Raw genomic sequence first — 288,358 nt, forward strand, 5'->3', positions numbered from 1 at the left:
TCCTTTCTCTTTTCCTTTTGATAAGTCTGGCTAGGTTTACCAATTGTATTAATTCTTTCTAATAATCAGCTCCTGGTTTCATTGATCTATTCTATTTCTTTGTTGTTATTGTTTCTACATCATTTATTTCTGCTCTAATTTTTATTATTTCCTGTCTCCTGCTGGCTTTAGGCTACATTTGTTGTTCTTTTTCTAGATCCCATACATGTAAGGTTAGGTTGTATATTTGAGATTTTTCTTGTTTTTTGAGGTACAGCTGTATTGCTATGTACATCCATTTTATGACCGCTTTTGCTGCATCCCAAAGGTTTTAGACCATCGCATTTTCATTCTCGTTTATTTCCATGTATTTTTTTATTTCTTTCTTTAATTTCCTGGTTGACCCCTTCATTGTTTAGTAGGATGTTCTTTTTTTAATATTTTTTTTAATTTATTTACAGCATAACAGTGTTCATTGTTTTGGCATCACACCCAGTGCTCCATGTAGTATGTGCCCTCCCTATTACCCACCACCTGGTTTCTCATATATATTTTTTAAATTTCCTTTCAGTGTTCCAGAATTCATTGTTTATGCACCACACCTAGTGCTCCATGCAATACATGCCCTCCACAATACTCAGCACCAGGCTTACCTAATCCCCCACCCCCTTCCCCTCCAAAACCTTCAGTCTGTCTCTCAGAGTCCATAGTCTGTCATGGTTCATCTCACCCTCTGATTTCCCCCAACTCCCTTCCCTCTCAATCTCCCCCTGTCCTCTATGTTATTCCTTATGCTCCACAAGTAAGTGAAACCATATAATTGACTCTCTCTGCTTGACTTATTTCACTTAGCATAATCTCTTCTAATCCTGTCCATGTTGATACAAAAGTTGGGTATTCATCCTTTCTGATGGATGCATAATACACCATTGTATATATGGACCATATCTTCTTTATCCATTCATCCACTGAAGGGCGTCTTGGTTCTTTCCACAGTTTGGTGACTGTGGCCATTGCTGCTATGAACATTGGGGTACAGATGGCCCTTCTTTTCACTACATGTGTATCTTTGGGGTAAATACCCAGTAGTGCATTTGCAGGGTCATAGGGAAGCTCTATTTTTTAATTTCTTAAGGAATCTCCACACTGTTTTCCAAAGTAACTGCACCAACTTGCATTCCCACCAACACATGTTGTTCACTGCCTTGTTAATTTTGGCCATTCTAATTGGTGTAAGGTGGTATCTCAGTGTGGTTTTGATTTGAATCTCCCTGATGGCTAATGATGATGAACATTTTTTTCATATGTCTGTTAGGCATTTGTATGTCTTCATTGGAGAAGTGTTTGTTCATGTCTTCTGTCCATTTTTTGACGTGATTATCTGTTTTGTGTGTGTGGAGTTTGAGAGTTCTTTATCCATCTTGGATATCAGCCCTTTGTCTCTAGTGTCATTTGCAAATATCTTCTCCCATTCCGTGGGCTGCCTCTTTGTTTTGTTGACTGTTTCCTTTGCTGTGCACAAGCCTTTGATCTTGATGAAGTCCCAAAAGTTCATTTTCGCTTTTGTTTCCTTTGCCTTTGGAGACATGTCTTGGAAAAAGTTGCTGTGGCCAATGTCAAAGGGGTTACTGCCTCTATTCTCCTCTAGGATTCTGATGGATTTCTGCCTCACCAACGTCTTTTATCCATTTCGAGTTTATCTTTGTGTATGGTTTAAGAAAATAGTTGAGTTTCATTATTCTACACATAACTGTCCAATTTTCTCAGCACCATATATTGAAGAGACTGTCTTTTTTCCACTGGATATTTTTTCCTGCTTTGTTGAAGATTATTTGACCATAGAGTTGAGGGTTCATATCTAGGCTCTCTACTCTGTTCCATTGGTCTATGTGTCGGTTTTTTGTGCCAGTACAATGCTCTCTTGGTGATCACAGCTTTGTAGTAAAGCTTGAAATCTGGCAACGTGATGCCCCCAGTTTTGTTTTCCTTTTTCAACATTTCCTTAGCAATTTGGGGTCTCTTCTGGTTCCATACAAATTTTAGGATTGTTTGTTCTAGCTCTTTGAAAAATGCCGGTGGAATTTTGATCTGAATGGCATTGGAAGTATAGATGCCTCTAGGCAGTATAAATATTTTAGCAATGTTTATTCTTTTGATCCATGAACATGGAATTCTCTTCCGTCTTTTTGTGTCTTTTTCAGTTTCTTTCATGAATGTTCTGTAGTTCCTCAAGTACAGATCCTTTACCTCTTTGGTTAGATTTATGCCCAGGTATCTTATAGTTCTTGGCGCTATAGTAAGTGGAATTAATTCTCTAATTTCCCTTTCTGTATTTTTATTGTTAGTGTATAAGAAATCAGCCGATGTCTGTACATTGATTTTGTATCCTACCACATTACTGAATTGCTGTATGATTTCTAGTAGTTTGGGGGTGGAGTCTTTTGGGTTTTCCATATAAAGTATCATGTCTTCTGCAAAGAGAGAGTTTGACAAACTTCTGTGTATAGGTGGTCTTTCCAATTTTTTCTTATGGTTGACTTCAAGTTTCATAGTGTTATGGTCAGAAAATATGATAGTATGATCTCAATTTTTTTTATACTTGTTGAGGCCTGACTTGTGACCCAGTATATAATCTGTTCTGGAGAATGTTCCGTGTGTACTTGGAAAAGAATGTGTATTCTGCTGCTTTAAGTTGAAATGTTCTGCATATATCTTCTAAGTCCATCTGGTCCAGTGTGTCACTCAAAGCCATTGTTTACTTTTTGATTTTCTGCTTAGATGATCTGTCTATTGATGTAAGTGGGGTGTTAAAGTTCCCTATTATTATTGTATTATTATCAAGGAGATCCTTTATGTTTTATATATTTATGTTCTCTCAAACTGGGGGCATAAATATTTACAATGGCTACATCTTCTTATTGTATAGACCCCTATATTATGATATAGTGCCATTCTTCATCTCTTGTTACAGTCTTTGGATTAAAAATCTAGTTTGTCCCATATAAGTCTGGCTACTTTGGATTTATTTTGATATCCATTAACATGATAAATGGTTCTCTATCCCCTCACTTTCAAACTGCAGTTGTATTTAGGTTCAAAATGAGTCTGTTATAAGCAGGATGTAGATGGGTGTTCTTTTTTTTTCCATTCTGACACCTTATGTCTTTTGATTGGGTCATTTAGTCCATTTTCTTTCAGGGTGATATTTGATAGATATGAATTTATTGTCCTTGTATTACTTGTTAAGTCATTGTTTCTGGAAATTTTCTCTGTTTCTTTCTAGTCTTTGTCAGTTTTGGTCTTTCTTTTCCACTCAGAGCATCCCTTTCAATACTGCTTGCATTCCTTTAGTGGCCATGAACTCCTTTAGTTTTAGTTTGTTTGGGAAATTCTTTATCTCTCCTATTCTGAATGACAGAGTTGCTGGATAGAGAGGGTGTTCTTGGCTGCATATTTTTCCATTCAGCACGTTGAATACAGCATGCCACTCTCTTCTCACTTGCCAGGTTTCCGTGGAGAGATCTGCTACTACCTTGTCTTCCCTTGTAAGTTAGGGACTTCTTTTCTATTGCTGCTTTTAGGATTTTTTTTTAATCTCTCTATTTTGTAAATAAATTTGCTATATCTTGGTTGGCCTACTTTTGTTGATTTTGAAGGAGTTCTCTGTGTCTCCTAGATTTGGATGTCTGTTTCCTTCCCCAAATCAGGAAGTTTTCATCTTTAATTTCCTCCCCAAAACCTTCTGCCCCTTTTTCCCTCTCTTCTTCTGTGGCTCCCATGATACCAATGTTATTAAGCATTATATGAAGTCACTGAGTTCCCTAAATCCATTCATGATCTAATATTTTTCTTTCCCTCTTCTTTTTAGCTTCATTACTTTCCATAATTTTATCTTTTAATCACTTATTCATTCCTCTGCTTCTTCTATCCTCACTGTGATTACACCCAGTCAATTTCACATTTCAGTTACAGCATTTTTTATTTCAGCCTGACTAGTTTTTAGTTGTGGTAAGGGGCTCTCTGGTGTCTTCTATGCTTCCATTAAGCCCAGCTAGTATCCTTATGATTGTTGCATTAAATTCTGGATCAAGTACATCTGTTTCAATTAGCTCCTTGGCCATGACCTTTCCTTGTTCTTTCTTTTGGGATGAATTCCTCCATCTTGGCATTTTTTCCAGGTCTCTGTGTTATTCTATGTGCTAGGAAAGTCTGTTATGTTCTCTGCTCCTGAGAGTAATGGCTTTTTTTTTTCCCTTTTTATTAATTTTTTCAGCGTAACAGTATTCATTCTTTTTGCACAACACCCAGTGCTCCATGCAAAACGTGCCCTCCCCATTACCCACCACCTGTTCCCCCAACCTCCCACCCCTGACCCTTCAAAACCCTCAGGTTGTTTTTCAGAGTCCATAGTCTCTTATGGTTCGCCTCCCCTCCCCAATGTCCATAGCCCGCTCCCCCTCTCCCAATCTCACCTCCCCCCAGCAACCCCCAGTTTGTTTTGTGAGATTAAGAGTCATTTATGGTTTGTCTCCCTCCCAATCCCATCTTGTTTCATTTATTCTTCTCCTATCCCCCTACCCCCCCACGTTGCTTCTCCATGTCCTCATATCAGGGAGATCATATGATAGTTGTCTTTCTCCGATTGACTTATTTCACTAAGCATGATACGCTCTTTAGTCTTGCGGCTACTTCAATTTTTTTTTTCTTTTTTCAATTTTTTATTTTTTTTTTCTTTTTTCAATTTTTTTTTCTTTTTCTTTTTTCTTCTTCTGCTAAATTTTTTTAAAAACTTTTACCCTTTTCTTTTTTAACGTTTTTTGACTAGTTCATCTAAATATATATATTTTTTCTTTCTTTTTTATATTTTTTTATTTGTTTTATTTTTTAAAATTTTTTTTTCTTTTTTTTTCAGAACCTGTTTTTTATCCCCTTCCCCCCCCCCCACAATTTGGGGTCTCTTCTGATTTGGTTACAGCGCATTTTTCCGGGGTCTTTGCCACCCTATTAGTAGTTTATTTGCTCCTTCATATCCTCTTATCTGGACAAAATGACAAGGCGGAAAAAATCACCACAAACAAAAGAACAAGAGACAGTACCGAAGGCTAGGGACCTAATCAACACAGACATTGGTACTATGTCAGATCAAGAGTTCAGAATGACGATTCTGAACATTCTAGCCGGGCTCGAAAAAGGCATGGAAGATATTAGAGAAACCCTCTCTGGAGATATTAAAGCCCTTTCTGGAGAAATTAAAGAACTAAAGTCTAACCAAGTTGAAATCAAAAAAGCTATTAATGAGGTGCAATCAAAAATGGAGGCTCTCACTGCTAGGATCAATGAGGCAGAAGAAAGAATTAGTGATATAGAAGACCAAATGACAGAGAATAAGGAAGCCGAGCAAAAGAGGGACAAACAGCTACTGGACCATGAGGGGAGAATTCGAGAGATAAGTGACACCATAAGACGAAACAACATTAGAATAATTGGGATTCCAGAAGAAGAAGAAACAGAGAGGGGAGCAGAGGGTCTATTGGAGAGAATCATTGGAGAGAATTTCCCTAATATGGCAAAGGGAACAAGCATTAAAATCCAGGAGATGCAGAGAACCCCCCTCAAAGTCAACAAGAATAGGTCCACACCCCGTCACCTAATAGTAAAATTTACAAGTCTTAGTGACAAAGAGAAAATCCTGAAAGCAGCCCGAGAAAAGAAATCAGTAACATACAATGGTAAAAATATTAGATTGGCAGCAGACTTATCCACAGAGACCTGGCAGGCCAGTAATGGCTTTTTAAAGAAGTTATATACTGTCCAGGGCCTGGTATTTCAGAAATTGTCTCTGGTGTATGCTGTGTGCACTCTGCTTCTATGTTTTGGCTGCTTTTCCCCTCAGGCCAGTCCTCTGTTTATCTTTGCCTGCAATGGCGGAGGGGGGTGGTGCTTGGACTTTGGCCAGAGTGTGGTGAGTTTTAACAGGTGTGCTCTGGTCCACTTGTTAAGAGACCTGATGCTATTTCCACTAGAGCTGTAGCTTTGCAGAACTTCATGGTCAGTAGAAGTGGTGTGTGCATGGGGTTTGGCTGGTCTTCTGGGAGAGGGGCCTGCTCTGGTTCTCAGACACACTTGCCCAAGAAAAGCGCCAGCAGAGCACAGGGTGGAGGGTGGGAAGGGGCTTGGTGTGAAGTTTAGGCCACCACTGTTGGTGCTGTGCTGCTTACTGAAGTTGGTTTATGCTGAGGGGCAGGGAGAGATATGGCACAAATTCCCTCCTTCCTCCCAGAGAGGGGAGTTCACGCCCACCACTGTCCAGAAAGTGGCTTCCAGAAAATCAAACAATCTCCCCTTGTGTGTTTCAGGCATCCTTCAGATCCCACCTTCACCCTGACTGTCTGGGCCATCTGCCTGCCTTGCAATGCAGTGCACCTGTTTTCTATCCCAAGAAGGCTGGCTGAGTTTTAAAACTCCAAACTTTAGGGATCCGGTATGGCAGGGACCCATGCTGGTCCTCTGGGGGAGGGTCACACCACTCTGATACTGATGCTGGTTTGTCCCAAAAGGACAGTCACACCAAAGCACAAAGGGGTGGATTTTGGAGTAAAGCACAGCAAAGAGCCAGTGTCCAGGTTAGCTACCCTCAGCAGGTTTCTCTGTGCCTGCGTTGAAGGGTGGGGGATGGTAATTGTGTCTAATGGCTCTTTTGTTCCCAAAGGGCAATGCCGCCTCTTCCAGATGCCCTCCAAGGAGGGGGAAGCATCTATCCCAGTGTGTCCCAGTCTCCCAGTGTATCATATCATGCAGTCCACTAGTGGGCTATCTGCCCTCCTTATCCACAAGAGTACAGCTGTGCCCGCTGGACCCCACACCAGCCATGCTGAGCACTGGGTGTTAGATGTAAGTGATGAATCACTAAATTCTACTCCTGAAACTAATATTACACTATCCATTAAGTAACTGGAATTTAAATAAAACTTGAAACAAACAAATAATAAATAGAAAGCACCTGCCTCATAGGCTTACCAAGATGAGTAAATGAATAAATCAATAAATATGAGAATAGCTTCATTATGGTGCAAGGTGAAACAATCAGTTTGGTATTTTTGCTTGTAGGGTAATCAAATTCCTCTAAAATCTTGCAATTCATGTGAAATAAACAAAATAGGGGTCCCTGGGTGGCTCAGTGGCTTAAAGCCTCTGCCTTTGGCTCAGGTCATGATCCCAGGGTCCTGGGATTGAGCCCTGCATTGAGCTCTCTGCTCAGCAGGGAGCCTGCTTCCCTTCCTCTCTCTCTCTGCCTGCCTCTCTGACTACTTGTGATCTCTGTCTGTCATATAAGTAAAGTAAGTAAAATACTAAAGAAAAGAAACAAAATAAAATAATAATAATACTGATAATTTAATTTTTTAAGATTTGATCCCAAAAATGTATAACTGGAAAACTGAAGTTAAGGACACAATGTATTTAGAATAATAATGTTGAACTTAAAAATACCCTCATCAAATATTAAATATACATTTTTAAGTCATAATCTCATGTCAAGCATCACTTCTCATATAAATTTTTCTTTAATATGAGTTTACGTCCCTAGAAGAATTGTGTACAATTCTGTTTTGTATCTCTAGCATATTTTCTGGCATATAAGTGCTCAATAAATTTTCAATGGTGAACGGATGAATGGATGGGTAGATGATGGATGGGTAGATGAACTAAGAAAAGCAAATAGGTAGGCAGACCAGTAAGCCAGAGCCACTTTCTCATCCAGAATGGGAGGCCTATAGGGAGGAAGATGTTTGATGTGAACCATATCACTCAGAACATCTGGATTCAAGCTAAAGTCTCTCATATTTTTTCCACTAATCAGACTGCCTCTGTGACGTTAGGCAACTTATTCAATATCTCTGTGTCTCAGTTTCTCCATTTTTAAAAACAGTAATAATAGTGACTACCTCATACAGTTGCTGGAAAGATTAAATAAATTAATAAATATATAATAAATATATATGGTATATATTTATTATATAATATGCATATAATATATATGTATATATTAAATATATAAATATAAATTAAATAAATTACTCCATATGAAACATTTAGAATAATGTCTAGCATAGTGTTAGAATTCTAGAAGTTATCTGTTTTATCATTATCATTATTTTGCAGTACAAAATTTCAAGAGAGATCTAGTACCAGCCCAATACAGGGCTCGATCTCATAGCCCCAAGATGGTGACTTGTGCAGAAACCAAGAGTCAGTTGCTCAACCAACTGAGCCCCCCAGGCAGCCCTACCACTCAACCTTTCTGAACCTCAATTTCCTTACCTTTACAATGAGGATAAAATCACCTACTCTACTCTCTGCCAGAGTGTTGAAAGGTTCAGTTGAGATATAGGATAATAATGCAAGTTGTAAATTTCTAAGTTCTCTGTATACCAAGAATCATAGGGCAGGAAATGGGGTCAAAACAAAAGAACTAAAAAAGAAATCTCTCAACAAGGACCTGGGAGGTTCAGCTGGTCCCCAGGAGCTCAGGAACAAATCATGTGTCATTTCCTTGTCTTGTGTCCTTTGTGGAATGAGCTTTATAACAGGAAGCTATGACTTGTGAGAAGGGGGTAAGTTCCATTCACTTACTCTACATCAGGTTTGATCCAGAGAAGAGTAGAAAATATCAGATCAACACATACTGTTCCATACCTAGCTGGCTATTACACAAAGGTGTTAGGTGTCCTTTTGGGTAATACGTCAGTAGCATTTTGCAGTTGAGTGTGGTTATATTATCTCAATGAACTCCAAGATGGTTCTCTCAGTTTTAGGTGAGTAGTTTCCCTGTACAATTATAGACACACACACACACACACACAGTGTGTATATGTATGTTTACACACACGCACCTCAGATTGTTAGAAAAGCCAGATTATCAAATTTGCAAAGTAACCACCTAAAAATACCTTAACTCATTTATATGATGGACTACTGTTCACCTCATGTAAAGTTCCTTTTCCTCTTCATAATTTCATTTTTAAAATGTGTGAGTGAGGAGAAACTCTTCTCCCTCATACCAACATTTTGCAATGCAAGCAAAATCACTAAAATTACCAAGCTAAAAATAAATAAATAAAATAAAATTACCAAGCTAACTATGTTTAATTGTACAATAGAATGTGCTCTTGTGTGGACACTATAAATACTAAATAACATGTAGTATATCAGAGATGTTTATGAAAAACTAGGCAGTCCCCATTATTTCAGGCTCTACCCCTTTTTTAATCTGCTTCTCTTCTCTACCACTGGGGTAAATAGCCAGGTAAATAAATAACTCACTGGGATGAGATAGTATCCTTCACATAAGCCGTAAGAACAATCGTTCTTAAAACAGGAGTAAGTGTACCCAGGAAAACTTAAAACGTTTACCTCCTCAAGAATTTCAGTGACCCACCACTGCTTACTGAATCAAATTCAAATACTTCAAGAAATTCAACACCGTCCCATTTTTGCCCTGCCTACCTCACCCATGTCATCTGCCCCAGTCTTCCAAATTCTAAGCTAGAGTCCTTTTCCTCAGAAAAGTCACTCATGGGTCTCTAGAATATGGCAAGCTATTTCCTTCCGCTCTTCTTCATTCATTCAAAAAACATTCTTTTCTTTCCATGTGCAAGACACGATAAAAGAGGTTTAAAAATGAATCAGACAACATTGATGAAACTTGAAAACATGCCAGGTGAGATAAGCCTGGCAAAAAGGATAAATATTGTATGATTCACTTACATGAAGTACCTAGAGTTATCAAACTCATAGAAACTAAATTAGAGGTTACTAGGAACTATGAGGAGAGAGGGAAAGTGGGCAGTTATTGTTTAATGGGTTCAAAGTTTGTGATGAAGAAAAGTTCTAGAAATGGATAGTGGTGATGGCTGCCCAATGATATGAGTGTACTTAACGCCACTGAGTTGACACTTAAAATGACTGAGATACTAAATTGAATGTTACATGTATTTTATCGCAATAAAAAATAAGCATAACAAAAAAGCGAATAAGACACAATCTTTGCCCTCAGAAAGTTCACTATATAGCTAGGGTGACTAGACAACCTTACACAAAATGGTAGGTGTGCTAATAGGAGTATGTATCATCCTTCATGGAACGCAAAGGAAGACTCAGTCTGGAGTCAGGGAAGTTCCCCCTGGATGAGGTGACTGTTCGTGTCAGCCTCATAAGATTAAAAAGCAAAGAAACCAGGAGTTTGAAGATGTTTGGAAAGAGATGGTGGGGATGAGGTGAATGGGAAGAACAGAGAATGTAGTTGTGAAATGGGGCAGTCTGGAGGGAGAGAAGGCTCTGGGTCATGTGCCTTAGTGCTGTGGAAACACAGGTGAGAGGCAGGGTCATAAGACATGGAGCAGAAGAAGGATTTTTATTTATACTGTCATATCCACCACATTGTTCTTTTCCTGTCTGCTCCTTGCCCCTTGTACCATCTAGACGAAGCTGATCTATTTTTCCAAACACCGGTTGAGGGCCAGTTTTCTGTGACATTTTCTCTTTCCAAGGTAGTTCATGACTTTCTTCCTATTCTCTACAGTCTCATAACATTTCTCTACCACTTGTTTTGTTTCTAACCATACACTCTAGCCCCTTGAGGGCAGAAACTGCATATTGTTTTGTCCCTCACAGCACCTAGCAGGTGAGATTTAATCATTATTTCTCATAAATATTCCTGGAGTTGAATTCTTCTTAAATTTCCAACTCCTGTCTTCTAGGGGAAAAAAAAAATGAAACACAATTCTTCAGAAGAAATGCTTCCTCCTTAGAAATAATTCATATGTGGATAAAGAAGTTCAGGCTGCACTAAACAGTGATTCAAGTTCTCCACATGTCAGAATAACCCAGAAGTCAATCAGTATTTTCTCTGTCATCACAGAAAGTCAAGAGTCATAGATACCAAGAAATTAATACACCATCAGTAGTATGAAGGTAATGTGAAATGAGTTTTTTGCTTAGCATTCTCCTTTAAAATATCATCCTCCTAAGGGACCATAATAGGCAAAAATTCAGTGAATTGGTACAGATGTGGAACTGGATTTAGAAGATATGGTTGCAGAAGATCTAGAAATCTAAATGAATGTAAATGGTTATATGGGGCGTGAGGAAAGCGAGAACTTGGTTCACCACTAAGCAGTGGTGAACTTTACAACGTAAAGGAAAGCAAAGGAACGATGTCTTTATTTAAAATTTCAACACTTTGTTCATCATCAATTTTTGCATTACTTTTGATGTTCTAAAATGTCGTGTTAAAATACTATTTGTCTTGAATCTTTAATGTTTTGACTCCTCCTTAAATTTTGTGCCCAAGATGAGTGCCTTTATGAAGGCAAGCAAGGGCACCTACCAAATTTTCATATTACACACATTCTCATTAGCAATTTGACTATAACATTTACTCTCCTCATCCTACCACACCACACGTAAATAACACTCCTGAAAATTGAGACAAGGAAAACTTGACCAAGAGAATTAACTCACTATGTCTTGCAGTTGCCCCAATTTAAAGCTTAGAATTGTTGTCCTGCTTTACAGAGTATAAGGCTTACATCTGAATACGAAGATCCACGGATGACCTCATCCAAAGATCATACTCATTTTCCAAGACAGACTGTTTCATCTACGGTTGTCCTAAAGCGTACAAGCTAGAGCTAAAGTAGGACAACATTTAAAACAGAAGAAAAGGGCGCCTGGGTGGCTCAGTCAGTTAAGGCTCTGCCTTTGGCTTAGGTCATGATCCCAGAGTCCTGGGACTGAGCCGCGAACCAGGCTCCCTGCTCCCTGGGAAGTCCGCTTCCCCATCTCCTGTTCCCCCTGCCTGCGCTCTCTCCATCAAATAAATAAATAAAATCATTTTTTTAAATAATAAAAAATAAAATAGAAGAAAGACTTAGGTTTTCTAAATATTTGTTAAAATTGTCTGAGATTTTGAATTTGGGTATAGATTACTTTGCTGATACAAAAATGATATGAACAGGGCATATGGCTAGAAGAAATGACATGGCTTATTTACTAAGGAAGTGCATCCCTAGTTCTGAGATGAAGAAGCAGAAACAGAAATAATACATGCAAACAGTAGCTCACCCGTGCTCAGATTTTACACCTCAGGGTAGACTGCAGGGCCCGGAGCCAGACTGTCCACAAGCACAGCTGGGATATCATAACAGAGGTAAAAATCCCTTTGCATAAGAAGTTCTGCAGTGGTAGGCGTAGGTGCCATAACTGTGGATTTTGGCCTAGTTTAAAGTGCCAGAATTGTTCACCAAGTTTGTTATTGCTGGTGTTTGTGTTCCCAAATTGAATCTTGCTTAGCTACACTCACTTGGGTTTGAACAGCCTTGCTAGATTTCTACAAAGAGCCATCAGGTTCTCCTTGGCCCATATTTCTCAGAAGAGGAGAGACTTCATGACTGAGGGGAAGTAGCCTTATTGGAGACATCCAGTGAAAAAAACCGACATACAGATTTGATTTGAGGAAAAGCTTCCTATAGCTAGGAGGTTTACAAGATACAAAAAACAAAACAAACAAAAAAAAAAACACAAAAACAAGGACAGCAGCAAAAGTCTCCTTTATTGACTATTGTAAAGAGTAAACAATTGCCTTGTCGAAAATAATCTTGAGAATCTTTCTAGACATACCAGACTGTCCTTGTCTATGTTTTTCTTTTGTTCCATTTTGTTTTTCAGTTTGTTTCTTCCTTCCCACCCCCCTTAATCTTGAGGGAGAGTTGGTAAGAACAAAGTGAGGGGCAAAATCTACCCCAAGTCAACTGAGTAGAGATCTGCAAATTTAGGAGTTCACTTGATTTTACGAGGGACTCAGAATTGCAAAATAAACAATATACTAAGGACTCTACAAGGGTCTTAGTGGCTGAGAGGAGTCATCTGAATTGAAATCATCTGTTGTCTAGTGAACAGGTCTAGCTCCCCAGATGGGTGACAGAAGAGCAACCCCTCCCACCATTGCCCCATGTATTCAAGTAAAAGAGCCCAAGACAGGAATGGAACCCCGCCCAATTTTGATCGACAGTTGAAATGCCAACAAGCAAATGACTAGTAGGCCCCAGAGGCCACAGAAATCTTCCAGTATGGGCCATGCCATCTTTGCCAATCACAAGCAATTTAGACCCTAAGCTACTTGAGCTCAAAGACTGTATCTACCTAACGGAAGCCCCAACACCTAGCCCATTCACCCAACAGAAGGTGCATTCAGTAAGTTAGTGTGAAGTAATCAGAGCCTGGTACTGCTACTCCACATGCTTTCAAGAGATCAAATTGGAGAATTTTCCCTCTTCCTCTCACCTTGGTAAATTCCTACTGGGGTTTCAAGATCCACTTCATTGATTCCTTTCTTAGCTCCCAAAAACATTCAAAATAACTGATTAATAATATTTTATGTTGATTACCTATTGAAATACTAATATTTTGGATATATTGGGTGAAATAAAATACATCATTAAGTAATTTCACTGAACCACAAAGAGATATCACCTCACACCTGGCAGATCGGCTATCATCAAAAAGACAAAAACTACCAAGTGTTGGTGAGGATGTGGAGAAGACAGAACCCTTGTACATTCCCCTGTTGACTGGAACATAATTTGGTGGAGCCACTATGGAAAACAGTATGAAAACTCCTCAAAAAATTAAAAATGCAACTACTATGCAATATAGTGATCCCACTTCTGGGTATTTATGCAAATAAAATGAAAAAAATTTCAAAGAGATAATGCACCTCTATGGTCACTGAAATATTATAATATCAATATATGAGCCTAAGTGTCCATAGATAAAGGAATGGATAAAGATGTGGTCTTTATATATAATGGAGTATTACTCAACCATAAAAAAGAATGAGAAGTTGCCATTTTTTTTCAAGATTTTATTTATTTATTTGAGAGAGATCACAAGTAGGCAGAGAGGCAGGCAGAGAGAAAGGAAGGGAAGCAGGCTCTCCTCTGAGCAGGGAGCCTGATACGGGGCTCGATTCCAGGATCCTGAGATCATGCCCTGAGCTGAAGGCAGAGGCTTTAACCCACTGAGCCACTCAGGTGCCCTAAGATCTTGCCATTTTTGACAACATGAATGGCCCTAAGGGGCATAATGCTAATTGAAATAAGACAGAGAAAGACAAATATCATATAATTTCACTTACATGTGGAATCTATCAAAAACTAATGATGTACTGTATGGTGACTAACATAACATAATAAAAAATAAAATAAAAATAATTTAAAAAATGAACAAACAAGACAGAAAAATAGACTCACAGATTCAGGAAAAAAACTGGTTGGTTACCAAAGGAGGGACAGTGAAATTAAAAAAAAAAAAAATTACCTACTTCTTTTTACCATCTTAATGTAGCTAGGAAAAAACTTTAAGCTATGCCTGTGGCCTGAATTCTATTTCTTTTTTTTTAAATTTTTTTATTTTATTTATTTGACAGAGAGAGAGATCACAAGTAGGCAGAGAGGTAGGCAGAGAGAGGAGGAAGCAGGCTCCCTGCGGAGCAGAGAGCCCGACGCGGGGCTCGATCCCAGGACCCTGAGATCATGACCTGAGCCGAAGGCAGCGGCTTAATCCACTGAGCCACCCAGGTGCCCCGTGAATTCTATTTCTATTGGACAAGCCTGGGGTAGACAGTCTGTGAATAGTTTCTAGTGTTATTCAATAAGATAAGCATTTTATATGTTAGATCTGTTTTACCCATAAGGAAACAAGCTCCTAAAAAGAAGTCATTAACAAGCCAGGAGCGCAGTTACAGTGGGATTTGAACCAGGTCTCCATGGCTTTGGGGTCCCACTTCTTGCCTCTTACTCTGTTTGGTATCTTGTGGGTCAACCTCCCATCCCACTGTGAGTTCCTCCACGGCACAGACCTGGCCTTAACCACATATGTGTCTTCAACATCTTGTACTCACTAGGCAGGCCATTAATGAATTTTTATTGAGTTAGACACAGAGTGAATAAATTAAATGGAATTAGCTATGTAAATATATTTGTAACATATAAAAAATCTATACAATGTTAAAGTCAAGTTTAACATATATTCATATATATTCATATTCATATTCATATATATTCATATATAATATTCATATATTCTGCCGAAGGCAGAGGCTTTAACCCACTGAGCCACCCAGGCACCTGGGTGGCTCAGTGGGTTAAAGCCTCTGCCTTTGGCTCACGTCATGATCCCAGGGTCCTGGGATCGAGCCCCACATCGGGCTCTCTGCTCCACGGGGAGTCTGCTTCCCTCTCACTCTCTCTGCCTGCCTCTCTGCCTACTTGTGATCTCTCTCTGTCAAATAAATAAATAAAATCTTTAAAAAAAAAAAAAAAGAAACAAATTTTTTAAAGGAGTTTAGCCCAATGACGTTCGGGCTGCTGGGAAAGCATGCGGGGCAGAGAACAATGTCTACCAAGGACATAGGAATATTAAGATTGCATCTATCTGAATTTTTAATAAAGTCAGTATAGTTGAAAGTGCTCAACCTAAAGCTGCAATAACTTTATGCAAACAATTAGGAAAATCTTATATTCTTGGGTTTATATTTCACAACAGACTTTTTAAAAGAAATTCTGCACGTATTTCACAAGTCCATTCTATTGGCCTTGATCTGTCACCAAGAAATGTTTATGTTTAAATGTGGATTTGTTTTACAAGAAAAAAAAAAACTCAGGTTTTAAGAAGGAGAGTATAGAACTTTCCTCTTGATACTTCCCTTAGAAGGAAAGTTCTGCAAATACTATTTTCCTTATTGTTGTTTACTCTAAGCACAAATTCAGTTCACTCCACAAAATTCAGCCAAATGCCTGCTGGGTGTCTGTCACTGTGCTAGGTGATGCTTATAAAAAGTGAATAAGACCATGAATAAGAAACTCCTCCAGATCACTAGTTTTATTTCTTCCCCTTCTTACCCACTACTGAAAATTAGTCATTACTTTGGGAATGGCAATATAGGAAAAAAATAAAACAAGTTTGTAAAGAAGCAAGGCAAGATCAAATACTTCTAAACCTTAAAATGCAAGTAGAGAGTGAACAGGAAGACCAGATCCGCTGTTCAACTACAAATAGAAACTGCTCAGAACATTCTGTGCAGGACATGAGAAACGAAGCATAACCCTAGAGTTCATGGTCTGGTCATTCTTTCTAATCATTAGAAAATAAAATTAGTCTCCTACTAAGACACCTGCAGCCATTTTAAAACTTCAGATGGCTCCAGTTTGCAAGGCTCACGTGTCTGAATTTCTTTGGGGCAAGACAGCCTAGTCATGTTGGATATTACAAACCACTGGTCAAATTCTGTCCTTAATGGCTACCCCAAAGAGAAAGGATCTTAAGAGCAGTTAACTTCGCCAATTAGTTATCTATTTTTCATTCCCTATCTAGAAAAATGTTTTAGAGTATTTAGATAAAAATAGGTTCTATCTTTTATTTAAGAAAAAATATACATTCATTCCTTCATTGCTTCTCCCTCCCCTCAAAGTAAAAAAAATCGTCCTTGAACAGATGCCAGGCACTGAAGATTACTCAAAGCATTATAGTGACACATCAAAGAAAAGAAGAAACCAGGAAATTAATTGCAACGATTTCTTTTGAACACTCTAACAAGTGCTTTAACTGGTGTGTAGGAGTGTCAAAATCCAAGAATGGAAAAGGGGAGGACTTTATAGGAAGAATACAAATGGGAATGTAGCTGACCATTTGAATTTTTCTTGTCTGGTAAAATTAGCAAGCGAGGTGTTCCAAGAAAATCCATCACTTACGAACCAACTAAAGGCTTTTTTTTTTTTTTTAAGATTCCTTTCCAAATTGTGACAAATCAAAGTGTGTTGTGTGAATCTTTCAAGTTCAGGCAAGCACATATTGAGTAAAATGTCTGTCACACACACACAAAAATTATGTGCAATTAACTAGACAATAGCATTATACAATTTGTCTAGCCCTCTGATTATTTTTAAAGTTCTTATACAATCCACTATATGACAAAATAAAATATTTCTCATTAAAAAATAGCAAAGCCAGGGCGCCTGTGTGGCTCAGTGAGTTAAAGCCTCTGCCTTCGGCTCAGGTCATGATCCCAGGGTGCTGGGATCGAGCCTCACATTGGGCTCTCTGCTCGTCAGGGAGCCTGCTTCACCCTCTCTCTCTGCCTGCCTCGCTGCCTGCTTGTGATCTCTGTCTGTCAAATAAATAAAATCTTTAAAAAAAAAATAGAAAAGCTTATGCTTGTGAGATCACAGCACTAGAAGTTCATTACTTTCTAATTCCACGAGCTATTGGCCTGTAGAAGACAAATGTGTCCAAGATTTATGCTCTTATCTAAAAAAAGCCAGATTAATCAAGAAAAGCAATACTACAAACAATAGTGAAGAGGAGGAATATTTATCCTGGTTAAAGCAAATTATTTTCAAGAATTTTAGAAGAACTATGTGTAATTATTTTTCATTGTCAACCATTTTATCTATTCATTGAAACAGGTTCCATGCTCTGCTTTTCTAATTTGAGTTACCATATATTCTTGGAAGTAAATTAAAGAATTTTTAATGATTTTTTTTTAATTTTATTTATTTATTTTAAAGAGAGCAGGAGCAGAGGATAGGGGCAGAGAGAGAGGGAGAAGCAGACTCCCTGCTGAGCAGGAAGCCTGACATGGGGCTTAATCTGAAGGCACCAAGTGCACGATCTGAACCAAAGGCAGACGCCCAACTGACTGAACCACCCAGGCACCCCTATTATTTAATTTTTATAGAAATAATTCTATAACATTAAAGTAAGAATCAGGAAACTGAGTTATGATTGTGAGCCTATTATTTTATTGAGCTTTTTAAACATGTCAAGACATTAATAAAATCATAAAGGACAGAACCTAGCATGGTTAATGTCCTATTTCTTCCAAAATTATTTTAAATTAAATAGACAGGTTCAATCCTCCACAATAACTTTGGTCTCTGCCTGTTCCAGAAAATGGGATTTTATTACAAAAGTTGCATTTATAACGATTATGGGCTGAATGAAGTCTCTGTCAAATCTATATGTTTAAGTCATGACCCTCAGTATCTCAGAATATGATTGCATTTGGAGAAAAGCCTTTTAAAGTGGTGATTAAGTTGAAATGAAGCCATTAGAATGGGCCCTAATACAATAGGACTGGTGTCCCCATAAGAGGAATCTTGACACAAAGGAGACACCAGGGATGCAAAGTTCATAGAACCCCTCCAGTCTCATGATCCCCTTCCCAACTTCTATATAGTTATTGTCCCATATTCTAGATCTACTTAATTATTTAATCTTCAAGTTAGACACTGTTTCACTAGTCAAACCTTATTTTTATTTACTCAAATATTTCACAGTTTTAACTCACCATTCTTCCTTGTACCATTCTTTCTAGAATTTTATTTCTTTGGCCTAAAATATACCTTCCAAAATTTCCTTTGGTGGTTGTTTTTTTTGTAGGAAATTCTGTTTCCATGTGATAGTGTCCTATCACTTTCATTCTGGAAAGATGTCTTTACTATGCACTCAATTCTCAGTTGGGGAATGTGTTTTCTCAGGATATCTAAAATATCATAGCACCAGCTTCTCATTTTTCATTGTTATTATTGAGAAATCAATCATCAAATTCCCTCCTCCATTGAGGTTATTTGTCTTTTTTTCTCTGGCTGCATTTAAGAAAAGCTCCATATCTTTGGTGTTCTGTCAAGTACTAAGAAAGGTTTTGATGTGGGTTTCCTTCTACCTTTTCTGCTTGTAAACTCTAGGCTTCTAAACCCAGAGCATTAGTGTCTTTCAGCATTTCTGGATGATTCTCAGCCATTGTGTTTTTTGAATGTTGTGTTTTCCATTCTTTTTTCCATCTCCTCTTTAACTCTGGTTAGACTTTATTACAACTTCATATTCTGTCTTCCGTGTCTCTTAAGTGAAGCTCATACTTGCCATCTACCTATTTCTCAAAGCTTTTTTCCTGATCAGCTGTCTGGGATATGTTTTTTGGTTCATTAAACTTTCTTCTGCAATATCCATTCTACTGTGTAACCCATCTAATGATATTGTTTCCACTATAATGATTATACTTTTTATTTCCAGGTGCTCAATTTGGTTCTGTTTTCTAATCTACTTCATCATTTTTCATAGATTCTTACTACTTGCTGAAATATTCAAGTCCATTTTGCTTCTTAAACATATTTAACAAAGACCTTTTGCATTATGTGTCTAAATCTGCAATATCTGAAGTTTCTGAATATTGTTCTACTGTCTCTTTTTTTCTCCAAAGTTTTGTTCATGATAGTTCACCTTTGTAAAGGGTGACTGGTGATTTCTGTCTGAGGGCACATACTCTTTGAAACTTTCTTAGTGGATAATCTTTGAGGCCCAAGTTGAAACCCCATTACCCAGTGAGGATTTGTATTCCTTTTCCCCATGCCCTATAATCACTATCAACCTGGGTCTGCATTAAAGCACAAAGTCTGGCTGAGACTTTTTTTAGACTGCATGGTAACATCAACCCTAGGTGCAAGCTCACATGAGGACCCACTTGTGGTTACCCTTTCACAAGGAAGATATTTTCCTTTCCACTACGCAGGACTAAGGCTGTACAAGAAAAGTTCTGGTACTCTTCAGCCTAACACTGAGCGTGTAGTTTTTATAGCCCCAGATTTATGCAAGAATATCCTACTGGACTATGTGTAGGTCAAAGTGGAAAACTGAAGCCACCAGGTTTCATAAATATCTCCAGGCTCTCTTATTTTCCAGGATTTCTGCTTTCACTTTCTTTTCTTATTATTATGTTCTGTTAGTCACCATATAGTATTTCATTAGTTTTAGTTTTTGATGTACTGTTCCATGATTCATTGTGTGTGTATAACATCCAGTGCTCCACGCAATACATGCCCTCCTTAATATCCAACACTGGGCAAACCCATCCCCTCACCCAACTTGTATGCCCACCAACAATGTAAATGGGTTCTCCTTTCTCCACATCCTCTCCAACATTTGTTGTTTCCTGCCTTGTCAATTTTTGCCATTTTAACTAGTGTAAGGTGGTATCTCAGTGTGGTTTTGATCTGAATTTCCCTGAAGACTTATGATGTTGAACATTTTTTTTTTACATCAGCCACAGCAGCTTTCTTTCATGACACCTCTCCAAAGACAAGGGAAACAAAAGCAAAAATGAACTTTTGAGACTTCATCAAGATAAAAAGCTTCTGCACAGCAAAGGGAACAGTCAAAAAAAAACTAAGAGGCAGTCCACAGAATGGGAGAATATATTTGAAAATGACATGGCTAGTATCCAAGATCTATAAAGAACTTCTCAAACTCAAGACCAAAAAAACAAATAATCAAGTGAAAAAATGGGTAGAAGACATGACCAGACACTTCTTCAAAGAAGACATAGAAATGGCTAACAGACACATGCTTTCACTTTCTTCTGTTCTCTATAATGTTGTGAGCCAGCCCAGTGACACATTTTGAAAGATATTATTTAACATGTAATCCAGCCATTATACTTGTTTCGGATGGATTCTCCAGGATATCTAGTAAACATACTACCAACAAAAGAAGTCTCTAAATAAATTCTTTTTATTTTATTTTATTTTATTTATTTGACAGAGAGAAATCACAACTAGGCAGAGAGGCAGGCAGAGAGAGAGGAGGAGGAAGCAGGCTCCCTGCGGAGCAGAGAGCTCGATGCGGGGCTAGATCCCAGGACCCTGAGATCATGACCTGAGCCGAAGGCAGAGGCTTTAACCCACTGAGCAACCCAGGCGCCCCTCTAAATAAATTCTTAAGGGCTTCAAAAATTCTCAATTCAAAATTCCCTTACCATTTTCAGTGGTAGATTTCATTTTTAACCATATATTTATAAAGTTACATATATTTTATACGTTGATACATACAGAAATTTTGTAGTTTCTGTGAGTGCTAAAAGGGAAAGAACTGCCAAAACTTTATACTATTAAAGGAGTGCCCAAATATAGGGGAAGACACTATAAAAGGTTAAATGTTTAAGATATTAGGTAAGGATTGCTAATGTGAAGATAATTTACTTTCTATCAATGGCTAAAATTTTGCTTTTTAAATTTTGTTAGTTCTATGTTGTATTTTTCTGAATAGGAAATAACAGCTAACTGTAAGAGAGTTGTTACTTTTATGGTATTTCTCAATTAACCCAAAACAAGCCATAATAAAACATCACAAGAAATACTATTCTCATGGGATACTTCATTTCCAGGTAAGTAGCACTTGTAAAACCAAAAAAGTTCCAGAAAGTTCTGAAAACCAAAAAGGTATCAATAACAAGTAAGGAGATTGAATCAGTAACCAAAAAATTCCTAACATACCAGATGGCTCCATTAGTCAATTCCACCAAACATTTAAGAAAGAATTAACACCAATCCTTCTAAAACTCTTCCAAAAAAATTGAAGATGAGGGAATGCTTCCAAACTCATATTATGAGGCTAACATTACCCTGATCCTAAAGTGAAATAAGGACACTACAAGAAAAGAAAACTACAGGTTAATATCCTTGATGAGGGGTACCCAGGTGGCTCCGTCGATTAAGAGTCTGCCTTCAGCTCAGGTCATGATCTCAGGGTTCTGGGATTGAGCCCTGCATCGAGTTCCCTGCTCAGTGGGGAAGCTGTTTCTACCTCTCCTCCCCACCTGTACTCTCTCTTGCTATCTCTCTCTCTCAAATAAATAAAATCTTTTTTAAAAAATCCCTGATGAGGGGCGCCTGGGTGGCTCAGTGGATTAAGCCGCTGCCTTCGGCTCAGGTCATGATCTCAGGGTCCTGGGATCCAGCCCCGCATCGGGCTCGCTGCTCAGCAGGGAGCCTGCTTCCTCCTCTCTCTCTGCCTGCTTGTGATCTCTCTCTCTGTCAAAGACATAAATAAAATCTAAAAAAAAAAAAAAAAAAAAAAAAATCCCTGATGAATTTACATGCAAAAATTTTTATAAAATACTAGCAAAATGAATGTGATAAATCATTGAGAGGATCATACACCATGATGAAGTGGGATTTATCTTTGAGATACAAGGATGGCTCATCACACACAAATCAATAAATGTAATATACCACAGTAATATAATTTAGGTAAAAATCATATGATTATTTCAAAAGCTGCATTAAAAGCCTTTCACAAAATCCAACAATATTTCATGATAAAAACTCTCCACAAATTGGAGAAGGAACATACCTCAACATAATAAAGCCATATATGGAGAGCCTATAGCCAATGTAATACTCAGCAGTGAAAAGTTGAAAGCATTTCTTCTAACATCAGGAACAAGACAAGGGTGCCCACTTTCACCAATCCTAGGTGACATAGTAGTGGAAGTCCTAGCCAGAGCAATCAGGCAAAAAAAAAGAAATAAAAGGCATCCAAATCAAAAAGGAAGTATTAAAATTGTAAAATAGATTTTATAATTGTCTTAAGTTATATAAAAAGAGGGAATTTTCATTCCCCAAAAAGTCATTTGGGATAGTTTCATAATTTTATATCTCGAATTACTGCTTTTTACTTTTCTGCTCAACTGTATATTTGAAAAGGCAAATCTTTAACTACTATTGTTGGAGTCATTGTTTAAAATGTTAGGCATATAGAAATATATATTCAAACAGTGTAGAAAATACAAAATGAAAGTTAAAATCTCCTAACCCTACTCCTCAGAAGTATCATATTTGATCATGTCAGTTTTTAGTTTTGGTGCAGCAAAATTATTTACTTACTCAGAAAGGACACATATTTTGAATGCTTACCAAAAGCCTGAGTTGTGTTCAAAATGGTGTAGCATATTGTATTACTTTAACTAAGAGAAATTGTTCCATCATGTCAATACCAATGAAGAAACACTTCATTGAAATTTTTAGCAAAGAGTTTTAAATTTGTTGATATTTAATGCAAAAGTTGTTTTTCAGTACAGGACACAACCACATAGAGCTTCCCTGCAACCATTACCAAACATACTTTAAAGTATTTATATAAATTCATTTGAATAACTTTCATGTCTTATAAAATCTGAGGAAATTTTTAAATTGATAGGGTGCTAAAATGTTTAAAGAAATAAATTTGCTTTTAAGACCAGCTCAATCAGAATTCAGGAAGGTTATTATGGCATAAATGTATAAATGCTAGGCAAAACAAAAAAACCTAAGGAGGATAAATTCAAGTGTAATGTTACCAGTTTATTATTCTGGGATCATTATGAAAGGATTCATTAACATTTTCTTAATTTTCAACCGCATAGTTGAACTCAATCCTCGAACTTTCCAGTCATCAAATGATCCTCCAAATTTATGGTTATTAAAAGCAAGGATTCATATGGGGGTAGGGGTAGAAATGTATATACGTATGGTAGAAAAACACACCGTTGATTAAATCAAGTCACTGAAAATTTTAAACAGCTGACAGTATTTTTCACACTTCCCTTCCCCACCTAAATGTAACTGGTAGATGGACTACTTTTTTTTTTTCAACTAATCTGAATAATTCTCTAACTTAGCAAAAATCTCACATAAGCAAAAACAGAATCTCTGAGCCTTATGTGGAAATAGTTATGCTATCAGAGACCAGGCAATCACACTTCTGTAGGTTACCCTCTTCTCTCTTGTTCTTGCCATTTTTTTTAAATGAGAGAATGAAAATGGGAAGAACAAGAAAGAAGAGTGTCACTTACAAAAGTGCAACACAGGAACCCCACCTGAGTTTCCAGTTTGCCAGCCTGCCCTACAGATTTTGGAGTTGCCGACCGCCACAGTCATGTGACCAGTTCCTTAAAAATAGAGATAGATAGATTAATAGAAAGATGACATATAGATAGACAGAGACAGAAAAATAAAGCCTATTGGTTTGTTTCTCTAGGGAAGCCTGACTATTATCAACTTGATACAGACTCATCTAAAGAGGTAATAAAAGAGAGCTAAGTTAAAAATTAAGAGGAATTTACTAAGCACAATATTGTAAAGGAATTGCCTGCGTGGAAAAGGAGCAGCATTCCAGAATATCTCCCTCCTTTTTGTTTCCCTTCAGAGGGGGGAGATGTACACCATTGACCTGGGAGTATATTGCTAATATCCGGCCAGACGCTGTGCAGAGGGGAAGGACAGGATGGGGGAGTGGGTGCCTTAAAATCATGCCAGCCAAGTGGATTTTAACCAGATTTAGTTAACTTAGGATAACACATTTAAACTCCATAAAACCCAACTATGCTTTATTTGCTCTTCAGCCTTATCTCTACCCACCCCATGTCCACGCAAGGCAAGTGTTCTAGGAAAAACCCTTTTTTAAAGTTTAGTCTTGCTCAGCAGAGCAAAGGAGAAAAGGAATGAATAGGACACCTTTTCTTCACAGGAGAGGTGGGCCTATGTAGAACAAAACAAACACCCAGGAAAGGTTAGCGCTATAGAGCAGAGAGTGATCAAGGAGAATATGAGTGAAGGTGGCTTTAGGTATTGACACTGTTTACCAATCTTAGAGTTTCAAGAATTTCACTGCTGTTCTTAAGTTTTTATTTCACTTGGGGAAAACAACAACACAACAACAAAAACTAAGATATATCCAAGTGACAGACGAAAAACTAACAAGGGTATTGTGTTTACAGTTTGTAAAGCACATTCATGTCCCCTTTTATCCCTAGGCAATCTTTAATGTTGGAGGGTCAAGTTATATTATGATTCCCCTATTATTGGTGGGGAAACTGAGGCTTGGTGCTAATATACTTTGCCATAGCATTAGGCTGCAATGCGAACCCAGATTTCTGATTACAAGTCCCATGCTTTTCCCTCTCAGTTCAGTATCATTATTATCAGTACTGGTGCCCATGGGTCCTGTAATTAAACCACCTGGTTCAATTTATCAGTGACATGTGAACTCTGGCAGGCTATTTAAGTTCTCTGTGACTCACTTCCCTCATTTTACATGGAGATAATAGTACATGCTTTCTAAATCATATAAAGCATGTAAAGTGCTTAGCAGAGTGCCTGACATGTAGCAAACACTCAGTAAGTGTTAGCCATTATTACCCCAATTATTAAGCTAGATGGTTGTGTCATCAAGCTAGTCATTTCCTGCTCAGTAAGTTTTCAAAAAATAGAGAAAACACAGACTCAAACACGGTGATATCTAATAAGCACAGCACATTTAGTCTTTGCTTTAAATCAGGGGTCAGAAAACTACAGCCCAGGCTGACTCCTCATTTTTTTCAATAAAGTTTTATTTGAACATAATCATACCCATTCATTTACATATCGACTGTGGCTGCTTTCATGTCTGTGGCAGCTGAGTAGGTATGGCAGACGGCCCACAAAGCCTAAACTATATACTATCTGGCCCTTTACAGAAAAAGTGTGCCAACCTCTGCTTTAAATCAATGATGAAGATGGAAAGAAAAGAAAACTAACAACACTGCTAGGTATCTGGCAAGAGAGAAAAGGAATTACAAAAACAGGAAGTGTCTGTGAGCCATCTGTGAATCAAGAAAGCCAGGGAGATGTGTTCTTCCAGTCATGTCTCTATTCAAGATATATTCACTGAGGGGCGCCTGGGTGGCTCACTGGGTTAAGCCTCTGCCTTCCGCTCAGGTCATGATCTAAGGGTCCTGGGATCAAGCCCCGCATCGGCCTCTCTGCTTAGCAGGGAGCCTGCTTCCTCCCTCTTTCTCCCTCTCTGCCTAGTGCTCTGCCTACTTGTGATCTCTGTCTGTCAAACAAATAAATAAATAAACCTTAAAAAAAAAAGAAATAGTCACTGAGTATTTACAAGATGTAAACTTCACTTTCTACCAAGATGCACTCATTGGCCCTCCTATGAAATTGTGTCTTGTTTCTCAAAGCATCTGGAAAGTTGTGGTACCTCACGTGATGACTTTCTCAGCACCTATCTCTAACATACTAGAGGAAGGCAGGAGCCCAGGGGACATGTGGGGCTGGGAATACAGTAGGCACTCAGGAAATGTGTAGTACCAGCTTTGTGTATCCTGAGCACTGAGTTTTGGGAGCCACTCAGAGCAATTCCCTGGTATTCTTCAAGAGCAAGATCACCTACCATTGTTGACCCTGCAGGATGGTAAGCCAAATTATAAAAAACAGGAGTAGACTGAAAATCCCGTTGTCTTCTTTAGCTTGTTTACAGTTCAGGAACTAACCAACCAGCAGGCATTTTGAACACAGAACACAGCGGTGCTACCACTCTATACCAGCTGTGTCGTCTTGGCAAATTATTTGACTTCCCCAAGCCTGCTTCCTCTTCAGTGAAGTGAAAATAAATGCATACGCACAGAGTCATTGTAAGGATTATGTGGGATAAACTTTTAGTGTTTTTCCAGGGAGCCTATCAGCTACATTTAAAATTTTAGTTATCAATGTCCTCCCCCAGAGCAGAACCTATACTAGCCAGGACAAATAAATGATGCCAATTTAACACAAATCCAGTCAACAAGCATCTATGGATTATGTATGTGTACAAGGTACTATGCGAAGCACTACTTGGAGTATAAAAATGAATGAATGAAATATACCGAGTCTGGAAGAAATAAGGCATATCCTCAAAAGCTTTAGTATAGTTGAATCATAATATAATAAAAATGCAAGCAAACAGTTAGATGGAACCATGATTCTTACTGGGAAATGGGTGAGGAACATGATAGAAAAAGTGGTACTTAAGTATGCCTTGGAGGAGTTGAAAAGCACTGTGGGGAGAGAATAAAGTGGAAAAAGAAAACAGTGAGTTCAACAGAACAGGAAGTCAACCTGTTGGGCAGGAGCTCAGAGTGTAAGGAGACCAAAAGTGCTAGTATCCCAAGACAAGGGGATGGCTGTCATGCCAAGCAGAGACTTCGGTTCTTCGAAGTGCAGGGTTTCCTGGTCAACCATCCAGCGTTTCTCCATAGTCTGTTGCTAAGAATAAATTGGGAATAAGTCCCTTTAAAGTATAAATTGAAGGAAATCCAAGGCACAACATTTCTTTCATTAACTTGGATCTTCTTTCTGGAGTGGGAAAGAAAGGGGACAATTTCCCATAAGGACTAGGACTGTGACTGCCCCAGCACCAGGCTTATCTTCAGGGGGCCCAAGAGGAAGAAGCCTTGAAGGGATTTGCTTCCCTACAAATTTTTGTCTGTTTTCATGAAATCTGGGTATGCTCATGGGGGGACTTCTCACCTGTGAGTGTCTTTGATCCATGCATGTCATGATGGAAAGACTGAGATGCTGGAAGCCATGGTGGAAGAAAGAGGAAGGAGCAGTGGCAGAAAGCAAGCTATCTTTGACCTCCATTTTCTGCTGGCTACAGATCGGGAGCCTTGACTAACCTTATTTACTATCTGCTGGTCACAAAGGAGGGGACATTTAGGAGTGACAATGAATAAAAGTTAGGGAAAACATTTAGGTATGTTTAAAAAGGACGATCAAGCAGGGAGGGAAAGGACCACTAACAAGAAGCATCATAAGAGGATTTGGGGCGTGGGGAGAGACAATAAGTTCAATTTCATGGAGCTCCAGAATCCTGAAATGACAAAATGTTTTTGGTGCTTGTGGTTCACAGTGGGCACAGGCTAGGCAAGTCGACTGAAGCTGCCCCACTGCTATTTGAGGGAGAGTCTGTTACAAGAGACCAGGTAAGTGGGAGGCAAAGTCATTTCCTCCTGACTCAATTCTTCACTATTATTGACATGGCTGGCTCCTGCATAGGGTTCTACCACAGCCACTGGCGCTGTAAATGGCAAAATTACTTCCTGTGTCTCCTGTAATAGATGACAGGAGACATGGAAAACTGCAGTGTGTGTGTGTGTGTGTGTGCACGCGTGCACCCATGCACAGATTCAGGGCTCATGTCTGTTGTACATCTGAATGGCTTATTTAGAAAAACATCTCAAAACATTTTGGAACATAAAACTTCATTTTGGTCTGCTCTTACGTTTCACATGAAAATTAAGGCTGATTTTTTGTTGACTCTAGACCCAAACACTAATCATCTGCAACAGTAAAGTTTCTGAGTCTGTAAAAACATAAAATCTTATTTAAAATAATTCAAAGGGGCTTCTGGCTCAGGTAAGGGTCGGAGCACACCCACGCTGTTTCCCTACTCTCCTGAGGTTGAACTAGCACCGAAATTAGAGCAGAGGAAACTTATACACACCAGAGGTTCTTCCTAGAAGCTGAAAGTATACAAATGCAAAGCACCCTGAAGCAATTATCAAGAGAATAGCTCATTAAAGAACTGAATTCAGAAAAGCTTGGAAAACCATGTCCTTCCCTCTGTCACCCAATAACATTTAAGCCTGCACCCAAAGCCTTAGCTCTGTGTGTTAAAAATGTGAATGGCCTGAATGAAGAAATTCCCTGCCAGAAGTTTTGATGCGCAGAGAGAGACTAAGAAACTCTACATTTTAGCTGTAGACTGAAAAAAAAAGAAAAAATAAATCAAAGAAGGCAGCTCTGACCAGAACCATGCACAGAGGAAGTCTTCTCTAACTTGACATTGTTCCAGATCATCTTTCTGCTTGTTCTCCCCATCAGCCTAGAGGCATGCCAGCAGGAGGAAATGCTCCATCCACTGACCCAGAACCAGATCAGCTCGCCCAGTGTGAGGCAAGGCATGTCAAGGAAACAGATTCCCACAGTTACAGTGAAATCAATGATCAGCTACCTGGACCAGCCTTAACTCTAACTAATAAATGTGAACACTACAAACAGAGCACAATAGATCATTGGATGTTTGAAAGAAAACCAAGAGCAAGAAAGAAAGAGCCTAAGATGTACAAAAAGAATAAATGAGCCGTAAAAAAAAACAGAGAATCATTCTGGGAATACAAGAATACTTTAATAATTCTCTTCTCTATCCCCAGATCTACAACAAGTTACTGTCTCCATAAAATAAGAGAAGACTTCAATGAAAAGGAGTATGGTGGGGATAGATTCTTCACCCTTCACAACCTTTATTTTTCTGATCTTATTCTAAATAAAGGCATGCAAAACAAGATGAACAATGCAGATCTGAGTGACAACAACTGAAACTCAGGTTTGCTGATACTACTACAAAGAGTGATAGCAGAATAAAGTTGGAACTCAGTGGAGAACTCAGGGTGATGGTGGAGGTAAGGTAGAAGATGTAGTGAGGATGATGAGGGAGGTGAAAATTTTGAGAATCAGGGGGACCTGAGGACAGTAGCAAAATGTTTGCCCCATCACATTCTGCACCCTAAGTGTACTCTTAATCAGCTATAGAAAGAGTGAGTTCTTCCTAAGTAGTGTGGGATATAAACATAGGGTTTCAGAAAAAAGTAAAATACAAATAGCACATTCCTAAAAACAAAACAAAACAAAACAAAACATAAAAATATGGTTACCAAAATTGAAAATTTTATTTTTTTTAAGATTTTTATTTGTTTGTTTGACAGGCAGAGAGCACAAGTAGGCAGCAAGGCAGGCAGGGTGGGGGGAAGCAGGCTCCCCACTGAGCAGGACCCAGAGATCATGACCAGAGCCGAAGGCAGAGGCTTAACCCATTGAGCCACCCAGGAGCCCCCCCAAAATTGAAAATTTTAAATGTAAAGATAGATTTAATAATAAAATTGAAATAACTAAATATTTAATAGATATTGTCCTTAAAATGAAGAATATTCTAAATGTAGTATTAAAAAAAAGAGATAGGAAATGATAAGATAATCTCAAAGTTATGAAAGATAGTGATAGGATACTAGCCCTTTATCTGATAAGACATTTGCAAAAATCTTCTCCCCATATGTGAAATTTAAGAAGTGAACAGATGAACATCAGGGACTGGAAGGAAAAATAAAATAAGATGAAAATTGAGACACTGAACTCTAGGAAACAAAGGGTTGCTGGAGGGGAGGTGGGTTGAGGGAAGGGGTAAATGGGTGTTCTTCACTGAGCTGAAGAAAGACTTTAACTGAAAGGCTGCCTGAAGACCTACAAGATTAAACAAAAATATCTCACACCTAGAGACATAATAGAGAAGCTTCATCATTCAGAGGATAAATAATAGTTTCCTAGAAGAAAATTATTCCTCAAAGAAATAAGATTCAGATTGATCAGAATTTCTCATTAACAGCAATAAATTCTAAAGCAGAATAGGGCAATATCTTCAAAGTTCAGACAGGGAAAGAATTTAAAACAGAATTTGATACTCCATCAAAGTATTAGTAAATATGAAGGCAAACTTTTTAGACACATGAGAAGACAGAAAGTTTGAAATGATCATACCCATTTCAAAAAATAACTGAGGAATATACTCCAGTCAAAAGAAAAGGGTTTTATACTAGAAGTGCTAGCCACAACAATCCGACAAGAAAAACAACTAAGAAAAAAAAAAAAAAATTAAGGGCTTCCATATTGTTAAAGAAGTTAATCTGTCTCTATTTGCAGATGACATGGTACTTTACATAGAAAATCCTAAAGACTCCACCAAAAAACTACCAGAAATAATAAATGAATTCATTAAAGTAGCTGGATACAAAATTAATACCCCCAAATCAGTAATGTTTGTATAAAGGAAGAACAAAGTAGCAGAAAGGGAATTTTTTTTTAAATGCCATTGTAAATGCACCAAAAGAATAATATACCTAGGAGTAAACTTAACCAAAGAGGTGAAAGACTTGTACTCCAAAAACTATTAAATACTAAAAAAGAAACTGAATGACACAAATAAATGGAAAGATATTTCATGTTCATGGACTGGAAGAATTAATATTGTTAAAATGTTCATGTTACCCAAAGCAATCTATAGATTCAATGCAACATTTGTCAAAATACCAACAGTATTTTTCACATAACTAGAACAAATAATACTAAAATTGGTACAGAACACAGAAGACCCCAAATAGTCAAAGCAATCCTGAGAAAAAAGAGCAAAGCTGAAGGTATTATAATCCCAGATTTTAAGATCTACTACAAAGCTGTTGAATCAAAAGAGTATGGAACTGACACAAATACAAACACATAGATCAATGTAACAGAATAGAGAACTCAGAAATAAATGCACATTTAAATGACCAATTAATCTATGACAAAAGAGGCGAAACTATACTATGGGGAAAAGACAGTCCCTTCAAAAATATATGGTGCTGGGAAAACTAGACAGTTACATGCAGAATGAAACTAAACTACTTTCTAACATCATACAAAAAAATAAACTCAAAAAGGATTAAAATCCTAAATGTATGGCCTGAAACAATAAAAATCCTAGAAGAGAACACATGCAATAACTTCTCTGACATCACCTATAACAATTTTTCTAGGTACATCTCTTCAGGCAAGGGAAATAAAAGCAAAATAAACTACTGGAACTACACCAAGCTTTTGTATGGCAAAGGAAACTATTAACAAAACAAAAAGACAACCTACTGAATGGAGAAGATATTTGCAAATGGTATGTCCAATAAGGGGTTAATATCCAAAATATATAAAGAACTTATTCAACTCAACACCAAAACCCAAACAATCTGATTTAAAAATGGACAATGGACATGAATAGACATTTTTCCAAAGAATATATAGATGACCAATAGACACATGTAAAGATACTCAACATCACTAATCATCAGGGAAATGCAAATAAGAACCATAATGAGATATCATCTTACACCTGTTAAAAACGCTAAAATCAAAATGACAGGAAATAACAAGTGTTGGAAAGGATGTGGAGAAAAAGGAACCCTCATGCACTGTTGGTAGAAATGTAAATTAGTACAGCCACTGTTGAAAACAGTATGGAGATTCCTTAAAAAATTAAAAATAGAGGGGTATCTGGGTGTCAGTCAGTCAAGCATCCAACTCTTGGTTTTGGCTCAGGTCATGGCTGCCAGACGGTAAAATTCAGACCCTTACTGGGTTCTGCACTCAGCGTAGAATCTGCTTAGAGTTTCTCCCTCTCCCTCTGCCCTTCCTCACCCATGCATGCACTCCCTATTTCTCTCTCTCTCAAAAATTAATTAAATTTTTAAAAATTAAAAATAGAAATACCATATGACCCAATAATTTGACTTGGGTATTTACCCCTGCCCAAAAATGAAATGAAAACACTAACTCAAAAAGATATATGCACCCATATGTTTATTGCAGTGTTATTTACAATATCTAAAATATGAAAGCAATCCAAGTATCCACTGATAGATAAATGGATAAAGATGTGGTGTGTGTGTCTGTGTGAGTGTATGTGTATATGTATATATACACATACCCACACATATATATGTATATATATAAAATATTACACAGCCATTAAAAAGGTTGAGTTTATGCCATTTGAGACAACAGGAATGGACCTAGAGGGTATTCTGCCAAGCAAAACAAATCAGATTGAGACAAATACCATATCATTCCATTCATAACTAAAATATTAAAAAACAAAAAACAAACAAATGAATAAACAAACAAAAATCAGAATCCAATCTATAAATACAGAGACTAAACTGATGGTTGCCAAAGACAATGGGGTCAGGGGTGGGCAAAGTGAGTGAAGTGGAAAGGGAGATACAGGCTTCCCGTTATGGAATCAGTAGTCACAGGAATAAGTGACATAGCAAGAATAGCGGCTGCAATGGGGGCCTGGGTGGCTCAACAGATTAAGATTAAGATTAAGATTAAGAGTACAAATTATGATTTGGGCTCAGATCTTGATCTCAGGGTTGTGAGATCAAGCCTCACGTGGGCTTTGCACTCAGTGGAGTCTGCTTGAGATTCCCTCTGCCCTTCCCCCCCCCCGCCCCCAGCTCACACACTTGCTCTCTCATGCTCTCTCTCCCTCAAATAAATAATAAATAAATAAATAGATAGGTAACTAAATAAAATCTTTAAAAAGAAAAGGAATATAGCCAATGATATTATAATAGCAATGCAATGGGACTGATGGGAGCTACACTTGTAGTGAACACAGCATAATGTATAAACCTGTCAAATCACTAAGTTGTACATCTGAAACTAATGTAACATTGTGTGTTAATATACATGTATAAAAAATAAATAAAAATATAAAATAATGTTTAAAAATGGTGTTAAACTCCAAGAACAACTGATCCAAAACAACCTCTATGCTTAGTAAATTCTTCTTTGAGCTTCCTTGTGCACTCACAACAATAATGTTATGAATGTTAGTTGTACAGTTAATTTTTATATAAAACATGAATATATTTTATTACTACAGAATAGTAATCAGAAATCATCACAGTCTTAAAAGGAGTGGTTTGGAGAAATAAAAGGTATATTGTTTTTGCTTAAAAATGTAGAACTTATAAACTTCTTTATCATTTAGATTTTTTTTTTTCATTTAGATTTTTTAATAAGTCTGTATATGTCACATAACTAAGAAAACAGTCAAGGAATATGACCAATATACTACTCCTGAACAAAGAAAGTTCTTCACATCAGTATAAAAAGGCCTACAACACTGTATGATTTATAATTTAGGTTAACGTTATCATAGTGCCTGGCAAAGCAACATCTATTTCTAAATGGATAGCGCTGATTGGAAACTATAAAAAGCCTTAATAATTTCATAATTAATGAGTTATCCTGCTTATTATAGGAAATAGAAACCAAACTGCATCTGTAAAGTAATTATGCAGATTATTTACATATTTCTTGCCCTACAACATAAAATTCTTAGCCTAAATTTACACCCTGGGGTTTGATGTGTTAGGGTTGGACAAAAATGCATCTAATTCATTCCATGTAACTTTTCAGAAGAGCCATAAATGACTGGAAGATCCTGTCTTCTTCAAGGTAAATAATACATCTTCCTTCTACTAATGAGTATCATCAGGAGATCACCATAAGACTATCTAGAGGCACTACCAAATGGCCTCTTTCAATTTCCAAAAACCAAAACTCCAGAGCCTAGCAGAAAAGAAAATGCAGTATGTTGATTTCAAACTTTTTCTTGAACAAAAGTAATCACTAAAAAATTTATGCCCAGTATTAAACAAATGAGGTGAGGAAAAGGGTAGCTAGAACAGAATCAGTGATAAATCAGCTAAAAATCCTTCCAAAAAATCTTTACCAAATGATCACAATAAGTTATTCTTTTTTTTTTTAAGATTTTATTTATTTGACAGAGATCATAGGTAGGCAGAGAGGCAGGCAGAGAGAGAGAGGAAGGGAAGCAGGCTCCCCACTGAACAGAGAGCCCGATGCGGGGCTTGATCCCAGGACCCTGATATCATGACCTGAGGCGAAGGCAGAGGCTTTAACCCACTGAGCAACCCAGGCGCCCCACAGTAAGTTATTCTAATAATCACTCATAATGAATTATTCTAAAACAACAAGAAAACTCAAGACAAAGGATTCTCTCATTGACTCTGACAAATACCAGAATTTTCTACAGAATCTATTTCCTTCTACTGATTTAGGTTATTGGCTACTGAGTCATAGGGTAGAAACTCTAGCTTAAACTACAAACGATATAGAAATCTATTCACACACAGTAGGGCAAAAAGTGAAAAAAAAATTCTTTAGTTTTTTTTAGTTAATATATAATGTACTATTAGGCCCAGGGGTACGGATCTGTGAATCACCAAGTTTACACACTTCACAACACAAGTGAAAATTTTTTTATCAGCCACTTGTTACTCAAATGGAAATCTGGTTAATTAAGTCTTTTCTACTACTTAAAGGGTGATAAAAAACAGCAACATAATGATATGCGAGGCTTACAAGTTTGATCTAAAAGAAATTTGAGGATATTTTCTTTTTTATTTTTTAAAGATTTTATTTATTTATTTGACAGATAGAGAACACAAGTAGGGAGAGAGGCAGGCAGAGAGAAAGAGAGAGGAGGAAGCAGGCTCTGTGCCAAGCAGAGAGCCCGATGCGGGGCTTGATCCCAGGACCCTGGGATCATGACCTGAGCGAAAGGCAGAGGCTTTAACCCACTGAGCCACCCAGGCACCCCAAGAATATTTTCTACAGTATTTTGAGAAATGCAGCCTTATAGTCTCAAGTGTATAGTTTCTCAAGAAGAGTTGAAGGACAATGTTTGGGAGCATCAGTTTGACATTTTTAAAAATTTTTTATTTTTTATTTTTTTAAAAAACTATAATGTATTTTTATCCCCAGGAGTACAGGTCTGTGAATCGCCAGGTTTACACACTTGACAGCACTCACCATAGCACATACCCTCCCCAATGTCCATAACCCCACTCCCCCTCTCCCAACACCCCCTCCCCCCCAGCAATACTCAGTTTGTTTTGTGAGATTAAGAGTCAATTATGGTTTGTCTCCCTCCCAATCCCATCTTGTTTCATTTATTCCACTCCTATCTCCCTAGCCCCCCATGTTGCATCTCCACTTCATCATATCACGGAGATCATATGATAGTTGTCCATCTCCGATTGACTTATTTCACTAAGCATGATACCCTCTAGTTCCATCCACGTCATTGCAAATGGCAAGATTTCATATATTTTGATGGCTGCATATTATTCCATTCTGTATATATACCACATCTTCTTTATCCATTTATCTGTTGATGGACATCTAGGTTCTTTCCATAGTTTAGCTATAAACATTCGGGTGCACGTGCCCCTTCGGATCACTACGTTTGGATCTTTAGGGTAAATACCCAGTAGTGCAATTGCTGGGTCATAGGGTAGTTCTATTTTCAACATTTTGAGGAACCTCCATGCTGTTTTCCAGAGTGGTTGCACCAGCTTGCATTCCCATCAACAGTGTGGGAGGGTTCCCCTTTCTCCACATCCTCGCCGGCATCGGTCATTTCCTGACTTGTTAATTTTAGCCGTTCTGACTGGTGTAAGGTGATATATCATTGCGGTTTTGATTTGTATTTCCCTGATGCTGAGTGATGTGGAGCACTTTTTCATATGTCTGTTGGCCATCTGGATGTCTTCTTTGCAGAAATGTCTGTTCATATCCTCTGCCCATTTCTTGATTGGATTGTTTGTTCTTTGGGTGTTGAGTTTACTAAGTTCCTTATAGATTTTGGATACTAGCCCTTTATCTGAAAGGTCGTTTGCAAATATCTTCTCCCATTTTGTCAGTCGTCTTTTGGATTGGTTAACTGTTTCCTTTGCTGTGCAAAAGCTTTTGATCTTGATGAAATCCCAGTAGTTCATTTTAGCCCTCGCTTCCCTTGCCTTTGGTGATATTCCTAGGAAGACGTTGCTGCAGCTGAGGTTCCAGAGGTTGCTGCCTGCATTCTCCTCAAGGATTTTGAGGAATTCCTTTCTCACACTGAGGTCCTTCATCCATTTTGAGTCTATTTTCGTGTGTGGTGAAAGAAAGTGGTCCAATTTCATTTTTCTGCGTGTGGCTGTCCAATTTTCCCAGCACCATTTATTGAAGAGGCTGTCTTTTTTCCATTGGACGTTCTTTCCTGCCTGCTTTGTCAAAGATTAGTTGACCATAGAGTTGAGGGTCTATTTCTGGGCTCTCTATTCTGTTCCATCAATCTATGTGTCTGTTTTTGTGTCAGTACCATGCTGTCTTGATGACGACAGCTTTGTAATAGAGCTTGAAGTCCGGAATTGTGATGCCACCCACTTTGGCTTTCTTTTTCAATATTCCTTTGGCTATTCAAGGTCTTTTCTGGTTCCATCTAAATTTTAGGATATTTTGTTCCATTTCTTTGAAAAAGATGGATGGTATTTTGATGGGGATTGCATTAAATGTGTAGATTGCTGTAGGTAGCATAGACATTTTCACAATATTTATTCTTCCAGTCCAGGAGCATGGAACATTTTTCCAATTCTTTGTGTCTTCCTCAATTTCTTTCATGAGTACTTTATAGTTTTCTGCATATAGATTCTTAGCCTCTTTGGTTAGGTTTATTCCTAGGTATCTTATAGTTTTGGGTGCAATTGTAAATGGGATTGACTCCTTAATTTCTCTTTCTTCTGTCTTGTTGTTGGTGTACAGAAATGCAACTGATTTCTGTGCATTGATTTTATATCATGACACTTTACTGAACTCCTGTACAAGTTCTAGTAGTTTTGGAGTGGGGTCTTTTGGGTTTTCCACATATAGTATCATATCATCTGCGAAGAGTGATAGTTTGACTTCTTCTTTCCCAATCTGGGCACCTTTAATTTCCTTTTGTTGTCTGACTGCTGAGGCTAGGACTTCTAGTACTATGTTGAAAAGCAGTGGTGATAATAGACATCCCTGCCATGTTCCTGACCTTAGCGGAAAAGCTTTCAGTTTTTCTCCATTGAGAATGATATTTGCAGTGGGTTTTTCATAGATGGCTTTGATAATATTGAGGTATGTGCCCTCTATCCCTACACTTTGAAGAGTTTTGATCAGGAAGGGATGCTGTACTTTGTCAAATACTTTTTCAGCATCTATTAAGAATATCATATGATTCTTGTTCTTTCTTTTATTAATGTGTTGTATCACGTTGATTGATTTGTGGATGTTGAACCAACCTTGCAGCCCTGGAATAAATCCCACTTGGTCATGGTGAATAATCCTTTTTAATGTACTACTGGATCCTATTGGCTAGTATTTTGGTGAAAATTTTTGCATCTGTGTTCATCAAGGATATTGGTCTGTAATTCTCTTTTTTGATGGGATCCTTGTCTGGTTTTGGGATCAAGGTGATGCTGGCCTCATAAAATGAGTTTGGAAGTTTTCCTTCCATTTCTATTTTTTGGAACAGTTTCAGGAGAATAGGAATTAGTTCTTCTTTAAATGTTTGGTAGAATTCCCCTGGGAAGTCATCAGGCCCTGTGCTTTTGTTTGTTTGGAAATTTTTGATGATTGTTTCAATCTCCTTACTGGTTATGGGCCTGTTCCCGTTTTCTGTTTCTTCCTGGTTCAGTTGTGGTAGTTTATATGTCTCTAGGAATGCATCCATTTCTTTCACATTGTCAAATTTATTGGCATAAAGTTGCTCATAGTATGTTCTTATAATTGTCTGTATTCTCTGGTGTTGGTTGTGATCTCTCCTCTTTCATTCATGATTTTATTGATTTGGGTCCTTTCTCTTTTCTTTTTGATAAGTCTGGCCAGGGGTTTATAAATCTTATTAATTCTTTCAAAGAACCAGCTCCTAGTTTCGTTGATTTGTTCTATTGTTTTTTTGGTTTCTATTTCATTGATTTCTGCTCTGATCTTTATGATTTCTCTTCTTCTGCTGGGTTTAGGATTTCTTTTTTGTTCTTTCTCCAGATCCTTTAGGTGTAGGGTTAGGTTGTGTACTTGAGACCTTTCTTGTTTCTTGAGAAAGGCTTGTACCGCTATATATTTTCCTCTCAGGACTGCCTTTGCTGTGTCCCACAGATTTTGAACAATTGTGTTTTCATTATCATTTGTTTCCATGAATTTTTTTCAATTCTTCTTTAATTTCCTGGCTGACCCATTCATTCTTTAGAAGGATGGTGTTTAGTCTCCATGTATTTCGGTTCTTTCCAAATTTCCTCTTGTGATTGAGTTCTAGCTTCAGAGCATTGTGGTCTGAAAATATGCATGGAATGATCGCAATCTTTTGATGCCAGTTGAGACTTGATTTGTGACCCAGGGTGTGATCTATTCTGGAGAATGTTCCATGTGCACTAGAGAAGAATGTGTATTCTGTTGCATTGGGATGGAATGTTCTGAATATATCTGTGATGTCCATCTGGTCCAGTGTGTCATTTAAGGCCTTGATTTCCTTGTTGATCTTTTGCTTGGATGATCTGTCCATTTCAGTGAGGGGAGTGTTAAAGTCCCCTACTATTACTGTATTATTATGGATGTGTTTCTTTGATTTTGTTATTAATTGGTTTATATAGTTGGCTGCTCCCAAGTTAGGGGCATAGATATTTAAAATTGTTAGATCTTCTTGTTGAACAGACCCTTTGAGTAGGATATAGTGTCCTTCCTCATCTCTTATGTCTTTAGCTTAAAATCTGATTGATCTGATATAAGGATTGCTGCCCCAGCTTTCTTTTCATGTCCATTTGCATGGTAAATTGTTTTCTACCCCCTCACTTTAAATCTGGATGTGTCTTTGGGTCTAAAATGAGTTTCTTGTAGGCAACATATAGATGGGTTTTGTTTTTTTATCTATTCTGATACCCTGTGTCTTTTGATTGGGGCATTTAGCCCATCAACATTCAGGGTAACTATTGAGAGATATGAATTTAGTGCCATTGTATTGCCTGTAAGGTGACTGTTACTGTCTGTTGTCTCTGCACCTTTCTGATCTACTACTTTTAGGCTCTCTCTGTGCCTAGAGGATCCCTTTCAATATTTCCTGTAGAGCTAGTTTGGTGTTTGCAAGTTCTTTCAGTTTTTGTTTTTCCTGGAAGCTTTTTATCTCTCCTTCTATTTTCAATGATAGCCTAGCTGGATAGAGTATTCTTGGCTGCATGTTTTTCACATTTAGTGCTCTGAATATATCATGCCAGCTCTTTCTGGCCTGCCACGTCTCTATGGATAAGTCTGTTGCCAATCTAATATTTTTACCATTGTATGTTACAGACTTCTTGTTCCGGGTTGCTTTCAGGATTTTCTCTTTGTTGCTAAGACTTGTAAATTTTACTATTAGATGATGAGGTGTGGACCTATTTTTGTTGATTTTGAGGGGGGTTCTCTGTACCTCCTGGATTTTGATGCTTGTTCCCTTTGCCATATTAGGGAAATTCTCTCCAATATACCTTCTGCTCCCCTCTCTCTTTCTTCTTCTTCTGGAATCCCAATTATTCTAATGTTGTTTCATCTTATGGTGTCACTTATCTCTCGAATTCTCCCCTCATGGTCCAGTAGCTGTTTGTCCCTCTTTTGCTCAGCTTCTTTATTTTCTGTCATTTGGTCTTCTATATCACTAATTCTTTCTTCTGCCTCATTTATCCTAGCAGTGAGAGCCTCCATTTTTTATTGCACCTCATTAATAACTTTTTTGATTTTAATTTGGTTAGATTTTCATTCTTTTATTTTTCCAGAAAGGGCTTTTAAATCTCCAGAGAGGGTTTCTCTAATATCTTCCATGCCTTTTTCGAGCCCTGCTAGAACCTTGAGAATCGTCGTTCTGAACTCTAGATCTGACATATTACCAATGTCTTCATTGATTAGGTCCCTAGCCTTCAGTACTGCCTCTTGTTCTTTTTTTTGTGGTGAATTTTTCTGCCTTGTCATTTTGTCCAGATAAAAGTATATGAAGGAGCAAGTAAAATACTAAAACAGTGGCAAAGACCCCAGAAAAATGCACTTTAACCAAATCAGAAGAGACTCCAAATCATGGAGGGGAGAAAGGGGATAAAAAGAAGTTCAGGAAAAAAAGAAATAATTAAAAAAAGAAAACAAAGAAAAAATATTTAAAAAAAAGAAAAAATATATATTAGATAAACTAGTTAAAAAACGTTAAAAAAGAAAAGGGTAAAAGTTAAAAAAATTTAGAAGAAGAAAAAAAATTGAAAAAAAAATTAAATTAACTGCAAGACTAAAGAATTGTGGGAATAAAGCCATGAGTTCCGTGCTTTGCTTTCTCCTCCTCTGGAATTCCGCTGCTGTCCTTGGTATTGAACCTGCTTTCCTTGTAGGTGAACTTCGTCTTGGCTGGATTTTTTGTTGATCTTCTGGGGGAGGGACCTGTCATAGTGATTCTCAAGTGTCTTTGCCCGAGGCAGAATTGCACCGCCCTTACCGGGGGCCAGGCTAAGTAATCTGCTCAGGTTCGCTTTCGGGAGCTTTTTTTTCCCTGAACGCTTTCCGTAGAGTTCCGGAGGAGGACGGGAATGAAAATGGTGGCCTCCCAGTCTCTGGCCTGGAGGAGCAGAGAGCCCAGGGCCCCACTCCTCAGTGCGCCCCCAGAGAACAGCGCCCAATCACTTCCGTATCCCTGGCCTCTGGCCGCGCTCCGAGCTCACCCAGCCTGCAACCTGTTCAAGGTAACCCTGAGCTGAGAGTTCAGTCCTCGGCTCTGTCTCTGTAGCCGGCTTCCCCGTTCTAATACCTGCAACTCTGCGATACTCCGACACCTGGTCCTTCTGTGACCCTGCGGGACCTGGGGCCATGCTGACCCTGCATGGGTTTCACCCCAGTTTAGCCTCTGGAGCGATGTCCCTCAGTGGAGCAGACTTTTAAAAGTCCTGATTTTGTGCTCCATTGCTCCGCCGCTTGCCGGGAGCCGGCCCCTCCCCCCGCGGTCTATCTTCCCGTCGTTTTGGATTCACTTCTCAGCCAGTCCCACCTTTCAGAAAGTGGTCGATTTTCTGTTTCTAGAATTGCTGTTCTTCCTCTCTTTGATCTGCCATTGGCTTTGTAGGTGTTTGCAATCTTTAGATAAGCTATTGAGCTGATCTCTTGCTATCTGATGTAGTCTCAGCTTGCTACTTCTCCACCGTCTTGACTCCTCCCCTCAGTTTGACATTTTTTAATGGAAGTTTCTTCATATTATTATAAAGAATCATGTATGGGAAAGAATATTTAAAACTGAAAAATTTACTCTGGCAGTGAAAAATGTGTTAGAGGTACCTTTGGCACGTGATACCTTACTTTGAGCTTGCAGCACTTTTTAAAATTTGAAAACAGAAACCGAAAAGATTTAGAATCCCTATAGCCAGTGGTCCCTACTGTGTGTCCAGTCATAAGAATGCTCTTCCAGGGAAAAACAGTAAGTAGACAGCCAAAGAGAAGTGTTTCTTTTTTTTAAAGATTTTATTTATTTATTTTAGAGAAAGAGAGAGCATGAGCAGGGGGAGAGGCAGAGGGAGAAGCAGATTCCTGGCTAAGCAGGCAGCCTGATGCAGGGCTCCATCAAAGGACTCTGGGATCATGACCCAAGGTGAAGGCAGCCGTAACTGACTGAGCCAGCCAGCTGCTGGAGACGAGTGTTTCTATTTTTCTTTTTTTTAAGATTTTATTTATTTATTTGACAGAGAGAGAGAGAGAGGGCTACAGAGGGAACAGAAGTGAGGGAAGAGGGAGAGGCAGAAGCAGGTTTCCCTGGTGGGAAATCTGTATATTGGTTTAATGAATAGGCCTACATCCCACCCATCAACATCAGGCTTCACATTTTACTTCCTACTCCCCATCCCCCCAAATCCCTGTCAAGATACTACAGTTTTATTTTCTGGGGAAAAGTAATGAAGGAGTTTTATACTATAGGACACCAAATGGAGTGAGAGTGGTGGAGGTCTAAGGACAGCAAAGAGGCAAATTAACGAGTCTGCCTTCAAGAACGGGGGACTCTATCATCTCTTGCATTTCCATAAGGCAACTCCACAGGACACTAGGCTTTCCTAGTCCCTAAAAAGGAGATTGGGAAATTACAGATTTCAAGAACCTAATCAGTCCCAGAAAAGCCTTGTTTTGAAGCTCACTATTCCAAAACCCAGCTCAAGCTACACTCCGAAGTCTCTGATCAGAATTTTTAGTTCCTCACGGTTACAACTGAATGGATGGTCAAGTATTTGTGATAAGCTTCCAAAATCAAGAGCAAGAGAAAAGAAAAGGAGGGAAGGAATGGACAGATGGAGGGAGTAAAGAAATATTTCAGGGAAAGGTGTTTTTATAACTATAATTAATATAACCAATGTGCTCTGGGAGATTAAAAAGGACACTGGAACAGTGAGCCAAAATCGATATAAAACATGTATAAATTATTCATCTTATATTTTTTAAAAGAAATCCTTAGAAGACAAAGACATGCAACAAATTTTAAAATGTAGCTACCTAGGCTAACATGCGCCCTTTCTTCAGAAGTTCCTCAAGGACTTAGCCCATAGAGCGAGACAAGAAAATAAACCATTTGAAGATGACATAAGCTCACAATTGGAAGAGAAAGATGAGAGATTTTGTCAGGTACTACTCCAGGGGTAAGAAGTACCACTTTGTATTTAAGCATACAAAAAGTATTATGGATGGGCATGTCACAGAATTGTTGAAGTATGTGGGGGAAAAAATCAGAGTTTGAAAACTGGGCAAGAGAGAATATGCACAATTGTTAATCACAGAAAGAATAAAAGGTCTGAAAAAAAAACAAAAGAAGAAGAATGTGGCTGTAATTCCCTATGTGGCTCAGCAATGGACCTTGTTTACATATCACAGTAATGATTTAGTCAATAATTTTGATATAATTATATTGGGGGAAAGAAAAAAGTGAAAATTGTGTTGAGTGGGGAAGAGCTAAATTATCTTGCACCGTTGTGAGTAAAGAGTTAATGGGTCTTGGGGCGCCTGTGTGGCTCAGTGGGTTAGGGCCTCTGCCTTCGGCTCGGGTCATGATCTTAGGGTCCTGGGATCGAGCCCCGCATCGGGCTCTCTGCTCAGCATGGAGCCTGCTTCCTCCTCTCTCTCTGACTGCCTCTCTGTCTACTTGTGATCTCTGTCTGTCAAGTAAATGAATAAAATCTTTAAAAAAAAAAGAGTTAATGGGTCTTAAATCGATGAACAGGTCAAGAAATCTTGGCATATCACAGACTCTGTGTAAGTGCACTTGCTGATACAAGGAACCTTGTTTCTAAGGTGTGAGTAAGAGAATAGTTATTTTTCATAAAACTTACTATGGTACTAGACTTTTTGTAACTAAGGATATCTATTGCCTCAACCCTTATAATAAACCTAGGAGATGCATACTAGGACAGATGGCAAAAAGTTCAAGAGATTGATTTCTCCAAAGTTAACCAGCTGATTGTAGCAAAGCTAGATTTTCTTTTGTTTTTCTTTTTTTTTTTTAACCAGTTTGTGCTTTTCAATTCAAGTCTGTGTCACTCACGAGTTTGAATGCTTTGCCAGTCCTCAACCATCTTTATGCAGGCTGATTCTGATCACCTGTGGAAGGGCACTGCTGTATAAATAGCATCCGTAGGTAAAAGCTTGGCCCAAAGTCTCTACTCAAATCTGTAAACCACTGGTCCAGTCCCTGTCAGTCATTTTCTCCAGCCCCATTTCCTCCATTCGTGAAACACTGTGATGCATAGTTCATCAATAGTACATGTATACAGTATTATTGTCTATGCTCATCTCTTTTTTTTCCTCTCTGTTTATAGGTAGAAAAAGATCTCTGCGTATCTTCTCTGGCAGAAAAATAAAAAATTACCACGTGCCTACATTTACAGTAGTCACTTAAAAACCATGTCTTTTGCTTTCTAATAATAGGTTCTGAATCCCAGACCCTGGATAACTGTACTGGTTTGATTTAGTGAAGAAGACAATAAACTTACATTAGTGACTGCTTGTGAGCATATGTGCTGCAGAATTTTCATTTATAAGAAATTTCAAGTGCTTTGCCTCGTTGATGGGACTATTGCTGGGTTTTGGGCATTAAAAATGCTCTTTGTTTATTCTTTTGTTTGTTTGTTTTAGTCTTTCTTCCACACCTTGGTTTTGGTTTGTAAAGGAAAGAAAATTCAATCACCATTTCATTCCTTGCCAGATTGCTCTGTAAGATTCATCTGGAAAAATATTACACCAACTAGGACTACATGCCACTTGAGGATACATGTTGAAGGCTGTGATCACACCAAAGCAGGCAGGAGGGGAGCAGAACCCCCATTTCAGGGGGATGCTCTGGTCGTCCTTGCAGGGAACACAGGATGGAACTAATATAGGCTTAGGTAACCCACTTCAGTTTCAAGTAACCACAGAAATTCTCCTCAGATCCTCCTAAAGGGCCTCAGGATAAGGCCACACAGAATGCAGGTCATCCAAACATACCTCTGAGCAAATTTCAAAACATTCATGAAGAATGTCATGTCAGAGAATCCCTTGAACCAGCAGAACTCCTAGGAGATGCAAGAGGCTCTTGACACGAATTACAAAGGACAGGCAGGATCCTACTCCCTCTCTTGATTCATCACACAGAACTGCTCTCCTGGTTAAATGCAACTCTCCACCAGCTACCCATGCCTCTGAACTGACTGAAGAGAACAGACTCCTCAATCTCTCAAACCTTTCCCTTCACCCTCATGCTCAGCTGATGAACTTGCTCCTAATTCCCTAAGACTTGAGGCAACCAGAGAAGCTCCGCAGGACATGCCTGCCCATCTATGGGCTCTGCACCTAAACTCTGCCATCTTGCCCACTCTCCTAGGGGAAAACAATCCCCAGAGTTTCACTAGTACAGTAGGTTCTACCCTCCTCCTCTTCCATGATTCTTCCTCCTCCCTCTTTTACAAGAGTTGTTTCTACTTGATCGTCCCAAATCCTTTCTTCCCAATCTCTTACGAATTCACTCCAATTAGACCTTCATCCTGACCAATCCATCAAAACAGCTCTAGCCAAGATCACCAACAACTACCAAGTTGCTAATTCCATTTATCAATTCTCAGTGTACGTGACCTGAAAGAAACATTTGACAAGACCCATCAATTTTTCTTTGTATACTTTCTTCATTTGTCTTTCAAGATGCCACAGGGAGGGGGCCTCCATCTCAGTCTCCTGTGTCAGTTCGTCCTCTTCTCTCTGACTTTGGTCTTTGGTCTCTCTCTCTCTCTTTTTTCTTTTTCCAACCATGATGAAATCATGATTCTAGGCAACTCGTGGTAACTAAAACTGTCAGATGAAATGTTCCTAGAAAACTTAATAATGGATAAGTTGTTAACATTGAATCATTGATTAGTCTTTTTTAAAAAATTGTATTTATTTATTTGAGAGATAGAACAGCAGGGGTGCGGGGGGCGTGAGAGGAGACAGAGGGCAAGAGAGTCTTAAGCAGATTCTCTGCTGAGCATGAGCACGACATGGGGTCTCATTACTCTGAGATCACAACCTGAGCCAAAGTCAGGAGTCAGATGTTTAACCAACTATGCCACCTGGGAACCCCTGAATCAATGATTAATCTTAACATCACTAAAAATTATATTATAAGATCTTATGGCCTCCTGATGAAATTCAGTAGTTTTCTTACCAATAATATTGAACAGGACTCTAAGTAAGTCTTAAGATCTAATGAAAACTGGGGCAACTGGGTGGCTCCATCAGTTAAGAGTCTGCCTTCGGCTCAGGTCATAACCCCAGGGCCCTGGGGTCAAACCCCGCATTGGGCTCTCTGCTCGCTGAGGGCCTGCTTCTCCTTCTCCCCAATCCCACCCCCACTTCTGCTCTCTTTCTTTCTCTCTCTCTCAAATAAATAAATAAAATCTTTTTTTAAAAAAAGATCTAATGAAAATTTAACAGGTAATAAAGGATGGAATTATAGGAGATTATGATAAATGCTTTACAAACATTCTAAGATTCAAATGGACAACTCTAAATTGTAGAATATTTTACAGCACTTATGTCATTTCTTCAGTAAATAAGTGGTGGGTAAATAAATAAATAAAGGGGTGGTGGGTAGGTTGTACGAAACAAATGCACTATTTAGACTTTGTTAGGATCATGATTGGAACAAACCAACCATAAACAGACATTTCTGAGATGAGTGGTGGAGAGACAGGGAACTTATTATTAAGAAATTATTCATTTTACTGTTAAATATTGTTATGTATGAGACCATATTTTTAAAAGTCCTTCCCTGGCAGGAAGAAATGGATGCATTCCTAGAGACATATAAACTACCACAACTGAACCAGGAAGAAATAGAAAACCTGAACAGGCCCATAACCAGTAAAGAGATTGAAACAGTCATCAAAAATCTCCAAACAAACAAAAGCCCAGGGCCTGACGGCTTCCCAGGGGAATTCTACCAAACATTTATTTATTTTTTTTAATAATTCATTATTTGTTTTTTTTTAAGATTTATTTATTTATTTATTTGACAGAGAGAGATCACAAGTAGATAGAGAGGCAGGCAGAGAGAGAGAGGGGGAAGCAGGCTCCCTGCTGAGCAGAGAGCCCGATGTGGGACTCAATCCCAGGACCCTGAGATCATGACCTGAGGAGAAGGCAGCGGCTTAACCCACTGAGCCACCCAGGGGCCCCTCTACCAAATATTTAAAGAAGAACTAATTCCTATTCTCCTGAAACTGTTCCAAAAAATAGAAATGGAAGGAAAACTTCCAAACTCATTTTATGAGGCCAGCATCACCTTGATCCCAAAACCAAAGATCCCACCAAAAAAGAGAACTACAGACCAATATCCTTGATGAACACAGATGCAAAAATTTTCACCAAAATACTAACCAATAGGATTCAGCAGTACATTAAAAGGATTATTCACCATGACCAAGTGGGATTTATTCCAGGGCTGCAAGGTTGGTTCAACATCCACAAATCAATCAACGTGATACAACACATTAATAAAAGAAAGAACAAGAACCATATGATACTCTTAATAGATGCTGAAAAAGCATTTGACCAGTACAGCATCCCTTCCTGATCAAAACTCTTCAAAGTGTAGGCATAGAAGGCACATACCTCAATATTATCAAAGCCATCTATGAAAAACCCACTGCAAATATCATTCTCAATGGAGAAAAACTGAAAGCTTTTCCGCTAAGGTCAGGAACATGGCAGGGATGTCCATTATCACCACTGCTTTTCAACATAGTACTAGAAGTCCTAGCCTCAGCAATCAGAAAACAAAAGAAAATTAAAGGTGCCCAGATTGGGAAAGAAGAAGTCAAACTATCACTCTTCGCAGATGATATGATACTATATGTGGAAAACCCAAAAGACCCCACTCCAAAACTACTAGAACTTGTACAGGAGTTCAGTAAAGTGTCATGATATAAAATCAATGCACAGAAATCAGTTGCATTTCTGTACACCAACAACAAGACAGAAGAAAGAGAAATTAAGGAGTCAATCCCATTTACAATTGCACCCAAAACTATAAGATACCTAGGAATAAACCTAACCAAAGAGGCTAAGAATCTATATGCAGAAAACTATAAAGTACTCATGAAAGAAATTGAGGAAGACACAAAGAATTGGAAAAATGTTCCATGCTCCTGGACTGGAAGAATAAATATTGTGAAAATGTCTATGCTACCTACAGCAATCTACACATTTAATGCAATCCCCATCAAAATACCATCCATCTTTTTCAAAGAAATGGAACAAAATATCCTAAAATTTAGATGGAACCAGAAAAGACCTTGAATAGCCAAAGGAATATTGAAAAAGAAAGCCAAAGTGGGTGGCATCACAATTCCGGACTTCAAGCTCTATTACAAAGCTGTCGTCATCAAGACAGCATGGTACTGACACAAAAACAGACACATAGATTGATGGAACAGAATAGAGAGCCCAGAAATAGACCCTCAACTCTATGGTCAACTAATCTTTGACAAAGCAGGCAGGAAAGAACGTCCAATGGAAAAAAGACAGCCTCTTCAATAAATGGTGCTGGGAAAATTGGACAGCCACACGCAGAAAAATGAAATTGGACCACTTTCTTTCACCACACACGAAAATAGACTCAAAATGGATGAAGGACCTCAATGTGAGAAAGGAATCCATCAAAATCCTTGAGGAGAACACAGGCAGCAACCTCTTCAACCTCAGTTGCAGCAACATCTTCCTAGGAACATCGGCAAAGGCAAGGGAAGCAAGGGCAAAAATGAACCAAAACCTTTTGCACAGCAAAGGAAACAGTTAACAAAACCAAAAGACAACTGATAGAATGGGAGAAGATATTTGCAAACAACATATCAGATAAAGGGCTAGTATCCAAAATCTATAAGGAACTTAGTAAACTCAACACCCAAAGAACAAACAATCCAATCAAGAAATGGGCAGAGGACATGAACAGACATTTCTGCAAAGAAGACATCCAGATGGCCAACAGACACATGAAAAAGTGCTCCACATCACTCGGCATCAGGGAAATACAAATCAAAACAACAATGAGATATCACCTCACACCAGTCAGAACGGCTAAAATTAACAAGTCAGTAAATGAGAGATGCTGGCGAGGTTACGGAGGAAGGGGGACCCTCCTACACTGTTGGTGGGAATGCAAGCTGGTGCAACCACTCTGGAAAACAGCACGGAGGTTCCTCAAAATGTTGAAAATAGAACTACCCTATGACCCAGCAATTGCACTACTGGGTATTTACCCTAAAGATACAAACGTAGTGATCCAAAGGGGCACGTGCACCCGAATGTTTATAGCAGCAATGTCTATAATAGCCAAACTATGGAAAGAACCTAGATGTCCATCAACAGATGAATGGATAAAGAAGATGTGGTATATATACACAATAGAATACTATGCAGCCATCAAAAGAAATGAAATCTTGCCATTTGCGACAACGTGGATGGAACTAGAGGGTATCATGCTTAGTGAAATAAGTCAATCGGAGAAAGACAACTATCATATGATCTCCCTGATATGAGGATATGGAGATGCAACATGGGGGGTCAGGGGGATAGGAGAGGAATAAATGAAACAAGATGGGATTGGGAGGGAGACAAACCATAAGTGACTCTTAATCGCACAAAACAAACTGGGGGTTGCTGGGGGGAGGTGGGGTTGGGAGAGGGGGAGGGGGGTTATGGACATTGGGGAGGGTATGTGCTATGGTGAATGCTGTGAAGTGTGTAAACCTGGCGATTCACAGACCTGTACTCCTGGGGATAAAAATACATTATATGTTTATAAAAAATAAGAAATAAAAAAAAATAAAAAATTTTTTAAAAATTCCTTCACTGGTAAGGATATACGCTGAGGTATTAATATCATGAATGCAAAGTATAATATTATAGATGCAAAAAGTAAAGGTTTTCTTTTTAAAAACTCACACATATACACACAAATGTATATGAGGGAATTATATAGCATTCTCTCCATTTTTCTCAGATGTTTGAAAAATTCTAGATGTTAAGAAAAAGTGGCATAATCTAAAAATATAATAGATATATAGGGAAAAAGGAGTATGAAAACTCTGGTCTCCTTCTCTTTTCTCTTCATACACATACCACTGGAGATTCCATTCATAATCGCTGCACTGAGGACTCATAATATTGTAACGAGTCCAGACCCACTACCCAATCTCAGATATCTCTACTTGGATTGAAAACATCTCAAATTCTACAGGACCAAATTGAACTGATTTCCCCCAAAGAAAATGTCTTCTACCTGTAGATTTTCCCATATCAATTGTTGACAACTCCACCTTCTAGTTGTTCACGTGAAAATAACTGGAGCCATCCCTGATGCTTCTCTCACACACAACACCCTGTCCATAAGCAAACTCTTATTAGCTCTACCTTGTGCTATAACAAAGCAGTGAACCATGGCTGCCATTTCTAACCATACTATGAGCTCATTAGGGCAGTATTTTTCCCATTTTTTAAGTGTAGAGACTCCATATGAACATCAGAAATGTCCAAGGATCTATCCCCAACATACACATGTAAGTTAATGTCCTTTTAGGAAGGGTTGATTGAGAAAACACATAATAACAAAAGAAATACTAACATCAATAATGCATAGACTGAGGGGTTTTTTTCTTCATTCCATGAGCCCAGGAAATGAATTTCTATTAATAAAATATTATCATGCAATGTCATCAAATATTTAATAAACACCTACTATGTTTCAGGTACGATTCTAAAAGCTGAACATAGTAACAATCTGCCCTCAAAGAACTTACAACCTCCATGGGTTTGTAAACATGTGAAAACATAGTTCATACATGTGTAAAATGGATTGTCATGCTCGTACAGACTAGTGCACTTCTTATATTAATGATTTTTATCAGGACAATTATCATCTCAGAGGGGCAAAACTTCGTTTTGGAGGATCAAGAAATCCTACATATTATAATGGTTTCTGATCTTCTAAAGCCCAAGTACCTAAAAAAATTTTATTCCATAGTATTCAACTGTTCTCATCAGATTAGATCAGATTAGATTTTTCAATTTGGGGGAGTTAATACAAAAAAAAAAAAAAAACGATTGAGGGTCACCTGGGTCACTCAGTCCATTAAGTGCCTGCCTTTGGGTCAGGTCATGATCCCAGGGGTCCTGGGACAGAACTCGGGGTGGGGGGTTGCTCAGCAGGGAGCCGGCTTCTCCTTCTCCCTCTGCTATTCCCCCTGATTGTGTTCTCTCTCTCTCAAATAAATAAAATCTTTTTAAAAAAATCATTGAGATACATTACCATAATGCGTCAAGTCCCCTGGGTTCATGGGTCTCAGATCCCATGCTCCAGGAATTCCGCCAGCCCAGGATTACAACCTCTGAGGGTTGTAGGATGCTCGAAAGCTGGCGGCTAGATAGGAGCCATCCACAGCACAATATGGCCATGGAGACGTGCGAATGAAGAGACTGAGAAAGGTAAGATTAGAAAGGAGAGGGACACAAGGAAAAATGCTATGACTATTTAGCCTAAGAAACTTTTTTTTTTTAAGAAAAACTCATGAGAAAATCAGCATTTGAGTTAGCTCGTGTGTAGAGAAAGGTGTGTGCTGCACCAATGATTTTTAACAATTAAGAGTTTATGCTTTCATAGATGACTAAGTGATCTCTCACAAAGGTTGATTAATGGAATGATTCAAACAGAGATAGAAGAAAAAGCCAAGCTCTACATCCAAAAAGGTGAGGGTTGAAGAGGGGCATTTCCTGCTAAACATTTCAGTTCTAAGTTGACCAGTTCATACACCAGGTGGTGTAAATATTTACATAATTAGGTGACTGATTCTGAAGTCTCCAAATAATGCCAAACCTGACCCTATAAACCCTTCCCCTTCCCAGTCTCCTCTCCACTCCACCCCACTCTTCCTCGCTCGTGGCAGGACCCCCAGCAGATGCACGAAACTTCTCTCTTGAACCACACACACACACGCAGACACACAAAACTCTGTCTCTTCCAGTGGAAGCAGTAGGACACCACTTCAAATTTATCCTCTTTTCATTTAAAAAGGGGCAAAAGCAGAAGTGTCGCAAGAACTTCAGGTCACTGAAGCTGTTAGCCATCCAAGCCACTGATGCTGGGTTCTGGGACTCCGCGGAGTGGTACTCTCCGAAAACAAGGATGTACTATTTGTTCACCACTGTGCTCAGAACACAGCCTCTCACCTACAGAAAAGGTTCCATCAGAACTGGAACTCTTCTGCATTAAATGTGAGTGCATGTAACCTGAGCCACAGCACACATATTTTAAAAATATGCACACAGTACAATCACGTGTACAGAAGAGTCCCAACAGTCCAATAGTGTGTCTCGAATTTTTAACAAGACCAAAATGGCAGCTGGTGCTGATTATGACCAACTGTAACAACCTAAAATACTTCCTGAGTTACAAAATGAAGCAGCAACATGCAATGACCTTGAGGGCACAAGGTGAAGAACCAGACTGACCAGAGCTCTGACACCTCCTTAGCTTGTGCCACATTTGGGAAGGCTACTCATCATTTTGATGCCTCCATTTCTTTATCTGCAAAATGGCCACAATAATGGTATCCAATTCATAAGAATGTTGTGAAGATAGTTCATACAATGCTTGACAATACACTCAACAGATGGTAGCTTCCTCCCCTCCCAATATGGCTTTCACGTGAATTTTGGGTTTTGGTGTTCTGATTCTTTCTTAAAATGATGATCTATGATATATGTTGACACTCACTAAGTCAGAATATTTATTAAAGAGGATATCTAATATTCAAATTTTGATTTGAAGCTTCTTACTTCTTGTAGAGAGACTGCTCTTTGCCCACCCGATATGCATTCAACTCTTATTATTATTCTTTTTTTTTTTTAAAGATTTTACTCATTTATTTGAAAGACAGAAATTACAAGTAGGCAGAGAGAGAGAGGAGGAAGCAGGCTCCCCGCGGAGCAGAGAGCCCGATGCGGGGCTCGATCCCAGGACGCTGGGATCATGACCTGAGCCGAAGGCAGAGGCTTTAACCCACTGAGCCACCCAGGTGCCCCTCTTATTATTATTCTTAATAGACCTCGGGTTTTATTCTAACTGTAATGTGCATAGTTTAAAGACTGTATTTCCCAATGTCTTTTGCAGCTAGATGAAGCCTAAGTTCTGACCACTAGGTTATAAGAGAAAGTACTGAGTAAGAGCTTCCAGAAGTCTGCTTAGAGGAATCTGCTTCAGCAAAGCCTTTCCCTACTGTCTTTCCCCTCTTGCACTTTCCGGCAGCAGCCTGTCATTCAGCTGGGTTGCATCCTGTGACTGCTGGAGCTCCAGCAGCCATAATGGACCAGGAGTTGACTTTGAAAATGGAAGTCCTGAGCCGGAATAGGGAATAAAAAGTCAAAAGGAGCTTGGGTCATTTTGACTGCAGAGCTACTGTACCACTAGTAAAGAAATACAGGTTTATTTTATATGAGGAAAAAATAAGTTTTGTCTTGTTTAAGCCACTATTATTTTGGTGTTGTCTATTATAACAGGTGGGTCACTCTACTCCTAAAACAGTTATATTTGAAATAGGACTTCTACAGTATATGATTTCTTACCCCTACATTCTTTCCAATTTCATTTAAATGCTTATGTGTATAAATACATTAAGCTTATAGCATAGTGTAAAGCTCCCAAATGTAGCCAAAATCTCTAGTTATATTAACTCAGAAAACTGGCAAAAGCTGATATACCTCAGGAATTTTTTTTATTAATCTTAATGCCATTGTTTAAAAAAACAAAATATTGTTTATAAAAACAAAACACTGTGAAAACAAAACATTGTTTGTGAAAACAAAACAAAAGCAAAGAAACAATTATCAAATCTCAATTAGTTTTGGTTAATGGCAATTAAGATTATTTGGAAAATAAGACACAAGAGCTTGAAGACAGGTTTATTAACACAAGTGAAAAGAAATGTGTGCTAAATTAAAAATGTATTTAGAAAACTGGTTTCTAAGCTGGCTCTCAAAATGCCAGGTTATCTCATGATTTTACTGAATAGTTACATAACAGTCTTAAAAATTAGTCTCGGGGCACCTGGGTGGCTCAGTGGGTTAAATCCTCTGCATTTAGCTCAGGTCATGATCTCAGGGTCTTGGGATCAAGCCCCACATAGGGCTCTCTGCTCAGCGGGGAGCTTGCTTCCTCCTCTCTCTCTGCCTGCCTCTCTGCATACTTGTGATCTCTGTCTGTCAAATGAATAAATAGAATCTTAAAAAAATTAGTCTCAAAATTAATTATATTAAACAACTCTAAACCAACAACTACAACAATAGCTAGTATTTGTTGAATGCTTACTATGGGCCAGGGTCGTCCAAAGATAGGGATCGCATTTTTAGGTCGCTTAATATACAGACCCTCTTGATGACGCCTCTGCCATATGGCAAGAGAGGGGGAAAAGGTTTTCTAAAAAATCAAATAATGCTAAAATAGTACAACTCCTTACATTTGTCACTTTCTTTTACCCTACTCTAAGAGGGTCACACAGGTAAGTGTTCTAGAATAGAAATTGTTTCCCCAATACTATACTCTATTATTAACTTCTCTATGTCTGTTTTCTCATCCATAAAATTAGAATAATAAAAGCAATAAAAACTGAGTTACTGCAGGTAAATGGTTAAGACAGTACCTGCCACAGTCCGCTACTATTTGTAACATAAATTTGCTAAAGTCAGCCATGCTTCTGCTTCTTCATGTGTAAGAAGGACAAACCATTACAAGAGCGTTCACATTCCTCATGGGATAACTAGCATAGTAGAGTGGAAGTTCCTTGAAGGCAGGAATCATGTCAGTTTTGTTCTCCAGGATATCCCTATACAAAGAATAGTACCCAGCGCATGCAAGGATCTCACTGTTAAATGAGTGAAACTGGTTTCATGTTGTTATTGCAAAAGTCTCTGTAGGAGCCTAAGGCACAACTGTCTCTATTTCATTATCCCACCCCACTTCATTGGTTAATCAATTTGCCCTCTTGTACTATGTTTATAGTCTTATCTAAAAATCAAATTTAAGAGTTCTAGAAAAGAGAAAGGACCACTGAATTCTATATCCTTTTTAACTATTAAATTTTTTTTTTTGCCATGTGATGCTTGTTCCCTTTTCATGTATCTTGAAGTATTATACCTCCTTTTTTATTATGGAAAAGGATACATAACATCAAATTTAGCATCTTAACCAAGTTTAAGTGTTCAGTTCAGTGGCATTTAAGTTTATTCACACTGTTATCTAACCATCATTATTATCCATCTCCAGAATATTCCCCCCTTTTAAAACGATGGCTCCTGGCATACATTCTTAAGCTCTATTTATTAACAAGAGTCAAGACAATCCAAACTTGCTTAACTAAGCCAATAATAACCATTTTCCAATTCTGACAATAAAGATTCTGTCAGAATGGTCTGCTACTCAGTAGGCAAAAATATGAAAAATATTTAAGTTAAGCCTTTCTGATTTCATGAGATGGGGAGTCACGTGTTTTGACAAAAATTTATCAGACTATAACTAATTGATTATACATCTATATATGTGTAAACCTTTTAAATTTGAAGACTTTTACTGCCAATTTCAGTGAGGCCTTCTAATCCCACAGACCCAGTATAAAGAGAGCATTGTTCTGGATCATAGTTGGGAATTTTAAGATCTACTCAGGAAAGGCCAATATACTTCTTTCAGCTTACATTTCTGAATTGTGCATAGTAATACAGAAAAAAACAGATCTGTTTATATCCCGTTTCCTGACCTATCGATACAAGAAGAAAAACACTGCCAGACACAACTTGAATGCCTGCTGTGCAAAATATTCCTCCATAGCTCAGGGCCTTAAATGAGAATGAGTCCTAAAATTCACAGCGTTTATCTGCTAGTTTTCAAATATGCGTTTCAAGTGCCCCAAGCAAATTTCAGCAAACATCTTGACCAAGTAAAAATGACGAATGTCACTATGTGACATGCTATTCTATGAAGAGACACTTCCAATCCCCTCCAGAGAAGGAAACGATCCACCACTTTACTAGATTTCAGGTTTATGAAATGGTCACACAGTAAACACATGCTATCCTACAGAAAGAAACTGAATTTCCTCTGGAGAGGGGCACTGCCACCATTTTAATAAATTTCACCTTTATTTAACAATTACATTTCTAATTTTTCATATCCTTGTGTTAGGGGCTTTGAGAGCAACTAAGTGATAAAGCCTAGACCAGGAGGACAAGGTCGTTGGTTTAAGTACATCATGGTGAAACTGACTGGAGAATTTTTAAAGAGAACTTAGATGTTAACACAATGAGCAATTTACTTACAAGGAAGAATGTTCCAAAGAGAAAGACGTACCCATTCAAAGTTGAGCAAACTGCATGGAACAGTTTAGTAACCAAGGCAACAGAATTGAATTCCTATGACTCCCTGGAATTAGGGGTTCCCACCCAGGAACAGTTAATTCTGTCACATATCCTTTTGAAGAAGATGAACCAAACACCAAGCAGCTTACGGTGACTCAGGTGAGTTTAAAAATGCAACATAAACAACTCCAAGGTTGTATCTACCTTACTGTTAATGTTATAATACCACAAGCCATAAAAGGACTTGACCACCACAGTTTTTCTCGTTTTTTACCTTCTGTGTAACAGCAGGGGTATGGAGCAGGCATCTGTTTCCCTAATGAAGATTATTACTTTTCAGGTACAAATCACTGTAAGAGAACAGCTATACTGCCTTCTCTGGGGGAAAGATTGATTGAGAGAAGAGGAAGATAGAGCTATGTTCTATCTAGTCAAATACTAACACTTTCCAATCCGTTTCAGTGTTTAACCACCTGCTAGAAGCAGTGGATTTATTTTCACATTAGCAAGAAAAATGCTTAACACATGAGAGAGAAGGAATAATTGTGCCAAAATTAAACTGTCTGAACAAAGTCTAATATAAAGACTACAGTGTATACCTATTGATTAGAACTTGGGTTCCTGCAATTTGTCTGAAAAAATTCAACTCTATTTATTGAGGTTTCTCTAGAAATTATTGATTAGATAGAGAAATGTATGGTGGGGTGGGGGAAAGGTGAATTCTTTTCATTCAACTCCACTACTGAAAATGTTTCCAAGGTTCCCGTTGCTTTTTATGGCTCCACATAAACTTAGATCTCATGAGGGTGGATGCTGGTTTTCTCTACCTTTTGCAGTTCTCTGTTCTTCAACCCCCTAAAGGAAACTAACATCTCACATCACTGAGGTGTACCCTCCACTACCTAGCAGGGAAATTGAAATTTCAGCTTGGCCACATTGATGTTTAGGACACACAAGAGCTAAGCCCCCAGGGTGGTCTAAATATACCTCTGTTCGGGGTATTAAATCCAGATATAGATTTGGTGATGCTGAAAGGTCAAATGTAGCCACTCTAGAAAGTTGGTCACATGCATCTTGGAGAAGCCATACAGGTTCAGCATCATTCTGAGAAGGCAGCTATACAAAGTCATTCCAAATGGATGGCCACCATGTTAAGAATTCTCAGTTTGTGAAGAATCATATTCTTTCACATGTTTTGTCAAAGGAATGCTCACTTCACATGAGTATCTACAGTAGTTTTTTTTTTAATGAAACACACACTACAACTAGAATACAATTCACCTAATATAAATTCATTTTCACATACACAACTTTTTAAAAAACAAGTTCATGGCTTAAGCAAGTCAAACTCAGATTGGAGAAATACTTTTCCCTTGACCAAGTCTCCTAGACAAAAATAGGTACCTGGCCAATAAAAACTATCCATCTTTCCATTTAAAAGAAGAAATCCAACCACAGTATAAATGAGTCGTCCAGAAACAAATCTACTATTAGTGAAATAAGACTACAGTTGAAGAGCTACTGGTATGTTTTATGCCCCAGCTGATTGAGTTCAGCAATACACATCTGACAAGATACTCTGGACCATGGACTGGTTGTCCCGCCCCAGCAAATGCAATCCATCACTATGTTGGTTAAAGTAATATGAAGTTTCAGAAAGTAAGTAGAAGTTGACGTGTCCCTTCAGGGGAAAAAATGAGCATAGAATTGAAACAGGGTGAGGGAGACATAGGAATTCAAACAAAATAAAACAAAATGAACACACTATGTAAAGGGGAGAATAGCCAGCAGAGAATGGGGCCAGGAGACCATGCTGGAAAGTAGAGCGCAACTAAGACGGGAGAGTGTCAGCTGGTGAAGAGTTTTTCTACTCTAATAAGGCTAACATAGGGTTAGGCGACCTGAGGCAAAGTCAAATTCTATATTTTAGGCTTCAAGGGACATTTATCTGTGAAAGCCATTACTAAATTAGACAATCAAATCCACTACCAAATTTTTAATTGAATAGTTACCTCCCCCCAAATTCATGTCCACTCGGAACCTGGAAATGTGATCATATTTGGAAAGAGGTTCTTTGCAGACGTAACCAAGTAAGGTGAGGTCATATGCCAAGGATTGCCAGCAGCCTCCAGAATCTGGAGGAAAGAGACAAGGAAGGTTCCTCCCACAGGGTCTTCAGAGATAGCGTGGCCCCGTTGATACCTTGGTTTTAGACATCCAGCCTCCATCACTGTAAATCTCTGTTGTTTTAAGCCACCTAGTTTGTGAAAGAGTGTTATGGCAGCCATAAGAAACAAATGCAGGGAACGAAGCATTCTGAAAGGGCGATTTACAGAAATGATCCTGGCAGTGATGAGTGGGATGAACTGAAGGGAGGAGAGGCTGGAACCAAAAAGGCCAGTTAGGAGGATATTATAGTAATTCACTCTTGGAAAACACAAAGCACGTGGGCCAGGCTAGTGGCTGTGGAACAAAAACAAAGCCAAAATCTAGAAACACTGGAGAGAAAGAACCGATAGTACATGGTGAAGAAGAGCCAGACACAAAGATGATTCCAACGTCAGATAAAGAAGAGCAGAGCCTCTTGCAGAAACGCAAAGAAACAGGAGAAACCCGTGAGTTTGCTCTAAAGGGGAGAAAGGGAAAATGGCAAGTTTGGTTTCAGACATGTTGGTGGGAGCATAACACTGAACCGGTGGTCTGTGGGCAGCAAAAATGGGAACTGAATGTGTAGGTGTTGTGACCTACAGAAGGAAATCTGGAAATCATGAATCTAAAAATTAACAGGTGAATCTCTAAGGGAATTAACTTTTCAAGTTGGTTAAAGCAGTTTGTTAAAGCAGTTACCCCGGGCCAAGTTATAGACTATTGGGACTCACCTACAACAGACAGGAAAACAAAGAAGAAAAGCCCAGTATATCCTCCTTCTTTTCTCCCAGGAAAAATTTTTCTGTCCCATGAATATTAAACTCACCCAGCTGGGCTTTCCTAAACAAAGCCTGAACTTTTGCCTCTATTTCTAAGATTAATGGAAAATTATGAACTATATATATGCAGGACAGACTCATTCACTTTGTATTGTTATCATAAGTTAAGCAAAACCTATAACTTCTGATTAAGTAGCTTATTTTCTTTTTGATTTTGGAATTGGGAAAAATAACCAAACACATAAACCAGTATCTATTTACTCTAAAAACTCTAATAATAGTAAACTTGGAAGGTCAACTATAAGGGAAGTCTTAAAAATACTTCTATAGGAAACTGTTCAATAAACACAATTGATACAATTGTGTAGTCATCTGTATAAAAATGATTCTGGGGGCTCCTGGGTGGCTCAGCCATTAAGTGTCTGCCTTCAGCTCAGGTCATGATCCCAGGGTCCTGGGTTCGAGTTCCACATCAGGCTCCCTGCTCGGTGAGGGGCCTGCTTTCCCACTCCCCCTGCTTGTGTTCTTGCTCTCACTGTCTCTCTCTCTCTCTGTCAAATGAATTAAAAAGAAATCTTTAAAAAAAATGATTTCTGGAACCACACCTCATGTTTTATGCTAGGACAAACTCAAACAGATCAAAGATACGAATGTAAAAAGGGAAACTATTAAGGTACCAGATTAAAACATTCTTCCGTGGGTTAAAATTTTCTTAAAGGTATCTGCCAGGTAGATTCATGGAACTGTTAAAATCCTAAATCAACTTCAAAGCCAGAAGTTCAGTGAACCACTTGGGCGGGCAAAAGAGAGTAAATGATTAGCCAGGCCTACACTAAGTGAGCCAAACTTTCCTCTTTAAATCAAAAGGTCCTTATTTCTTTTGCTTCAAAAATACAGGCACCTTTTCTTTTTAATACAATGTGTAATAGTTTCCTAGGGCTCTTGTACAAAGTACAAAAAAACCCCCAAAAAACCGGGTGCCTTAAAACAACAGAAATTTATTGCCTCACAATTCTGGAGGCTAGAAGTCTGAGATCAAGGTGTCATTAAGACCAGGCTCTCTTGGAAGATTCCATGGGAGGATGCTTCCTGGTCTCATCTAGCTTCTGGTGTTTGCTGGCATCTTTGGCATTCCTCGGCTTGGAGGTACAGGACTCCAATCACATCAGGGCTCACAATCTTCCTGTGAGGCTTTATATCATCTTCTTTCTGGGCATTTCTATCTCTACATACAAATTTCCCCCTTTTTATACAGATTGGGGCCCACCTCCAATGACTTCATTTGAACTTGAAGGCCCTATTTCCAAATAAGATCACATCTGAAGTATGAAGCATTAGAATTTCAATATATCTTTTCGGGGGAGCACAATTCAATCTACGTCAACACACTTTAATAGTAATATATCCAAACAGTGACAAGAAACTGACATCCTCCATGCCAAATCCCCCTGGAAGTAGCAAAGCCACAGACCAACACTTCCCACTGGGTGGCCTTGGGACGCCCAACATCAACCAGTTCAAGACCAACATGCAGATGCCGAGGCCCCAACCCACACCCACTGTAAAAGAACGATGAGTAAGAGGGGGCAAAGAGGCCCAAATGGGCCATGTTCCTCAAAAACTCTCAGGATGAGAAAAGGATTTTAAAAGCTTAAAGCATCTGGGCCAATGAGCATGAACGGGGCTTCAAAGTTTCACGTGAAAGACAAATCTGGTAAGCGGCTGCTTTCCTTGGGTTTCAATCAGAGCTTCCACAGGAGCAGTGAAAAGCCGAGCTGGGCTGACTTGGAACTGGAACCCTCCAAAGCAAGCTCTGCATCGCCAGCCCAGAGGGACTGCTGCCATTCATGGTAGGGTAATTCTAACCCGGTCCCAAGGCTCTTATTTATAGAATGGTTGTAAAATCTAAACCACAAATCTACCCTTCAACATATGCATTTGTCACCTTTCCAGGATGTCACCATCCTTCCATGTCATGTTATTTTTCATTGCCATGCCATGCCAAAACAGGCTGGGCCACTATGACTGCCTGAGAGCAGGGTCCACTGGCCTGATTACAGGTTGGGTCTCAGAGCACTAGAGAGGATAGCCAAGTGCCTGGAATCCACAAGAACCTCCCAGAATAGAATGTGTTCCTTGAAGATGCTCTCAATACCCACATTGAGGTATTGTGCCCTCTCTTTACCCCCTTGTCCCTACCCATTCTAGGTTTTAAATTACATGCACTAAGTGAAACTAACTTGCTTCAAGCCAACTGATGCCTGTTAAAGTCTTCAAAGCTCAAGCTCTGTATATTCCTCTGAATATTGCTCCACCCCTTACAAAAGAGAGGTTGGAAATGAATCTCGCTGAGGCAGCTCCTAGAGAGATATGAGAACAGCAGGTAGATTCTGAAGAGAGGTAAAAGAGAATAACACCCCAGCCCTAAAGATCATTTCTTCTTCATGGAAAAATTGAGTTCTAACAGCACTCAGAGATTTTTTAAAATCAGAATTTGCAAGAAAACACCCTTCATTCATTCATGCATTCACTCAAATATGCTACTTCCTGGGCTTCGCTGTTGATTTCAATGATGAGGATGAGTATTAGAGTCAGGGAAGCTAATGACTAGATTCATGATGAACACCGAAGCGGGAGAAGTCTCGAGCCCTGAAATGGCTAAGACAATGACACACCCTTGAGACAACACAAGAATATTCTAAGAAACAGAGCTTGTAGCTGATGGGAGGCATGTCCAGAAAAAGTGGATCCCCTCCCCCCAGGACCAAAACTGAGCAAGAAAGAAACACAAAGAGAATGGTGGGGAGTCGGGGACACAGAAAGAAGTGGGGATTCATTTAGTATTGAGTAGGCAGGGACTGGGAAAGGAAAGGGGAAGGAGAAACATTGCCTATTTTGCCACCAAAAGAATGAGGAAGTGCTTAAGGTAGCATGTTTCCCATGAAACTGAACTCAACTGTCATCTTCCCTTCATTATTCTTCCTGGGCCAGCAGCCTCAGTATGCCTTCCCAGATTTGTGCCCAGTGGTCAGTGAGGCTGTGGGCTTTCTGACTGTCAGATTTTAAAAGAGAACAAAGAGCCCAGGACTAGCTATTTATCCAAATAGTCATTAAACAGATAGAACTAGAACTTGAAGTATGAAATTGCCCTTGAGATATGTATAATTACAGTGAATTTTGGAAAAGGCCTTATTTTTAATCAATCAAAGTAACAGTTTTGTGATAAGATTCAAGCTTCTAGGGAAAAAAAATTAACTAGGCAGTGATGCAATGGTGTGTGATGCAGATATTAAAAATATAACAACTTCACAGTCACTTCTTTCTTTCTTGACCTTTAGATAAACAATACTATTCTTGCTAACAAGTGTTTATACCACATATAGGGTAATAATAAATTAAGATTTAATAATCTAACCCTTTAAAACTAAATCTCTACCTATAAGTTTATTATGTAAAGTGTTTTTTTAAATTAACAAATTTCAAAATGAATTAAGAGAAAAGTCTTTTCTATAGCTAAATATCAAAAAGCAGATATAAACACGTTATTAAAAAAAAAAGCACCCTTTGCCAGAGCTAGATAGATAGATTTTTATCATTCTTGCTGTTGTTGTTTTTAAATTGCAAAGGGAAAAATTAAGTTCTTAATGTAAACTATAGCCAGATCTAATATAGCTACTTTACAGATTGGAACCTGATTATCATAACTGCATGATGTATTTTATCATAATGTTCTTCATATCTTGAGTCAAAGAGATACATTATCAAGTCAAGAAATATGCCCCAAATGTTAAGAAAAAGGAAAATTCAACTTATAATCACTAACATTTGAGAATCCTGACAATATTCTATTAGTTTAAAAAAAAACTGCTTGAACTACTAAAATAGTTAAATGAATTATTTTTATTAAAATTCATCATGCAAAATGAAGTCAATTTGGGGGTTCCAGCCCAAGATGGAGACTTAGGAGGTTCCTGAATTCACACACTCCCATATACATACTAAATCTCTAGCTACATAGAGCAATGTCCTCTGAGAGAAATCCAGAAACTGAGTGATTCCTACACACTGGGAAAATGAAAACACATACACACATACACACACACATCAAAATGGTTCATAAAGACTGAGACATACTCTCACCATAAACCTCAGCCCTGGTACAGTAACATACAATCAAGTGGAAACTCAAAACTCCCAGAATCTCTCTGAGGAGCAATAGATTTGGATCCAACACATACCACTCCAGTTTTTAAGATTTCCACCTAAAGGGTGAGCCACCAAAACAGGTGGCTCTGAAATACATGAGAAATATAAAACTATACCCAACAAAGAAACTTCTTTATGGGCTCATAAGGACTGTCTATCTTCTCAGGGTTCAGCACAGAAGACATGAATGTCTCCCTGTCTTTGTCTGAAAGAGGTTTATTTGCATATCTTAAGAGCTGCTACCTATGGGTCAGGTTCTAATTTAGCATCACCTGGAGACTGACTCCTCAGAGACTGGGGAAGCAGTAGATACTATTCTCCCCATACTCTGCTCCCAAAAAATCACCTATCTCTCCCTGAAAGAAGCTTGTACACACATCTGGTACCCCAACTTTTGTGGCTGCTGCCCAGAAAACTCATCCTTTGATCACAGGGTTCTATTAGCCAGTAGGGCTCATATTTGCCAATCCCGCAGGCCTGTAGCAAACAAAGAAACAGTGCCTAGGTGGCTATCCCCAGGGCTCAGCATAGAGGGAGGAAACAAAAACTCTCTTCTCCCCATATTTTCCTGAAAGAGATATATTTGTATCCTTTAAAAGCTGATATCTGCAGCTACCAATCCAGCTACTAATGAGCCTGAATCTAAGTGTTTAGTGAGATCTTCCCCTTTGGGATACTAACAAGTTTTGGCATCCCCTCAACTATTCAGAACCACGAAGAACAAAGAAGCCTACTCATACAACCGCAAAAGTTTGAAAGACAACCAAGAACTCAGGCTGGGATGAACAATAAATATTATCTCCTACATGAGACCACTCCGTCAAGACTAGGAGAGGGATGGGGGCGCCTGGGTGGCTCAGTGGGTTAAAGCCTCTGCCTTCGGCTCGGGTCATGATCCCAGGGTCCTGGGATCAAGCCCCGCATCAGGCTCTCTGCTCAGCGGGGAGCCTGCTTCCTCCTCTCTCTCTGCCTGCCCCTCTGCCTACTTGTGATCTGTCTGTCAAATAAATAAATAAAATCTTTAAAAAAAAAAAAAAGACTAGGAGAGGGAGCTATTTCATCTAATGCACAGAACCAAAACAGAGTCAAGGAAAATGAAGAAGCAGAGGAATATGTTCCAAACAAAAGAAAGAAGATAAAATTCTAGAAACAAACTAATGAAATGAAGGTAAGTGCTTTACCTAATAAAGAGTCCAAAATAATTGCAAAATGCTCATCAAAATCAGGAGAACAATACAGGAACAAGGTGAGAATATCAACAAAGAAATAGGAACTATAAGAAAATACCATACAAAAATCACAGAACTGAAGACTATGATAACTGTACTGAAAAATTTAGGAGGCTTTCAATATCAGACTAGATCAGGCTGAAGAAAGGATCAACAAACTCTGAGACATGATAGAGGATTCATCCAATCAGAGGAGTTAAAAGGAGGGGGAAAAGAATGAAAAAGAGTAAAGGCAGCATGAGGGGAGTCAAGATGGTGGAGAAGTAGCAGGATGAGATGACATCAGGTAGCAGGAGATTGGCTAGATAGCTTATCAAACCATTGCGAACACCTACAAATCCAACAGGAAATCGAAGAGAAGAAGAGCAACAATTCTAGAAACAGAAAATCGACCACTTTCTGAAAGGTAGGACCGGCAGAGAAGTGAATCCAAAGCAGCAGGAAGAAAGACCGTGGGGGGAGGGGCCGGCTCCCAGCAAGTGGCAGAGCAACGGAGCACAAAATCAGGACTTTTAAAAGTCTGCTCCACTGAGGGACATCGCTCCAGAGGCTAAACTGGGGTGAAGCCCACGTGGGGTCAGCATGGTCTTAGGTCCCACAGGGTCACAGAAGGATCGGGGCTGTCTGAGTGTCACAGAGCTCACAGATATTAAAGCGAGGAAGACGGATACAGAGACAGAGCCAAGGAGTGAGCTCTCAACTCGGGGTTACCTTATCGTGATCCATGGCACAGGTCACTGCTCTGTGTGTGGGGTCCCCACAAGACCCAGGGAGACTCCTCTGGAAGAGCTCAGGGATCTGTGGGGTTCAGAGACTCCAGGCAGGGCTGTGTGCCAGAGACAGAGATGCCAAGTCACAGGCTGGGTGAGCTTGGAGCACAGCCAGAAGTCAGGGAGACATGAGTGATTGAGCGCTTTTCTCTGAGGGCACACTGAGGAGTGGGGTCCCAAGCTCTCGGCTCCTCCAGGCCGGAGACTGGGCGGCCGCCATTTTCATTCCTGTCCTCCGGAACTCTATGGAAAGCGGTCAGGGAACAAAAGCTCCCGAAAGCGAAACCGAGCGGATTACTTAGCCCGGCCCCTGGTAGGGACAGTGCAATTCTACCTTGGGCAAAGACAATTGAGAATAACTACAATAGGCCCCTCCCCCAGAAGATCAATAAGAAATCCAGCCATGACCAAGTTCACGTACAAGGAGAAAAGCGGAATTCCAGAGGAGAAGAAAGCAAAGCATGGAATTAATGGCTTTCTTCCCCATGATACTTTAGTCTTACAAAGTTAATTAATTTTTTTAATTCTTTTTCTTCTGCAAAATTTTTTTTAACTTTTACCCTTTCCTCTTTTAATGTTTTTTAACTAGTTTATCTTAAAAATACCTTTCAAAAAAAATCTTTTTTGAACCTTCACTATTATAGTCACATTTTATCCTTTGTTGTATCTAATTTTATTTTTTGTATACACATAGGGTTTTTTCCTTCTAAAGCAATTTAGAATACAACTTCTTCTAATAGATCAAAATATACCTTAAATCAAGCACAGGGCTTTGTTGGAGGCTTTGCTCTCCAGCCTGAGAAAACTCTCTCCACGTTCTTTTTCTTTATTCTCCCAACCAACTTATCTTATCAACTCCTTTTTTAAAAATTAAAAAAATTTTTTTTTCATCTTTACAATCATATTCCATCCCTTCCTCATGTTTACCCTTATATATGTTTTTCATTCTTTAAAATTTTGGAGGTAGTTTCTTCTAAGAGACCAAAATACTCCCAAAATTAAGTGGGTGAACCTGTTCTATTCACCAGTCTAATATATATATATTCTCTTTTTAATTTTTTTTTCCTGAACTTTATTTGCTCCTTCATATATTCTTATCTGGATAAAATAACAAGGAAGAAAAACTCACCACACACACACAAAAAATAACAAGAGGCAGCACTGAAGGCCAGGGGCCTAATCAATATGGACACTGGTAATATGTCAGATCTAGAGTTCAGAATGATGATTCTCAGGGTACTAGCTAGACTCGAAAAGGCATAGAAGATATTAGAGAAAACCTGTCTGGAGACATAAAAGCCCTTTCTGGAGAAATAAAAGAACTAAAATCTAACCAAGTTGAAATCAAAAAAGCTATTAATGAGGTGCTATAAAAAATGGAGTCTCTTACTGCTAGGATAAATGAGGCAAAAGAGAGAATTCATGATATAAAAGACCAAATGACAGAGAATAAAGAAGCTGAGAAAAAGAGAGACAAATACTGGACCACGAGGGGATAATTCAAGAGATAAATGACACCATAAGAGAAAACAACATTAGAATAATTGGGATACCTGAAGAAGAAGAAAGAGAGAGGGGAGCAGAAGGTATATTGGAGAGAATTACTGTAGAGAATTTCCATAATATGGCAAAGGGAACAAGCATCAAAATCCAGGAGATGCAGAGAACCCCCCATCAAAATCAATAAGAATAAGTCAACACCCCATCATCTAATAGTAAAATTTACAAGTCTTAGCAACAAAGAGAAAATCCTGAAAGCAATATGGGATATGAAGTCTGTAACATACAATGGTAAAAATATTAAATTGGCAACAGACTTATCCACAGAGACCTGGCAGGCCAGAAAGAACTGGCATGGTATATTCAGGGCACTAAACGAAAAAAACGTGCAGCCAAGAATACTATATCCAGCTAGGCCATCATTGAAAATAGAAGGAGAGATAAAAAGCTTCCAGGACAAATAAAAACTGAAAGAACTTGCAAAAACCAAACCAGCTCTACAGGAAATATTGAAAGGGGTCCTCTAAGATCAGAAAGGAACAGAGACAATAGACAGTAACAGTCACCTTACAGGCAATACAATGGCACTAAATTCATATCTCTCAATAGTTACCCTGAATGTTAATGGGCTAAATGCCCCAACCAAAAGACACAGGGTATCAGAATAGATAAAAAAACAACACCCATCTATATGTTGCCTACAAGAAACTCATTTTAGACCCAAAGACACATCCAGATTTAAAGTGAGGGGGTAGAAAACAATTTACCATGCAAATGGACATGAAAAGAAAGCTGGGGCAGCAATCCTTATATCAGATCAATTAGATTTTAAGCTAAAGACATAATAAGAGATGAGGAAGGACACTATATCATACTCAAAGGGTCTGTCCAACAAGAAGATCTAACAATTTTAAATATCTATGCCCCTAATGTGGGAGCAGCCAACTATATCAACCAATTAATAACAAAATCAAAGAAACACATCGACAATAATACAATAATAGTAGGGGACTTTAACACTCCCCTCACTGAAATGGACAGATCATCCAAGCAAAAGATCAACAAGGAAATTAAGGCTTTAAATGACAAACTGGACCAGATGGACATCACAGATATATACAGAACATTCCATCCCAAAGCAACAGAATACAAATTCTTCTCTAGTGCACATGGAACATTCTCCAGAATAGATCACACCCTGGGTCACAAATCAAGTCTCAACTGGCATCAAAAGATTGCGATCATTCCATGCATATTTTCAGACCACAATGCTCTGAAGCTGGAGCTCAATCACAAGAGGAAAGTTGGAAAGACCCCAAATACATGGAGGCCAAAGAGCATCCTACTAAAGAATGAATGGGTCAACCAGGAAATTAAAGAAGAATTGAAAAAATTCATGGAAACAAAATATAATGAAAACACAGTGGTTCAAAATCTGTGGGACACAGCAAAGGCAGCCCTGAGAGGAAAATATATAGCGGTAGAAGACTTTCTCAAGAAACAAGAAAGGTCTCAAATACACAACCTAACCCTACACTTAAAGGAGCTGGAGAAAGAGCAACAAAGAAAGCCTAAACCCAGCAGAAGAAGAGAAATAATAAAGACCAGAGCAGAAATCAATGAAATAGTAACCAAAACAAACAAACAAACAAAACCAAAAGAACAAATCAACAAAACTAGGAGCTGGTTCTTTGAAAGAATTAATAAGATTGATAAACCCCTGGCCAGACTTATCAAAAAGAAAAGAGAAAGGACCCAAATAAATAAAATCATGAATAAAAGAGAGATCACAACCAACATCAAAGAAATACAAACAATTATAAAAACATACTATGAGCAACTCTACGCCAGCAAATTTGACAATCTGGAAGAAATGGATGCATTCCTAAAGGCATATAAACTACCAAAACTGAACCAGGAAGAAATAGAAAACCTGAACAGACCCATAACCAGTAAGGAGATTGAAGCAGTCATCAAAAATCTCCCAAAAAACAAGAGCCCAGGGCCAGATGGCTTCCCAGGGGAATTCTACCAAACATTTAAAGAAGAATTAATACTTATTTTCCTGAAACTGTTCCAAAAAATAGAAATGGAAGGAAAACTTCCAAACTCATTTTATGAGGCCAGCATCACCTTGATCCCAAAACAAGACAAGGATCCCATCAAAAAAGAGAATTACAGATCAATATCCTTGATGAACACAGATGCAAAAATTCTCACCAAAATACTAGCCAATAGGATCCAACAGTGCATTGAAAGGATTATGCACCATGACCAGTGGGATTTATTCCAGGGCTGCAAGGTTGGTTCAACATCTGCAAATCAATCAATGTGATACATTAATAAACGTTAATAAAATGATAATAAACGTTGATAAACATTAAAAACCATTAATAAAAGGTTAATAGAAGAATGAAAAAGAATGATATGATACTCTCAATAGATGCGGAAAAAGCATTTGACAAAGTATAGCATCCTTTCCTGATCAAAACTCTTCAAAGTGTAGGGATAGAGGGTATATACCTCAATATCATTAAAGCCATCTATGAAAAACCCACCGCAAATGTCATTCTCAATGGAGAAAAACTGAGAGCTCTTCCGCTAAGGTCAGGAACATGGCAGGGATGTCCATTATCACCACTGCTATTCAACATAGTACTAGAAGTCCTAGCCTCAGCAATCAGACGACAAAAAGAAATTAAAGGCATCCAAATCAGCAAAGAAGACATCAAACTATCACTCTTTGCAGACGATATGATACTATATGTGGAAAACCCAAAAGACTCCACTCCAAATCTGCTAGAACTTGTACAGGAATTCAGTAAAGTGCCAGGATATAAAATCAATGCAGAGAAATCAGTTCCATTTCTATATATACACAAACAGGACAGAAAGAGAAATTAAGGAGTCGATACCATTTACAATTGCACCTAAAACCATAAGGTACCTAGGAATAAACCTAACCAAAGAGGCTAAGAATCTGTACTCAGAAAACTATAAAGTACTCATGAAAGAAATTGAGGAAGACACAAAGAAATGGAAAAATGTTCCATGCTCATGGATTAGAAGAACAAATATTGTGAAAATGTCTATGCTACCTAAAGCAATCAACACATTTAATGCAATCCCTACCAAAATCCCATCCATTTTTTCAAAGAAATTAAACAAATAATCCTAAAATTTAGATGGAACCAGAAAAGTCCTTGAATAGCCAGAGGAATATTGAAAAAGAAAGCCAAAGTTGGTGGCATCACAATTCCAGACTTCAAGCTCTATTACAAAGCTGTCATCATCAAGACAGTACGGTACTGGCACAAAAACAGACACATAGAACAATGGAACAGAATAGAGAGCCCAGAAATAGACCCTCAACTCTATGGTCAACTAATCTTCGACAAAACAGGAAAGAATGTCCAATGGAATAAAGACAGTCTCTTCAATAAATGGTGCTGGGAAAATTGGACAGTCACATGCAGAAAAATGAAACTGGACCATTTCCTTACACCACACATGAAAATAGACTCAAATGGATGAAGGACTTCAATGTGAGAAAGGAATCCATCAAAATCCTTGAGGAGAACACAGGCAGCAATCTCTTGAACCTCAGCCGCAGCAACTTCTTCCTAGGAATATTGCCAAAGGCAAGGGAAGCACGGGCAAAAATTAACTACTTGGACTTCACCAAGATCAAAAGCTTCTGTACAGCAAAGGAAACAGTTAACCAAACCAAAAGACAACTGACAGAATGGGAGAAGATATTTGCAAACGACATATCAGATAAAGGGCTAGTGTCCAAAATCTATAAAGAACTTAGCAAACTCAACACCCAAAGAACAAATAATCCAATCAAGAAATTGGCAGAGGACATGAACAGACATTTCTGCAAAGAAGATATCCAGATGGCCAACAGACACATGAAAAAGTGCTCCACATCACTCGGCATCAGGGAAATACAAATCAAAATCACAATGAGATACCACCTCACACCAGTCAGAATGGCTAAAATTAACAAGTCAGGAAATGACAGATGCTGGTGAGGATGCGAAGAAAGGGGAACCCTCTTACACTGTGGGTGGGAATGCAAGCTGGTGCAACCACTCTGGAAAACAGCATTGAGCTTTCTCAAAAGTTGAAAATAGAGCTACCCTATGACCCAGCAATTGCACTACTGGGTATTTACCCTGAAGATACAAACGTAGTCCTCTGAAGAGGAATGTGCACCCAAGTGTTTATAGCAGCAATGTCTACAATAGCCAAACTATGGAAAGAACCTAGATGTCCATCAGCAGATGAATGGATAAAGAAGAGGTGGTATCTGTATACAATAGAATACTATGCAGCCATCAAAAGAAATGAAATCTTGCCATTTGCGATGATGTGGATGGAACTAGAGGGTATTATGCTTAGTGAAATAAGTCAGTCAGAGAATGACAACTATCACATGATCTCCCCGATATGAGGAAGTCGAGAAGCAACATGGGAGGTTTGGGGAGTAGTAAAAGAATAATTGAAACAAGATGGGATCAGGAGGGAGACGAACCATAAGAGACTCTTAATCTCACAGAACAAACTGAGGATTGCTGGGCAGAGGGGGGTAGGGAGAGGGTGGTTGGGTTATGGACATTGGGGAGGGTATGTGCTATGGTGAGTGCTGTGAAGTGTGTAAACCTGGTGATTCACAGACCTGTACCCCTGGGGCTAATAATACATTATATGTTAATTTAAAAAATTAATGAAAAAGAAAGAAAGGGAGAGACAGAGAACAAAAGAACAGTGAGATGCTGCCAATAAATAGAACTGAGTTTTTATTTCGTATCAAAAGTACAATGATCTGATGAACATTTATATTTAAGCACTAACTCATCTGCACTTAAGGGTTGTTAAAACTCTAAACACCATAGCAAAAATATAACAGCTCAACTTCAAACAATTTTATTATTTTCCATAAAAACAAAATGTTAAGTGAAAAAAAAAAAAGATAGCATGAGGGGCTTATAAGACATCAAGAAAACCAGCATCCATATTACAGGGGTCCCAGGAGACGAGAGAATGAATGGGGTAGAAAGTTCATTCAAAGAAATGATGGAAAACTTCCCTATCCTAGGGAAAGAAATAGACATCCAGATCCAGGAAGCCCGAAGAGTCGCAAAAAACATGAACCCAAAGAAACCCACAACAAGACACATTAAAATTAAAGTGTCAAAAGTTAAAGACAAAAGGATCTTAAAAGCAGTAAAAGAAAATCAACTTGTTACACACAAGGCTGCCACCAGATAAAGCTCTCAGCAGATAACACTATGGGCATCAGCATATTTTTCAGAAACTTCACAGGTCAAAAGAGAGCAGCATAATATATTCAAGGTGCTGAAAGAAAAAAAAAAAAAACACCAATTTAGACTCTACCCAGGAAAGATGTCCTTCAGAATTTTGAAGGAGAGTCAAGAGTTTACCAGACAAGCAAACTGAATGACTTTATCATCACTAGCCCTGCCTTACAAGAAATGTTAAAGGTACTTTTTCAATCTAAAATAAAAGGATATTAATTAGTAATAGGAAAATGTTTGAAAGGATAAATCTCAACAGTAAGGTAAATATCGAGTTAGATTCAGAATACTCTAATGTTGTTATGGTGATGTTAAATCACTTGTAAATCTAGTAGGAAGGTTAAAAGACAAATATAGTAAAAATAACTATAACTACAATAATTTATAATGGATGCCTAAGGCAAAAAGATGTAAATTTGTGACATCAAACATAAAACATTGGGGGAGAGTAAAAAAAATAGAGCTTTAAAATGTGTTCAAGCTTAATTTGTCAAAAATCACCAATATATGTTATAAACACAAGTTGTTACATGTAAGCCTAATGATAGCTACAAAGCACATAACTATAGTAGATAAAAAATAATAAAGGAATCTAAGAAAACCACTGCTAGAATCATCAAACCGCAAGAGAAGAAACAGAGGAACAACAAAACAGAAAACAATTAACAAAATGGCAACAAGTACACATCTATCAATAATTAAGTGTAAATGAATCCTCTAATCCTGAATCCTCTAATCAGACATAAAGTAACACAATGAATAAAAAACAAGATTCAACTATATGCTGCCTACAAGAGACTCACTTCTGGTTTAAGGACACAAAAAGACTAAAAGTGAAGGGATAGAAAAAGATAGTCCATCCAAATATAAACCAAAAGAAAGAAGGAGTAGCTCTATATAAGAAAATTCAAGAATTTTCAGTTACAGCAAAGACTGTAATAAGATTAAAAAATCATTATATAATGATAAAGGGGTCAATCTAGCAAGAGGGTAAAGCATTTGTAAATACTTATGCACCCAACATGGAGCACCTAAATACATTAAGCAAGCATTAACAGACCTAAAGAGAGGAATAGACAGCAATTCAAGAATAATAAAGGGCTTTAATATCCCATTTCAACAATGGATAGATCATCCAGACCCAAAAAAAAAAAAAAAAATCATTAAAGAAACATTGGGCTTAAATAACACACTAGACTTAATGTGAGAGGTATCTCATGGTCATGGATTGGAAAAAAAAAACTATTAAAATGTCTATACTACCCAATCAATCTACAGATTCAGTGCAATCTATCAAAATTCCAATGAGATTTTTCATTGCAATAGAAAAAAAAATCCTAAAATTCCTATGGAACCATAAAGACCCTGAATAGCCAAAGTAATCTTAAGAAAGAAGAGCAAAACTGTAGGTATAAGCATCAAACTTCTTGATTTTAAACTATATTACAAAGCCATAGTAATCAAAAGAGTATGGTATTAGCATAAAAACAGTGACATAGATCAATGGCACAGAATAGAAACCCCAGACATAAACCCAAGCATATGTGGTCAATTAATTTACAATGAAAGAGCTAAGGATATACAATGAGGAAAAGATGATCTCTTCAATAAAAACTGATGGGAAAATGGACAGGCACATGCACAAGAATGAAACTAAAAATAACTTTAGCACAGCCCAATAAAAAGACAACCCACTAAATGAGATAAAATATCTGTAAAACATATACCTGATTAGGGGTTAATATCAAACATATATAAAGAACTCATACATCTCAAGAGCAATAAAAAAAATCTGATTTAAAAAATGGGCAGAGAGGGCCCCTAGGTAACTCAGTCCATTAAGCATCTGACTCTTGGTTTCAGCTCAGGTCATAATCTCAGGGTTGCGAGATCAAGTCTTGCATCAGGTTCTGCACTGGGAATGGAGCTTGCTTAAGATTCTCTCTTCCTTTTCCTCTGTCCCTCCCCCCTCAACACTTGCATTCATGCTCTATCTTTAAAAAAAAAAAAAAAAAAAAGGTGGGCAGAGGACTGAATAAACGTTTTTCCAAAAAGGACATACAAATTGCCCAATACCAATAGGTATATGAAAAGATGCTCAACATCACTAATCATCAAGGAAAGGCAAATCAAAACTACAATGAGATATCACCTCACACCTGTTAGACTGGCTTTCATCAAAAAGACAATAGATAAGTGAAGAGTGTGGAAAAAAAAGAAATTTTTGTGCACTGTTGATGGGACTGTAACCTGGCGCAGCCACTGTGAAAACAGTATAGCGGTTCCACAAAAAATGTAAAAAATAACCACCATATGACACACCAATCCTATTTCTGGGCATATACCAAAGGAACTGTAAGCCGGATTTCAAAGAGATATGTATACTCCCATGTTCACTGCAATATTATATATAATAGTCAAGAGAGGAAAACAACCCAACTGTCCATCAACAGATAAATGAACAAGTAGGATCTGACAGAGCTAGATCCAGATATAATGGAATATTATTTAGCCATGAGAAAGAAGGAAATTCTGCTATTTGTAACACATGGATAGACCTTAAGGCCTTATGTTAAATGAAGTAAGCCAAAGACAGAGAGAGAGAAATACTGTCTGATATCACTTAGATGTGGAATTTAAGGAGATGAAAATGTCAAATTCCTAGAAACAGATAGTAGAAAAGTGATTGCCAGGCTTTGCAGGATGGGACAGAGAAGGAGAGGTTGGTAAGAATATAATTTGTCAGCTATCAGATGAAAGAGGTCAGAGGATCTAATATAAATCATGATGACTATAATTGATAACACTGTATCATACAATTAAAATGTGTTGAGAGAACTTAAATGTTCTCACCATTAAAAAAAAAAAAGAAAAAGAAAAAAAAAAGCACAGCGATGGATGTGTTAATTAACTAGATAGAGGGGATCCTTTCACAAAGCCCAAATATATCAAATCGCCACAACTTTAAATATCTTATGATTTTATTTGTCAATTATACCTCATGAAAACTGAAGTTTTTAAAAATGAAGTCAACTCACAACTTCTGTTCTATTGATAGTATCTAAAGATTAACTAATGCGCACATGGGTGGCTCAATCAGTTAAGCATCTGAGTCCTCAATTTGTTTCAGGGTCATGAGATCGAATATGCCTAAGAGTCTCTCTCTCTCTCCTTTCTCTTGGCCCCTCCTCCCACTCACATTCTAATAAATAAATAAATAAAATCTTTTAAGTAATTAAATATAAGAAATAAAGATTAACCAAATGTTCCAGGCAGGTTTTTGAATCATGTAGTTAATTCCAAGTACTTCTAGAACTGGCTTTCTTGCTACTTTTACCAGCAATGTTTTGTACTCCGTCTCTATTAACCTCAGACCATCACCATATAAATGCAATATCGCCTATACTAGATTTTGGGGATGGACTATTTTTTTTAAATGACAGATGGCATTTGGATACATAAAAGCTTTCCAAAATGTGATTTTCTCAGTTTTCTGTAAAGCTTGACAATCATCTTCAAAGTTTTTCCTAAAGACTTTTTCTTCCTTCATTTTTTATCTTTTTAAAATCAGTGACTATTTTTATTCTGCTTGGTCAGACAAGTAGGCTTTTGATTTACAACAGCTGTATTTCAATAGTGCACACAAAACAATTTCATTTCTGCCTTTATAATTCTTTTTTTAACCATCAAGTAAGAAATCATAGTTTGGTCCAAGGGTTTTGGAATCATTTTGGACTTTTAATATAATATAATCAAGTGGGTTTGCTATACATCTCAGTATCATAAATTTTGTTTAGTTCTGCGTTTAACAATAGGTTAGCTCAGCATGGACAGATTTTCTTTCCCTTGATTTCTGCCTCCATTTCATTCCCAAATTTAGAAGATTATTGTCATGAATTCTTCATTTACTGCTAATGTACTTGAACTTCATTCCAGTTATTCTACATGCCCTTCAGGTTTTTATAATTATACAAATGTCATGATGGAAATCTATAGATAAGTGTGAAGATATATACTTGTGTGCGACAGCGCTCTGGAATGAATACTGACAGAACTTCAAGAGGGAAAATATATGCTTACAGGACAACTAAACTTAACAGCAACCAAGAGGTAGCTGCATGGAGCACGGGGTGTGATGTATAAACAATGAATCTTAGAACACTAGAAAAATAAAATAAAATAAAATAACATAGAGTTGGCTCTCAGGTATATGGCCATAATTTGTTTTCTTTTGTTTTGTTTTTTTTTTCTCTTCTCCCAAGGTTTTTTTTTTTTTAAAGATTTTTTTTTTATATTTATTTATTTGACAGAGAGAGAGATCACAAGTAGGCAGAGAGGCAGGCAGAGGGAGAGGGAAAGAAGGAAGCAGGCTCCCTGCCGAGCAGAAAGCCTGACTCGGGGCTGGATCCCAGGATCCTGGGATCATGACCTGAGCTGAAGGGAGAGGTGTTAACCCACTGAGCCACCCAGGCACCCCTCCCAAGGTATTCTTTACAAAGGGAGTAACAAATATAAAGAAAAATCTTATAACCTTGTTACATTTAGATTCCAATATCTTCTTACGTGGATCTGCTTCACCTGAGAATGGTAAGCTAGGTAGGTGCCCAATAAAACTCTTAATTTCAGAGATGGACAACACTTTTTACTTGCCAGTTGGACTGACCCTAAAAATCTAAATATGCCTGTCAATTCTCATGTCTCCATTTAATGCAATCTCTACCAACTACATGGATACCCCCTATCAAGTGGGGTTCAAACATTGCTGGCTCCTTATTCAAAGGACCACATGCTTATATGTTAATATATGCAAATACATTAAATAGTCTCTAAGGCTAGACATTTGTTCACTTGGTCTATAATCAGTGAACTCTGAAATGCAAGTATAAAACTCCACATTTATTTAGTTTAATAAAAAAAAATCCCATGTGTCATAGGCAATAATTAATTTCATCTATTAAAGGAAACCAAACAAGACAATCTCTGTCCAAAACCATTACTCATTTGATCTATAAGCCCAGAAAAAAGATTTAACTTCCTCTTGCCTTGGTTCACCTATGTTACTTCCTGAATGGATATGTTGGGGCATGGAGGAGGTCATTTTCTAGTCTTGTTTCCATAATAACTAGAGTTCTTCTCCCTGAACAACAAGAGCAACAGTCACGTTTTATAGGAACACCAATTCTGAGAGAACCAACTGAAGGACAAAGTGTCATTCAGCCAATGATTCATTCTACAGGCTCTTCTCAGGGATGAGAACCTAATTTATTGTTCCTTTGTATTACCTTTCTCCTAAAATATTAAGAGTTGACTGCTGAGTAAATAACTGGCATTCAGTAAAGACACCTATTATTATCTCTTTAGTCCACAAAGATCTTAAAAGAAAATATTTTAAGGTAAAATTGTCTATTAATAATTGAGATGCTTTGAACAAAAGTTCTCAATATTACAATTTGTAGTGCATGGATCATTGTGTTAAAAACTTCTGACAATAGCAACACATAATAGTACATGCACTTCTTGTGTTGTGAACATCCCAGATTTTTTGGTTAAAAATAATGCCAGGTTAAGGACTTTAATCTTCTACATTTTGATTTTGAAACATTATCTCCTAATTTCCAGGAGAATTATGGTATGTTGATAGCAAAAATGACCAAACTCAGAAGGAACCTTGAAACCAATCCGATAGCAAGCTGTTGTTTCCCCCCACATCTCCCGCGACAGCACAACTGGGTGAGGAGTAATTATTAACTCTCAAAATAAATGTTGAGCTTAGCATTCTTACCTGGCACCCTCTTTGCCCAGTTGATCATGTGAACCAGCTCCCTGTCGGCAAGGTTAGTCAGCAAGCCCATCATTGAAGCCTCACTGAAGGGTCTGGAAGGATCGTAGTCAGAATAGATTATGGGGGGCTCAGCCTCCAACAAGGCACTGACCATCTGATCGGCTGTGAGAGACAAGGCTGGGCTGTTCTTCTTAGTGTGTTTAATCAAGAGTGGGCTTGGCCAAAGGTTGGAAGTCCTCATATCTCCAGAGGACCCCACTTCATTCCTGCCCTCCGCATCATCTCTCTGGCGCTTGTGTTTCAACATTCTCCCTCCTCTTCGGTCTTTCCGTATCCCTGAGAACACAGAAGGAAAAAAAACGGTTTATTTATTCTTTTCATATTAACTTTCCTACTAAAACCAAATGCTAATAGCCTTTACTTTATTTACAGAAATATTTAGAGGCACAGGTGTACTAGTGTTTACCAACCAGCTGCCTAAGAGGAAAAAAAAGGCTTTGATCCATAGCATTGACCGATTTCCATGGTGTAAATACTCCCACTGTGGCCAATTTCAAGCTACTTGTCCGATATGAAGTGGTTTTCCGAACCGCTGGAAAGTTCACAGTGGACTTTTTGTGAGCCGGTCCAAGCTGATTGTGTGTGTGTGTGTGTGTGTGTGTGTGTGTGTGTGCATGCACATGTGTGGGTGTGTCACAGATGCTATAAAAAGAACAGAATTATAATTACTTATTCTTGAAATATGGCTTAGCATCAAAGACCACTTCTGCTATGGACACTCTTTCAACAGTAGATTTAAAAGTCAATGAAAAAAGCACTTTCTAACCATCCTTATCGTCCAAGTAGGTCTCTTAATGGAAGACACGGAAGGAGAATGTCTTCTCGGAAACGTATCTGACTCTGGATGCCACAGGTGCTCAGTGAGTGTTTGTGGCTAAGACTTACTTAGCACTTGACCTAAGACAGTCAAGTTGTTTACTTGGTTCCAACATTTTCTCAAATGTATTTCTATTTCCCTCATATAAGGGCTTTAAAACAGTTGAAAATAATTGCCCCCCAAAAGCTTATGCAGCTGTGGTTCTCACTAACTAAATTATAGAGAGAAGGGGAAATCCAATCTCTCTTGCAGTGGTTCTTTGAGGTTTCAGCTCAGCATCTTAACCTGGAAAAGGCCATGCTGTGGTGCTGAAATATATCAGCAGAAACAAATATCTTAAAAAGACAAAAATTAACAGAAGCTTCCATATTTTCAAAAATGTTCATCTAGGGGTCCCTGGGTTGCTCAGTCCATTAAGCATCCACCTTCAGGTCAGGTCATGAGCTCAGGATCCTAGGATAAAATCTGACAAGGTAGGGCTCCCTGCTTATGCGCTCTCTCTCTCTCAAATAAATAAAATCTTTTTCTAAAAATTAGAAAATTTAAAAATAAAGACTTACATGAAAAAACAATCCTTTCGGTAAAAAGCTAATACAGTTTTTTTAAAAATATTAAAGACAGGAGAAGAATACACTTTGTAATATATTACCTGTTCTCTCACTCATAACAAATGAATAACTAATGTCAGAATTTTATTCTATCCTGTTCTAATTTGTCAAAGAATTTGGACAAATGAGTGTTTGTGAATTTTTTATGTGTAACTTTTATTATTATAGGTCTAGATTAAATATATTAGACACTGCCTTCAAAATATAACAAAGTTTACAGACCCTTCCTATTTATTTAGTATTAAAATAAGCATTTCTCAGAACTCTTGGAATAAGTAATTGTAAAGATTATTATCACTGGGGCACCTGGGTGGCTCAGTGGGTTAAGCCTCTCCCTTCAGCTCAGGTCATGATCCCAGAGTTCTGGGATCGAGCCCCACATCGGGCTCTCTACCTAGCAGGGAGCCTGCTTCCTCCTCTCTCTCAGCCTGCCTCTCTGCCTACTTGTGATCTCTCTCTCTCTCCCTGTCAAATAAATAAATAAAATCTTTTAAAAAAAGATTATTATCACTAATACATACTCAGCACTCACCATATATTTTAAGCACTTTATATACACTTACATAAAAGCACTTTACAACTAATTTTTTTATTTTATGATGTTATGTTAGTTAGTCACCATACAGTATATCATTAGTTTTTGATGTAGTGTTCTGTGATTCACTGTATGTGTGTAACATCCAGTGCTCCATGCAATCTGTGCCCTCCTCAATACCCATCACCAGGCTACCCATCCCCCCACCCCTCTTCCCTCTGAAACCCTCAATTTGTTTCCCGGAGTCCACAGTCTCTCATGGTTCTTTTCCCCCCTATGATTCCCCCCGCCTTCATTTTTCCCTTCCTTCTCCTAATGTCTTCCATGCTATTCCTGTGTTCCATGTATAAATGAAACCATAAAAAATCAAATCAAAATATGGGCAGAAGACATGTAGAAGACAAATGAATGGTTAATAGACACGTGAAAAAATGTTCGTCAATAATTAGCCATCACAGAAATTAAAATCAAAACCACATTGAGATATGACCTTACACCAGTTAGAATGGCCAGACTTAACAAGACAGTAAACAACAAGTGTTGATGAGGATGTGGAGAAAGGGAAACCCTCTTACACTGTTGGTGGGAATGTAAGTTGGTGCAGCCACTTTGAAAAACAATGTGGAGATTCCTCAAAAAGTTAAAAATAGAGCTTCCCTATGACCCTGCAATTGCACTACTGGGTATTTACCCCAAGGATACAGATGTAGTGAAAAGAAGGGCCATCTGTACCCCAATGTTCATAGCAGCAATGTCCACAATTTGCTCCTTAATAAGCCCAAATGGTAACACAGAAGAAATATGTGGAAACTATGACTAGAGTCCAGTATAAGGAAGTAGCTGACAATAAAGATAGACTCTGCTGCCATGGGAAATGATACTTTGGATTACTGGCAATTCCCAACAATAAGCTACATGAAGAACTTATGGGGATGTTACTGGAGGGATTCAGTTATCCAGTAAGCATTTCCATTAGGTGACCTTCAATACACATTCTCAAGACAGTATGACTCTAAGGTCTTCCATTTGGGATGCAAGACCAATAGCCTTGGAATGAAAAAGGGGGTGGGGGTGGGAATCAAAAGCAAAAACTTCCTTTAGGGTCACATTTCTGAGGAAATTTTGAGGTCAGAATTTTGAGAGGATGAACTATGATGTTTACCTACTATGGGTGGGGAATGGGATAAAAAAAAAAAAGGACATTGTTCTTCAGTGTTAGTACTATTCAAATAGTCTTTTTTTCCCTACTCCACAACTTTAGAAAATGATTGGGAATGTGAACAGATCTTATAGGAAATCTGTAGCAGCAATGAAAATCTTTTAATATCTGATCTACATGGAAGGATAAAACCAAGGGATTTGACTAAAGAAAAAATCGTTAAAAATAACATTGTTTTTCCTGAGTTGAAATCAGGAGTGACCTGATCACAACTGTACATAAGCACTTTATTTTTAAAAATAAGGAGCATGCTTTCTATTACAAATGTAATTTATTTTTTAAGATTTCAAAGGTAAAGACAGTGAGCCAGAAGATTAACACAACAAAACAAAACACAGTATTACCACCCACTTTAAAAGGCCTGAGAAGTCATAGTAGACAATATGATTTTCATAAAGGATTTTAGACTCAATTTAGGTACTAAACGCAGCACTTGTCAAATTTATTAAAGCATTTATTTATTTGGTAAAAATGTGTTCTCTACTTATAATATTATAATATATATTATATGTAATATAATATATTATGTTTATTATATTGTATTGTATTATATTATATTATATTCACAGATGATACAGTGTAAACAAAGATAGGCTATGTTACCCTCCACTAAGTTTTCAGGTTGGAGGGAGAAAGATATCAAGAATCATTCGGTACTCATTGGATGGATGGATGAAGGAATGAATGAATGAACTGCCCAAAACACAATGGAAGGGATAAGGTGAGTCAAGGAGGAGGAAACAAAGAAAGCTTCTCCAAGAGAAGTTACATTTAAGCCAAATTATGAAATTTCCTTTCTTGGAGAAATTTATTGGTAGTCTACTCAGAGTGAGTTGAGTCTCACAAATATATGAGCTAGGCTGTGGAACACAAGACAAAAAGGGCCACAGGTTTAGCATGCAGAACAATGAGACACAACTGGAAAGATCAAGAAAAGGGTTGAATATGTATAAAATCATCAAATAGTCCAACAGGGAAAGGTGGATTCAATTAGCATTAGCAAATATTTTCTCTAATTTATCCCTAAATGTACTATATTTTTCAAATACCAAAGTACCTACAAGATGTACAAACAGGGGACGTCTAGGTGGCTCAGTCAGTTGAGGGTCTGTCGTAGGCTCAGGTCATGATCCTGGGGTCCTGGGATCCAGCCCAGTGTTTGGGCTCTCTGTTCAGTGAGGAGCCTGCTTCTCCCTCTCCCTCTGATCCTCCCTGCCCTCGCTCGCCCTCTCTCAAATAAATGAAATCTTTTTAAAAATGTACAAACAGAACAAAAATAGAAAATTATACATTTTATTTGTCCAACTGCATGTGGCACGATCCCAGGGAACAGCTCAATGAGGAAGAAATTCTTTTCCATTTGTAAGTAGTAATTGTCACATTATCAGTGATATACCAGTGTCATTTACCAGTAACAATATTGCACAAATATTTTATAGTGGTTAAAAAAAATCAAATTGGAATTGAGTGGAACAAGGTTAAAAAAAAAAGTGACCTAATTTCTACTTCTATTTAAACCTAGGTTAAATAAGAATCACAGATCAGAACCAATGATTACAGGCTGGGTTGCTATGGAACATACAGCCAGTTCTTAATTATGTAGAGTGATGGCACATAGGAATGGCATGCATAATTGAAATCCAAAAGCAAAATTAAAAACACTATGCTCCCCACCAAGACATTTTCCAGAATTCTCTGTAAGCAACAACCTAGACTGATACATATTTTATTTAAGCTCATTTCCCTTTGTCTAGCTTATTTTAACTACCAGTAATAAATAAATAAATAAATAAAGTCCAAAAATTAGTTCACAAAGCAGAGGGGGAAAAAATTAGATTAGATCATGCAAATATTCAACAGGCAGCCTCTTGATAGGTAAGATATTTATTTGCAGCAAATAGCATTTTAGTTTATAATACCATATCAACAAGATGTAGTGTCATTCAGTACAGGAAAATGTCCTTTTCTAGAGTGGCTGAGTAAAACATTCAGCAGCACAACACAAATGTTCTGTAGTGGATATACCAGAATACACACATTATTAGCTCTCAGGTTGTATCATGGATTAGGCAACACCTGCATCAAAGCAAATTTCTTTACACTCCCTTTTTAAACTGTTAAGCTTACCATAAGCCAAGGATTACCCACTGGTTTCCTATGAGGGATTGAGAAAATAAATTATCTCTCATCCAGCAAGCCCACCATTAAGTGTGAATGCCACCAGTTAGAATTTTATCCCCTTGGGTTAGGCCTTCTCTAATATCCTTGTCGCACTGTTATAAGGATTTAGAAAGGCTGAGTATAGAACTCGCACTTAGCAGCACTCAACGTCAATTTGCGTGATTCTAATCCACTAGGAAGTCTTAACTTAAGGGAATTTATTAAATTAAATAAAATTGGCAACTGGTATGAGAATAAAAGGGAGAGAGAAGGTGCACAGAGCTCTCTGCAGGTTACAGCAAGCATAGGGATTCTCTTCCAAAGCTTCCTGGGATCTGGAAGGTAGGCTGTAAGGCAGCTCAGGGGCTGAGTTTCCTGGCAAGGAGAAAGGGTCTAAAGACATATCAGTTGCTTCAAGAATTATGTCCTGGCCCTAAAATAAAGACATCTGTCCTAATGTATCACACGAGGTAGTTTGAAAGATTACCTCTAATTAACCTCAGAGTTTGTTTTATCATTTCTTTTTTCTTTTCATTCTTTAAATTCTTTGGCTCTGCATGGGGATATAGCTCAGTGGTAGACCATTTGACTACAGAAAAATTCCTTTGCATCAATTCTAATGTTTTATCTTCAAATACTAGAAAAGAATCCTATAAGGTAGGAGCTGTTATGGTCCGCCCCCCAACAGAAGAAATGTTTAGAATAACTAGAATGCCATAGGTCCCACCAAGAGCAGCTCTGAGATTTGACCCTAAGTGAATTATGTAACCACAAAGTATTATTAATATTGTCCTGGCCCTTTAAGTGTACCAGGTCAAGGGACTATGAATTATCCAGTTCTTTCAGAGCAACTTAATGCTCTTCCCCTTCCTTCTTTCACATCCAACCTAGTATTCCCTTATGTATTTCTTCCATGAGCCTCTTTCTGTCTTTATTGCCATCATAATTCATGCCCCATCCCTCCTTGCCTAAATCAATGCAGCAGCTTCTAATGCGCTTCCTTGCCTACTTTCAATCTCCCTTCCAGTCCTATTACTTGGCAGTTGGTTCATCTTTATTCCACACCCATTTTGTCCTATGATTGTCTGTCTGAATTTCTCAAAGACTTCCTTAGCTTACAGCAAGCATTCAATGCTCTGAAAATTTAACAGTTCTGAGGAAGTATCAGAGATGGTGTGGTTGGGACTTCTGGTCACCCTATTGTTCCCTGTTGTCTAAAGCAGCTATGTTTGAGAGAGAGAGTGTGTGTGTGTTGTATTGTTTTGGGATTAGGGAAAAAACTTATTTCTAAGGGAGTTTCTTGGCTTTATTTTACATTTAAAAAGCCACCAATCCACCGATAAAATCAAACATTACATTAAAACTCATGAATTTCCACAATAATCCCAAGGTACCTTTCAAGTCTATCTTTACAATTTCCCTCCACAAACCTTTATTTTAATGAAACAGGCTTGGACATTTACCACTTCTTATATAATACTTTGCAACATCACCATCTTCGTCTTTCTGTCCCTCTTACACTGGCCTCCCAAACCCAAGTAAGACCTCATTTCATCCGTAATCAATCTTGGATGCACCCTAGTCTAGTGGCTCTACCTCCTCTATTCTTGTAACTTTCCCTTCTTCTGCTATTCATTGAACAAAGATCACGTGCTCCCTTCTAAGTTTAGCTGCACCTGAGTTCCCCCTCCCTGAGCTATGGCCTGGAACTCTCTCCAGGCAGGAAGCTGGAGAAATTGTAGGACTCCATTTAATTTCTCTTTCTCAAGAAGCAATGCCCCACATTGCCTGATATTGAAGATTTATAAACAGTTGTTTCATATATTTTATCCAGTTTTTTAAAGATGTTTCTTGTGGGAGTCAATATGGTTAAAACCGGAAATACACAAATCTGCTATTATAGCTACAAAGAAACTTCATCATCTCCCTGTCAATAACTGATACTTTAAGTAGACAGAAAATCAATATAAAGTTGACCTCAACAACACTATCAATCAACTTGATCTAGCTAGTATTCTAATACTTATAGAATACTCCGCCAAACAACAGATGAATATATATTATTCTCAAGTTTCAAGATAGAGCATAGGCTGAGCCATAAAAACACCCTTAACAAATATTAAAAGGAAAGATAATATAAACCATTAAATACACTAAAAAGTAGTGAAGTAAACTAGAAATCAATAATAGAAAGATACCAAGAACATTCCCAAGTATTTGGAGATTAAACAACATACTTCTGAAGAACATATGGCTCAAGGAAGAAGTCTCAATAGAAGTTTTTAAGAATTTTTAACTAAATGAAAATGAAAATAAAACTTACCACAATATGTGAGATGTAGGAAAAGCAATACTTACAGTATTAAGAAGAAAACTTATAGCATTATAGTCATACATTAGATAAGAAATGTATATCAATAACCCAAGTTTTCACCTTAGGAAACTAGAGAAAGAAGATTAAGTCTAGAGTAAGCAGAAGAGAGTGCTCGCTTCGGCAGCACGTATACTAGAGTAAGCAGAAGAGAAATAATAAAAATCAGAACAGGAATTAATCAAGTTAAAAATGGGAGCACAACAAGGAAAATCAAGAAACCAAAACTGGTTCTTTGAAAAGATCAACAAATTTGATAAACGCCTAGCCAGGATAATTAAGAAAAAAGAAAGAAGACATAAATTACCAATATCACAAATGAAGAAGAGTCACCATCACTCGCCCCATGGACTTTAAAAGGTTAATAAAGAAATATCACAAGCAATTCTATGCCCACAAATCTGATAATTTAGATGAAACATGCTAGTTCTCTGAAAGGCACAAACTACCAAAACTTACAACAGGAGATACAAATAACTTGAATATTCTTATACCTATCAAATAAATTGAATTGTGAATTAATAATCTTCCCAAAACTTTACCAGGCCCAGGCGGTTTCCTGAGTTGTTTCTAAAAAACTAAGAAAGAAACCATGCCAATTCTCTATGGTCTCTTCCAGAAAACAAAAGAAGAGAAAGCACTTTCTAATTTATTCCTTGAGTCCAGCACTACTTTGATACCAAAATCAGATAAAGACATTATGAAAGAAAACTACAAACCAATATCTCCCCTGAGCTTTGGCACAAAAATCCTCAACTAATGTCAAGAGGTCAAATTCAGAATGCGTAAAAGGAATTATACACCATGACTAACTGGGACTTTTTCCAGGTATGTAAAGGCAAGTTCAACAATTGAAAAGAATTCAATATTAATCCACCACTTCAATAGGGAAAACAGGAAAAGTCATATGACCATATTAATTGACACATAAAAAGCATTTGACAAAGCTGAATATCCATTCATGACTTAAAAAAAAAACCTTCCAGTAAAGTAACAATAGGTAATAACTTCAATTTATTAAAACACATCTATCAACAAAACAAAAAACCTATCACTAACACCTCCTTAGTGATGAAAAGCTGGATGCTTTCCCCCTAAAATCAGAAACAAGGCAAGAATGTCTTCTGTCACTCCCTGTTCAACAACACACTGAAAATCCTAGCACGTGTAATGAAACAAGAAAAATAAAGGTATACAGATTATAAAGGACAAAATAAAACTGTCTGTATTTGCAGATGATATAGTTGCATTTTCAGAAAATTCCAGTGAACTGACAAACAACAACAAAACAACAAAAACAAAACAACAAAAACAACCCTCCTAGAACTAAGAAGTGATTACACCAAGTTTGAAGGATATAAGGTCAATATACAAAAGTCAACTGCTTTCCTTTATATCAGCAATGAATAACTGGAACTTGAAATTTAAAAAATAATATCACTGACAATAGTACATGAAATAAAACACTAAGGTATAAACTATGTACAAAATAGAGGATTTCTATGTAGAAAACTAGAACACCGATGGAAAAATAAAAGATCTAAAAAATTGAAGAGACACGGTCATGAATTGGAGATTGAATATTGTTCATGTTCAGTGTTCAGTACTATCAAATGTCAAGTCTTCCCAACTTGACCCATAGAATCAGCGCAATCCCAATCAAATTCCCAGCAATTTATTTGGCAGAAATCAACAAACTGATTCTAAAGTTTAAACTAAAAGGCAAAAGACCTGGAACAAGCTTAAATACTAAAGGAGAAATGAAATGCTGAAGAAATTGGGGGACTTACATTTCTTGATTCCAAGACTTACTATAAAGGCTATAATAATATAAGATAGTGTGCGATGAAAGAATGGACTAGCAGCCCAGTGAACCAGAAGAATGAGTCCAGAAACAGCCACACACATATAGTGAACTTATCTTACAAAGGAGAGAAGGCAATTAAATGGATAAGAGATAAGTTTTTTCAACAAATTTCGTTGGAACAATTGGACATCCACATACAATAGAGTCTAAACACAAACTGTACACCTTACACAAAAATTAATTCAAAGTGGATCACTGACCTAAATGATAATGAGAAACTAAAACTTTTTGAAGAAAACAGAAAAAATTCTAATGATCTTGAGTTTGCTGGTTTTAACACAAAACCAATAACACAGTCTAATAAAAAAGGAAATTAGTAAGTTGGACTTGTATTAAAATTAAAATTTTAAATTCTACTCTGAAAAAAACACTGTTAAAAGAATAAAAAGACAAGTTACAGACCAGGAAAAATATTTGAAAAGTTCATATTGATAAAAGACTTGTAATAAAATATTGAAAGAACTCCTAAAACTCAATAAAAAGAAAAAAAAACTTTTAATGGGCAAAAGAACTAAGAGTCCCTGCACTAAAAAATATTTATATACAATTAATTGGTGAGAAAAAAAATAAAAAGATGCTCATTATCACCTGTTATTCTGAATTTTCAAATTAAACCTACAATAAAGTATTAATATATACCTATTAAAATGGTTAAAATCCAAAACACTAACAATACCAAGTGCTGACAAGAATGTGGGGCAGCAGAAACTTTCAACCATTTCCAGTGGGAATGCAAAATGGTACAGTACAGCTACTTTGGAAGACTGGTTGGCAGTTTCTTATGAAGCTAAACACAGCCTAACCACATGGTCCAACTGTGCTCTTACGTATTTATCCAACTGATTTCAAAACTAATGCCCACACAAAAATCTGCATTCAAATGTTTCTATCAGCTTCATTCATAATTTCCACAGACTGGAAACAATCAAGATGTCTTTCATAAATGAAGGAATACACAAAACAGTGATACATCCATACAGTTGAATACTATTCAGTGATAAAAAGAAACAAGCTATCAAGCCATGAAAAGATACAGATGAAATGTAAATGCATATTGATAACTAGCCAGTCTAAAAAAGTTACATACTTTAATTCCAATTATAGGGCCTTCTAGAAAAAACAAAACCACAGAGATGCTAAACAGATCAGAGGTCACCAGGGGTTCAAGGCAAGAGAGAGAGTTCAAATGGGTAAAGCACAGGATATTTTATAAGGTAGAGAAACTATTCTGTGTTACAGTAATAGAAACTATTTTATAGTAATATGTTACTATAATGATGAACATAAACATTGAGTATTTTCCAAAACCATAAAACTTTACAGGACAAAGAATAAACCTAACATATGCACATTTTAAAAATCATTTAGAAAATCAGAGGATTCCAGGGTACAATGAAGAATGTTACAAAAGAATCCAAAGGTATGAACCAATTTTATGGAGGGAGGTAAAGAAATAAGGTGATAACTTAAGTAATTTGGAAGTAAGTGGAGTCTGTTAAGACTAAAGGCAAAAGGAACTGGACACAAACACTGTTCTCCAGTTGCTAAATTATTAACAATTGTGAAAACACTATATACATATTATGGAATTAAAAGATTAAGTAGATGAATAGCAGATGTGGGAGCCATGAATCACACTATGGGAGTACAAAGCGACAGATATGTAAGAAGAGGCTAGAATGTTCCATGTTCCTATAATGGTTAACATAGATACAGACAGTTATATATAAAAATATTATAGGGACTCCTGGGTAGCTCAGTCAGTTAAGCACCTGACTCATGATTTCAGCTCAGATCATGATCTCATGGGTCATGAGGTCGAGCTCCAAGTTGGGCTCCAGGCTCAGTGGCCGGACAGCATGAGATGCTCTCCCTCTTTGGGAGGGAAAGTACCTCAATATAATAAAAACCATATATTGGGGTGCCTGGGTGTCTCAGTCAGTTAAGTGTCTGTCTTCAGCTTGGGTCATGGTTCCAGGGTCCCAGGATCAAGCCCTGCACTGGGCTCCCTGCTCAGGAGAGACCCTGCTTCTCCCTCTCCCTCTGCCTGCCACTCTGCCTACTTATGCTCTCTCTTTAGCTGTCAAATAAATATAATCTTTAAAAAAATAAATTAAATAAAGGCCATATATGACAAACCCACAGCTAACATACTCAATGGTGAAAAGCTGAAATCTTTTCTTCTAAAATCAGGAACAAGATAAAGATACCACTCCTGCTATGTGTATTGAACACAGTATTAGAAGTCCTACCCAAAGCAATTAGGCAAGAAAAATAATTAAAAGGTATTAAAATTGGTAAGGAAGAAGTAAAACTGTCATTATTTGCAGATGACTTGGTACCATATATAGAAAACCCTAAAGACTGCACTAAAAAATTGTTGGAACAATAAATGAATACAGTAAAGGTGCAGAACACAAAATACACAGAAATACGTCAAATTTCTAAATACTAATAATGAACTATCAGAAAGGAATTAAGAAAACAATCTAATATACAATTGAATCAAAAAGAACAAAATTCCTACAGATAAATTTTTTTTTTTCCTACAGATAAATTTAAGCAAGGAGGTGAAAGACCTATTCAGTGAAAATCACAAGACGCTGATAAAAGAAATTGAAGAAGACTCCAAAAAAATGGAAAATATTCCATGTTCATGAATTGGAAGAATTAATTATTGTTAAAATGTCCATACTACCTAAGGCAATCTACACATTCAAAGCAATCCCTATCAAAATCCCAATGGCATTTTTCTCACCAAACCAGAACAAATAATCCTAGACCTGTATGGAACCCCAAAAGACCCTTAATAGCCAAAACAATCTTGAGAAAAAAAAAAAAAAGCTGGAGATACATACTCCTGATTTCAAACTATACCACAAAACTGTAATAAGCAAAACAGTTTACTATTAACATAAAAACAGTCATATAGATCTATGTAACAGAATAGAGGATTCAGAAATAAACCTACATTTATATGGTCAATTAATTTATGACAAAGGAACCAAGAATATACAACAGGAAAAGGACAGTCTCATCAGTATATGAAGCTTGGAAAACTGGACAGCCACATGCAAAAGAAAGAAACTAGACCACTGTCTTACCCTATATACAAAAAAAAAAAAACAAACAAAAAAAGAACTCAAAATTGATTAATGGTTTGAATGTAATACTTGAAACCATAAAATTCCTAGAAGAAAACATAGGCAGTAAGCTCCCTGACATTGGTCTTAGCAAAATTATTTGTTATCTGACTCCAAAGGTAAGGGGGAAAAAACCAAAAATAAATACATGAAACTATATCAAACTAAAAGGCTTCCGGACAGCAAAGGAAATCATCAACAAAACGAAAAGGCCACCTATTGAATGATTAAAAAAAAAAATTGCAAATAGTCTATCCAATAAGGGGTTAATATCCAAAATATATTAAGAAGTAAACAATAAAACAAAAACAATCTGATTTAAAAATGGACAGCAAATCTGAATAGAGATATTTACAACGACATACAGATGGCCAACAGGCACATGAAAAATGCTCAATGACCCATATTACCAGGGAAATACAAATCAAAACCTCAATGAGATATCACCTCATATCTGTTAGAATGACTTAGAATGACTTCTATCAAAAAGAGAAGAAACAGGGGCTCCTAGGTGGCTCAGTCAGCTAATTATCGACTTGATTTCGGCTCAGGTCATGATCTCAGGGTTGTGAGATCAAGCCCTGTGTCTGGCTCCATGGTGGGTGTGGACCCTGCTTAAGAATCTCTATCTCCCTCTCCCCCAACCCACCCCACACTCCCTCTTTCTTTCACTCAAAAAAAAAAAAAAGACAAAGAATAACAAGCATTAGAAAGGATGTAGACAAAAGGGAAAGCTTTTGCACTGTTGGTATGAATGTAAATCAATACAGCCACTGTGGAAAACAGTGCGGAAATATCTCAAAAAACTAAAAACAGAACTACTATATGATCAGCTATTTCACTTCTGGGTATGTATCTAAAGAATAAGAAAACACTAATTCAAAAAGATATATGCACCCCTGGGTTCACTGAAGCATTATTTACAGCAGTCAAGATATGGCAACCACCTAAGTGCTCATCGATGGATGAATGAATAAAGTCAATGTAGTGTATAAATATACATTGGAATACTACTTAGCAATAAAAAAGGAAATCTTGCCTTTGCAACAACATGGATGAACCTGAAGGTATCATGCTAAGTGAGATAAGTCAGAAAAACAAATACTGCATGATTTCACTTATATATGTAATCTCAAACACAAAACAAATGAGCAGATAGAGCAAAACAAAAACAAACTTATAAACACAGAGAACATATTAGTGATTATCAGAAGGAAAGAGCATTGAGGGGGTAGTGGGTGACTACTGGAGTAGTCACCTGGGTGAAGGGTATGGTGATGGATTGTAAGTAAACTTATGGTGGTGATCACTTTGTAGTAGGTACATATATTAAATTATGATATTATGCACCTGAAATTTATGTAATGTCATATGCCAATTTCACCTCAATTATATATATAATTCTATAATAATGATTGTGTTATCTTTGGAAAGATCATAAAGCTGGTCAAGAGAAAAAGTTAAGGCTACCAGAAACAGCAGCCATAAACGGAAACTAGAAAGATGATACCTTTACTGCTTAAGAAGGTTTCATCTCCATCTTCAGGGTGCAGAATAAGCTTTGTAATTGGGCACATACATTTAATGCTGTTGTATCTTTTTATCTTGTCCTAAAATATAAGGATAGAGGGAGATACAGATAGAGAGACAGAGGAAGAGAAGATAGAGGTAGAAAGAGAAAGAGAAAAAGAAAGAGAAAGAGAAATCTGTCCAGAAAGTTCTTCCTCTTTCATGTACCCACTCCTTTCCCTTGTCTATTCAACTCCTACTCATCTCTTTAAATCCGGTTAAGTATCCCGTCCTCAAGAAGTTGTCTGTGATCCTCCATACCAAGCAATCAACTAAAGGCTGTTCTCATAGAATCCAGAGCTTTTCCTTCTCAGCATTTACTGAAATTACAACTAAAATATCAATTTACACTTTAATATTTAAATGACTGTGTAATCCCAAACTGATTACAGGGATGGAGTCAACATATTCCAAAGGGAGTCAATATTTTATAACCTCCCAAGCTAACACAATTCTGTAGTGGGCCTCAACATTTATTGTACGTATGAATAGAGTGTGGTTATTATCATTTTCATAGCTAATACTCCCTTCTAAGACCACTAAAATAATTACTGCAATCAAACTGTCTCCCAGATATTTAACAACATGATTCCCAAAACTACATGTGTTTCATATATATATATGCACATATATGTATATATTAGCCTAGCTATATTGGACACTAGATTTCTCTTAACATGAAAAAAAAAAAAACTATTTCTGTGTCTCAGAAATGCACATGACATTTTCATTTCTAACACCTGAATTTAACACAAGTCAAAATTCAAAGCTTTCCCAATTAAAGAAGTAAAACCATCACAATAAAATATCAAAGACTGGGGCGCCTGGGTGGCTCAGTGGGTTAAGCCTCTGCCTTCGGCTCAGGTGATGATCCCAGGGTCCTGGGATCAAGCCCCACATCAGGCTCTCTGCTCTGCAGGGAGCCTGCACCACCACCCCCCGCCCCCCGTCCACCCTCTGCCTGCCTCTCTGCCTACTTGTGATTTCTGTCTGTCAAATAAATAAATAAAATCTTTAAAAAAATATATATATATATAAAAGACTACTCAGTTGCAAACTATATGAGAGCTGAGATTCTATCTTGTTTACTTTTAGACATAATTATGTTAGACTTCAATAGTTAAGTTAGTTGAATACATAAATGAGTCTTAGCCCACAATCATACTGAATATATTAATAATACAAATTTGATACATTAAAAACATCTAGGCCACTCTCAGTTGTTGAAACTTTATTATAGCAGTCTTACAAAGGTCTTTCTGGTAAGGCAATTCACTTTACATAATCAATTTCAGTATGAGAAATCTTAAACTAATTGCTAAATAAAAGAAGTCAGAATCAGAGTTTCTGCATTAAATCTCCTGATCCAGCTCTATAACCTAATTGTCTGTAATCCAATTTATGGTCTGATCCCTTTGTCCCCTCCTCATATTGTTAAATTCTGTTTTCAGCATCTTCTTTAACTTTGGAATAAATCTATTAGTAGTGGGGAGAATGTTGTGTGTATATGATACAAATAGGATTGCTTCATCAGTTCCGTTTTCTTCAGCAGTAATTACTTACCCACTTTTCCATCATTCTACTACCACAGCCACCAGCTAACCTCAATTGTCCCCTGGACTGTTTACCAAATCTGTCCTTCTCCCAGCCCAGCAGCTTATCTACCATCTTCTCAGTAAATAACTGTATTCAAGAGTAACCATAATATTCCATGAGGTCATCTGCCAGCACCCAAATTCAAATCAACTGACAAGTGCTCTTAACACTAGGGTCCATTGTGAATTAGTTGACCTTGATGAGGCTACTTGTATACCGATGAAAAATGATTCCTCCTGGAAGGTGCAAAGGGCACATTTCCTCCCTTTCCTCCTAATCTAGAACTCCAGTCATACCTACTCAAATTGTTCCACTTGGAAAGGAATAAGTAGGGCCCATCATGGCAGCCAATCACGTTATCCAAACCCAGTCTGGGTTCTCCTTCATCCCAGGCCCCAGAGCAAGGCTCCTATTTACTGTGACACTAGGAACTCAGCAATGATGGAAGGGAGCAGCTGCAGCACTGCCACTGAAGAAAACTTGATTTAATATGCTGTCAGCCCTGCCTGGTCATGCCTGTTCCCTCCCAGAGCATGTGCCCGCAAGTGTACAATAACCCAAGTCTCTGCCCTGTTGAGCTAGAGTTGCCTGATGGAAGAGCACTGGACAAACACCAACTGCAAGATAACACAGTGATTCTTCTTTGCATTTCACATGTATTTATGTTTGCAACCAAGAAAACAAAACCATCTATGTTATAGTTTTTAAGATTGTAAAGTAAGCGCATAGAAAATTAATCATGCTCTTTGCGGAAACATTTCGGAAAATTATGATTTACTTTGACAATATTTATTTCAAGTTTTATTTTTTAAAAAAAGATTGCACTGTTCCTATTCTAACTGTTAATGTTCTGTTAAAAAAAAAAAAAAAAGCCCTTTATGGAAGCTGATGCAACCAAGAAGGTAGGCCTCCAATAAGAATACCTTGTTTTGGGGAAGCAAGGGCAAAAATGAACTATTGGGACTTCAACAAGATCAAAAGCTTTTGCACAGCCAAGGAAACAGTCAACAAAACCAAAAGACAACTGGCAGAATGGGAGAAGATATTTGCAAATGACATATCAGTTAAAGGGCTGTATCCAAAATCTGTAAAGAACTTGTCAAACTCTACACCCAAAGAACAAATAACCCAATCAAGAAATGGGCAGAAGACATGGACATTTCTGCAAAGAAGACATCCAAATGGCCAAAAGACACATGAAAAAGTGCTTCACATCACTCAGCATCAGGGAAATACAAATCAAAACCACAGTGAGATACCACTTCAAACCAGTCAGCATAGCTAAAATTAACAAGTCAGGAAATGACAGATGTTGGTGAGGATGCAGAGAAAGGGCAACCCTCCTACACTGTTAGTGGGAATGCAAGTTGGTACAGCCACTCTGGAAAGCAGTCTGGAGGTTCCTCAAAAAGTTGAAAATAGAGCTGCCCTATGACCCAGCAATCACACTACTGGGTATTTACCCTAAAGATACAAATGCAGTGATCCAAAGAGGCACGTGCACCCCAATGTTTATAGCAGCAATGTCCACAATAGCCAAACTATGGAAAGAGCCTAGATGTCCATCAACAGATGAATGGATAAAGAAGATGTAGCATATATATACAATGGAATACTATATATACATATATATATACACACACACACACACACACACACATATATATATATATATATATATATATATACACACACACACAATGGAATACCATCAAAAAAATGAAAGCCTACCATTTGCAACGGCATGGATGGAACTAGAGGGTATTATGCTAAGTTAAATAAGTCAATCAGAGAAAGACAATTGTGATATGATCTCTCTGATATGAGGAATTTGAGAGGCAGGGTTGGGGAGGGTGTGGATGGTAGGGAGGGAAAAAATGAAACAAGATGGGACCCAGGAGGAAGACAAACCATAAGAGACTCTTAATCTTAGGAAACAAACAGGGTTGCTGGGGGGTGGTGGCTAGGGATAGGGAGGTTGGGTTATGGACATTGGGTAGGGTATGTGCTATGGTGAGTGCTGTGTATTGTGTAAGACTGATGATTCACAGACCTGTACCCCTGAAGCAAATAAAACATTATATGTTAATTTAAATTTAAAAAAAAAAAGAATGCCTCATTTTGGAATTCTCCCAAATGTCTGGGTAAGGAGTGCCAAGAAAAGAAAACCAATCACAGGTCACCACACCTTTAGTTGCATGTCAAATCATGTCACCTTACATAAGCAAAAAAAAACAAGATTCAAGGTCCAAATCAAGTAAAGGGTAACAACCATATGTGTTCTCAGTGACATGCATTTTGACTTAAAAGTATAATGTTCACTCTTAAAACTACTGTGTATTTTAATAAAAATTCTAGTAATAAAACCTTGTTTCTAGGGACAGCTGTGGCAGGCTGTTCTATAAGAATCTGATTTATTAATAACAAAATTTATGGGGTGAGGAGAAAAGCAATACATACTTTTCTTGCCTGGCTTCATTTCCCTGTAATATCTTAGTGATGAGTCCCCTGCTGGCAAGCATTCTGTAGCCAAGAGGAATAAATAAGACACCAATGTTCAGCCTATGAAGTTCTCTCTCTTTTCTCTCATTCCTTAACTGTTCTGCACCTCACACCTACAATTTTCCTTCTCCAACTTGTAAAAGCAACAGTTCGTCTCCTCATCTCCCCACGGGTCTCTTCATCTCCTGCTAATCTGTGCAGAGTTAGATATAAATAAAGTCCCTGGTGTCTTTAATTTGGTCATGGATGAGTCTTCCCTGCCTCCCTGGAGTCACCAACATCCAATTACATGCTCCTGAACAAGAAGTGCCTGCCAGAGGGACAGTCTCAAACAGTAATTCTACAAGTGTCTCACAAAGTAGTTCACTGGTCACTGGTGATTTAACAAATCCTCAAGTGGGGGCATGTCAGATTTCTGGAAGCTTAAACGGAGTTATTCCTTTCTATAAAGTTTCACCTGTGAGCTCTCTCACCTAAATACATCAGAGATATTTGGTATGATCTATCGTCCCAAAGCTCATGGCTAGGCAAATGACAGATTCAATAAAGACATGTTAAATGATGAATTTACGTCATAGCCTAGTGACTAATGGTAATTGTCAAGGCTCCTTTCCTAAAATATTGATCTGAAGAAATACTAATATTAGGAGGATGAAGGATTGAGAGTCATCCAAGAGGCTTAATGATCACAAAGTTCTACCACCCTTAGTGGGGTAGAACAGAGAGCTTGACGAAAGGAAATATCTCATTCTTATCACTGATCTATCAAGAGCATTTCTTGATATGCTCATGATAATGAGCTCACATGCTAATGCCAAAAAGACCTCTACTACTCTAAACCAGAAAATTTTTCTCTCTGAAATATGCTTAGATTTAAAATTTGCTTAATAAGAACTGTACCTAGCTCTTTGTATTTCTCACTATACTTAACTCTGTGCTTGTTAATAAATTAGCTTTCTTCCATAAGGATCAATAAATGTTTTATGCACTGAATGGAGCCAGTGCTTTTCAGAGACCACATTCCACTGTGGCCAGGAGGACCCCAGGGCCAGCCTCTCCTCTACAAAATCTCCACGTCCCTTTTCTCAGACGATATTTCAGTATTAGTGACTCCTCATTCAGTCCAAACAAAATAGCTGGTTCATTATACGGTGATTTATTTCCGAATATCAACTATCTCGCTCCATCTGATTTGAATTCCATTATTCTCTCTCACAATTTCTTACCACTTTTCAGAAAAATTAATGCATCTCAATGCATCCACATCTGTTCACTTCACCAAATTCCAACTGGACTGTTTGCTTACAACTGCCAGAGCTGAAACTGTATTGAAAATGTCTTCAACAAGCTTGTTTATCAAATGTCAAGTGGTAAATACATGCTGTTCCCCCTTCAATGGGAAGATATTTAACAACCTGACATAACTACTGGTTTCCTGTAAAACCTAGATTTTACTGCTGGGGATGCAGGAAGAGAGAAAGAGGGAGGGAGGGGAGGGAGGGAGGAAGGAAGGAAGGAAGGAAGGAGTCTTTAGTGGAAAGCCAAAAGTTGACCTTAGTGATATCTACAATAGAGTAGCAGAAGAAATTCCAAAATAGACTGTCCAGAACACTCTTAAACCCAGAAAAATACAGGTGTAACCATATATATATACTTATATATATATAAGTACATACATACATACATACATATACATATATATAAGTATATGTATACTTATACATATATACATGTATATACATACATATATATGTATACATATATATGTATGTGTATATATACACATACATATACATGTATACTTATATATGTATGTATATGTATGTATGTATGTAAAAACAGTTCAAGACTAGAGAAGCCATCAGGAATAGTTAACAGTCCAATTATATATAAGTCGAACTCCCAGAATGAGGTGCCTTTTGTTATCTGATTCTTTGAAGTCTAAATATTTTGTAGACATAATTAAGTGGTACCCTGGCCTTGTCTTTATTGCACCTGTATCCACTTCTAAATGCTATTTGTTCTGCCCACATGTGGTAGAAGTCAGAAGTTATGACAAATGATAAAGGATCAATTATATGGTTTCACTTACTTGTGGAGCATAAGGAATAACATGGAGGACATTAGGAGAAGGAAGGGAAAAGTGAATTGGGGGAAATTGGAGGAGGACATGAACATGAGATACTGTGGACTGAGAAACAAACTGAAGGTTTTGGGGGGGGTGGGTGGATGGTGAGCCTGTTGGTGGGTATTGTGGAGGGTACATATTGCATGGAGCACTGAGTGTGGTGCATAAACAAAGAATCTTGGGACACTGAAAAAATAAAATTAAATTTAAAAAAAAAGAATCAGAATGAATGCTATAGCCCAAATGGGGGGGGGGGTGTTCCTCCTGATATAATTTTTTAAAAAAGGAAACTTCTTAGATTTTATTCATAGCTCATGAAATTATACATATAGTTCCAAAAGAAGATATAGGTAGAAAATTAGTAAGTGATTTCAAGTTTTCTTGGTAATGAAAGGGCTTCCCTAGAGACACCCTTTCCCTTCTGGAAAGAACATGAGGGCTTCCAACCTTTTTCATGAGGCCAGATGCCACATATATTATCAACTTCATCAAATTATTTGGTTCTGGGCAACCAGTAAATGTACATTCTCGCAAGCTTACTATATTTTTGGAAATGATTATGATATACAAAGTATATCTCTATTGTGATTATAGATCTCCAATAAACAATCTGAAAATATCCTGTATAAACTGGTAGGACTTTGATTCAATTAAGAAAGCAGCTACTGGAGTTGAACACATGGACTTTTGGGTTTATTCATAAGGTTACTTCAATGTCTGTGACCTTGAGCTTTCCAGAAAAGACTTGTGTAACCACTAAGTCAATGCAAGCTGCATGAATGGAATGGTCTGACTAGGGAAAAGGTAGAAGAAATTGTTTGAGGCCAAGTGATACACTAGCCTTGTAGCTTAGTTAGAAATAGTTTAAAAACTAGAAAGAATATTTAGTTGAGATTTGATCAGATGGGATATTCAACCTAATGCTTTCCTTAGATACGAGGTTTTAGTCAGTGAATGAAGTGAAATCAAGTTTAGCCACCACGTAGCACATTTATGCAGTAATGATTTCTTTAAAGTGTTCTTTTATTTAAAGAATTCTTTTTTAAAAAAATTAAGTGTTCTTTTATTAAAATGGCATGTCAAGCCTGAAGTTCACCTATCCAGAATTCAAAGAAAAAGTGTCCATTTTTTGGAAGGGAGAGAATTATCATTACGTAAGTTTCTGCAGAGGGTGCTTTTCGCATCACTTCATTGAAACACTGGAGATATTAACCCCCACTTTATAAACGGAAGGCTCAGGAAAGGAAGGATGCCTTAGCCCAAAGGCACACAATTAGGGACTGACAAAACATTAGCATTCAAGACAGCCAGTCCAAAATTCCATGCCCCCTTCCCTGCAATACCATCCCCAATACTAGTATGATTTGTCAAATTTCTAACAAAATGGTGACTTGCCTTATAGACTTGTTGACCCAGTGCACAAAATAAGCAGATTCTCATTATTATTTCTTGAAATTATATTCATTATAAGCTATTTCACTTCAGCTTCATTGCACATATGCAGTAACCTGAATATGCTAGAAAATTCTTTCACAGTACATGATTATTTTTAACTCACTTAGAAGTTATACATTCAATATGATTAAGCAGGATGGAAAGCTAGTTTCAATCAATAAGCAAATGGCTTTTAAATATGGCAATATACAGATGATAAAGTCATAAAAAGATTGAAGGGGTTTTTCTTTTAATGAAAAGGTAGACACAAGTACAAAGGATAATCTAAGAAACTCAAAGAAATTGTGAGCCCTGAATTGCAGAGAATAGAGCAGAGTATAAAGTTCCTTACAGTAGGCAGAAGAAAGGGAAGAAAATTGGCTCGCTGAAAATGATGAGGGAATTGGAGACAGGGATAAGGAAATGACAGTTATTTTTCCCATGATTTTAAAGTGAAGGAATAGAACACAGAGCTCCTGAAACTAAAGATTTTATTTTTCAGGGAGAAAGCACATAAAGACCACATAATATAGAGAAAAGAAAAATATAAGTTTTGATGAAATGTCCTGAATGGAAATGAGAATAATGAGGGAGGGATGGATGGGGGAGTTTCTAATGATGCTACTTTTGAAAATTACCAGATTACTCCAACTTTTTAAAAGGAATCATTTTGGAATGAAGGACCTGATAGCTACAAGGATTTTCTGGTAATTTGGTGATGCTTATAATTTTTAGCTCAGTAAGTAAAAAAGAAGATCTAATTTAATATGTTATTCTTCATAATATTACAATTTTACAAAATCTGACATATCACATTGGGAAAGACAGCCTTCTTTGGGAGAACAAAATTAAATCTGACTATATATGAACTAAAGCGGGAAAAAAAGATCACACTGGTTATCAGGTCCTGTCAGAATAAGCTATTCTACTTAATCTTCATAGGTATTCTAATAGAACAAACTTCCTAGAGTTACTCTCTGGATATTATGAGCTAATGATTAAAATTATTAAATACAATAACTAGCTTATCTGCCACAGATATACTGTCATTGAAATAATTCTTCTTTGTATCAGTGAATGCCATTATTTGAAACAGGGTGAGACTTCACAGAATGAACTTGTTCAAAATGAAGTGTGTGCATCTACAAAAGCTTAATTATAATTACATAGTCAATTGTGATCATTTTCAATAGTTCTTGGCAGAGACAAACGAGCATAATGAATTCCATTAATGGACAGATGCGCTCTGTTTACCTGCCAGGGGAGGACTTAATAAAAGTGTCAGAAATTGGAGGAGAGCATATGAACAGGTAGAGGTAAAAATCCATCCAGTGGTGTGAGTGGAGCCATCATGTAACAAATGAGAGTTCAATTTATTCAAGAAAGTGATTTTCAAACCGACATACCAAAAGTCAGTATGCAAATCCGCAGCTGGTAAAATGGCTACTTTCAGCTTTTACCGTTTTAATAAGTGAAAACAATATTAAGCTCAATATTCTCTCACTCCGAAATTTCCTGTTATCATAAAACTCTAAGGTAGTGGAAAAGGAGGATGTTTCTACTGACGTATTATTATTAGAGCATGAGCTCTGTCCCTGCCTGGATTTCACAAATGTCATGGTGCAAGGCGATGACTGACACCATATTTTCCTTTGGTGGGATTAGAAACCAGCTGTTCACCTCTTCCATAAAGGAATATACATTTCATCAGGGCTAACCTCTATGATTCAATTGTCTTTAAATGGCACACATAACAAAAAACAAGTCGGGGAACAGGTGGTGGGTGATGGGGAGGGCACGTTTTGCATGGAGCACTGGGTGTTGTGCAAAAAGAATGAATACTGTTACGCTGAAAAAAAAATAAATAAAAAGGGAAAAAAAAAAGGAAAAAAAAAAAAAACAAGTCGGGATTGAGTGAACTGCGGCCACAAACACTTTTTAACAAGGGAGAAACATAGGTTTAAGCAAGTCATATCAAAGTAAATCAGTCTTCCACAACCAAAATTCATTTCAACTGAATTTAAAAATTAAGGGATTCATAAATGAAATCCTACATGTAATGGAAGACCCAGCCTCTACCAACCACACAGAATGCTTTGGGTTTCTGTTACAGTGGACCCTCCCTCCTTCGCTTCTCTAATTTGATGTTTCCTGATCATTAGCACAGCTCAATGGAATTCTCTGTGGTGACAGAATGTTCTAGATATAGCTGGGCTGTAATAAAGTAGCCAGCCACTAGTCACTTGTAGCTACTGAGCATTAGAATGAGGTTCATACAACTGAGTTGCACTTATAATATTATTTGATTTTAATTGATTTCAGTTTAATGGTTACAAGTGGCTAGTGGCCACCAATCGGGCCATGCATTGGACCAGCGTGTAACATGAAGTAATATCTGATGATATTTAATAGAGCTAACAAAGACCCGCCATCTCAGTGGGGCTCAACTCCAGAAGCACATCAGAATCTCTGGGGAATTCTTTGGGAGCCTGGGTTGTTCAGTCGACTAAGCATCTGATTCCTGAGTTCAGCTCAAGCCATGATCTCATGGGACGTGAGTTCGAGCCCTGCAGTGGGCTCCTGCTTAGTGGGGAAGTCTGCTTGAGACTCTCTCCCTCTCCCCACCCCCAATAAATAAATAAATCTTTTTCTAAAAATATAGAATCATCTGGGGAATTTTGAAAACCATTCTGGGATCCTCCCTCAGGGTCTAACCTAAATGATTTGGAGAGGGGCAATGGAAGCAGGATTGTTATCTCTTAATCAGAACAATACAGGAACCAAAGTAAGGAAGATGCTCTCAAAGTTAGTGATTCCAGAACTGTATTCATTTTGCATTACTGTGGAGACAACTGTGAGCAGCAAGGCATCCCCTTCCAGAGTCAGAGAAGGTTACAAAGTGAGACTGTGGTTTTAAAGCTTCTGACTAATTTTCAGAGATAGTCAGTGGGAGCTATAAAGATGTAGGAAAATGAAATGTAGGAAAGATACAGCATGGGAAGAAACAGGAAAACTCTCGGAGTGTAAAACAAAATTACCAAACTTCTAACAATGAACCAGTTGATATAGTTATTGAATATACTGGAAAGAAAAGCCATAAAAATTTTATTTCTGTAATGATGTTCTCAAAATATCTGAGATTAGGAACAACTTTTAATCACGTTAGCCCAGGGACAGCCTTTTCTGTAAGATACACTACTGACCACACAGCTCTATACTTTTCTGATTGTACATGTCTATTCGGAAAAAATACTTAAGCAAGCACTCCCAATACATGTGTATATTTAATTACATTAAAGTTCTCATGTACTAACATGTGATATAAATATAACACAGACAAGTTGAAATACAATCTTCTTGAGGAGACCAAAAAAAGTAAGAAATTATATTCTTTTCTTCCTACACTTGAAGAGATTGTGTCGTGTGCTTCCAAAACTATTTGCAAAACAGTTTTGAATGATTTGACGGGAAAATTTAGAAACTGACCCATTAACTACTGCTTGTGATAAATACCAATGAGATTCTAATCACCATTTTACAGATGGACGATCTGTGGCACGATACAGGTCCACAAAAGGAATCCAGTGCTCTCTGACTATATTAAATCTCAGTATCAAGGTGAGTTTTCATCACTACGGAGTTCACATTGTGTACGTTAAAAAATGAATGCCACCTATCAGAGGTTGGGAGTATGACCAAGGCCTACAAGAAAGATCCATTTGGGTTTTACCTTGTTCTTTTTGTTTTAATTATTAATTTATTATTCTCTATATAGGATTTGCTGCTACTGCTTACTGTAGCATCTACATCTGTTCTGTCCAACCCAGTAGGCACTAGTCACATGTTGCTGTTTGAATTTAAATTTAAGTCAAATTTAAAAGTTCCTCACACTGGCAACGGGTCATGTGCTCTATATGGATGCAAAAATGGGTAAAGGTGATTAAGAGGTACAGAGTTCTAAATGCAAAACAAATAAATCATGGGGATAAAAAGTATAGCATGGGGAATATAGTCAATAATATTGTAATAATTTGTATGGTGACAGATGGTAACTACATTTATCATGATGAGCATTGAACAATACATAAAATTGTTGAATCACTATGTTGTACATCTGAAACAAATATAATAGTGTATGTTAACTACACTTCAATATAGAAGTAAATAATCAAATAGGGATGGAAGTTACTTCTGGTAAAGGCACTACACGCTGTAGAAAAAGGTATGGAATTTGTAATTGGACAAACATGGAACTCAAATCTTCACTCTACCCCCGAGCATTCAAATTACTCAAACTCTCTGAGGCAAAGTTTGGTCATCATTAAAATTACTTTAAAAATCTAATTCAATGGAAGGTTGCACAACAATGCAAATATGCGTAATACCACAGAACTGTACACTTAAAAATGGTTGAAACTGTGAATTTTGTTACATATTTTATACATGACATTTACAAAATTTATAAATTTACCACAGTGAGAAAAAAAACCTACTTCCAAAGAAATGGACAGAACATAACAGAATATTTCCATCTTAGCAGAAATTCTATGAAACAGTGCTAAACTAGATATGTAGTTATCCTTCTAGAACTGTCAGAGATGAAAAAGATGTTGCTGCCAACAGACTGTCCTCTCCACCTAGTTTCTGCAATAATGAGAATTGTTCACACCTTCTCCACCCCCTCTTTTATCCTCTGTCTCCACGTTCATAGCATCTTACAGCTGGATTTTTTTGTGGCCCCTGCCTACAGTTCATCCCCTCCCTGTCCCCAAGCCAGCCAATGCAAACAGCTGTGTAGTTCAAACATCCCCCACTCTGTACCTACACCACTCCTGAACAGCTCAATTGGCCAAATTCCAGAGGTTCTGCTTCTGCCCAAGCTTTTCAGCTCTGAACTCAATGGTAGCTGGAGAACCATATATGGCACTTGCCCATGTGCCTTCCAGAAATGGACTCCACTTCCAGAACCCGTGCCTGATGGTGCATGTCCTAACCCCCATCAACAGATATCCTGGCATTGGTTTAGACAGTCACTCCATCTGCAAACTTTCCTAGTGGCTGAACCCGGACTTCTTTGCTACACCCATTGAACGCAGTGCCTTGGACTGACACTGACTTCCGGGGGTTCATTTAACTTTTCTCATCTTCAACTGTGCTCTGGCTTAAGGTATAGTAGGCCCTCTCACCCAGCCTCAGTTGGCCCTCTTCCTTGGTCCCACAAACAGGCTCAAGCTGGAGATTTCCCAAGAAATTACATAATTCACTAAAACCCCACAGTCCTTTGCCTCACTGCGAATGGCTAGCAGATGTCCAAGGGAGCTTGCGCCAATGTGATGAAGCATTCCCTTTGAGTCTCACTGCCCTGTTATGGAATAGAACCCACGACCTTGGTGTCATTAGCACCAAGCTCTCACCCGCTGAGCTAACATGCCTCTAAGTTTCAATAGAAGTTTAAGGTCACAGAGATTGGGTTGCCTTTTTCCATTTTATTCTCTGAGGATAAGGTGAATTACCTTGATTGCAGAAGTTGACCAAATAAAAATATTTCAACTTTGTGATTTTTTTAGAACAGCGTGTACTCTGAGTGGATGTGGAATGAGCTACCATCTATCAGTTACAAAATCGTTCTGGAAAGAGACCTGATGACAGTGGGGCATCTTGCTGAGAAAAAATTACTTTAAACATAAAATCATTCAACTCTTTGCCAGTCATTGCCTTAAGAAAACACATTCAGATAAAAGGATGGGGCATAAGTCATTGCTTCGAAACAATTTTTTTCTCGATTGCTTGGGAGGCTTTCATTGTTTGTGAAATCCCTGTGTTCCTTATTTATTGTTGGCCCACTTACCTTCAAGAGGGATTGAAAACATGCTGATAAGGGAGGGGGAAGTTAATTTATTTTTCCACAGCTTCATGAAGTATCTCCTGAGTGAATTACACTAGTCACTGCTGCTTCAGTTTCATGTAAGGTAGGGGAAGGGTACCCAGTGAGTGGCTCTTTGTGTATTCTTGCCATTTCCATGGCTGCCTTCCATCATCAAAGACACAACAGTGGTCAGCAAACGTACGAATATGCCAAAAGCCAGAGATTTGCCATTGATATTTCTACATTGTGATGATGAGTTGAATGAACTCATACAAAGATATCTCTGAACTCACCTAAAATATAATGAAGTACCAAATGAGGAATTAAATAATTACAGTTGTGAAATTTTATCCGTTAAATGCAATAATGACAATGTACAGAGTTGTTATAGTCAGACAGCTGGTCAATCTCACTCCCAAAAGAGAGGAAGAAACAATCTTAAGGTTATGAGTTCAAGCCCCTTGTTGGGCTCAAAGAAAAGAAAGTTATGAAAATTAGGTGTTTGCTTCAGCAGCACATATATTAAAATTGGAAAGAAAATCATGGGAGTTAGAAAAAATATAAATACCAATAATTTTAAAAATATCTAAATTATGATAGTTGTCTTTCTCCGATTGACTTATTTCACTAAGCATGATACGCTCTAGTTCCATCCACGTCGTCGCAAATGGCAAGATTTCATTTCTTTTGATGGCTGCATAGTATTCCATTGTGTATATATACCACATCTTCTTGATCCATATTAATTATGGTATGTCTATACTGGAATGTTAATGCAGCCACACTAAAAAAAATCTTGTTTTAAAGAATACTGAATAGCATGGGACTATGTAAAAAAATGGGCAATATTATTCTGAATTTATAATTTTTTTAAAGATTTTATTTATTTGACAGACAGAAATCACAAGTAGGCAAAGAGGCAGGCAGAGAGAGAGAGGAGGAAGCAGGTTGTCCACAGAGCAGAGAGCCCGATGTGGGGCTCGATCCCAGAACCCTGGGATCATGACCTGAGCCGAAGGCAGAGGCTTTAACCCACTGAGCCACCCAAGCACCCCCTGAATTTATAATTTTTAATAAATACATGACATTTCTGAAAAGTAAGATAATGTAATTATTAAAAGATATGTCTTAAAACTATTAGTAAAATGAGACAGCTAGGAGGAATTTTTTTTTTAAATACAGAAGAATGCCTCTTGGAGGAAATTTTACAATATTATTGAAAGTCATTTAAAAAGACCTAAAATAAATGGAGAGTTTTATAATGTCAATGGGTGGGAAGACATAATATCACCAAGATGTCAATCCTTCCTAAGTTAATTTATACATTCAATACAATTTCATTAAATGTTGATTTAAAAATTCCGTTGGAAGTAAAAATAGCTGTGAATAGCCAAAACAATATTGAAGAAGAACAAAGTCCTTTCCAAGAAGGATTATAAAGTCAAAGTAATTACAAAGTTATGCAAATTGAAACTGGGCTTAGTGAAGGCATAAACAAATAGAGGAAAAGAAATAGCAAAGAGAGCCCAGAATCAGATTCTCATATAGGGGAACTTGACAGATACTGGAAGTATCTTTACTTTATAGATCAATGAGAAAACTACATAGATCAATGAGAAAATGATGTGTTATTTAATTAATAGCTCTGAGACAATTTGATTGTCCAGATGGAAAAAAATAAAATTTTATCCCTACCTTTTAACATAAACAAAAATCTCTTTGAGCTGGAATAAGTAACAAAACATGAAAAAGATATTTTAATACTTTTAAAACAGAATATAGGTAAATAACTTTATGGTGTTCAGGCAGGGAGGGATTTATTAAACAAAATTCAAAGAAAAACTGTAAAGAAAAAGTATGATAAGTTTTTTTTAATTTAATTTAATTTTATTTTTTTCAGTGTTCCAAAATTCATTGTTTGTGCACCACACCCAGTGCTCCATGCAATACGACGTGCCCTCCACAATACCCGCCACCAGGCTTACCCCACCTCCAGCCCCCCTCCAAAACCTTCAGTTTGTCTCTCAGAGTCCACAGTCTCTCATGGTTTGTCTCCCCCTCTGATTTCCCCCAACTCACTTCTCCTCTCCATCTCCCAGTGTCCTCTGTGTTATTCCTTATGCTCCACAATTAAGTGAACCCATATGATACTTGACTCTATACTTGACTTACTTCAGTCAGCATAATCTCCTCTAGTCCCAACCATGTTGATACAAAAGTTGGGTATTTATCCTTTCTGATGGAGACATAATACACCATTGTATATATGGACCATATCTTCTTTATCCATTCCCCTGTTGAAGGGCATCTTGGTTCTTTCCACAGTTTGGTAACTGTGGCCATTGCTGCTATGAACATTGGGGTACAGATGACCCTTCTTTTCACAACATCTGTATCTTTGGGGTAAATATCCAGTAGTGCAATTGCAGGGTCATAGGGAAGCTCTATTTTTAACTCTTTGAGGAATCTCCACACTATTTTTCAAAGTGGCTGCACCAACTTGCATTCCCACCAACAGTGTAAGATGGTTCCCTTTTCTCCACGTCCTCTCCAACACATGTTGTTTATTGTCTTGTTAATTTTGGCCATTCTAATTGGTGTAAGATGGTATCTCAGTGTGGTTTTGATTTGAATCTCCCCAATGTCTAATGATGATCAACATTTTTTCAATGTGTCTGTTAGCCATTTGTATGTCTTTTTTTTTTAATTTATTTATTTTCAGCGTAACAGTATTCATTGTTTTGGGACCACACCCAGTGCTCCATGCAGTACGTGCCCTCCCTATTACCCTCCACCTGGTTCCTCAACCTCCCACCTCCCGCCCCTTCAAAACCCTCTGATTGTTTTTCAGAGTCCATAGTCTCTCATGGTTTATCTCCCCTTCCAGTTTCCCTCAACTCCCTCTCCTCTCCATCTCCCCATGTCTTCCATGTTATTTGTTATGCTCCACAAATAAGTGAGACCATATGATACTTGACTCTCTCTGCTTGACTTATTTCGCTTAGCATAATCTCTTCCAGTCCCGTCCATGTTGCTACAAAAGTTGGGTATTCATCCTTTCTGATGGAGGCATAATACTCCATCATGTATATGGACCACATCTTCCTTATTTATTCGTCCGCTGAAGGCCATCTTGGTTCTTTCCACAGTTTGGCGACCGTGGCCATTGCTGCAATAAACATTGGGGTACAGATGACCCTTATTTTCACTACATCTGTATCTTTGGGGTAAATACCCAGCAGTGCAATTGCAGGGTCATAGGGAAGCTCTATTTTTAATTTCTTGAGGAATCTCCACACTGTTCTCCAAAGTGGTTGCACCAACTTGCATTCCGACCAACAATGGAAGAGGGTTCCCCTTTCTCCACATCCTCTCCAACACAATTGTTTCCTGTCTTGCTAATTTTGGCCATTCTAACTGGTGTAAGGTGGTATCTCAATGTGGTTTTAATTTGAATCTCCCTGATGGCTAGTGATGATGAACATTTTTTCATGTGTCTGATAGCCATTTGTATGTCTTCATTGGAGAAGTGTCTATTCATATCTTCTGCCCATTTTTTGATATGATTATCTGTTTTGTGTGTGTTGAGTTTCAGGAGTTCTTTATAGATCTTGGGTATCAGCCCTTTGTCTGTAGTGTCATTTGCGAATATCTTCTCCCATTCCGTGAGTTGCCTCTTTGTTTTTTGACTGTTTCCTTTGCTGTACAGAAACTTTTGATCTTGAAGAAGTCCCAAAAGTTCATTTTTGCTTTTGTTCCCTTTGCCTTTGGAGACATGTCTTGGAAGAAGTTGCTGTGGCTGATGTCAATGAGGTTCCTTCCTGTGTTCTCCTCTAGGATTCTGATGGATTCCTGCCTCACGTTGAGGTCTTTTACCCATTTCGAGTTTACCTTTGTGTATGGTTTAAGAGAATGGTTGAGTTTCATTCTTCTGTACATAGCCATCCAATTTTCCCAGCACCATTTATTGAAGAGACTGTCTTTTTTCCACTGTTTATTTTTTCCTGCTTTGTTGAAGGTTATTTGACCATAGAGTTGAGGGTCCATATCTAGGCTCTCTACTCTGTTCCACTGGTCTATGTGTCTGTTTTTGTGCCAGTACCATTCTGTCTTGGCAATCACAGCTTTATAGTAAAGCTTGAAATCTGGCAACATGATGTCCCCAGTTTTGTTTTTCTTTTTCAGAATTTCCTTAGCAATTTGGGGTCTCTTCTGGTTCCATACAAATTTTAGGATTGTTTGTTCCAGCACTTTGAAAAATGCCAATGGGATTTTGATTGGGATGGCACTGAAAATATAGATGGCTCTAGGCAGTATAGACATTTTGACAATGTTTATTCTTCTGATCCATGAGCATGGAATGGTCTTCCATCTTTTTGTGTCTTCAATTTCTTTCATGAGTGTTCTGTAGTTCTTCAAGTACAGATCTTTTACCTCTTTGGTTAGGTTTATTCCCAAGTATCTTATTGGTTCTTGGTCTACAGTAGATGGAATAGATTCTCTAATTTCTCTTTCTATTTTTTCATTGTTAGTATATAAGAAAGAAACTGATTTCTGTACATTGATTTTGTATCCTGCCACATTACTGAATTGCTGTATGAATTCTAGTAGTTTGGGGGTGAAGTCTTTTGGGTTTTCCATATAAAGTATCATGTCATCTGTGAAGAGAGTTTGACTTCTTTGCCAATTTTGAGTACATTTTATTTCTTTTTGTTTTCTGATTGCTGTTGCTAGGACTTTTAGTACTGTGTTGAACAACAGTGGTGAGAGAGGACATCCTTGTCGTGTTCCTGATCTCAAAGGGAGGGTTGTCAGCTTTTTCCCATTGAGGATAATATTTGCTGTGGGTTTTTCATATATAGATTTTATGATCCTAAACTTTGAATCACTAACCCTAAACTTTGAATCACTTTAATCAGGAACATATGCTCTATCTTGTCAAATGCTTTTTCTGCATCAATTGAGAGGACCATGTGGTTCTTCTATCTTCTCTTATTGATTTGTTCTATCATGTTGATTGACTTGTGAATGTTGACCCACACTTGCATCCCATGGATAAATCCCACCTGGTCATGGTGGATAATCTTTTAAATATACTGTCAGATCCTATTAGCTAGGATCTTGTTGAGAATCTTGGTATCTGCATTCATCAGGGATATTGGTCTGAAATTCTCCTTTTTGGTGGGGTCTTTGCCTGGTTTGGGGATCAGGGTAATGCTGGCTTCATAAAAAGAGTCTGGAAGTTTTCCTTCTGTTTCTATCTTTTGAAAGAGCTTCAGGAGAATAGGTATTATTTCTTCTTTGAAGGTTTGGTGGAATTCTCCAGGGAATCCATCAGGTCCTGGACTCTTGTTTCTTGGGAGGTTTTTGATGACTGCTTCTATCTTGTTACTAGATATTGGACTATTCAGGTTGTCAATTTCTTCCTGATTCTGTTTTGGAAACTTATAGGTTTCCAGGAATGCATCCATTCCATCTAGGTTACTTAACTTATTGGCATGTATCTGTTGATAATAATTTCTGATGATTGTTTCTATTTCTTTGGTGTTAGTCATGATGTCTCCCTTTTCATTCATAATTTCATTAATTTGGGTCCTCTTTCTTTTCTTTTGGATTAGTTTGGCCAATGGTTTATTGATCTTATTGATTCTTTCAAAAAACCAGCTTCTAGTTTCGTTGATGTTTTCTATTGTATCCCTAGTTTCTCATTGATCTCTGCTCTAATCTTGATTATTTCCCTTCTTGTGTGGGGGGTTGGCTTAATTTGTTGTTGATTCTCCAGTTCTTTAAGGTGTAAAAAGAGCTGGTGTATTTTGCATTTTTCCATTTTTTTGAGGGAGACTTGGATTGGTTATGCATTTCCCCCTTAGGACCACCTTTGCCGTATCCCATAGGTTTTGGACTGAAGTGTCTTCATTCTCATTGGTTTCCATGAATTGTTTAAAGTTCTTTTTTGATTTCCTGGTTAATCCAAACATTCTTAAGCAGGACAGTCTTTAGCTTCCAAGTGTTTGAATTCCTTCCAAACTTCTTCTTGTGGTTGAGTTCCAGTTTCCAAGCATTGTGACCCAGTCTATGGTCTATTCTGAAGAACATTCCATGTGCACTCAAGAAGAATGAGTATTCTTTTGTTTTAGGGAGAAATGTTCTGTATATATCTATGAGGTCCATCTGGTCCAATGTGTCATTTAGTGCTCTTCTTTCTTTATTGATGTTCTGCTTGGATGATCTGTCTATTACTGAGAGTGGCGTGTTAAGATCTCCTACTATTAATGTATTCATATCAATATGACTCTTTATCTTGATTAACAATTGTCTTATGTAGTTGGTTGTTCCCCTATTGGAGGCATAAATATTTACCATTGTTAGATCTTCTTGGTGGAGAGACCCTTTAAGAATGATGTAGTATCCTTCTTTATTTTTATTTTATTTGTTCAGTCAAGTTTAAACTAAACCACATGTTGCCTCAAGGTGTAACCAGACATTTCTTTATATACGACTCCACACTTTACCTTAGGATCTCTCTTAGGGCTGGCGTTGGCTTCCCAGAAGTCTGAGCGCGAGTGTGTCATGACTTCCACTCATTGGATACGTTTGCCAGCAAACATCGCCAGATGAGCTTCTGTGATCCTTAAGCAGGAACTTCTCCAAAGTTACTATCTAGCCTCCTCCTTTATCTGCTCCACAAGGCAAAAACTAGAAACTTTCACCAGTTTGGGGGACTCAAGTCTTTGGTATAACTACTACGTCTCTAATAACAGGAAGAGCTTAGTTTGGTTAAAGTCTTCTCTCAACAAACTTTGTTTTTGAATTCTTTCATGTACGTGGCTGAATAATGTGGAAGACACAAGTGATGTTAACAGCCACACTTTCATAGCTCAGCCCACTACGGTGGCAGCATCACACTCATTTCTGCGACACTCCCCGCTCAGAAGAGAGTCTCTTTCCATGCTCATTACTGAAGAGAATAGCTTCGTCCATCCCAACAGGTTTTTCCAGTTGCTGGTGGGTCTCCAAATTCAGCATGAAATATGCCTATCATGGCAGCTGCTGTTGTTCCTCGTATCCGGAAATGGAGATATACTACCTTCAGCTTTAGCTTCTGACCTTTGCACTCCTAAACTGAACTTAGATCGGGAACATAAGTTTTAAGATTTGAAAGATACTTTAGAGACCACAGAGCCCTAAGCCCGTATTTTTCGGAACTGAAAACTGAGTTCAGAAAAATTAGGTGCTCTGTCCAAGAGTCCTTAGAAGAGCCAGCTCATACACTCGATCCTAAGCCAGGCCTCCTTCTACCTGGCAGAGTTGCCTTTTTTTATACCACAATAGTCTAAACATTTAAAAAAGAAAACAAAGAGGCTTTACAACAAACACTGAAATTATTATTGGAAAATAGTGAAAACCTGTGGCCTGAAGGAGTAAATGTCCTTTATAAATTATATTAAATATTAAGCAATATTAAGTAATTAAACATTAAGTAACTCTTTAAAAAATCACTGTATAAAATATATTTTCATACATCAGCTGTTCAACTGGGCCAAATGCATTGATTAATGTTCTTGTGGAAGAAGGGTAATTTTATTTTGTGTCCTTTGTTGTGGTCTATTTGATACTAATATCGTTCTTATACGTGTGTCTCTCTTTCATGATGATCTAAATCACTATTCGTCACCACGGCAGTGCAGTACCATGGAAAGAGCACTGAAGGAGGGGTCCAAAGGGTCTTGACCTCTTCCCTGAGAAGTTAACAAGCCCTGGGACTTGGAAGGGAGCAATAAGCTGAAGAACAAAGAGGTGGGCTAGGTGATCTTTAAGGTCTTTTCAGCTCTAAACACCCTTCATTAGCCTCATCCCAATCCCTGAAACTCAAAGTAAACACATGAAAATTCATGAGGCCTTAGGTTTACAGAATTTAAAAGCAGCAATTCATCCATACAATTTACTGTCCCCCAAATTCTACCTTTTATAAGTTCTAGCCACAGAAAGGATCTTTATTATCATTTCAAGGCCAATTTACTTTTGCAAAAGCAAACCGCAGGAGCAAGAGAGACCCATCCTGAAATTTTTGCCTGGCCTTAAAACACTGTCAGCATTCCTTCTAACTTTCCAGGTCATTCTTAGAAAAGTAAGTGGAGATCCCTCTTTCTAAACTGACCTCTAAAATAGCCATCAAATTATTTTAGTATTAAAAAAAATTAACACAGTATTCTAGCTGTAACTTAAATACAAATAAAAGTATGACTGTCAGTGTTCTTTGGTTAATTTTATGTATGCAGGAACCTTCCACTGAAAGATTAAATAGCCTTACACTCAACTCCTTTTTATTTTGCATTCATAAGCAATTGTAACATACACATGCATACACTAAACCCACATCTGAATAAATGAGTGAAAACCAGCCTATCAGAAACTAGCCCGTATCTCTCCAGGAATACTGGCTCACATCTGTTTCTGGGTTTTTCTATCTCACTGTGTCCCTTCATCATATGTATAAGAGAGGCATGAAAATAAAATGCACATCTGTTTTCAGCACTCCCACATAAGCTATCAGGAATGCTACCTACAAGATTCCTACATACAAGATTACTCATTGGTCTCCTCCACTTCTGAGATTCTATGACTCTACAATTATTTTTCAGTCCAAAATCTAAAAAGCTCATCTTTCTGATTGCGATAAAGTATAAAAATGACCCCAGTTTCTCAACCTTTGCATGTAACTCTGAATCTCTCCCCCCCCCCACCCCCCCCCCCACCCCCTTACAAAGCCTAAGGACTCAGCCATTTGACTTGTTTGGGCCCACTGGATATCATCAGATAATGCAAGCAAAGGCTTGAAATGGGCTTGTGATCTGGGGCTTGTTGTCCTCTGTGCCTTTGCCATCACCATGAGGATATGCCTGCATGAGCCTGCTGGAGGATGAGAAACATGTGAAATCAAACCGAGTTCATCCCAGCTGCACTGGCCAAAAGAGCCAGCTGATTGCCAGACATATGAGTGAACCCAGCTAATCTCAGCAGTCTCCTAGGTGATCTCCCTGATATGTACTAGATGGTTACTGTTGTTTGCCATTGATGAGGTTCTGCTAACTGCTATAAGTAAAAACTAACTACTGTACTGCAGGTTTTCCGTTCCAAGAAGATAGTCTCCCTTAATTAAAAACAAACAAAAAACTCAATCTCTTCTCCATCTACACATAGCTCTCCAGTTATAATGATGTACTTTCCATTTTACTCATTCATTCTAGTAATTCATTCACAGTACAACTATTTATTGACTGCCTATTATATGTGATCATGGATCTAAGCATATAAAAGGTATTTAAAGCCTTTGGGCTAGAGGATACCAACAAGGAATACTGACAGAAAACAGAAGAGGTCCCTAGACTGAACCCTGGGCCACTCCAGAATCAGTAAAGATGATGAGAAACACACCAAGAAGACATAAAAGGAGTGATCCGGAGGGTTGGAAGAAAAACAAAGAGTATATTTTCCTGGAAGCCAAGTAAAGAAAGTAGATTAAGGGGAAAATTAACTATTGTGTCAAAGGCTGCTAACTAGTCAAGGAAAGTTCTGAGACTATTGGATTTATCAACACGATGGTCATTGGTAACCCAGACAAAAGAAGTTTTGGTATCAATCTTCAAATTGAGCTGATCCCATCAGACTCTGCCAAATCTGTAAAAAAGTTGTTCCATCTATGCCAAGATGTCTGAAGATAGCATAGTTCTTACAAGGATGGAAGCACTGGGCTACCCGCCATCATGCTTCACCCAGCTGAACTAACATCACAGATGCTGACCTGCCTCTACCCCATCGGGCAGCTGAGGGCATGATATATCAGGACATCTCTTTCACTTTTACCAACATTTGGACAGAATGACTAATTCTCATTAGTGTTCATTCTCGTAGGGATCTCATTGCTCTTGTTTATGCTAAATTAATGGACCCAATGTCACCATTACCGACCTCCCCTTTTCTTTTAAATTTAGAGTTAGTCCTGACACATTCCACATTCCCTTCTACTGCTGTTGCTGCCACCACATTAAAGGCAGAAATAGAGAGCTATTCACAGGTTAGCTATGAGCCTAATTCCCTTAGCTCCCCAGGTCAACAGATCACCAAAGTCTTAGTGTCCACCATGTCATCTGGAAGAATTAAAAAAAGGTGGTTTCTTTTACTCTGGATTTCTTCTCTCTGGAATATATGTATGTGTTTGTGTGCCTTAACTTAGTTATATACCACCCATATTTTTAGTCAAGTATTTTTCATGTTAAATGTGAGTGGTAGCATAGAGTACTCCCAGTAAAGAGGTATGCTGGAAAAAGAAAGTACTCTTGAATCTACAATCTAGAATTCTAAGCTCAATTCTTCTGCTAAGTATTCTGAGACTTTGATCAAGTCATATAATCTTTCTAGCTTCAGTTTTCTTATCTAGAAGATGAAGGAATTAGATTAGGTCAGTGGTTTGCAAACTGGGCTCCTTAGAGTCCTGGGGTTCCTTTGGGTTTCTCAGGAACACCAAATTGAGTGAAAAGAGGTTATGTCAAATCAGCTTTCGCCTGTCTTACAGATAATGAATCTGCTACTGCTGGTAGAAGCAGATGATGGATTTAAATGTGGAAAAGCATTGGATTCATTAATCTTTTATGTCCCATATATGATTCAAGGACTGGATTCAGAATATTTCTTTGTCTGCACATGAAAAATGATCATATAAGAGAAATTTTTAATAAATTAAATATCCAAAATATTAATTAGTAAAATAATATTCTAATAGCATAGATATATAGGTTGTTATTTAAAACATCCAGAATCTCTTTGGCAAGAGAAACTAGCTTTTTTAAAAAACGTTTTTCTGAAATTGAAACCTAAACATGAACCCCTAATCCTGCCTTCAGTTCTAATTCTCACACGAATTACTGGAAAATCCCAAGAAAGAACCTCACGTTTACATTCTCAGTGCGTTGATTTGGTGCTACCATCATTAATACTAATAAACAGCTGATTACTAGGGCATCTAGGTGGCTCATTCGGTTAAGGGTACTACTCTTGGGTTCGGCTCAAGTCAGGATCTCAGGGTTGATCTCAGGGTCATGGGCTGGAGCCCTCATCCAGCTCTGTACTCTGAGCAGTCTGCTTGTCCCTCTACTCATCTCTGCCCCTCACCAGGCTCCCACTGGTACGCTCACCCATGCATGTTTTCTCTCTCTATCTCTCTCTAATAAATAAATAATAAATAAATAAAATCTTTAAGAAAGAAATTAATCAGTTGATTATTTTTGGTAAAAGATAGCCAATGTACAATTAAGGGAAAACTAATATTCTGGATTGGGAGTCAACCCTTCAGTACAATGAATTATAGCCACTCATAATGATAAATTTTTAACTTAGGAAATAAGGAAATTTGTACTTTTCAATTCTTCTTTGGGCTTCTAAGTTATTCTGGACACATAACATACATCTCCCCATCTATATTATTAGTATCTTATCTTTTAACTTTAAAATTATAACATTAATTTATGTACTGTTTTGGAGTATTTCTCAAAATTAAATCATAGCATTGTTATCAAAATAAAAACTAGTCAATATTTCTTTCTTTCAAATTGCATCCTTTTTTTAATTTGAGTATAGTTGGCACACAATGTTACATGAGTTTCAGCTGTACAGCATAATGATTTGTCAAGTTTATAGATGACACTACACTCAACACAAGTATACCTACCATCGGTCACCATACATCGGTGTTGACATAGCATGGACTATAGTCCTTATGCTGTGCCTCTCATTCCGTGAGTTATTCATTCCATAACTGGAAGCCTGTATCTCCTACTCCCCTTCAAATTTCTTCTTAATGCATTATAAGAAAACATAACCAGTTACAAGAAAACATAACCAGAGTGCATGTCCATCAATTAATTTCCTGCATCAACTAACTTCTGTGTGCCAATTTCCTAAGGTGAAAAATGAAAATTTTGCTACCAACACACTTCTGAGTCTATGGTGAGGAAAGAATTCTAACAAGTTTGTGTAGATCTCTGACATCGTAAAATAAAAAGCACAATAAATCTCACTCATCATGAAACCATATCCAGAATACACACCAAAAAGAAAAAAACAAAAAAGCAGATGTGTCTGAGCCAGATTTTTATTCCTCCAAGGGAATTAGATGTTTATACCCACTATAAGTGATGAAATTACCATTCTCTTTCTTCCAGTAACAACAACAACAACAAAAAAGGGGGGGGAGACATAATAGCTAACACTTGGGTGGTAGTTTAAATTTATAAAGTACTTTTATATGTTATGAATTACAACTTTTGTAACAAACTTGTTAAGTAGAATTTATTTATTTTTATTTCACATATGAGGATAATGAAGCTCATAAAAGTGACTATAACAGGATTGCTCAGCAAGTCTGAGAAGGAGCATTATTTGTACCAAAAATTCCACCTCTGACGTCTTTCCCCTTTGCACTAACCCAAACTAGAACAGCAGATTCATTGATAACAATGTACACCTGTGGGCTCCTGGGTGCCTCATTTGGTTAAGCATCCAGCCCTTTGATTTTGGTTGAGGTCATAATCTCAGGGTCCTGGGATCAAGCCCCATGTCAGGTTCTGTGCTCAGCAGGGAGTCTGCTTGTGGGTTTCTCTTCCTCTCCCTCTGCTCCTCCCCTCTTTAAAATAAATAAATAAATCTTAAATATAAATATATATGTGTGTGTGTGTATATATATATATGCCTTGGGATATATACATATATATATATATACACACACACATATGTGTGTGTGTGTGTGTGTGTGTGTATATGTATGTGTGTGTGTGTGTGTGTGTGTGTATATATATGCCTTGGGAATCAGATAGTCTGAGTAATATCCTGGGTTGGACTAACCCAGGAGTGGCTGGTTAAAGCTCTGAACTTCCATTGACCACTCATCTTTCATTATCATCTTCATCTTCCAACCACTCTCAACTTGTCTTCTGGACTTTTCATATGCAAATGTCCTTTCTGTACCATGAGGACAGTGATGGAAGGGACTGGGTCTTATTCATGTTGCTCCATAATAGCTCACATGTAAGACATACACAAATAACTAATTAAATGAATTAAATCATCACTTCATGCAAAAAAAAAAAAAAGTTTCGAACACTTATTTTGTGACTTGTTTAGTGCTAGCTCAGTAAACAAGACAGAGAGAGTCCCTGCCATCATGGGAGTTTATGGACAGTTGCTGAATAGTTAACAGTAATAATTATGGTAAGTTGAGAAGAACTGAGTGCTGTGAAAGGTAGAACACTGGGAACCAACATAGCCTCCCCGAAGAAAAGACAGGAATCTGCAGTTGGGGAGGAAAACGCAGCTGAGGCAGAAAGACCTGCACATGGGCTACAATCAGGAAATGCATTTTCCAGAGCACTTAAATCCTGTATCTTATGGAACTACCAGGGCTCAGAACCAAATCTAATAATGATGTTGTGATTTTCAGGGTAATATAGGCATCAAAACAGATTCAAATAATTTCTTCATGTAGATAAGTCATGTATTCTTTCAGATCTTTAGAACATTCAGTAAATTTACTCGGTCTTGCTATAAAAATAGTGAGTATAGGTATATGGTTCTCTCTTTAATCTGAAACTAATCATTTGATGTTATAGGTAGAGATTCACTAATCTAATTGCTATCCAGCCTGGCTAAGAAAGTGGATTCTTACACTGAAAAAGTAAAATAAAATTAAAAAAAAAAAGAAAGGAACTGGATTCTTACGAAACCAGTAGGAAATGTTATAATGATTTATTTAGTCACAGCTGTTTTTACAAAGTAATTTCAAACGTTATAGTTATATTTGTACTTCCGATTGTAAATTAAGTCTTTATTCAGTGGGATTTGGAGAGTTGTTATACCAAGTGTCATGAGGTTATATGTGGTATTTCATGTTGTAGGAAATATAATAAATTACATTGCTGTAAGGGCAAATGCTTTATACATATAATTTAAATGAGATGTTTGCACAGCCTATAATTTTACAACTTTAAAGTCTGGCATAAAACTTATACACACATATATAAACTGCCAGAAAGACACATGCTCTTATTATACGTAGACAGATACTGAATAACCACTGAGAAGTCTTTATGAGATACTGGTATGTCCTGAATTTTGTTTCCCCCAAAATTCGTATTGAAGCCCTAAGCCCAGTACCTTGGAATATGATTTGATTTGGACACAGGGTCTTTAAAGAGATAACAAAGATCAAACGAGGTCACCCAGGTGGAGCCCTATTCCAACAGGACTGGTGACCTTAGAAGAAAAAGGAAAAACACCAAGGATGTGTAAGTACAGGGAAAAAAAAAAAAAGGCCATGTGGGGACACAGTAAGAAGGTGACCATCTGTAATCCAAGGAGAAGACCCTCAGATGAGACCAAACCTGCTGACAGCCTGACCTTGGACTTCCCAGTCTCCAGAATTGTGAGAAAATAAATTTCTGTGGGTTAAGCCCCCCAATCTATAGTATTTTGATACAGCAGCTGTTATAGTCTAAATTATTTCCCACCCAAATTCCTATGTTGAAGCCAGGCAGTGTGACTGTATTGAAGATAAGGCCTCCATGGAAGTATTAAGGGTTAAACAAAGTCATAAAGGTGGGATCCTAATCCAATAGGACCAGCACCCTTGTAAGAAGAGACACACACACCAGAGAATGCTCCCTCTGTGTCTGTGCCCACAGAGAAAAGGACACACCGAAAAAGCCGTTATCTAAAAGCCTGGAAGACACGTCTTACCAGAAACTGGATTTTCCAACACCTTCGTCTTGTGCTTTGAGCCTCCAGAACAGTGAGAAAATTGATTTCTGTTATTCAATCCCCCCAGGCTGTAGACTTTGTTATGGCAGGCCAAGCAGACTGATAGGACAGCAAACTACCACAGATATGTATTTTAGTCATAAATGCACTTGTCCAAGTATATGCATGTACACGCAGACTGCCTGGGTGTAGTCGGATTATCTAGAGTTCTATTTGAAAACAGAGGGAAGACTCTTATTCTGCCTCTGCCTATTAAAATTTTTGTTAGAATAAAAACAAGTATGCATAATTTATATTTATGCAGCCAGACTTTATTTGGATATAAATTAGGAAACACAGAATTCTTTTGGGGGCACCTGGGTGGCTCAGTGGGTTAAGCCTCTGCCTTTGGCTTGGGTCATGGTCTCAGGGTCCTGGGATCAAGCCCCGCATCGGGCTCTCTGCTCAGCAGGGAGCCTGCTTCCTCCTCTCTCTGCCTGCCTCTCTGCCTACTTGTGATCTCTCTCTCTCTCAAATAAAGAAATAAATAAAATCTTAAAAAAAAAAAGAACAGAATTATTTTATGAAGTGGGGTCAGCGTATGGGTACCCTCAAAGGAAAAAATGTTTTGGACATATTCATGAGTTGATTATTTCAGCTTTCAGATAGAACTTAAGAGGCTGGGCTTAAACTACTTGTAGTCATCAAAGAATTAAATTTGGACTCTGCTGGTTCAAATTAAACTTTTACATGCAGCTGCTATATTCCTGTCACTTTTCAAGTTACGTTAAGAAGCTTTTCGTGAGTTTAATTAAGCCTGACTAATTCTCTAACGGCATAAAGAAAAATGAATTCCTTAAATATTTAATCCATTTATGACTCTAAGTGTCATTTTCTGAATGTGGCTGTTAAATTCTTGGAATTAATTACCCTTCAAGTTAAAGCTGCTTTTTCAGACATCCAAGACATATAGTCACAACTCACACAATGAGTAAATTCAATATTTCGTCTGTTCATCAAGAGAATTTATTCCAAACGTTGTATTTAAAATCCCACCCTGCAGGCTTATCTGTGATCACAGAACTCAGGAATCTTTGACTGTAAACTTCCTTTCAACCAGGTTATTGGTTCTCCTTCCGCTTCCCCTTTCAGCCAAGTATTACCAAGCTAAAGGCTAGCTGCCCTCCACCTGCACAACCGCCATTTTTTTTCATTGTAACCCCCTTCTCCTTAACTCATGTTCAGTCCCCATCTCCTTCAGAAAGCTCTTCCCCTATTACAGTCAGCAGGCAATATAACACAATCCTAGGTGCCTCTCTCCCCTTTTATCCTCCTAAAACACTGAAAGCACCATGACTTTAGTTACACATTTTCTGTTTGTTCTCTCCCAGTATTTTGGAAGTTACCCAAGACTGGCATCTTATTCCTCAAGACTAGATCCCCAAAAAACACAAGGTCAGGCAACCATACCTATAGAGCAGGCAACACCCTCAGAACCAGACACTAGATTTCCCTAAAAGAAAACTGGAAAACTGGATATGTGAGGGGACAGAAAACCACACGCGCTCGCATGCACACGCTCGTGCCCGCGCACGCACAGGCAGCCACCAAGATGGAGGCACACGGGCACAAAGCCTGAGTGTCTCCTGATCTCTAGCGCTCCACAGTCATTCCACTGCTCCCAGCCCCAGACTAGATGCCCAGGTTATGGGAGCTACAGGCTGACTCAACGTCTGAAGGAAAAAGCCGCCTTTTTTTTTTTATTTGTTTATTTTCAGCGTAACAGTGTTCATTGTTTTTGCACCACACCCAGTGCTCCATGCAGTACGTGCCTTCCCTATTACCCACCACCTGGTTCCTCAACCTCCCACCCACCCACACCCCCCCCCCCGCCCCTTCAAAACCCTCTGGTTGTTTTTCAGAGTCCATAGTCTCTCATGGTTCATCTCCCCTTCCAGTTTCCCTCAACTCCCTTCTCCTCTCCATCTCCCCATGTCCTCCATGTCATTTGTTATGCTCCACAAATAAGTGAGACCATATGATACTTGACTCTCTCTGCTTGACTTATTTTGCTCAGCATAATCTCTTCCAGTCCCGTCCATGTTGCTACAAAAGTTGGGTATTCTTCCTTTCTGATGAAGGCATAATACTCCATTGTGTATATGTACCACATCTTCCTTATCCATTCATCCATTGAAGGGCATCTTGGTTCTTTCCACAGTTCATCAGGGAGATTCAAATTAAAACTACAGTGAGATACCACCTGACACCAGTTAGAATGGCCAAAATTAGCAAGACAGGAAACAACGTGTGTTGGAGAGGATGTGGAGAAAGGGGAACCCTCTTACACTGTTGGTGGGAATGCAAGTTGGTGCAGCCACTTTGGAGAACAGTGTGGAGATTCCTCAAGAAATTAAGAATAGAGCTTCCCTATGACCCTGCAATTGCACTGCTGGGTATTTACCCCAAAGATACAGATGTAGTGAAAAGAAGAGCCATCTGTACACCAATGTTTATTGCAGCAATGGCCAAGGTCGCCAAACTGTGGAAAAAGTTGCCTTTTGATTGAAATTCAAATTCCCTGAGGGATGTTCAGAGATTGTCAGATCATAAATAAGCTATTCATCTCTCACATTTACAAGTCTCAATTTAGGGAAAGCTTCTTCTCAGACATTGTTTTCTAGCATTAGCAATATAAACAGTCACTGAAAAGTATTTCTAGAATAATTCACAGGGCACTCTTCCTATCCTTCCACCGCCACCTCCCACACACCTCTGATTTAAAATATAAGTATTTACATCTAAAATATAAAACACAAAATGGCATGTTAGAATCTCCAGTTCCAGGCACTTCCTATTTAAAAAAAAAAAAGTTATAAAAATACTTTCGTTGTAAAGAAAAATAGGAATAGGAATAAACAACTAATTCTAAGGGAAAACACCGCACTGCCATGGTTTTTGGGACCGAAGCAGCCAGCACTGGGTACCATGCAGGGACATCCTTGGCCTGTGGGTGCCCTGCGGGGCGGGGAGGTACCTACCGCCTTTCATCATGCCTACTTCGTAGCACTTGCGGAGCCGGCAGGCCTGACAGCTCTTCCTTCTGTTCTTATCAATCGTGCACTGGTTGGTAGCTGGACACATGTAGTCATTATGTCCTATGAAAAGCAAAAGGACAAAGTTAATATTATTTTAGGAAATGGAGCCAGTCCGAAGCTATGGGGAGGCCACCTGGGGGATGTTTCCCTATCACTTACTTGGCCTGGTTGTGCTTCAACCTCCTCATACCATCCCTTTGCTGTCCTTCTCCAAGTGTGCGTGTTTGGGGCGGGGGGAAGGAGTGCAGGACAAAACTCTCCTAGACTCAACCAACGGCTTCCGGAGTTCTCTGGGCAAATCACCTTCAGTTCATATGGCTTATACTTGGGGGCACAAGGCTCTATCTATACTCACACATTATTCTCAGCAAATAAGGCTTTTTTTTTCCCTTTGACCCACACCACGAGCTAAAATTCTTGTAAAAAAAACACTGTAAGAACGTTCATAGAGTTTTAAAGTGGCCTTTCTTAAAACAGAAATGAGAAAACCTTTAGGTAACTATTCAAACAGCCCTGAGCATCTACATTCCAGTTGGGGGCAGTGATCTGGGATGGAAGCAAAGTTCAGTCCTCAGGTCGATAAGTTAGTCCTTCACTTACTAGCTGGAGGATGCTGCATAGGGTAGTTAACATCTCTAGGTCTCACCCCTCTCTCACCCGGAGAAAATAACGGCACCCACTGTGTGGCACTATTCTAAGAATTCCATGTGAGAACATCTGTCAGCGGCTACTGTTGCTTTATTATTGATCCTCTTTCTTTCACCTCTTGTTTACTGCCTCCTTCTTGCTCAAATGCCTTTTCTCATTCACGTTCATCACGTGCAACTGTGCCCACAAAAAAAGGTCTCTCCGGACCTCACATCCCTCTCAGACTTTCATCTTACATCCCACGCTTCTTCTCAGTTCAGCTCCTCAGAAAGCGCTACACACTTGAGGTCTGCACTTTCCTCAAGTCTCCTGCCTAGCTCAACCCACGCCTGGTTTCTACCTTGGCTGCCCCATAAGAGCTGCTTAAATCCTTCCATCAAATGACCCCTCTTGCTTAAGCCAACAGATATTTCCAGCCCGCACCATATTTGACCTATCAGAGCATCTGATAATTCTTCCCTTCCTCTTGAGACATGCTTTTCCCTCGGCTTCCATAATGCAGAACTCCCCTGGGCTCTTTCCACCCCTCGGGATGTGGCTTCCTACTGATTTTTTTTGCAGATTGCCTCCAGCCAGCATTAAGCTAGAGCAGTACAGGGCTCAGTGTCAGGCCCTTCTTATGACTCCAAATTTTCCCACAAGAGAATTTATTCCATGGCTCCGGCTTCCTCGGTCATAAACTGAGATGACTTGCAGAGTTGTCCTCCCAGCCCAACCCTCTTCTTTGAGTTCTGGGTACATACAGCCAACTGTCCACAAGACGTTTCTGCTCTAAGATTTAGGGGTCACCTCCATTTCTTGATCCCTCAAAAGAAGTCTGGTTTCTAATATGGAAAATATTAGACTCCACGAATTAATAAATATTGGCATGTTTTTATGAAGAAGTTCATTTATAGAAGTCTAAATTCTTATGCCTGAATTTAGACTATGGAGATGATATGGACTATTATAAAATGTTTCCCATCCTTAAAAAAAAAATGAGGAAATACTGCACCCTCTAATTCAGATCATCTGTGTCTCTATTTCCCTATTTCACCAAGGGCAAGATACAACATGTACTGGAGTTTTCACTACAGAACTCTTTGTTCTTTATTCAATTTTGGGTCAGTCTCAATTAGAATAGGGTGGAGTAGAGCCTTAACAAGAAAGGTTGGTCTCATAAAACTTGCTTCTCCATCTTTAGATATACATTATAAAAACTACCACATAAACAGGCTTCGGATCAAATTAACACATTGCATTCTTCTTTCGCCTAACAGGAAGCAGCCAACTAGCCAGCAAAATTGTAAACTGACTGCTTTAATAAGAGACCACACACTGCCTCAAATATCCAGGCACAATTTTTATGTTTTGAACTGCCCTTGTTAACAGGGACAAGCGGAGGAAGTCATAGAACTGGAAACAAAATTTACCTGGGTAGATGTTAACTTTAAGGAAAAGTTGCCGTCTTCTGACACCTCAAAGAAACTTTCAGTGTTTGGTCTCCTATGACGTTTATGTTGTACATCCTGATTTATTTTAACTCTAAAAAAATGAGTCCACTGAGGGTTGCTGGGGGGAGGTGGGGTTGGGAGAGGGGAAGTGGGGTTATGGACGTTGGGGAGGGTATGTGCTATGGTGAGTGCTGTGAAGTGTATAAACCTGGCAATTCGCAGACCTGTACCCCTGGGGATAAAAATACATTATATGTTTATAAAAAAATAAAAAAATAAATCTAAAAAATTTTTTAAAAAATGAGTCCATATTAAGTCTCAGAAGAAAACAATCAAGAATCATTGGAACCAAAAATTAACTTTGATTCACTTTTCTCTCAAAAACCAGTTGTATTGCAAGCCAGAGGATGGAATAACTGAATTAGGTCAGAGGCCAACTGGTGAAATGTTATGTTTGCATTCGTTATCACCGTAGATGTGTATCTTTATAGACTCAGGTGAAATTCCTGAGCTAACACGTTTAATAGATAAATTACACTGGACTTGTGCAATTGAATTCACCCCTTAACAAGAAAGAAAAGAGATGCCCTGCAGAATCATGTTTGTAATGCAGACCTTTGGTGACAAAGTGGATTTTCTCCTGCTCCAACTACATTAAAATTTAGAATTGCCGAATTGATAACAAGAAAAAATGAATATGTACGATTTGATGTACGACCTAAAGTTTAGTACCCTAACTAAATACCATTAACAACTATTTAAAAGTCTTCACTTGACATCAGAGAAGGATAATAGCAAGGTAGTTTTTTGTTCTTTGAGCATAATAATTTTATAAAGGTGTGTTTTTGTTTGTTTGTTTGTTTGTTTTAAGTAGGCGCCACACTGGACAGGGCTCAAACTCAGGACCCTGAGATCAAGACCCGGGCTGAGATCAAGAGTCAAATACTTAATCAACTGAGCCACCCAGGCACCCCAGCAAAGGTGCGTTATGAAAGCCACTGAAGCAATTAAAAACTTAGTTGCTTTAAGAGGAAACTTCACTTTAAACGTTATTATTTGTTCTTGGGAAAACAATGCTTGTAAAAATCCTATCCTATTGAAGTAGAGCTAATTAAATGAAAAAAAAAATCTCACCCCAACTCTATGAATGAAATAGTGTTTTCATGGAAGACACTGAAGAACTCCATATACCTGTGACCAGACCAGCTCCAACATGCCTTTCACACAGGCCTAGATGAAATGCAGAAGGCCAAAGCCAAGATGTGAGGCTCGGGTGACATTTTGGAGAACTAATCACTATTCTGTTGCCCACCAAAAAATAAAAAACACCACCTTCGGACTGATGTGGGGTCTGAATAAATGGGAGTAGAGAAAAGAAGGAACGAATGAAACCTAAACAGAAAGCCTAAGGAGCAGGAACCACCAGGCCAACCCCCAGCTCCTGCGCCAGCAGACGGGTTCACGTACAGCTCTTAACCACAGTTCTCTGGGATTCTTTCTCTCGTCTTTTTGTTTTTTTCCTTTTCTTCCTATTTTACCCTCTGTCAGTAGCAGGTGTTTTTGCACTGTTACCAACACATAGAACAATGACACTTGCTAGTTACAAAAATAATCAATGACCCATAGAGCTTCAAAAGAAATATAAAACAGACCAAATGGAAACACGTAGGGGAGGTCTCAGAGAAAAGGAAGCCCTCACGCACTCTTTGGTGGGAATGCAAACTGGGGCGGCCACTATGGAAAACAGTATGGCGGTTCCTCAAAAGAAATTAAGAATAGAGCTGCCCTATGATCTAATGTTTCCGGTACTGGGTCCTTAACAGAAGAAAACAAAATCATTAACTGTACTACTATGTTCACGGCAGCGTTATTCATAATTGCCAAGGCACGGAAACAACCTAAGTGTCCGTTGACAGATAAATGAGAAAAGGAAAGGTGGCATTTATATATTTATATAAATATACTGGAATATTATTCAGCCTTAAAAAAGAAAGAAATCCTATCATTTGTGACAATAGGGATAAACCTGGAGGGCATTATGTTAAGTGAACTTAGCCAGACAGAGAAATAAATACTACCCGGTGTCACTTGTTTGGAATCCTGAGACTACGAAGGTCTAAGGCTCTGAGGTAGAACATGGTGACTAGAGCTGATGAAACTTGTAACGTATCATGGAAATCTCCTTAGAAAGTAGAACTTAAATGTTCTCGCCACAAAAAAGTAAATATACGAGGTAATGGATGTGTTAACTAATTTACTGGAGGGTATCCTTTCACAAAATACAGGTACACCAAATCATCACAATGAACACTTTAAATATCTTATAACATGTCAATTATGCTTCAATAAAGCTGAAAAAAATAAAACAAGCAGTATCCTGAGAGAAACTTGGGTATCCTTCCTGTTGCCACACTTCCTTCAGCACGTTCTGGCAGTCACCTCAGACCAAGTCTCTTTGGCTGAGCTTCATACCCATATACCTACCTGCCTATGGTCGGTCCATTTAGACTTGACTTTTTCATAGCCCTTCAAGACGGATGTGTCTCAAACACAACCAACTGGTGGTCGTCTTTCCTCACCAGTTTCTTCCTTTTTATCACCACACCACAAAGCCTGAGACCTGGTGTTATTTCAAGACTGTCTAGGCTCTTCTTCACTCGAACCCTCTCACACATGCACACACTGATCGAATCTGTTATTTTTAAATTCTTTTTCAAAGAAAAATCAATTTTTCCCTGGGCCCACCACCCGTACCAGAATTCATACCCTCTCCAGCCCAGAATATCACAGCAGCCCACTAAGCCACCCTCTGCCTCCAGCCTTCCCCTGCCACCCATTCCCCACGGTGTTGCCAGGTGATTCTTCTAAAATCCTACACCACCAAGCCACTATCCTGCTTTACTATTCTGATGCTCCTCAAAGCTCTAAGGATAAAATCTAAATGCCTTAAAACAGCTTACCAAGCTGTTCCTTATCAGTCCAACCACCTTTCCTGGCCTTATTTCTTACCACTCCCTAAGTTCTAACCACGTCCCATTCTAACATACTCTTCTCCTTCCCACCCCCAGATTGCACACACCGTTCTTTCTTGTGGGAACGCACTTCCCCTACTCTTAGCCCAAATGACTCCCATTAGTTTTTCAGGTGTGTCAGTCAACATAGCAAATCCTCTGGGGTTCCTCTCTGCCCCTCTGATGATGCCTAGCTTTTGTCCTGTCACAGAGCTTACTACTTTGGACTTTAACTGCTCCTCAAAATCCCCAGGTGATTAGAGGCTTGACAGCAGATGGACTACATCATCACCCTCTGTCCTGTGCCCAACACATTCTCAGGCACACAGTGGAGCTCAGCAAGTATTTGTTACCTGAACGAAATGGCATTGCTAAAGCTCTATGTTGCACCCCCCAATCCCATCTGGAACACAGGCCTTTGGAAGGGGCAGGTTGGATTTCTATAAAGGAAGTAATGACTGAGAAGATGATGACCCCAAAGCAATGGCTGCCATACCCAGACCCTAAAACTCAGGTCCACAAGAGCAAAACTTGGTCCTAAGAGAATTTGTTATGGCAATGAGAGCTCAAAATGGTGGATTTTCAGTAAAAAATAAAGGATTAAAAATGTTCAAGGTAATGCCAATGGAAAAAAAGACCAAACTATGCATTAATCATCTCTGAATATTAGAGCAGACAAGACAGAGAGAAGAGGTTTTAAAAAAAAAAATTTAAATTAGCTCTGCCAAATTCTTAGGGCTACAGAAGGAGGAACAGGAGGAAAAGGAGGTCAAAGATTCTGGTAGCTATTGTCAGGATGTCTCAAAAGTTATTCTTATCATTAATCAAAAAGAGGACCTGATTTGGGAGTGGGGTGGGAAGAAGATGTGTAGAAAATTCCAAAAAATGTTGTATTTGAGATTTCAGTAGCACACCAACAAGCAACCACCCAAGAAACTATTATTATACATGTAGTCCCAAAGGTTGGGAGGCTTGTCAAAATGAAGTTGGAGATCTTATGAGCCAGAAATTCCACTTCTGGGTATCTGCCCAAAAGAACTAAAAGCACAGACTCAAACACATACTGGTACACCTAGGTTCATGGCACCAGTATTCACAACAGCCAAGAGCTGGAAACAACTCGGATGTCCACTGACAGACAAATAGATAAAAAATATGGTAAATACATAAAATGGAGCTTTATTCAGTCTTCAAAAGAAATAAAATCTGGGCACATGCTACAACATAGATGAATCTTGAAGACATGCTAAGGGAAATAAGCCCGACCCCAAAGGGTATTGTATGAGTCCACCTAGATGGAAGACCTAAAATAGTCAAATTCACGAGACAGAAAATTGAACAGGAGTTATCAGGAGATGCAGGAAGGGGGAAAGGGGGAATTTATTATGCAATGAGTATAGAGTTTCCATTTGGGAGGATGAAAAAGTTCTGGAGATGGACAGTGGTGAGTTGCACAACACTGTGAATGCACTTAATGCCACTAAATTAAAAATGATTAAAGTGGGAAATTTTACATCATGTGTATTTTACCACAACTTTTAAAAATGAAGTTGGATATATAAGAAGCATCTCTATGAGGTAGAGTGGGAAAAGGAATCAAAGACATGAATTTTAAGTGGACCTGTTCAGATTCCCTCTTAAAAAAAAAAAAAAAAAATGCCCCTGGGGCCAGCAGTATTGACCATGTGCTCACCACAGACCACGCACCCTGCCAGGTGACTTTAGCTCTCTTTCTCATCTAAACATCACAATGGACAAATTAGGTCATTGTAACTCCCATGTCATTCAAGCAGAAACTGAGACCCCCAAGAGACTAACTTGTTCAAGGTCACTTGGCTACGAGAGGCAGGTCCATGATCAAAGCCCAGGTCAGACTCATTCACAATTCCTGTTACTCCAGGAATAGCACCACAGGGCTGGTGACATAGAAAAGAACATGAGGGACGCCTGGGTGGCTCAGTTGGTTAAAGCCTCTGCCTTCGGCTCAGGTCATGATCCCAGGTTCCTGGGATCGAGCCCCGGATTGGGCTCTCTGCTCAGCAGCAAGCCTGCTTCCCTTCCTCTCTCTCTGCCTGCCTCTCACCCTACTTGTGACCTCTGTCTGTCAAATAAATAATAAATAAAATCTTAAAAAAAAAAAAGAACATGATATCTACACCTAGCTAATTGTTTAAATACTGTTATACTTCAAATTATAATAAAAACGTTTCTCCCTAATGTAATTACCATATTATAATATCAGGAGGGCATTTCAGAAGCAGCAATGAAATTATTTCCAGAACCTGTGATTCCTAAGACTCCCAAAGTTAAAGATATGTGAGATGAACCACATGAAATATATTCAGCAGTAGATAATGGCATATTTTATCAAAATCTCCCTGGAAGACCTTTCAGCGCATTCCAACATAACATAGAAAAGGAGAGCATGGAAGGCAAGGTATTAGGGAAATAAATAAGAACTTTACTTTCTGTACAAGAACAACTGCAGTATTATGTTTGGAAATAAATTTTGACTCAGATATTAAAGTGAATATTCTCTGATTTACAGCCAGTGCAATGAGCCAAACAAAATGAAATAAAATTTGGCTGCCTCCGTGAACACATTCCTAAAAATCCAGTGAGGACATTCAATGTGCCATGATTTGAACTATTTCACAACCACATCTGTATGTCATGGCATGCAAATAAAAACGGCATGCCTTAATAATGCAGCCCAAATTACATTTTTACTGCTAGCCGATTCTGGCATATTTTAAGGGAAATAAAAAGATTATTTGCATCTAAGGATATTTTTAAAGGAAAAAATATTTAAAGGAATTCTAAGAAGGATAATTGTCCTGGAAAGTTTCTTTTTCTAAATGAAAATGAAGAGGAAATCCTCCATTTGCCCTTGTCAGACTCCAGTCTGCTAAAAATTTCGGCCAGGGTAACGACATGATCCCTTTTCCTTGTCCAGCCTTCCTTACCATCTGCAAAACCACAATTGTTTTAAGCACCTGGCCCAGGATCAAACCAACAGCTGCAGTAAAGGAAAACATAATGAAATCAGTGACCACCATCTCACTGTAATACACCAGAGACAATGAACCACTTTCAATAATGCCTCTGAAGGTTCAAAAAATAAGCAAGGGCTGTTCTACAGCCCATAAAAGGACTTTCTGAAATTGCTTCTTCTGGGACAATAGATAAGAATCACACAAAAGAGAGCAGTGTGACAACCAGTGTGAGTAGTTCAATGCCAGGCAGCCTTCAGCTCACCTCCGGATCCCTCTCCTTTGGTCTGTTTGACTGTTTCCAGAGAGTTCCTCAAGCTTTCTCTCAACTTAGAGTCATTTAATGTCCAGGCACTGGTGTCCAAAAGCAGTAGAAACTATTGCAACGTGTTCTTGTCCAAAGCCAAGGAAGCAAGGGGGAATGGGGGAGGGGGTGAAACAGAGCAAGAGGGCAAAACTCAGAGACCCTGAGCTCCATTGTGCTTATGTCCTGGACTCCACGGGTCACTAAGAAGCACAATGCCCCCCAACATACACTTCTGCACTATCCGTGCGGGGCTTTCAGAGAGAAGGGAAAGGAGGTGTTTACTCGGATCTGATGTGGTGTGGAATATGAACGTCCTTTAAGCTTCTGGCCACCCAAATGTTCAATAAGGGGTTTCATCCTTCTTCAGGAGCCCCCCAAATGAAGTCCCTCATGAAGTTCCTCCCAGGCATCCTGATTCAAGTCCTCAAAGAAGATGAAGGAGCTTCTGTTTCAATGGTCAAAAGACTCCTCCAGCATATTTGAAGAGACATTCAGTTATTCCCTTTTTATCTTTAAGTCCATTTTGAAAATGAGAAAATCGCACAAGGACAGTCTGTCAGACTTTGAAATAACCACCAGTCTATATTCTCAGCTTGAGTAACAATTCTACCAACCAGTAGAAAATGGGTCCATTCATTGTATCGTCAATGAACAAAGGGTTGTTTGATAAAAGTAAACCTACATGTAAAGACAACTGTTTTGTACTTATTTATCCTTATTTGCATGGCGAATTTGACCCCAAGTAGCACAGATATTCTCACGTGTTTTCTTGTCCTTGTGGTTGGGGACCGTTTCACTCACATGTAGCCCTGCAGCCTAGCAAAGATCCAGATGAATGTTAGATACTTAGTAAATGAATGTGTGGGAATGTATTAAATCCACACTTCCTGGGTGTCCAGACAGCTCAGGTCTATGTGGCCAGACTCCCCGTGAGGGGACTCTCAGGAGAGCCACTCCACAATGTTCAGAAAGGAGTTTTCTCATTTCTCAAGGGTGTTTGGACTTCCGCAGTCTATCTGCTGGTCCACCCCCATTCCAGCTAATAAAAACAAGAGAGCCTGGAAAAGTCAACAGTCTCCTGCCCCCCTCCACCAATCACTAGCCTCCGGAAGGAAAATGGCCCGAGGGTCTTGAATCAGCTAAGCTGTTGGATTCTTGTCTCCATGCTCTGATCTACAAAAGGTAAGGGAAGAAAAGCCCATTCTAGTTCTGAACTTTGATTAATCTCTTTTCTCACCTTCCTGAAGAGCATACTTCCTTTTCGTCTGGCTTCCTGGGGTTCCAGATTGTTTGTTTGTTTGTTTGTTTACTGCTGAAGAGCCAATCTCCATTTGTGCTTGCTGCACTAAATGGAAGGAATATGGGCATATTGGGGGAACAGCACAGTGCTCTGAACACTGGACTCGTGTTTGAGTCCGAGGCTTCCTGGGCTCCCAGCTGACCAGGTAACCCCTCTGGGCCTTTTGATACCTTCCTCAGGGGCTGCTATGAGGCCCAGAGGGATAATATATGTAAACACTTGGTCAACCATAAAACTTTGTGCCAACAGAATGTATTACTATGGACTAAAATACAGCCATTAAAAAAAAAGAGAGGGGCGCTTAGGTGGCTCAGTGGGTTAAGCCGCTGCCTTCGGCTCAGGTCATGATCTCAGAGTCCTGGGATCGAGTCCCACATCGGGCTCTCTGCTTGGCAGGGAGCTTGCTTCCCTCTCTCTCTCTCTCTGCCTGCCTCTCTGCCTACTTGTGATCTCTCTCTCTCTCTCTCTCGCTGTCAAATAAATAAATAAAATTAAAAAAAAAGAGAGAGAGAGAGAGAGACCGACCTATATGCACCAATATGAAAAAAATCGCCAACATATATTATTCAGAGAGAAAAGCTATTCATAGAATAAAGTGTAGAACATAATACCACTTATATAACCAAAATACACCTATGTGTGTATGTGTGTATATATATACGCAATTTTTGGATGAAACTATTACTAGTGTTTACCTATCAAGAAAGGAAGAATGGATTTTGGTATGGGGCCAGAGGAAGGCCTTCACTTTACATCATGTACCACCTTGTACTGTTTAACATCTAACATGCACTCATAGTGTTTTTTAATAAAAATCAAAATAATAATAAAAAAAAGTGTTTTAAGAATTTCTAACCAAAACCAGCCTGGCATTAGCAATCTTAACTCCTTTTCTGGTTCTGCTACCACCCATCCAGGAGTTATTTCTCTCTACTTTACAACCCCTGGACTAAGTAATAAACTTAACCACCAGAACCTTGTTAAGCAAGGGAAGACTACCACATTTCTTTTATAGAGAATAGAAAAATGGCTAAGCATGAACCGTGCTTTGTGACCTGTAGATACTCCAGCTAAGAACAAGTAGTGGACACCCAAGCCAAAGGCAGAAGCTCCAGCCTGTTTCTGCTCCTGTCCCAAAGCCATCATGAGTACCTGTGACTCTCCTTCTGCCCCTGCTAGACCTGGCGCTCCTTCCTCTCACCCAAACCTTTATCCCTTCCTTGAGGGACCAAGTTCTCCTCTCCATATAGAGGGTGAAGTCATCAGTAACTTTTATCCTTTGCCAGGTAGGATAGAAGGAGGCCCATGGCAGTGGGTGGTTCTGCCCCATGCATCATAAAAGCCCTGTTCCCCTTGGCAAGCTGGACTAGTCCCAGACAACTCTGTGCCTTATGCCTAGTGGGACTAAGAGCCAGCTACACTGGCAACCCTCACTCCATTTTAGAAGCATTCCTCCTTGAGGAAGGCAACAAAACACAACATGTACCAATGGATTCTGTACTCCAACTAGTTGGGATGAATACTGGTTTTATTTCTTAAATGCCTCCATTTCCTCACCAAAATGGGAGCAATTGTCGAACTAATTTCCTGGAATTTTATGGAGGATTAAATGACACAATCCATATAAAACCCAAAACAAGGAGCCTGGTACAAGGTTCATTAAACATTAGCCATCATTTTTATTAGATACTAAGTCTCCAGATCGGCAGAGCTCTAATTTGTAAGGACAGTCCCTGAATGACAATACCCTCAAATCAATCTATAATAACCTATCATTTTCTTAGTAGTTAAATAATCCCTGTTTACGTTTAACCAATTCTCTTCACATCGTATAACTTGTGAGGCTACATTTATGCAGTCAAGTGTCAATCATCCAAAACACTTCGTCATATCAAAAAAATTCACTCCAGTCAGCATACGGCTGACTGTCAGAGATGGAAACTATTCTAGTGCTTGAAAAATCAAGCAAAACTGTAAGAAAAATAGTCATTTATTTGAGCTTCTTAAAATACGTTCAAATACCTTTTCAAACAACCAAGAATTACAGTCTAACTGTCCAGGAATGTGGGGAAGTCATAACATGCTTCCTCGAAAAGAGTTAAACTACACTAATAATTCACTTCTGGGCTTTAAAGAGAATGTGGTTGCCTCTCTTCTCCAAGAAGATAAAGGACAAAAGTCATCTATAGCCAGAAGTAAGCCCCAAACTATTAAGCCAATCATACTCTGATTTCTGATTCAAGATACCTGAATTATCCACATTGCTTACAAATAAGAATAGGGAAGAGGGAATACATTTATTCAACAGAATATATTTCAAGAGGTGTTAAATTTGATATAATTACCTTTTTGAAATCTACTCTTCTCTCCTGATTAATAATTTGGTGTCACTCCAAATTCCCATTTTGAAGTGGCAATTATAAAGGCTATTATGAAGGGTTTTTTTCTAATTTACTAAAAAATTCTAGGCTAATTTGGAAGCAGAGTCCACTCCTTGGGAATACTTTCATAGAAAGAGATTTTATTCTTTGGTGTCACTATCAAAGACATGACAAGGTTTAAAATGGACTATTTAAACTCACCCAACCATAAGATAAAGTCTATCCCAATAATCTATATATCCAACAAGTTTTAATTTAAAAAGCATTTGCCTCTAATTCTATACAATGCAAGTTAAGCATTCTATTTGTTCTTTTTTAAAAGATTTTTTTTACTTAATTTCTTTTCAGTATAACAGAATTCATTGTTTATGCATCACACCCAGTGCTCCATGCAATACGTGCCCTCCATAATACCCACAACCAGGCTCCCCAACCGCCCACCCCTGCCCTTTCAAAACCCTCAGGTTGTTTTTCAGAGTCCATAGTCTCTCATGGTTCATCTCCCCTTCCAATTTCCCTCAACTCCCTTCTCTCCATCTCCCCATGTCCTCCGTGTTATTCCTTATGCTCCACAAGTAAGTGAAACCATACGATAATTGACTCTCTTTGCTTGACTTATCTCACTCAGCATAATTTCCTCCAGTCCCGTCCATGTTGCTACAAAAGTTGGGTATTCATCCTTTCTGATGGAGGCATAATACTCCATAGTGTATATGGACCACATCTTCCTTATCCATTCATCCATTGAAGGGCATCTTGATTCTTTCCACAGTTTGGCAACTGTGGCCATTGCTGCTATGAACATTGGGGTACAGATGGCCCTTCTTTTCACTACATCTGTATCTTTGGGGTAAATACCCAGGAAGACTAGATAAATTTTTTACAAAAAGAAGTGATGTAGAAGAAAAAAAAATTCATTCCTTCAAGCAATTTTGAGTCTCTGCTATATGCAAGAAGCTACAAATGTTTCTGCCCCCTCCCCATCCAAGAGTAGAACATTCCTATGAAACTCTCTTTGAAACAAAATGGTATAAAGCAAAGACTATCCCCTGCTTTCCCAAAGTTTACATTAAGGCCACATGGCTTTTAGGAAAGACATACATTAGTACCTGCTTTTGCCAACTGAAAAAAATCTGAAGAGGATTTTGCTTTTACAATAAAAGCTATTACTAATGTAGGTTTTTCGTAAAAGTGAAGTGCCCTAACATGAACTTTCAGGAAACGAAGGATACCTATAGTTGGTATTTTGAGAGACCCAAGGATACACTGGGCTCTCTAAAGTTTGACATTCTGTCTCTCTCTCTCTCTTTTTTTTTTTAAAGTAGCCCCAACATGGGGCTTCAACTCATGACCCTGAGATCAAGACCATGAGCTGAAATTAAGAGTCAGGCACTCAACCGACTGAGCCACCCAGGTACCCCAGCTTGACATTCTTTTTTCAAAGATTTATTTTTTTTTCAAAGATTTATTTATTTATTTTAGAGAGAGGGTGTGGGCAAGGGGAGCGGGTAGGGGAGAGGGAGAGAGAGAGAGAAGCAGGCTCCCCATTGAGAGCAGAGCCTGATGCAGGGCTCGATCCCACAACCCAAAGATCACAACCTGAGCCAAAATCAAGAGTCAGACACCCAGCCAACTGAGCCACCTAGGCACACCAACATTCTTTTTTTTTTTTTTTTTAAGATTTTATTTATTTATTTGACAGAGAGAGAGATCACAAGTAGGCAGAGAGGCAGGCAGAGAGAGAGGAGGAAGCAGGCTCCCTGCGGAGCAGAGAGCCCGATGCGGGGCTCGATCCCAGGACCCTGAGATCATGACCTGAGCCGAAGGCAGAGGCTTAATCCACTGAGCCACCCAGGCGCCCCCACACCAACATTCTAAATAAGATAAAGAAGCAGAGGTAAGAGGTAGGCATCCACAGAGAAGTTTTCAAATTCCTGACTCTCTTCTGTGGGTTTTGTAGTGGAGATGTTAATTAATTTTCAGGTGCTAGCTACGAGAAAGAAATGTATGTTTAAGAAGAGAAAGATTGATTTAGAAGCAAAATAATGAAATGTTAAGGTATTTGCTCTACTTAGCCTCAGAGTAGAGACATACCCTCGAGGAAGCCTGATAGAACCAATAGGAGGAAGGAATGAGGATGGCTCTTTACAGGTTAAGCATAAGCACTCACCACTATATCAGTCCAGCAACGTAAAAATCACTGGGCCGTTTACAACCGAGGAAATGGAAGCTCAGGGACTTCAGGTATGACAGACACCGATAGGGGTGTCTGGGTCACAGTGCGATCTTTTTCTCCGGAATAGCCCCCTCCTCAGTGTAAGCTCCCAGGATCACCTGTGAAATGTGATTCTGTCCCACAACAACGGCCAGTTGGTTTAGTGATGTGTCCCTGACCAAAGGTGCGCCCATCAGAGCTCTTCTGCAACGATGTTCTAAATAGAAGAATGTCACAGGTGGTGAGGCTTGGCGGCCGTCGCTGGCCCTGATTCCCTTCTTAGCAAAAACACAAGTTTATACAGAGCATGAAGCTGGCACAGAGAGAGGAACAGAAGCAAGGCTGGGGTTTTGACAGGCTCTGAGTCCCTGGGCCCACCGTCACCAAGGTCTGGCTGCACCCCTACCACGACTACCGTTAACCAAGAAGCTCAAATAGCCTTCCCCCCAAAACTTCCTATTTACCCCTCACCCCAAAGCTAATTTGAATTTGCTTTTGGTCACTTGAAACCAGAAGATCTACCTAAAACATGAAATAATTTTGCTAAGATGTTATAGCTGATAAGCCATAATAATGATAGCTTATATTTCTATGGCAATTTGTAATTATATAGCAAATTCTCATGAGATAATCATTTTTATTAGATATCTTTTACAGATTGTGGCAAACTATGACCTGGATGAAAAATGTGAAAAATACACCGAGGATAAAGAACAATCATGCTATTTTGTATATCATAAGTCATGAAAGTTGGGGGGGAAACAGGTGAAAGAAGGAAAAAGTAAAAGGTTGATGAATAGGAAGCCTTGTTTATCTGACCCCTTCTGGATCTCCTGCTATATCAGCAGGTATAAAGCAGAGAGCCCCATAATGACTGCTCCTGTAAAGATTTCCTTGGAAGAATGCTACTGTAGCCTGACTCATACACCTTTCTATAATAGTTCACTCCACTTAATTGGTAATTGAAACAAAGCTGATTTTAAAGAAAGGAACAAATCTCTACTAAAGTCTTATAAAAATAAATCAACCTGACCTGGTATTTCTTGGTAAGTGATTCAGTCTTTAATTTCTATTTCTTTCACTTTAAATATACTATTAAGTACTTAAATGACTTCATACCATAAACTGCAAATAATCCAGTTACAGATTTAAGCAGAAGGGTAGTCCTAAATGGGAGTGCGCCAGACCAGGAGTGAGTGATCTTGTTTCTACTTAAAATACAAAAGCTAAACTCCTTAGGGGGAATAATGCAACAATTGAAAGAAATATATTAATTCACAAACAAAATAGTAAAACCAAACAAGAATGGAGCAAGAAGCAGTGTAGTGGGGCAGGACACATCTCAAATTCGACTCCCAGTCTTGTTGCTCAGCCCTTGTTGCTTGGACTCTTGTCCAAAGGCATTGTTAAAAAAAAAAGTAAAAAAAAAAAAAAAAGAAAGACTAATTCTCACATCCTGACTCAGCATCTCAGAATCATCGTCTTCCTCTCCTTCAAAATCCAGTCTGGTGTGATTTGCTGTCTGGTTTCTACTTCCCAATCAGCGGCTGCCTCTCCTCCCGCACAGGGCCCGCTTCAGCTGCCGGACTGCACATCCCATAATCATTTACTGCTCCCCAGTTCCACCCAACTTTCTTTACCTTGTCTGTGTCAATGGCTCCAACAGCTTTACCACATGCAAGCAAACTCTACAAGAGCAAAGGAACTGACCTAGTAGTAGCAGCAGTATTGTTTTTAATTTTTTTATAAACATATAATGTACTTTTATCCCCAGGGGTACAGGTCTGTGAATCGCCAGGTTTACACACTTCACAGCACTCAGCATAGCACATCCCCTCCCCAATGTCCGTAACTCCATTCCCCTCTCCCAACTCCCCTCCCCTCAGCAGCCCTCAGTTTGTTTTGTGAGATTTAGAGTCACTTATGGTTTATCTCCCTCCCGATCCCATCTCGTTTCATTTATTCTTTTCCTATCCCCCAAACCTCCCATGTTGCATCTCCACGTCCTCTTATCAGGGAGATCATATGATAGTTGTCTTTCTGATTGACTTATTTCACTAAGCATGATACCCTCAGTTCCATCCACGTTGTCACAAATGGCAAGATTTCATTTCTTTTGATGGCTGCATAGTATTCCATTGTGTATATATACCACCTCTTCTTTATCCATTCATCTGTTGATGGACACCTAGCTTCTTTCCATAGTTTGGCTATTGTAGACATTGTAGCAGCAGTATTTTAAAAAACCTCCCTTCTCAAGGAGGTGAAAATGAAGAGCTTAAAAAGAGAATGGCCTCAAAAACTAAAATTCATTTGGGGGGCACCTGGGTGGCTCAGTGGGTTAAGTCGCTGCCTTCGGCTCAGATCATGATCTCAGGGTCCTGGGATCGAGTCCCGCATCAGGCTCTCTGCTCAGCAGGGAACCTGCTTCCCTCTCTCTCCCTCTCTCTGCCTGCCTCTCTGCCTACTTGTGGTCTCTCTCTGTCAAATAAATAAATAAAATCTTTAAAAAAAAACAAAACTAAAATTCATTTGGATAAAGAAGGTCCAGCATTATGAGAGTCAAATAAGAAAATTTAATATCTCTAAAAAGAAAATCATGCACACAAAAGAATAAAAGAAAATCACTAAGACACTTGTGATATTTCTAAGAGTTAATGAGACAAAATATTCTGTCTCTGCCCCGAGGAAAGAAGAAACAGCTTCTCCTAGGGGCATGTGAGCCCTGAGAAAATGTTCTACACTTGCACCACTGCCCCTGAACATGGGCAGCCTGGAGCCAAGGCAGAGCTCAGAACTCCCTGGGACGTCAGTAAGTTTATCCCAGAAGTCAGTGTCAGCGGCTTGTCATTGGGAATCTTTCTATCCCAAGACCCTCTTACAGGTATAGCTAGATGTGTTTTTAAACAAACAAAATAGAATCATTGCAGTGATTAGTCCAGTATAGTCAAAGATAATCTTTGCTTTCAATTTTTCCAGCCACTTCAAAATGACTTTCCTACCTTCTATGCAACTATTTTCAGAATTTAAAAAAAAATACAAAATTTCTAAATGAAGGAGTGGGAGCAGAATGAACCTTTGGAGTTCATTTCATCAGTTGCTTCGGGGCAGCTGGCAAGAGGGAGTTAATGACACAGGGCAGACAATCAAGGTGAGAATCAAGCACTGTCTCCAGACTGATCTAATGTACGCAGTCCATTCAAATGAGCATGGGCTGTATGGCAAACTTAAGAGGCAAATGCTTTGGAAAGCACCACTCCTTTCCTGAAAGCGTGTTATCAGAATGTGCTTACTCAATTAGGGGACAATGAGGAAAAGTATAACCACTGTCATGGGCACGTCCTCAAATTGTATCCTCTTTTAAAGTGTTCCTTATTCTTGAAAAGTCATGGAAATGCCTGTCTTATGCATACTTAGTCTAGTGCCTTAGGCAGAAGGCTAAGACACTGAGCAATGCAGCCACATCCCCAACCAGAACTTCATGAATTTCAGTGGCTCTCTGCCATATTCAAATCAAAGGGGGGAAAAATTCTAACTACTCCTACTCCTCTTGAATGACTAAATGTCAAGACTCTGAAGGCATCCTTTGGGATTATAAAGAAGACTCTTAAAGGTGGTGGGACTTGAGAAGTAGGAAAAGGAAGTTAAGAGCCCCTACCTCTGGGCATCAGGATTGCAATTTCTGGTTTTTGCAAGGTTTCAGTTCTATTACCATGCACCTAACTAGCAATCAACAAACTGGTAACACCCAGCCCCTCCCAGGCTGGCTCCTGCTCCCTGGGATGTATGGTTTAGAATAAACAGTCATTGTTTGGCTGCATGTCGATAATACTTCAACCTTGCTCATCAGACCAGCTGCTCTAATGACCTAGATTCCTGGTGGTATCATTAAACACGAGGCCTCTCTTTTCCTTCCTTTGTTATAGCTTCTCAACATCTCAAAAGAAATGATACTTTGTGGGCCTCAGCTACCTAATGTCCACCTGATGTCATTTCACTTGGGTTCATGAAGCATAAGATGAAAACTACATTTCAGTGCAGACTTGGTCTCTTGTAAACAAAGAACAAAGACACTTTGGAAATAAAGTATGAAGACTTGCTAGACACAAAATAATCTTTCTCTACTTAGGAAAAGGTAAGGAAAACACTGGTGTGAAATCAGTTAATCAATGACAGCCTGGCTTTTTAAAATAATGTTTTTATTATACAAGTGAAAAATGCTTATTGGAGGAAGATTAAAATGTACGAAAGCAAAAAATACAATTTAGCCATAATTCTATCACTCAGAGATCCTCATTGTTTAATATTTTATAGTACATATGTGCAAAGTTTGTACACATTCTTTTCCCTCTATATGGCATGTATATGAACATGCATAATTATGTACAAACCTATGTGTATGTGCGTGTGTATGTGAAACACACACACACACACACACAAGAAAGTGTCTACAAGAAACCTTTGATTCAAGCTATTTCCTCTATCTTGTATTTAGAAAAACTAAGAAGCATTTTACAAGCAATGAATGGTCCACAAGACTCTTAACAGTATCTGCATTTCTAGGAAAAATGGATCCAAAATCAGGGATTATGACTCTGATGCCCTTCATTGGTTCAGTAATCAGATGTGAGAACAAAAGCAGGAAAAAGGAGAAGAGTCCCCAAGCCCCAAAACCAAACCAGCACACACTTTGCTTCTCCTTCCCTTCCCTTGGATTTACAAAAATCCAGGGAGGAACACTTGCAGAATAGGCAGCAAACTGGAAAATGCCCGTTTCTGGGATCTACATTCATACAATACTATTATCGCATGCATTTACACCACTAAGCAAGAGTGGCAACCTTAAGGTAATATTACAGAGAGAATGGAGGAAGGGGAAATGAACCCCTTCAAAAATTCTATATACAATTGATAAAAACTAGTCAAACGCTTGTCTTCCTTCTCCAAGATCAGGTCTACTGTCACACTTTTAAAAATTAAAGGATGTATCTAAGTTTATCTCCTACTAATGGTTCACATTAATGGAACGTTTATGTCAATTCTTGAGAGCAAAAGTCTCTGGCCATTTTTTAAAACATCCCTTCATAAATATCTCATAAAGCTAACATCAGGAAAATATCAAGAAATTTATAAACATAAAAATTATGAAGTCTAAGCTGAGCCTCCCTAAATATATCTTAGCTTAGGACCAACTGTTTACCTCCACATCAACTGTCACAGGCACTTACCCCAGATTAGCTGCATTCTATATTACTAAGGAGGAACATCTTTGGATTTTTATTAAGATCCCTCCCGTCAAACTTTGAAAATAAGTTGAAATAAACCATTACTCACATCCTGGAAAGGGATAAAGTATTATCACCCTCTGGATACATAATAGACTTACTGCTAGTAATAGAGGTATCAACAGACACATGGGATATGTTTTTAAAATATGTGGTTTTTAAAAACCCACACACTTCTAAAATACTACGGAACATTCCACAGCATTGAACATGCAGAAGGGAGGATGTAATCACAACAACAAATCATGGGCCACTTAGAATGAAGTAGAATTCTCTTCCTCGTCCTCAGACAGGCACCAGTTGAAGCACCATCTCTTCCACGATGTCTTTGAGTTTACTCCAGAGCACTGTGCCTGCTCCCTCCTCTCAACTCCTAACATTATCTTCTGAAAGACCCTTCTGTCCCTGTGTTCTGCTTGGCAACATTTCCTGCAGTTGCTGAGTTGAACTCTTCTATGGTGTGATACGTATTATTACAACCTTTCTCTTTGTGCACAAAATGAATCCTTCAGTGGATTTCAGGGTCTCTGGGTTATATATTTTTGCATTTGTGAGGAACTCAAGCAGGGGTGTCTGTGGGTGTATAGACATGTGCTAGGAAGAAGATGGGAAGGAAAACCAAGGATTGAGTCTTGTAAAAGAGAGACCACACTCCTTAGAAGTCAGGTTGGGTGGTGAGGAGAGAAATGGTATGTACCTGATAACACAGGGGAAGAAATCACAAATCCCATGAGGGCTTGGTGAGGATGTGGAGCAAATCAACTTGATAAGCATGGGAGCCAGTGCAAGGGGTTGGGCATGAGGTAGAGGAAAAGACAGGGCTGGTCTATGGGCCCTTGCGCAGTGGGAAGGGCATCCTTAGAGTAACTGGCATGCTGGCAATCAAACAAGACAAAAACAAAACAAAATAAAGAAGAAAACCATCTCTACCAGTGACTAAAAGGTACTACCATGGCCCTGGTTAACAGTTTTGGTAAATGCACTCTTAATGCCATGGTCAAATGAATTCCCTTATTTGTAACTCTGAAGTGTCAAAGGAACAAAATGATCATGAAATCTGATTCTTTTAAGCATGTGTAATTTTAAAAAAATGTGTAATTTATCTTCTCTGGTGTATAAAGAAAATATTGTACACGTCACTTAATGAAATACACTAAGGTGGTACAGCCATTATTTAAAGCCATTGTGCTCAGACTCAATCACAAAAAGATTCATATTTATAAATTAATCTAGCCACCCATTCACTCCGTACTTTCTAATACATGATACGTGATTCTGAAACTGCCAAATGAATCAGATAAAAATGATGTTCATTTAGGTAAAATTTTAAATCCATACACTCTCTCTCAAAGAAAATAGAACAGGACCTATTGCAGACAGATATTTTAGTTAATAATAATTAATAATATTAATTATAATTAATATTAATTAATAATAATTCAGTTATTTTCTTCTTTTCCCCTTTATGTCTTAGCTGCTGAAAAAATAAAATCTCTCTTTATTGCAGCTAAAGGAAGATGTAAATGGTGGGGGGAGGAATAATAGCAGTACTCTCCCCACTATACTATCTCTCAAGTCAAGTATGTCTTTCCTTTAAAAAATATCAAATCTATAAACATTCGGGTACACGTGCCCCTTCGGATCACTATGTTTGTATCTTTAGGGTAAATACCCAGTAGTGCAATTGCTGGGTCATAGGGTAGTTCTATTTTCAACATTTTGAGGAACCTCCATGCTGTTTTCCAGAGTGGTTGCACCAGCTTGCATTCCCACCAACAGTGGAGGAGGGTTCCCCTTTCTCCACATCCTCTCCAGCATCTGTCATTTCCTGACTTGTTCATTTTAGCCATTCTGACTGGTGTGAGGTGATATCTCATTGTGGTTTTGATTTGTATTTCCCTGATGCCGAGTGACGTGGAGCACTTTTTCATGTGTCTGTTGGCCATCTGGATGTCTTCTTTGCAGAAATGTCTGTTCATGTCCTCTGCCCATTTCTTGATTGGATTGTTTGTTCTTTGGGTGTTGAGTTTGCTAAGTTCCTTATAGATTTTGGATACTAGCCCTTTATCTGATATGTCGTTTGCAAATATCTTCTCCCATTCTGTCAGTTGTCTTTTGGTTTTGTTAACTGTTTCCTTTGCTGTGCAAAAGCTTTTGATCTTGATGAAATCCCAACAGTTCATTTTTGCCCTTGCTTTATAGCAGCAATGTCTACAATAGCCAGACTATGGAAAGAACCTAGATGTCCATCAACAGATGAATGGATAAAGAAGATGTGGTATATATACACAATGGAATACTATGCAGCCATCAAAAGAAATGAAATCTTGCCATTTGCGACGACGTGGATGGAACTAGAGCGTATCATGCTTAGTGAAATAAGTCAATCGGAGAAAGACAACTATCATATGATCTCCCTGATATGAGGACATGGAGAAGCAACATGGGGGGGTAGGAGATAGGAGAAGAATAAATGAAACAAGATGGGATTGGGAGGGAGACAAACCATAAATGACTCTTAATCTCACAAAACAAACTGGGGGTTGCTGCGGGGAGGTGGGATTGGGGGAGGGGGAGCGGGCTATGGACATTGGGGAGGGGAAGCAAACCATAAGAGACTATGGACTCTGAAAAACAACCTGAGGGTTTTGAAGGGTCAGGGGTGGGAGGTTGGGGGAACAGGTGGTGGGTAATGGAGAGGGCACGTTTTGCATGGAGCACTGGGTGTTGTGCAAAAAGAATGAATACTGTTACGTTGAAAAAATAAATAAAATGAGAAAAAAAAAAAAAAATATCAAATCTGCTCTATAACTTGCATGTGAGCAGAGAATTAAGATATTGGCAAGAAAAATTTTATAAAAGAGATAATATATCTATGAAGTGGATTTTTCTTGAATATTATTTCTCAGTCAAAAAACCAGCCAAGCAGGCTATACTATCCTGCATATATAGAGATCTGAAATAGTAATGTATATTATATAGTTCAGAAATGAGTAGCCTATGATCTCAAAGCATACTTTTCTCTGAATGAGTATCAGAAAAACAGGCATTCTTTTGGGGTGCCTGGGTGGCTCAGGGGGTTAAAGCCTCTGTCTTCAGCTCAGGTCATGATCCCAGAATCCTGGGATCGAGCCCCACATCAGGCTCTCTGCTCAGCAGGGAGCCTGCTTCCTCCTCTCTTTCTGCCTCTCTCTCTCTCTGCCTACTTGTGATCTCTGTAAGTCAAATAAATAAATAAAAACTTAAAAAAAAAAAAGAAAAGAAAAACAGGCCATTCTCTTTAAAGGTATTGACAGCTGCTTTCTATGAAGGAAAGAGAAATTTGAGCAGAATTGGGCCATAGGCCACCATTGATAGGTTTTGAATGAACAATGTCAGCACATAATTGTGAGAGCTAGTTGATGCCCTTTGAAAATGTGCAAATTAAAGGCTATCTATAATTTTGTGCAAAATTTTGTGCGAAATAGGGCTTTCTAACGGAATTGTTGATATGCTTAACCACTGTACATGGGCACAAACTCTACCACTTTAATGGAAATAGTCAATGCCATCGCCAGGACAGAACCACTTAGTAGGGAAATTGGAAATTTAATTTCAATCAGATGAACAAAAAATTGAGAAGAATGCTTGAAGTGGTAGCATAAAAAACACCAGCGATTAAAAACATTTGGAACCTTTGCCTACCCTTCAAAGGCATTTGTTGCCATGGTTTTTAAAGACCTCTGAAAGCTTCAGCTGTGTCCACAAGAGCTGCCAAGAAATAGGGGTTCTATACTGATTTTATTTGTCAGATGCATTTTGTCTTATCTCCAAGATAACGATTACTTTGCCAAAGGGAAAAAAAAGGAAGAGCCACTATGATTTCACAGGTAAAATGACTATGATTTTGCTTTTCTGAGCCCTTCTTCCAAGACATGCGTGCACATGCATGCACACATCTAATTTCATACTATAGCATTAGAGTAACAAGCACATAAAAACTGGTAAGAAGGACATTCTTACATGGAAGGAGGTTTTCAGGTCTTGAAATTCAGGGTTGTGCCTTTCTTTCTTTGTCTGAGGAGAACCAGGAGCCCAACATCTAGCAAATTTACCACTACCTGGAGGTAAGGCCTTTCTTTCAAAAAGTTTCATTACAAATGCTTTAATTTGAAAATTATATGATACTCATATGTGTATGCACTGAAACTCTTCTGCTCTTCCTCCTCCCTGGCCTTATTTCTCTGCTGTGCAACATGCATGTGACTACAAGATAGAACATAAAAACTAGAAGTAGAGGGCGCCTGGGTGGTTCAGTCAATTAAGCCTCTGCCTTGGGCTCAGGTCGTGATCCTGGGGTACTGGGATGGAGTCCTGCATCAGGCTCCTTGCTCAACAGGAAGCCTGCTTCTCCCTCTCCCTCTGCCTGCCCTCCCCCTGCTTGTGCTCTCTCTCTATCAAATAAATAAAAGCTTTTTTTTAAAAAAAAGAATTAGCAGTAGAAATAATGGAAGGATTAGGCAAGCTCTGGGTCAGAAAAGATCCTTGTGGACTTCCACAGTATAAATAATTTAGGGGGAAAAACCCACCTGTTTTTTTATTTGAAAGTCATAAAAATGCTTCTATTTGTTCCTGCTGTTTATTATTTGTACAGCTCTATGTGACGGAACCAGCATGTTCTCTTTTAAATTGTAAGCTCCTAGAGAGTAGCATTTGGCCCATTGGGCTAATCTGTGATTTTCTTCTTTAGAAGGGCCTCAAACATAAAATTTTAATAATGAAAGTGTTTCTTACAAGGTTTTGGTAAGATGCAGGGAACTCATAATACATTATTATGAGAATCAAGAGGAAGTTTCTGGAGTTACTTCCCCACTATTAATAATGGGCAACCTTCAGGAAGTAGTTAGCCATTCTCTTCACCAAGTTTCTTTAATATTAATGGAGGGAACTGATTCCAATCCCCACCTATGGGTTGTCTGCAGAGTGTGGATTCTCTCTCTGTAGCTGGGGAATTCTGTCTAGGCACCCAGTTATCACATCCAACTCAGTATCTGGAATTGAGCTTACCACAACCCCTCTCTGATTGCCCTTTCTCTTGCTATTCTCAGTTCAGGTGATGACACCATTGTTTTCCCTGTGTGTGTGAACCTCTTAACTTCCTTCCCTCCCAAACGTCCTATCCTGAATCAACTTAAAACAATCTAGATTCTTTCATTATAATATCCTTCAGTCTATTCCCTTTCTATCCTCATTTCACAAATACCCACAAGTCCGGACTTTTAGCCTGTCCAGATGACTGGTATACCAACCAACTTAGCCTATATGCTTCCTCTCTCTCTCTCTCTCTCTCTCTGTCATCTCTCCTATATGCCTCTAGCAGGTTAATCTTCATTAAAGTGTGTTCTGTCCTATCTTTCCCATGACTGAAAAAAAAAAAAAAGTAATGGTTTTGTGTTGTCTGAGACCCACAAACTGATCCTAACCTTCATGTCATACTTTTGTTGATTCACTGAGTGACTCCTGCCATATGAAGCCTTGATTTGGGCCTTACCTGTGAGGTGCTCACATTCAGTAAGGGAAAGACCCATCTGTCTACACGGACACTTGCAGACACAGAGGGCCACTGGAGAGTGGAGTGGCCCCTGCATTAACATCAGAGAAGGTTTGATAAGAGTAACTTTTGACTAGAATAGAAAGAGATTTTACAGGCAGGTTTGAAAGTAATTCCCAGCAGAGAAATAAATGCTCATATTTTAGTAATTAGAAGTAGTCTGATATAAAATGTTTACTTCGAAAGTACAAACAGTGACTTGGAAATCCTTGAGTGGTGGTCTCGGGGCTCTTCCGTGGGCCATGGAAGTCATTAAAGTGTTCTGTGCAAGGTACTGACGTGATTAGGGATTTGCCTTAAGAACATTAGGAGACTGGCAGTGTGCAGAACGGCTTGGAAAACCAAATGAAGCAAATGGTTTAAGTGAAGGAGAAGGCAAAAGGAAACATTAAATTATTGCAACGATCCCAGGGAAAATTAGCGAGAGTCAGATGAATGCACGTTAAAGAAGTGGTCTCCACGACAGTTCTGATGGGAAATGTCAGGGGAGAGACGATGAAGACCGCTGACCCTAAGGTTTTCAGGGTGGGTGCCTGAGGGGACAGATACCAGCAGCATTCACCAGGAGGAGCGCCTGGTGTCAGATGAAGACACAGGGGTGTCACTAAGAAGCCAGGTTGAGGCAGAGCTCGATGTGGGAGATAATCTGCATAGTTGTGACACTTTAGGTCTCCAATACTGTTTCCCGAGGGCTTCCATGACAAAGAACCACAAATGAGTAACTTAACATAAGGTATTGTCTCACAGTCCTGGAGGCTGAAAGTCTGAAATCAAGTTGTCAGCAGGGCTGCACGCTCTCTGAAAGCTGTGGGAAACAGGACTTTCTTGCCTCTTTCTGCTTCTTGTTTCTGCCAGCAGTCTTTGGTGCTCTTTGCCATGGAGATGCGTCACTCTTTCTCTCTCTCTTTGGTCCTATGGCCTTCTCCTCTCTGTCTCTATATCCAAATGCCCTTCTTACAAGAACACTAGTCCTGTTGGATCAAGGGTCTGCCCTACTCCAATATGACTTCGGCTAATTATATCCAAAGTGACTTCTTCAGAAACACCAAGGTATTAGGGGTTAGGACTTCAACATGGCTTTGGGGGAAGCACAATTCAACCCATAAACAGACATGCAGGAGACCACCTAGGAAACTGGCGGGAGAAGAGGATGGAGAAATGAGAGGAGAAGGGATTGTAGATGCTGGGGAATGCCTACTTTTAAAAAACAGGTGAGGAAAAGTAAAGAGGCAGAGAGAGCACAATGAGCCCTCTGTTCTCTTAAGGCTGATTTACCCCCATTTTCCCTGAGCTTTTCTTAGTTTACGCTATTTCACATTTCTGGAATTATTTTCCAAACTGCTGGCTGTCTATGAAAATCCTTCATTTCTCTCTAGGCCTACGTCAAATTTACTACTTGCATTAGTGTGTCTCCTGCCAGGCCTACCCCGTGAAATTTCTTCCTTCTCTGCAGTCCTCTAGCAGAGCTTATTTACCATTTTTCAACTTCTTGTTCTAATCTATCTAACAGAGATGTGCCCAACACCACTAGAGGCACTGGAACAACAGGGCCGACCAGACCTAAAGTCAGCTTTCACTGAGCTGACATCGAAGTTCCAGCAGGAATATGGGGAAGCAACATCTGGTATAGATTGACAGTCATCAGCTGAATGAATAATTAAGAGAACTTCTTTAAGGATTTAAGGGCCTTAATAAAAAATAAGCGTAATGGAGTAAGGGGGGGAATCCTAAGTGGAAAAATTTGTAGGATTACTTTGGCTAGGGTAATCATGCAAGACTTCTCTGAATATACTGACATGATCATGACATGACATGACATGATCTTTTTCTCTGAGGAAGTGATCTTGGACAGAGATCTGAATGACAAGGAGCCAGCCAATTAATGATGTGGAAAAATGTGCTGAGGTCCTGAGGAAGGAACATGGCTGGTGTGTTGGAGGAAGAGAAAGAAGGCCAAGGTGGCTGGATTATAATGAACAGGGGGAGAAATAAGCAGGACTAAGAGACTATAGAGTATTATAAGCCATAGGAGGGAATATGGACTTGAAGTACAGTGTGTCTTAAGGGAAAGTTCATATGACCTGATGAATATATTGTAAAAGATTTCTCCTGTTGTTGCAGAGAGACTAGATGGTATAGGGGCAAGTGCGGAGCATGGAGATCAAAATTTCGTATTTTTGTGTGCATATATTGTCAAGACCTCAACTTTGAGCCATATCTCTGAAAGAATACCAGAGATGAAATAGACAATGAGAGAGCAGCCACCACTTTCCCCCATCTGCTGGCCTTTTCCAGGCATAGGTACATGCCAGAAGGTGATTAGAAATGTGAAACTAAATGTAAAAGCTAAGCCACCTTGGAACAACAAGGGTGAGTTCCTAAGCACAAAAGGTCTGAGTTCTCTCTTAATACAGCTCTACAAGGTGGAAGGAGCCAAGTAAATGGGCCCAGGTTCTTCAGAAAGTGAGGGTGTGCTTACCCTCAGCCACTGTCATGGGCGCTATCCAGGGTGCTGAATGTCTCACCCCCAACCACCCCACCCCTGATGCTTTCCAAGGACTCATGGACATAGCTTGTCATTTATCCTATCAGTTATCCTGGACCTAATGCCTCACTGCTTTGAACCATAGCCAGACTCTACCGTGATACCACCCTGATGGCCTTCTGATCTTTTTTTTTTAAAATATTTTATTTATTTATTTGACAGAGAGAGATCACAAGTAGGCAGAGAGGCAGGCAGAGAGAGAGGGAGAAACGGACTCCCCACTGAGCAGAGAGCCCGATGCGGGGCCCGATCCCAGGACCCTGAGATCATGACCTGAGCCGAAGGCAGAGGCTTAAACCACTGAGCCACCCAGGCGCCCCTGGCCTTCTGATCTTAACTAACCTTTAAGTCAACACCTGTCTGGGCCATGTCTGTTTCATCTAATGTTAATTCTCTTCTTTGGGCATCAGAGAGAGAGAATATGAAATGGCAGCATCGCTAGTGGTATAGAGATAGGTTTGGGACTCTACTGTATGTCATGACCATTTGAAATAATAATGTCAGAGAAGCAGGGAGCTCAGTGGGTTCTTTTTTCCTTGGACTTATACTCAAAGGTGGTACCTGGCTGTTAAGCAGTTTATTGAAACAAACCTGTTTATATAACTCATCCAAAGTCTCTGCAACACATCTTAAAAAACACTGCTTAAGGAAGACACGTATTGCATAGAGCACTGGGTGTGGTGCATAAACAATAAATTTTGGGACACCGAAAAAAAATTAAATTAAGTTTTAAAAAAACAGAAACACTGCTTCTCCATCTGCAATGATTAACAAGTTCATGTACTATACCATTTTACTCCTCCCTTAAATAGCATCCTTGACTTTGCTTTAAAAAAAAAAAAAAAAAGAATATGTTCAACTGAAAGCCATTACTCAATTTCTTAAGTAATCAAGTTTATACACTAAGTAGTGGATGAAAATTTGTATGCTTTCAAATCAAACACTTTACCTCTTCAACTAAAACACTTAGAGCACTAGAGTAATCTGATGGATACTCATTTCTAGCTCTCTTCTTAAATAACAAGAAAAACAGGGACAGCTGCAGCATCTTCAGAAGTTTCTACCTGCATGTCAGACCCTTCACTGTCCTTAAATAGGTTTGAGGGTCAGTGTGACTTTTAAAGAGCCAAAGAAGTTCAGTAAAACTTTTTAGATGCATGTTATCAAGACTATCATGAGAAAATGGGACAAGAAACCATTAAACTTGCTCTGATGTTTCCTTTTTATATGCACAAACAAACCAAATACATAGAAATGCCATTCAAGTAAAAAGGAAATAAGCTACCTTATTTTTACATAATCTAAGAATAAATACATTGCCAAGAATGTCTTTGTTTGATCTAATGGTCAATTAATGTTGCTAATTTCTACTCACAGAACTCCCCAACTTCCCTTTCATCTCCAGGTCTTTGCTCATATGCTCATTCCTATGAACCTCCCTCCCGACCTCTTTCATTCTGCTCATTCGGCTCATCCTCCAGATTTAATTTTGAATCAGGGAACCTTCTCGGAGCCTGACTCAAGCCCCCCAGCAGGACTGAGTGACGTCTGGACTCCTATATAACACCCTCCACTCACCCTCATCTTGGCACTTGTCACACTGTCATTTAGTTGCCAGTTTATTTGTACAACTCTCCCACTACCTTTTAAGGCTGTGAGTCCAGGGCCTTTCACAGTGCTTTGCCTAGTAGAGGCAATCAATGAATAAATGAGTGAACTAAGAAACTGAATTATTTTTAAGATCTCTCCCTATCTCTAAAAGTTAATATCTCTTCCTCATTTTTATACTTTTTCCAAAACTGTGGACTCAATATTCACCTCATTTAACAGAGCTTATATAAGTGACTTCATACCATGATAAGAAGTTTCTGAAGCCAGACGGAAACTGTAGTTTATACAACTTATATACAGTAAAATTTTAGATAATATAATTTACAGTGCAATAAATCCTACTATTTGGTCTGTATATACAAGGTGGAAATAAGATATATATTTTAACCATCAAAAAGTAAATAGAAAGTTTTTAAACATTTGAACTTGAGATAATGCCATACCCATAAAATATTTTTCATTAGCTCACATTTCCTTCACTATTTTAAAGACATTTTTCTTCTTTTCTGTGTTTTTTTGCTCTAATGCCTTAATGGTCAGAGACAATACTTAGTCTGATATGAAGTTATATAGTACACTCTTCAAAGCTGAACAAATAAGATAAAAATAATTTGTGAGAATACTGGTATTATTCCTTGAAGAAAGGTCCTTTCTATCTTTAATCTTAGTAACTTGACTTTCATAACTAAAAATATTTATTTTCTTATACTCATCTATTATTTTCCTCATATAATAGCACTTTATCTATACTGACTTACTCTCTAATTGTATCATAAGAACAAGTACCTTTGCCTCGCCAGTAAATTTCCCAAATAAATTCCAAATTTCATGAGATTATAGATTATATCTTATACATATTTTCTCTTTTAACATCTTACACAGGTACAGAGTAAGTTTTTAATAAATATGAATTGTCAAAACTTTAGATTTAGCAACAATCTATTCCATTTACATACATTAAATCAAGGGTCAGCAAATTATGGCTTGCAGGACATTTCTGGTCAGTTCTAGTCTGGTTTTGTATATGAAGGTATATGTATACACCTACTTATGTATTGTCCATGGCTCCTTATAGGCCACAATCTCAGGGCTGAGTAGTTGCAACAAAGACTATAAAGCCTAAAACAGTTACTGTCTGGCCTTTTCCAAAAAAAATTGTTGCTGAACACTGCTCTCAATCATTTTTACAGATGAGAGAACTCAATCTCAGATAAGTGACTTGTGAGAGTTTGTAGTTGAACCTGTTCACTAAATCTACCTCTGTAAGATGATTTGTCAATACCCGAGAAAATGGCCGGTGAAAATAATGCTATTTTAGAATACATAAAAGTAAATAAAAGAAATATCACAAGTGGAGACAGCTGTTGAAAGACTTTTCAGGGCTTATGCTAACCAAAACCAAATAGAAATATCATCTTTCTAAATTAAGATAGTAGCATCTGGTAAAATCAAATAATCTATGTAGCTTTAACATGCAGATATGTCTATATATACGTATCCATGTGTCTATTTATTTATATTGCTATTTCTTTGTGTGTGTACATATACATGTATAGAAACAAAAATGTACTATCAGAGAATATCATTAATTTTATTTAAAAATCCAACAAAAAGTGCAAATCTTACAGATGACTTCTAAAAGATGTTGAAAGCAATGACTGTCCAAAAGACTGCTTTTTAAATGGACCAAGATAAATAAATTTAAAAAAGGGACCAAGACAAAGTGAATTCACCCAACCTAAACTCCTGTCAGACTGCCACTCCTGTGAGACAAAGGATCTTTAGCATAGATAGTTTAGGTAGTAGAAATGATTGATGTTTCCCCAGGGCATTCCCTAAAATGCAGCAATATGGACACTCGTGGAGTAGAAATAAATTGTAGCTGGCAGTTGAAGGGAGAAGTCACACTTGGTAAGCCACACACAAAAGAGGATCAAGGCACACAGGTGAATGACATGTTACAAGTCAATACTTACTAACTGCTTATACTGATAACATGTATCTCTTACAGGTCAGCAGCCATTGAGTCTTTTCATTTTAGCAACAAGTCATATCATCCATGAGACAACAAAGAGAGGGAAGAAGAGCAAGAGAAGAACCAGTCAAGTTAGAACTGATGGAAAGAACTGGTACTCTAGAGCAAAGGGCAGAACAGAATGCATATCTGGAAACAGCCAAGGTGGAGAGGTAATCGTGTTTAGGCAATTACACTGTATTACACTGTATCATATAAGCTTAGGTGCCTGCAACACATGAATATCCACCTGCCATCCCTAATCAGGGCACAGACCTCTTGAGACTCAGCTATTGAAGTCCTCTTCCCATAGAGTTGCTCAGGATTGCTTGGGTCTTGCCAGTGGAGAAAGCATAATTATTCAGCCACACCTGTCCTGGGCTTTGTCAACTCTTTCTCCTGAGAACTTTTTTTCGTCCATGTTTCTACCAAAGATACTAGTGGACCTACCAAGTATTAGTGTTTTCGTTTTACAAATGGCTGCTCCTATATGCCTTCCTTTTTCAGTTGCTTCCCCTCAGAATTAAAGGTGGAATAGGTTGTTTTTAACACGCTATTACCTTGAATACTTCTCTTGAAGAAGGCCTTGCAACCTTCACAGGACCAGACTCCATAATGGTAGCCCGAGGCATAGTCATTGCACACTGCACAGTAGCGGGTCTCCTTGGCAGACTCCATGGCCATGCTTCCTTTATCACTGGTACTGGCCAATCTCTCTCTGCCACCCTGGCGTCGACTGTCTGAATTTGGCCTAGAAAAAGAAATAGGAGAAAATAAAAACAGTGAATCTATTAACATTAGAAAAGCAAAACATGTACGCTCTTCTAAAGAGGCTTGGGGGCTGCAGCAGATCCACTTTATTCTGACATTTTGAAATAATGAATCATAATGTAAGCTAATCTTTCATTACCTCTTGCCAGCTGTTATAGCAAAAGGTGTTTGCCTATTATATTAACCTTGAGGGGAAATTGTTTATTGCAAACTTGCTTAAGAAATGGACTGCCTACACTAGAATATATTATCTAGAAAATGACAAAATGAAATTAACTGGTTTTTAATAGATTTATTCTTTTTTTTTCCTCAGGAATTCACAATTAATGCAGAACGATAAGAGACTAATGCTCATTCTAATTCCAGACACACTAAGGATCTTTAGGAAATAGAGGCAAGCATAAAGCAGCTGGGGCATTTGCAACTCAAATGAACTGATGAACAACATGCAACATGTATAGAAATATAACAATTCAGATGTTTATATCATTGTTACCATGTAACCCTGGAAATCAGTTTTTATAACTTGACTGTAACTTAAGGGTGCCATCCAATACTCAGTACTCCTCTTTAAGTGCGTGTAGACCAAGAAGAGCAGAGAAACACAGATGATTACTTCAACCTTTAAAATGTTCATAGAGGAAGCATATCCCAGAAAGAAACCTAAGAATTAACAGTAAGTTCTGGGAGAACCAAGGAAATGGAGAAGTAAAAAGCTTTAAGGAAGTAGAAAGATTTCAGAAGGAAGAGTGATCGACAGTGCCAAATGGAGCCGAGAAATCCAAAAAAAGCAAGGACTGATGAAATGTAGTAGGATTTGACAAAGAGGAACCTTAGCAAGGAGCTTCAGTAGAGGTACACAAGCACAGGTGGAAAGCCAGCAGGTGGAACAGAGAACGGAGTAGGAGGACATGAAGATGAGTGAAGACCATTCCTTTGAGAACTTAGATGTGAATGGGTAGAGAAGAGATGGGGTGGGGTGCTCACTAGAGAATATAAAGATTAAAAAAAAAAAAAAGATTTTCAGAATGGAAGCCGAAGCCTCATCTAGACTGAAGGGAACGAGCAATAGAGAGGGAAGAATTGGGGGTACAGAGGAGGGCAGAACAGAACAAAGTCAAGGGAAGTATAGCAGTTGGGATTAAACACACAGGTAGAAGGAACAGCCTCAACAAAGACACCTTAAAGAAGACAGAGAGAAAAGATCAATCCAGGATTTACTAGGCATGTGCACCCAAATAAAAGCAGTGGAGGAGAATTGAGGGTGTATGGTCAGAGCCCACCACAGTGCCTGGTATATAGTTGGCACTCAATAGTGTATTTAAATGAACTCATCAAATGTTTCAGAATGTACAGGAAAAAAAGAAAAGTTGAAAGATATTGGAAGGATAGATGGAGTGAAGGTTTCTATAAGATTACCCAAGGGGGGGGGGCGGGGGAGCTGGGACACCTGGGCAGCTCAGCCCCTGATTTTGACTCAGGTCATGGTCTCAAGATCCTGGGATCTGGTCCCACTGCCGGGGTCCTCACTCAGCATGGAGTCTGCTTGTCCCTATGCCCCTCCCCCTGTTCATACTCTCTCTCTTCCTCAAACAAATAAATAAAATCTCAAAAAAATAATAAAAAATATTTTTTTTTAAAAAGCAACCTAAGATGAGATAAAATGAATTGAAAACAGAGCTCCCAGGGCCTCTGATTAAAGAAACTCATGTTTCCTGCCTCTATTCCACACCCAAATAAGCAGACCATATTGACTTTCTCACTGGCCCTCCCTTTCACAAGCCCTGTCTTTCCTTTTAGCTCAAATTTTATGATCCTTTCCTGCCCTGATCACTCATTGATATTGTCCACAATTTTGTGGCATTGGCTCTCCAACAATACTTGCCATAATACTCACAAAATACTGGCTCCTTGCGTTGAGTGCATCTGACTTGGCCATTTTTTTCCATTCTGAATGACACAGCTCTTAGTCTGGCAGCCTCAAATGCAAATTCTTTATTTTTTAATATCTTTAGAGAGCACTGGCTTGCCGTTTGGGGTTCCAGTTCATAGTCTTCTGCCTATCCCCTTCCATTTAATCACAATGCTGTTGAACACCCCTCTCCCCAGTCAACCTGCTTGTTTACTAACCTCTTATGCATGATCCAAGTAAGTAGGAAGCAGCTGTGAATATATAACTATAGAAGCTCAGTGCCTTTCAGGGGCAGTGTGGTTAGCAAGCTGGACACTGACAGTTTCGAGGCCTTATAAATCTTAAGTACTGCAGCCTCCCTACACAGCTCAGGGCCCAGCCCACAACAGACATTCCATACACGTTTGCCGAACGAAGGAAGGGAGGAATGAATAATAGATGCATGGACAAAAGCTCCAAAGTATCAGGCATCTTCTGTCCATCACTGCACAATAAAATACTGCAAATCTTTAAACTGTGGTAGGATAAATGTAACATAAAAATTTATCAAATTTATCATCTTAACAATTTTTTAGTGTAGAGTTCAGTCACGTTAGGTTATTCACATCAGTGGTAACCAATCTCCAGAGCTTTACCATCTCACAAAACTGAAACTTCACACGCATTCAGCAATTCTCCATTTACTGCTCCCCCAAGGCCTTGGCAACCACCATGTACTTTCAATCTCTATGCATTTGACTCCTCTAGATAATTCATATACGTGGAATCATATACTAGTTGTCTTTTTGTAAGCGGTTTATTTCACTCAGCATAACGTCCTCAAGGTTCATCCATGTTGTAGTATGTGTCAGAATTTCCTTTCTTTTTGAGGCTGAACAATATTCCATCATACATATATACCATATTTTGTTTATCTATTCATCCACCAAAAGACAATGGACATTTGGGCAGCTTCCATATTTTGAATAATGTTGCTATTAACATGGATGTTCAAATCTCTCTACGAAAGCCTGATTTCAACTCATCTGAATATATACCCAGAAGTGGGACTCTTGGATCCTATAATAGTTCTATTTTTAATTTTGTGTAGAACCGCCATATTTTTTTCCCCATGTTGACTGCACTATTTTGCATTCCTACCAAAAATGCACCAGGATTCCAAATTCTCTGTATCCTTCCCAACACATGTTTTCTTTCTGTTTTGTTTTGTTTTGCTTTTTTTTCCCCATTTTATTTATTTTTTCAGCGTAACAGTATTCATTCTTTTTGCACAACACCCAGTGCTCCATGCAAAACGTGCCCTCCCCATTACCAACCACCTGTTCCCCCAACCTCCCACCCCTGACCCTTCAAAACCCTCAGGTTGTTTTTCAGAGTCCATAGTCTCTCATGGTTCTCCTCCCCTTCCAAATTTTTTTTTTAATAAACATATAATGTATTTTTATCCCCAGGGGTACAGGTCTGTGAATCGCCAGGTTTACACACTTCACAGCACTCACGATAGCACTTACCCTCCCCAATGTCCATAGCCCCCTCCCCCTCTCCCAATCCCACCTCCCCCAAGCAACCCCCAGTTTGTTTTGTGAGATTAAGAGTCATTTATGGTTTGTCTCCCTCCCAATCCCATCTTGTTTCATTTATTCTTCTCCTATCCCCCTACCACCCCATGTTGCTTCTCCATGTCCTCATATCAGGGAGATCATATGATAGTTGTCTTTCTCCGACTGACTTATTTCACTAAGCATGATACGCTCTAGTTCCATCCACGTCGTCGCAAATGGCATGATTTCATTTCTTTTGATGGCTGCATAGTATTCCATTGTGTATATATACCACATCTTCTTTATCCATTCATCTGTTGATGGACATCTAGGTTCTTTCCATAGCTTGGCTATTATAGACATTGCTGCTATAAACATTCGGGTACACGTGCCCCTTCGGATCACTATGTTTGTATCTTTAGGGTAAATACCCAGTAGTGCAATTGCTGGGTCATAGGGTAGTTCTATTTTCAACATTTTGAGGAACCTCCATGCTGTTTTCCAGACTGGTTGCACCAGCTTGCATTCCCACCAACAGTGGAGGAGGGTTCCCCTTTCTCCACATCCTCTCCAGCATCTGTCATTTCCTGACTTGTTAATTTTAGCCATCCTGACTGGTGTGAGGTGATATCTCATTGCGGTTTTGATTTGTATTTCCCTGATGCCGAGTGACGTGGAGCACTTTTTCATGTGTCTGTTGGCCATCTGGATGTCTTCTTTGCAGAAATGTCTGTTCATGTCCTCTGCCCATTTCTTGATTGGATTGTTTGTTCTTTGGGTGTTGAGTTTGCTAAGTTCCTTATAGATTTTGGATACTAGCCCTTTATCTGATATGTCGTTTGCAAATATCTTCTCCCATTCTGTCAGTTGTCTTTTGGTTTTGTTAACTGTTTCCTTTGCTGTGGAGAAGCTTTTGATCTTGATGAAATCCCAATAGTTCATTTTTGCCCTTGCTGCCCTTGCCTTTGCCGTTGTTCCTAGGAAGATGTTGCTACGGCTGAGGTCGAAGAGGTTGCTGCCTGCATTCTCCTCAAGGATTTTGATGGATTCCTTTCTCACATTGAGGTCCTTCATCCATTTGGAGTCTATTTTCGTGTGTGGTGTAAGGAAGTGGTCCAATTTCATTTTTCTGCATGTGGCTGTCCAATTTTCCCAGCACCAATTATTGAAGAGGCTGTCTTTTTTCCATTGGACATTCTTTCCTGCTTTGTCGAAGATTAGTTGACCATAGAGTTGAGGGTCGATTTCTGGGCTCTCTATTCTGTTCCACTGATCTATGTGTCTGTTTTTGTGCCAGTACCATGCTGTCTTGATGATGACAGCTTTGTAATAGAGCTTGAAGTCCGGAATTGTGACGCCACCAACTTTGGCTTTCTTTTTCAATATTCCTTTGGCTATTCGAGGTCTTTTCTGGTTCCATATAAATTTTGGGATTATTTGTTCCATTTCTTTGAAAAAAATGGATGGTATTTTGATAGGGATTGCCTTAAATGTGTAGATTGCGTTAGGTAGCATAGACATTTTCACAATATTTATTCTTCCAATCCAGGAGCATGGAACATTTTTCCATTTTTTTGTGTCTTCCTCAATTTCTTTCATGAGTACTTTATAATTTTCTGTGTATAGATTCTTAGTCTCTTTGGTTAGGTTTATTCCTAGGTATCTTATAGTTTTGGGTACAATTGTAAATGGGATTGACTCCTTAATTTCTCTTTCTTCAGTCTTGTTGTTGGTGTACAGAAATGCAACTGATTTCTGTGCATTGATTTTATATCCTGACACTTTACTGAATTCCTGTACAAGTTCTAGCAGTTTTGGAGTGGAGTCTTTTGGGTTTTCCACATATAGTATCATATCATCTGTGAAGAGTGATAGTTTGACTTCTTCTTTACCAATTTGGATGCCTTTAATTTCTTTTTGTTGTCTGATTGCTGAGGCTAGGACTTCTAGCACTATGTTGAATAGCAGTGGTGATAATGGACATCCCTGCCGTGTTCCTGACCTTAACGGAAAAGCTTTCAGTTTTTCTCCATTGAGAATGATATTTGCGGTGGGTTTTTCATAGATGGCTTTGATAATATTGAGGTATGTGCCCTCTATCCCCACACTTTGAAGAGTTTTGATCAGGAAGGGATGCTGTACTTTGTCAAATGCTTTTTCAGCATCTATTGAGAGTATCATATGGTTCTTGTTCTTTCTTTTATTAATGTGTTCTATCACATTGATTGATTTGCGGATGTTGAACCAACCCTGCAGCCCTGGAATAAATCCCACTTGATCGTGGTGAATAATCCTTTTAATGTACTGTTGAATCCTGTTGGCTAGTATTTTGGCGAGAATTTTTGCGTCTGTGTTCATCAAGGATATTGGTCTGTAGTTCTCTTTTTTGGTGGGATCCTTGTCTGGTTTTGGGATCAACGTGATGCTGGCCTCATAAAATGAGTTTGGAAGTTTTCCTTCCATTTCTACTTTTTGGAACAGTTTCAGGAGAATAGGAATGAGTTCTTCTTTAAATGTTTGGTAGAATTCCCCTGGGAAGCCGTCTGGCCCTGGGCTTTTGTTTGTCTGGAGATTTTGGATGACTGTTTCAATCTCCTTACTGGTTATGGGCCTGTTCAGGTTTTCTATTTCTTCCTGGTTCAGTTGTGGTAGTTTATATGTCTCTAGGAATGCATCCATTTCTTCCAGATTGTCCAATTTGTTGGCGTAGAGTTGCTCATAGTATGTTCTTATAATTGTCTGTATTTCTTTGGTGTTAGTTGTGATCTCTCCTCTTTCATTCATGATTTTATTTATTTGGGTCCTTTCTCTTTTCTTTTTGATGAGTCTGGCCAGGGGTTTATCAATCTTATTGATTCTTTCAAAGAACCAGCTCCTAGTTTCATTGATTTTTTCTATTGTTTTTTGGGTTTCTATTTCATTGATTTCTGCTCTGATCTTTATGATTTCTCTTCTCCTGCTGGGTTTAGGGTTTCTTTCTTGTTCTTTCTCCAGCTCCTTTACGTGTAGGGTTAGGTTGTGTACTTGAGACCTTTCTTGTTTCTTGAGAAAGACTTGTACCGCTATATATTTTCCTCTCAGGACTGCCTTTGCTGTGTCCCACAGATTTTGAACTGTTGTGTTTTCATTATCATTTGTTTCCATGAATTTTTTCAATTCTTCTTTAATTTCCTGGTTAACCCATTCATTCTTTAGAAGGATGCTGTTTAGTCTCCATGTATTTGGGTTCTTTCCAGCTTTCCTCTTGTGATTGAGTTCTAGCTTCAGAGCATTGTGGTCTGAAAATATGCAGGGAATAATCCTAATCTTTTGATACCGGTTGAGACCTGATTTGTGACCCAGGATGTGATCTATTCTGGAGAAGGTTCCATGTGCACTAGAGAAGAATGTGTATTCTGTTGCTTTGGGATGAAATGTTCTGAATATATCTGTGATGTCCATCTGGTCCAGTGTGTCATTTAAGGCCTTTATTTCCTTGTTGATCTTTTGCTTGGATGATCTGTCCATTTCAGTGAGGGGAGTGTTAAAGTCCCCTACTATTATTGTATTATTATTGATGTGTTTCTTTGATTTTGTTATTAATTGGTTGATATAATTGGCTGCTCCCACGTTAGGGGCATAGATATTTAAAATTGTTAGATCTTCTTGTTGGACAGACCCTTTGAGTAGGATATAGTGTCCTTCCTCATCTCTTATTATAGTCTTTGGCTTGAAATCTAATTGATCTGATATAAGGATTGCCACCCCAGCTTTCTTCTGATGCCCATTAGCATGGTAAATTGTTTTCCACCCCCTCACTTTAAATCTGGAGGTGTCTTCGCGTCTAAAATGAGTTTCTTGTAGGCAACATACTGATGGGTTTTGGTTTTTTATCCATTCTGATACCCTGTGTCTTTTGATTGGGGCATTTAGCCCATTAACATTCAGGGTAACTATTGAGAGATATGAATTTAGTGCCATTATTAGCCTGTAAGGTGACTGTTACTGTATATTGTCTCTCTACCTTTCCGATCTACTACTTTTAGGCTCTCTCTTTGCTTAGAGGAACCCTTTCAATATTTCCTGTAGAGCTGGTTTGGTGTTTGCAAATTCTTTCAGTTTTTGTTTGTCCTGGAAGCTTTTTATCTCTCCTTCTATTTTCAATGATAGCCTAGCTGGATAGAGTATTCTTGGCTGCATGTTTTTCTTGTTTAGTGCTCTGAATATATCATGCCAGCTCTTTCTGGCCTGCCAGGTCTCTGTGGATAAGTCTGCCGCCAATCTAATATTTTTACCATTGTATGTTACAGACTTCTTTTCTCGGGCTGCTTTCAGGATTTTCTCTTTGTCACTAAGACTTGTAAATTTTACTATTAGGTGACGGGGTGTGGACCTATTCTTGTTGACTTTGAGGGGGGTTCTCTGCATCTCCTGGATTTTGATGCTTGTTCCCTTTGCCATATTAGGGAAATTCTCTCCAATGATTCTCTCCAATAGACCTTCTGCTCCCCTCTCTGTTTCTTCTTCTTCTGGAATCCCAATTATTCTAATGTTGTTTCGTCTTATGGTGTCATTTATCTCTCGAATTCTCCCCTCATGGTCCAGTAGCTGTTTGTCCCTCTTTTGCTCGGCTTCCTTATTCTCTGTCATTTGGTCTTCTATATCACTAATTCTTTCTTCTGCCTCATTTATCCTAGCAGTGAGAGCCTCCATTTTTGATTGCACCTCATTAATAGCTTTTTTGATTTCAACTTGGTTAGATTTTAGTTCTTTAATTTCTCCAGAAAGGGCTTTAATATCTCCAGAGAGGGTTTCTCTAATATCTTCCATGCCTTTTTCGAGCCCGGCTAGAATGTTCAGAATCGTCATTCTGAACTCTTGATCTGACATATTACCAATGTCTGTGTTGATTAGGTCCCTAGCCTTCAGTACTGTCTCTTGTTCTTTTGTTTGTGATGATTTTTTCCGCCTTGTCATTTTGTCCAGATAAGAGGATATGAAGGAGCAAATAAACTACTAAAAGGGTGGCAAAGACCCCAGAAAAATGCGCTGTAACCAAATCAGAAGAGACCCCTAATTGTGGGGGGGAGAAAGGGGATAAAAACAGGTTCTGAAAAAAAAAGAAAAGGAAAAAAAAAAGGAAAAAAAAATTTTAAAAATAAAACAAATAAAAAAATATAAAAGAGAAAGAAAAATATATATATTTAGATGAACTAGTCAAAAAACGTTAAAAAAGAAAAGGGTAAAAGTTTTAAAAAATTTAGCAGAAGAAGAAAAAAGAAAAAAGAAAAAAAAATTGAAAAAAGAAAAAAAAAATTGAAGTAGCCGCAAGACTAAAGAATCATGGGGAGAAAGCCATGAGTTCCGTGCTTTGCTTTCTCCTCCTCTGGAATTGCTCTGCTGTCTTAGGAATTGAACCTGCTTTCTCCTTGATAGATGAACTTCGTCCTGGCTGGATATTTTGTTGATCTTCTGGGGGAGGGGCCTGTTGTAGTGACTCTCAAGTGTCTTTGCCCGAGGTGGGATTGCACCACCCTTACCGGCGGCCGGACTAAGTAATCGGCTCGGGTTCGCTTTTGGGAGCTTCTGTTCCCTGAACGCTTTCCGTAGAGTTCCGGAGGACGGGAATGAAAATGGCGGCCTCCTAGTCTCTGGCCCGGAGGAGCCGAGAGCCTGGGGCCCCACTCCTCAGTGCGCCCCCAGAGGACAGCACCCAATCACTCCCGTATCCCCAGCCTCTAGCCGCGCTCCGAGCTCACCCAGCCCGCGACCAGTTCAAGGTAACCCCGAGCTGAGAGTTCAGTCCTCGGCTCTGTCTCTGCAGCCGGCTTCTCCGTTCTAATACCTGCGAGCTCTCCGACACTCTGACACCCCCGATCCTCTGTGACCCTGCGGGGCCTGGGGCCACGCTGACCCCGCGTGGGCTTCACCCTGGTTTAGCCTCTGGAGCAATGTCCCTCAGTGGAACAGACTTTTAAAAGTCCTGATTTTGTGCTCCGTTCCTCCGCCGCTTGCCGGGAGCCGGCCCCTCCCCCCGCGGTCTATCTTCCCGTCATTTTAGATTCACTTCTCCGCCAGTCCTACCTTTCAGAAAGTGGTTGATTTTCTGTTTCTAGAGTTGCTGTTCTTCTTCTCTTCGCTCTCCCGTTGGATTTGTAGGTGTTTGCAATGTTTAGATAAGCTATCGAGCTGATCTCCTGCTACCTGATGTAGTCTCAGGCTGCTACTTCTCCGCCATCTTGACTCCTCCCTCCTTGTTTTGCTTTTTTAATAGCAGCCATCCAAATGTATTTGAGGTAATCACGGCATCTTATTTTTTTAAAGATTTTATTAATTTATTTGACAGACAGAGATCACAAGTAGGCAGAGAGGCAGGCAGAGAGAGAAGAGGAAGCAGGCTTCCTGCCGAGTAGAAAGCCCAATGTGGGGCCTGATCCCAGGACCCTGGGACCATGACCTGAGCCGAAGGCAGAGGCTTTGCCAAAGGCAGAGCCACCCAGGCGCCCCTAATCACTGCATCTTAAGGTCACCTCTCTTACCAACCATTCTTACCCCTTCAGTTATACATTTGTGTGTCTCCATTGATGCTAAGTTGTTCATGTCTTATTCATCTTTGGAACCCCAATTGTTTATTGTATAGTGCTTCATCCAAAATAGAGACTCAATAAATATTGATACTAAATGAATTAACCAATAACTGAATCAATAAAGTGTAAAAAAAATTTTACAATATAAGTGGAATATGCAAATATTATTTTTAAAAGTACTGGTAAAAGTTTAGTTGCAAAAGCTCATTTTCCCCAGATCTAGCAGAGATATATGCTATCCACAAAATGTCTTCCATGTACGCTTTATTTTTGAGATGTTCCTGGAATACGGAAAATCCACTGCAGACATAGAGCATAAAACCAGAAGGCCTCCAAAAAAAAGAGAGAAAACTACTCAGGCCATATTTCCTCCCCATAAAGGAACTTTTTTATCCAACTTGGAAAATCATATAGGTAACATTGTCGGTTATTGTTTTGGCCCAACCCTGCTCTATGAACGCTCCTAAATGGGGATGTCATGAAAAATATAACACAGATCAACCTAAAAGGCAAGTGAGATCTTCTCGTGGTCTGTAAAGCACTGTGGCACCTTGGAATAGGTTCAGGTTTTCTGGAATATCCATTTGGCCAAAGTAATTGGTACAACTGCCTCCAGAGAGAGATCTGTGTCCCCAGTATGCAGACTAACTTGGCCTCATCATTTGTAGTGGAAAGGAACAGAGTGGGAGGTGTCTGTGCCTGGACTCAGACCAAGCCACAAGGGTAGGCCAGGCACTGACCTGCGGTTAGATCAGCCCCCAGGGAAGAGCCTCATTAGAGGTCCCAGACTCATCTCTTCCCGCCTCTCTCTCCCCAGCCTTGCCCAATAGCATCTGTCAAAGACATGGCACTCTCAGCTTCATGCTTCTTTGGTAGGAAATGCTTTATACCATGTTTAGCTCAATGTTTCTTCCCCTCAGTCAGCCTCAGAGGCCCTTGGGTTTCTCCTTGGTTTTTTTTTAAAGATTTATTTATTTATTTGACATAGAGAGATCACAAGTAGATAGAGAGGCAGGCAGAGACAGAGAGAGGGAAGCAGGCTCCCTGCTGAGCAGAGAGCCCGATGCGGGACTTGATCCCAGGACCCTGAGATCATGACCCAAACCGAAGGCAGCGGCTTAACCCACTGAGCCACCCAGGCGCCCCTGTTTCTCCTTATATTTATAGAACCAAAATTAATTACTCTCATTTTCATGAGCTAAATGTATTCAAGTTCTGCCTCCCTTATCTCATTATTATAGCTGAAAAATTTAATTCTTTAGCCAATTTGCTAAAAGCTGTCTGTCTTTATAAAATTCTTATGCCTTCTCACTGAATTGTCACAAAACCTCAATAGTTTCTCATCTTGGGCACATTCTCACAAGACGCAGATAAGAAGTTGACTAGTTTACCAAGTTAAATGTTCTTCAGCCTTCCAGGTATGTCTAAAGATTCTCGAAAAAGAAGTAAGGTGGAAGTTTAAGGGCAAAATGGAGGGATGCGTTGTCAGCGACTGAACACATCACAGTTCGGAGGCACGCAAGTGCTTTAGGAACAGAGTGATGAAGGCAGAGAGAAGATGGGCAGAAACGTGAGATCAGAAAATGAGAGATAACACCACTGCAGCTATGGAAACTGGAAACTCAACTGACTAGATTTAGTTCCCTTTTCATTATACCCATGGACCACTAAATATTTCCCAGTGGGTGCCTACTGATATTATATATTCAATATGATGAAGAGAGAAGTCTGAAGGCATTCATATTGGGTCTAGAGAGTGGACTCTCTTAGACCAAATCACAACAGAGCATAACAAAGTGCATTTATCAAGAAGATTTTCATTGATCAGAGGAAGAGTTTAAAGCTCAACATAATGAAATATTGTTCATTTTCCAACCATAAATCATGGTACCAGCCAATCCAAAAGCATTTACCTGATGAGTCAAGAATTTTTTTTTAATTTTTTAAAGCTTTTGGTTTCTAGAAGAAACATTTTTGCAAAGCTAAGTGAAAAGAACCAACAGATGTCCACGCCCTAGAGATGGGGGGTAATTCAGTGCCAGTGGGATAACCTCATGAGACTCTAATCCCCAAATCAAATCCCCAAAGTTACATGCACCCAAAGGGCCTTATATTTTTTCTTGATGATGCTTACCACAATTTCCAGTCCTATTCTTGAGTGATTATTTACAAATATATGTTCCCCCTAATAAACAGTGAATTCCAGGAAGGCAGGGATCATGTCTCCTTTGCTCCCAGTTTTAACTGACACACATTTATGTCCTTGATGAACACGTGCTAATGAACCTCTTCCATCTAATCCATCACCAAATTATATCAGTTATTTCTTCAAAACGCTATGCCTATCTTCCTTTGCATTCCTTGTTTTCGTCATTCTTGCCTAAGACATAAATAACCCTACATCTGATTTACTAAAAGTAGTCTCCTGCCTCTCACAAGTCCTCAAACTCAGCCTGCCTGCCACTGTCAAAAGAACAGTCATAAAATACAACTTTCACCTTTCAATAACTTCTCATTACGTATATATGAGGGTCATTACCCTTTGGGGGGCCTCGGGGACCTGTTTGATAATATAGAGAAGACTCTGAAACTGTCTTTTCTAGAAAACACACATAAATGAACTCTCAAATTTGTGCCTTTAATTCTTTAATTTAATTCTAATAAATCAGGAAAATGAAATTTTAAAATCATCAACATATAGAATTAAGCTCAAATTCTTGAATTCCCTGCTCCAACCAGTATTGTTCTCTCTATAGCTCCCTGAGGAAAATGTTATCAACTCCATCTCTGAGAAATTACTCATACCACCATCTCTGCTATCTCTGCTTCCCTTCAGCCATCACAACTCACCTATCACAGAAAACTAAGCTAGTTCCCCATCTTCTTCAGGCTTGTCCTAAGTATTCCAACTTACCCTGGTTCACCTTTGAATTCCTACAGCACATGTCTTCACCACTTCTCTTGACACCTAGTTAGATACTGGATTATCACCTGTCTGACAGTACTCTACACCTGTTTCCTTTGCAGTATTTTCTTCCTCTACCAGGCTCCTAAATGTCACTGTTCCTCAGAGCTCTGCCGTCAGCCTTCTGTCATCCTTAGTGGACATTTTCTTTGTCGGAATCTTGGCCCTGTGTGTGACCACACTCAACTGCCAACCTACATCCCTCTCCTGGACTTCAGAAGTGGATACAAATTACCCACTTTGCAGCTCCTCTTGAATGACCCAAAGAAACCTGAAACTTAATGTGCACAAAACTAAACTTAGTATCTTTCCCAAAAAACCCACTTCTATTCCTGCATTCCCATTTTGGCCCTATGGCCCTAGGATCCAACCAAGGCATTCAAGCAGGCTCTTCCCTCTGCCTGACCCCAGAGTAACTCCTATTTAACCTATAGTCACGGCCTGAGCTTAATTTTCTCCATGGAGCTTTGCTTACCTCCAAGAGCTAGATTACACACACCCTGGGAGTGAAGCAGCCATCTTTTCACTCCCTGTGATACTATGATTTCTAATAAGAATATATATTTGGTCTTTGTCCCATTTCTTGCACAGAGCTTCTGAAACCCTTAGAATTTCCCAACTGATAGGAGAGCAACAAAGGTGTATCTTATACATTAATGAGATGACTTTTGGATCCCACCTAAGAATGAAGGCTTGTTGCCAGGGAAACCATCCGAAATGGAGAGTTAGAACTTTCAGTCTCCTGCCACCCTACGTCCCGCCTCCAGGGGAGAGGGGCTGGAGGCTGAATCAGTCACCACTGGCCAGCAATTTAATCAATCCCACTTACGTAATGAAGCCTCCATAAAAACGCAAAAGGACAGGGTTCAGAGAGCTTCCGGGTTGGTGAATATGGGGAGTTGCTGGAGAAATGGCATACCTGGAGAGGACATGGAAGCTTCAGACCCTTTCCCTATGCCTTCCCCAAGCATCGCCTCCACCTGGCTATTCTGATTCATATTGCTTTATTAAAAACAAAACAAAACAAAAAACCTGGTGATCTAGTAAATAAAACATTTCTCTGAGTTCTGTGAACAACTCTCAATTGAACCCAACAAGGGGTTCATGGGAACCTCTGATTTATGGCTAGTTTATAGTTAGAAGCACAAGTGAAAACCTGGGCTTATGATTGGTATCTGAAGGAGGGGCAGTCTTGTAAGACTGAGCTCTTAACCTACAGGGTCTAATGCAATCCAAGTAGATGGTGTTAGAATTGCATTAATTGCTTGGTGGTTTCTTGAACACACACACAGAGTCAGAGTCACACTCCCCTATATAAAACCCTTGGCAGCTTCCTACCACATCAAGAATAAAATTCAAGAAAACCCAGCATGATCCATGTCCTGTCCAACAGGGACTGACTCCACACACTCCCTCCCTGATCACTGAGTTGGCAAACGCTGACTCCCAGCTGCCCCACAAACACCAAGCCCCTCATGTCTCCAAGCCCTTCTCCATAACTTGCTCCCACTCCATGCAGTTCCCTACCTTCTCAAGTGTCATTTCTGACCTTGTTAAAGTAGTCTTTCTAGGACTTCCACCCTCTTATGCCCTCATAACACAACACGACCCAACATCAAACCAAATTTTAATTTATTTTATTATATAACTTCCCAACTAAAATGTAAGTTTCATTCCCCAGCACCTTGAAGAGAGCCTACTCTAGAATCAAGGGTTGAATAAACCAGGGCTTAAATAAATGTTGGCGCTATGAATCGGCATTTTGTTGTGCTCTGTTTCATTACTATTACCCCATGCACCATAACCCCCACCATGGCAGAGACTGTCACCCCTTTACTTATCATGGTCAACCAGCTCATGCTCAGCAGCCAGACACACAGTAAAGTGATTAAAAAGTATTTGTCATCTGAATGAGTTACAGACATGGTGAAAGCAGTCCCAACTCTACACCTGGACACTCCCATATCACAAACCTGTCCGCCACACCACAGCAGGAGTGATAGCTCTCCTCTGCAAAATGGACCCCTATTGGAAATCCTTCATGTCTCCTTAACATCTGTGGTAAGCCTTCTTAATCCTCTTTGGATGGTAGACCACAGGAAAATACTCTTATTTACAGAAACACAGATTTCACTTATAATCTTAGGGTACTCATTGGCCTCTGAAGCCCGTGAATGGTCTCCCCAAAAGACTTCAGACTAAGAATTCCCAGCCTACAGGAGAAATGCAGACTTAATTTTATGTGTTGCCCTTTCCAGATCAAGGCAGTCCATCTCTGGACCTTTGCCCACACAGCTTCCTATCTTGGCCAAAAGGCAAAATCTCCTGAGGGAAAATGCCCACTCAGAATTCAGAAATTCAGCCACCGCTGAATTTCTCAATAGAATCAACATGTGCTCCTAGAATATCACCTATAGAACTGTCTGGAATGGTCATCATCATCATTGGTAGTCACTGTGAATCTCCAGGAAAGGGATCCTATTACAGTCACCTTTGCTTTCCCACTTCCAACAAAGTACAGACAGTCGATTATGGAATGAATAAAATTATATGTCCCATACTGTGTGTCTTGCCTTCTTAGCTAGGCTATAGGTTTTCAAAAGTAAGTAAACTATATCTTAAATATTTTTTTATCACCAAAACACCTGGTATGGTACTTTACACAAAGAATGTATCTAATAAATAGTGAATAAATCCATCAACAAAGAATTAAGAACAGCTTTGCAAGAGGCATCGTTGAATCTGTTGCAGTAACAGAATGATGTATCAAGATAATGAGAAGCCAATTATTGATGCCTGTGTATGCAGCAACAAATATATCGATCTGATTGTGGCTTCCTGTGTATTTCTCTCTGCTGTAAATATAATATAAATGGGCCTAAGTTAGTGGTGATTGGTGTCTAGGACCAGAACTTACCTGTGGGTTTTTCCACACTCTATAAAGGTTTGTCTTTGAATTTTAATATAATCTCATTTTCCATGGCAGTAAACAGACATTCTTAAAAAAAAAAAAAAAAACGTAAAAGTTGATCCAAAATGGTAGCGTCTAGCAAGGATAAATCCTGAATCTCATTTTGAGAAAAGCCCAAGTTAACTGAGTCCTGGGCCAGGTTTGAGTAACCCATTAAGCCATGTCACATGTATTTTGTGGGCAAAGTCTTTAAGCAATTTTAAGCATTTTAAGCAAGCTAAAAATTATTTTCTGGATGAGAAAAGTCACTCCAAAGACTCCAGCTCCTTCACAATGCTCATCTGAAAACTTCATCTATCTCTTGCCTCATATTAACCATTTAATGAATGTAGTTCTTGTTTGTATTGATTGTGTGTCTTCTGGTTAATAAAAAGAGGCAGAGAATATTCTTCCCTAAGAGATGGAAAAGAGAAGTCCTTCCAGAAAATGACTGGTGGTACATACCATTGAAAGTCATATCCACCAAATGACCTAGGGAGAGAGCTTCTGCTGCTGGTTCCAAGTTCTGCCTGAAGTTCAAACCACACCCTGCATTTCTGGAAGACCAGCCTGACCCCCGACCTAACAAGATAAGGGGATCTGGGAGAATAGGCAAGTAAAGTGTCACAGAACACGAAAGGATAGTCATAGCGGGCCCTATTGTTGAGTGCCTTACAAGTCATTGATCCACTGAACCCTCAAACTACGCCAAGCACTACTATTATAACTGCACCTATTTTATAAATGAAGTAACTGAGGTACAGAGGGAGAAGGAGCTCACAAAAGTCATACAATCAAGCAACAGTGGGGTCAAAGAATCAGGCAGTCTGATCCCAGAGCCCCAACTCCCAACAGAGAATGGAATCCTCGGGAACTCCACCCAAAGGCAGCAAGAGCCAAAGAAGAGTATTTTGCATGCTCTGGGAACAAAAATCCTTACTTCAGATATCATCCCTAATCGCATAAATAATAATCCCAGCTGAAATTGCCCACGGCTATTTATTACCCAGCCAATACTAGTTTCTTAAGGGAAAATGCTAATCCAATGTCTAGTGCAAAGATTGAAAACTCTGTTGAGTTCCTTGGAAACAGAATTTAATGGAGCTGAAAACAATACAGGAGAAGAACTAGATGAAAGTTTGAACATTTCCTTAAGATATGATCACATAAAATATCTATTTTAACTCATAAACAAATGGAGAGTGATGTGTTGTTAATGTCCATACATAAGAGTTCTGAAACTCTGCACAAAGAACATTAGCATTCACCATTCAAAATGTAAGGCTCTCTATAAAATGTCAAGAGGTTTTCCCACTCACTTAAGAAAAATATCTTCACCCCAAAATACAAGTGAGTGTTGATTTTTCCACACTAATGGGAAACAAGGATAGGCTGGCAGAAAGCTCCCTAAAAACCCCATTTAGTCAATATCTTTTTATCTGTTCTCGGTTTCTAATGTGTAACCAAATGACCTGATTTGAGTTTCGTCACCTCTCCTTTCTCTAGTCACACCAACCTGTTGCAAGTGCTAATGAACCGTGAGGGCAAGAAGCCCAAAGTGGGATGCAAGAAACAAGGCATCGGGATGACATAAAAGAGGTAAGTCAAGAGAGGCACTGTGGTGTGACACTACACCTTCTTAAAACAAGTCTGATTTCCAGCCTACTTTCCACACACAGTATGACATATATCAGGAGGATAAAACCTACCCATATACAGAAATACTAAGAAATCCATTCACTCATTGAACAGCATCGCAGGGAGTACAGGAGGGCAGAGGACAGCTGCAAGAGGAGGAGAGGAGAGGGGAGGAGCAGTAAGAGAGGGGGACAGAAGGAACAGAAGGATCACCTCTGCCCTCGGAAAGCAGACAACTCAAGGAGGAAGACAGACGTGAGCCTCTGGGAAATATAGTCGTGCTCTAACACTGGCCTCTGGTCAGCTTTTGAATGTGATTCATAAATCATTCATTTTTATGACCCTCCAAGAGATAGGAACAACATGTAACCACATAAAAAGTCCACACAAACATGTCTAGAACGGCAAATGGAAATTTTTACTTACAAAGATTATTTGGGAACCCATATGCCATTAAAGATCCATACTGTGACAAACACAATAAACTTCGGGACTTCTTTTAAACAAGGGACTGTTTAAAAGAAAACCAAAGGCCCAAAATGGCATCACTTGGGTTAAAGCCTCAGGTCAGTAAACCAGGGCTGGATCCCTAAACGAACTGCAGTTTCAACCTCCCCAGAAATGTAAGTCTTAAACTATCAATCAGGAATTTTCTGAGATGGATCAGTTAGGCAATCTGCCACCTGTGCCTACACCAACCCCCAAAGGAAGATGAGGTCAGTGGCATAATAAGACCCCTGCCATTCCCCCTAAGAGAAGATCTTGCCTGGAATAATCCTTTCTTTTCTTTTGTGTCTAACTCTCTCGCCCCACCCTCCTTCCTGTAAAAACCTTCCATTCTGTACAGCTCCTCAGAGTGGCCCTATCCTTGCTAGATGAGATATTCACTGATTTATGAATCGCTTCATAAAGCCAACTAAATCTTCATATTGATTCGGCTGAATTTTATTTTTTTAACAAGAGGCAGGGTACTGAGGTCGGAAAGTTCTAGACTGTTCTAGAAAGTTCTGGGTTAGAACCCCTGGGTTCTAGACAAAAGGCTGCCGGTAACAGCTACATGTGCTGAATCAAGTCACCAAACCTCTCTGGTCTCAGCTGCTTCTCTGTGAGAGAAGAAACCCCAACCACGTTCTCTAAATTCCTTTCCAGCTCCATGATTGTAGGACCATGATTCTATCCCATGCCTCTGACCAATGACACATCTCCGGCCAGCTAGAATTTCTTCAATGGATCTCATGAACGCACAGCCCATTTTCCAAAACTCTTTCCCAAGAGTGATAAAATGTGTACAGATGAGCTGGCAAAAGGCAGCAGTACTGCCTTTCAGTCTGCTCAGTACTCCCTCCCGTGACTGTGACCCATTCAAGATGACCAACACCCATTCCATCACAGAGAGCTGTCTGCGAGGGCCATTGTGTTTATAACCGCTAACATGACCTGCCCGCAAAAAAAGTCACTTCTCTAAAAGAGGCAGGAGAAACAGGAGGGGAAAAACTAGAGGGAAGGAAAACAAGAAATGGAGGGACAAAGGAAAGGGGGAAAGTACCTCTTTGTTTTGGGCATTTTCTTAGTTCACTGAACTCTACCGGCAATAACTGAAGCAGGAACCTGAATAGAACATACAGCTGAGATATCAAAGACAAAGTAAGCAGAATTCATCTACTGTGTCTCTCCGCCCAGGCTAGTGCACATGGCTGGAAAGAGCTCCAAAGCAAACGAATGATTCTGGAATAAGAGACAACTAGGATATGGTTTAAAAGGAACAGAGGTTCTTTGGCACAGAATGACTTCATCAAATCCTTAAATATAATCAGTGACCAGAATTGTAACTCTTCTGAGTAGGGGCCAATTGCTCTCTTAGGTGTGGAGGTTAAAACTGAATCTTCGGGGTTACTCTTCTTTGACTTTCCAATCCACCCAGCAGGAAGCAAGCTCAAAGAACAGTCCATTTTTGTGTGTGGATTTCTAAGAAGACACAGTAGATCTCTCTGTGATGTAGCCATGACCATAGCTGCAGATGGTGTCATTCAGAGACACAAGGAACACACGGGACATGTATCAAGCCACACGCCATATGGATCTCATGGCCAAAGATGATAGGGTTGCTGTGTGTGATATGCCTTTTTGGGGCCAGGGATTTCATAAGTTTCAGGAAGTTTTGGAATTCTGATGTGCTACTATTATCTCTTTGACTGAGGTTAACATATGCAAAGTGCTTTCTAGAAACTTCCTGTGTCCCAATCCCCCCCACGCATCTTTGTTATAAGTATTTTCACCGCATAACTAATCACCCATGAGGCAATTTTGTTGTAAAACATAAAATCACCAAAGTCAGAAGAGTGACATTCATTAAAAAGGACATAATGAAACATGAAAAACGAGTAACAAAATTAAAAAGACTTTATTGCAAATTCAAAATATTTGATTGCACCCGAAAGGTAGAGTGGAGATTTAGGTCAACCCTGTGCAGATAACGGATTTTATTTTGTGGATCGCACCTAGGCACTTGTCTTCAAAGTTGTTTAAAGAGGTTTTCTTTTTTTCTTTTTTGCTTGTTGATTTGTCTCCTCATTGCACTTTTTCTTTTTTCTTTTTTTTTTTTTGCTAAAATTTCCCACTTCCTTAAAAGAGGCATCAGTTTCCCCACACAAGGGTGCGTATTTGTAAAGGAACTCTGTTATTGCATTGTGAAAGCCACACTGCTCTTTATTCTTGACATATGCCACATGTTCGTTAATAAGATATTCCAAAATTCTATGGGAAATATGTGTTCAAAACTCTGTCCCACTATATAGATTATTATGAGGGTTAATATTTATATAATTAAAAGAAAATGGAAGCACTGGGGTACCTGGGTGGCTCAGTCGGTTGAGCGTCTGCCTTGGGCTCAGGTCATGATCCTGGAGTCCTGGGATTGAAACCCACGTTGGACTCCCTGCTCAGCAAGGAATGTGCTTCTCCCTCTTCTTCTGACTGTCCACCAACCCCCTCTCTCAAATAAATAAATAAATAAAATCTTTAAACAAAATGGGAGCACTGTGCCAACAGAGAAAGGAAACCAAGCTGTCAACTGGTTTGATAAAACCAAACCGTCAAACAAACCACTGTCGATCCATTTTCTTTTATCTTTTCCGGCAAAACTGCTTTACAACCAATTATTCACTAAAAACATTTGCAGCAAAAATGCTGGCAGCAAAGATGCTTACAGTCGATGTACCTAGAACCCTCTGGAACACCCCAACCTCTTTCTCCTGACTCATCTCCTGGTGTTCTTTTGCCCACCTTCGAGCAGCCCATTATGTGCCAATTACTTCCCAACCAGCCATACCTTTGCTCATATTGTTTCCCGCCAAGAACACCCTTGTCCAGCCCTGTTAGCCCAGAGAAATCCTAACAGCACTCAGACTCAGCTTCTCCACTCTGCTACCCCCAGACAGTGTGCCCACATCTTCTCAACCCTCTGCACGCTGCATTGCAATAAATGGTTACACAGGTTGTCCACCTGTTAGGGTGTGGAATCCCTGAGAGCAATATCTAACATATAGGAGGCAGCCAAAAGCTCTTTTGATAAATCAAATTCAGGGGCACCTGGGTGGCTCAGTCAGTTAAGCAGTTAAGCATTTGCCCTTGGTTTGGGTCATAATCCTGGGTTCCTGGGATCAAGACCTAAGTGGGGCTCCCTGCTCAGTGGGGATCTTGCTTTTCCCTCTCCCTCTGCCCCTCTGCCTGCTTATGCACGTGCTCTCTCTCTCTTTTTCTCTCTCAAATAAATCTTTTAAAAATAAGATAAGTAAATAAACTGAATTTAATTAAGTGAATTATATGGAACTAGTTTCATGATATCCTTAAAATAACTAGAAATACGTTAAGAGGTTAGTAAATCAGCCCTAATATGTGTTCTATTTTCTGCTCAAACTTCTCACAGACAAGAAGAGATTATAAAGCAGAAGAAATTTCAAGTTGGATAAGTCACTTCCAATTCGCCAGAATTTTCTAAACTGCTCTCTAAGGGCCTTTAGAGTAAGTTACTCAACATTTAAGTCACTCTGTGCCACTTTTCCCCCTCTGAAATTAGGAATAACAACATTTTCTGTAGTTGAAGAATTGAAGTCACTAGATAATGTTTATGGAAAAAATAAATACGTAAAAATCCTCAGTAGAGATGTTGATGTTTTGAAATAAATATACAGTAGTCCTCCAATAAATGTAAGGCAGTGAAGAGGATTTTAATCACTATGCAATCCTTTTTTTTTTAACTCTGCAATCCTTGACCTCCTCATTGACATGCTACATGAAAACTATAGAAAATCCCATCCACTCCACTTTCAAAGTACCTAACAATACAAATTCTTGACATTTCAGGAAATAATGTTAATTTTAAACAAGTAAGTAGGGTGGTTGTGATTTTTTTAAAAAGTCATCATCCTTTAGAAATGCATACAGAAATATTTACAAGTGAAATGCCATTGAGAAATCTGCATATTAGAACACATAAAGTCATTTTATTATTCCATTTCTGTAAAAGGGTTTGAAAACCTTCACAATAAAAATTCAGAAGGTATACTCCTTTTTTTCAAACCCTCTACTGGATCTCCAGTTCATTCAGAGTAAAAGCCAGACTCTTCACAATGGCATGCAGAGGCCTTACATACTCCAACACCCCCCCCCCCCCCCAATTCACCTCCAGCCTCTCAATTCCAGTCATCCTGGCCCCTCTGTTTAATACACACCAGGTATGACCCTGCTTCAGGGCCTTTTCACTGCTGTGACCTCAGGCTAAAATGCTTTTCACTGGGATATCCTCATGGTACCATTCTCTTCCCTATTTCAAATCATTGTGGAAAGTCACCTTCCCAATGGAACCGTTGCTGATGTGTCTGATTCGTTCACTGGTCTGCTCACCGTGTCTAGAACAGTGCCTGACATACAGTAGACGGTCAATGAATATTTGTTGAATGAACCAATGAACGAATGAATGAATGAGCCAACTGAGTCAGCCATCCAGTGACTCCAGATGGAGGTCTCACAACATCATCACAGCGAGGTCAGAGCATGTCAGCCAACTGCACTGATCAGGTCAAACCAAACACCGGACAGTGATTTCAGTGGTCCAAAGTGGTGCCCAGGAAGTCAGCAGAGTACATACGGCAAAGTTTTCTAGAGCCTGAGAGCGAAGCAGCCCGAACACCCGGCGGATCCCTGAGCTAAGGCAGATCCCCCACCCCCACCAAGCAGCTGGCCACCACCATTGGCTACCTGAGCAACATGATGTACAGACCTGCAGCCATCCTGTGCCCCCTGGAACGTCAGGACGTTCTTGAAGACCAAACCCAGGGATTACAGACTGGTCAGCAAAGGCCTACCGGGCCGCCGCACCCCCATGGTGGCCCGCATGCGACGTTGGAAATGCTGACCTCCCACACACATGGCTGAGAAAGGCTGGCCTGGGCTTCTGGGATCACAGACTCTCTAGAACAGACATGCTCACCAACTCTAACCAGGATGGAGCAGAATCTGTTTTTGCAAGGCTCGGCTCATCTGTAGAACCAAAACGTGCTGCGCATTAGAGGTCTATCATTTGAGAGACATTTTCAGGTGATTTTTTAAAAAATGATCTGAGCTTGGACACGGAATGAATAAAAGCTGTGAAGTGGGGAGGGTTGGGGGGGAACAGCTACGTGCTGCTACTCCTTGGAAACGTCAAGGTCTCGGGTTCCCTAGCACAGGATGGCAGGACGTCACTCACATCTGTAGTTTCCTCTCGCTTCCGGGCGGCAGCTGCCAGCGCGTCCTCCGGTTTCTAGACAGTATTCTCTGATGGTTTTGTCTAGACAGCAGAGTCAGAAGGAACCTGAAATCTCTGGGAATAAGGACTCAGATTTCCAGGATCTACGCCACTTATTCCATCCTCATGTAAGACTTTGCCTTGGTCAGAGGAGAATCAACATCATGTATCTCTATTCCTTTATAAGTGATATTTCTAACTTTTTATATTTAGCTCTGAAATACTTTTCTCGATTCTTCGGCTATAGTTCTGCTAGGCATAAGCATGCTACAAAGCCAAAAGCAAAAAAAAAACGAACAAACCAACATTTGATTCGCTGCCTTTCCACTCCCAGCTCTCTGCTCAAGCCTGGTTCCCATCCAGCGGGGACAAAAATCACTCAGCTGTTAGTCAGTGGCCTCGGCTGCCACCAGCTAAAGCAACACATTTCTCAAGCAGCTGAGAAGCCTGGAGAAAAACCTGTCCAGCCCCACTCCAACCCTCCCAGCTCCATCTGGGAGTATGACTCTGGGAGTTCTTCAAAGTCGCTGGGTTGGGAGAGAGCTAAAGGAAATATTTCCAAGGCCTTGGAAATTCTCACTCACACTCCATTCCCTGTGGTCTCACTCATAAGCCTTCGGAGACTTTCCCCCCAGAAAATTACACACATACAGTTATCTGACCTATACTCAGAAGATTATTGGAGCATTTCCTTATCCCACTGACTCCAGCGTATCTCCTTTTCACCCCATAGCCTAGATTTTTTTTTTTTTTTTTTTTTTTTTTTTTTTTTTTTTTTGCAATTCCCCTTGAATCCATGCACTGGAGATCCCCCATGCCACATACCATTCCCACAAGCCCCCACATGGACCACTGGTCTTCCAAGCCACCATGGCCAAGCTCAAGTTCTCTGCTATCAACTCGGCCACTCCCAATGCGCTGCAAACCAGAGGTGAAGGGGAAATGCCGATCTGTTGACGACGTTATCTAGATAGAAGTCCTGCTTTTTCTTCTAAATCTTTCACACTCTAGAAAGCATTTCAGGGAATTCTTTTTCCAAACGACTATTTTCTCAAATCTAACAATGCTACAAAAGTACAAGAGAATTTCCCCCCAAGACAACCAAGTGTTGTTTCTATAGCACTCACTATACTACTCCCTCAACGAAAGTTGCCTAACTAGTAGCTCTTTTAACCACATCCTATTTCTCTTGCAATTTTGTAATATTACATTGTAATATCTGCCCTTGTCTTTTGTCTATCTTTCCAGGTAACAGAATGAACAGATATGTCCTTCTTTGCTTACTTTAAACCTACGTCCTTCATTAAAATTAATGACAAGGACAAAAGTAAGTGTGCAAGTTCTATACTGGCCTGCCTCCTTTCTTGATAGGAAAAGACAGGCAGGCATCTGTGTGCTTGCTAGAAGGGGAAGCCATAAAAAAATAACCTTCAGGCTTCAAAAAACACAGTAAACAGTGAGGCAACATGGCTAGTCCTGCCAGATTTAACCAATAAAAATGCAAGACGCCCAGTTAAATTGAATTTCAGATAAACAACAAAGAATTTTTTAGTGCAGTATTACCCAGGACACAGTAATGCTCAAAATTTTTTGCTATTTATCTGAAACTGAAAGTTACCTGGGCATCCTATAATTCATTTAGCATTCCCAAACATGATGGGTTTTAAGATTTTATGTATTTATTTGACAGAGAGAAAGAAATCACAAGTAGAAAGGCAGGTGGCAGGGGGTCAGGAAGAAATTACAGAGTCGAGTTCTGGGCAGTGGGAGCATTCATCGTAATGGGCTTTACTGTGCTTTTCTTGTCAAGAGACAAAAGTCTGTTTTGGACAAAATTAGGCCATTTGTAGGTGCATCATGTCTTAGGCCAATAGGATATCACATTAAATTAATGTTCACCTATTTACTAAAATTACCTAGGAGGTTAAAAGACTAATGTACCTTCTGACTCACACAGCTTGGGTCATTCACGGTGAAGTACTATCTAGCAAAACACAGGCAGACATGTGGCTTTAATTGATCTTTCTCACTTTCTGCCCCACCCCCCCAAACCCTGTCACTCTCTTTCATGTAGATCCAGTTAGGAAGCTGGGACAAGTCGCCACCGACCTAGTCATCGTCTCTGTGTACAGCGCCACTTGTCCGCAAGGCCAACAAGGCACAGAACATAGGGCAAACGCCTCTCAAAATATCACTGCAGTTGTTTTGTTTTGAACTTCTCGGTGGAAATCATTTTGCTGAGAGCATACCGATAGCCCTCTCACAACCGGACGTAAATACATTTTGCTCCACGATTCCTCACCAAACAGGAAAGAAGGAAGAAGGGCCACCTCTCACAACCGGACGTAAATACATTTTGCTCCACGATTCCTCACCAAACAGGAAAGAAGGAAGAAGGGCCACCTCAGGAAGTCTGCAGTCGCTTCCACCACTTCGAATTATTTTCCCTGCATACATATAAATGCCATAAAATGTTAATAAAAGCAGATTTAACTTCTACCCAATTCTCTTTACAATGTTGTGAATTACAAGATTAATACCTCCTTTGTATATATTTTCACTGGCAACTCGAAAAGCTAAAGAGCTGTTAAAATTCATTAACGGCTCCATAACATTGAAAGAATTAAAAGTGAAAAAAAATTATAGGTTGCTGTAATTATAAATCCTATCCTGATCGATATAAATGTCTACAGAATAAATGGTGTTAAGTGATCTCGGGTTAGTACGGTTGTAACCCAACAGCCAGGCATGTCCTTCTGTAACGTGTCTATCAGGAACATGAATTATACTTAGGACATATGGTTCCACCAATTGCCATTCTTATTAAACTTACATTTCATTTCCTGGAACAATATTAAACTACAAACTTAATAGTAAACAGTATATAACCGACGTTGGGTTTACTAATTAGCTTCAAAGAAGACGCATGTTTTTCAACACTGGGACCATGTTACAAAAAAAAAAAAAAAAATCCCATTGTAACCTGACTGCTGGGTCAAGCACAGATTGAATTTTTTTTTTAATTTTGCCAATACTAAGGTGAAACATCTATTATGAAATAAATCAAATTCCATTTTCACATTGGTAATTGAGACACAAAAATAGCACCCAACCGACTTAGAAATCTGAAAGGAGTCAGTATAAGTTTCCAGAGAAATCTAGTAATTCCTAACCTTAAAGCCCCAAACACAAAAGAAAGGAAAACAAAAAAAGAAATCTCCAATCACAAAGTAAATAAGATAGAGTTATCAGAACTGAAGGGGATTAATCAAAATGTAAGTACAGGAAGTAAGTTTCCACTAGAGCTTTAAAACTGAAGTGGCAAACAGGGGTTACAAATTCTCACTCGGACCATTTACCAGTTAGACAGACAGCCCGTCCAGACAGGCAGGGCCTGGCACCCTCACTTCCCCCATCGTGACTGTTCGGCAATGTCAGCAGCAGACATTCCTTCGTTCCACTCGCCTTGGGTTTCCACTCTCCATGCTAGCACCATGACAATGGGACAGCATGGCCTCTGTGTCCTCCGTGAACATGGGCCGGTCATACCTCCACATCGACAGGATGAAGTCATGGGCTGGAGATGATTGGGTTCTTATCCTGTTCAACCCGCACTCGCTGACATTTTTTGGAGAAGCACTTCCCCTCTCTAGATTTTAATCACTTGGCTTGGGAAATATAGAGGTAGGAATACATCGTGCTTATGGCCCTGCCTAGGTTTAAAATACTGATTTCGTGATTTTTTTTCTGCGTAAAGAGAGGGTTGGGCCAAATGAGCACAGTAATTCTGTCCATATTTAAAAACCACTGGATAGGTTTCATATACAGAGAAAAGCATTAGTCTGCTATCAGGAATTCTTTGTAGGATGTTGTTCAATGGACCCTTCTGATATTAGAAGAAAAAGCCATCCTCCTACTTCATGGAAAAAAAGAATGTTAAAACATGCTTTAAGCAAGCATCACAAAAATAGCCACTTCCCATAAAACTGAAAGAAGCAGCCCAGGGACATAATCTAGGATTAAAGCATTGTCACAACTAACTATTAAAATATTACAAGGAATTAGCAAACCAACTGCCAAGTAAATCAAGCTCCAGTCAATTTTTCTGCACACTATAGTGCGTAAAGCTTGAGCTCCAGAGTCCAACCTGTAGACTTAGAATCCCGAATGCTCCATTACTGAATTATTACCAGCTATGTGATCATGGGCAAGTCACCGGCCCTCTCTCACTCTTAGTTTCTTTACCCAAAAGATTAGAGTAATATCAGTACCAACCTCTAATGGTTGAGATAAGGCAGCAACAAGATTTTCCACTTAAGTCTTTCAGCAAGGTCTCTGGCGCACTTTGCTTAGCAAATGGTATTATTAACGTTATTTCACAGACTCTTAGCAGCTTACTCTCATTTGGTTCATTTAATAGTTTGGCTCTATAAATCATCGAGCAGTTACTCTGCGGAAAGAACTGGTATGGAGATGCAGGGAGTATCAGGGAATGAGACACGGTTTCACATCACATCCTGCCCTGCCCTTCTTTGCCTGGTTAAATCCTCTTCCCATCAAAGCATTTGGACCTCTGCATTCATAGTTGGGGGCCCTCCATCAAGTTAAGTGGCCTCCACAGTTTTCCTAGTAGTGTCTTCTTTGTGACAATTCTTATTCCACTGTTTTTTAATTGTCTCTACATTTTAACATCTTCCTTGTTCGTCTATCGAAGCTAAGATGTCCAATCTTTACAGCTACCATGGAAGTCAGTACACGATCAACATTTAATAAAACTTGCTGAGTAAGTGAATATATCCACTAATAAATAATTTCATTAAATTAGTCTAACTATAGAATTAATAAAATTCATAGAGAAGTTTATCTGGTGAAACGCCCAGAAAATGTGCAATCCATGCACCATGAACATTTGAGAGAATGCCAGGTGAAAAATCCAGTGGGTAGAGGTTGACATTTGAGCTGAACACCTTGACTTCTGGTCTAACAGAGATGGGACAAGAAGAAAGTTTTCCATTAGAGATGGGAACGAGCATGAAGAAGTGGGGAAGCACCATTTAACTATGAGTTTGAACAGGAGCTTCATGGATGAGAGGAGGAGATTAGTCTAATCAAATTACAAGGGCTCTGAATGTCACACTCTGGACTATGCATGTGTTCTGTGACTAGTGAGAAACTTCTGAAAGGTTTTAAACAGAGGAAAGATCAGATCAAGTACATACTTTGGGTAGCAAATTGAAAAATTGGAGTTTAAAAACTTGAAGGCTGCGAAGCCAGTTGGGAACTTACTAAACCAGTAACAGAGAGCTGGCCATGTGTGGAGAACAGAGAGAATGATGTGAGAGACATTTGAGAAGAAAATTCTTGTCTGTGTCTTTTAAGATGTCATAAATGACAGATACCGTGTTTCCGGGAACTAAAGCTGTTCAGAATTAAAACACTAGAACCTGTCAACTCTTCTCCAAGTTACCTGAAACTTTGCTAGCCATCTCTCAATGTCAAATGTAGACTTCTCAGAATAGGGCGAGCCCGGTGATGAGTATTAAGGAGGGCATGTATTACATGGAGCACTGGGTGTTTCACGCAAACAATGAATCATGGAACACTACATCAAAAACTAGTGATGTATTGTATGGTGACTAACATAACACTAAGGAAAAAAAAAAAAAAGAACAGGGTTGGACTCATTATAGAAAAGCAATTTGTTGGGGGGGGGGGGTGGCGGGAGGTGCACCTGGCTGGCCCAGTGGGTACAGCATGTGACTCAATCTGCAGGTTGTGAGTTCTAGCCCCATGTTGGGTTCAGATTACGTAAAATAAAATCTTTAAAAAAAAAAAAAAAGAAGGAAAGAAAAGAAAAGCAACTTTGGTTTCATCAGTCACAACTGCTGAGCACCAGAAACAAAGAACAAAGAACCAAAAAGCCCGGCACCATCACGGTGATAGTCCCTCACCGTGAGGGACCTAGAACATCTACTGCAAGTCATGTGGGCACTCGAGTGTGCCCATGTTCGCTTCTGAGCCAAGGAGTTGCATTTATATGTGCTCTGAGATTTCAAGGATGTTCTTTGAGCTGGTGACTCTGGGCAGTCCTGTGAGGAAATGAACAGCCATGAGACTGAACAATGTGGAAAAGCCTCACCAAACTGTACCCTGGGCATTCGTGTCCATTTTCTTTACCGATGAAGGAGTCTTCTAAAATGCAGAATGTGGGGGAGCGGAGGCCTAAGGGGAGGAAGCATTCAAAACAGCACAAATTCTATTTGCTAAAAAAAAATTCTGTAAATACCTCATGATAGAAAAAGAGTACACGAGGAGAGCTTTTACTAGGCCCTTGACATCAGAGACTCCGGGGCCCTTTCCAAACATGCAATTTGAAATTTTTAAAGGAATCAGTTCACTGTACTGATATTTAGGGGTTTAGAGTTGCATAAACAATGTTAGAGTCTGGTGGGTGCCAACTATCAGAATTATGGGAAAGAGAATCCTGGGGCGGCAGGGAGCGGGGGTGAGAGGCAGCGGAAGGGTGTGCAGGTAAAGTCTTCAATCACCATTGATTATCTAAACCCTCAATGGAAATCTACATCATGCAGGCTAACCGGCCTAGGCATGTGTGTGTGTCCTAACCTTCAATTTGTCTGCTTTGCATCTACTCAACATCCAACGCACCTGCCTACTTCAAATCTTATTCTGGGAAGATGATGAGGAGAAATTAATGTGGCTGTCATCCTTCTTCATACCTCTGCCTCTGAGACCCATGGGGGCCCGATGAATGGAGGGTTTGGAAGTCAGGCAGACCAGGGTTTAAACAGTCCTCTGCAGGGGGGAGGGGGGGACACACAGCAAAATCACCCAGGGGATTCTGAAGTCATCCTTGATTCAAATGTGCAGGCAGGGTTGGAAACCCACTTTTGCAGATGCGCTAGAATGTAGCTTCCGTCCCTCTTCCTTCTCCATGCTCCTGTTTTCCCAATCACAGAGAAATGCCTTCCTTGCCCTCTCTCCATCATGGCCCTCTCCATAAACCGCTAACCTCAACTTCAACTATGTCCCTCCCTGGGATTGCTCCAGTCCACAGCACCTAACGCTGCTCACTCTTTTTATTGATTTACTTATTTTTACTTATTTGGAGTTTATTAAAACTACTTTGTTTTGTGTTTCTAGTATAGCACCTGGCATAGATTAAGCATTCCAAGAAAAACTGACTTCCTGCTTCCTTTAGGTTGGAAAATGTAACTTCTAATCACAATAGGGTATTAAATTTGGTCCCTTGATGGCAAAACAAAGACATATAGGGAAGTCACCAACATTCCAGACTCTTAAAGAGCCCTTACATTCACCTTCTTCAGGGTAGAGTTGCCAATTCCCTTCTAAAGGAGTTATAAAAATAATGGCTTGATATGTGCCGGGCATGTTTTAAAAGCTTAATGTCTATGAACTCATTTAATCCCACAACAACTGAAAGATGTAGGTCCTACTTTGATTGGCATTTTACAGAAGAGTAAACTGAGGCACCGTGAGCCAGAGATTACAAGCAGGCAGCAGTCAAGTCAGAAACATAAGCTGCCTGCCTCCCAAGCCTGTACTTGAGTCCCTCTATTACATACAAGCAATCCTCATTATTTGTGGTAGTTAATGACTTTCAAGCTTCCACAAAGAGAAAATTAGTTACTACTACACCACTGTTCTGAGGGGAAATACAGCCTTGCATTTTTAATAAGCCTCTGATCATACCATCTCCACCAACCAATCATTAGGTAGCCTCATTTCATGGGTGTTTCTGTTTAAAGATATCTTATTTAACGTGTATTACTGATTCATTAACACTGAACACACAGCCAACAGCATTAGAACTCGTGCCCAAAGTTTATCGAACACACGTGTTTTCTACAGCCTTGATCGGACACATCACAGCCTCCTGGTACTCAGGAACATTAGGAAGCACTTCAGCATTATGCTTGGGAGTCATTTTCAACAGCAAAGTCACCAACAAAAAGCCCGGAAATGGGAAAAAAAAAAAACACAAAAACACAAAAACACAAATACAAAAACAAAAAACGTGGCACTACACAGATCCGAGCAGGGCACTTGTTTATAGGAGAACAGCTGACACGGGCACACCTTGTTTGCCCTCAGCTGGGAGCATGCGTGTCGGAGGACTCAAAGTTTTCACCACTCTGCCCACATCTGTGAATGACCAAGAAAGGGCCATGAGTCCTGATTTGGGGGTCCCCAATAAATTTGAGCAAGTAGGCAAATTTGTGAGTACGGACCCTGCAAATAATGGCAATCAACTGTACTTGGAATACCCATTGGACTCCTTTCCACTTTAATTCCTAAGGGAGAGGGATTCACAAACTCCCCGCATTCCTCCAGTCCCGCTCGAAGATCGACTGCTGGGGCGCTTGGGTGGCTCCCTTGGTTAAGCATCCGCCTCTGGCTCAGGTCATGGTCCCAGGTCTGGGGATCAAGCCCCACATAGGGCTCCCTGCTCAGTGGGGAGCCTGCTTCTCCCTCTCCCTTTACTTTCCCCCTGCTTGTGCTCTCTTGCTCTTTGTGTCAAATAAACACATGAAATCTTTAAAAAAAGAAAAAAAAAAAAAGATCCACTGCTGAATGGCCATTCTCCCAGTAAGCAACCTGAGCGAGTCAGTATATCCGGTGTTTCCTGCCTACCATCAGCCATCCACTCAGCTAAAAGCTGCTCAGAACATCTGTGTGCCACACCCTTCGCTAAGAGCTGAGAGAAATGCAGTGAACAAGACATGGTCTCTGTTTGACCAGTGCTCAGGGATTCCTCCTACTTGAAATCAAAGGGAGTTCCAAAGGTCCCACAAGTTTTTCAGATACTACAGAAGATACAATTTAGTTCTCAATGTAACTAAATTGTACTTGTACTCAAATTAGAATGTACATCCTTTCTCTCTGAATTGCTTGGAATGTTCCAGCGGAAATAAACACAACCATTTGTAAGGTCTTCCAAAAAAGACAGATGTAAAAGTTAACAGAAGGAACCCTTAAAATCAACCATGTTTCTGACAATGTCGTGTTGTGCAAATTCTACAAGAGCAAAACACAAACACAAACAAACAAACAAACAAAGCGCCATTTAAAATACTTTCCTGATACAAGTAAAACCAATCATGGATACACCTATGCCTGTTCGAAAAGAACAGGTTTTTTTGTTTTGTTTCTGAGTTCAGAAGGAGAAGTTCCAGTCCACTTTCAATGCCTCATGTAAATTCACATGGGTCTAGAACCCCTGAAACCAGGAGAAAGGGGCCAAGGCTGACTTCACTTATCCCTATACTAAATCTCCATGCAGAAGACCATGGCGTTAGGACTCCATCCATTCACACAAGGAGATTACTGGCAACTGTGTGCTAACACGGACACCTGAACTGCCAGGAATACAGAAATGCATTTCCTTTCATCTATGCCATTGATGAGCTACACAATTTGGGACAAGGTAGCCACATGAATGAAGACATGAATGAGCTCTCAAAGCAATTCATTAAGTGAAAACTTCTTACTGGTCTTTTTTTTTTTTTTTTTCTTTTTCTTTTTCTTTTTTTTTTTTTTTTTAAGTTTAGAGAGAAGGAAAAAATGTTTTGAAAACTTTTAATGGAGTTAACGGCACTCTGGGTTATTCTTACATCGCTGGCTTTCCCGTGCTAGGTAGAAACTATTGAGCCACGTTCCAAATTTCACTAGAATAAGAAATAAAAATGGTCAATAAAGAAACCAAAAAAGGTGGGAGAAAAAATCTGGGAATACACCAATGGAACAACTAAAACAGGAAAAAAGAAAAAAAGCAAGCAAGCAAGCTTGATAGGGGAAAAGAAGCCAAAAGGAATTTAAAGCACATAAGAAAATAAAGCAAAGAAAAAAGAAAATACGAGAATGGACTACTACTAAAAAAGAAAAGAAAAAGAAATCAGCAGTGGAAGGAGGAAGTATGCCAATGTAAAAATTACTATTTCTAACATCAGTTTACTTGCAGGGAATTAAAAGAAAATTGTCTTTTACTTTCGGGGTCTTGGAAAAAAAAAATCTCAAGTCTTTCTTTGAGAAAAGGGAGTCCAGTTGCCAAGAGCACTGCCCAGGAAGTAATGCCCTGCACAGCTGCGTCGGCTGACTGTCGGGGCCCTCCACGCGCTGCTGTGGGGAAGAGGCAGGAGCCCCAGCCCACAGATGCACCCTGGGGATGGGAGAAGGGAGGGGGAGGAGGCTTTGGGACCAGACAGCTCTGGAGCTTTCCATGCACCATGGACCTGAGAATCTGGACACTAAACTCCGGAGGCCATTCGCTCCCTCCTAGGAGCTGACAACATTTGGGGACTCCTGATTTGACAAGTCCTGATTTTATCCAGGACTTGTTCAGAAATATCTAGCCCCGAACATTTCTGAATGCGCTTTATTAGCTGTAAGTGAACTTCTAAAATCTTCCCAAAGCGTAATTCACAGAAAGTAGAAAATCACAAGACAACATAACCTACTCTCTCTTCCACGATAACACGTTTCATTAAAGTTTTTATGGGAGCAGACTGGGGGACCCCGTTTTGTCCCTCCAAAAAGGAGAAACCAAAAAAAAAAAAAAAAAAAAATCCAGACTTGTTTGGAGCTTTCTTTTTAAATCTTCTGTGTAGTACTTCTTAGACACATGGTATTAATATCACTGATAATATCATTATTGACATTTTGACTATTTCTTAAATTATAATGACACACAACTACGTGAGGTACATTAAAAGGATTTGATTTCTGCCTAGGAAAAAACATCTCCAGGCTCTATAAAAGAAACCAGAATCACCCCCCCCCCACACACACACAACTGACACCAGGACTTTCTGGCCACCACATCAACATCCTACCCTCCCCGCCACCACCATCACCTTCCTCGTCCTAGCCACCATCACATCAGGATTCCTCGTATCCCTTACAAGTGCCAGCCACACCGTTTCTTAGTTGAGCTAGCTTCTTGAAATGATGACTTTACCAAACTACATAAAATTTCATCGGTGGTCTTTTCTATCTTTCTTCTATCTAATAGGGTCTGAACATGCGCATGTAAGAGAAAGTGTTGGCGATCGATGTGAAGCTTCCCTCGTAATTCCTAGTAACATTCTCCAAGGTGCAGAGCTCAGGAATTAGGATGTCTTCCCCAAGATATCATAAAGGTGCTTCCCTTGGCCTCCAGCCCACTGAGGTCCTCAGATTTCCGAGGGCAGCAGGGGGTGATGGGTAATATTTTACAAGTGGAGAAGGGAACAGCTCAAATATACCTTTATTTTTAAAAAAGGCATTATCTGTCAATGCATTGGCAGAGTTTAAAACATGAAACAAAACTATCTGATGGCTCTGATGGGCTGACTCCCTTCGATGAAATCCCTCACAGTTTCACTTTGTGTTCGAGTGGATCGTATTTTGGGGATTTACAAAGCATCTTTCTCTGGAGCATGCATCTTGGCTCTAAACAGTTGTGGTCATTCTGTTTTCCTTCTTCAGAAAGCAAGCAGAGTCTTGAAATTAAGCTAAATGACTAATTTGTCCTATCCATTCCATGGGTCCTGGAAAAGCAGGGAACACACTTAGCACGCTGTACTGTGCACTGGGTTCATCTAAAGTTACATTAAAAATAATACTGATGTCACAGGGAGGAGTCAGATGTTTTCATTTTGTGCTGCATGTGTATTTTAGAAAAAATGTAGTTATAACTCATATATTTCCTTATGTAAAACTATTTTCACATAATCAGGGTTTTAGTTTTTTTAATGTATCTATAAGTAAATGGTGTTTATGATAACACAGGCTGCAAACACATGTTGCAGATGGTGGTCAAGATTTTATTCAAATCTGACTTCCACAGAAAATGATTTCCTATTATCATTCATTTATATTTGTAATGAAGCTCCTGACCATTTCAGTCTGTTCTTTCCTACTGTCTTTTAGCTTACAGAAGCACTGGAATGAATATTAATATTAATATTAAGAAATAATGAAATGCTGAATGCTTGTGCCCCTTATGGGCTGCTTTCCTATGCCCTTTTCCACTTAACAAAATTATTAGTATCTTTTACAGTTTTTCCTGATATCTGCTGTTCTTGTCATTGTTGATTTCTCTCTGTCTTTCATGTTCTCAAGACAGTAAGCAATCCAAATGCTAAACCTGAGTTTTCCCAAATTAGGAATGTCACATCCTGAATACATGCACAAAAGCAATCTAAGGATCCAAATTAACCGAGTGCGAGAAAGAAGATTAGAATAAGTGGTAATTATCCTGCAGGGAACTTTCTCCCCAACAGGTACAAGCTACATGCAGTAGGTGAAAAGGAAATGGGGATTCAAGATGCGAATCCGGTTTTCAACCTAAAATATACTCATTCCTGAGATGATATGTGGCTCCTTCAACTATTCTTAGACCAACACAAAATGTCAAGGGAACAGTAACAACTTAAATGAATGAAATAAGTAAGAACAGAAATAAAGGGTGCTAAAATATCATCTACATACAAGGAAAGAATGAGTGGACACTTGAAAACTAGCTCTTCAAATCTCTCCCTAGAGATGAGCCTTAATTAAAGGTGAGAAATTGTTTTTAAATGATCACGAATGAACACACTATTCATTCAAAATATGCACACAGCCAGCAGACAAATTACTAAGACACTGATTTCGAGGCTAAAGATCTGTGTGCTTGTCAAATTTGGGGGAACGGGGTAGGGAGGAGAAGTGAGTAAAATTTAGCTTTTAAGAATATGGGGTAGTAAAACTTAAATGAACACGGAGCACTACATTTAAGTTGAATTTTTAAAAACATGGTGGATATAATATGTTAGTTTTGTTCAAACCTCCTAAGTTGTTTGAACACTGAAAAGGAGCTGAGGATAAGAGGACTCCCAGACGCCTTCAGTCATGAAATTTTAGGTAAGAGACATCTTGGAAAGTCAGAGCTCGCCTGTTTACAGAGATTCCCTCCCAACAATTTGTTGGAACATGTGACAATCTTTCTCACATTATGGTATGCCCAGGGCAGTTTGATCAATTACATTTCTTCGTACATAGATATGGCTACATATTGTGACCACTAGAAGAAAGTCACCGTCATATAAGTCACTGTCATATCTTAATGCTAAATGATGTGAACTTCATGTAAATTCTTTAAACATCCCAGTGGAACATTCAGATAGACAATCCATAAGATGATACCATGTTACAAATGGAAAAGTTAAGAATCAGAAATAATAAACCTTAATCTAACAGACCTGAAGACACCAGTTAATTTCGAGGGGGAAAATAAAATAAAGACAATCAAAATACCTTTTTGGTTTGTGTAACTAAAACAACTAGCCACTTACCCAAATTTTGTGTCTTTTATCGAGCACAATACGTTAGGCCACTAACTTTCAAACGTCTATGGTAAGAAAGACATTTTATATAAGAGTCGGTGCCTATGAGTGTGTATAATTAAAACAAATTTTCAGGAAACAAAATCCATCCTTATGAAATACCATGTATTCTGGTACTTTCTATTATATTCTTTTCTATTTTACTCCTTAAAAAAAAAAAAAAAAGTTCCAAACTCACTAAGCGATATCACGTTGCCCTGGGTCACAACAAGCAGTTTGAAAACACTGCTTTCAACCCTCAAAACTTTAGTCACTACTGAAGGTAACAGACAGTTTCTAAAAGAGCCTAATCATTTTTTTTTTCTTTTTACCCAGAGTTATTCAGACAGGAAAACTGAGCAGGCAAATATTAAATAACATCTGTCCACTTGAAACAATACTGGTACAGTGTCCTATCTTCCTCCCTGGTAACCCAGAGGCAGAATTCAAAGAGTAAGGACGTTATAGGAAATAAACTACAAAGGAAAAATCATCGTAAAACTGAGTTTCCACATTGAAACCCATGTGTATGAGTTCTTAACTTTATTATTAAAGTTCCACATCATTTTTTTTCATTATTCTAAATATATTTGAATACCATCTAATGCAAAAAGTTTAAGATGGGGCATATTATAGTAATATTATTTGCCACTGGGATGATGAACAATTTTGAATTAAATGTCCCCTCTTTATTTGACCATGCTCACTTTGTAATTATTAGCAAGGCAGTAAATAATTCGCTGAGGTGCAGTCTCATTAGTACCCATTGAAATTCAGTAGGATTAATTTGCAATAAAAGAACTGAAAATTAAATGGAAAAGAAAATAGTTTCTGGAGTCCACTATAAGGTTATGGAATTCACATCATACCAAGTGCCTTTCTTCACATCAAGAAATTTAAAAGGTTGCATGAATAAGACTTAATCGTTATATTTTGTTCTAACACTCCAAAAAAAAAAAGTGAGCAGAATAAATTCTTTTTCTTTCCATTTCAACCCTGAATTAAAATAAGTAAAATTAATTTCAAAAGCGCCAGCTTTCTGAATTTTGTTCATTCTTTGCCTTTTAAGTAATAACTCAGTCTGAACCTGTTTGGCTGTGAGATGATGCTCTGAAGTCCTTTCAGGGGGCCGAAGGATATGGGGTACGTTCAGATACCCCAAGAGTGTTGCCCTTTGGTATCCTCTGGTGCCAACCTGTTTCTTCCTGTTTCTTCTGCTCTAAATATCTCTCTGGAACTAGAGCACGGAATAGAAAACGGTTCACAGCTTGGAATGCAGAAGGGTCCAGTTGGGGGTGGGAGTCAAGTGCAGACACCAGTCTGCAGTTTGGCTGTGCCTAATTCAACGCCCAGCCACATGGGCATCCCAGAGTACAGCTGGCCATTGGGTGCCTAGGGCACAGGTGTTCATCAGAATCACCCACCTAAGTCCCCCCACCAAGTCCATCAGGAAGAGAAGGCAGAAACTGTCAAAGGGGTAATGGGAGAAGGGAGGGGAGGAAAGCATAATCCTTAGGGATAGGGTGGGAGATATAAGGACACAAAACACTGGCCACTTAAGTCACAAATGTGTTCCTGTATGTCCTGGACGACTGACACTTCCACAGCGACTGAAAGGCGCGCAAGCAAGCTGACCCCGCGTACCACTCCCGTGCACGCTCTGCCGAGTAGGCCAGAAACATAACTTAGCCGGCAGGAGAGTTACTTCAAAACACTCTTGCATTCGGCATGTTTTAAACTCACAAGACACCTATACATTTTCGGCTGTCAGAAGTCATACGCCAGCAATCTGCTCCGGCACGGACTCAGCCAGACAATTCAGAAATCAGAAACTTGTTAAGACTCATTCAATTTCTCTACGGCTCTTTGGAGGGGCACAATTCAATCCTAAAGCCCCCAACTTGGGATGGAGAGGAAAGGGGGGAAGTAGGTCTAACACTTTTTGCTAAAACAAAATTATCGTCATCGTAATAACAGCGTGCAGATTTTCAATAATAAATTCTAGATGAAAGGAAATGTCGCGAACACATTAAAACAATGTCAAATAAGAAGAAGAATGATGATAAACTCTGAGCTCCGCTAACCCTACACACCTCTAGCCTTAAATAAAGACTCCAAGAGCTTTGTGTTTATTTGCTCTGGGTTATTCCCCCCAACAAATGACCGCCGCTTTCTATGATTTTCCAAAATGAATTAGGAAGCCCACGGGTTTTCGGATCTGCCTCTTACGCAGATGGTAGGGGTGTGGAGAACAGAATTTTCTTCAAGCTGCCAGGCGAGAGAACTTGGCTCTCTCGAAAGCAAGATCCACAAACCCTTTCCCCCCGCCCCCAACCCTAACCCCCCTGCCTTGGCCGGGTCGCGACTCACGCGGCTCCCGTGGTCCGGATGCCGGGTGCCCAGCCCGGCGGCCTAGGGCCTCCCGCTAGGTCTCGGCCGCGCGGCCCCCTCTCCCCCTCCCGCCCGCGGGGCGCGCGGCTGCCACCCCGACGTGGCGCGGCGGGCGGCGCGGGTACCTGTAGAACGCGGGAGGGCCGGCCTCGCGCACCGCATAGCCGCTCGGTTCGTTCTCCAGGTAATAGGGCACCTGCTGGCCGTGGGGGTGCAGGAAGGGCGAGAGCTCAGGTGGCGGGTGCAGGAGCACCAGCGGGCTCGGAGACACGCTGTTGAGCGGCTGGAAGCCCCCCAAGCCGTTGGCGCCGAACGCCGCTGTCTCGGACCCGGGGCCGTAGGAGAGGCCGGACTGGCCGTAGACCGGCGCGGAGGCGGCAGGCGCTGCGTTGAAGTCGTACGCGCCACCCTCGGGATAGTTGTATACCGCGGGCTTGCTGCTGTCCACGTACACCTCGCCCAGGGGCCGCTCCAGGGGGATCTTGAGCTGCGGGGGGCGGTTCAGAGGCTCCAGCTCGGTCCCTTGGATTTGATGCAGCAGGGCCATTCCCGACGCTTTGGTGTGGAGGGTCATGGTCATGGTCAGTGGCCGCGGGCAAGGCGCTCACTGTCTCCCCCCCCGGGAAGAGGGCTTAGCAGCCGACCGGCCACCTAGAAGAAGAGCACAGCTCGGGGTTAGAGGCGGTGCAGCGCATGTCCCGCCACGAAGCGAGTTCTGGTCCTGCCGGGGGAGCCAGCCCGTCCGGTGGAAGCCGGGCGCCCAGATGCGATCAAGTGCAGCGGGCGCGAGCGCGCTCAGCGAACTCCGGGGCTCCAAGAGTCTCCAACTTTAAGTACCGATCTCCCGCGCTCATATGCATTACAAAGGTACTGGAAGCCAGCCAGGGGCTGTTGCCTCGCTCTGACATTGGTTGAAACATCACTCCAGGCGCAACTCGTTTTGGAGCGATCCCAAAAAGCAGCTTCCCTGAACTTTACTTTACTTGTCGCTGCTGGATGGAAGCTAAATTTCAGTGCGGGAGGGCGGGGGCGCAGAGGGATCTCCTAAAGGTGGCCCGGGGAAGACGAGGTTTAAAACAAACTCGCAAGACTAGTCTAGGGGCCGGCTTTCTCCACGCGCTGCCTTATGTGCCCCATGCCAGACTCCTATCTATATCTCTGTTTGTCTCTCTTTCTGTTTGATTCACTCTCCTCGTTGGCTGGAAATATGTAGTGTGTACATAGAATGACCCTGGGGAGGGCCACTCTGTAACTGAGATATGGCAGATAGAATGGGTTGTGGGGCTGCCTGTGCGGCCAGCGCCAGACAGCTATATTTAGTCGCTGCGGGGACTGAGAGGAGACATCTGGGGAGAAGTGGTGTGTGTGTGTGTGTGTGTGTGTGTGTGTGTGTGTGTGTGTGTAGAGTTAAGGTGTACCCATAGGAAGAACTGGGCTTTGCAAGCAGAAGAATGGTGCCAGCCCTCAGTTTCCTCATCTGCGAACTTCCCCCAGTGGTCCCTTCCAGCCAGGACCTTCTAAGATGCTCCCAGCCTGACTGGTATGTTTGTGTTGGACCACGCTACTGTACTTGCTCCCATTATGAATTCTCATGTGAATGATGATTCACAAAAACCTTTGGTTAGGCACACACGGGTGTCCGTGTCTTCCACAGGTTATGCAACCAAAACTTCAGAAAGCTTAATATGAATTTTGACCTTTCCATACAAAGTGTAACCTCAGTTCATTAACTGAATCCTTGGCCCCTCTGTTACACTGTTGGTCTAACCCAACAAATTTTGAAACGCAGTGCTACGTTTCTGTTCTTTACTCCTGCAATTCGATTCTCCATTCACTGCACTAGGATATGCAGAATCAAATATTCAGATGAAAAAGGAATAGAAAAAAGTTTTGAACTGAATTAAAAATCTAAGCCTACACACACAAACAATATATGTACGTACACACGCGGGATATGGTAAATATATTGTGCACCCACAATCCTGGAGAGTTTATACTTTTTAATAAACTTCCTTTGCAACAGCCTAATAGACTCTGATACAACTATCTGATATGACCACTAATGCTTTGCTTTAATTGCTATCCCAAACACCCAACAAAGCACCTAACAAAATGTTCATGGCACATATAAATGCCACGGTTGCTGTTACCAACAGTAATTTTTTTTTATTTTTTATACTAATAAGTATATGTTTCACCTAGTTCTTACAAGAACCAACAGACCATTTTTGGATACTATGCAGATGTAGTTAGTTTACTATGAAGACAAAATTGAGCTTAGCATCAATAACCACAGATTGTAAGCAAAGAAAGGGTTAAAAATACATTAGGTGAATCACAGATATTTCTCTTTATGGCCAGCAACCATTAATTTCTAAAGCAATTTTTTTACAGATGATTTCGTTTCCATAAATCACACTTTCAATTTTCAAATGTCTTTTTTAAACACATGCAAAAGCACTTCATAGGGCTCTTAAAAATCAGCACCCGCCAAATTACACATGAATTACACAAAGAATCCGACAAGTCCTGGAAGAAAACGGAGATGCACACACAAACCCACTGAAAACAGCAAATCCTCGTCTCCCTGCTAGGATACAGACACTGGCCAGAAAGGTAAGTTGCTTTCTCAAAATGCTAAAGCTACAAAGAGAGAAATCAAAACAATCCTACCCTGCTGGATCAAGAGCGTCTTTCCAGAAATGTTCCATGGGCTTGTAGAAGTCAAGGGCTGAGGCAGTGAGAGGGAAGGAAGGAATGTGCTCGCATGTGCGCGTAGCTCCGTGTGTGAGCGAGGCAGAGCGTGTGTGGATGTGTTTGTGTGTGGAATGGCAGGGATACGGGAAGCAGCCAGTAGGCAGGGCACTTGGCAGCCCCTCCCGGCAAACACAGCAGCTGGGCTGCAGCGCTGAGCTGGATGAATGGCAGTGGGGAGTGAGGAGCTTGCTGTCTGCTCAGGGGGAGCGGAGTAGCACAGCCAGAGTCAGCCTTCTTGGGGGGGAAAACAAAACCCCAACCCCACTTGTTCCTTATCCTTGGAGCCTGGAAAGCGCCCCATCCTTTCTGCTGCCACCCTAAGCAAGAGGGAAAACAGGCTTGCTGTAAATCATAGGCTTATGGCTAAAATAGAATGCCAGTCAAAAGTGTATGGATATCAAATTTACAAAATGTGACATGGGCGGTTTTTCCTGAAGAATATAATTTAACAATAAAAGCCTTCTGGAATACACTTGGATCAGATGCCTTGCCGGCCCCAGCTCCCCCCCCAACCTCCCCCCACCCACCCCCCCACCCCAGTCTCTGAACAGACACACTATTGCCATGCCTCCGATTGCACCAGGAAACCAGACTTTGGAATAAATGTTTTGGCATTCTAGGGATATGTTTCCAGCTGAAATGTAATACTCCTCCACCTCGTTAACCAAACCCACAAACCTTTCCACGAATAGCTCAGTTGACTGCTTTCTGTAAACATACAGAAAAAAATATATATTATTAAAAGCCTGGGGTACGAAGATAAGATGAAGGTGGGTACCTCTGTTTTAGACGGATTTTAGGTTTTCTGGGTGTACCGGCATTGATCACGGAGAACGGGGGGCTCGCATACCACAGTGGTATCCTGGATGGACCTACCTGGTCCTCAACTTTTTCTCCCAACCGTGGTACTGACACACAGTAATGAGGTGTTCCCTTTGTGCCCTCACCCAAGGTCCCAGGACACGTGACACCTAGTGGAACCTTTGTTGCCAGACATTAGTCATGGCCTTGGGTATTAAATAACTCTAATCACAATGTCAGGAGTGGCCAGTCTCTGGCCCTGGGACCCTCTGCAGTTACCAAGATACTATGAGTGGCTCTCCAGAGCAGTACAGAGAAAGAAGTTAAAAGTTTTATATATATAAAGAGTTACAAAAACTTTCATGTCATACTGTAAATATACAGTTCATGTTTTCAAAGACCCCAAACATTGTAAGAGTGGAGCAGAGAGACACTCCCTACACAATCGGCTGTAAAGGCCAATATTGAAAAGACAGTACCTCTTCGTAGGTGACAGTGGTCAATCCTAATTCCTCCTTAGGTCAACAGTGGCCACCCATGCACTAGGCCAGTCCAAAAATGTGGATGTGTAGGAAGGAAGAAGGGAAGGAAGGAGAGAGGAAAAAGAAGGAAAAACGAAGGAGACTATAATAATCTTAATAGACTTTGATTACTCTGAAACCAGCAGGCAAGGTCAGTCACACCAAAGGCAATTTTCTTGAATGCTTTCTCTCCAGCATTCTCTTCCCTCTTCCTGGTCAGATTCACCTCCCAGGCTTGGGGACAGCACTGGAAGATGCCCTGCACCTCGCCAGTTTTCCTTCGCTGCTTCTGGCAAACAACCCCACCGTGCAGCTGGCTCCCAGCTCTCCCCTCAGCCCTCTCCTCGAGGTCACGGGGCACCTGCTCCCCCCACCGCCGCGACTGCGGGCACTGGCAGGTGAAGAAGGGTTGGTCCGGTGCCTCTCTCTCCAGCTCCACCGCTGAGTGTACCTCCGGACCCACTTTTCCAGCATCTCCCAGGCTTTTCTGGCTGGCTCAAATTATGAGTCATCACTCCTTCTGCCACAAACATGACGCTCTTCTCAACTATGGGCTATGAACAGCATCACTGTCCCTCCAGTCGAAGCCGCCGGAGGAACACCTCTCAGTCTTCTCTGCCGGCTGTCTCTCCCTCTCTCACCTTCCAAATGGCTGAGCATTCTAGATGTGCTGCTTCCCCCTCTTCCCTCCACGTTTCCATCAGGCTTCTTCAGCCCGCGTTACCTGACTTGGAAGAGGCTCCTGGGGACCTGCCTGCCTCTTCCTTCCCCCTACTTCTTAAATTCTGCTGCCTTTTAGCTCCTGGGTTCTTATTGCTTCAGGATCTATCTTCTGATGACCCAGCTCTACCCTTTCCCCAGATCATAGCTCCCCCAGGGGTTCAGCCTTCCTCCTGCCTCCTGTATCTCATCGGACCCCTAGCCCTATGCTCCAGCCAAACAAAACCCCAGTGTTCCAAACACTTGCAGTTTTCCTGATGATGTTCTCTCTGCCTACAACCCCTGCTTTGCTCACGTGTCAGGGCAAGACCTCTTTTTCAAGGTCCAGCCCAAATGCCACCATATCCATGATCCTTATTCCCTTTTAAAAAGGAATTTCCTGGGGTGCCAGGGTGGCTCAGTGGGTTAAAGCCTCTGCCTTCAGCTCAGGTCATGATCTCTAGGTCCTGGGATCAAGCCCCGCATCAGGCTCACTGCTCAGTGGGGGGCCTGCTTCCCTTCCTCTCTCTCTCTCTCTCTCTCTCTCTGCCTGCCTCTCTGCCTACTTGTGATCTCTGTCAAATAAATAAACAAATCTTTAAAAAAAAAAAAAAAAGGAATTTCCTGCGGCGCCTGGGTGACTCAGTGGGTTAAAGCCTCTGCTTTTGGCTCAGGTCATGATCCCAGGGTCCTGGGATCGAGCCCCGCATTGGGCTCTCTGCTCAGTGGAAAGCCTGCTTCTTCCTCTCTCTGCCTGCCTCTCTGCCTACTTGTGATGTCTGTCTGTCAATTAAATAAAATCTTTAAAAAAATAAAATAAAAAAATAAAAAGGAATTTCCTCTCCACTGAACGTCAATGTTATTCTCATGCATTTATTACATTCTTCCTTGAATGAGTTATTATTTTTTTTCATCCCCTTGTCCTGCTCAGAAGCACCTTGAGAACAAGCCTGCGTACAGTTATTTGAGAACTCACTGACTGCCTAGCACTGTGCCTGGTCATATCAGGTCATCAAATATTGGCTAATTTATTAAGCCAGATACTTAAAACAATAAAATAGGATCCCATCTATCTGATAACTATCTCTAAAATCCAACTTTCCATGTAACATTCTACCATTTTCAAAAGTGTTTTTGCTAAAGGATTATCTTTGTATCCTCATAGCGACTGAGGCCATAAAGTCAAAATTCAAATTCATACAATCCTGAAGATTAAGCCTGCAATTCTTGGCAGCATGACTCACAAGAGAGTTCTGAATTTTTAGTTTGTAACCAGATAATACTATGACCAAACATAGTTTCTTCTCTAGCTCCATTAAAAGCTTTTTACATTTACAAAAACATTATTCCTCCAACAGAAACATGGAAGGAAATAAATGTGGAATTATTTCCAAAACAGCTTATGGTACCAGAGATGGTTCCTTCACTTCAAAATATGAAGATCTAGCTGTGTCCAAACTGATCTTTACTTTCACTAAAAATTCTGTTTGGGGGTAGCTGGGTGGTTCAGTGGGTTAAAGCCTCTGCCTTTGGCTCAGGTCATGATCCCAGGGTCCTGGGATTGAGCCCCACATCAGGCTCTCTGCTCGGCAGGGAACCTGCTTCCCTTCCAATCTCTCTGTCTGCTTCTCTGCCTACTTGTGATCTCTGTCTTTCAAATAAATAAATAAAATCTTTAAAAAAAAATTCTGTTTGGGGGTGCACAGGGTGGCTCAGTCAGTTAAGCATCTGACTCTTGATTTCAGCTCATGTCATGATCTCAGGGTCATGAGATCGAGCCCTATGTTGGGTTCCATGCTGGATGTGGAACCTGCTTAGGATTCTCTCTCTCCCTCTCCTTCTGCCCTTCCCCCTCTACTTGTGTGCGCACACATGTGCTTTCTCTCTGTAAGAAAAAAAAAAATTAAAATGCTCCATTTGGGATCTTGTCTTGTGCATTTATTTGACATTATCCATTTCCTCCAAAGTAAAAGAAAAATGAAGAATTTTCTTTTAAGTTTCATTCATTTTAAAAATAATTCTATCTCTTTGTTTTAAGGGTTTTTGATTAGCTCCTAGACTTTTTTTTCAACTGAACTTTTAGTTTTATGAGGAGAAATTTATATGCAGTGAAATGCACGTATCTTAATGTGTCCAGCTGGTTAGTTTAGATAAATGGGTATGCCCTTGTGGCAACCATCTCAGTGGGGTGACAAGAGTATTTCCATCACTCCAGAAAGTTCCCTTCATGCCCCACACTGGTCAACCCCTAACCACTATAGGCAACTACTGTCCTAATTTCTATCACCATAGATTTATTTTACCTCCTGGCCCAGAATATGGACAAATTAGAGCACGTACACCCCATTTCCACCCAGTGACACAACCAGGCCTGTGCTGGGCACATGGTTTTGCCAAGGCATCAAAGCATAGAGCTAACCTTCTCTCAGTGAGAATCCTTTCCCTGGGGTCACCTCCTTCAGACCAGAATTTTACTAACACTGTATCCATTGGACCTTAATTTTTAAGCATAGCAGGCTTTATATGACCAAATGTTACATAAGCCTGCAAAGATACAAGGTAATAAGAAGCCAAGTGGAATCAGTATTCATTAACGTGTTCTTAAACAGCCTTTTCTTCCCACTGCTACTCTAAAAAAATTTTTTTTAATAAAATAACTTAAAAGCCAAGAATCAAACCCCAAGGTCCTTAGTCTCAGGAACCCTGGGATTCAGTGGCCATTTCCTGGCTTCCTACCCAGGGGTTGATAGAGAGAGTTTGAATTTGGGGTTGTCAGGCAGAATGGCAACTCTGAACTGTGAATCAGTGTGTGACACAGATTTAATTCACCAGCTTAACAGAATTTAGTAACTTTCGTCTTACATTTCCTTGAAAAAAAAATTTTAAGTATTTTAGAATCTTTTTCATATAATTTACTTACCCTGCATGCGGCAGAAGACACTTCAGAAAGTACTTTCACTGTAAGTGCCATGAGTTATAAAAGAATTCCAATTATTCTAATTACTATTACACTGTGTCCCTCTTCCTCCCTTTATCTGTTATGCACTTGAGATATCTCATTGTCAGCTTAAGGTATTCTCTGTAGAGGGCAATATCCAGATGGGGCCAGAATTCACCTTGGTTCAAACAGTCCAATCCAATGTTGAGGAGGGCCTTTGCACACAACCACACACACACACACACACACACACACACACAATGCACACACACCTAGTAATCAACCAAGAGCCTTGCCCAGTTTCAGAACCAGCCTTAGCCAAATGGTATAAAAAAAAAAAAAAAGAAAGAAAAGAAAAGATTTGTGCATGTTGAGCCTTTTCAGGTCTTTCTTCCTATTTTATTACCATACTCATCTGGATAATTGGTTCCGTTCCACTCCCCCTGAGCACCCAGGACCTCCATGCTAGCCAATGCTTATCATTTTTCCCAACCCCTTCAACTACAAACACACTGTCTCAAGGAAGTTACATACCTGTGAGCACACCAGGGAATGACTCATTCATTCAACTGACTCAGAAGCATATGTCAGTAATATAATGCTATGTCAAATACATCTCAATTGTTAAAATGTTGATTACTTACTACTTACCAGGACCATTTCTAAGTGCTGGGCGCTATCTTAGTTAGCTCAGGCTGCCATAACAAAATACCATAGACTAGACGGCTTAAAAAGAGACATTTATGTTCTTACCGTTCTGGATACTGGAAGTCTGAGATAAGGGTGCCTGCGTGATCAGACTCCATTGAGGGCTCGCTTCCAGGCTTTCAGACGGCTGCCTTCTCCCTGTGTCCTCACAGAGCAGATGGAGTGCTCTCTTCTTCTTATAAGACCACAGTCCTATTAGATTAGGATTCTACCCTTATAACCTCATTAAACCTTAATTACCCTCCAAAGATCCTAATTCCAGACACAGTAAGCTTGGAGGTTAGGGCTTCCTCATATGAATTTTAGAGAGACCCAATTCTGTCCACAGCAGCCACCCAAATATAAGCCAAATGAATATCTCTGCCCTCACAGAACTTAACCTCTAAGAGTTTAGTGTTTAGTCCTAGTTAATGATCCTTCCTACTCTGCCACTTCCAAAAGCATCTCTGCCTCTCACTCAAGTACTGATATTCCTCCAGATTCAGGCCCTAGACCCTCCTGTCTGCTCTGTACTCCTTCCCCTGGATGATCTCAACCGCTCCCAGGATTTTAAGTTCCCTCTGTACATTGAAGACTTAAAAATAGATATCTCCACCCAAGATTTCTTTGCTGACTAGGAAAGCCACATTTCTAGATACCCTTTAGACATTTTTACTTGCATTTTCATTCATTCAATAAGGATTTATTGAACACCTACTATGGACGGACCATTTGAGGTTTAACTTGGCCAAAATTAACTTGTTTTTTCCCCCAGACCACTCTACATTCTGTCTCCTAGCTCAGCAAATGGCATAGCTGTTCATGTAACTGTGTAACATGGCAAAAAAATCCAGTTTGCAGCCCTAACATATTTTTTTCACTCCCTACACTTGACCCATCACAAATCTTTCCTTCCATCTCTGCTTCCTTCCATCTCCCTGACTGCTCTACTCTCTTTTCTCATCCTTGTTATTGTTTTCAGGACATTCTCCTCTCTCCCAAGCTGTGCCGCTAACCTTTTCCTTTCACTGTCCATTCTCCACACTGCAAGAAGAGTAATCTTCCTCAACAGTAAAAGAAGTTGAATCGCTTTCCTCATTTTTCCAGAGTCCCCACCCATTTTAGCATAGGTATTGTGCTCCTGCCATATTGAATTCCTTGCAAGTTCTTCTAACCCTCTGGATTCTAAGTCTGAATGGTCACAGTGTGGTTTACTCTGTCGGGAATCTTCTCCCCTTCTTTCACCAGACTTACTCCTGTCCATCCTCCAAGTCTCCCTTGAGACATCTATAGCTACCAGGAAGCGTTCCTTGATCTCCTTGATTTCCTAATGGGTGCTTCTCCTGCAAATGCACATAGCTCCCTAAACATCTCCAGTTATAGCCCTTATCATGCTCTTGGAATTTCCTGTGTGTTTCTCTGTATCTTTCCACTGACATATAAATTCCAAAAAGGCACACAAGGGCTTTCTTTTTCCAAGTCATGGGTCCATTGCCTAGTATAATGCCTGACATGTAGTTGACCCCCAATAAACATTGTTTGAAAAATGAATGCTGGGGCACCTGGGTGGCTCAGTGGGGTAAAGGCTCTGCCATCGACTCAAGTCATGATCCCATGGTCTTGGGATCAAGACCTGCATCGGGCTCTCTGCTCCGCGGGGAGCCTGCTTCCTCCTCTCTCTCTGCCTGCCTCTCCGCCTACTTGTGCTCTCTCTGTCTGTCAAATAAATAAATAAAATCTTTTAAAAAAAGAAAAGAAAAGAAAAATGAATGCTTATACCCCTCCCAGATATCATACATTTGCACTGTTAACCGATTTCCTCAATAACTCAACACAAAAGGAATGGATATAATGGCTAGACTTTAGAACGAGAGCTTAGGGGAAAGTTTGGAAGCAGATTCTTATTTCCTAAATAAATCTGATTTCTTATCACAAAATAAACAGGCCATTAGAATCGATGGTCCCTTTATGGGTTATCAAGCCCAATCTCTCCATTATATTTACAAGGAAACTGTGACCCAAAAAGACATAGGAGACTTGCAAAAGGCCATATGACTAGGGGAACTGGACCAGTACTTGGGCCTTCAAATTTAGGATACATCATGCTTTCTACCCAATCCCAGCAGCTCTGGGTGAATACTGCCTTGTTTCCTCTCTTAGCGTGGGTCATGATTAGGATAAATCAAATTAAGACATAAACTTCATAGCTCAGTAGGCTATTCTTAGAATCTTAGAAACTCCCAACTCTTTGGAAAACACAAGACTGCTTCCATGTTCTCAAAGCACTGGTAAAGAAATGGGGAGAAGGATTTGAGAAAATAAGTTTAAAACATTGAAACAACTAGTGGTCAGAGAAATAACTTGTCTTATAACGTGAAGAAATGAGTTATGCAACTCCCATCCATTACTCCTCAGAAAAGAGTTCATTTAGATCTGACTCTTAGGACAACAGCATTTGAATCAAACTTTCTATCTAAAAACAAAACAAAAAATAAATAAACAAACAAAAAAACCTTTAAATCCTTCTTGTATCTGCTAAATTGTACAAACTTGCAAACCAAAAAAAAATCATTGTTTTGGTACAGTTCAATTATCAAGAGAATCCAATTTGAAAGACTTAAAAATTCTTCCCATTTTACTATGGTACTTGTCAAGAAAACCACTTTATGATCAAAACATGCTAGCCTTCCTAAAAACCATAGCCTCTTAAAAGAAGTGGAATGAATATTGGGACTCACATTATAAACACTCAGAGACTTTAGTGGCAAACTTTTGGCCAATTCTTGAAGAAAGACATTATTTTCAGTGACATTTGCCAACAGCTTTTTTCACTATAAAGACAAAGAAAGAGTAATTCTATAGACTTTTATGCCAAATGTTAATAAATGGCTGAATTGTACAAACAGCAATTTCCCCCTTTGTTCCATCCTGCCCTGCCCTTCAATCTTTTGTCCTTAATACATCTCTACCCTTCCTTACCCACTGGTAAGCCTCTCTCTTCTCTGAAGTCTTTGCGAGCCAGCCCTAAGCAATGTGGGTCATCCCACCGAGACCCAGAATCCTAAGGTTAAAAAGATGTCTGCCTAGCCAATGTGTTCTCTCTTACATGTGTGTCCTCAACTCCCTTAGCTTCCTTTTCAGCAGCCCCATCATTGACCTCAACACAAACATCCCAGGGCCCTTCGTGGATGTCGGTGGGGTTCAAGATGGACAAGAGTTCATCAAGGGTTCAACTTCTAGATGAACACCTCCCTCACCCTCCCAACTCCCCATCCCATCAAAACTCCCATTTGCTCAGTTTATAGAAATACATCTGGTCGTACTAATTTCCATTCTCACCTGACATGCAGGTATTTGAATTTAAAAAAAAGGAAATCTTACCAAACCGAAGAAATCTCTACTTGCTGAAGCACGGAAGCTTGAAAAGAAATGCATAGGGCCTGGGAGGAGGTGTCTGTATGTGAAGTTTGTCCTGTGCCAGTCTTTCTCAAGAGGTTTGAAAAACTCAAAGGGAAAGGAGCTATAGAAACCATCCCTCAGTTTACCCTTGGAGTGCTGCAGTACAGACATCCTGTTCTTCCTCCCGGGGAGTCTTCGTTCTTGCATAAGCAGTTGATCATCTAATATAAACAACACAACCATTGCTGGGGCCACGTTAGGGCTCTGATGGGTATGCTGCAGGGCAGTCCAACCAGAGAGACTCACCATTTTCCCAAAGGGGAACTGAAGGTGAGACCATTCCAAATACCTAGGATTTCACCCCTTCCTACATCGTGATGCGAGAGACAGGGGAACACAAAAGCAATAAAGGTGTGTTCTGGGTGCCTGTGTCAAATGTCTCAAAAGTTTAAGCCCGACAGTCCCTTTCCCACAGGCTTTTCTTTTCATGAAAAATGGGATCTCAGACTCTTCTTGATGGGATAATGTATCTTTTTCAGAGCCAGCATAAGAATGATGGAACTAAATACAGTTTTGCTCATGAATCTGGACATGCTTATTCTTGAACGTGAATGCTGCATTCATTTCAGTGAATGTTTCCCAATCAGCCCAAATTCACCTTCACTATCATGTACTTAACAGGCTCTTCCATCTCTGCCCCCAGACAGACCCGCTTCCGGTTTTGGGTAATCTAGTGTTTGTTGAGTGGTCGGGAGCCCATGCAACCTTGGTTTTATACTCTCCACATCATTTAAAGGAATTTGCATAGAAACTCTGAACCAGAACTTCATGAGTCTCAGCCTGAACCATGTGGGAGCCTTGCTCATAGTGGCCTCGACTGCCTTTTGTGTATGACTCCGGGTTTCATCGTCTGTCTCCCCAACCTGTATGTGGGGAGGAAAGACGTTGGCAAAGGAAACCAGATTGTCTCAACCTCTCTGTAAGCTGTGTTGGTGGTGAGGGTTATTTCTGGTCCCTCCCAGCTAGAGCAGCATGAACAAGACCACCAATTTTGGTGATTTTGATCAGATCTGTAGGACGACAACCAAAACATCCCCAAACGAGAGTTGATTTCTTTACTGATCTCTCTAAAGCTCACCAGAGGCCTCAGGTAAATCTGGGTGGTTGTTAACTGAGCATCTCTCCTTTGCTTCACAGATACTACTTCACTTTGACATTTTAAGCATAAAATGTGGTTTCTGTTGTAAACGGCCAAAGCTATTTTTAAAGACATCTTGAGAAGATTTCCTCTCACCTCTGCATGTCACTCACCAATTTCCCCTTTGGAGGCAATGGATGTTAACAGTTTTGTTTTCTTTTCTTTTGATTAGAGGGGGAGGGGTAAAAGGAAAGGGGGGACAGAATCTCAACCAGGCTCCATGCACAGCACAGACCCAGTGCAGGTCTCAATCTCACATACCTGAGATCATGACCTGAGCTGAAATCAAAAAGAGTCAGATGCTTAACCAACTGAACCACCCAGACGCCCTGAATGTTAACAGTTTTTAGAAGTTTCCTTCCAGAGATGGTTCATGCAGATAGAAGAAAACACACACACACACACACACACACACACACACACACACACACACACTCTTCTACATTCTTTTTTTTTTTTTAACCAAATTGTAGCATATATCCATATATGGCTTTTGGTTTTGTTTTGTTGGGGTTTAAGATTTTATTTATTTGTTTATTTGACAGAGGGAGACACACTGAGAGAGGGAACACAGGCATGGAGAGTGGGAGACAGAGAAGCAGGCTTCCTGCCAAGCAAGGAGACCAACACAAGGCTTGAACCCAGGACTCTGGGATCATGACATGAGCCAAAGGCAGATGCTTAGCTGACTGAGCCACCCAGGCATCCCATGTTTTCTTTAATAATATATCTTGGACAGCTTTCTACTTTGTTACATACACATCCTCCTCTTTTTTATGAGTGCATGGTATTCTAGTGCACGGAAGAAATAAATTTACTTTACCAGCTCCCCATTAATGGCAATTAAGTTTGCCCTAGTCTTTTTCCATTATCAACAATTCTACAATTAGTCAATCCTCACAGATGTCAATATGTACAATATCTAGTTTAGCAGATGTTGCCCAAACACCCTCTCTAGCGGCTGCACAGTTTGGACCTGCACGCCTTCACAAATATGGGGGATCTTTGAACTTGTTGATCTTTCTCAAAATAGTATCTCCATGCAGTTTCAACTTGAGCTTTCTTACAATCAGTGAGGCGGGGCCTCTTTTCACATGTTTTAGTATGAATGCTATCTCTACCACCTAGAGGTTGGATGAATTTGAACAAATTAAAGTCTATAGAGTTATAGATCTATAAAGATCCATAAAGTTGGGATAATTCCTACCTCAAAAGGTTGTCGCAAAGATTAAATGCGATGACAGAGGAAAGGCACATTCTACTTGTTCATTTTCACCATTATTTTTCCAGTAGTTAATAATGACTGGGACCCCAGAAGCACAAGCTAATAATGCATTAAAGGGAACGGAAAGTGTGATAAAGGCCAGAGCTATGTGGCCCAAAGGTTTCAGATGAAATAAAGAGCCGTTGTTGAAGGCCTGCTTACTGCTTCCAAAATGACAGTTTGCTTAACACAACATCATTGAAATTCAGTACAAATCACGACTGTTTCCCTGAGGATAAAAAATAACCACGCATAGTGGCACCTTAGGTGTGGAGTAGAACATTAACACCAGAAACAAGCTATGTAAACTTGAAAAACAGAAACTCACTTATGAAACCAGTGTGTTTTTGGAATGAATTGTTGAAATGCCAGTTCTCACTCTTTTACAATGTTTTCAGACCCATTGCAAACCACCTCCTATGGCTCCCACTGAGGCATTGTACAGCACAGGTAAATATCCATCGTCGGATTTGAAACCTCTGTAAATAAGTGGGAGATTGTTGACAGGTCTGAGGCTCTCATCCCAGGATGACAGGCTTCCATAAAAGTAAAAAATATTTTGAAGCAGACCGTCAATACGAGGAATTAAAATGCTTTGAAATACAACGAAAATGCTTGGAACTCAAATGGCAACTGTAATTTAGAATGCCTCTATGTACAAAGTTCTCAGTAAAGTTGAAACCACAAACCACCCAATTTTCCTTAGTTATATCTTTTAGTCTTTCCATTTATAACATCCTAATAAATACGACCACTGGATTTGGGGACTGGGTTCTAATAAGAGAGAGGAAGACAATAATGGTGACCAATGTCTTTTTCATGGAAAGAAGAGGTTTTATATTTATGATTAATTTTTCATTGTTTACCAAAAAAATCCAAATAGTTGTTTTTATATTAGAAGGAAACCCAGATGTCCTGTATGTATAAGTTTTCTGATCTGTAGCATAAACATCACAGAGGTTTTATGTTGAGACTCCTCTCCACAATTAAATATACTCCATGTCAGATTTTTAGAAATCCATTAAGAGGGGCACCTGGGTGGCTCAGCGGGTTAAAGCCTCTGCCTTCAGCTCAGGTCATGATCCCAGGGTCCTGGGATCGAGCCCCGCATCGTGCTCTCTGCTTAGCTGGGAGCCTGCTTCCTCCTCTCTCTCTCTCTCTGCCTGCCACTCTGCCTACTTGTAATCTCTATCTGTCAAATAAATAAATCTTTAAAAAAAAAAAGAAATCCATTAAGAGTAAATTAAATAGCCTATCATTAAAGATAATATCCTCTTCCCCTAATATTTTTTAAAATGTGTTTTTATATTGCAAGTACATAGATCTAAGATGAACAACTTAAACAAGTAGATTTAATCCTCCATGAGGAATGGGTAGGTAGGCAATCTACTACTACAGGACTTGTCACTTTGAAACACATGTATTGTTGTAGTGTTGTGTTCCTTACTAGACTTTGGGATCCGGCTGGGCCCTTAGCATATTGCCTGGCACATATTTGTACTCAGTAAATATATGGAAAGAGAATGAATGAATGAATGAAAAAAATGAATGAATGAAAAAATGAATGAATGAATGAATGAATGAAAAAATGAATGAAATTACCCATATTTATTATTTAGCTTCACGTAGATAAAGGGTTTCTGTGACACTTTGCCTGTTGTTCTGAATCATATAGCACTTACCAGGTATTTACTACTATCTGAAATAGTGAGTAATATCCATTCCTCAAAAAGTATAGGCAGGAAATACATGTTCTGATCAGCAGATGCCCTGAAACCCACATAGGTCCAAGTGTTCCAGCCCTCCCAAGATAGGCTCTTTCTGGTAGTTACACTAAGTCTCCCCTAAAACTCTTGAGTCCCAACTCCATCCACAGCATGGGCTTCTCCTAACGATACCTGGGAACTCTGTAATGACATGGCCAGATTCACCCCACACTGACAAAGTCAAGACATATGAACAGAATGGCTCTGACGGCTCCTAACCCCATACACCCAAGAGCAGACCAGCTAGCCTGGAGGTGTTTTCTCTACTGATGACCGGATGCAACCATTCTACTCCATCACCACGAACTCCTCACTACCATTAAGAGCATTTACTGCCTACGTAGGTATTTTGGGGAAATCTCATAACATTTACTTTATACAGTCTTTTATTTAGGCTATAAGGTTAATTTGCTACATAATATTATAACCTCTTTGAAGGTGAAGACTAAGTTCAGGAGTCAGTTCAAGATGACATAAAGAAGACAGAAAGATGAACATTATTTTAGTCTTTTTATTAACTGAATTAAGTGTTTTGATGGTCAGTAGGTGAAAGAAGCTGAACCAAGTTTTTTGATCAAATATGGATATACAAACAGAATGTTAAAATGGAGCCATCGTGTTGCAATGTTGGGCTGAGATCCCTAAACAGTATATGGCACAATCGAAGTAACATCAAAGGCCACCACACAGTATTGGGGTGGGGAGCAAACGGTGGCATGGGGGATTTCACTCTTCTCTCACACATCAAGAGTATACAAGGATCAGGAGTTGGGGAATTAGAGGATTTTCGGAGAAAGCTGTCTGCTGTCTGTCCCCTGCACCTGGGATGGAAGAGGTAGGACATGCCCACGTTCACTCCAAGCCCTGGAAAGGGGGCCTCAATACAACTCCTGGGGAAACTTGGTAAGTGTCTGCTGAGAACAGGCAGACACAGTGGCCTCAAGTCTCTGATCCACCTGGAAATCTCAAGGACAAAACAACCTGGCCCACTACTCTGACGGCAAGCAGGAGAGATGGCTGTGCTGGGATTGGTCTATGCTCACAAAGTTGGCGGAAGCAAAGGATTGAGCTGATGGTGGCCACGGACAGAAAGAACTAACGTAGGTTCGATCTGGATTCAGCCTAAGAGGGTGGCCCGAAGGGGACGGCAGGTGTCTTGTTGATTCCGAGGTTGAGGAGGGACCATCCATAACCAGCCAGAGGATGTGATTTTACCCATGCAGGGATCCATGAGTGAAAGAGTCCCAGAGCTGGGTTACAGGGGGTATAGCAAAGGCACCCATGAGTAAGCTCCTAACATGTGCCAGACCTAGAAAGCATGACACCACCTCGCCGTGTTTCATCCCCTTTTCCTCTGAGCTGGACCAGCCATTCTAACCCCGCAGGAATGAAACATTTAGCTGGCAAGATGCACAAAGAGAAACAAATGTGAGAGAAGGAAAAAGAAGCCAACTGCCCTTTAAGCTGCTGCAGGCAGCAAGCTTGTTTGAGGCCTGAACGGGGGAAAGGGAGGAGATGTGACAGTAAACGAAACTCACATGGTTTGATATTTACATTGGGCTGGTTATATTAATTAGTGACTAGAGGTCCTTTATTACTTGGAAGTGACCAGAAAGTCTTGAGATTTGCTTTGCATTTCATCCAGGGAAACAACTAGCCCCACAGAACAAATTTAAAGGCACAGTGAATACTCCCTTCTTATATTCCACGAGACCTGCTTTTCGGCATAATGGTCACATTTATGTTCCTTCAAGGAATCCAGGCCTCTCACGCACCCTTCCCCCTACCGCCTTCAATAAATACAACAAATGGATTCCGTAACTGGTGGTTGAGACCAGTTGGAGTGAAATTTGTTAAGCCAAGGAAGTCAACATATCTGCTCTTTGTTTTCAAGGACGCACAAATGCCGACCAGAATAAAGTGCTTCCCTAATTCTTCATTTGTTGGACTCTAGATTTTTTAAATTAGTCAACAAAAGGCCCTCCGAGAGGTTTCGACCCTTGTAGAAAGCCAAATGTCTCCTTAAGCAACATTTGTATGTATGAATGGTTGTTTGTTGGTGGTGTTGTTTAAAAACACAAAACTTGGGGGGAAACGGGGCATGTTTTTTCATTAACTGCTCCCTAAATCAAGTCCAGCAAAGATGAAATGAAGAAAGGGTATATTCAGTTCCCAGAACACCAGGCCCCAGCAGGTCCGCTCCCAGGACAGCCCCTCCTCAGCTCAGCTCCCTGCCCTGCAGCGTGCCGGGAACTGGATCAAGGGCAGAAAAGGCAGCCTCCACTGGAGAGTGGACAGGAGAGTCAGGCACGCAGGGCTTGTTAAGAACATCTGACTTTGGGGGTTGGTCCTGGCTCCACCAGAATCAGGAAAATTCTCTCAGGAAACGGACCATGAGCAGCCACTTCTACAGCAGCTGTTACAAGGGAGCAGCCTTGTAACTTTAAAATTCTGTCAAATTGGGAGTACCGTGAGCACGGCTCCAGGAGAAGCCAGGACAACAGGCTTGTGAGGACTAGATGGGACCTTGGAGGTCATCCAGGTCAGCTGGCCACAGTCTTCCCTGTACTGCCCACTCGCGCAGAGGGTAAGGGTCACAAAAGCTTGAACATCCCTCTGTCCCCTCCTGGATTCTCTGTAATCCTTCCTGCACCAAGATTCTCCTCTCACGAAAAGGACATCATAGGGGAATAACCCCTTTGCACAAAGCACACAGACATCATTTGACAACAGCGTACTTAAATCATACCATCCTGGCAAGTGTCTTTCCACAGGTCCGTCACGGGGTACAGCCCGTGACCGCTTTGCTGTGCGTCGACTGCACTCCTTATCAGTGGACAAAATCCGTGTCTACTGTCACTTCCCAGGAAGCCTCATCCTTCCCCGAAACAGCCCTCTAGCATCACTCTTTCTGAGCATCTTTCAAAGTTGCCCTTCTGAGATTCTTACCTCCTCAACAGAAGTCTCAGCTTCTCAGGGTATGGGAGATAGGGATATGGAGGAAAATGATCACTCTGAGATGTTAAGGGGCTCTCCCAGGATCAACTGCATAATTAAAGAAGTGTACCCTTAAGCCGCCATGTTTCTTGAAGTATGGTCCCAAGCAGCTGCATCCATATCATCTGGGAATGGGTAGAAATGCAAATTCTTGGCATAGCTGATTCTTTCCCTTCTTCTCTTTCCATATCTCAGTTCCAAGGTCATTTCCCCATGACCACTCCAAGTCAAGTGCTCCCCCATGACCCTTCTCCATTCCCATGTCCCACTGTCCTGTCATTATGACGTTTTCCGCCTCAGAACATGTTTCTATCCTGGTCATTGTAATGGTTGATTTGACATGTTAACTTGGCAAGCCTGTAGTATCCAGTTATTCAATCAAACACTGATCTAGGTGTTTCTGTGAAGATATTCTGTAGATAATGTTAACCTCTACCATCAGTTGACTTTAAGTTGCCTTCCATAATGTGGTCAGGCCTCATCCTATCAGCTGACGGCCTTCCTAGCAAACACTGATGTTTCCCAGAGAAGAATTTCAGCTTAAAGACTGCAGCGTGAACTCCTGCCTGACTTTCCAGCCTGCCAACCTGCCCCACAAATTTCAGATTTGCCAGCCACCACAAATGCATGAGTCAACTGATAAATGTTACTGAAGCATGAAAAGCATAGGTTTGAGGTGAGGGGCACTCATAAGGAACTTTTTTTTTAAGAATTATTTATTCATTAGAGAGAAAGTGAGCGAGAGGAAAAGCACGGGGGCGGGGGAGGTGCTGGAGGAAGAGTGAGAGGAAGAAGCAGACTCCCCGCTGAGAAGGGAGTCTGACGTGTGGCTCCATCCCAGGGTTCGGGGATCGCAACCTAAGCCAAAGACAGACGCCCATCCAAATGGGTCACCCAGGCGCACAATGAAGGAAAATTCTAGAAAGAGAAACTAGTATATGCAAAAGCATTTTGGTGGGGAAGATAATATGTTAAAAAGAAATTCTTTAAAGAACCTTAAAAAGTTTCAGAAACTGGAAACCAGTAAGAGAAATAACAGTAGCCATAGTGACTATACCATGTAGCCTAAGTAGAGCCATGGCAAGGGGTCCATCTTCAACCCAGGAGCAACAGACCAGCAGCAGACTTAGGACTGAGAAAGGTATTTCTTATAGCACTGAGTCACACATTGGCCTGACTCAACCTTAAAACCTTGTCACTCATTCTCTGATCTTAGCACATGAGGAAATAAACACTAATTTTTAGATTACAGGCAATCAGAATTTCTTTGATGGAAGAATAGTATAAATGAGACCAATTAAGGAAAACAAAAAGCACTTTCTCCTGTTACTCAAGTTGACACAGTTCTTTGATGAGTGTTTTATTTTTATTTTATTAAAATTTTATTTATTTGACAGAGAGAGAGCACATGAGCACAAGGAGCAGCAGGCAGAGGGAGAGGGAGAAAAGACTCCCCACTGAGCAGGACAACACAGGACTTGATTCCAGGACACTGGGATCATGACCTGAGCCAAACGCAGATGCTTAACCAACTGAGCCACCCAGGCACCCCGATAGAGTGTTTTTATATTTTAAAATATATATGTTTTCTCAAAGCTGGGACAATGTGAGCAACAAAATTGAGGAGTATGACATTACACCACAAAGTATAAAATAAATATCCACGAATCTATATTGATATAAAAAAGTGATTAAACTGGGGCACCTGGGTGGCTCAGTGTTTAAGCATCTACCTTTGGCTCAGGTCATGATCCCGGGGTCCTGGGATCAAGTCCCACTTCGGGCTCCCTGCTCAGTGGGGAGCCTGCTTCTCCTTCTGACCTCTCCACTCTCATATTCTCTCTCAAATAAATAAGTAAACATAAAATCTTTTTTAAAAAAACAAATAAATAAATCAAATTGATAATATATATCTTTGATATGATGTAATGAGAATGCCATTTGACCTCTGCCGTCTTCCTCCCAAAAAAGTCATAATTCCCGTCTGAGCATGAGAAAAACATCAGACAAATACCAACTGAAGTACATTCTACAAAACACCTGCCAGTACTCCTCAAAACTGTCAAGATCATTAAAAACAAGGAAAGTCTGAGAAATGGTCATAGCCAAGAAACATAGCGAATTGTCATATGGCATTCTGGATACTAGACTAGAAAGAGAACATTAGGTAAAAAGTAAGGAAATTGTTATAAAATATGGGCTTTGGTTAGTAATAATGGATCAGTATTGGTTCCCCACTTGCAATAAAGACACAGTTCTAACACAACATCTTACTAGGAGTGGAAACTGGGTGTGGAGGGTATTGCAAAGCTCTCCATCTTCACAATGTTGCTAAAAATCTAAAACTGTTCTAAAATTAAAAGTTTCTTTAAATGAATACACACACATATACAACTTCTGTGAAAACTGAAATTACTTTCTAAAGGGACAGATACGGAATTTCTGACACCCCTTTTCTGTTAGATGACTTTGGAATCAACTCAAGTGGGTCATTGTCTATACCCATGACTTATGAGATTTCTACAGCATTAGAGGGTTTCCTCTACCTGTTTTTCCCTGCACAGACCCATGATACTTGAAAGCCTGGCTCCTGGCAACAAATTGCCCATCCTTTTCCAGCCAGCAGAACACCTGCATCTCCCCAGCACAGGGAGAGGTACGTCAAGGGCGTGGTCCTTCTACCCGGCACACACAGCAAAGGTGTTTGGTTTGGGGAGCACATCAGGGCTGGAGGACAGCCACCACTTGCCCCCACAGCCCAGTACAAGCTGCCACACAGTTGTGGCAGGGACCTCAGGGGATGCCTGTTGTCTTATAGGCTGCTGCTGGGTGACACGAAGGCCAGGAGGCTGGAGCGGGGAAGCCCACCTGTGCTATAATGAAACTCACATAAACACACTGCTGGTTCATGAACCTCAGCTGTCATATAAAATAAGGTTAAGTTCAATTTCAAATTTGAGTGAGTGGAGGTAGGGCATTGGGAAGGGCATCGACAAGTTGGGGGATGGAGGTATGCTTAATATTGTAGTTGACTTTGGGGCACCTGGGTGGCTCAGTGGGTTAGAGCCCCTGTCTTCAGCTCAGGTCATGATTCCAGAGTCCTGGGATCGAGCCCCGCATCAGGCTCTCTGGTCAGTGGGGAGCCTGATTCCCCCTCTCTCTCTGCCTGTCTCTCTTCCTACTTGTGATCTCTCTCTATATATATATGTATATATATTTTTTAGTTGACTTTGATTTACCCTTAATGTCTTTCCACATTTACTCCAAACTTTGGTTCACACATACACTTCTTGTGTTTAAATGATTAGGTTCCTGGAGGGGAGCCCTAACATCAGGGTAGCTGGATATATGGAATGCAGCCAGGACAAGAGGGCACAGATAAATGAGTACCTCACACACACATTTCTGGAGGGGACGATGGAAGTATTTACCAAGAGTCTTACACATATTTATACTTTCAAAATTACTTATCTTAAAGAACTAATCTGGGGCACCTGGGTGGCTCAGTGGGTTAAAGCCTCTGCCTTTGGCTCAGGTCATGAACCCAGGGTCCTGGGATCGAGCCCTGCATCTGGTTCTCTGCTCAGCAGGGAGCCTGCTTCCCCCTCTCTCTCTGCCTGCCTCTCTGTCTACTTGTGATCTGTCAAATAAATAAAATCTTAAAAAAAAAAAAAAGAAAGAAACCAGATTCTAAAAATACTTGGTATGTTTGCCTTGTGGTTTTTAGTATTGTCCACATGAACTTACAGGACTTTCATAAATAAAAAGAAAACAGCAACTGATAAGCTTCTTCCTTTTATTTTTTAATATCCCAAGAAAAAAGGATGCAGAATCAGATCCCAGTTCTAGCTACCAGCTCATTTTTAAAACAAAAGATTTGAGCCCAACAACCCAAGCTCTGAACTTTTCATAATTCCATGATTTCCATGACTATAATGTACATTTCCATCACTTATTACAGCTAACAAAGAACTTTGCCCAAATGTTTCTCATCTTTAGAATTTTAGTTATTAAGGGGGTGCCTGGGTGGTTCAGCCATTAAGCATCTACCTTCAGCTCATGTCATGATCCCGGAGTCCTGGGATCGAGCCCCACATCAGGCTCCCTGCTCAGCGGGGAGTCTGCTTCTCCCTCTCCTATTCCCCCTGCTTGTGTTCCCTCTCTCACCCTCTCTCTCTTTCTGTCAAATAAATAAATAAATAAATAAAACCTTATGTAAAAAAGAATTTGTTATTATCTCTTCAGTACCACTTACTTCTGCTTCTTACTTTCCTACAAAAAAAGCAGAGCTACAATAAAATCTATTATACCAGCTACTCTTAAGAGCTCTGCTGTTTCCACCCAGAATGTAATTTGGAAAATATATCCTGTCCTGAAAATGTGTCTTTTGCACAGTACTTTTTTAACAAATATTTGTCACTGTTTATTAGAAAGATATTTTATTCTGCTCCGCTAAATGAAAACTTGGAGTCATTGTGACCTGTCTGGTACACAATTTGGGTGCGGAGCAGTTAGCAAATACATGTTGCAAATAGATGGAAACATAAAGAAAAGAATGGAAACGGGAGAGGCAGGATTGCAGGAGAGAGAGCTCTCTGGGGTGGGTATCAGCATAGGACAATCCTGGCTTCCGTGTCTTTGTCCTTTCCTACCTGTGCACCCTCACATAAATTACTACATCTCATGGACTCTCAGGGTCTCCTCCGTAAAATTAAGGCATCATATTAGAATATTTTCAAGGATTCCTCCACATCTAAAACTGTACTTTAAAAGAACTTTGGGAAAGAAAGGTAGCGTTTTAAAAGAAAAAAAAGATTTAGTTGTGCTAATATTTACACCCTACAACAATGACTTACGAGCCCCTTATATTTAATAACTCTGTTACTAAGAAACATGGAAAATAAAGAGACAATGTCTGGCTGGAAATTTCCATATTATGATTATATGGACAAGTTATCAAAAACACTATCAGGACTAGAGGGATTAGCAAGCTGACTGTGGGTCACCCCAAATGCTTTCCTGGGACATGTTGAGTGGACTGACATTAACAATCCATGAAATCAACGTAGAACATAAGTCTAATCCATCACCTGAATTCTGCCCAAGGCTGGGATTCACCTTTTTGAAAGTCCAGAGAAACCCAATCGTCCAGTGGCTTTCCATCCTGGCGACATGTTAAAATCATAAGAGGAGCTTTTACCTAATATATGTGGTGCTCAGGCTGTACCAATGAAATCAGAACCTTGGAGGAATTCGCTACAGGTATTTTTTTCAGTATCAGAGTGATTTTAACATGCTGCCAGTGGAGAACCCCTGGATTAAATAATTAAACCTAGGAAGAAAAAGAAGAAGTGAGAAGTGGGGGCACCTGGGTGGCTCAGTGGGTTAAAGTCTCTGCCTTCGGCTCAGGTCATGGTCTCAGGGTCCTGGGGTCGAGCTCTCTGCTCAGCAGGGAACCTGCTTCCCCCTCTCTCTCTGCCTGCCTCTCTGCCTACTTGTGATCTCTGTCTGTCAAATAAATACATAAAATCTTTAAAAAAAGAAAAAAAGAAGTGAGAAGTGCTCAAAAGAAAAGGACAGTCTTTTCTTAGCAATGCACAGGTGCACGGTTGCGTTTATTATTCTACACTCTGCACTGTGCACAAAACAAGAAAAAAATGGGCTTAACCATGAGCATTTGTGTGGCCAAAAGGGGAAGGATTCAAAGGGACAGCAGCTGCCTGTGACTTCCTGAGAAAAGTGACATTTCTTTCAAAAATTAGGCTGGGCACTAATTCTGTCTCGGGTAGTTGAGAATCAAGAGGTAGATCTCCTGGTTTTATACAGTGGACCGCACGTCCAGTCATTCACAGTCACCTGTTGCCTCTGTGTTAACCATTCTGGCCTCTGCCGACCTCCTGTGCTTCCTGGTCCTCATGCGCTCATCCTTACGTTAACACCATTCTAACCACAACTCTTGGCTCCTCCCATCAGCAACATCCAACATTCATGTCCAGGGAAACTCGTCATGGCTCCTGTCGCCTCTTCTCCCCAACTTCCACAGCCCTTTCCAATGGCCTTAGCGGAGACTTATTTGAAAAGAAAAAACTAACCCGAACCTCAGAGCTGGACACGCCCTCCTCTGGCTGCTTCTGCTCAAAGCTAGCTTCCACACAAGCCCAGAGTCACCTTTCTCAGATCCTCAAAAAAATCATTTTGGAACTTCTTGCTTATCCAGCTGACTATCCACGGGCTAGCCCATCCCATCAACCCAAATTTTTATGTCTCCCAGTACAACGGACTTTCTCCAATCAGTCCAGTCCATGGCCAGTCTTCTGAACACATTCTCCCCTGCATCTGTGTATGTGAGAATTTACTGCGATTTGTCCTGTAGCCAACAGCCATGAGCACAGCATCTTGCCGGTCTGTTCCCTGAAGGGCAGAGAACAGGCAGCTTCTGCTTTGGAATTTCTCATCAGAGACCTGCGGCAAGAACCACGGGCATGGCCCCCACAATTCTCGTCTGCACTGAGCTGAATTCCCGGGACTCCTTTTCCTAGTATTTCAGTACTGTGGCTTCTGCCTGTTTGTGTCTGCCTTTTTCGGCTGGGATGTTGCTTGTTTCCCCAAACTATTCTCTGCTCCTCCGCTATGTTCTTCCGGCATCCAGCTAATGTCTCTGATTGCTGTGCCAGATCCACCATGGCCCGGCTTTTTCTCTTGAACTTGCATTACCTGTTCTTCCCTGCCTCTGACGTCCTAAACCTTCCTGCTTGTCAGTCAAATTGCCTATCCGTCCTTCATCCTCTTCTCTCCACTTCCCTTCTCTGATTTAAGGACATCACATGTTCCTCTGGTAACTGCCCTTCTGACCACAGCCCTGCTATCCAAATCTTTAAAATTCAGCACATCGTCTGATTAGACCAGACCACTGGGCCGGACTCCTCAGCATGCCCAGTCCTGTGCTCTCTGAGTCCTAGCTCGAGCAGGCCTGGAATATCCATCTCCAGCAAGAGATTTGGTTGCTCTTCATCCACTTCTCTAAGTTGTAACTCTGGGACTATATGAACTTGCTAGTATTTATCTCCATTAAAGATAAATTAGATAAAGATAAAGTTCTGTTGTTTTGGGTATGTCTGCTCTGTGGGACAGGTTGTTTTCCTTTTTAACATCTGCTTCTGTCCTAACTCTTTCTATGTTTCTGTCTGCATTTCCCCCTTTCATAGAACCACCAGTCATATTGGATCAGGGTCCAAGCTAAGGACCTTATTTCAACTTTCAACTTTATCTCTGTAAAGACGGTCTCTCCAAACAGGGTCACAGTCTTAGATACTACTGGTTAGGACTTCAATCCACCTTTTTGGGGGACACCATTCAAACTGTAACAGATTTTTAAGAACCTGAAGCAAAAGGTTATTTCATAATCCAAGAAGCAATAGATTTGAGGTATGGTCAAGTACAGGTGAGGATAGTTTAGGTGAGTTGATAGAAAGCTAGTACCAAGTCTTCACAATCTGTCCACTTTACAACCACCCAGAGCCTTTATGTTTGCAAACTGCCTGTCAGCCAGTCCTCTGGCACTGACATATGTCATTGACACTGTCCGTCTGATAACAACGCAAAGTCTGTAGTTGTTGTTTCACCAATTTGGGTTTTCCAGTTGGCAGAATTCAACGTGAAGTGCTCCCCAACAGGGGGGTTACCATGTAGCAATCCCTACTCTCCTCCCTGTAGTCCCCAGGACTGCACTGATCTCGAAGCTCCTCCAAAGAGGACCTCTACCATAAATCCCCTGAAAAGTGTATCGTGTCTACTTGGTAAATGGTTGAAGAGTCTGCCACATATTTTTGCTGAACCCTGCCTTAGAAATTAAAACCAGGGGTGCCTGGGTGGCTCAGTCAGTTAAGCATCTGCCTTCAGCACAGGTCATGATCCCAGGGTCCATGGATGGAACCCCATGTGGGGCTCCTTGCTCAGCAGGGAGCCTGCTTCTCCCTCTCCCTCTGCCCCTCCCCCTGCCCGGGCTCTCTCATTCCCTCTCTCTCACTCACTCTCTCCCTCCCTCCCTCACTCTCTCTCACACTGTCATATAAATATATAAACAAATAAAATCTTTACAAAAATTAAAACCCAAAAGGAATCTGAGTCTAGTTTTGTTTTGTTTTGCTCTTTTCCGGCATGTACCCGTGACCCCACAATGGACAACTCCCCCATTGCAATGGGATACAAAATTTATTAGCAACTATGTTCTTTTTATTAGTTTGACTGTGGGAGACACAGGAAAGTTCAGAGGGATTCAGACTGGTGCATAAATTCAGTCCCCTTTCAAGGCTTTGGGTGCATGTCACAGTGCCCCCAGTACAGCTGAGACCCCTACAGGTGCTTCACTCCCCGTTGTTCCAAATCTCCCTTCCTGCTCCAATTCGATAAATCAGCTGTTGCAAAACCTGGTTTCCCTTTGACTATGGTGGTGCACACTGCCCTGTGAAACACCCACATTCCTTGGTTTACCCTTAAAATCTGCATGTGGCACTTGTTACTAACAAAACCAAAGTTGAGGCAGGAGGTGGGAAGGTTGAGCTGTGCGTTTCATTAGAAACATTGACCCTTCCTTTTCAAAGCAACCTCTTGAGAAAAGCAAGGGAGTTTTGATTTAGCAAAAGAAAATAATGGTCAAGCGCTGTATTGGCAAGTTCATTACTTAAATATACTCCACTCCAAGTAATTTCTTACTACCCGTAGTTTTTTTGTCAGTTGTTTTCGTTTTGCTACAAAATAGCACGTGCTCATTTTTTAAAAATTTGAATACAGAAGTGCATAAAGTAAAAAGTGTAACATAAAAAGTAAAAGTCTCTCCTGGCGTTGCCTAATCCTGTTCCCCAGAGGCAATCACTGTTCAAAATTAAGCAAATACCTAAATATTTATACTTAGATGTTAGTTATACGGTTGCTTATTCGAAAAATAGAGCTTATTTGGTATTTGCACTGTAACTTGCTGGTTTTGTTGGGTTTTTTTTTTTTCGCTCCACAATGTATTATGAACTCTCTTTATGTCATTTCATGTTTCTTGAAAGAATACAATTTTATTTTTTGATCAACGGTGAAATAGTGACTAAAGGTGTAACTAGGTGAACACGGATGGCTAGCCGGCCATGAGAAAGTCCAGCGTTTCTCCTTGTGCGGTACTGAATTTTCAACAGGTTCTACTGGGGAAAGTGGAAACTTTAGAGCAAAGCTGAGTGAACAGTATTTCCAGTGCCATGGACAAAGGTGGGGAATTTCATTACTTCCCCAAGTGCCCAATTTTTCGACTAAGAGAGGATAAACGCTTTCAATTACATGAATTCCCATCAGGCAGACAACAATAGGCATGGACACAATTCTATAGCTCTTGAGCAATAAAAAGTGTATCATAAGATGGAGAACAGGACAAAGAGAAAGAGCTCTGCCTCCATAATAAGGTGGAGTGAGAATTGTTATCTGCAAAATGCTGCTGAAGCACATTAACTGGAAATTTTAAGCAAATAAGTTGTACACTATTTCTCAGTGATTTACAATACTTCTGTAGAAAATTCTAGTATAATCCATGCTGCTGATACATATCTGGCATATCTTACTCATTTAGGAGCTGTCTTTGTATTTCTACCTTTTTTCCCCCTTCAAACTTTTTTCCCTCTGATCTGAACAGTTACTTTTTTTTTTCTTTTTTGGCTCAAAACCAACTAAAATAGTCAAACTAATCATCTCCACATCTAATTTGAGGTACAGAGAGAGTTTAGAGTCTTCATCTCTCTAACCTTCTTTTTCTTCCCATTATGACAGACTCTTTATTAAAAAAAATAGACCCAATCAAATTTATAACAAAATTATATAATTAACTAATCAATTATACCAAAAACACTTTGGTCTAGGATTCTAGTACTGCCTTAATTCTTCTTACCTTTGTATATATACAGACCTAATCATATCACCATCCCCTCTTGAAAGCAGCAGTTTTAGAATTCTTCATCAGGTAGTTTTTTAATAAAGATTTTATTTACTTATTTGGCAGAGAGAGAGCGCAAGAGAGAACAAGCAGGGGAGTGGCAGAGGGAGAGGGAGAAGTAGGCTCCCCACCCCCAGATCGTTTAAATTTTAACCTTTTCCAGTTATTTTTGTCAATTATATTTAATTATAAGTTATATCCAATTAAATATTACAGTTCAATTATATGTTAGTTACAGTTATATATCCATCATATTTAATAACTGGAGTGTTGTGAAAGTCAAAATTATGCGACGCCTGGGTGGTTCAGTCATTAAGTGTCTGCCTTCAGCTCAGGTCATGATCCCAGGGTCTGGGGATGAAGCTGAGTCAGGCTTCCTGCTCAACAGGGAGCCTGTTTCTCCTTCTTCTTCTGCCCCTCTCCCCCACTCCCATGCTCTCTCTCACTTTCTTTCCCAAATAAATAGATTTTTTAAAAAATCTTTAAAAAACAGTCAAAATAAAGCCTGGCTTTGTTAGTGATGACTACATTTTTAATGCTGCATAATAAATATTTCTAGAGTTTCTCACCCTAATTTAATAAATATTTATAACGAAATCTCTTCCAAGCAAAATAGTTTTTCCATTTTAATTGCATTAACATTTTTCACTTTAGCTCTTAGAAAAGTGTAGCAAGTCTTATATTTTCATATTTATAAATGAAATATTAAGCACGCATGTGACTTGAAGTCATGACATGAAGTGACTTGATCCAGAGCCACTAGAATGTCACCACATAATTTAGACTCACAAACGACCTGAGCTGGTTATTAAGACCAAGAATTCCTTCCTTAGCTCAACTACAATTCTCAGGCCCCCCATACCCCATTATTCCATCCAGGCTGATAGAACCTGAGTTTGTGTTTCTCTTCAGTGCTTTTCTTCACAGCTCTTCCGTACAATATCAGGTGATCATATTTTCTTAAGATCTTCCTTTCTGGTTATTCAAAGGAGTCTTAAAAACCTCATTTTCTCTGAAGCTTATTGACTGATAGGAGTGAACGAACAAACAGCCAACTTCCTATTTCACACCTTCACATGGGCATGTTACAGAAATATTATGCTGGATTTTCTGGATTGAATGTTTTGTTCCCCCAAAATGTATATGTTGAAGTTCTACCCCCCAGTGTGATGGTATTTGGAGTTAGCACCTTTGGGAGGTACTTAGGGTTAGATGAAGTCGTAAGGGTAGTGTCCTCATGATGGGAATGGTGTCCTTATAAGAGAAAGAGAATTTCTCTGGGAGCACACCAAAAAGAGGTCACAGGAGGACAAAAGGAGATAATCGCTGTCTGCAAGCCAGAAAGAAGGTGTCACCAAGAACCAAAGCCGCCAGAACCTTGATGGTCGACTCCCAGCCTCCAGAACCATGAGAAATAAATGTCAGCTGTGTATGTTTCCCAGACTATGGTCTTTTGTTAATGGCAGCCTGAGCTAAAATAAACCTCAAGCTTGGTGTGTCCCAACTGAACGTATAGGCTACTCTGCCTATCCCAATCTTTCTTCTTTTCAACGTTCTCTATGTCACTACATTCCCCCACATTCAATCACTTTCAAAATACAGAAATTCATTGCCCATTCAATCACCAAGCCTGTCAGTGGCAGATCCTAAATGCCCTCTGTCTTTCCATTACTCATGATTTCAACTGCCATTATGATAATCCCCGGGAGAAATAAAGATGGTATCTATGCCACAGGATTTGTTAAGAACTATGTACTGATGGGACTATTATTAGGATAAGTACAGCTAAATGAATCAGCCTGTTGGCTCAGGTTATTTGAGTTTGTCCCATTTAAATGTTGAAGAAAGCCCACCCCTAAGAGTTTAAGTCTGGGTCATTTATTGAGTTGTCCCTTCTGATAACAATGAACCAATGAACCAAAGTTCAACCAGCTCCGATAAAACCTTCTAGTTGATAGATGTTTTAACAGTGCAATCATAAAAACAGAATGCTGTGTATACATTCTAGATTAACACAAAAGTATTTCTCGGTTTCTAACTGACATGAATACTCAAACTGGCACTTTAAATGATTTCTTTACTGATTGGTTAAAACTCCTGGACTGGAGGAAAATTATCAAAGGTCAACTCTCAGAGGTCTTTAATTCAAACTTCTCTTTCTCATTACAATATTAACCTTATTTTTGTTGCCATTTCCAGTGTCTCTCTGCTTGGTGCCAAGACTTGATCCCTGCAATGACTTCACATCAACAGATGATCCTTTCTACTCAAGCAGGTTCACACATGTTTACTGCATTGGATTCAGCTGCCTCCCCTTTTGTAACTCCCCTATATATGCCCAAACTGACCAATACTGACCCATAGGTGGGGACATCTCTATGCCCATATTCAGCAGGAAGACATTACGGAAGATGAGACCTTCCACCTTCAACAACCTTAAAGATTTAAGGGTCAAAATTGTTCAAGGGGGAAATGAGGAGGGAGCAAAAGTCTAGCAGAAGACAAAACATAGGCTGACACCCTGCAATCTTCCCCTTCCCCCCACTCTTGGATGGGACATGTGTGATGTTCTTCTAGGAATCTCCCAACTGTATTAATGTTAATATCTTGCTAGAGGGGAAAACAATCTTAACTTGACAATGGCAAGACCTCTAGTATCTTATAGGTATCTTGTAGGTGGGCCCTCTTTAGCATATTAAAGTTCTTTTGAAATCTCCCTTTCCTTACTTCCCCCAACTCCCAAGAGTATATAATCACACTCTTCAAGACCCTGGCGCAGCAGCTCTTTCTGCCCATGGATCCTGTCCCTGTGCTTTTTTTTTTTTTTTTAAGATTTTTTGTATTTATTTGACAGAGAGAGATCATAAGTAGGCAGAGAGGCAGGCAGAGAGAGTGAGAGGGAAGCAGGCTCCCTGCCAAGCAGAGAGCCCGATGTGGGACTCGATCCCAGGACCCTGAGATCATGACCTGAGCCGAAGGCAGCGGCTTAAACCACTGAGCCACCCAGGCGCCCTCCCTGTGCTTTAATAAACTACCATTTTGCCCCAAAACAAACAAACAAACTTCTAGTTGAGAAACAATAAATTACATCAGTACCAAGGAAATATTCTTCTTTTCCATTTTCTATAAAAAGATGGAATGTGCTCTTTGCACAGTATTTATACCAAGGTGCTATAAGATAAACTTAAGAAGTAAATACAATCCTACCTGATACCACTGAAAACAAATCAGTTGGTCTACTTGATTATGAGCTTTGCAGTATCGAGGACACTGCATTACTAGCAGTTAACACCAAGCACAGCCCGTCGTAATAAGAACTCAATAAATGATTGCTGAATACACGCACAGCTTCATTATCTCTTCATTTTATTGGACTATTGTGATGCAAAATCCAAAGGATCAGTAATAGTTGTAAATCAATGTAATAGTTTGAATCAGGATTATTTTTAGCTATGCATTCAAAGGCTACTGAAAAGTCAGTGGGGTTTGAAGACAACTTCAAGTTTCCTGAACAATTTCTTCAAGTTGATAAACTCCATGTAATATCATAAGCAGTGACAATGTGTCCCAAACCCAAGTGTTCTTTACAGTGTCAATGCCAAATCCGTTTCCTTTAGTTTAATAGAATCCCAATTTAAATCATGCTATATTCCCCACCAAACTACCTCAGCGTAGAGGGAGATCCTGATTAATTCAAGCCAATCCATTGGTCCAAGGATAAATAAAACTCTTAAATTGAACTAATAAAACTGGAAAGGAACAATCAACATCCCACACTTTGGGGAAACTTTTCTCTGTCCCTTTATTGATGTAAACAAGAAAACCTATTATTCTAGAGACTGGTGGCAGCAATTTTTGACAGTTTGGTGATCCGACCTCAGGGTGAAGCAGATACGTGAAGCAGAAAGCTGGAAAGAACCTGAGTCTTTGATAAGACTGTTAAGCCACCGAACCAACCAACTGTGGATTCCACCTCACATCTGGAGTCTCTGTAATGTGAGATAAATTTTCTAATTATCTCAACTGGTTTGAGTTTTCTGCTAAAATGCATCCTGATAATTCCCCTATAAAAGATAGTTTGTTGAAAAGAGAGCTGATACAGGCTTTGGGGAGACTGTTCAAAGTACTAATCAGTCTTTAACGTTACTGAGGGAAGGATTTCCCATTAAAAGATAAACTTGATCTTGCTTTTCATTCCTACTGAAAGACCATTCCTGCAAGAGTAGTAAAGAAGGTAAATATTAAAAGAATGATACTTCTTCACTTTTTCCTTATTCAACAAATATTTTCCTGTTGAGGTGCTTAATCAACTATTTCATTTGATCTTCACAAAAACTCTGTGAAGCAAATACCATTAATCACATTTTAGAAAAGGAAACAAATTATAGAGGTAAACAACTTGACTAAGATCATAAATCCTGAGAACCAGGACCAGATCCTGGAAATACCCTCCAGTGGCCTTCCGTAATTAGGTTTGGCAAAAACTGGGTCTAATTCCCAAATTTGGTAAACTGTTGGTAGAAAATGGTATGTGTTCATTTATATAGTATGTGTATACCACTGCAAACTGGTAAAGGCATTTTGGAAATAATACACTGTAAGAGTATACACATACACACACAGAGTAGCTAGCTAGCTAATCTGTGTGTATTCTTAGATATAGCAATCTTGTTCCTGGAGCTTTACGCTCAGAAAAGAGTTCAATAGAAGAGAAAACTACGTAGATGCTCCTGAGAAGGATAGTTATCATCTCTTAAATTGGAGGGGAAAATTTCATATCCTAACAATAATGGACTAGTTGAATAAATTCTGGCACAAAATTTAATAAGAGAATATTACATATATAGTATGAGGAGTTATTAATACTATGTAGGAACACTGAAAAGGATTTATAAGTTTAAAAAAGCATAATGCAAATCATTTATCTTCTATTTAAAACTACAAAGTATAAATCCATATAAACAGACTCAAGTAGAATCCACATATACACACACACACACACAAATAAATCATGATTGGGGCATCTGGGTGGCTCAGTGGGTTAAGCCTCTGCTTTGGCTCAGGTCATGATCCCAGGGTCCTGGGACTGAGTCCCACATCGGGCTCTCTGCTCAGCGGGGAGCCTACATCCCCCTCTCTCTCTGCCTGCCTCTCTGCCTACTTGTGATCTCTGTTAAATAAATAAATAAAACCTTTAAATAAATAGATAAATAAATCGTGATTAAGATGGTGGAATTTTGCATGTTTACAATTTTTTTTTCTTTATGGCAGGTTTACAATTTTTTTTCTTTAGTGCTGTTTACAGTTAAACTTATTTATATGAGGTATGCAATTCCAAATAGATTTTATTTCTTTTTTTAATTTTTTTCACAAATAGATTTTAAATAATCTGGGAGTCAAACCATTCTCTGGAAACTTTGTAAAGTTGCCAGTAATTAGTTGATCATATTTCAGCTCTCAGCAAACAGACTCCAGTAGGACTAAATAGTTCAATAATTTTCATCAATAGAAACTTACATCTTTATAATTTATAGTTATAATTATAATTCCTCTAGAAATACCTGTGAAAAGGTATACTAAAATATTCTGCAACATTGTACCTGTGAGATGAGCCCAAACCTCTCACCGATATTTATTTTGAAACATGTTTGGAACAGATAAATTATTTATATAAAGATCTAATCTTCATAAGATTGGGGTAAATTCAACTGGATTTTATTTGCTATGGAGCAAAGAAAGTTCATGTTATTTTTTGACATATCAGGGTCTCTGAGCGTGGAATGTCTCCTTTCCTATCAGCATACACTCCCCAGTTTCTAAGGCAAATGACAGTGAGACTGCTTCCAACAAATGTAACATTGGAAGACATCAGTTATAAGGGAATCTTCTCCAAACTATGGCTATCAGAATGCTCCCAAAAGGTTACTTAACTGTGATCAAAGTGATAATTAAAACAGAGAAATCTCTAACTCCACTTTAACGTCCCTGTCACCATAATCTGGCATGGTTGCAGTAGGTACCCATCTGCACGCACACTCAAGACCCAGGATATTGAGGATCCAAAGAAAAGTAAATCATCACTTTTAAAGAGTGTAAAATGACTATAATGGTTGTTTCTTGGTAAGAGATGAAAGTAAATATTTTCTTAGATTCCCAGAAGCTACCACTCAATATTATAAGCTTTTGTTAATAAATGAGTTTGATCAGATCTTTTCTTCTGTGGTTCAAGAAGCCATGCTTAGGGGCACCTGGGTGGCTCAGTGGGTTGGGCCTCTGCCTTTGGCTCGGGTCATGATCCCATGGTCCAGGGATCGAGCCCCGCATCGGGCTCTCTGCTCAGCGGGGAGCCTGCTTCCCCTCTCTCTGTCTGCCTGCTTCTCTGCCTACTTGTGATCTCTGTCAAATAAATAAATAAAATCTTTAAAAAAAAAAAAAAAAGAAGCCATGCTTAGAGAGATGCCTTGGGGAAGTAAGCTTCCAACTCCAGATTTCCCAATGAAGTCTTGGCAGAACCACTGACAATCTGACAAAATAATAAAATGTTCCGGTATCTGCAGGATTGGTATGCCAGTTACTAGGCAGTATCCACACACTAAAGCACACCAAATTACTCTTATCAGGAAAATAAAATCAAAATATGGAGAATTATGTTCTTTCCAGATGGCCCAAAAACTCCTAGACTTATATTCTGGTGTTAAACAGAATACCAGTGACCAACCCAGCTTATCATTCCCTCAGGTTCTTTGATAAAGAGAAAAGCACAAGTCATAATGAAAGTTTAGACCATCTTCTTTGGTTTTCTTTTTTGTTTTTAAAGATTGTATTTATAAATTTCTTTGTCAGAGAGAGTGAACAAGGGCAAGAGAGAGCAAGCAGCAGGCAGAGGGAGAAGAATGCTCCCAGCTGAGCAGGGAGCCCGAAGCTGGACTCGATCCCAGGACTCTGGGATCATGACATGAGCTGAAGGCAGACACTTAACCAACTAAGCCACCCAGGCGTCCCATCCTCCTTGGTTTTACAAGAGGCTTAATAATATTTTAATTTTAAAATAATTTCAGACTTTAAGGGAAATGTTGCAAAAAAAAAAAAATTCCCATATATGTTTTACCTAGATTCTCTAAATGTTAATATTTTATCACTTCGTGACCTACCTACTATCATTCTATCATCTATGTCTTCCTCTATCCGGAAACATTTGAGAGTAAGTTGCCAACATCAGTATGCATTTGCAACAACAACAAAAAAAAGACATTTTATTTTACTTAGCCACATTACTCTATCAAAATCCATAAATTCACATAGATACAATACTGTTACCTAATTTGCAGGCATTATTCAGATTTTGCCAATTGTCTTACTTAGGCTCATTTTCTGATTCGCTACCTAGTCCAGGATGACACCTGTATTAGTCATGTGTTTTTAGCCTCTTTTAATCTGAACAGTTCATGATCTTGATAATTTTGAAGAGTTCTAGCCAGCTGTTCTGTAGAATGTCCCTCAATTAGGGTTCCTTCTGATTCAAGTTACATTTTCAGCAGGAACATCACGCAAATGATGCTGCCCCTCCTTTGTGCTTCCTAGCAGGAAGCGCAATGTTAATTTGCCCCATTGTTGGCGACATCACCTTTGATCACTTGAATAAGGTGGTGCCTGCTAGATCTTTTCCACTCTATGAAGTTACTGTTTCCGCTTCCCAAGTATTAGCAAGTATGTTGTGTGGAATTACCTAGAACTATAAAAATATCCTGTTTCTCATTGTCTTTCTTTACTATTTTTTTAAATTTATCCACTTACTTTAGAGAGAGCATGCGCATAGGGGTAAGGAGCAGAGAGAGAAAAGAGTCCCACACAGACTCTGCAATGAGCTTGGAGCCTTCCATGGGGACCCATCCCAGGACCCTGAAATCAGACCTGAGCTGAAACCAAGAGTTGGGTGCCCAAGGAACTGTGCCACGCAGGTGCACCCCTCTTTACTACTTTTAGCATCCATTGATGATTCTTGCTTAAAACAATTATTGTTCCATGCTCCCTACACCTTACCTTTTACCTGGTCATGCAACTGAAACACAGTTCCTGGTTCTTCCATGGAGGACCAATACAACCAATTCTAGCCCATAAGCTATGATTGCAATTAGCATATGCCTTTTCCTGCATTGGCTCCCATTATTCTATAAGGCCTTTTTTTTGTCAGTTGCACACATGAGATCTAGTAAAGGGCTCCAAGAAGTCTTTGGTAATTGGAGAGTACCTAGAACCTTAGATTTATACCATATAGGAAATCCTATAAAATTGGATGGGAAAAATCCACATTTTCATAAACCTTTAACTGGTACTTAGCATTTCCTTTATTTCTGAATGTGGGCAACAATTACAGTAGTGTTAGCAAAATGTGGCTTTGTAATAAAAATCAGATACGTCACGTTACATTATACTTGGGGCATATATATTGAAATCTATTTATCTACCACGAATTTGAAATTAACTTTGAATTTTAGTTATCAAATCTGTCACTGCACCTTTTTTTTTTCTTTTTCACATTTAGGAACATTATTCTTAGAAGATATCTATGAACATCTCCAGACTACTGAAGAGCTCCAAGACATAGGATAAGTTAAGATGGAGAGAGAGGATTCCTGAGTGGTAGAGAGGAAAACGCCAGGAAAACAGATGGGGAATGTCTGCATTAAAATCTGTGTGTGACACGAAAATAGACTCAAAATGGATGAAGGACCTCAATGTGAGAAAGGAATCCATCAAAATCCTTAAGGAGAATGCAGGCAGCAACCTCTTCGACCTCAGCCGCAGCAACATCTTCCTAGGAACAACAGCAAAGGCAAGGGAAGCAAGGGCAAAAAATGAACTATTGGGATTTCATCAAGATCAAAAGCTTCTCCACAGCAAAGGAAACAGTTAACAAAACCAAAAGACAACTGACAGAATGGGAGAAGATATTTGCAAACAACATATCAGATAAAGGGCTAGTATCCAAAATCTATAAGGAACTTAGTAAACTCAACACCCAAAGAACAAACAATCCAATCAAGAAATGGGCAGAGGACATGAACAGACATTTCTGCAAAGAAGACATCCAGATGGCCAACAGACACATGAAAAAGTGCTCCACGTCACTCGGCATCAGGGAAGTACAAATCAAAACCACAATGAGATATCACCTCACACCAGTCAGAATGGCTAAAATTAACAAGTCAGGAAATGACAGATGTTGGCGAGGATGCGGAGAAAGGGGAACCCTCCTACACTGCTGGTGGGAATGCAAGCTGGTGCAACCACTCTGGAAAACAGCATGGAGGTTCCTCAAAATGTTGAAAATAGAACTACCCTATGACCCAGCAATTGCACTACTGGGTATTTACCCTAAAGATACAAACGTAGTGATCCGAAGGGGCACGTGCACCCGAATGTTTATAGCAGCAATGTCTACAATAGCCAAACTATGGAAAGAACCTAGATGTCCATCAACAGATGAATGGATAAAGAAGATGTGGTATATATACACAATGGAATACTATGCAGCCATCAAAAGAAATGAAATCTTGCCATTTGTGACGACGTGGATGGAACTAGAGGGTATCATGCTTAGTGAAATAAGTCAATCGGAGAAAGACAACTATCATATGATCTCCCTGATATGAGGACATGGAGAAGCAACATGGGGGGTTAGGGGGATAGGAGAAGAATAAATGAAACAAGATGGGATTGGGAGGGAGACAAACCATAAATGACTCTTAATCTCACAAAACAAACTGGGGGTTGCTGGGGGGAGGTGGGGTTGGGAGAAGGGGAGGGGGTTATGGACATTGGGGAGGGTATGTGCTATCGTGAGTGCTGTGAAATGTGTAAACCTGGCGATTCACAGACCTGTACCCCGGGGGATAAAAATACATTATATGTTTATTAAAAAAAAAAAAATTGGAGGGGGAGGCGAACCATAAGAGACTATGGACTCTGAAAAACAACCTGAGGGTTTTGAAGGGTCAGGGGTGGGAGGGTGGGGAAACGGGTGGTGGGTAATAGGGAGGGCACGTTTTGCATGGAGCACTGGGTGTTGTGCAAAAACAATGAATACTGTTAGGCTGAAAAAATAAATAAATTTAAAAAAAAATCTGTGTGTGAGAAAGAAATAAGTTATCAAGATTTACAATACTAGTCATTCAGCAATTATCCTACTCCAGCCAGTAGAAGAAATGAATTCACTAATTTTGAAATTAATATGCATGGGTAGGTAGTTGCCACCATGAGATTGGATGTGATGATTGAAGAAAAAGGAGAAAAAACCAAAAGCCAAGTGCTAGACTCTGGGCAGGTGTTACAGTTTGGAAAAATAAGACAAAAACTGTTAAGGAAGCAGAGAGAAGAATTATCTGGATAAAGAAAGAGAACCAGAAATGTACGGTGTAAGAAATTATATAAATGGTACCATATTTTTACTTTTCATTTAATTAAGTTTGTTCAGTGACAGGTTCCGCACTTCTCGAAGTCTGTCTAAGATTCCTTATCTATAAAAAAAAAAGTTGCTTTTCCGATTAAACAGGGAAATGTAAGCAAAATGCATGCAGAAGAAACTTAGCACAATGCCCTATGTGCACCTGTCACTAAACACAGTTAACTCTTTCTCTCCCCAAACTTTCCACTCATCTCTACCATTTCACAGAATACATTAGAGTTTAAGGTAAGAATTAAAGATTAAGAAAACTATAATTTTTTGAGTCAACAGCAGAGATACTAGGCTTATACTAGTTACACTGTGAAATTCAGTATAAATTTATAAGATATAAAACTAGAACAAGCCAAATCATGATTAGAATTCAAACAGAACCTTGACATTCTATTTGGGAAACTGAGTGGTAATTGCAGGAAAGAGAGCCTGCGATTTTGAAATGTCAGTCCAAGGTAATAAGAAAACATACCACATGTGGTGCCTGGGTGGCTCAGTTGGTTAAGTGTCTGCCTTTGGCTCAGGTCATGATCCGGGGACCCAGGATCCAGCCCCATGTGAGGCTCCCTGCTCAGCAGGGAGTCTGCTTCTCCCTCTGCCTGCTGCTCCCCCTGCTTGTGCTCTCTCTCTTTCTCTCTCTCTCTCTCTCTCTCTCTCTCTCTCTCTCAGTCAAATAAATAAATAAAATCTTAAAAAAAGAATAGAAAACACAGCACAGTTTGCTGGAGGTTCCTACAAGAAGGCTCTTGGGTGCTATATACCAAGATGTGCACCAGTCCTCAGGAAACCACCTTGATTCTCTCCAAGGTCTCCTGTTCTCATGTTCCATTACCACAAATGCAGTGTGAAGGGGGAGGGAGGGCTGTTTTGAAATGTGAAAACATGAATCTCATCCAAGTATATAAAACTTTCACTTATCTAATAGGAAATCCTGTATGCGTTCTAAGAAATTTTATAAAACCCACTGGAGAATGGAGAAAAAGAAAGAAAGAAAGGAAAAAAGATCAACATTGGCACGGTCTGTAAAACAAAATCTACCCCTCCACGACTTTGAAAAGTTTTATGACATGGCAACTGGAATCACCATTTCCAAAATGCGGCTATGAGCAAATTAAGCCTTTTGATAAAAATCTTTAATTGCATCTTTTTCTCCTTTCACCTTAGAGCTTCTTTTCTCTTACCCCAAATTTAGGAACGTGCAATTTTCTAGATTAGAGGAGAAGAGATTATTTTCTTAATCAAGAGCCATCTGTACAGAATGACCATGGAACTGAAAAGATTCTAACCTATTCTACCAAAGAATGATCCACAGAACTGACTCTTTCTATGAAAATGCCAGAATTTGAGTGACAAGTCCTAGCAACTCCTCCCCTTTCCATTTCAGGAAGAACGTGCTGCCATCTACAGGGGGCATATGGAACTGATGCTTACAGAAAAAAATGTTGATTGGGGTTTAAATTTTCGTAATCAGCTGGAAAATAGAAAATGACATGACAAAGAAGAGTAATAAAATATGCCCACTTTTTTAAAGATTTTATTTATTTATTTTACAGAGAGAGACACAGCGAGAGAGGGGACACAAGCAGGGGGAGTGAGAGAGGGAAAAGCAGGCTTCCTGCTGAACAAGGAGCCTGATGCCAGGCTCGATTCCAGGACCCCGGGATCATGTTTAAATGAGGCTAGTCTGACTGAGGAATGGAGTTTATTTTATTTTATTTCTTTCAAATAATTTAATTAATTTAAATTTTAAAACTGACATTCTACTCAGTCATTGGAAAACTCTTATGTATGTTTGTAATAACTTAGGTATATACACCCACATTTCAACTGTGTTTTAAGATAACTACGTACAGATCAAATAGTACCAAGGAATATTTAGCATCTAAATTGAAATATGCTAAAAAGGAAAAATACACACTGAATTTCAAAGAGTTAGTATGAAACAAACAGAATATATCTCATTAATAATTTTGCATCAATAATGTTTTGAAATTATGGTATTTTGAACATACTAAGTAAGGATATATATGTATTTTTTAATTATTAAGTAAGATATATTAAGGCTGATTACAGGTGTCTGGGTGGCTCATTCAGGGGAGCCTGCTTCTTCCTCTCCCTCTTCCATTCCCCCTGCTTGTGCTCTCTCTCTCTGTCAAGTAAATGAAATATTTTTAAAATGTTTTTTAAAGATTTTATTTATTTATTTGAGAGAGAGAGAAAGAGAGAGAGAGCATGAGAAGGGGGAGGGTCAGAGGGAGAAGCAGACTCTCTGACAAGCAGGGAGCCCACTTTGGACTCAATCCCAGGACTCCAGGATCATGACCTGAGCCAAAGGCAGTCCCTTACCAACTGAGCTACACAGGCGCCCCTAAAGTATTTTTTTAAAAGATTGATTTCATTGGTTTCTTTTTAGTTTTGAATGTGACTACTAGAAAGTCTTAAATGACATTTGTGAATCATATTATATTTCCATTGCACAGCACTGTTCTAATTAATTTGAAGTTTTAAGAGAAGGTAAACATGTTAAGTGTCCACAGAATTATACAACATGCTCTATGTAAAATGTTTTTAGGTCCTATCTGACCCCAAGATTAATAAAAAGTGTGCACAGACATTGGTATTAGTATGGATAAATGTACACAAGCTTTAAAGGAAATGATCTAATGCCATCTTCAGTGATCCCCATTATTACTGATCAATACCTATAAATGGTAGGAAATTTGAATATTGATGAATGTAACTACATAACCGTCTTTGTCATGGTTAATGAAACAGCGACAGAAACCACACATCTTTAAGGGAATTCCAGTAAGTTTGCCCCCCGTTCCATATTTTGCTCCATTTCTTCCACCCACCTCCTGCATTCGATCTCCAGACTATATACTTCAAGGACTCTACCCCAGCAATCTCCCATCGTCCTTCATTCTCACCAGCGCAGGGCACAGACTCTTCTCTGTAGACCTTCCCTTTGTCTTTTAGCTGCGGAAACTATCCTCCATTGTCTGAGTCCTTCATCAGGGATGGCCTCTTCCAAGCTACAAAAATCACACCTTTCCTTCCCTTCTTTTCCAGATCCCAACTTCAGCACATTCTTCTGTTACTCAGACAGAAAACAAAAAGAAAACAGAACCACGATTCAGCTGGTAGATACCCACTCAAAGAGAGGGTCTTCAACCATCAGTATTCAAAATGTCACCTTCCAGGAAACTGGGACAGTTGGTAATCCTACTTACTGATCTGACCTGTTGGCAGCGAAGCAATGGAGAGGCTATTTCCCGGTTTCTGCTTCAGTGATGCCCCCCCTGCCTTGTTTCCCTGCAGTGACTCGCCTCCTTCCCTTTACCCACAGGCTGCCTTTGTCCTTACCACCCCCTGAGCTGGTCTGACTCCCATTGATCTTTCAGGTGTCATTTACTCCCCAAATCCTTCCCTCACTCCTCCAGGCTAAGGGAAATGGTTAACTCTTGAAGTGTCAAATTCTCTCTCTATTCCCCAAGGCTCCACCAGCTGTGAGCTCCTTGAGTCAGAACTGGTAGCCTTCATGTTTCTATTCTCACATAAGCTGAATTTGTGAATGAATTAAGGTTGGCATGTCCTAGAAAAGCACCTGAGCTCTGGGTAATTTCTTCCGCCTTCTCCCAACTAATTCATCCCTCTTCTGCCAAAATGACCAAAAATAAACTGTTCTCAAGCCTGGATGTCCATTTCTCAGCCTTGAAGAATCTTTCCCTTTTCTTAGCCCCGCCAACACAGTGGATACCATCTCATCACCAACCCCTGACTGACCCCATTGCCACTCTCACCCCCAGGAGGCAGGGAGGGAGGAAGACACACCCCCAAACACATACACATACCAAAAAGCAACAACAGCACCTCCCATTAAAAAAAAAACAACAAAAAAAAACAAATACAAAGAAAAAACTTGTTTCTATTTTCTACACTGGCTAGTAATTTTTGCCTTTGGCTATTGCAACAGCTCTACATGCATATTTCTTGCCACCATGCCACTGAAGGCTGCAGCAAGGAGGAGTGAGCGTGTAGAACGAGTGCAAGAAGAATACCTAGAGGTTTCTGCATATGGAACAGTGACAAGCGGTTCTCAAAGTGGCGGGTACTAAGGGAGATGCAAAAGAATACCGGAATTTCCCAGGAGCTACATAAGACATTATTTAGAAATTACATCAATATGTTTTATAAGCATTATATAAAACATGAGAAAATAAATTCCTTTTAGAAATACAGAGACAGGGGCGCCTGGGTGGCTCAGTGGGTTAAAGCCTCTGCCTTCAGCTCAGGTCATGATCTCAGGGTCCCGGGATCCAGCCCCACATCGGGCTCTCTGCTCAGCGGAGAGCCTGCTTCCCCCCTCTGTCTGTCTGCCTCTCTGTCTACTTGTGATCTCTCTCTATAAAATCTTAAATAAAAAAAAAATACAGAGACAGTTTAAACACGTTAAACATTCTAACATATTAATTTATATATATTTGTTATGCATTTTAAACTTCTATATTTTAATATATGTTCAAATTTACATATCTTTGTACATAAATAACATATTGAAATATACTCAAAGTGGTTTTGATTTCAAATATATTTTAAAACACTAGACTAATGGTCATTTTTTAAAAGATTTTACTTTTTTATTTGAGAGAGAGTCAGCAAGAGAGCAGGGGAGGGAGGGCAGAGAAGCAAGGTCTGCGCTGAGCAGGGAGCTGGATATGGGGCTCGATCCCAGGACCCTGAGATCAAAACCTGAGGGGAAGGCAGATGCTTAACCAAATGAGCGATTAATGGTCATTAACGGTCATTTTTGAGTGCTAATCATGTAAAATAACTTTACCTAATTCTCAAAATATTACAAAGCAGGTTCTATAATTATCCCCATTTTGCCCAGAAACCTGTGATACAGAGAAGTGAGGAAACTCATTCAAGATCATAGAATTTGCAAGTGGAAGAGCTGCCGTATAAAGCGAGGCCAACTCTCGGGATGCAAAGAGAGATGTCAACACTCTTCTCCAATAATAAGATAAAAAATAACGCAAAACTAATTTATAAGATACTCTGCAAAATCCAAAAGCAATTTTCAGGTACAGCAAGCTGTTTTGCCGGCAGCTGTACAAACTGTGCCCCAACAGATGCTCCACAGGTAGACACACACCTCCATGAAGCAGTGTTTCTTTCCCAGGGGGTACACCCATGCATCAAGGAGTAGATAATAGGGTCCTCCTGACAACCTTCTTTTGTTGTTCACTGAAGTTAGAATTATGAGTATTTTTGACCTGGAAAAGACCCTAGAAGTGGTTGTCAACCTTGGCTCCTCCTTGGAAGCACAGAGACCTTGAAGAGCTATAAAGATATGGTCAGCACCTGCGGAGATGGTGGGCTCGTTGGTCTGGGGGGTAGCCTGGGCATGGGGATTTTTACACTTCTTAGATGAGTTTAATGTGCTGCCAAGGAGAATCACTGTTTTGTTTAGAGTAAACTAAGGATTCTCAAAGTGAGTCTCCAGATTGGCAGCCTCAACTTCAACTGGAAACTTGTTAGAAATGTAAATTATTAGACCCCATTCTAGATCTAGTAAATCAGAAACTCCAAGGGTGGAGCCCAGAAATCACTACTACACCACCCAGGTGAGCCTGATGCACCCTTAAGTTTGAGAACCACTGAAAGTTCAATTCTTTCATTTAGAGATAACTGAAATCCATATTTAAATCATTTGCTCAAGGTCACATGACTCATCAACATGGCGCTGGAAATAAACTACTAATAATGGCTCAATAACATTTCCTGAGGGCTCGCTGCCAGCAAACAGCAAATAGAGGCACAATTTTACCCTGACTAATTCATGTAATCCCTGCAACAATCTGGAAGGGATGTTTTCTATTATGACCCTATTTCACAGATGAGGAAACCAGGGCACAGAAATTGCTTGAAATAGAACTGAGAAGGAGAGAAGCAGAAGACAGATTGGAACATCAATCTCTCCAGCCAGGAATGTAATGGAAAAATGTCACAGAGCTCAGGAATCTCATTCTGTCTAAGAGAGAAGAGGGGCTGAGGTTTACTTTCCCATGCAAAGCGATGTTAAGCAAAAGAGATGTTAGGGAAGTGCATGCCTAAATTTTCAGTTCCACTCTTGGTAACTTTTTCTACTTCAAACCTCTATATGAGAATTGTTACTATTTCCTTTTTACGATTATTGAATGCATATCAAAAAATACATAAATCATATATAGGGAGCATCTAGGTGGCTCAGTAAGTCAAGCAGCTGCCTTCACCTCAAGTCATGATCCCAGGGTCCTGGGATAGAACCCTGATAGAACTCCCCACTCAGTGGGGAGTCTGCTTCTCTCTATCCCTTTGCCTCTCCCCCCAGCCCATGCTCTCTCTTTCTCTCTCAAATAAAAAATAAGTAAAATATTTAAATATGTATAGAGATCATATATAAAAATAAAATGAAGAGGAATACCCAGGTGATCATCACTCAGATATTGCTGGTTAATTCTTTATATTTTTTACCAACAACTCCGTGGGTCAAATAATTAGCCATGGGAAAAATGGTATAGGGCTAGATATTAAGAAACATCTGAATACCACTGGTCATCAAGAAGAGAAGAGCATGCAAGTAGAACATGATGTACACATGTCTTCCCAAAAGTAGTACCCTTAACCATAAATCTGTGAGACATGCAGTGAAATCTGATATGCAAAATATCACACACACATATCACACACATATATCGACACATAGATTACCAATATTCCATAGCAGGAACTCAACAATAAAGAGAGTTTATATCTTTTAAGAGGTTAGAAATTCAAATTTAAGGGATCCATTGATATTTTCTGAGCCTCTTGGCATAATAACAATGTCTACTAATTTGTCTAGCACTTTTCAAAGAGCCTGCAGTTTCACAAATAGCTTTCATGTGGTTATCACAACAATCTGTGTGTTAGGTACCGGCAGAGTGTTCCCGATCATAGGGTTGGGAGGCAGCAACTAGCCTAGAAGGACTCTAGGACTCTGTTCTTGCAGGAGAGCACTGGGGAAGCAGGCTAGAGAAGCACTAAGAAACCTATCTGGGAATTCCACATTTACCATAATAGACCCATTATCGTATCCATACATCTACTGGCATGCCAACATTTCTACTGTAAGGTTTTTCCCTTAACAGAGATCCAAGTAATTTTTATTTAAAAAAATTTTTTTTACAGTCTGTATTTCTTCATGAAAAACATATGACTTTTAACTACCTTAGGACCACGAACATTTTTCTAAAGCAAGAAAAAAATATATATTCTAATTCACCACCCTAATATCTATACTCAACTCTACAGGTGGCAAAAAATGAATACTAACTCCATTGCCCTTCAGGTTTTGCCCCTCTGTTTAAACCAGTCTTGACATCCTGGCTACCTTCTTATGAAGAGAGTATTTTCATTGTTTTCCTGCCATGAATAGATCCCACACTCCTCCGAGTTGGAGTATTTTGCAACAACAACAACAAAAAAAAACCACGCCTCAACAATTCTAATTAAATGGCATAAGTGCACAGAACAGGTAGCTGTTTTTATATCCAAGTAAAAACAATACTATGGGGGTACTTCTAGTTACCCACTCATTTTAGTAGTGATCCATTTTGCTGGCATACCCTCTACACAGTGGACAAGAAAAAATTAAATAGCAGAATCCCTATTGCTGCAAATAGAGGCTGCATTGTCGGGGACAAAACAGAAGGTAACCAGACATAATATTTGAGTAATAGCTGAAGATTTTATAATGGAACACTCAATCTGGAATTTATTTCTTCCTCTCCAAACCCAGAGAAGCCAAAATTCCCATTGCTGATGGGCAGTTCAGAGGCTGATGTTGCTAGGTACATAGAAAGTGCTTAAAAGAGCTGCACTTCCATCGTGTGCATGGAACTGGACAGAAGTTGTAAAAAGAAAAATCTAGAACTATACTCCAAAGACGCTAAAGTAAAGTCAGATCCTTAAGCAATTGCAAACAAATTAATTTTTCTCAGTGATCAGGAACAACTTATTCCAAAAGGAAATTGATTGAAGATGTACAAGTTAGGTAATTAAAAGAAGAGGACTCAGATTTAAAATACAGCAGGCAATTTTCCCTTAGCTACCTGGGGCTAAAACATTGACCAGTCCTTCATGAGGAAGGACTAGAATTAACACAAGAACCATGATGCTACTTGAACTATGTATTAATTGCAGTTGTGTGTGTGTGTGTGTGTGTGTGTGTGTGTAATAACTTATATATGTATTTTTATATATGTATTTATTTATAACATCATAACAAGTAGCACCTTATGCGGGGAACTAGTCTTCACTTAGAAAAATAACCTAAAGGTACAATGGGTTGTTTTTTATTTGGGGGGTTGCATTGTTGTTTTGGTTTGATTTCTTCTTTGTTTGGTTTTTGTTTTTTTTAGTGCATAGGATCAAGCAAGACCAAAAGGAGAGAACGAAACAAAGAATTGACCAAAATATTTTGTGTAAGACAACAATAATGAAAGCAATCCCAAGGTTGGGCTTGCTCTCAAGATGGCTATAAGGAGAAAAGTAGAAGGAATGCTGAGAACACCAGCGATGTTGGAGGCTGAGTTGGACAATGGACTTTTAAGGAGAAGGATTTTAAGATTCTATTTCCAGAGCCTTGTCCGTTGTGCTATAAACTCTTCTTGGGTAAGATCTGGCAGTAACTATAGGGTTACTATAGTTACTATAGGGTTGTCTGGGTGGCCTTTTGCAGAAATCAAAGAAAGAGAATGAATTCCACCTCTGAATCCACTCACTGTGGAACATGGAACATGATCCACAAGGGGGTAAAATGACCTGCATGGAGTTAATTCAGGAAGAAAGATTTGGGGGCCAAAGACAGCCCAGAAGAAACAAGTCCCCTGGTAATACGTATACATTGAAGGGAGGGGGAAATTGGTCCTTCCAAACTGAGGGTTGTGCAGTCTTACCTAGACTTTCCCTGGCAATGACCCCTATGAACAGCTTGTTCACACATAAGCATGCAGACCTCAGTTAAAGTGCTTCATAAACTGTACATGGCTTCGTCTGTAGCTTAGATCAGACACACTTGATCAAGCTTCTACTAACTCTGTAACATTCAGATTTCCACTAACCCTTTCTAGTTCTGACAAAGAAAGGTTCTAGAAGGACCCCACATTCTGATATCAGAGTAGGGAAGCCCCACTTCTCTAAGAATGGCCCCTGAGCAAGGGAGGCTCATTCTTGGCTATGCAACCTCACTTAAAAACATCACAAATATTTACAAAGTGGAATCATGGCATTTTGCCATTTTTATTAAAAATGAAATATGTCCTAAGATTCCCACTGTCTAGATATGAGCTCCCAGGTGATGTCTGGCTGACCAAAGCTCCATGGCACACCAGGACGGGACACGCCAAGGAAAGAATAATGAAGCTGACATTTGGGGACATTTAAATATAATAATGAGAATCTAACCTATAAATATAGTGTTTTTTTTCATTCTTTTTTTTTTTATTCGTTTGTTTGTTTATTTACAGCATAACAGAGTTCATTGTTTTGGCATCACACCCAGTGCTCCATGCAGTACGTGCCCTCCCTATTACCCACCACCGGGTTCCTCAACCTCCCAACCCCCCCCCTCCACCCCTTCAAAACCCTCTGGTTGTTTTTCAGAGTCCATAGTCTCTCATGGGTCATCTCCCCTTCCAGTTTCCCTCAACTCCCTCTCCTCTCCATCTCCCCATATCTTCCATGTTATTTGTTATGCTCCACAAATAAGTGAGACCATATGATACTTGACTCTCTCTGCTTGACTTATTTCACTCAGCATAATCTCTTCCAGTCCCGTCCATGTTGCTACAAAAGTTGGGTATTCATCCTTTCTGATGGAGGCATAATACTCCATTGTGTATATGGACCACATCTTCCTTATCCATTCATCCGTTGAAGGGCATCTTGGTTCTTTCCACAGTTTGGCGACCGTGGCCATTGCTGCAATAAACATTGGGGTACAGATGGCCCTTCTTTTCACTACATCTGTATCTTTGGGGTAAATACCCAGCAGTGCAATTGCAGGGTCATAGGGAAGCTCTATTCTTAATTTCTTCAGGAATCTCCACACTGTTCTCCAAAGTGGCTGCACTAACTTGCATTCCCACCAACAGTGGAAGAGGGTTCCCCTTTCTCCACATCCTCTCCAACACACGTTGTTTCCTGTCTTGCTAATTTTGGCCATTCTAACTGGTGTCAGGTGGTATCTCAATGTTGTTTTAATTTGAATCTCTCTGATGGCTAGTGATGATGAACATTTTTTCATGTGTCTGATAGCCATTTGTATGTCTTCGTTGGAGAAGTGTCTGTTCATATCTTCTGCCCATTTTTCGATATGATTATCTGTTTTGTGTGTGTTGAGTTTGAGGAGTTCTTTATAGATCCTGGATATCAACCTTTTGTCTGTACTGTCATTTGCAAATATCTTCTCCCATTCCGTGGGTTGCCTTTTTGTTTTGTTGACTGTTTCCTTTGCTGTGCAGAAACTTTTGATCTTGATGAAGTCCCAAAAGTTCATTTTGGCTTTTGTTTCCTTGGCCTTTGGAGACATATCTTGAAAGAAGTTACTGTGGCTGATATCGAAGAGGTTACTGCCTATGTTCTCCTCTAGGATTCTGATAGATTCCTGTCTCACGTTGAGGTCTTTTATCCATTTCGAGTTTATCTTTGTGTATGGTGTAAGAGAATGGTCAAGTTTCATTCTTCTACATATCGCTGTCCAGTTTTCCCAGCACCATTTATTGAAGAGACTGCCTTTTTTCCATTGAATATTTTTTCCTGTTTTGTCGAAGATTATTTCACCATAGAGTTGAGGGTCCATATCTGGGCTCTCCACTCTGTTCCACTGGTCCATGTGTCTGTTTTTATGCCAGTACCACGCTGTCTTGGTGATCACAGCTTTGTAGTAAAGCTTGAAATCGGGTAACGTGATGCCGCCAGTTTTGTTTTTGTTTTTCAACATTTCCTTAGCAATTCGGGGTCTCTTCTGATTCCATACAAATTTTAGGATTATTTGCTCCAGCTCTTTGAAAAATACTGGTGGAATTTTGATCAGAATGGCATTAAAAGTATAGATTGCTCTAGGCAGTATAGACATTTTAACAATGTTTATTCTTCCAATCCAAGAGCATGGAACGGTCTTCCATCTTTTTGTGTCTTCTTCAATTTCTTTCATGAGTGTTCTGTAGTTCCTCAAGTACAGGTCCTTTACCTCTTTGGTTAGGTTTATTCCCAGGTATCTTATGGTTCTTGGTGCTATAGTAAATGGAATCGATTCTCTAGTTTCCCTTTCTGTATTTTCATTGTTAGTGTATAAGAAAGCCACTAATTTCTGTACATTGATTTTGTATCCTGCCACGTTACTGAATTGCTGTATGAGTTCTAGTAGTTTGGGGGTGGAGTCTTTGGGGTTTTCCATATAAAGAATCATGTCATCTGCGAAGAGAGAGAGTTTGACTTCTTCCTTGCCAATTTGGATACCTTTTATTTCTCTTTGTTGTCTGATTGCCGTTGCTAGAACTTCTAATACTATGTTGAACAAGAGTGGTGAGAGTGGGCATCCTTGTCGTGTTCCTGATCTCAACAGGAAGGCTGCAAGCTTTTTCCCATTGAGGATGATATTTGCTGTGGGTCTTTCATAGATAGATTTTATGAAGTTCAGGAATGTTCCCTCTATCCCTATACTTTGAAGCGTTTATAGTTTTGAAAATATGTTAGCAGCACCATGTTGTCTTAGGCAAGGGGGAGCATAAGAAGATGGTGGTTTTATTTTTGGTTCTCTAGATTATACAGTAGATCTTGAATATTTTGGTTTTTTTGCTGACTCCAAAGTATGTCATAATTTTTATTTTTCCATATGATTGAAAAATATAGAAAGACTATTTTGAAAAATAACTTTTTGCTATTTCTTCATTTGGAGAAATAACTTCTTTGTGATTTAATGACAAGAGCAGCTGAGTGAGATTAGGAGAGGCAGTTTTCAATGCCCAATTCTACCAGTAATTCAGTGTAAGATCTTGGGTAAGTTATGGCCCATCTTTACTTTTCGTGTTCTGTAAAATAAAGGATTGGGCTAGGGCTTCTCTAAAGTTTCCTAGAGCTCAAATCTGCTGTCATTTTATTAGTCAAAATGCATCATCATTATTATTATTCTTACTGTTCTGCTGTATTATGAAACAACCTAGGAGGAACAAACTGAGGAATATTAAATGCATTAAAAATAACTGAAGGGATAAGCATATTTTAAGCCTCACTCATGAAAGGAGCCCTCCTAAGGCATCTATATTAATAAAAGTGGTTTTCTTCTTCATGTCTCTCTCCATATCTCTATTAGGAAAAAACAAACAGTCCAGTCCATAACGAACAAAACTGCACAAAATCCCCATTAAATTTCTCTCATGCAGGTGCCTCTAAAGAATGCTAAATAGCCACAAAAAGCCAAAGAATTCACATGGCATGAACGCTGAACTTCCAGACTCCCAGTGATTTGGGAGACTTTGCCTTGTATCCCTAACATTTTACAAGCTACTGTATAGTTTAATAAGCTATCTTGTTTCCGAAGACACTGGGGGTAAATACCAGTCCACACCGAGTCCTAGACATGGCCTCTGTGTTTGGAAGCACACTTTAATAGGTTCCTCAAGGTCAGACCATTGCCTTATGACAGGAAGTGGATGAAGTCATTCCTGGCTTTCCGTTTGTCTCAAATGCTACCTGCTTTCTCAGTTGAACAGACAACACTCCACTCTACGTCTTTTTCGCCTGCGTGGTGGCAACACCTGCTCTCGGCACCAAAGCTTTCATCTTTGTTCCGGTCAGACACGAAGAAACGTGGGGGAGAAGACACAAACAAGGACAGCATCCAAGAGAGAACTTCTCCTTCTAGGGGAAACAACAGCTAAATGGGTTCTCAGTAGAGAGAACACGCATGAGCTCACTCTGTTAGGAGCAGTAATTTGTGTCGCAGTTCTGAAGGCAGGATCCAAGGTTCTAGGCCAGCTCCTCTCCAGCCCGCTCTCACCAAAACACATATCCTCCAGACTCTCAGGGTCTTGCTTTCAACTATTTGGGGTGCAAAAAAGGAAGATGAGAGGGAAAGCAAGAGACAAGGACGCTGGAAACTTTTTAATATGTCCCTAAAAGCCTCTTTTATAGAGATGAGTAATGAAAAGATTGGGGCCAGCAAATATATCCAACCTTTCCACATTTTTTCTAAACAGTTATAAAACTGAGAGTCTACTAAGGTCAGAATTAAAGTAATACAGCCTTGTTTTTGTATTTTAGATGGTTTTTTAATGGAATGTTAAAATAGCCTCAGCACTAGTAAAAAGTATGCTCGAGGGTAGTTTTGACTTGATTCAGGAGTGGGGAATGGGACCCACCACGTATAGAGGGGAGATCACTGTTGTGGGATCTGAAACTCCTCCCCCTGCCACACATGCATGTCCTACCTCATCCCATCAAGGAACGATACATCCTGAGGTCATCTCATTTCTTTTGACCAGTCATCATTTATTATTTTCAATTCATTCAAGAAACATTAATGAATGCCTACTACATGCCAGACACTGTTCTAACTACTAGGCATACAGCAATAAACAAAATAAAGAACCCTGCCTTCACAGAACTTATATTCTTATGCAAGGAGACAGAAGAATAAGCAGAGAGTAAGTTAGAAGGTGGTAATGAAAGAAAACTAAGGAACGAAATGCAGTGGTGTTTGCAGCGAGGAGGGGAGAAGATGGAGAAAGTGACAATTTTAAATAGGGTGGCCAAGCAAGCCCTCACCCCAGGTAAAAGTTAATTAATAATCTCAAGAAGATGAAGGAACAAGCCATGAGTTTGAGGAACCAGCAAATGTACAAGTTCTGGGTCAGAGGCATGTCCAGTGTGTCCCAGCACAATAAAGAGGTCAGTATGCCTAGAATGAGTAAAGAGTTAGCAATAAGTCAGAAAGGTAAGGATGGGTCGGGAACAGATTTGGCTTTTCCTGAGCGGAAGAGAAAGTTATTGGGAAGTTTTCAGAGAAGAAGAGTCATGACATGATGGGACTTCCATTTTAAAGGATAGAGCTCACCATTGATGAGCAGGAAAGGCCCAAGCAGGGAAGGCAGTTACAGACTGCTACAGCATTCCAGGCAAGAGACAGTGGTAGCTGGGACCAGTGTGGTGGGGATGGCAGTGGAACAAAGTGGCTAAGTTCCAGATGTAACTGATCATAAAGTCAACGGGATTTTCTGGTATTTAGATGGGTGGTATGGAGGCGTCAAGAATTACTCCATGGCTTTTGGCATGAGAAGTGGAAGAAGGATTTGCCATAAATGAAGGTGGGATGTGTTATGAGATGAACAGGCTTGGGGAGGGGGGTTGTTAGGGATGTGTTTTCAGACTTGTTAAATTGAGAAACCTCTTAGACATCCATGTAAGGATATGAAGTAGGCAGTTGGATGGACAAGTCTAAAGTCCAAGGGGAAAAAGAGTGATATATGGTATGTATGTATGTATATATTTAATCAAATATAATTGACATACAATGTTATATTAGTTTCAGGTGTACAACATACTGATTCAACAATTCTGTGTATTTCTCAGTGCTCACCAAGATAAGTATACCCTTTAATCCCATTCAACTATTTCATCCATCTGTCCCACCTACCTTCCCTATGTCAATCACCAGTTTGTTCTCTGTATAAGAGCCTGCTTTTTGCCTTTTTTTCTTTGTTTGTTCATTTGTTTTGTTTCTTAAATTCTACATATGAGTGAAATCACATGGTATTTATCTTTCTCAGTCTGACTTATTTCACTTCACATTATACACTCTAGGTCCATCCATATTGTTACAAATGGCAAGATTTCGTTCTTTTTTATGGCTTAGTAACATTCCATTGTATATATACTATCTTTTCTTTATCCATTCATCTATTGATGGACACTTGGATTGCTTCTATATCTTGGTTAATGTAAATACTACTGTAATAGACATAGGGGTGCATGTATCTTCTCTAATTGGTGTTTTCTTTTTCTCTGAGTAAATATCCAGTAGTGCAATTAATGGGTCATATGATAGTTTGTTTTTTTTTTAAAGATTTTATTTATTTATTTGACAGACAGAGAGTTCAAGTAGGCAGAGAGGCAGGCAGAGAGAGAGAGGAGGAAGCAGGCTCCCTGCTGAGCAGAGAACCCGATGCGGGGCTCGATCCCAGGACCTTGGGACCATGACCTGAGCCGAAGGCAGAGGCTTTAACCCACTGAGCCACCCAGGCGCCCCGGTCATATGGTAGTTTTATTTATTTTTTTTTAAAGATTTTATTTATTTATTTGACAGAGAGAGATCATAAGTAGGCAGAGAGGTAGTCAGAGAGAGTGAGAGGGAAGCAGGCTCCCTGCTGAGCAGAGAGCCCGATGTAGGACTCGATCCCAGGACCCTGAGATCATGACCTGAGCCGAAGGCAGCGGCTTAAACCACTGAGCCACCCAGGCGCCCCCGGTAGTTTTATTTTTTGATGAACCTCTATACTGTTTTTCCATAGTAGATACACTAATTCACATTCCTACCAACAGTGTACAAGGGCTCCTTTTTTCCCACATTGTCACCAACACTCATTATTTCTTTTTTTAATTAACATATAATGTATTATTTGTTTCAGGGTTACAGGTCTGTGATTCATCAGTCTTACACAATTCACAGCACTCACCATAGCACATAATCTTCCCAGTGTCCATCACCCAGCCACCCTATCCCTCTGACCCCCCTCTACTCCAGCAACCCTCAGGTTGTTTCCTGAGATTAAAGTCTCTGATGGTTTGTCTCCCTCTCTAGTTTCATCTTGTTTCATTTTTCCTTCCCTTCCCCTATGATCCTCTGTCTTGTTTCTCAAATTCCTCAAATCAGTGAGATCATATGATCATTGTTTTCTCTGATTGACTTATTTTGCTTAGCGTAATACCCTCAAGCTCCATCCACATCATTGCAAAGGGCAAGATTTCATTTTTTATGGCTGCATAATATCCCAATGTGTGTGTGTGTGTGCGTGTGTGTGTGTGTGTGTGTGTGTATACACACACACACCACATCTTTATCCATTCATCTGTTAATGGGACTTATTATTTCTTGTGTTTTTTATTTTAGCCATTCTGAAAAGTTTAAAGTGATAGCTCATTGTGGTTTTAATTTGAATTTCCCTAATGATGAATTATGTTGAGCATTTTTTCATGTGTCTGTTAGCCATCTGTATGTCTTCTTTGGAAAAAATGTCTCTTAGGGTACTCTGCCTATTTTTTAATTGAATTATTTGTTCTTTTGGTGTTGAGTTGCATAAGTTATTTATATATTTTGGGTGGTAACCCCTTATTGGATAAGTCATTTGCAAATATCCTCTCCCATTCAGTAAGTTGCCTTTTTGTCTTGCTGATGGTTTCCTTTGTTATGCAGAACCTTTTATTTTGTCTAGTACCAATAGTTTAATTTTCTATGGCCCATTTTAAAGAAATTCCTGCAAAGAAATAAATGTTCTTTTCTAGGAGTTTTATCATTTCAGGTCTCATATTTAAGTCTTAAATCTATTTTGAGTTTATTTTTGTGTAGAGTGTACAAAAGATAGATAGTATTTAAAACCATGACACCCGGTATAATTGAGACAGAAGAAGAAGAAGAAGAATGGAGGAGGAGGAGAAGAAAAAGAAGGAGGAGGAGGAGGAGAAGAAGAAGAAAAAAGAAGGAGGAGGAGGAGGAGTAGAAGGAGAAAGTGGGGGGGATGGATCTAGGAGAGTTCCAACTCTGAGAGATTGTGGAGATAAGGAGTAACCGGCAGAGGAGACTGAGAAGGACAGGAAGGAAAGCAGAGTATGCTGGCAGCCAAGTGAAGGGACGTCTCAAGATGAAGGCAGTGATCAACTGGGTCAGATGTGGCTGACAGGTCAAATAAAATAAGGTCTGAAAACTGACACTGGATTTAGCAATTACCCCGCGTAAGGTCAATGAGAACTGACTGCTGCTAAAATATGGCTGCCAGCCTGAGCAAAAGAAATTGATCAAGTTTTTGGCTAAATAATTAGATCTCAGGGGGGATACTTTATCATATTCAGTTGTCTTTTATTTCATAAATATTACGTTAGAAAAAGAGAGTTTTATTTTCTTCCCAGTGACAGTCAGACCTAATAGTAACACTTCTTAGTTAAAAACAAAAGGCTTAACTTCATGTGAGGTACAGGTACCTTTTGCTTTCTAGACTTAGGATACTGCAGGTGACTTTTCTTTCTTTCTTAAAAATAAACTTTCCCCGGGCCGCCTGGGTGGCTCAGTTGGTTAAGCAACTGCCTCGGCTCAGATCATGATCCTGGAGTCCCGGGGTCAAGTCCCACATCGGGCTCCCAGCTCCACAGGGAGTCTGCTTCTCCCTCTGACCTTCTCCCTCTCATTCTCTCTCTCTCTCTCTCTCTCTCTCTCAAATAAATAAATAAAATCTTTTAAAAAATAAAATAAACTTTCCCCTTCTTCAAATCGTACCTGCAATGCAAAAATGAATATTTCTGTTGACTATCCTTCCTTGTGTTTTTGTCTTCTAATTTTCTCTCCTTGCTGCTAATTCTGATGACTTCCTGTTTGGATGAACATCTCAGATGTCTCCCCCGGTCTTATTCCCTTGCAAACTCAGACTCCTCTCCAGCTCCTCGCCCTGCATTACCACAGTCAATCCCATCTGAAGCAACTTAAAGTCCTGCTGGTTCCCACAGCAGCAGACTTGATGTCGCTGACAGACATGATATGGGTTCTAAGGATATGCCAGCAAGGAGAAAGGTAAGCAAGGGCAAATACAGGTAAGAACAAAAGAGGGAAGGGGTGCTTAGGTGGCTCAGTGGGTTAAGCCTCTACCTTCGGCTCAGGGCATGATCTAAGGTCCTGGGATCGAGCCCCACATCGGGATCTCTGCTCAGCGGGGAGCCTGCTTCCTCCTCTCTCTCTCTCTCTACCTGCCTCTCTGCCTACTTGTGATCTCTATCTGTCAAATAAATAAATAAAATCTTTAAAAAAAGAAGAAGAGGGGCGCCTGGGTGGCTCAGTGGGTTAAGCCTCTGCCTTCAGCTCAGGTCATGATCTCAGGGTCCTGGGATCGAGCCCCATATCGGGCTCTCTGCTTGGCAGGGAGCCTGCTTCCTCCCCTCTCTGGCTGCTGCTCTGCCTACTTGTAATCTCTCTCTCTCTCTCAATCTGTAAAAAAGAAAAAAAAAATTAAAAAAAAAAAAAAGAAGAAGAAAAAAAGAGGGAAGCTGGAGGAGGAGGACTTAACTGACTGTGTGCTTCCATTATTTTCCACATAAACAAGATAAACCAGAAACTGCAGGATTTAGAAATTCCACATCAATAAACTTCAACCAAACTTTTACCTAAATAATTGCATATGCCCACTTAATACTACGGCATTATCTATGCACCTCAAGTGATGATACTTGTTGGAAACCAGCCTATTCAAATTCAATAAAATAACCAACTTGGGGAATAACTTTCCATTTGCATAATTTTTCCAAAATGGAGTTTATGCATATAGAAATTGCTGAGTTCTCAAAGATGGGCAGCACAAACCAAAACAGTGATAGTTTGTAGGATCTTCTTGCTGTGATATCACAAGCCTAACTTTTTTCTCCATTTTTCTATTATGTTATGTCAGTCACCATACAGTACATCATTAGTTTTTGATGTAGGGTTCCATGATTCATTGTTTGTGTATACCATCTAGTGTTCCACGCAATCCATGCCCTCTTCAATACCCATCACCAGGCTCACCCATCCCCGCACTGTCCTCCCCTCTAAAACCCTGTTTCCCAGAGTCCATAATCTCTCGTGGCTGAGAGACGAACCATGAGAGACAATCCTAACTTTAAAACACATCAACAGTTGAAGATGTCAATTCTTCTTCATTATGGTCAATCTTAGTATATGATCAGCAAATATACTGAGCTAGATGTTCAGCGAGCCTAGGTGGTTCAGTCAGTTAAGCAGCCAGCTCTTGAGCTCAGGTCATGATCTTGTCATGGGATTAATCCCCATGTCAGGCTCCACACTCAACACAGAGTCTGCTTGCCCTCTCCCTCTTCTCCTCCCCCTACTCACTCTGTCTCTCTCAAATAAATAAATAAATACAGTATTTTTTTAAAAATTACTTTATGTTCTACATCAGACTTGATTATTTTGGTATTCTTGGCACTTTTAAAAGAATTATAACTGAGAATTTTTTAAGATACAGTTGCATTGGATTATTTTATTAGTCTATTAGTCTAATTAGAAACTAGTTACTCCAGAAAATGCTTAACTTGACAGATGTCTTTGTTCTATAATATCCTTTAAAAGAGAAAAAAGCAGGAAAGAACAAGGAAGAAAGATTATACTGCCCAGAACTCCCAGATATACTTTCAGAGTGTAAATAAACATTTTCAGGGAAAGGGCATCAAATGTTCAAGGAAAAAATGTTGGAAACACTTTAAAATAAGAAATACCTGTTGAAAATAACATTTTCATAGTATACAGGAGTCCTTTCCATTGCAGTGAATTTGAAACCTTGAAAAGAAGTTGAACAATTTTTCTATGTCTTTGCAATTTGGCATTGTTAACGTTTATTATCCTGGTGAACGATTTTGCAGAAAATGATGGAAACATACATAGGGAACCAGTGTCCACACTGTAAATTTCTGAGAAAACAACTATAATATTCATATGAAAATGAAATCCAAAATTTGGAAGTGAACTATGAGAAGACAGTGTTTTTAAATAATATGGTTTTTTAAAATGCCACTTGGCTCTATATTTAAATCAATATTAACAATACATTTCAGAGTGTTTCTATTTTGCCATTGCTAATTTTCTTTATGCTCCCAGCGCGTAAGATTTTTACTACTTAAAAATTAAAAAATTAAAAAAAAAAAAAGAAGGCTACATTAAGATTCAACCTCTAAAGTGGCTGAATTCCTAGTAACCGCAGGTGCATGGCACTTACTGCTAATTGGACGTGGCTGCTTTTAGCAAATCTGGAAGCTGCTAAAAGCTACTGTTGCAGTAAAGCTGCCTCACCAACCCACGCGGCACACGTACACCTCTCCTTCACCAAAGCTACGCATGTGCAAAATTTGCCCCCCAAAACACAGACCTAACTCCTTTGCTTAAATGCACAAAGACAGAAATCTTGAAGAGCTGCCTACAAGGTCACTGCAAGAAAAGGTAGACCTCCTCATGCATATCAAGTAGTCTGCTTAAAATATTATTTCAGTAGAATATCTTCCTATTAGAATGTGTTGTTTCAAGGCCCCTGTCTGGTAGAGTGGGCTACAAAATGCATTGCTATTAGCACATTCTTAATTCTCTTCTCTGGTGTGCTATACCAACTGGCTGGTAGACAGCAGCTCTGGAAAACACGGTGAACTAAGTTCTATCTGTGTCTCATATCGCCATTTGTGTTTACATAGGATGTTTGTTCTGAGAATACTAAAAACACTTTGTTTAAATTGGACCACGTTTTACCAGCTAAGTAAAACTTACCGGGTAAGTCTTCAAGTTTGAATATTAATTCTTTCCACTTTTTTTCTCTAAATTTGCAGCTTCGGGACATTCTAAGAGTACTCTCCAATAATAATTCCATGAAACATTCAACAAAAATGTCCTACTGTTTCCGTTCATAATCTAAGACTCTTTGTGTCCTACTGTCTGCATTAGACACCTTCTACGAGGGTAGAGGTATTGCAAGGGAATTACTGAGGACAAGTGAAGAGAGAAAAATCCAGAAGTAGTGACTTTAACTCTCAAATGTCCAAAGAATGAATTTCCAGCTGTACAACTGTTGATCAAACAAATGTAAATCTTAAACAAATCATTATATGCTCCCTCCTATTTCATAGCTAGGATCCCACAGATCATGACCCATAGGAAATCCCAGTGGAGAGCCTTTCACTAAAGAAGTTAATATTATCCATTTCAGGCAAATTTGCCCAGCGTCATATGGCAAAGTCAGGGTCATCCAAAGATTGAAACCACTAATAATGACACCTGACAGACTGTCATGCTTCCTTAAGATTTAATGGTCTATGGAAGGGCACCTGGGTGGCTCAGTCGCTTAAGCATCTGCCTTCGGCTCAGGTCGAGATCTCAGGATTGTGAGATGGAGCCCCAAATCAGGCTCTCCGCACAGCAGGGAGTCTGCTTGCCCTTCTCCCTCTGCCCTTCCCCCTGCTCTTCTTGTCTCTCTCTCTCTCAAATAAATACATAAAATCTTTCTTTAAAACAAGATCTAAATAGTCTATGCAGTGCTATTTAAGTGTCAGAAGACTGTGATGAGACCATTTCCCTACATAGATTCTAGTTCCTAAAGACTGTCTTCTTTTACTGCATTTCACACAAAAGCAATTTCTTTTTCTCTGCTTGGGTTAGTTTTCCAGGTTTCTCCTCAAATAAATCTTGGATTCCTGGAACAAAAGCTTATATAGGCAGGATGAACAGTCTGAACTCTGACCTTTCCAGTTAAGAGAATGTGATATTTTAAAAATCATAGTCATAAAATTAGACCTGATTTCCAGAACAAAGTGTGGCAATGACTTCTCCAGTCCCATATCTTTTGAAATTGTACATTTGATGCCAAAATTAAAAACCTGCCTCAACGGGTCTTGTTTTACGGTTAGCATTCCAAAAGAAGAGAATGTTACTTCAAGCTAATCAGAGGATTGTTTCTCACTCTAAAGGAAAACTGTTCGGAAAACTTGGCAGAATTATACCTGGTCATTTAAAAGAAATTTTTTATTGGAAACCTGGTAAATGTTCTTCATTAGAGATGTCCTTCTACTGGTTCTAAAAGAAAAACTACAAAATATCTCTTTTAAAATACCTAGAAATATCACTGATATGTGGAATTTGAGAAACAAGGCAGAGGATCATAGGGGAAGAGAAGAAAAAACGAAACAAGACAAAAATCAGAGAGGGAGGGGCACCTGGGTGGCTCAGTGGGTTAAAGCCTCTGCCTTCGGCTCAGGTCATGATCCCAGGGTCCTGGGATCGAGCCCCACATCGGGCTCTCTGCTCAGCGGGGAGCCTGCTTCCTCCTCTCTCTGCCTGCCTCTCTGCCTACTTGTGATCTCTCTCTGTCAAATAAATAAATAAAATCTTTAAAAAAAAATCAGAGAGGGAAACAAACCATAAGAGACTCTTAATCTCAGGAAACAAACTGAGGGCTGTTGGAGGGGAGAGGGGTGTAGGGGATGGGGTGGTTGGAGGATGGACATTAGGGAAGCTATGGTGAGTGCTGTGTCCTGTGTAAGACTGATGAATCACAGACTTGTACCCCTGAAATGAATAATACATTATATGTTAATAATAATAATAATAATAATAAATAAAATTTTAAAAAATAAATAGAATATCTAGAAATAAGGTAATCCCTATCTAGAACTCTGAATGCTCCTTGCTCACCAGTGTTACCAGGGAGCATTCCCAGATTTGGGAAGACAATGGGGAGAAAACACTGAAGAGCACTTCTCATCGTCCCCATCCCACTAAATGTACTCTACAAATTACTAGCCACTGACTCGCTATAAGGTCCAAACTGCCACAGCTTAGAATTATTAAACAGTGTTGATTATCAGAAATATATACATGGGTAAATTTTGTTTTCCAGAAAACTTTCACTGAAGGAAATATATACTCATAAATGCACAACCCAGAAAAATCTAATTCCTAAAAAAAAGTGGGTGGAAAGAACCACAGTCATGTTTTTCACGGAGAGTTTTGAATATATAAATCCATGATTCTACATTTAAAAAATGATGCATGAGGAAATATTCCCTTAAAGTAGGTATTGGTTTACATTGCGTAATATCAAACATATCTCAAGGGTCTCTTCTTGATAGCACCAGTTCACACTCATTTCTCCCTCCCTCACTCCCTTTACGTGTAAGCAACTATGTCACAACTGGCATTTTACACAAATCCTATTGCATAGCACTTATTATGTGACCACATGAGTCATAGTTATTATGTCAGCATAAGATTTTATATAGAACAGCCTAGCTCATTAACACCTTGGGGCCTCTGTGACTTTGCTGTAGTCTGTGACAGACTATAAACTCTGTGTTGACAAGGAACTGTTCAGGGGTTCCTTTTCTCCCACAGTGTTGAAAACATCACAGGGGCACAGTATTGCCTCTCCATCTTCCTCCCAGTCTATGGAGCCTAAGTCCATCCCCGACTTCCTCCAGAGCAATATGGAGGTGTGGAGTCACCCAGCTAGGTTTTATTTTCCTAGCCTGCCTTGCAACTAGAATTGGCTTGTCAATGGATTTTGAGAAGTACTGTGTACAACTTCCAAGTTTCTTGCTTAAAAAGAAATGGCATACTCCCCATGTCCACTCTTCTTTTCCACAGTATTTTTGGTCTCTTCCCAAAAGCGATCTCCCAAGTATTTGGGGGCCTTTTATTAAAAAAGGAGTTTAGCCTGTGGTCTACTAACACACACAGCTTGCCTATAGTTGTGCCTACCTCTATTCCATATCCTTTATGAGTATTTCTTTATATGTGTTTCCCTTACTGAGACCATATATTGCTTGGGACCAATGTAAGTCTCTTACCATCCTTCCTTTTTCCAGCACTTGAAGTTCTGCCTGACATACAGCAACTGATTAATTCATGTCAACTGCACAGATAAATGGGCCAACACACTATTTCATCTAGCATCTGGTTTCACTAATTATTAAGGCAAATTTAGATTATTGCAATGCCTGAATTTATTTCAGAAATTTGAAAGCTTAGTCACATTTTCTGGGATTCAACTTCAATAGACTGAGAAAGTTTAACTTCAAACTTTATAATAATAAACATTTGATTCATCCTTATAGGTCAAACTCACTTTCATTAAACAATTTTTCAGGTACCACATTGGCTATGACAGGAAAATCTGATGGCCTTTAAGGTATGTTTGATATTGTGCTATATAAACTCATTCCTACACTTGGGGATATTCCTTCATGCTTTATTTTGTAATGCATGTAGTGTTTTGTATGTTAGAGAGACCATGGGCTGACAAGTACTTTCATCCCCTATCATTGGGAACATGAAGCAGCATAATTAATTTTTTCCACGAGTATCTTCACAAATGTATGCAAAGACAACCTCACAAAGATGCTCATGGTACATTACTTATAACAGCAAAATACTGGAAACAGTGAAAATGCCCTTCAATAGGAAAACTATTTATATGAAATTCTTCTATCCTCAAAAAGGAGTTCTCTGCTGAGAGTGAGAAGAATAAGGTAGATCAACACATTCTTCTACAGAAATTGCTCTAAAATATATTAAGTGGAAAAGAATAATATAAGAGAGTACATACTCTCAGATATGTACCTTTTAAATTATATATATAAATATTATTATATATGCAGAGACCACTTTGGAGGGCTATAGAAAAATTATAACACTGGGAGGCAGGCCAGACCTGAACAATGTTTTCTGTACTATTTCTATTTTACTTTTACTCTATTGTGTTTTCTTTAATTAAAAAAAAAGTATTTTCACTACTTCCTACCAGTTGTGATGGCTAAAATCAAAAAGAAAAGCAATACCAAGTGTTAGCCAGGATGTGGAGAAATTGAAACTCTCACACAGATGGAATAAAAAATTGTGCAAACATTTGCCAGTTGCTCAAAATGCTAAGCATAGAGTTACCATATGAGTCAGCAATTCCATTCCTAGGTATACATCCAGCAGAATCAAAAACATGTCCATGGTGGCTCAGTCAGTTTCAGTTAAGCATCTAACTCTTGATTTTGGCTTAGGTCATGGTCTCAGGGTTGTAAGATCAATGCCCATGTCAGGCTCCATACTGGTCATGGAGCCTGCTTAAGATTCTCTCTCTCTCTCTCTCTCTCTCTCTCTCCCCTCCCTCCTTCTCTTTCCTCCTCCCCAAACCAAGCCAAACCAAACCAAACCATAAAAAAAAAAGGGGCCACACAAAAACTCATACATATTCATAGCTGCATTAGTTAAAATAGGCAAAAAGTGGAATCCCAAATGCCCATCAACTGATGATGGAAAAACAAAATAGAGTACATCCATACAGCAGAATCATAATCTGGCCATAAAGGGAATGAAGTACTGACAGCTGGTCCAACATGAATAACAAGCCAGACACAAAAGGCCAGAGACTATATTGATCAAGTCATATGAAATGTCCAGAATGGAACCCCACCAAAACATAGAGGAGCTGAGCATGTTCTAAAATTAGACTATGGTGGGGCGCCTGGGTGGCTCAGTGGGTTAAAGCCTCTGCCTTCAGCTCAGGTCATGATCCCGCGGTCCTGGGATCGAGCCCCACATCGGTCTCTCTGCTCATCAGGGAACCTGCTTCCTCCTCTCTCTCTGCCTGCCTCTCTGCCTCCTTGTGCTCTCTGTCTGTCAAATACATAAAAAATAAAAAATCTTTTAAAAAAATAAAGAATAAAAAAATAAAATTAGACTATGGTATTGGCTTTGTAACTCTGTGAACACACTCCTAGACAGTATACACTTTAAAATGGGTGAAATTTATGTTATGTGAAATACATCTCAATAAAGCTGTCAAAAATTGCTTTTAAAGTACTATCACATACACTATTGCATTCGACCTGTCTGTCCTGAGAAAAAATGGCCATGAAGAGCAGATGAGATAATAGATGTCAAAACACAGAAAAGAGAAACAATAATTACTTTATTATGAAAGAACATTTATATTTAATATATTTTATATATAATATATACTTTATTATTAAAGTGTTTATATTCAATATATATTTATATATAAAATATGTATGTATACTTTATTATTAAAGAATGTTTATAGTCATGAATGGTGGACATTTACTGCTCAGAAATATTTCTGTAGTAAAACAAAAAATTCACTAGGGGTTTGCCTCCCACAGCCCATCTGCCTACTCAATGATTCATTCATTAAAGATGCTTACAATCACCCAGAAAATATTTGTGATGGACTCACTGAATCTCCAGGTGTTCCCTGCGCATTTATGATCTAAGAGCTTTTGATGTTCAGTCCATCAGGGATTTTAGACCTTTGGTAAATCCAGATTTTTAAAACCATTCAGGAAAAAGAAAATTCTATTTTTTGCAGATGACAACAACATGATGCCTGGGAGAATATAAGATACGTAGAATAATCTAAAACTTCGTGGCTGGTTAGAAAATCAATAGCAAAATCTTACATAGCACATCCTCCCAAATGATCATTGTTCTAGCAAGTTACGAATATTAACTCATGCAAGTGGCACAACAACCCATTACTAACTGTAGTTTACAGATGAGAGTGTGAGGCTCTGAGAAGCTTGCCCAGTGTCACCCAGCTAGTAAGTGGCAGTGACTGAATTGGCACCAAACCCTGACTCTAGAATCCCTGCCCTTGACCTAATCTACCTCCTCTTTATTTAAAATCCCAGTTTGATATGGAAAAGAAAGACACAATATTATGTTTTCTCTAATAATATTTTTAATAAAGATAAAACTTAAAATCCAGTGCATAGGGTCACACTAATTTCACCCTTCATCTACCTTAGTCTTCCTCAGCCAGACTCATTTATACTGCATAGAGCCCTTCACTTTCAACTACCATATGGAATGTAATCAGTCATCGTATCTGTTAGCTAGAGGGTTTCAATGAGTATCTGTGCTCTATATTTTGTTGGAAAACAAACTTGAAGTATCAGAAAATTTAACTTTGGGGTAAAGTACATAAAGTATGTTATAAAACACAAAAACCATTATGAGGTTTAAGAAAATTACCGAAATCCCTTCTAGTTGTTACAAGAACAGTTTTAAACAATCATCCTCTTCATGCACTATGTCTAAAATGATAGAATCCTCACAAAAGAACCCTTAAATCCATCAAATATTGGGCCTACATATTTCTAAAAAAAAGGGGGGGGAGAGGAACTCATTGTTCTTTTTTCATTAAGATGAGATCTTTTTTCAAATAGGCTGAGCAGCAGGTGGGGGTGGGGGGGGGGGGAAGCAGGCTCCCTGCTGAGCAGAGAGCACAATGCAGGGCTCCATCCCAGGACCCTGAGATCATGACCCAAGCCAAAGGCAGAGGCTTAACCCACTGAGCCACCCAGGCGCCCCAAGATGAGACCTTTGAATTGCACCATGTCTCCCTGGAGTACTGGAGAGCCAGCCAATAGCCCAATGGCAACAATAGTAATTGATCTGCTTATATTTTAAGGTCCAATTCTGGTAAACTTTAGCACTTCCACTGTTTGAAAAAGAAACCATAGGCGGGTGGAATTCACATAATAACTCGTTCATGGTTACCCTAGTGGGATATGTTTTCAAAGAAACAAAATACAGAAATAGAAATGTTCAGAAAACAATGAAAAGCCTAAATCAAGAAATATGAGCCAGTGGCTGAGAATTAATGATTATTTAGCAAGTTTAGGAAGATGCTAACCGTGAGCCCAGAGAATCAGGAGGTAAATAAATCGCCTTCATTTTAATTACCTATAGAGTCGGTTATGAAAGTTCAACCTAAAGAAATAGAAAGCCATTTTCTTTTATAATCTTCTTACCATAAACAATCCTTACAAATTAGAAAGGTAAAAAGATGTGGTTTAATGATTTCCTATAGGGAACATATCTTTTTTTTTTTTTTTTTTAGTTTTCTTTTTTTTTTTTCCCCTTTTTATTTATTTATTTATTTTTTCAGCGTAACAGTATTCATTCTTTTTGCACAACACCCAGTGCTCCATGCAAAACGTGCCCTCCCCATCACCCACCACCTGTTCCCCCAACCTCCCACCCCTGACCCTTCAAAACCCTCAGGTTGTTTTTCAGAGTCCATAGTCTCTTATGGTTCGCCTCCCCTCCCCAATGTCCATAGCCCGCTCCCCCTCTCCCAATCCCACCTCCCCCCAGCAACCCCCAGTTTGTTTTGTGAGATTAAGAGTCATTTATGGTTTGTCTCCCTCCCAATCCCATCTTGTTTCATTTAGACACTGGACATACATGGGTTAACACTAGAGACAAAAACCTAATTTATTACCTTTCCTTTAAGATCAACTGAAAAATCGGGGCACCCGGGTGGCTCAGTCATTAAGCATCTACCTTCAGCTCAGGTCATGATCCCAGGATCCTGGGATCGAGCCCCACATCGGGAGCAGGAGGTCTGCTTTCCCTCTCCCACTCCCCCTGCTTGTGTTCCTGCTCTAGCTGTCTCTCTCTCTGTCAAATAAATAAATAAAATCTTGAAAAAAAGAAAAAGATCAACTGAAAAATTATTGACTCTCCTTACACGTGGTGGGAATATGAAATGGCACGCGTGCTATGGAAAACGTTATGGCATTTCCTTCAAAAACTAAAAATGTAACTGTCATATGATCCAGCCATCCCACTTCTGCATGTAGACCCAAAAGAACTGAAAGCAGGGTGTGTAGGGAGAGTTGCCTTCTCTTGTTCACAGCAGCACCATTCACAACAGCCAAAAAGTAGAAGGAGCCCAAGTGTCCACAGCCAGATGAAGGCATATCTATGTACATGCAGGTGTCCTCTTCTCTCTCCTCCGTATTCCCAGTCTGTGAGGCCTGAAGGAGGGAAATTGGGACTTGCATTTCTTTGTATCTCTACCATCCAGCACAGTCGTTCATTCATCCATTCAAAAATACTGATGGAATGCCTACTGTATCCTCAGTCCCATTTGGGTATAATGACCATCTTGTACAAAATATGCTTCTTCACTAAGTAAATGAGTGATGAACTTGATTATAATGATTCTGTTAAACTGAATTCAATACCTAATAGCAGATGTTTATTTTTTTTAATAGGAGGCATTCAAATAGCACTTATTATATGGCAGAGACTGTCCTAAGTACCATTCTGATCACTTCCAAGTTGCAAAAGAAAAAACTGAGGCACAGAGAAGTTAAGTAAGGTACCCAAGATGACACAGTTAAGGGCTGGCGAGACCAACATATGCCCATCAGCAGGCTCGTCCCAGAGTCAGCGCTCATAACTACGCCGCTGTATTTACTCCACGTGAATACTCAGCTAGGCTTAAGAGAAATGATATTAATAATACCCTGTGCTTTTGCTGTGTGAGCTCAGGGATTAGCAGCATAGAGAGAGCTACGATATGAAACGATAAGGGCTACAACAAAGAAATAACCATAGAAGCACAGAGGAGGATTCGATTAATTTTATAGGAGGATTCGATTAATTTTATGTTCAAAATGTGAAGGCTTTATAATGAGAAACATTTAAGGTAAGCCTAGCTCAAGGAGCCAGGAGGAGAAGAAGGAGGAAGAAGAGACGGGGAGAAGAGAAGGAGATGGTTCTGATCCCGGAAGGGTTACCATCAGGGAGAGAAAGAGGGTGGAAAACCAGCATCGCTGCGGACTGCTGGGGAGCAACAGCGGGAAACAGAGCCACCTCTCGGGCCCCAGTCAGAGACGGAGCGACTTCCTCCTTCCTAGGAACTGGGCTGCCCCGTCATGGCAGCGGCCGCAGATGCGGCACCAGTGCCTGCTGCTGAAGCACCCGTGGGCCTCGACGCACACTCACCCACTGCCCACCTGAAGAACACAACATCTGCCCCCACAGGTTTTAGATAAAAGCCTGGGGTTTGAGGAGAAGAGGTAGAAATGCTAAACAAATGAGAAGAGAGGACTTTTCAGAGTGATTCAAATTGAGTAGGTCGGGCTCCAGATTCAAAGAAGAGCTAACCCAGGTATGCACCTGCCCACCAGAAACAAGTCCTCATAATAGCCTGTTTAAATATACAGCGAGGGGAGAGAGAGGGAGAAAATACTTACCAAAAATTAACTAAGGAAACTCCAGGAAAATGTGAAGAATGTTTCTGGAGAATAACAGAGAGGCTCAAGACAGAGGTGAAGGCCGAGGTGAGCGCCATTTTGCCAGCTACGGGATAGCACAGCGGAGTAAGGGTCTGGCAAGCACCTCAAATACCAGTCCGTTCCTAAGTAGCAGAAAACGCAGAGACCTTCAGAGAACATTTGTTTGAACGAGCATAGGGAAATCCTTGTGATAATACAGCCATAAATCTCAACTGGCCTAATAATCCTCAGTAACAAAATAGGCAAAGACTGTGTCCTGTCCAGCTCCTAAGGAGTCCAGTACTTTTCCGGTAGGAGGCTCTCAATTAATACCTGTGGATGGATCATGAGCAAATAGGGATGAACACAGAAAGGAAAGAAGACAGCAATGAGGACCATGTAGTCGATGATCGCGGGTAGATGGGACCATGTAGTCGATGATCGCGGGTAGATGGCTAAGAAATGAAACTAAAAGGTAGGAAGGAAAGAACTTCAGCAAAAGAAATTGAAGTATGATACCTATATATTATGACAGGAGTTCAAAATCAACTCAGAAAAAAAAAAAAACTAGAAAAAAAATCAACTCAGAGCTGGAACAACATGGTGAAATAAAGCAATTTAATCCAAGGCATGGTCCTATTTTGGAAATTGGATCAAAGAGATTTGGGGTTATAGCCCACAGGACCTCTTGGCACCTGAGGGCAAATGGCTTCATGAAAAACAAGTCCATGAAGTATATTACACACAGGATGCTGAAGACTTTTACAGTCCTGACAATGGCTGCTTTTCACATCGTTTGATAACACGCAGTCAAAACTGGACTTGAAATTCCTTCATGTTCATGAGAAGAAAGACCATCTACACTGAAGGTAAACAGAAGACAATCTGGTACTAGTAAAATTCTTCTAGAAAGCAAGCCACACTATGGTTTTAGACCTTTATCTTGAGTATTTGGAGTAATAAATAAAATCTGATTGTCCTCCACAATACGACTACAAAATATAACAACATCAATGGCTACTACCTTTATATTACACTTACACGCCAGGGACTTTGCTAAATGCTTTTCATGTCTTTGCTCATTTAGCCCTCGCAACAACTCTGTGAGGCAGGTACTGGTATTATTATCCCCATTTTAAAGGTTAGAAATCTAACAACTACCAAGATGAAGAAACTTGACCCTAAGTCACCTAGTGGTCAAGCCAAAATAGTCCTACTTGGTGAAGCCTCATGCTATGAATATCAGAAGAGACTCAAGATAGAGAAACTTCTACCAATAGGTCACATTCGAGGATTTGAAAATGGCAGTGAGTGTCCGTCAGACACTAGGAAACACCTGCTGAGTGCTGAAAGCAGGACCAATATTCCAAGTTAACAAAAGTAGGAATGGAGGTAAACAGGTTTTCAGTATTGTCCCAATACCTTCTTTTTTTTTTAATTATTTTTTACTAACATATAATGTATTATTTGCCCCAGGGGTACAGGTCTGTGAATCATCAGGTTTACACATTTCACAGCCCTCACCATAGCATTTAACCTCCCCAATGTCCATCACCCAACTACCCTATCCCTATCCCCTGTCCCAATACATTCTTTAACAGACATTTCACCAACAAATCCCAAGTCAATATAAAGCTAATCAATCATTTCTCTTTTTTTTTTTTTGCTAGTCAATCATTTCATCTTAAGTCCAATTCAAAATGAAAACTAAGCCCACTTTGACCACAGACATTGAATTTCAGCTTATACCCATTAGAAATCATTTTGTAAATGGGGCATATATAAAATCAGACTGATTGATAAGAGACAAAAATCTTCCAATATAAGTTCCCAAGGACTCATCGTAATTTATGATATTGCTTTTTTGAAATATGTGAAACTGGAAGGATGTCACTTGGAAACTATTTAAAAATAATAAATTCTGACAGAAATGTTATATTAGAAATTATTGGTTCACACATCCATTATGATGGTTAATGTCAAAAATCCAGAACATATCAAAAAAAAAAATCCAGAACATATCAAGTCCTGGCAAGGCTGTGGAGATAGAAAAACTCTTAGTTCCTGTTGTTTGGATTGTAAAGTGGTGCAGCCACTATGGAAGAGAGTTATGGAGGTTCCTCAAAAAATTAAAAAGAAAATCACCATAAGAGTCAGTAATTCCACTTCTGTGTACATATCCAGAGACATGTAAAGCAATGTCTCAAACAGGTATTTGCACCTCCATGCTCATAGCAGCATTATTCACAATAGCCAAGAGGTGAGGGCAACCCAAAAACCCATCGACAGGTGAACGGATGAACCAAAATGGCATATACATATAATGGAATATGGCTTAAAATGGAATGTGGCTTAAAATGAAGGAAAGCCTGTCTGTCACACACTCAGTGTGGATGAACCTGAAAGGCATTATGCTAAGTAAAATAAGCCAATCACAAAATAACTACCATACGATTCCACTTACATAAAGTATCCAAAGTTTTCAAATCCACAGAGGAAAAAAGAGTAGAATGGCAGTTGTGGGAGGTGGGAGGGGAGGGCTGAGCAGGGGGAAAATGGTGAGTTGTTTCAGGAGTACAGAGTTTCAGTTTTGTGAGATGAAAAGGCTGGAGATCGGTCGCACAACAATGTGAATATTCTTCAAACAAGTAAACTGTACACTTCAAAATGGTTAATATGGCAAAAACACACACAAACACGCACACTACCATAAGGTAATGCTTCCATATTATGGGGGATTTTTCTTGCAATGTTGTCTTACAGATTTTAAGTAATACATCGAAAATACGGATTGCTTATAGGAGAATTTAAAAAGAATACATTACTTTTAAATATTGACTGTCCATAGAAGTGAAAACAAATCTGTTGCGTTTATTAAGAAGCCAAAACTACCCAGAAGATTCACAGAGTTGTGTTAAGGCCCCCACACCGGGCAACAGAATGGGTTTTGTTAAGGTAGTAAGCTCCTGGTCATGGAGTCATTCAAGCAAAGAAAAACCCGTATCTATCAGCACTGCTATATGGGATTTTGCCCTGACTGGAAATTTTTCCTCCATTAACTCTAAGGTCTTTCTAGTCCAAATCCCATGATTCTATGTCAAAAGAATTCAAGTAAACAGAGACAGTGGTAGCTTTTGATCATCCAGGAAAATCACTCACAAACCAAACCAAAAAGAGTGATAGTTTTCATTACATAAGAAGACTTCTCCATATCCACACCAAAACAAAACAAACAAGCAAACAAAAACTACCTCCACAAGACAAAATGAAAAAGTCAGCCATGAAATGTGAAATAAAATTTGCATTCGCTTAACACCAATGGCCTGGTAATCTTATTACACAACAAGTTCTATGAATCATCAACATAATAAAAAAATTAAACAAACAATTTTTTTAAAGACTCGAAAAACACTGATGGGCAATCACAAAAGAAGAATGCTTATAGCCAATAAACAAATGTTAGCATTTGGAACCATTTCTTTGTAATGCAATAGTATATAGACATTAAAAATAGTAAGATAGTTCTTTCTTTACTGATACATAGTAATCTCCAAGATATTTTGTGAAGTGAAAAAAGCAAGGGGCCAAACATGATGTATAGCATGCTGCTTTCTCTTCATGAAGAAAAATTAGCGGCCATGCACACACATGTATATTGCTGCTCATTTGCATCTTTGCGTGTATATGAATCATTATTTTAGGAAGACAAAGAGAGAAAATTATAACAGTGGTTGCCCTCTAAGGGTTACTAATGGATGTCTGGGAAGTAGGTGTCGGAAGTACATATCATTTTCACTGGATAATATTTTATTTTTTTAACATTTTGAACCATGTGTGTTTATTCAAGGGATAAACTGTAATTAACTTTTGTACTTCTTGCAAATCAAAAAATGCACGCTGAAATGAGAATTTTTTCTTTTGTTCTGTCCGTTTAATAAAAATAGTTGGAAGAATAAGAACCCAGAGGCATCCGGAGTCCAGGCAAATAGGCACTCTTGTTCATTGCTAGTACTAATGTAACTTGAGATGATATTTCTGGAAGAGGACAGGTGAGATGCATAAAGGACTTAAAATGTGCATATCCTCTACCTCAGCCTCAATCATTCCGAAGTGATTTTAAAAATTTATCTTTAGGAAATATCCAAACGTATGTCTAAAAATAAGGTAGCATGACATTTATTACAGATTTGGAAATGACATAAATGTCTTTTAGTAAGAAATTTAATTTTGTAAATTACATGTACTTCCGTAGAGGAGAGCATTATGCAGCCAAAAAATTTTGGTGGAGAAGAATAATGTGACCTGAGAAAGTACAAAACAACAAAACAGTGCAAATAAACTATTTTTATTTTTAAAAGTTTATATGCACATAAAAATTAGAAAAGTACATATAGCTAAGTTTTTTTCCAAGCTTTATTTGAGATATAATTGACATATAGCATTAAAGTTTCAGGTGTACAATGGGCTGATTTCATATAGGTATTCATACCTAAGTTTCACTTGTTTCCTTTTTTTTTTTAGATTTTTTTTTTATTTATTTATTTGACAGAGAGAGATCGTAAGTAGGCAGAGAGGCAGACAGAGAGAGTGAGAGGGAAGCAGGCTCCCCGCTGAGCAGAGAGCCGGATGCGGGACTCGATCCCAGGACCCTGAGATCATGACCTGAGCCGAAGGCAGCAGCTTAAACCACTGAGCCACCCAGGCGCCCCTCACTTGTTTCCTTTTAACAGTTATTGTTGAACGGTAAGGGAGATGGGTATTTTTTTCTCCTACTTTTCCCCCATTTTCTTGTACCCCTTGCATTAAATGAAGCTCAGTTGTCAAGAGAATGGGTTTAGAAGCCAGCTGGAGGCATTCAAAAGCCTCTGCTGCTACCTGCTACTCTGTGCAAGATACGTAGCCTTTCTGTGTCTCCATAGGAAAGTTTCACTTTCCTATCTGTAGAATGGGGTAATAACAGTTACCATGAGTTCAATCCATTAATAGAAGCATCCTGCTCAGAAAAGTACCTAGAATATGTTCTCTAATATTGTTGCTGTTATGTGGAGAATTAAGTGGAAAGTCTTGCAAAAACTCAAGTTAATGATCTATTATGCATTGCAACTTTCACTGTATTACATGTTGTTAAGAATAAAAAAGCAAATGGATAAGTTTTAGAGAACAATGGAAGAAAAAATATTTAATACAAGATTCTTGCAATGGAATAACTACTATTAATTTGGCCTTCCAAATTATCTTTATACAAAATAAAACAAATGAACTGAAAAAAACCATCGCCTCCTGAGGTGAGCCCTGCTAATGTGATCTCCCAAGAGAGAGCCTTCTTTTTTGGATACAGGATCATAGATTCACAAGCAAGGTATGTTTTTCTATTTAATTGGTGGAATAGCAGGCTTTAAAAAAAAGAAAAATGCTCTAGGGATATTCTATGAGTGATAAGAAGCAGCACAAAACTTTTACCAACCTGTGGGAGACCAGTGATCAGGACAATCCTACTTAAACAAGAAATCTGTTGCTAGGATTCCAAAGCCTCAAAACTCTGCAAGACAACAGGGGACTGATGAAGTAGGCTTGGCAAAAAGAATCACAGCCCATGAGGATCACGACAACACATTATGCTAAGAAACCTAGTCCAGAACTATTGGAAAAAAAAAAAAAAAAAAAAAAAACAACACTACCAAAACCTGCAGATGTTAGATTGGTTTTATTAGGTATCATCTATCCCCAAAATAACACAATCATGAAAGACAGGACTTTCGTCTAATGAAGGAATGGCCAAAGAATATAATTTGCTGGGGCGCCTGGGTGGCTCAGTGGGTTAAAGCCTCTACCTTCGGCTCAGGTCATGGTCCCGGGGTCCTGGGATCGAGCCCCGCATCAGGCTCTCTGCTCAGCAGAGACCCTGCTTCCTCCTCTCTCTCTGCCTGCCTCTCTGCCTGCTTGTGATCTCTCTGTGTGTGTGTGTGTCAGATAAATAAATAAAATCTTTAAAAAAATCTTTATCTTAGTCAATTTTTAAATCTTCCAATGGCTCATGAGAACCTGGACTTCATTTCAGTTTACACATTCGGGTTTTTTATGTTTTTTGTTTTTTATTTTCGTTTTAGAGCTTGGCTTTGCATTTATATAGAAAGCAGCAAGCTGCCCAAAAGTGCAGCAACAATTCCCGAACCTTCTGGCCCAGCTTGTGAGGCCCCCTCCCCACAGGGTCAGGAGGGATGGACTGGGTCAGAGGCCACGGAGCAGCAAGCTGCAGGTCCTTCAAAGCTCTCCTAAATTAACCTTGTTATAGCAGCTGAGGTGGTCACAACTTGGCACTTGAAGGCATTGGCACAGTCTCCAAAGACAGCTCAAGGGGAAATGCCCTTTGTGATCCCAGGAATCCTAGCTGCCACTCTGGTCTTGGCAAATCCCAAGGATGGAACTCACACTGGATCATGCCTCCTTCTTTTTCTGCACCTCCTTTACGCATAATAATACCTCAGACCCCCTTGCAAGCAGTCAGGCCTCTTACATGGCCAGCTGGCTCTCTGAGAAAGCCCAGGGAAATGCTTCATTATTTCAACACCAGTTTTTCTTTCTTAAAGTACCCCAACGCTCCGAAAGAGCTCCTCAGTTGTGCAACCATTTAAAATTCCCATCCCTGCACTAGTGTAAGCTGAAGTGTTACAAATAAAACCATCTGATTCAAATGCTTCAGGCTAAGTTGGAAATTAAGGGAAATATCTCGGTCTTAAAATGGGAGGGATAGCCCAATTATCCCAAATGAATATGTTCTCGACAGAACATGTAGAAGAAAATAATTGTGTAAGAGGGAGGCATGCAGTGAAGACAGAGGCATCACTCTGAATGTAAGAAAACCAGGGTAAATAACACGGCCCCTCTCCTTGTGCAAACACCTGCACAGGACCCTCAGCATTCTAGCATATAACATGAAGGAGAAAGAAATCCGAACACCTGGAGGAGCAAAACTCATGATGTCATTGTTTTGTGGTTTTTTTCTCATCTACTTAGTTCCTTTTGTTTTAATTAATTGAGCACATAACATACAGTGTTAAGGGAAAGGATTCTGAAACCCAAATGGAAGGGTCTTGAATTCCCATTCTATCACTTCCTAAATGCAAGGTCTTTAACTATAAAATGGGGAAAACATGAACCTCATAAGACCACTGTGAGAATTAAATCCAATTATGTGAAGTAAATATGCCTGACACACGAAGGTGCCTAATGTATAGAGACAATGATGACGATAAGGAGGAGGAGAATTAACAGTTATAGGACACCAGCTATGTGTAGCCCCAGATGCTGGAAATGGCATCTATTTCTCATTACAGGTAGCATACAATTAAGCAGAAGAGACAGACACGCCCTTATTTACACTATGTGATGATACCATATGTTTGTTTTTTGTTTTTTTCTTCTTTTAAATCAAATTCAATTAGCCAACATATGGTACATTATTAGTTTCAGATGTAGAGTTCAATAATTCATAAGTTGTCTATTACACTATAAGTGCTCATCACATCACGTTCCCTCTTTAAGACCTTTCAGCCAGTGATCCCATCCCACCATCCACCTCCCCTCCAGTAACCCTCAGGTTGTTTCCTATAGTAAGAGTCTCTCATGGTTTGTCTCCCTCTCTGATCACTTCCGATTCAGTTTTCCCTTCTTTACCCTATGATGCTCTGCACTGTTTCTTATATTCCACATATGAGTGAAACCATATAACTGTCCTTCTCTGATTGACTTATTTGCTCAGCATAATCCCCTCCAGTCCCATCCACGTTGATGTAAATGGTAAGTATTCATCCTTTCTGATAGCTGAGTAATATTTCATTGTATATATATGCCACATCTTTTTTTATACATTCATCTGTCGATGGACATCTCAGCTCTTTCTACAGTTTGGCTATTGTGGACATTGCTACTATAAACATTAGGTGCATATGCCCCAATTGATCATTACATTTGTATCTTTGGGGTAACTAACCCAAAAAGAGTCCCCCCCAAAACTTCTAAAGCTCATCCAGGAATTCAGCAACATGGCAGGATATAAAATCAATGCACAGAAATCAGTTGCATTTCTATACGCTAACAATGAGACAAAAGAAAGAGAAGTTAAGAAATGGATCCCATTTACAATTGCACCAAAACCTATAAGATACACAGGAATAAACCTAACCAAAGAGGTAAAGGATCTGTACCCCAAAAACTATAGAATACTTGTGAAAGAAATTTAGGAGGACAGAAAAAGATGGAAAAATATTCCATGCCCATGGATTGGAAGAACAAATATTGTTAAAATGTCTATGCTACCCAGAGCAATCTACAGATTCAATGCAATCCCTATCAAAATACTATTGACATTTTTCACAGAGCTGGAATAAAAAAATCCTAAAATTTGTATGGACCCAAAAAACACCCGAATAGCCAAAGGATTTGAAAAGGAAAGCTAAAGTTGGTGACATCGCAATTCCAGACTTTAAGCTCTATTACAAAGCTGTGATCATCAAGACAGTATGGTACTGGCACAAAAACAGACATAGATCAATGGAACAGAATAGAGAACCCAGAAATGGACCCTCAACTCTATGGTCAACTGAACTGCAACAAAGCAGGAAAGAACATCCAGTGGAAACAGGACAGTCTCTTCAACAAATGGTGTTGGGAAAACTAGACAGTCACTAGACAACCAAAATTCTATTTTTCATTCTATTTTTCCTTACCCCATACACAAAGATAAACTCAAAATGGATGAAAGACCTAAATGTGACATAGGAATCCATCAAAATCCTAGAGGAAACCACAGGCAGCAACCTCTTCAGCCCTAGCCAATGCCATATATTTGATTTGGGTTCAAGGTGCAGAATAGTGTGATGGCCAGTAGCATAGGTTCTAGAATTGAACTTTCTGGGTCTAAATCTTGGCTTTGCTACTTGCTAACTATGTGGTTTGGGACAAGTTTTTAGTCCTGTAATGCCTTGGGTTCCTCAACTATAAAATGAGGGTATGAATAGAATCTATTCCATTGGGTTTTTGTGGTGATTGAGAGAATCATTATGTGTTAAGTCCCCAGAACATTGCACAGTATATGGCAAGTGCTCCACAAATGAATGTTATTTGTTATTGTTGTCTGGACTTTTCACAGGTCCAGAAGGATGGGGTTCATGGAGAAGAGAGACTGGAGCACAGGGTGTGTGGCCAGGCAGCCCTGGGAGATGTGGCCAGGGAGCTTGACTCAGAAAGTCAAAAACTTTTACTTCCCCTCTTTTCCAAAAGGCAACCAACCTTTTAAATCTCAATATCATGGTTTGTACACCCATCACAGGTCATGGTTAGAGTGGCTACAGTCTGCAAGATTGGATGTGATGGCTGATAAAAAGAACCTCTGCCCCGAAGTAGGTCCTTTGTTAACCTCTACGCAAACAGAGTCTTTCACATCATTGGAGTTAAATTTCTGGGTTATGGCACTATATCCAAAAAAGTTCCCTTAAAATGCAGTAGGTCAACTGGAAGGATAACCATATTGAATTAACACCTATTAGCATAGAAGCATGAGTTAGGTACATCCCATATAATCACACACAGATACACACATACACACACACACATACACACACACACACACACACATAATCAAGGAAACTATTTACCCATATGAAAATCCAAGTGAGAAGTTTTTTTTATTTTTTATTTTATTTATTTATTTTCTTTTAAACATAGGACACCGCTCCCACTCTTTTTTTTTTTAAGATTTTATTTATTCATTTGACAGACAGAGATCACAAGGAGGCAGAGAGGCAGGCAGAGAGAGAGGAGGAAGCAGGCTGTCTGCCGAGCAGAGAGCCCGATGCGGGGCTTGATCCCAGGACCCTGAGATCATGACCTGAGCCAAAGGCAGAGGCTTAAGCCACTGCACCACCTAGGTGCCCCTTATTTATTTATTTTCTTAAGTAGGCTCCACGCCCAGCATGGAGCCCAATGCGGGGATTGAACTCACGACACTGAGATCAAGACCTGAACTGAGGGGGTGGGAGGATGAGGAACCAGGTGGTGGGTAATAGGGAGGGCACGTACTGCATGGAGCACTGGGTGTGATGCCAAAACAATGAACACTGTTATGCTGTAAATAAACAAATAAATGAATAAAAAAAAAAAAAAGACCTGAACTGAAATCAAGAGTCAGACACTTAACTGACTGAGTCAGCCAGGCGCCCCAAATCTACTTTATCAGAGAGATAGCCATGGTTTCTTTCTCATAACCAGAATAACTTCAACTAGAAAATACAAGTAAATTCTTAGTGCTTCGGAATAATAATGGCAAGATTATGGAGTAACTTTTCACATTTCTGTCAAAAAGGACCATATACACTATGTGACAAGATATCAGTTACTTTTTTATTATATATAAATAAAACATACTTATATACATGTACTTTTTTTACAGTGTAAATTAACTGCCTGATAAGAGTAATACCCTATGAACCTGAGCTGGCTATTTATAGTGGCAATTTTACAATTGAAATAAAAATGTTATCCTAGAAAAAAAGAAGCATAGCTTTCTAAAATCTTATTATAAAAAGTTACTGATTATACCTGAAGAAACTTGCATTTTCAGATTTTATCTTCCTTACAAAAGGAAAACTGAACAGACTTTCAGAGTAAACAGCAGCCAACGAGCAACAGGGATCTAATGTAATGCCCATGAGAAGGGCACCTTCTCATGGCTCATAATTCCACATATGGTCTCTTTCCTGTCTTCCATTTCAGAGTGGGCCCATTTCTTTATGACTAGCAATTTCTTTTCCTGATTAGTGGGAAAATAGCATTTCCTACTAATGTAGGTGGCCTGCTGCAGTCTATCTCGACATAATTATGGATTTAACCTCTGTCGGGTTCTTGCAACTGCGTAATGAAAGTCGCAATGTAGACACTTTATTCCGTCTCCCTGATGAGGGAAGAAGGGGGATTATGAAGGCTAGCAGAACCCAAAATCCATGCAACTTCATTTTGCTGTGATTCCCTGACTATTATTCCATGAGGCTGAGGTGAAATTTAATCAATATTCCATCACAGGCAAGCCATGGTTGAGACACTGGATTGGTGTGAACTCTTAGAGAGTTTATAGAAGTCTTAAGCACTGACAAGACGCAGCAGAGACCTACGACATCTCAAATCATTTCCTGTGTGACTCTGTGCTAGACCTCCATGTGGACCCCACAAGCAGCTGTCCCACGTCCACATTACTCTAGGAGCCTGACCAGCCCAGTTCAATCCTCCCAAGGATTTAAATTATAAAAACTTCTTTTCAAAAACCACATCTGCATTCACGTCTCTCTCTCCTTATCTGTTTCTCAGGAGAGGAAGAAGGTATAAAAAACAAGGGTGCCCCTTACCCTTGGGTGGACTCAACAGGTGACTTTCTAGAGCTAGAGAAAAGAGGCAAGTAAAATGTCTTTTTATGATTAGTTTTATACAAAAATCCTTCTAACTGTAGTTTGGCTAGACAGAGAAAATTGAATCTATTTAATTTAGTGACCTATTAAAAATTGTGTGAACATGGTCTCAGAGATAAAAGGAAAACGTGGGATGAACATTTCACCAGGGAAGACTAACAGGAATGCCTACTGTGCTATACTTTATGCCTGTGACTTTCCTATCATCCCATGTCCTTGAAACACAGGCAGCCTAGTTCCTCTGAGTGATGTCAAGTCATTCAATGAGATATTGCTTCCTCAAGCCTACTAGACCTGAGTGAGTTCCAAACCGGAAGTGATCAGTTGTGAAGAAAACACATATTTGTTGTTAATGATTCATGCAGCAAGGCCAAAGCTAGATCAACAAAAGGAAAGAACTTCCAAAAAGGAGGCAGTGAGAGTCAAATGAGACAGGTGACAGAGGTGTCTGTCGGTCACGAGACCTGAACAAGTGGAACCTGAGCCCCTCTGAGAAGGAACAGACCCCAAGGACAAATCAGCTGTGGAAAATAGAAGGCTGGCCCAGACCAAAAGAAGAAGGTCAGAGATAGCAGGATCCAGTTTGGCCAGACCCAACCAAACAAGGCCAGGTAGGGAGCTCCCATCAAGAATGATGGCCACACAGAGTTTGAGATGAGGAAGAGGAAAGTAGGCAGGAGGCCACATAGAGCCAGAGGACGGTCACATCAGGGTTTTAAAGGCAGCAGGAAGAGAAACCCCAGTGGGCACACCAGGGACCCAGATGCCTGGCACTGACCCTGACAAGAGCCCATTGAATGCCTGGGGCCTCAGAAATTCACAGACTCCAGTGTATAAAAACTGGATCTAGGGGAGAGCCAGAGGTTTATAGCAGACACCAAGAAAGAATTAGCTCCCAGGCCTAGGGTACACTTCAGAGCAGGGACAGCAACAAGAATAATGTGATGCTGAGTCACAGAAGGAATGACCCCAAACTCCCTTAAGTCCATGTTTACCACTTTCAGCCTTGACACTGATAACTCTGGAGCCTTGACAAGTTACTTAACCTCTCTACTTAACCTCAGTTTTCCCATCTGTAAATAGGTAATAAGACCTATCTCATAGGCCTGGGGAGAGGTTTAAATAAGACAATGTGTGCAAACCCTATCAGCATGGGGTCTACCGCGTGGCAAGACCCAACAAACATCACTTAACTTCCCGTGACACTACTAGTCTTTTCACTTTATTCCTACTAAACTCTAGGCTTCTTAAAGAGAGGCCCAAGCCTTATTAATTCCCCTGCATATCTTACCCAGTTCTGCCCCAACGTCAGGGACACATAGGTCCCATATGCTCTGCGCTGAACTGACTGACAGTGAATGGTTGTGGAATACAAAGTATTTGTCTGGCATGGCAGACCTAGGCTCACCTTAGTCACTGGAAATCAAACAAATAAATGCTTTCATCTACATGTATTTTTAGCATCGCCTTTCTGGAACAACTCCCGTATCTTAGTACAGGGTGTCTGTAGCTCAAACTATATCTATGTCCATTAAAAGCCAGAAGAACTCCAGAGCAGGGAAACACTTTTGCTCTCTTTCTCTATGGGATTTTTGAGGCAGGATCACATTGCCCCTGAGCACCAGCACCCATTTCTTGATGTCAGGAAATGCTCCCCATTTCTTGTGGGGAACAGAGGAGAAGTGGTTCTGAGAAGGGGTATTAAAAAAGGAGGCATAGAAATATGTTGGGGGTTGGGAGTGGATATGTTTTGGATATGTCCCTTATCTTGATTGTAGTGATGCTTTTTTAAAATATATATGTCAAAACTTACAAAAGTGTACAATTTAAGTGTGCACAATTTATTGTGGGTCAAACGTACCTCAATAAAGGTGTTTAGAAAATTTAAAGGATGGAAGTCATGGAACAGCTTATATACATAAATTCATTTTGAAAATTATTCAGGGTTTTGGATCAAGTCAAAACATCAAACAACACTCGGTGTTTTCGGCTGATTAAATTTTTTTCTGATAAATTTAAGGATTTATCAGAGTTCAGTTGAACTTCCCATTTACAAGCTGTCAGGTAGGATTTTTTTTCTAATCATATTAAACAACAATAATAGCTAGAATCAAAGCATTCACTATGATCTGGAATGACCTGCGTACTTTAAGGTGTTGCATCATTTAATCCTCAGCATAAACATATAAAGTAGAGCACTATCCTCATTTATTTTTTTTTCAACGCATCAAAATATGGAATTATCTTCATTTATAGAGAAGGGGCTTCAGAATGAAGGTCACCCACCAAGTAAGACGCAGAATTGGAATTTCAAACCAGGAGTCAGAGTCCAGAGCTTATGCTTTTAGTCACAAACCTATGCTGCCTCCTGATCTGACTTCGGGGAAAACCCTCTTCTGCCACCAAAGACTATTAGTCAAGGGGCTCTGTCTTCCCCGGTCCTAAGTCCTATTTTTTTTCTGAGTCTGATTTGTCAACTTGCCCTTTGACAAAAGAAAATATGTCACAATCAAGTTGGATGTAGTTCAGAAAAGAAAAATTCACTTGAAAATCAACTAATGTAATCCATCATATTCTTCATACCCACAGAATAAAGGACAACATTCATTTGATCACTCAGTAGATACAGAAAAAACATTTGATAAAATTTATTATAACAATAAATTAGTTAATTAAATTTTACATGATTTCATTATTTTAAAATAACTTTTAGCTAACTGGTTAAGATTAACTACTTCAATCTGGCTTTTTTAAGTATCTACAAAAACTGATAGATAAACATCATTCCTAATGGTGTAATGTTAAAATCTGTCCCTCTGAGATCAGCAGTGAAGAGAGAATGCCCACCATCACCTTCTATTCACACTGTATAAAGGTCATAGTCTGTGTAATAAGGGAAGAAAAAAGAATATAGCTATAAGGCTGGTAAGAAAAAATTCATATTCATAGTCATACATGCTATGATTGTATACTTGGAAAATTCAGAAGAATTTATAAGCAAAATTATTATCATTAATAAGTTACATTAGCAAATTTCCTGGATACAAAGACAGTATACAAAAATCTATTGTATTTCTATGTAACATCAACAGTTAGAAATTAAAATATGTTTTTAAAGATTTTTGACAATGACATAAAAGTATCAACTACCTAGGAACAAATGTAATTAAAGATGTGCAAGTCTTCTACACAGAAAAGTATTCAACTTATAAAAAATAAAGAGATATTAAATGAGGCTTAAATAAATGGAGGATATACCACATTCATGGATTAGAAGACCCAATATTATAAATTGCTTTTCTGCCTAAGTGAGCCAGAGCTGGCTTAAGCTCGTTACAGCCCAAGCACCCTGACTGGTCCAGGGGTTTTGAATTAACAACGCCCCTCTCCCATACACCTAATTTCCTTCTTCTCCATCAGATATGGCCTGTGGTTTTTCGCCTCTTCATTTTTACCCCTCTTTTTCTTCTACGTCTTCCCAAATCCAGTCCTCAAACACAATTTCACTCTTCAATAAGGTCTTCCTTCTTAAATTCATTTCTCTTGCCTTGAATTCTACAATAATTTTTGATATATAATTACTCTTAATAATATTTGCAAATTCTTATAGCATCTGTTATGTAAATGTTGTTATTCAACTTTTCACAACTCATATCCCCAACTAGAATGTGCTCATCCCAAGAAGACAAATATTGGAAACTTTCAGTTCTTTGCTTCATTCTCACACAGGGCTTTCCAAATAGGAAATGCTCAGTACACATGTACAAGTGAGATTAGTTTTATATGCAGTATGTGATCACAATTACTGGATAAGAGCTAGACAATACATTGGTTCCAATACAAGTAGACACAATAGCCCAATATCTTAGAAATCTAAGAGTTATATGGACTTCTCCCCATTAATTTGAGCAGTATGACAAACAATCATCTTGGAGCCTTACCAGTTCCCAAGAATTTACCCAGAAAACTAAGAATTGGAGACATTAACAAGAAATTCTGTAGTCCCAAATCAAAGAACATAGTTGCAAATTTTCCTGGAAAAGCAAACAAAAACTCAAAACTCGATTTAATAAATACTGTGTTCTTGGAGTTTTTTAATACTAGAGAGACACAATTAAACATCCCACCCCCACATGACCTCAAAACACATGAACGGCTCTTCAGCAAACACAAAAGCTAAAGCTCCAATCAATAAAACTACTTAGAGTAGACCAATTACCCTGAGGGAAAAAAATATGGATTTAATGAGTTGCCATGAAGAACAGACTGCAATTCCTTGATCCAAGGCCAGAGGTGGGAGAATTATAATAAATTCATGGCAAAAAGCCCTCCATGGGATCACACATGAGATGAAAGATCTTATCTTTCTAAATCCTTCATGTTGAATATGAAGTATGAGACAAAATGCATAGACTCACAGCAAATGTGTTCCCTAATTTCATTTTGCTGACACTATAGGATAAGATTCTTAAAATCCAGAAACTTCGCTATTAAAATGACTAAACAAAAGCATACTTCCCAGGTTGCCTGAGAGTCCTAGAAGATGAATTTTGAAAATAGATTCATAAATTTGTTCTAGGTGTTATAATTTGTAATGTCTGGATTTAAATCTGGAAATGAGAAAAAGTGGGGACACAGACCAGGATGTACCCAGAACAAACACTATTGCTGTTTAACACCAAGCAGATTTTCTCTGCCTCACAAACATCTGTCTGAGGGGTGGAGTGAATTTAGCCACAAACATTTGCAATCATTCTTTTTGACAAATGGTAGCTCAATGAAGATTACAAGATGTTCTTCACCGTATATAGTCACTCCAAGAACTGAAATGTGTGTTGGTGGGGGGAGAGGGTCTATCTTTGGTGTTACCAGTGTCGTCTAGTGATCTTTGATTGTCCAATCACATTTTTGTGTGTGCATCTCTAGAGTCATCAGGTGGGGACCTAGTCATCTCAATGGGAGACCATTAACTGTCAGTTTCTGAGGGTTCTCTCTCTTGGACTGGTTGGTTAGTTTTCTCAGAGACCCACCAACTCCTGCCTGGATGACGTAAGCCTCACAGTCAGTACTGAGGTGGCAGGAGCTGCGGGAGCCTCCCACTTGGCACAGCAGCCTTCACTTAATCTCTGTTTTCAAGAAGACATTTATCCCTTTCCACTAAACTGTAACAGATTCTGAAATCAGGAGGGTATCTGCGGCCCTCACTGCTCCTTTTGAAGATTTTCGACCAATTCTTCTGTTTTCAGCTGCATGCGAACCCTAGCCTTGGGAGTAACTATTACCTCCAAATGCCAAGCCCTTCTAGGCTCCACAGTTTAATAATAGAGTTCCTACTCACAGGCCTAGGTTTCCCCTGAACTGATCTGCTAAGTGGATTATCAGGCATCCAGCAGTTTTCCACATTCTAGAATTTCATGGGTCACTCCAGTGTGCTATTGTCTCCAACTCCAGTGTATTTGTGTCTCAGTAGCTCTGGGACAATTCTGCTTTAATTTTCAGGGGCTCTCTTCTAGTTCTTTTCTCTACTGGTGAACTGAAAAGGAAGAAAAATTTACAAAACAAAATTTAAGAAGACTAACCACATAGAAGACTGCTTGCCAATCAAGCTTTCACCTGAAAGTGACTTTTATAAACTGTAAGAAAACAAACCTGAGAAAATTTTAATTTAAACTTAGTCAAAGCACTACCTTTTGAACTCCCCAATGAAAAAGCAGTTCACCTGCCCCCTCTCTTCCTTAACCACCCTGGCCTCCCCCTTGCTGGGCTCCAAGGCACATTGCCTCCTAGAAGGAATGCTTCTACCAAAAGGCAGAGTACTGGCTCTTCCCTCTGCCTGAAAATTCCTTCCCCAAATACCCAGTGTCTCACTTCCTCATCCCATTCATGTCTTTGCTCAAAACTCCCTTCTCAGGGAGGCTTACCTGAACCATTCCGCCGCATCCTCCCTCCACACCCACACAACGCTTCCACCTTTTCTTGCTCTACTGTTGTTCTTTGCCATAGCTCCTGCCACCTATGGATCTATACCTACTCATTAAGCCTACTGTTTATTATCTGTCCCCCTCTGTCACAAGAAGCAAGTTCCATTAAGGCTAGATCTTTGTGTTGTTCACTGCTGGACCTGAGCATACAAAACACTACCTCAACATAGTAGGAGCTTAATATCTTTAGAATGACTACATCACCACTATACATTGGATTATATCTAGGGTTGCAGACGAAGGCAGAGCTTGATGAAAGGAAGATGGCAGAGGAAGGAATGAAGAACCAACAAGATGGGTTCTTTTCTCCTTTCCCTGCCTCTTACTGATTCGGGCTGCTTCTGTGACCCCCACAGATGGGGAAGATGGAAGGAAGAGCTAAGATAAGAAGCGTGGAGTTAAGTAATAAGATGATAAAGAAGAGAAGTAGAACTTCAAAGGACAGCCATCTGAAAAGAGGCAGCAAAACAGCCATCCTCCTCAGCTCCTTGTTTCTCCTGCTGGAGTTGATACTAACTGGAAGATATTTTTAAGGCCCAATAAAATAGCATGATTTAAACAAGCACTGCTAATTATCAGCAGGCAACAAGGACTTCCTTGGGGCACCATAACCTGTTTTTCAGTCATTTAGGTAGTAAAATCACTCCATCTCCCCCGCATTCAACTACTTGGCAAAGGCAGATGTGAGTTTTTTCTCCCAGACTCGTATAATTTTTCTCACTAGTATAATATTTCAGTAGTAAGTAGAAATGTAGAAATCTAATGTATGTTTAGAAAATAAGAAGCCTGGGGATACTCAATTCTTTGGTCACCAAAACTAACACAATTTTAAAAATTGTTTTATCAATACTCTGTGAGTACTTACTAAGTGCTAGTCTCTGTGCTAGGAACTAAGATGACAAGATGGAACTCTTCACTGTAATCCAATGCAGTGTTTCTCATCCTTTGTATAAATGGATGAATCTCATGCTCCTCTCCAGACAGAACCCTTGGGAGAGAATTGGCTTTCTCAGCACAACTTTCTTATTACTGACTCATAGAAGAGAACATGTATCTTTTGTATATTGCCACCAACCAATGAGATATCTTTATTGAGTTTCATTTTTTTATTTCACATTAAGAAAACCATAGATTTTTTAAAATTTGTTTTCAAAATATAAAATGTTATAATATTTTGCTTAAATGTTTAATAACCTTCATTCATTCATCAAATGTTGAGAATGCTCCTAGATACCAGCTAAGTGGTAGGCTAAAATGGTGACTAATAAAATATTTTCTTAAATTGCAGACATAACCCTAACCGAGAGCTTCTCCCTATGTCCCACCACCTTTCCTTCTTAAGACTTACTGATCCAGGGAGATAATAGCAGAATTCCATGTGAAATTCTTGTATATATAGTTTTCCAAGGCATTATTATCCCCATTCCATTTAAAAGTAAACTATATCGGGATACATGGGTGACTCAGTCAGTTAAGCGTCTGCCTTCAGCTCAGGTCATGATCCCAGGGTCCCAGGATCGAGCCCTGCATCGGGCTCTCTGCTCGGGGGGGGGGGGGGGGAGCCTGCTTCTCTCTCTCCCTCTGCTCTCCTCCCCACCACACTTGTGCTTGGTCTCTCTATCTTTCTCTCTCAAATAAATAAATAAAATCTTTTTTTAAAAAGTAAACTTCATTAACCTCTTACCATTATAAAAAAAAAGAAGACATGATCCATATGGAAAAGTTGGAAAATATAGAAAAGTGGAAGAAGCAAAATAATTCATTCATAATCCTACCACCAGGGCCAGCTAATGTTAATGGTGTGACATATTTCCTTCCAGTGTTATTCCTCTTACTGGATACTCTTACTCCAGAAGGAAGCATGACAACAAAGATGCAAGACCAACGTGAAGATTAATCCTATGGAAGGACCTAACACAACGTCTAAACAAACATGAAGACTACAAAACTGTCAAACCATTGAAAGTCAGAACATACATTTAATTCATAAACCCAGTATGTTTTGCTTTTATTTGTTTGATTAGTTTTTAATAAAATTTAATTTTCATATGGAAGTCTAGATGTTGAAAATGAATCTAAAACTATGAAAAAGCAGTAAAATGAGTGGGAGGCATTAACTTGCCACAGATTAAAATATACTCCACAGCTATTATACTCAACAGCTATATATCTGAGCCTAGAAGTAAAAATATAGATCAGTGGACTAGAGAAAAGAATTTTAAAAACACACCAATATATATGGAAATTTAATTCACTAAAGAAAAGACAGTTTATTAAATAAATGATGCTTATGGGGCGCCTGGGTGGCTCAGTGGGTTAAAGCCTCTGCCTTTGGCTCAGGTCATGATCTCAGGGTCCTAGGATCGAGTCCTGCATCAGGCTCTCTGCTTGGCAGGGAACCTGTTTCCCCCCTCTCTCTGCCTGCCTCTCTGCCTACTTGTGATCTGTCTGTCAAAGAAACAAATAAAATCCTTTAAAAAAGAAAAAGAAATTAGAATTTAAATTAGAGGAAAAATTAAGAAAACAAGTGGGAAGACCTTTTAAACCAAGCAGGAAATCCAGATTCTGTAAAAGAAGAGAGACAGATGTGATATCATAAGACTATTTTTTAAAATTTGGAACAGAAAACTATAAAAATAAAATCAAAGAATAAATTATTGGTGGGAGAAGATAAAGAAACTAATATGACCAAAAACTCTATAATATTCAAAGAGCTTTTGCAAATTAATAAGAAAAAAGCAAATATATTGAGGAAAATGCACCAAGGATAACATAGGTAATTGACAGATAAGAATCCAAAGAAACATTCCCCTCCCCCCCCAAAAAAAGAATCCAAAAGAACAGCAATAATATGAACAATCAACCTCAATAGAAGTCAAGAATAGTAAAATTAAATTAATAATGCTTACTCATCAGATTAGCAAAAATTAGAAAGTGGAGAAATAAAAGCACTAGTGGAAAGTGAAGGAAAATAATTTTCTTAAACATTGCTGGTGGGAATGAGATTTGCTATAATATTTTTAGAAAATAATACGGGAAAACCCATTAAAATTTAAAATACACATACCCTTTGAACCAGGAGTTCTATTTCTGGGAATTAAACCATAAAAATAAAACCACCAATAGCTAAGAACATGTATCTACAAATATTTGTAGTGACAGCACTTTTTCATGTGTTGAAAACATTTTTCACAACAGAATGCCTAACAGATAGCAGAATACTTGAATAAATTTTAGCAAATTCATGCCTCATACAATTATTGAATAAAATAGATCTGTCTTTCCCAGAGTCTCCAAGATGTATTTCAAAGTGAAAAAACCAAGACACAGCATAATACACACACGCGCGTGCACACACACAAATATACTGTGTATATAACCGGATTGTACATTTTAAGATAAGTAGGATCCATTCCTTTGGATATCAGTAATGTGTATGTATGGGGTGTGTGAGCATAGAGAAAGGAGTAGAGAACACACATCAAACTGGATTCACTAATTTCTCTAAAGCGGTACAAGCAAAGCAAAAAGAAGGAAGGAGAAGGAAGAAAGGCAAATTCTTACACCATATTATATATATATATGTTATTATATGATATATTATATTACATGTAGTATAATAAAAACTATGCCTAACCCAAGAACAAAAGAAAAAGTAGAAAAATTCTATCCATTGTATTAATGAAAATAATAATAGAACATGTTCATGAATAAGGGCCAGAGGTGACACAGCCAAATAAAATAGTGATTTCCAGGTGGGATTGTCAATCATTTTTGCTTAGAGCCTTTGGAGAGTTCTTTGCAATATAATAATATTTTAAAAGGAAACAGAAAAGATCTGGCAGCATTCCCTCAAGAACCTTGAAAGTGGCTTTGTCCTTCGACACAGTATTTCTACTTTCAGGAATTATTTTTAATGAAGTAAACAGAGATATGGGCAATAAAGCTTCTTAAGTCACCTAGGTAATTAAATAAATCATAGTTTTAAGTTAATTCTGTAAGATAAAACATAATTTCCACTTGTAAAATACATCCCTGTATGTAAATAAACATATATGTGTGTATTTTATTTTATTTTTTTTAAGATTTTATTTATTCACTTGACAGAGATCACAAGTAGTCAGAGAGGCAGGTAGAGAGGGAGGGAACCAGGCTCCCTGCGGAGCAGAGAGCCGGACGAGGGGTTTGATCCCAGGACCCTGAGATCATGACCCGAGCTGAAGGCAGAGGCCTTAACACACTGAGCCACCCAGGCACCCCAATATGTGTGTATTTTATACATATGTTATACATATATACTATATAATATTAATGAAAACTGAAGATACAACAGAATTTCAGTTTGTAAAATATACATTTTATACAAAATGTGTATATAAATGTGTGTGTATATATATATATATATACATATATATATTAATGCATTCTGCAAATGGAAGTTGTGTTATATTTTGAGTTTCGTTAACATCATGTTGTAGGATTTTTTTCATTTTACTTAATATACATACATACATATTAAGCAAATGACTGTAAGAAAATATATGAAAATATATTTAGTGATTATCTATGGCCGGTTAGTATATAGGTGACTTCTATTTAGATCTTTATTCTTTTCTTCTCAAAATTTGTTAAAATTACTATGCTTGGGGTGCCTGGGGTACTCAGTGGATTAAACCTCTGCCTTCAGCTCAGGTCATGATCTCAGGGTCCTAGGATCGAGCCCCGCTTCGGGCTCTCTGCTCGGCGGGGAGCCTGCTTCCTCCTCTCTCTCTGCCTGCTTCTTTGCCTACTTGGGATCCCTCTCTCTGTGTCAAATAAATAAATAAAATCTTTTAAAAAGAAAAAAAAAATTACTCATTCTAAACGACGCAAAAACACAGTATTTCAAAATGGAAGCATAATAAAGGGAATGAATTCTTTTAAAAATGAAAGAGGGCCAGCTGTAAATGCTCAAAAGCATACTCTTCCTCCAGAATGCCTTCAACATCAGAAAGCCATGCCAAAGCTCTCATAATGTAAATCTGTCTACAGCACTCAGTTAAAAGTTGAATGACAGAGTCCCCTGGATTGACAAACTGTCCCTTCAGTAGCACATAAACCCCAGAACACTACGAATCTTCAGGTATCAAGGATGAATCTCTCAGGTAATCAGGTCTCAGTGAGGCTATCCAGATAGCCTTCGTATGAAAACCAGCAAAGCTGTGTTTTCCATTACCTCTACCGAATAACATCCGTACTTTATTTCTTCAGATTTCCGCAGATTTCTATAGTTTTGTCTGAGGTCTGAAAATTAAAAACACTTGCTCTTTTTTCTCTCTTGGTTCTCCTCCTGGGTAGAAAGGATTTCAGTGGAAATACGAGGCAAAGACCCTGGTGTGGGAAGACAGGCCTTCAGAGAAGGAGCTGATGAGATCTCATGGCTGAGCCAGGACAACAAATAAGCTCTGTTCTTGTCCCAGAAAATCTCTGCAAGGATCCCACAAGCCAACAAGATAAACATGAGCCCTATGAGGCATGCTTCTCTCCTCCCACCTTCCTTCACACTCATCCCTTGGAAGGTCTTTCGCTTTGCAGTTGATGCAACAAGGATTCCCCACACTACATCCTGTTCCGGTAGGACTGAAGAAAGATCAACAGAAACGTGAACAGATTTCTTTAAAACACACTAGCCGGTCTCTCTTGTTAGCAAAGTAAGTGGGAGTAATGTGTTCTGCATGCTGGAGCTGAGTAAAAAAATCACAAAACTATTATGAAAAGTTTTCCAATACTCAACCAGTAACAAAATATTATCGACACCCGGAAGGGCAATAACATGTTATTATTTAAGTAGGTGTCAAAACCACAGCTGCGTGTTGCAATGGGAAGAACATGTAGACATGCATATGGGCATGCATGTCCTTAGCTCCCGGTGTCCAGCTCTCTTTGGCATCACGGAACCCAAACTCTAAGAACCTAAAACTCTAAGATTTTCACTTCTTATGCGAATGTACCGTAGTTGTATACATACAGCTTCAGACTGGAGAGAAAATTGTGGTCCATTTGCTCCTATGTGTCAGGTCAACAGGATGAGGAGAAAACTACTATAATTAGCTGCGTGGCGTTGTTATGTATGTAGACAGGACAAAATAAATTGAATGAACCAAACTGAATCTATTAGACTCAACCAACCATAATCAAAGTTGTATTAGGACTCCTATTAGCACATATCCAGACAAATACATTAATAAAAGAAGTCCCTTCTCTTGACACCTGGCATAAAGGCAAGAACTACAGTAAACAATACTGGAACATATTTACTAGCTTGCAATTTACCTAGAGACAAGATTAGAGCCACAAGACAGAGTCAAAACTGGAAGAATCACAGCAAATAGGTACCAGTAAGAGTGGAAATATAACACAGAAGTAATTTGACCTAAATGGAGAGTGAAGAGAGCATAATGATAGCTATTTATTAGTAGAAATGAACACATATTGTTACATTGTATTCAGTTCTTGATTACTCATGAGTGATTTACCAATTTTGTGGATTATCCTTTCCTCCGCCAGTCTTTTTACATCTGAGTCATCTCTTGCCATTTTTAATTCATATGTGTCCAAGATGATGTTCACCATTAATCTATGTCAAACTTAATTAGCAAAGCAAACCCAGTGGGTATAGCTATGATTTACTGATCAAAGAACTCCTTCACCTCTCTAGCTTGAGAACAAACCTGGTAGACATATTTTCATTAGTGGAAAAGAAGTCAGAATGGGAACTGAACTTGATATATTAAGACAC

The 288,358-nt window shown here is 39.5% G+C and overlaps 1 protein-coding gene across 1 annotated transcript; it reads right to left on the reverse strand.

Annotated features, from left to right (window-relative positions):
• Positions 1 to 52,929: 52,929 nt before the first annotated feature.
• Positions 52,930 to 195,442, reverse strand: LOC123942083 (estrogen receptor-like). Its single transcript, XM_046006037.1, has 6 exons — positions 194,921 to 195,442; positions 155,452 to 155,642; positions 123,502 to 123,618; positions 77,799 to 78,134; positions 58,073 to 58,195; positions 52,930 to 53,051 (listed from the first exon to the last, which is right to left on the reverse strand). The coding sequence occupies exons 1-6, from the start codon at positions 195,373 to 195,375 to the stop codon at positions 52,930 to 52,932; spliced, it is 1,344 nt and encodes a 447-aa protein (XP_045861993.1). The 5' UTR covers positions 195,376 to 195,442.
• Positions 195,443 to 288,358: the final 92,916 nt, after the last annotated feature.

Source organism: Meles meles, chromosome 5, assembly GCF_922984935.1.
Source record: "Meles meles chromosome 5, mMelMel3.1 paternal haplotype, whole genome shotgun sequence".
Taxonomy (NCBI): Eukaryota; Metazoa; Chordata; class Mammalia; order Carnivora; family Mustelidae; genus Meles; species Meles meles.

What these genes read in the sequence shown, in the direction of transcription:
- LOC123942083 (XM_046006037.1), bottom strand. Translation starts at nt 195,375, where the DNA reads ATGACCATGACCCTCCACACCAAAGCGTCGGGAATGGCCCTGCTGCAT. An exon ending in GGCCCTCCCGCGTTCTACAG is followed by an intron (nt 155,643 to 194,920) that starts GTACCCGCGCCG and finishes TTCTTTTTCTAG; the next exon opens with GCCAAATTCAGACAGTCGAC. An exon ending in GGACATGAATTTGGGGGGAG is followed by an intron (nt 53,052 to 58,072) that starts GTAACTATTCAA and finishes ATTCCGGCTCAG; the next exon opens with GACTTCCATTTTCAAAGTCA.